Here is a 286253-nt window from a genome sequence, read left to right as displayed (position 1 = left end):
AATCCCAGCACTTTGGGAGGTTGAAGCGGGTGGATCACCTGAGGTCAGGAGCCCTGAGACCAGCCTGGCCAATATAATGAAATCATCGCTCTAAAAATTAGCCAGTTATGGTGTGTCTCCCTGTCCCATCTGCTTGGGAGGCTGGTACAGGCGCTGAGCCCTGGAGAAAGGAGAAAGGTTGCAGTGAGCCAAGATGGAGCCACTGCACTCCAGCCTGAGTGACACAGCACAGAACTCCATCTCAAAAGAAAAAGAAAAGAAAAGAAAAAAGAATAATAAAAACGATAAAATAAAAAGAATCAACTGGGCGTGGTGGCTCATGCCTGTAATCCCAGCACTTTGGGAGGCCAAGGTGGGACAATGGCTTGAGTCCAGGAGTTTGAGACCAGACTAGGCAACACAGCAACACTCCATCTCTACAAATAATCAAAAAATTAGCCAGGCAAAGTGGTGCACACCAGTAGTCTCAGGTACCCAGAAGGCTGAGGTGGGAGGATCACTTGAGCCCAGGAAGTTGAAGCTGCAGTGAGCTGTGATTGCGCCACTGCATTCCAGCCTGGATGACAATGCAAGATCCTGCTCAAAAAAAAAGGAAACAAAATAAATAAAAATATGAGTCATGGCCTGTAATCCCAGCGTCTTGGGAGGCTGAGGTGGGAGGATCCCTTGAACCCAGGTGTTTGAGGCTGCAGTGAGCTATGATCATACCACTACACTCCAGCCTGGGCAACACAGTGAGACTCTGCCTTTAAAAAAATGTGAATCAGATCATGCTACTCCTCTGCTTTAAAACTCTGCAAAGGCTCCCACCTCACTCAGAGGCGAGCCAAAGTTCTTCCTGTGGCCGAGAAGGTTCTACGTGACCATCCTGACTTCTTACTTCCCTACCTCACCTACTACTTTGCCCGTCGCTTAGTCTGCTCCAGCCACTGACTTCCTTGCTATTCTTTTAACACACCAGGCACATTCCACCCTAAGGCCTGAGCACTGGCTGTTGCCTCTACCATGAACACTATTCCTCTGTTGTCCATATAGCTAACTCTCCTACTTCCCTTAGGTGATTTGCTAAATGCTTCTTTCTCAATGAGGCCCATTCTGACCACCCAATTTAATACTCTAATCTACCCCTCTTCTCTAGTTCTATTTATTTTACGATGGCATATATTGTTTTCTTTTTTTTTAAATTTATTTTTATTTTTGGAAACAGGGTTTCTTCTGCCACCCTGGCTGGATTGCAGTGGCGTGCTCGTGGTTCACTGCAGCCTCGACCTCCCAGGCTCAAGTGATACTCGCTCATTAGCGAGTCCCATTGAGTAGCTGGGACTACAGGCATGCGCCACCATGCCTGGTTAATTTTGTTTTTTTAAAAAAATGTTGTATAGAGACAGAGTCTCCCCTATGTTGCCTAGGCTGGTCTGGAGCTCCTGGCCTCAAACGATCCACCTGCTTCAGCCTCCCAAAGTGCTGAGATTACAGGCATGAGCCACTCTACCTGGCCATGTATCACTTTGTAATGCAGCATTTAACTTATTTATCCTGTTGCCCCTGCTAGAAGGTGGGCTCTACCAGGTCAGGGACCTTTGTGTTGCTCACTGATCTGAGTAGGTGCTCAATAAAAATGCATTGACAATGAATATCTGTTACTATATCTGCTTTGCCCCACACCCAAGAGTAAGATCCAGTCAATGGCAGATCTTCAGTAAACATTTGTTGCATGACTCGTGACTCAGTGGGTAAGCGAGTGAATGAATGGATCAGTCAATGAATCAATCAAAGCCTGATTGCTGAAAATGCTAAGTATCTTCGTATATCCTTTAGGAGGAACATTTTCCTTTGTAAAGTTTTTTTTTTTGAGATGGAATCTCACTCTGTCACCCAGGCTGGAGTGCAGTGGCGCGATCTTGGCTCACTGCAACCTCCACCTCCTGAGTTCAAGCGATTCTCCTGCCTCAGCCTCCTGAGTAGCTGAGACTACATGCATGTGCCACCACACGCAGCTAATTTTTTATATTTTTAGTAGAGACGGGATTTCACTGTGTTAGCCAGGATGGTCTCCATCTCCTGACCTCGTGATCCACCCACCTTGGCCTCCCAAAGTGCTGGGATTACAGGCATGAGCCACCATGCCTGACCCTTTTTAAAGTTTAATTTGCCCTTTGGTTTGATGTCTTTTCAGCTTGCTCCTTCCTTCCTTCCTTCCTTCCTTCCTTCCTTCCTTCCTTCCTTCCTTCCTTCCTTCCTTCCTTCTCTCTCTCTTTCTCTCTTTCTTTCTTTCTTTCAGCAGAATCTTGCTATCACCCAGCCTGAAGTGCAATGACATGATCTCGGCTCACTGCAACCTCTGCCTCCTGGGTTTGTGATTTTCCAGCCTTAGCCTCCCAAGTAGCTGGGACTACAAGTGCCCACCACCATGCCTGGCTAATTTTTGTATTTTTAGTAGAGACGGGATTTCGCCATATTGGCCAGGCTGGTCTCAAACTCCTGATCTCTGGTGATCCGCCTGCCTTGGCCTCCCAAAGTGCTGGGATTACAGGAATGAACCATCGTGCCTGGCCCACATTCTTCTTTCTTAAAGGTCCCGACTTTCTCCCAGGAGGAGAGGCCAATGAGACTCATGGTAATAAGAGTGACTAACATTTGCTGAGCACTTGCTGCTGGATTGTACATTTTGGGTGTATTATTTCATGCAATCCTCACTCCTCCTGCAAGGAGGTGGGTTCTACTTCATTACTCCATTTTATGGATGAGCACAATGAGGTCCAAAAGAAGCCAAGAAATCCAACCAAAGCCACACCGATAGTAAGTGGGGAAGCTGGAATTTGAACTCTTGCGGCCTGACTCACAGGGACATCTACTGGATAGGTTTAGACCATGCAGATAAGGTTTTTGATTTTTCCCCAAAGAGTAGGAGGCAGCCATGAAGGGCAAAGGATGAACATGATCTTTCGTGTGTAAACGATGATGAATAATTCCTCCCTATGGGGATACTGTGGGGGAATAGCTTGGTTCATGGATGGAAAGCCCCTGGACAAGGGCCTGGAGGAAGAGACACACGCAAGTAAATTACCCTTTAAAGGAGGCTCAGGCTGGGCCAGAGATCTTACACATGGGCATCTACTGCCATCCTGGGGCCACTGTGCTGTATGACATGCTGTGGGTTCCCGTCTAGTTAAATTTGGGAGGGGCAGGGCTGGTCTCTGCAGTGAAAAATGGCTGCCTTTGGAACTGGGCTAGGAGCAAGGGAGGAGTTCTCAGGGAGCGGGTGGTGTCCTGGGGGCGAGGGCTGCAGAACCCAGGAGTGCTAGGTCTGGGGACATAAACCTGAATAAGACACAGTCCTTGCCCACAGACTGATTAATATTAGGTAGTGTTAGTGAGACCTTGTCTCAAAAAACAAAACAAAACAAAACACAACAAACCCGAGTCATAGTAGGAAGTTGAACTTTATGGGGCCCTTACTAGGTGTCAGGCTCTCTCTGGGCTGCCTGCTTCATGAGCACATCCCATTTAATCCTCACAGCAACCGAGGAGTCTTGTCAGTGTCTAGGAACGACAGGATTCCTGGGTCCAATCCCAGTCCTGCCACTTCCTGGGGACTTCCCTTTCCGGAGCATCAGTTTCCTTGGATGTGAAATGGAGACAGAATAGAAGCTGCCTCCCAGGATTGTGGAGACCAGAGGACATAGCACAGGGGGCTCTAAGGACCGTATGTGGTACATTGTCAACAGGCAGTCTGTGTCCAAGAGGTGGGCTGCCAGCTCTGAGCCGCAGAGATTAACGAAGCAGCCAAGTGCAATGAAAAAGACCTGGGTCCAGGTCAGTTGTTGTCAGTAAACTTGCTATGTGACCTTGGTAAGTCATTTTCCCTCTGTGAGCCTCTTTTGCCAGCCACACAATGTGGAGTTTGGACAAAATCACTCAGATTTTTGGCTATAGGGGCTACAGAAGAAGATCTAGAAGGTTTGCCACCATCCATCCCCGACCCTGAGCATCAGTAGAAGGAGATAGTAATTCAAGGCTCTGTTGAAATAATGAGGTGGAGACTGGTGTGATCCGTGAGTTGCAGAGGAGCCTCGCTCCTCAAAGTGTGGTCCTTACACCAGCCTCAGCATCATGTAGGAGCTTGTTAGAAATGTAGGCTCTCGGATTCCACCCTGGCCCCCTGGCTCAGAACCTACCATGTAACGCAATTGCCAGGATGCTCCTACACACAAGTAAGTGGGACACACACTGATCTGGGGCACTGATTCTCAACCTTGGCCACACAGTGGAATCACCAAGGAGTCTCCAAAGGTTGCGGCATCCAAGCTGCACCTCGGGGATCTCTGCAGTGGGACTCAGACACCAGGGGTTTTTAAGAGCTCCCCAAGTAATCCCAATGTGCAACCTCATCTAATGTTGAGAAGGAATATATGTTTTATCTTTTGTATCAACTGAAATCAATAGAAAATCTTCTAGATTGTTCACAGAGAAGATCTGATACCTGCCACAGAGGCCAGGTAGAAGTTTGACATAAAACCCAGGTCATGGCTGGGAGTGGTGGCTCACACCTATGTCGACCAAAAGAATCAAAACTCTGTAAAATACTTGAAGAGAAATATTAGCTAAATGTGAATGACCAATGGCCCGTGACACAGCCCTCAGGAGGTCCTGAGATTATGTGCCCAAAGTGGTTGGGGTACAGCCTTTTTTTTTTTTTTTTTTTTTTTTAAGACAGTCTTGCTCTGTTGCCCAGGCTGGAGCGCAGTGGCATGATCTCAGCTCACTGCAACCTCTGCCTCTTGGGTTCAAGTGATTCTCCTGCCTCAGCCTCCCAAGTAGCTGGGATTACAGGCGCACACTACCACGCCCGGGTAATGTTTTGTATTTTTAGTAGAGACGGGGTTTTGCCATGTTGCCCAGGCTGATCTTGAACTCCTGACCTCAGGCAGTCTGCCCGCCTCTGCCTCCCAAAGTGCTAGGATTACAGGCATGAGCCACCACACCTGGCTGGTTTTATACATTTTAGAGAGGCATGAGACATCAATCAAATACATTTAAGATGTACATTGGTTTGGTTTAGAAAAGTGGGACAGCTCGATGTGGGGGCTTCCAGGCTATAGGTAAACTTAAAAATGTTCTAGTTGACAATTGGTTGAGTTTGAGGAACTGAGATCGATAGAAAGGACATGTTTAGGGTAAAAGATTGGGGAGACCAAAGTTTTATTGTGCAGAGGAAGCTTATAGCCAGCAGGCTTCAGAGAGAATAGGTTATACAATGTTTTCCTATGGGACTTAAAAGGGTTCCTGAGTGTTGATTATCTCCTGGGTCTGGAAATAGAAAAGGAAGAGGATTCTCTACAGAATGTAGATTTTTCCCACAAGAGACAAACTTTGCAGGGCAATTTCGAGATATAACAAGGAAATATATTTGGGGTTAAACTATTTTGATTTCTTTCTTTCTTTGTTATGTGATATCATGCTGGAGAAGTATGATGAGTCATGTCTGACCCTTACTTCCCATCAAGGCTTAAACCAGTCTTTTGATCTTTCAGGTTACGTTAAGAGTGCCCTGGCTGAGAAGGAAGTCTATTCAGATGGTTGGGGGCCTTAGAATTTTATTTTTGGTTTACACCTATAATCCCAGCACTTTGGGAGGTGGAGATGGGAGGATCGCTTGAGGCCAAGAGTTTAAGACTAGCTGGGCAAAAAAGGAAGACCCCCATCTGTACCCAAAGCAATTAAAAAATAATAATTAGCTGGGCATAGTGGTGCCTGCCTGTAGTCTCAGATACTCAGGAGACTGAGGCAGGAGGATTGCTTGAGCTCAGGAGTTGGAGGCTGCAGTGAGTTTTGATTGCACCACTGCACTCTAGCCTAGGTGACAGAGCACGATTTTTTTTGTTTGTTTGTTTGTTTTTTGACAGTCTCACTCTCTCATCCAGGATGGAGCGCACTGACATAATCTCATCTTGGCTCACTGCAGCCTTCATCTCCCAGGCTCAAGCAATGCTTCAGCTTCAACCTCCAGAGTAGCTGGGACTATAGGGCAACACCATCACACTTGGCCATTTTAAAATTTTTTGTAGAGACGAGATCTCACTATATTGCCCAGGCTGGTGTCAAACGCCTAGGTTCAGGCCATCCTCCTGCCTTGGCCTCCCAAAGTGCTGGGATTACAGGCATGAGCTACCATACCCAGCTGACCTTGTCTTTAAAAAAAAAAAAAAAAAAAAAGCCCAGTCCATGATAAGAAGCCAGACTTTATGGAGCACTTACTGGGTGCCAGGTTCTGGGCTGCCTGCTTCATGAGTACATTCCATTTAACCCGCACACTAACCAAGGTGGTATTATTGTCCCCACTTTATAGATGTGAGGCAAAGAGGTTATGATCCCTGGTCACACAGGCTCACACTGGCAGTGACAGACTAATATTTGAACCCAGGTTATCTGAATGTTTCACAACTAGGCTGACCCCAGTGGTCTTCAAACTGGTTCCTTGGAGCTCTGGGTTCCTCAGAGGTGCCTGAGGAGCTTTTGTGGGGTCAGACCAAGCCTGGAAATCTCTCTCCTTTCCCTTCCCGGCTGGAAGTGACCCTGGTGGCCTCCTGACATCCCTTGTCCACACTGGGTTTGGCAGAGACTCCTTTTGGAGAGAGCGTTCCTTTCTTCACCAGCCTGGAGCACTCAGGTCACATGGTGTTACCCAGTGTTCCCTGACAGCTCTCCCCTGCTTCCCCGCTGCTCGGGGACCCCAGAAGCTAATCCCCATGGCAGCAGGCACTCTGGGGGATTAGCGCTGGGGAAATTAGGCGCCACATCTGCCGGCCCCTGGAGAGCTTGGTAAAGCCTGTGCCTCAGAGCTTGGGAAGCCATTCCTGTTCCCTGGAACACAGGGGACTCCCAGAGGCACTGGTTGGCCAAGCTGGGGTCTGAACTGCCCTGTTCTTGCTGGCACCTTCTGAAGAGGGTAAGTGGTGGCCAAGAGCCTGAGGGCCTAACCAGATTGTTCTGAGCAGGCTTAGGGGGGTGGCAGGCGGTGGGGGGAAGAGGAGCTGGAATTCAATGCAGGGGCACACAGGATGACCAACGGTCCCGTTTACCTGGGACTGAGGGGTTTCTGGGAATGCAGGACTTTCGGTGCTAAAATCAGGACAGTGCTGGACAAACCGGGATGCTGGGTCACCTGGCAGGGGTTTCTGAGCCTGGTCTCACCTGGGAGCGGGGACATGTGAAGGGGAGGGTTACTTTGGTCCCCTGCATCCTCGGCTACCCTCCTTGTTTTCTAGCTTTTCTCTGTTCCCCTTCTCTTTTTGCCAGCCCCTCAGGACCTCTTTTTGCCTTCACTCCTCTGACTCAGTTTCCTGCTTACAGGATCTCCTGTGGTGTAGACCTGAATCCTCAAAGAGCCAGAATCTTCCATGCCTTGGAGAGAATGAAGACCCAGGTGAGGCACAGCCCCAAGAAGCCGTCACCATGTGTCAGCTTCTCACACATGTCTGACCATGCCACCGTCCTGCTGGCTTCAAATATTGGGCTAAATCCCCCCCACATGACCTTCATCATCATCATCATCATTGTCATCATCATCATCTCTAGAGCTTGCACCTGCAGGCCAGGAACTGTTTCAAATGTTTTAGGAACAGTTTCAAATGTTTTACATAAACTCACTGAATTCTCAAAACAAACCAGAAACTAACTACTCTTCCTTTTTTACATCCCCAGAGGCCTCTGTCTGGAGTGACCCAAGCTCATTCCCAACTATCTGTTCAATGACTCTCTCCTCCTCCTCCCTCCCCCTAGGCTGAGCTCATCCGTATCTGTGAGCCCTGAAGCCCTTTATTACACCTCTAGCTACCAACTGGTGAACAGCTCTCTATGGGCTTTGCATGCACTATCTTACTTATTCTCAACGAAACCCTATAAGATGTAGGAAGAATTGTTATCTGCATTATGCAGATGAGAAAACTGAGACTCAGAAGGGTGAGGTCATTTGTCCAGAACGAGTGGTAGCGCCAGAGTCAAGTCCTGCTTCCCTGGCCCCAGGCCCTTGTGTCTGATTATGCCACCATCCTGCTGGCTCCGCGGGGGCAGATGTGGCCCAGCACACAGCAAGCCCTCAGGGATTGTTTTCTGAATGAATGACTGGACAAAGAGTAGTCCTCCCAGAGTGGGCTGTGAGCATGAGGAAGGAGGTGAGGGTGACTGGGGCACAGAACACCTGAGAAGGAGCAGGGGTTAGGGGGTGGCGGAGCCATGTTATAGATGGGGTTTGGGAGAGCCTGGTTCTTCCTGGGCCCTCCCCTGCTGCCAGCAATTTTCTAGCTGGGAAGGGAAAGGAGAGAGATTTCTAGTGGCTACTGCAAGTCAAACTGTGAGCAGCTGGCAAGCAGCTTAGAGATTAAATACTGACCCACCTTCGGGTCTGTTGGAATAAATCCTGAGATTGGAGACAGACTTGAGATGAGGCTGGGCCCCAGAGGAGGGCTGCAAATTGGGGATGAAGAGATCCCCGCTGCATTTTGAGGAGGAGCGGGTGGTGCATCTTACAGAGCTTGAATCTCAGCTCTGCCATTCACTGCCCGTGGACTCAGCAAGTCAATTAACGTCTCTGAATTTTATTCTTCACCTAAAAATAAGCTAAGGATCTGCTGGTCACACCTTAGGTGCCAGTTAGGGGATAGCAGGCTGCCTTCCCACCAAGGGGTCCTCACTGCCCCTGCAGCTCTGTGTTCATGCTAGGGGGAGTATCTTCCATGTGATCCTGCAGCAATATCTGAGAGCCTTCCATTCACTCCTTTGTATCTGGGGTTACTCCTCCAACAGGTGGAGAATCCCAGTGCTTTTGGGATCTTTAAAGGCTTTATTTTGTAAAAATTGAGGTATCATCTACATGAAATAAAATCTGTGCAGTTCTATGAGTTTTTTTTTTTTTTTTTTTTTTGAGACAGGGTCTTGCTCTGTTGCCCAGGCTGGAGGGCAGTGGCATCATCATAGCTCACTACGGCCTCTAAGTCTTGGGCTCAAGCAATCCTCACACCTCAGCCTTCCAAGTAGCCGGGACTACAGGTGCATGCCAGCACACCTGGCAATTTTTTTCTATTTTTTTTTTTTTACAGTCGGAGTCTTGCTATGTTGCCCAGTCTGGTCTTGAACTCCTGGCCTCGAGTGATCCTCCTGCCTCGGCCTCCCAGAGTTCTATAAGTTTCAGTAAATGTATACAATCCCATAACCACCACCACAATAAACATGTAGCACAGTTCCATGACCTCCCCAAAGTCCCTTCTGCTCTTTTGTAGTCTACCCCATCCCTACCCCCAGGCAACCACTGAGTTGTTTTCTGTTCCTATCATTTTGCCTTTTCCAGAATGTTCTATAAGTTGTATTCTATAGTCTGTAGCCATTTAGTCTGGCTTATTTCACTTAGCATCTTGCCTTTAAGGTTCATCCACATTATTGCATGTATCAGTAGCTCGTTCCTTTACATTGCTGAGTAGTATTCCCTTGTGTAGATGTCTATTTACTAGAGTTTGTCTGTTTACTCACCAATTGAGGAGAATTTGGGTTGTTTCCAGTCTTTGGATATTATGACCAAAGATGATTTCAGTGAGAACCCCAGATTCTACAGCTGAAAGACACTTTTGAAATCACACAAGATTTCCAGATATAAAAGTAAACTCTTTACAAGTAGCCCAACCCTCTTCAACACCTGGAGAAGTAGAGGCTCAGAGGGGAAGAGACTTGTTCAGAGTTACAACTGACTCATGAGGTGGAGCTAAGATTTGAACCCAAGTCTTTCAACTTGCAGGACCATGTAAAGTTCAAAAGAATTTCCTGAGAACCTGCTAGTGCCAGGTAGGGTACCAGGTGTCCAAGGCCTAAGAGCCAGGAGGGAATTCTCTGCTGGTGCTGCAAAGAATCCTTACCTCACAGGGAGCTAGACAAAGAAGCCAGTAGTAGCCAGTTACCATGAGTGGCTCTGCCTGGGGGAGAATGAGAAGGCTTCACAGATGCCTATGGGTGTTAAGGGAAGAACACAGTTTGTCTGATGGAAAAGGATAAAAGGAAACCACAGCCTCAGGGAATGGCAGGTGCAAAAGTACAGAGAGGGGCAATGATGCAGGAGGTAGGTGGGGGCATAAAGACACAGGGGCCAGGGGAGGGGCAGGGAATGGGCTGGTGGAGTTTGTCGGAGTCGGATCATAGAAAGTCTCTCTTGCCAGATTGTTTCCTGTAGAACAGAGCCTGGCACACTGTGCTCAACATGTGAGCGATCTTTGTTGTGGAAGAGAGTGCAGGGTTGGACAGGGAGGGATGGAACATAAACTCAGCGAGACTCTCCTGGAACAGAGCCCAGAAGGCAGATGTCTGTATGTACAGACTGTTGATATATTTCAGAGTTGGCATACGAGTCAGTGGGGGACAGGTTGGTGTATTTAATAAATAGTACCGGACTACTGATTATCCATATGGAAAAATAAAATTGGATCCCTACTTTATTCTATAACCAAAAATTCTTTTGTGTGTGACAGTACAAAAACCTCTATTTCTGACCTCCGTGAAAAGAAAGATTTCTTAAGCACACACATGCACTATACACACAATGCAAACCAAAAAGACAATACTGATAAATTTGGCAACAACCAAAACCAAAACCAAAAGCCCTCCTATTCAAAAATACTGTAATAGCTGGCCAGGCACAGTGATTCACGCCTGTAATCCCAGCACTTTGGGAAGTCAAGGTGGGAGGATCACTTGAGCCCAAGAGTCTGAGACCAGCCTGAGCAACATAGTGAGACCCTGTCTCTACAGAAAATGCAAAAACTGATCACATCACTGCACTCCAGCCTGGGTGACAGAGTGAGACTGTCTCAAAACAATCCCAAAATACTGTAATAGCTAATAGGGCTTACGATGTGTCAGAGAATGTTATTTTCATATATTAACTCATGTAATCCTTACAAATTTATGAGTTAGGCACTATTATCATCCCCATTTTACAGGTGAGGAAACAGAAGCACAGAGAAGTTAACTGATTTTCTTAAGGTCACACAGTGGTAAGTGACTGAGCTAAGATTGCAGATCAGGCAATCTGGCCATGGATTCACCACTACACTATTCTACCTCTCCACAAAAGTTATCAACACAGAGTGAAAATCAAGCCACAAACAAGAGTGTATGAAGAACTCTAATAAGTAAAGAAAAGAGAATAGAAAAAGACCAAGCAAAGGAGAATAGTCCAACTGAAGAAAATCAAATCCAAATACGTACAATAAACACATGAACAGGTATTCAATGTTATTAGCTGCCAAGAAGATGCAGATTAAAAATATTAATAGCAATGAGAATCAAAGGTGGGACGAGTAAAAATTGGAATGACAGCTTTAGAGAGGAACAGAACAGTATGTGGCTAAGTTGAAGATGGCTGTACCTTGCCACCCAGAAATTTCACTTTTAGCATAGGATTCCCAACTGGACTGTAAAATAGTCACGTTTTTAAGGTAGTCTGGCCTCAGGCTCTAACTGCTACACTACTCAGTATGTTTATACAACAGCACACTCTACAGAAGTCAAAATGAATAATCCAGAACTGTAGTTAGCTAATTGAATAAAAAGCAAGTTGCAGGAGGATTATACAGTATGAAATTATTTATATACGTTCAAAAATGTGCAAAACAATACTATATGCTATTTATGGAAACATAAACAAATAGTAAAAGAATAAACATGTGCATAATTATGATAAACACCAAGATCAGCATGGGTGTTACATTTGGGGAGAGTGGGAAGGGACTGAGATCCATGAAAGGTACACAGAGGGCTTCAACTCCATCTAGAATGTTTTATTTTCATCCAGTCATTCATTTAACAAATATTTATTAGGGTGAGCTATGTTCCAGGAACTGTTTTGGGTACTGGGAATACCTCAGTAAACAAAACAAACAACAATCCTTATGGATGGGGAAACTGAACAAAGTAAATAAGTAATTACATAGTATATTTGAAAAATGTAAATATATGAGAAAACTATGATAAAATGTTAAGATTCAACAAAGTTGAGTGTTAAGTGCCCAAGAATTCATTACAAGTCTCTCTCTCTCTCTATATATATATATGGCACCATTATATATATGTATACATGTGTGTATATATATGTGTGTGTATATATGTGTGTGTGTGTGTGTATGTATATATATATATGGAGAAAGAGAGAGAGAGAGACAGAGACAGAGACAGAGAGAGCAAGGAACAGGGTCTTGCTCTGTCGTCCAGGCTGGCATGTAGTGGTGCAATCATAGCTCACTGTAGCCTCGACCTCCCAGGCTCAAACAATCCTCCCACCTCAGACTCCAGGGTAGCTGGGACCATAGGCATGTATCACCACACCCAGCTAATTTTTATTTTTATATTTATTTATTTTGAGACAGGGTCTCGCTCTGTCACTAGGCTGGAGTGCAATGGTGTGATCTTGGCTCACAGTAACCTCCACTTCCCAGGTTCAAGTGATTCTCCCACCTCAGTCTCTTGAGTAGCTGGTATTACAGGCACACACCACTACGCCTGGCTAATTTTTCTATTTTTTGTAGAGGCAGGGTTTTGCCATGTTGCCCAGGCTGGTCTTGAACTCCTGAGCTCAAGTGATCCACCCGTCCTGGCCTCTCAAAGTGCTAGGAGTACAGGTGTGAGCCACTTCACCCAGCCAATGTTTAATTTTTCTGTAGAGAAAGGGTCTTACTATGTTGCCCAGGCTGGTCTCACACTCTTGGGCTCAAGTGATCCTCCCATCTTGCCCTCCAAAATTGCTAGGATAATAGGAGTGAGCCGCTGGGCCCAGTGTATATTTTTCAGTAACCTTGAAATATTTTCTAATTGTAATAGGCCAGGAGGGCTTGATGACTGACTGGAGGTAGGGATTGAAGGACATAGAGGGGCCCAGGCAGACCCTGAAGCACGATTAAGTGGAGGCAGGTGCCACGAACTGATGTTGAAAACACGAGAGAAGGAGGAGGGGGTGAAACAAGCGAGTTTTCTGCTCCGGATGTTGAGTTCCAGGTGCTTGAGGACTTCCAGGTGGAAATGCTCAGCAGGCAGTTGAAATGGGAGTCTGAAGTAGAGGGGAGAGAGCTGGGCAGGAGAGAATCGGAAACCATTAGCATGTGGCTGGTGTCCTTGTGCATGAGATCACCTGGGGATTGAGTCTTTCAGGGAATTTGTCCACATTTAAACTGTCAAATGGATTGGCATATAGTTGTTCATAATATTTCTCTGTAGGAGCTGTAGTGATGCCTCCTTTCATTTCTGATTTGGTAGTTCACCACCGAGGGATTGTGTGTGTACTGAGGATAGAAGAGGCAAGGGGGACAAATACCACGTTTGTAGGACAGAAGTGGAAGAGGTGCCTTTGAGAAAGGGAGGTAGGCAAGGAGGAGTTAATGAAATATTTGGTTAACACCCATCTCCTCCTAAAACTGTAAATCTCCAAAAGGCAGGGAAGAGTTCCTTTCTGTTCATCAGTATATCCTCAATATCTGGCTCAGTGCCTAGCACATAGGAGGCATTCAATAATAGCTAACACATATGTATTGTTACCATGTGCCAGCTACTCTTCTAATTTATTAACTCATTCAATCCTTGCAACTGAATACAAGTAGGTACTATTATTTTCAAGGAATTGTATTAAGATATAATTCATATGACATAAAATTCATCATTGTTAAGTGTACAATTCAGTGGTTATAGCATATTTACAAGATTGTGCCGTCAGCACCATAATCAATTTTAGAACATTTTCATCACCCCCCAAAAAACTAAAAGGCATTAGCAGTGACTCTTCATTCCTTGCTACCCCCCATCCCCTGGAACCAGTAATTACTTTCTGTCTCTATGGGTTGTCTATCTAGACATTTTATATAAGTAGAAGAATGAAATATGTGCCATACTTGTAAGTTTCCTGAGGCCTCCCTAGCCATGTTGAACTGTGAGTCAATTAAACCTCTTTCCTTTATAAATTACTCAGTCTTGGGTATGCCTTTATTAGCAGCCTGAGAACAGACTAACACAGGAGAGTTGAGGAAATCTTCCTGGAGGAGGTGGCATTTCAGCTGGTCTTACAACATTTCACTAAGTCCATAGAGGAAGGAGGTACAGCAAGCAGAGGGGTGGGTGCTTTTGCAGGGCAGAACTATTGAAAGAGTCACACTGGGAAGGGCATTGGTTTCACAACTGTGAAGTTTATCCAAAGTTGTGGGCTCTTGTGACATCTGGCTAAACTGAGGCCTAGGAGAGGCCAGGGTTAGGGTCCCTCTTTTCCCTCTGTCCCTCTGACCCCCAAGGGGACTGTACCCTATGTCCTTGCTCTCCCAGGTTGGCTGGCGGCCCGACTTACTGAAAGTGAAGAAGTGGCTCCTCCCGTCCATCTGTAGCTTCTTCTGCCTGCTCTCAGTGGTCATGACTGGCTGTTTCCTGTGGCAGTATCATCTCCCCAAGCTGAAGACCGGTGAGTGCAGAGACAGCCTAGAGTTCCTCCCCATAGCCCCTCTGGGTCCTCCTGGGCTTCGAGCTGCCACCATGATTCTAGGGTGTAGGTAAGGACCATAAGATTTAGACTCAGAAGCTCTGGCCTCCATTCTGAGTCCAGCTGTTACTAGCTGTGCATCTTTGGGACAGTCTTGTGGCCTCTCTGTGCCTTGATGCCCTCGTGTATAAAATGAAGATCCTGATGCCACTGGGGTTCTTCAAGACACCCAGTTTGGGGGTAAAATTCAAGGACACCAAAGAAACAGCAAATGGTGTTTCCCTTCCTCTGCCTTTGATCACCATGATGGAATCTCCAGGCTCTAGCCCCCTTTCAAGACTTTCCTGCAGCTGTGTGTAAGACCTCAATAGGAACAACTCACAGGTGTTCAGGGGCAGCAGCTGCCAAGCCTTGGAGCCTCTCCTTCCTGGGTGGGTCAAGGCTCAATAAAGGAGCCACCACTGCTAGTGATGCCTACCAGGCCCTCTGTTTTCCAATTAAAGTGGGAGGAGCACCACTGTCGACACCAGCCCCTACCTGGGTCCCAGGCTGAACAAAGCCTAGGCTGTAGCTGGGACCACCCTATTCTGTGAAACCCATGTCATGGGGTTGTTGAGAAATCCTCCCTAAGGTTTGTAATTTTCCTGTTTGGGACTGTGTCAGTTATCTATTGCTAAGTAACAAATCACCCCAAAGCCTACAGGCTTCAGACAAAGCAAGTGATTATTTCCCATAATTCTGTGGGCTGGCTGGTAGCTCTGCTGCTGGTCTAGCCTGGGCTCTTTCCGGTGCAGCGGGCAAGTCAGCTTAGGGGGCGGGGTGGTGGGTGGAGGAGGGACCGACCTCTCCCTCAGCGTGGACTCTCGCTCTCAAGGCCGCTATCCCAGATCCGTCCACAAGGTGGCAGTGTTCGCAGGGAGTAAGCCCCGTAAGGTCTAGCCTAGGCAGGTGGCAATTTGTTCCGCCTCATTCTTTTGGCCAGCCACAAAGCCAGCCAGCTTCGAAGGTGGAAGGAGCTGACAGAATTTATCGTCATATGGCTGAGCACTGCCTGTAATCTCAGCACTTTGAGAGGCGGAGGCGGGTGGATCATCTGAGGTCAGGAGTTCAAGACCAGCCTGACCAATATCGTGAAACCCTGGCTTTACTAAAAATACAAAAATGATCCGGGCGTGGTGGTGCACGCCTGTAGTCCCAGCTACTTGGGAGGCTGAGGCAGGAGAATCGCTTGAACCCGGGAGGCAAAAGTTGCAGTGAGCTGAGATTGCACCACTGCACTCCAGCATGGGCAACAGGGTGAGACTCTTGTCTCAAAAAAAAAAAAAAATAGAATTTATGGTCATATGAAACCTACCGCAGGGACCTTGTCTCAGTTTTGGGTGGAGTCTCAGGGTGCAGTGGAAGACAAGGAGGATGTATTAATAGTCCTGGAGGGTGCTCATCCTCCTTCACACCCCATCCAGACTTAGAGGAAAAGGCTTGGGTGCTGCTGTGATGATATCACAGCCTGAATCCTGCCCTGCCAGCACCTCACCTTCTCCCCTGAGGTGCCGAGGAAGTCATACACCCGGACAAAGGCAGAACTGACTCAGGACCCCAAAACCCCGATGCTTAGCTCTGGTGAGAGAATAAGTTGTCGCTGTGGTTTAGGCCTGGATCCTAAGCGGGCTCGAAGTCCATCCAAACACATAATCAGGATGAAGGCAAGTCAGACAGACAGACAGACATGGCTGAGCCTGCCCCACGCAGCCAGAATGGTCTAAGTCCACTGACCACAGGGAGATGGGAAATTTGTTAAGCAAGAGAGAGGGGAGTACAGTGACCACCAACCAGTAGTGGTTGTGGCCTGCAGGGCTGTGCCTCCTCCCCAAGGACACATGCTGCTCCATAGGCCCCTCAGGGGCTATGGCTGGTCTCTGCACCCTGATATCCCCTGGCTTGGCTTGGCTGGGGAGGGCTGTCCTCGAGGCACTGCTCTGGCCCTTGCTGCCACTTTCCCCCTAGATTCCTATCCTGATCTCTGTCCCCTCCTCACCATGTGATGTTCCCTCCAGGTTCCCTGGGACCAGTAGAGACCTCTGCCCCTGTGAGGATGTGCCCCCGGCACCCTGAGCCTGTGCCCCTGGCCCACCCACTCCCCGTGTTGAAGGAGGCCCTGGAAAAGGTCAGTGATGACCCAGGAGGGAACTGGGCATGTGGGCTGGGCCTGGGTGATGAAGGGGAGGGCAGTCCTTCTGAGCTGGCAGTGGCATTCATTCATTCATTCATTCATTCATCCATCCATCCATCCATCCATCCAACATGTATTTCTTGAGCATCTACTCTGTGCTAGGCACTATAGATATGGCAGGAAGAAGACACTGACCTGCTCTCAAGAAATTACTAATCTGGAAGTGAGAGAAACAGTGAAGCTACCAAACGTTTATAACCCTGGGGCAAGAATGAGGGTAAGAAAAGTTTAGAAGACTTTGGAGGCACAAAGGAACAGGTCTTAGAGTTAGGGAGGGCTTTTGGAGGAAGTGGTGTCTAGGCTGAGATGTGAACAAGTAGCAGATGCCCAGATGACATGTGCATGGTGAAGGAGCCTGGGGATGGAGAGGTGTGCTCCAGACAGATGGAACAGCACGTGCAAGGGCCTGGAGGCTGCAGAAAGTACATGACACATACAGAGAACTGAGAGGCCATAGGTGGGAGGTAGGGAAGCTGAGACGGGAGAGGATGACAGAGCCCGTATTGCAGAGGCCACCGTGATACTATTAAACACTCCATGCCCCCCTAGCACAACATTTACCATTGCAGGATGGCCAAACCCTAGAGGGAGGTGTCAGTCAGCTCTAGTCTGTGCCAGTCAGACCCCAGCCACTTGGGTCACCCACCTTGGGAGACATGGAGACAAGTGAAACATGATCAGAAGTATATGAGCCACAGCATGGTGGGGGAGACTCGAAACTGTCATCCGAGGAACAGTTAAAGGGAAAGGGCTGTTGAGTCCCGAGAAGAGAAAGCGTGGGCCAATGCAGAGACAAAATCACTGCTTGCCAATACCTGAAAGGTTTTTGTGAAGGAGAGAGAACAGAAGGGTGCTATGTGGCTTTCAGGAGTTGTAGCACATTTTCAAAAAAGCAACAATAATAACCATGCTGCCTTCTGTTGAGCACCTGGTATGTGTGATTGCCACGTAACCACTTATATGCATTCCTCATGAATCCCTATCTATAGAGGAGGAGACAGAGGCTCAGAAAGGCAAAGTTAGAGCCGGGCGCGGTGGCTCACACCTGTAACCCCAGCACTTTGGGAGGCCGAGATGGGTGGATCATGAGGTCGGGAGTTCAAGACCAGCCTGACCAACATGGTGAAAGCCTGTCTCTACTAAAAATATAAAAAAATCAGCTGGACATGGTGGTCCATGCCTGTAATCCCAGTTACTCAGGAGGCTGAGGCAGGAGAACTCTTGAACCCAGGAGGTGGAGGTTGCAGTGAGCTGAGATTGTGCCACTTTACTCCAGCCAGGGTGACAGAGGGAGACTCTGTCTCAAAACAAAAAACAAAAAACAAAACAAAACAAAACAAAACAAAACAAAACAAAAAAAAAAAGAAGGGCAAAGTTAGTGCAGGGATGGAAAGTGGAGGTGGACTGAGCTCAGCCAAGGATATGTAAAATCACTTGGCAAGGTGGTCTGGAGGTTAATTAAGACGTAGGGACCAGCTGCAGTGGCTCACGCCTGTAATCCCAGCACTTTGGGAGGCGTAGGTGGATGGATCACCTGAGTTTAGGAGTTCGAGACCAGCATGACCAACATGGTGAAATCCCCGTCTCCACTAAAAATACAAAAATTAGCCGCACGTGGTGGTGCATGCCTGTAATCCTAGCTACTCAGGAGGCTGAGGCAGGAGAATAGCTTGAACCTGGGAGGCAGAGGCTGCAGTGAGTGGAGATGATGCCACTGCCCTCCAGCCTGGGCAACGGAGTGAGACTCTGGTCTCAAAAAACAAAAAACAAAAAACCAAAACAACAAAAAAAGAAGTGGGGCTGGACTTAGCACAGGGTTCCAATCTTGATTCCATCAGCCAGTAGCCACTTGGGCAAATCACCTCCTAACTCACAGGCTCTCATTTCTCATCTGTAAAATGGGTAGAAATTAGCATTGACTAATGAGGATGAAAGGAGACAATGTATGAAAATCACTTTTGCCATGCCTGGCACATAATGTCCAATAAATGTCAGCTGTTATCATCATCATTGCACTTCAACATTGAAAGTTATGAGGTATTTTCAATCAATGTTCAGGCTAGGTGAGGCGGCTCACACCTGTAATCACAGCACATTGGGAAGCCGAGGTGGGAGGACTGCTTGAGGTCAGGAGTTGGAGACCAGCCTGGTCTACATAGTGAGATGCCATCTCTACAAAAGAATTAAAAAATGAACTGGGTGTGGTAGCATGTGCCTGTACTCCTAGCTACTCCACAGATTGAGGTGGGAGGATCACTTGAGCCTGGGAGGTCGAGGCTGCAGTGAGCTGTGCTTGAGCCATTGCACTCCAGCCTGGGTGACAGGGTGAGACTTCATCTAAAAATAAAATAAAATAAATAAATAAATAACCAAACAGATGTGCAAAGAGGGCCTAGGGGCCCTGTATTAATAGTGAATTCCCCAACACTAGGGGTTCAGGCTAGACCTACTGGAGGTTTTCTAGGGCATCAGATATGGGTTTGACTAAAGCAGTAGTTCTTTTTTTTTGAGACGGAGTTTCGCTCTTGTTGCCCAGGCTGGAGTGCAGTGGCGAGATCTTGGCTCACTGCAACCTCCGCCTCCTGGGTTCAAGTGATTCTCCTGCCTCAGACTCCCAAGTAGCTAGGATTACAGGTGCCTGCCACCATGCCCAGCTAATTTTTTGTATTTTTAGTAGAGACAGGGTTTCATCATGTTGGCCTGGCTAGTCTCGAACTCCTGACCTCAGGTGATCTGTGCGTCTTGGCTTCCCAAAGTGCTGGGATTACAGGCATGGGCCACCATGCCTGGCCTTAAAGCAGTCGTTTTAATCCCCTCTTCTTTTGAATTTTGCTAAGAAACTGTTTCTTTGAGAAAACATCTTATGAAGAAGCCCAACCGTGGGGACCCCAGCCCATGGGGCATGGTTTGGAGGCTCCCTGGGGTGCTGCATGCAGGGTGTGACTGTGGAAGAGGGTGGCTGTGCAGGATGATTACTGAGGGTGAGGGCAGGGGTCCTGTCACTGCACCCGTTCTTCTCCCTCAAGGTGGACCACATCCTGCGCCAGGCAATGTCTGCCCCAGGCGTGGCTGCCATGTCTGCAGTTGTCATCCACAATGATACTGTGCTCTGGACAGGGAACTTTGGGAAGAAGAATGGCTCAGACCCGGCTTCTGGGGCCCCCAATGAGTACACCATGTACAGGTCAGCTGGGCGATCTCTAGGGTCCTGTGGAGGGGTAAGGGATGGGAGGGCAAGGGGGACCTAGGAGATAAGGATACTGAAGAGAATCATGGCTGGGGTCTAATCTGCCAGGGCCTATTATGAAGTCTTGACAGTTTTATAGAAGAGGAGACTGAAGTCCAGAGAGGACCAGTGAGTGCCCAATGTTACATCACAGGGGTAAAAGGTCAGGAAGGAATCCCTTCTGGAAAGAACCTTAGCCCTAAACCTCCCAAATTAGAAAAGGCTACCTTGTGCCCAGCCCCCCAACCCTGACCATGTGCCACAAAGGAACCATAACCAGTTCCTGAGTCCTTGCCACAGGTCCCTTCAAGTGGCAGCAGTTGCCCAGACAGAAACAGCTGGAGACATTCAGTTGCATACATGGAGTCTCCCCTGCTGCGTGCTGCCTGCAGGATCCTCAAAGCTCACGATGCAGAGTGAACACATTTGTTCCTGGGGACACTGTGGGTTTTACAGGAGTCCAGAGGGAATTGCACTTAAACTGCACCTGCTCTGTGCCAGGCATGGAGCCAATAGCTCTATGTGCTATCATGTATTGAGCACTTACCACCTCCCAGGTATGTAGACAGGCACTTTGCACGCACAACCTCGTTCCATCCTTTTATTAATACAACCGGTGAAGCAGGCAATGAAACTGAATCGTAGATGGGTCTAGAAACTTGCCCAAGGCCACATGACCAGTGAGAGGCAGAGGCACCATCCAAACCCAGGTCTGTCCTTGAATGAGAAATGGCTGGAAAAGAGCCTGGCACAGGGTATCCATCCCACCTCAGCCCCTCGGCTTCTGGTTATGTTCTCAAGCATCCCAAAGGCAGCTCCACAGAGGCTGGTTAATTTCTGTTGGAAATGTTGACTTAAGCAGGGATGCAGTGCTTTTCTAGAATACTAAAAAGTTGCAGACTGGAGGCAGGAGGTGGGTTGTGGGACCAACAGGATGCCCTTTGACCCCTTGTGTTCCCCACATTATCTAGGATCTCCAGCATCTCCAAGATCTTTCCCGTTCTCATGCTGTACCGTCTGTGGGAGGAGGGCATTGTGGCCTCCCTAGATGACCCTCTGGAGCGGTACGCCAGCACCTTCACCATTAACAACCCGCTGGGCCTGGCATCAGCCCCCGAACAGCAGGGCCTGATGGACAGGCTGGAGCAGGTGGGCCCCGCTCCAAGGCCTTCGCCTGTCACCCTTCGAAGGATGGCCAGCCAGCTCTCAGGTGAGTCTCAGAGCTGACTCAGGCTAACCCAAACCATTTCAGGTGGGGAAGCTGAGGAGCAGGTTCTCATCCAGCCAGGCTGGGCTCACTCTTGGCTCTGCTTTCTGAACTGGCCCTACGTCCCACTCACGGGACGTGGGTGGTGGGCCAAGGAAAGAAACATCTCTAGAGGTAAAAACTGAACTGAAGCCTGGACATTTAGATCAAGTAGAAATATCAAGATGAGTTGGCAGGTCTTACCCATCAATGCAGGTCAAAATCAAGTTGAGAAGGCAAGAGCAAGTCAACGAGTCAATATGAGGACAGGCTCAGAGGCTCATGCCTGTCATCCCAGTGCTTTGGGAAGCCGAGGTGGGAGGAGCCTAGGAGTTCTAAACCAGTTTGGGCAACATAGTAAGACCATATCTCTAAAAATTTTAAAAAACAGCCCAGGCATGGTAGGTACACACCTGTAGTCTTAGCTATCTGGGAGGCTGAGGTGGGAGGATCACTTGAGCCCAGGAGTTGAAGGCTGCACTGAGCTATGACTGATGACATAGTAAGATCCGTTCTCTAAAAACAAAAGGCTATATTTGTAAACAATTCTACAAGGAAGACCTAATTTCCCTTAATACATAAAAGTCACCTACAAATTATTACAAAGACCGACAGCCCAACAGAAAAATGGGTAAAGGAGAGGAACAGAATTGACAGCTGACAGAAAATACTCTTAAGAATATTAAGGGCTAGGAGTAGGGGGAAGTGGGGAGGGATAGCATTAGGAGATATACCTAATGTAAATGACAAGTTAATGGGTGCAGCACACCAACATGGCACATGTATACATATGTAACAAACCTGCACGTTGTGCACATGTACCCTAGAACTTGAAGTATATAAAAAAAAAAAGAATATTAAGGGCTGGGCGTGGTGGCTCACACCTTTAATCCCAGCACTTTGGGAGGCCGAGGCAGGCGGACCACCTGAGCTCAGGAGTTTGAGACCAGCCTGGCCAACATGGTGAAACCCTGTTTCTACTAAAAATACAAAAAATTAGCTAGGCATGATGGCTTGCGCCTATAATCCCAGCTACTCTAGAGGCTGAGGCAGAAGAATCGCTTGAACCTGGAAGGTGGAGGTTGCAGTTAGCTGAGATGGCGCCATTGCACTCCAGCCTGGGTGACTAGAGAGAAACACTGTCTCAAAAAAAAAAAAAAAAAAAAAAGGAATATTAAGACATATTAAAAGATGCTCAACTTCATTCACAACAACATAAATTAAAACTATAATGAGATATGTTTTCCCTCATTAGATTGGCAAAGATGAACATGATGGACGCCCTGAGTTAGTGAGATCTTGGTAAAACAGGCCTTCTTACCCATCAATGCTGGGAATTTAAATTGGTGCAGCCGTATGGAGGGCAATTGGTAATATCACACTTTAAAACGTATGTCCCCCTTGACTCAGCAATTTCATTTCTAGGAAATTCTCTTATAGATGTACTCACCCATGTCTTGCATGGAGGATGTATAATACACAGTTGATCACTACAGCACTGTTTGTAATAGCAGAAGACTGAAACAACCTAAATGTCCATCAATATGGGAGTGGCTAAATGAACTATGACACAGCTGTACAATCAAACACTATATAGCCCTAAAAAAAGGATAATCATGTTCTGCGTGTACTGAGATGGAATAAGAGACAATACTAAGTAGGAAAAAAGCGTGTAATAGCATATTGTATATGCTACCATATAAATAATTAAAATAATATATACATATATAATGGATATGTGTATATGAATATACGTGTAATGTACATATTATATAACACACATATATGTATTAGCTTATATATAATATATATTATATATAATATTTAGTGTATATATTAGCTTATATATGCATCAAATATCTTTGGAAGGGAGCTAAAGAGATTGAAACATTAGGTTGCCTCCAGGGAGGGGAAATGGGTAGCTAGGGGGAAGGGTAAGAGGAAAATTTTTCATTGTATGCTCTTTGATTTCCTTTGAATCTTGAATCATGTAAATTAATTACTTATTAAAATAAATTATTTTATAATCATAAAGCTGTGATAACAAGTCAAGATGAAGTCAACAAGGTTGGGGGCGGGAGCAGGTTGGCACTGGAAGATGAAGCCAGGGCACAGGAATTGGGCAGGGCAGGATCAGGAACAAAGCAAGGTGGATGTGGAGGGATTGCTCTGAAAGCTTCTGAAGGACCCTCTGTTGGCCATTAGAGGGAGGGGTGCTGTGTTTCGCTGTGATTGACACAGCCGCGCAGGAGAAGGCAGGTACGGTCTGCCCTGCCCCAAATGCCTTTGATTGGTCATATCTGCAGTCATAAACCCATCAACCCGAAAAAGTAGGAATCCCTCAAGTGCCCACGGCGTCCTCTTTTTACAAAGTGTGTTCAGGCCTGAGTGTTAGTCAATGGATGTGGTAGGTGTCACTTCCACACTCAGAACTAGGGCTCCTTCCTCCTCCTCCTCTTTCTCCTTCTCCTTCTTCTTCTTTTGGCAGGGTCTCACTCTGTGTCCCATGCTGGAGTGCAGTGGCATGAATATGGCCCACTGCAACCTGGCCTCCTGGGCTCAAGCAGTCCTCCTGCCTCAGCCTCCCAAGAAGCTAGGACTATAGACACGTGCTACCAAGTCCAGCTAATTATTTACTTTTTGTAGAGATGGGGTCTTGCTATGGTGCCCAGGCTTGTCTCAATCTCCAGGCCTCAGGTGATCCTCCCGCCTCAGCCTCCGAAGTGTTGGGATTACGGGCGTGAGCCACCCCACCTGGACCAACTCTTTTTTTTGTTTGTTTTTTTGAGATGGAGTCTTGCTCTGTCGCCTAGGCTGGAGTGCATTGGCATGATCTTGGCTCACTGCAACCTCCACCTCCCTGGTTCAAGCAGTTCCCCTGCCTCAGCCTCCTGAGTAGCTGGGATTACAGGTGCCCGCCACCACATCCAGTTACTTTTTTTGTATTTTTAGTAGGGATGGTGTTTCACCATGTTGGCCAGACTGATCTGCAACTCCTGACCTCAGGCAATCTGCCTACCTTTGCCTCCCAAAGTGCTGGGATTGCAGATATGAGCCACTGCGCCCGGCCCCAAACTTTCTATAGTTGATGATAGCAATTATTTTTTGAGCAGTTAGTATGTGCCAGGCACCATATTAAACATTTTATCTAATCTAATCTAATCAGCCCTTGGATACAAGGATTATTTCCCTTATATTACAGATGAAGGACTGGGGCTCAGAGAGGCCCAGTGACCTGCCCAGTGACACACAGGCAGGAGGAGAAGGCAGGACTGGAGTCCACGCTAGGCTGATTTTCTTTTTCAAAAAGCCGATTTGTTGTTGTTATCTCTCAACTCACGGAAGGTGGGGAGGGAGTGCACCCAGGGGCCCACCATCCCACCCTCAGCCAGGCCCGGTAAGTCTGACCACTGCTCCTCCATAGGGCTGCCCAGAAGGCTGCGCTCCACTTCGCTGCTATGGAAGGGCAGCACCCAGGAGGCCCTGAACCTGCTCAAGGATGATGTGCTGGTGGTGGACCCGGGAACCAGGTAAGGAGGATAATTTGATGCCCAGCCTCACGTTAGGAGCCTCCTGGGGAGACACAGCTGCCTGAGAAAGAGCCCACATCACCTCATCCTAGGTGGTCAGAGCCAGGACAGACCTGCTTCCCAGCTGGAAAGGCCAAGGCCTAGAGAGGGGAGGCCAGCAAGGCAGGGGAGAGCTGGGCCCAGAATCCTGTTCTGTTCGAATGGAATGTTTTTTCCATTCACCTTATTGAGCACCTACTTTGCCCAGAAGGTGCTAAACACCCAGTTTGCTCCTCGTGGAGTTTGCACTCTTGTGAGGGAGACACTGAGCAAATAAGCAAGGTGAATACAGATTTTGCCAGGTTGGAAATAAATGGGTTACTGACCAGACAAGGAGTGGGTAGCTGGGTGGCCACTGAACAGAGAAGCCCCACTCTGGGAGCAGTGGGGCTGTGGGGCTGGAAAGAGGACAGCTGGCACTCCCCGGCTTCAGGGGCCCCCTTCTGAGCCTCCGGTCAGTGACCCTTTTCCAAATTTGTCCCTCTGCTTCTCCAAATGCTGAACCTCAGGACCCACTTCCCTTAAGGAAGAAATGATCCAGGTGATGCAGAGAGAGGAGATGCTTGGACATCTTCAGACTGGAGTCCTCCTCTCAGCTCTGCAAATAACTTACTGCAGTGTGACCTTGGGTGATGCACTTTATCTCTGTGAAACTCATCTAACTAATCTTCCTCATCTGCAAAAATAAGGAAGTTGGCCTAGAGTTCAGGAATGCCTCGTAGAATTTGTGAATTTTCACCCATCCTTGCACCTTTCTGAGGCACTATTTTAGAGATTCTGAAACTGTATTTGCTCTGGGAAAGAAAAGAGGCCTCTTGCTGGTTACTGGTGTCTGCCGCAGCCTGGAAGAAGGGAGGGGTGAGACCTTGCCTCATACATGGTCACTATCATTTTTGTTTCCCCAGAGCAGTGTAAGCCTTTAATTTTCCATTAGATAAGGTAAATCATACTAAAGTGTGAAGGACCAATAAGATTTGTGTGACAACTTTCCCAGGTGCACCGCTGAGCCCACCCCTCTTCCAACCTGCTGTATGACCCCGGGCAATTTCCTGCCCCTCTCTGGGCCTTGGTCTTCCCAGAGGTAGAAGAGAGAGTTAGAGTCAATGCTCCAAAGTCTCTTCCAGGTCTGACCACCTGGGATGTAGGGGAGCAGGTTCCTTCCCAGCCCCTACCCCAGTCCCATGAAACTGGTGGCATTTCAGACAGTGTGGGCAGGTGAGGAGGGGCCCCATCCCAGTTGACACTGCTTTCCTTCCAGGTGCCATTACAGCACGCTGGCCTTCTCGCTCCTGGCCCACGTCCTGGCAGCTCACACCACCCAGGGCGACTACCAGCGCTGGGTCTTGGAGAACGTGCTGGAGCCGCTGGGGATGGCAGACACGGGCTTCGACCTCACGCCCGCCGTGCGCGCGCGCCTAGCTGCGGGCTTCTACGGCAGCGGGCGGCCGGCTCCACTCTATGACCTGGGCTGGTACCGGCCGTCGGGCCAGATGTACTCCACCGCCGCCGACCTGGCCAAGCTGGCCGTGGCGCTCCTGGGCGGCGGGCCCCGGCGGCTCCTGCGGCCCGACGTGGCCAAGACGCTGCTGGCGCCGCTGCTGGCCTGCCCGGGCGCCTACTTCGCCAACGAGACGGGCACGCCGTGGGAGTTCCACGCGCAGCGGGGCTACCGTGTGGTGCGCAAGGACGGTGACCTGGACGGCTACGCCGCCACCTTCTCGCTGGTGCCGCCGCTGCGCCTGGGCCTGGTGCTGCTGCTGGCAGGGCCGCGGCCGCCCGGGCCCGACCTGGTGGCGCGGGCCTACGATGAGCTCCTGCCCGCCCTGGAGCGCGCCCTCCGGGAGGCCGAGCCCGGCCCGGCCCCGCCGCCCAGCGCGCACCCCTTCGCCGGCTACTTCACCTTCGCTAACCTGACCTTCTACGAGGTGCGCACCGGGCCGGCGGGCGAGCTGCGCCTGCGCCAGTTCGGGCCGCGCGTGGAGGCGCTGGTGCCCCCAGCGTTCCGCACCCTGGCGCTGCGCCACCTGCACGGCCGCGTCTTCCAGCTGCACGTGGCCCGCGAGTTCCCCTGCGCACTGCCACTCGGCGACGCATGGCTCTCGCTGGAGGCCCAGCACGGGCAGCTGGTCAACTTCTACCCCTTGGATCACCACGGGCTGTCACCCGGCTTCGACGTGCCCGGCCTCAACACGTACAGAGTGCTGCGGCTGCAGCGCAAGCCCGTGTTCAAGAACCAGTGACCCCGGGCTCGGCCTGGAACCCCCTACCCCTGGCCTCCCAGCTTTCTAGAGTGAGGTTTGGAAGGGGAGGCTGTGGGAATGCCTGTTGGAGAACCTGGGTAGTTGGCAAAGTGGAGTAGGGTGGTACTACTCAAAGTTTGGTCCGCGGACCACAGCCGGAAATTCAAATTTCTCCACATCTATGGGGGAGGAAGGATTAAGTACAGGCATTAAGAGTAAGCATTTAGAAACTTTAACAGGCAACCAAAAATTTAAGCATTGAAACAGTGCTTTTGTGCCTGTTGAATCTAAAACAAAATATGGGCTTGTATTTTGTCTTTTAAAAATCAATCTAAGCAACCGGAGGCGGTGGCTCACACCTGTAATCCCAGCACTTTGTGAGGCCTTGGCGGGCGGATCACTTGAGGTCAGGAGTTCGAGACCAGCCCGGCCAACATGGTGAAACTCCAACTCTACTAAAAATACAAAAATTAGCCGGGCATGGTGGAGGGCACCTGTAATCCCAGCTATGCGGGAGGCTGAGACAGGAGAAACGCTTGAACCCGGGAGATGGAGGTTGCAGTGAGCCGAGATTGTGCCATTGCACTCCAGCCTGGGCAACAGAGCAAGACTCCATTTCAAAAAAAAATCAACCTAAGCCCGAGCAACATGGTGAGACTCCATCTCTACAGAAATAAAATACAAATTAGCTGGGCATTGTGTCCTGTAGTCCCAGCTACTCAGGAGGCTCAGCCAGGAGGATCACTTGAGTATGGGATTTGGAAGCTGCAGTGACCCGTGTTCGTGCCACTGCACTCCAGCATCAGTGACAGAGCAATACCCTGTCAAACAAAAACAAAAACAAAACAAAACAAACAAACAAAAAAAACCTTATTGAATTATAACTTACATAAAATGAAATACACATGATTGGAATACAGTTGGGTGATTTTGACAAATATTTATACCCACCACCACAATCAATATATAGAAAATTTCATCACCTCCAAGTAGTTTTCCCCTTACTCCTTCGCAGTCAGTTCTCTCTTTCTCACCTAGCCGCAGGCAACTGCTGATCTGCTTCCTGTCACTGTAGATTAGCTTTGCCTGTTCTAGAATTTCATACAAATGGAACCATACGGTGGAGTCTTGCATCTGTCTTCTTTTGCTCAGCACGCTGGTTTTGAGGTTCATTCATGTTTCTGTGTGTATCAATAGTTCACTGATTTTTTGTGTTTTGTTTTTGTTTTTTTTGAGAGGGAGTCTCACTCTGTCGCCCAGGCTGGAGTGCAGTGGCTCGATCTCAGCTCATTGCAACCTCCGCCTCCCTGGTTCAAGCAATTCCCCTGCCTCAGCCTCCTGAGTAGCTGGGACTACAGGTGCGTGCCACCACGCCCAGCTAATTTTTGTATTTTTAGTAGAGATGAGGTTTCACCATGTTGGCCAGGCTGGTCTCGATCTTGACCTCGTGATCCACCTGCCTTGGCCTCTCACACTGCTGGGATTACAGGCGTGAGTCACTGCACCCAGCCAATTGTTTATTGTTTTTATTCTATTGCTCATATATGCCACAATTTGTTTATCTGTTTCTCTGTTGGTGGACATTTGGGTTGTCTCCAGATTAGGGCCATTATGAAAAAGCATTCCTATACAAGTCTGTGTGTCAATACATGCTTTCATTTCTCTTGGGTAGCTATCTAGGTGTGACTGCTATGCAGTTTTCCAAAATACATGTACCATATATATGATATGTGATATACATGATATATATGACATATATGATATACATGATATATATGACATATAACATATATACATGATATATGTGATATACATGATACACTATATATGACATAGTATATGATATATAATATGTGATATATGATATATATTATATGACATACGACATATATGATATATGATATATATGTTTTTTTTTTAGATGGAGTCTCATTCTGTTGCCCAGTCTGGAGTGCAGTGGTACGATCTTGGCTTACTGCAAACTCTGCCTCCTGGGTTCACACCATTCTCCTGCTTCAGCCTCCCAAGTAGCTAGGACTACAGGTGCCTGCCACCTTGCCTGGCTATTTTTTCTTTTTCTTTTTTTTTTTTTTTTGTATTTTTAAAAGTAGAGATGGAGTTTCACCATGTTAGCCAGAATGGTTTCGATCTCCTGACCTTGTGATCCTCCTGCCTCAGCCTCCCAAAGTGCTGGGATTACAGGCGTGAGCCACTGCACGCGGCCACCATTTTATATTCTTAACAGCCATATGTGACAGCTCGCTTGCCCTATGTTTTTGCTAACAGTATTGTCAGACTTTTGCATTTTAGCCATGTTCATGGTTGTAAAGTCATATCTCACTGTGGTTTTAATTGCATTTATTGAATTGTGAAAGCTATTTATATAGTATGGATACTAATCCTTTGTTAGATATATGCTTTGCAAGTGTTTTCCCCCAGTGTCTGGCTTGACTTTTCATTTTCTTAATGGTGTCTTTTGAAGAACAGAATTTTAAAGTTTTGATGAATTTCATGCCTGTTAAATCTAGTATAAAATTTGGGCATGCATTTTGTATATATTTTTAAACAATTAAACTTTTGATTTTGAAATAATTGTAAATTTGAGATAATTGTAGATTCACATGCAATTGTAAGAAATAATCAATGTATCCTTTACCTAGTTTCCTCCAGTGGAAACATCTTGCAAAACTCTAGTGCAATAGCACCAGCAAAATATTGATATTAATACAGTCCAGGCTGGGCATGGTGGCTCATGCCTGTGATCCCAGCACTTTGAGAGGCCAAGGCAGGTGGGCCATCTGAGCCCAGGAGTTCGAGTGCAGTGGTGCAATCACAGCTCACTGCAGCCTCAACCTCCAGAGTTCAAGCAATCTTCCCACCTCAGCCTCCCCAGTAGCTGGGATTATAGTCACACGCTACCAAACCTGGCTAATTTTTGTATTTTCTGTAGAGTGAGCCCTCATCTCTAATACATCTCTAATACAAAAATTAGCCAGGTTTGGTGGTGTGTGCCTATAATCCCAGCTACTGGGGAGGCTGAGGTGGGAGGATTGCTTGAACTCTGGAGGTTGAGGCTGCAGTGAGTTGTGATTGCACTCTACTCTGGATGGCAGAATGAGACCCTGTCTCAAAATAATAATAATAATAATAATGATAATAAAATGCAGCCAAGGTCCAGAACATTTTCACCAGCACAAGAATCCCTCGTTCCCCTTTCCTAACCAGACCCATTTGCTCCCCAACCATGCCCTCCCCTTAACCTCTGGCAACCACCAATCTGTTCTCCATTTCTGTAATTTTGTCATTTCAAGAACATTATGTAAATGGAGTCGTATAATATGTAAGCTTTAGGGATTCTTTTTACCACTTGGTGTAATTCTCTGTAGAGTCATCCAAGTTGTTACAAGTATCAATAGTTTGTTTCTTTTTGTTACAGAATCGTGGTTCCATGTATGGATATAGCACAATTTGTTTAACCATGCACTTGTTGAAGGACATCTGGGTTGTTTACAGTTTGGGGCTATTATGAATAAAGCTGCTATGAACATTTGTTTATAGGTGTTTGTATGAATGTAAGTTTTTATTTCTCTGGGATAAATGCCCAGAAGTGCAACTGATGGTTCGAATGGTAGTTGCATACTTAGTGTTTAAAGAAACTGCCAGAATGTTCCCCAGTAGCTATGCCCTTTTACAGTCTAGCCAGCAATGTATGCATGATCGAGTTACCCCGTATTTTCTGACTAGTATTTGGTATTGTCACTATTTTTTTCATTTTAGTAATTCTAATAGGTGGTACTGATGTATCGTTATGGTTTTAATTTGCACTTTCCTCATAGCTAATGATGTTGAACAATTTTATATGCTTTTTTGCCATCTGTATATCCTCTTCAGTAAAATATCTCTTTATGTCTTTTGCCCATTTTCTAATTGGATTTTTAAAAAAACCTGTTGAGGTTTGAGGGTTCCTTAGACATTCCAGAAACCAGTCCTTTGTCAGGTACGTAAGTTTGCAAATCTTTCGATTCTGTAGCTTGTCTTTTCATCCTCTTGGGTCTTCTGCAGAGCAAACATTTAAAATTTTGATCAAGTCCAATTGTGGTAGGCTGAATAGTGGTCCCTCAAAAGATGTATACATCCTAACTCCTGGAACATGTAAAGGTTACATTTTGTGGCAAAAAAACAAAAAAAGGAATTTTGCAGATGTGGTTGCAGGTGTGATTACGTTAAAGTTTTTTGTTTTTTCTTTTTTTGATAAGGTTTTACTCTGTCCCTCGGGCTGGAGTGCAGTGGTGCAGTTACAGCTCACTGCAGCCTCAACCTCAGGCTTATGTGTTCCTCTCACCCCAGCCTCCTAAGTAGTTGGGACTACAGGTGGGCACCGCTACGCCTGGCTAAAATTTTAAAAATTTTTTGTAGAAACTGGGTCTTGCTATGTTGCCCAGGCTGGTCTCAAACTCCTGGGCTCAAGTGATCCTCCTACCTCAGCCTCCCAAAGTACTGAGATTACAGGCATGAACCACCATGCCCAGCAGGTTAAAGATCTTGAAATGAGAAGGTTATCTTGGATTATTGGGATGGACCCTAAGGGCAATCACAAGTATCCTTATGAGAGAGAGGTAGAGGATGATTCAGTACCGATGGATGAGGAAAAGGCAATGTGACTGGAGGCAGAGATTGGAATGATATAACCACAGCTATGGAATTCTGGTAACCACCAGAAACTGGAAGAAGCAAGGAATGCATCCTTTCTTAATACCGACAAGGGTTGTATAGACCTACTGACATTTTGATTTGTACCCAGTAGTATTGATTTCAGACTTCTGGCTTGTGGAACTGTCAGAGAATAAATTTCTGTTGTTTTAAACTGCTAATTTTGTAGTAATTCTTATAGTTCCCACAGAAAATTAATATGCTACTTTATCAACTTTTTCTCTTATGGATCATGCTTTTGGTGTCAAGTCTGCAAACTCTTTGCCTAGCCCTAGATCCCAAAGATTTTCTCCTATAGTGTTTTTTTTTTTTTTTTTTTTTGAGACGGAGTCTCGCTCTGTAGCCCAGGCTGGAGTGCAGTGGCCGGATCTCAGCTCACTGCAAGCTCCGCCTCCCGGGTTCACGCCATTCTCCGGCCTCAGCCTCCCGAGTAGCTGGGACTACAGGCGCCCGCCACCTCGCCCGGCTATTTTTTGTATTTCTTAGTAGAGACGGGGTTTCACCGTGTTAGCCAGGATGGTCTCGATCTCCTGACCTCGTGATCCACCCATCTCGGCCTCCCAAAGCGCTGGGATTACAGGCTTGAGCCACCGCGCCCGGCCTCCTATAGTGTTTTTTAAAAGTCTATCATTATGTGTTTTATATTTAAGTTTGTGATCTATTTTGAATTAATTTTGTATAAGGTGTGAGGTTTAGGTTGGGGTTCATGTTTTTGCCCATGGGTGTCCTGTTATTCCAGCATCATTTATTGAAATGGCTATCTTTCCTCCTGTCTTAGTCAATTTGTGATGCTATAACAAAAATACTGGAGACTAGGTAATTTATAAAGAATGGAACTTTATTTCTCATAAACTAAATTTTGTTTAGTTCTGGAGGCTGAGAAGTCCAAGATCAAGGTGCCAGCAGGTTTGGTTGTCTGGTGATGGCTCCCCTCTGCTTCCAAGATGGTGCTGTATATTGTATCTTCCGGAGGGGAGGAACACTGTGTCCTCACGTAGTGGAAGGCAGAAGGGCAAGCAAGCTGAATGCTGTGTGAAGAGAAGGCTCTTTTATACAGGGCTTAATCCCATTCACCAGAGAAGCCCTCATGAACTAATTACCTCTTAAAGGCCCCACCTATTAATACAACCACTTTGGCCATAAAATGTTAATACCTGAATCTTGGAAGGAACACAGTCAAACCACAGCACTTCTGTTGAATTGCTTTTGCACCTTTGACAAAAATCAGTTGGGCCAGGCGTGGTGGCTCACGCCTGTAATCCCAGCACTTTGGGAGGTCAAGGCAAGCAGGTCTCTTGAGACCAGGAGTTCGAGACCAGCCTGAGCAACATGGCAAAACCCTGTCTCTACAAAAACAAAAACAAAAACAAAAAAACCATAAAAATTAGCTGGGTGCAGTGGCACGTGCCTGTAGTCCCAGTTACGTGGGAGACTGAGAGATGGGAGGAACACTTGAGCCCAGGAAGAGGAGGCTGCAGTGAGCCGTGATTACACCACTGCAACTCCAACTCCAGTCTGGGCAACAGAGCAAGACCCTGTCTCAAAAATAAAAAAGAAAATCAGTTGGGCATATTTGTGTGGGACAATTCCTGGGTTCTCTATCCTATTTCAGTGATCTATGCGTCTATCCCTCAACCAGGTGCTGTGGTTTGAATGCGTTCCTTCCAAGACAGCATAGTCTTGATCACTATAACTGTATATAAATCTTGAAGTTATCAACTGGGTAGACTGATTTCCCCCACTTTATTCTTCTTTTTCAAAACTGTTTTAGCTATTACAGGTCCTTTGATTTCCATACAAATGTTATAGCGATCTTGTTTACATCTACTACAAAATAGCATGCTGGGATTTTGATAGAAATTTTATTAAATCTGAATATCAATTTGAGAAGACTCGCATCTTTTGAGTCTTCTAATTCATGAACACAATATGTCACTCTTCTGACCTCTTCTTTGGTTTCTTTTAAAACTAGTTTATAATTTTCAGCACATTATTTCAGTATATGTTTTATTAGATTTAAACCTAAGCATTTCATTATTTTGGAGTGTTTATAAAAGGTCTTATATTTTTAATTTTACTGGTCACTTGTTTATTGCTAGTATACAGAAATATAATTTTTTTGGTATGTTAATCCTGTATTCTGTGAAATTACTGTACCCATTTATTCATTCTAGGAGTTTTTTGGTTTTGTTTTTGTTTTTGGTAGATTCCTTGGTATTTTCTACATAGACAATCATGTTATCTGTAAATATGAATAGTTTTATTTCTTCCTTGCTAGTCTGTATACTTTTTACTTAATTTTCTTGCTTTATTTCACTGGCTCGAATTCCCAATATTGTGTTGAATAAGAATGGTGAGAGTGGACATCTTTTTTTTTTTTTTGAGACGGAGTCTTGCTCTGTCGCCCAGGATGGAGTGCAGTGGCACAATCTCGGCTCATGGCAAGCACTGCCTCCTGGGTTCACGCCATTCTCCTGCCTCAGCCTCCCAAGTAGCTGGGACTATAGGCGCCCGTCACCACGCCCGGCTAATTTTTTGTATTTTTAGTAGAGACGGGGTTTCACCCTGTTAGCCAGGATGGTCTCGATCTCCTGACCTCATGATCCACCTGTTTCGGCCTCCCAGCATGCTGGGATTACAGGCGTGAGCCACCGCGCCCGGCCCTGAGAGTAGACATCTTTGCCTTGTTCCTGATGTTAGAGGAAAACATTCAATCTTTTTCCACTAAGTATAATGTTAGCTGTAGGTTTTTATTTTTTGTTTGTTTGTTTTTTGAGACAGAGTCTTGCTCTGTCACCTAGGCTGGTGTGCAGTGGCACAATCTTGGCTCACTGCAACCTCTGCCTCCTGGATTCGAGCAATTCTCCAGCTGCAGACTCCTGAGTAGCTGGGATTACAGGCACGCACCACCACGCCTGGCTAATTTTTGTATTTTTAGTAGAGACGGGGTTTCACCATGTTGGTCAGGCTGATCTTGAACTCCTGACCTCGTGATCTACCCTCCTCGGCCTCCCAAAGTGCTGGGAAGAAAGGCGTGAGCCACTGTGCCCAGCCTTTAGCTGTAGGTTTTTGGCAGGTTTTAAAAAATAAAATTGAGGAAATTATTCTCTTATTCCCAGTTTTCTGAGAGTATTTAAAAAAAATTAGTAACTGGATTTTGAATTTTGTAAATTTTTTTCTGTATAAATTGACGTGGTCATGTAATTTTTCTTCTTTAGCCTATTAATCTGGTAGATTACATTAGTTGATTTAAAAATATTGAACCAGCCTTGAATCCCTAGAAAAAAAAAACCCACTGGTCATGGCAGGGCAAGGGGCAAGACCTTTTCCCAGGTAAGAGTCGTCTCTTGGCAAACTTTAGAAAGCATCTCCTTGATGTCTTATGTATTCTTTCAGTCTTTCCAGAAAATTGGGGTCTCCAAGACAAATGCAGTTTCCAATTAACACCCAGAAGCTGCCATACTTCCTGGGTTATTTGGGCTATAAAAGTAGTTTCATAGCCTGGTGCAGTGGCTCACGCCTGTAATCCCAGCACTTTGGGAGGCTGAGGCGGGTGGATCATGAGGTCAGGAGTTCGAGACCAGCCTGGCCAACAGTGAAACCCCATCTCTACTAAAAATACAAAAATTTGCTGGGTGTGGTGTCACACACCTGTAGTCCCAGCTACTTGGGAGGCTGAGGTGGGAGAATGCTTGAACCCAGGAGGTGGAAGTTGCAGTGAGCTGAGACTGCGCCATTGCACTCCAGCCTGGGTGACAGAGTGAGACTCTATCTCAAAAAAACAAAACGAAACAAAACAAAAAGCTTCAGACTGGGAGTGGTGGCTCATGCCTGTAATCCCAGCACTTTGGGTGACCAAGGCGGGTGGATTGTTTGAACTCAGGAGTTTGAGGCCAGTCTGGGCAACATGGCAAGACCCTGTCTCTACAAAAAATACAAAAATTATCCAGGTGTGGTGGTGCATGACTGTAGTCCCAGTGACTAGGGAGGTTGAGGTGGAAGGGTCCTCTGAGCCGGGGAAGTTGAGGTTGTAGTGAGCTGTGCTTGCAGCACTGCACTGCAGCCTGAGTGACAGAGTGAAACCCTGCTTAAAAAAAAAAAAAAAGTAGCTTCATTGTCACTTTGGAGAGTTTGTGGGAATCCATATGGAGGAATTATTTCCTTCATTAGAGCCTTTACAACTTTGGCAGGTTTCTCAGTTCTAGTGAGGTAAGCCTCAACCCAGCCTGGCCCTCCTGACTCCTTGTTCCATGAAATTGCTTCCTTCAGTGAAGAATTCTTTGTTGGGTTCTGTTAATAGCAAATCTGTGAGGCCCAGTCTGCTGGAGTAAACTTGATCAATTATTTGAATGCAGTCATCAACAGGAGGCTGGAGGTTCCTTGGTAGCTGGGTGGCAGGATTCAGAGTAGAAACAACTTTAAGAGTTATATTTGGTTTATCTAGAAGCATGGCTTGGTGCTTTTCCAGCCCTGGCAGTCAACAATAGCCCCCTTCTGCTTGGGCACGGGAAACACATAATGCATAGTATGTACCTTCATGGGCTGCCCAAAGGTGAACATCTCAGCTTCCTGCAATATATCACAGGTGGCAGCCACTGCCCTTAGGCAGGTAGGCCAGCCCTTAGTTACCTTGTCAAGCTGTTTTGTAAAGAAGGCAAGGAGACATTTTAAGGTCCCAAGGTCTTGAGTTAATTCTCCAAGTCCAATTCCCTGTTTTTCTTGAACAAATAAATCAAAAGGTTGGTGTAGGTCAGGGAGACTCAGGGCAGGGGCTGTCATCAATTTCTGTTTAATGGTTAGAAAGGCGTTTTGGCATTCTCTACTCAAAGGAAGGGGTTCCCTTTCTTCTTCTTTTAAAGTCTCCTAGAGAGGTTTGGCTATTAACCTGAAGTTAGTGATCTAAATTTGACAAAATCCAGGCATCCCTAAGGGACCACGTAGTTGTTTAAGGATACCGGAGACTGCCACCTGATTTATTGCCTCTGTGGTCTGGGAGAAGATTGTGAGTCCCTTGAAGCTCAGGTACTGAATGGTGGGATGAGAGATCTATGCCTCTTTCTTAGAAACTTGGTACCCTTTATGTGCCAGAAACTTTAAGACTTTGATGGCATGAAGGATGGAGTTACCTTCCATTTCACTGGCTATCAAGATACCATCTGCATATTACAAAATAGTTCATATTAATTAACATGGAATTCTTAGGACTGTCGGATCTACATCTGTGTATTTCTTTTCTTTTCTTTCTTTCTTTTCTTTTCTTCTTTTTTCTTTTTCTTTTTCTTTTCTTTTTTTTTTTTTTGGTTGAGACAGGCTGGAGTGCAGTGGTGTGATCTTGGCTCACTGAAACCTCTGCCTTCTGGGTTCGAGAGATTCTCTTGCCACAGCCTCCTGAGTAGCTAGGACTACAGGCGTGCACAACCATGCCCAGCTAATTTTTTGTATTTTTAGTAGAGATGGGGTTTTACCATGCTGGCCAGGTTGGTCTCGAACTCCTGACCTCAAGCAATCCACCTGCCTTGGCCTCCCAAAGTGCTGGAATTACAGGTGTAAGCCACTGTGCCTGGCCTACATCTGTATATTTTTGATAAGCCTCCAAAATTCTTTCCAAAATGCTAATGGATTCTCATCCACTTCTTGTCTAATTTCCTGCACCTTGTTTAAACTTTTGGTTTGAAGCACTCCCTTCCTGAGCCCCACCAGAAAACAGTCCAGAACCCCGGTAGATCAGATTCCAGCTGGGGTCATGGAGGGACATTGCCAGACTGTTACCAGTCCTCACTCCATTATTAGGATCTTTTGTGTGTAACCGAACAACCTTCTCCTGAGCCTTTTCTAGCACTATATGACACTCTTCAGATGTCAGCAAGACTTTAAGGAGGCTCTGAACATCAGCCCATGCAGGGCAATGAGTCGTGAAAATAGACTCAAAGAGGTTAGTTATACTTTTCAGGTCATCAATATAAGCAGGTTTGGTCTGCTTACAGTTATATAAGTTCGCATCATTCCAGCAGGCTGTCCTTCTTCAGCTAAACTTCCAAACTTCCCTGTCTCAGAGGGAATTGCCCTGTAGGGAAGGGTAGCAGAGCCCAGCCAAATTGTGTCCCCTGATGGGTCCAAGAGGACGAGACCATTTCTCTGGAGTTCCCAGATGTCTCCTTGGTGAAAGGAGAGAGCAAAGGAAAATATGGGGGAAGACCTGGCAGAACTAGGGTACGGGTCCTGGGTCCATAAGTGAGAGGGCTAGCAGGAGTCGGGAAAGGGTTTTGCAGGGTTTGGAAGTCTCAGGGTTTGGAAGTCTTAGGAGTTGGAGCCATCGAAGAGGCTGAAGCTGGCCCCAAGGTAGCTGGTGGAGAGTGCTGAGATGGCTGGGCTGGGGTTATAGAAGTTGTAGTAGCCCAGACTTCCTCATCTAAGGAGGATTCTTCTCTGCTGGCGACATGGGGATCATAGGGCAAAGTACAGATTCACCACCCTTCTTAAAAGCTTCATCCATTGCATCTAAATTTTACATTTAACTTGATCAGGTTTGTTCTGATAAAGGAGCATAAAAGCTTAGACATTAGGAATTTCATCCTACTTTCCCATTTGATAGCAAAATGAATCTAGTTGTAAGATATAATTAATCAATTTTGAAGAGTTTACTCAAGCAGGCTGCATTCTGGGGTTGAATTTTGTTTTATTATTTATTTAATTTTTTTGGGGGGGGATCAAATTTTGATTTCCCATGACTATATCGACACACACACAAATACTTATCGAAATACAATCTAGGCCAGGTGTGGTGGCTCATGCCTGTAATCCCAGCACTTTGGGAGGCCAAGGCAGGTGGATCACTTGAGGTCAGGAGTTTGAGACCAGTCTGGCCAACATGGTGAAACCCTGTCTCTATTAAAAGTACAAAAATTAGTTGGTTATGGTGGTGCATGCCTGTGGTCCCAGCTACTTGAGAGGCTGAGGCAGGAGAATCACTTGATCCTAAGAGGTGGAGGTTGCAGTAAGCCAAGATCATGCCACTGCACTCCGGACTGGGTGACAGAGCAAAACTCAGTCTCAAAACAAAACAGAACAAAAATCAATCTAACTGCAGTAGTGATTAACAAGCCCCCAAAGTGTCCAAACTGAAATAGAGTGCTTTCCACTCTCACATTAGTAGGATGGGCTTGTTTGACCTGCAACAAATGGAAATTCCTTCAGAATCTCCCAGTTTGACAGGAGCAGCTCCTACTATCTGGTACCACACTTACCTGTCCAGATGCTGATGTCAAGTTCCAAAGAATATTCTTCCTAGGCAATCAGGACTGCAGTTGGGGCCAAAGAGAGAGAGAGACTGAAACCTCTGGCCAAATATGGCTGGACATCTGCTAGAAGGGTTTTCAAAACTCTCCCAGTCTGTGGCTGCCAAGTCACAAGCAATGCAATCCAAGTCAGGAACACCAGAATGTTGTCGCTGAATGCCAGGGGTTTGACCTAGGTCCGGTTACTCTCACTGCACAGAAAGCCAATCACTGAGACAACAAGTATTGCCGGGGAAGAAAGGCTTTACTGTGGGTAATGTCTGCCAGGAGATGACAGACAAGTCTCAAATCTCTCTCCCCAACCAACTAAAGTTAGGGGTTTATATAGGAGTTGGTCAACAGGCATCAGGTAGTCAGATAAGGGGTTTGGTGCCTCACTGTCCAGATGCGGTGATCTGGAAAGTTTCAGCTCCCTGATAGCCAATTTCCTGAGAAAGGAACTCAGATAAGAAAAATCTAAGTTTCTCAAGCTTCAAGACTGGAAGGGTCAATTTCTGTTTTATTAAAAACAGTTGTAAACATCAGTTCTAAGGGAAAATTGGGTCAGTTCAATGGTATATAATTCTTTTGATATGTTGCTGACTTCTATTTGCTAGTATTTTGTTAAGAACTTTTACATCTGTACTCATGAGGAATATTGGTCTGTAGTTTTCTTTCTTTTTTGTGTATTATCTTTGCTTGGTTTTGGTATCAGAATAATATTAGCTTCATAAAATGAATTGGGAAATGTTTCTGCCTCTTCTATTTTCTGGAAGAGATTGTGTAGATGGTATTAATTCTTCTCTAAACACTTGGTAGTATTCTCCAGTGAAACTACCTGGCTCTGGAGATTTTCTTTTTTGGCAATTAAAAAATTGCCAAAAATTCAATTCAATTCAGTTCAATTCAATTTCCTAAATGGTTATGGGGCTATTCAATATGAGCAAGTTGTGGTAGTTTTTACTTTTCCCAGAATTGGTCCATTTCATCAAAGTTGTTAAATTTGTGCCTGTAGAGTTATACCTAGTGTTCTCTTATTATCTTTTTGATATCTGCAGGGCCTAAAGTGACATCCCATTTCATTCCTCATATTGGTAGTTTATGTCTTCTCTGTTTTTTTCCTGTTAGTCTTTCTAGAAGTTTGTCAGTTTTGAAACAGTGAAGCAAACCAGTTTTTTGTTTCATTGGTTTTCTTTCTTGCTTTTCTGTTTTCAATGTTATGCTCTTATTTTATTGTTTCAATCCTCTGCTTGCTTTGGGTTTATTGTGCCCCTTTTTTCCTAGTTTTTTTTTTTTTCTGGATTCTTGACATGGAAACTTAGATTATTGATTTGAGACTCTTCCTCTTTTCTGATGTAAGCATTTATTACTATTAATTTCCCTCTCACATAGCTTTAGCTATGCCCTGCATGTGTTAATATGGAGTATTCTTATTCTCATTAAAGTAAATGTACTGTTAAATTTCTTTTGAGATCTATTATTTGACTGCATGAATTATTTAGAAGTGTGTAGCTCTGTTTCCAAGGGTTCAGAGTTTTTCATGTTATCTCTATGCTGTTGATTTCTAGTTTGATTCCACTGTGGTCAGAGAACACATTTTGTATGATTTCAATTGTTTTTTAATTTGTTGAGGTTTGTTTTGTGGTTCAGGGTGTGGTCTATCTTGATATATATTTCACTGGTGCTTGAAAACAATGTGTGTTCTGCTATTGTTGGGTGGATTGTTGGATGTCGATTAGATCCTATTGGTTGTAGGTATTGAACTCTTCTGTATCCTTCATGATTTTCCATCTGTTGTTGTATCAATTGTTAAGAGGGAAACTAAAGTTCTCTAATTATAATTGTAATTTTGTTTCTTTTCTCAGTTCTATCAGTTTTTGCTTCACGTACTTTGCAGCTCTCCCTATTAACATGAATGCTTGGTATAGATTTAGAACAGAGTTTTTATTTTATTTTATTTTTTAATTTTTGAGATAGGATCTTGCTCTGTTGCCCAGTCTGGAGTGCAGTGGTGAAATCATGGCTCACTGCAGCCTATGCCTCCTGGGCTCCCACCTCAGCCTCCCAGGTAGCTTGGATTACAGGCACGCACCACCATGCCTGGCTAATTTTTGCATTTTTTTGGTGGAGATGGGGTTTTGCCATGTTTCCCAGGCTGCTCTTGAACTCCTGGGATCAAGCAATCTGCCTGCCTTGGCCTCCCAAAGTGCAGAGATTACAGGTGTGAGTCACCATGCTTGACCTGACCTCTTTAATTATATGTTTTTAAATTGTATTTTATTAACCAAAAAATAGGTGTGAATAAAAGATGACCACAAGTGCCCTGCTGTTTCTTTTATTGAGAAGTGAGGGGCCGGGCATGGTGGCTCATGCCTGTGATCTCAGCACTTTGGGAGGCTGAGGTGGGTGGATCACTTCAAGTCAGGAGTTTGAGACTCAGCTAATTTTTTATTTTTGCAGAGATGCGGGGAGGTCTCACTTTGTTGTCCAGGCTGGTCTTGAGCTCCTGGCCTCAAGTGATCTTCCTACCTCAGCCTTTCAAAGTGCTGGGAGTACAGGAGTGGGCCACTGTGCCCATCCCTTAGCTGACTTTTAAAATAGGGAGATTATCCTGGATTATCTAGATGGGCTCAATGTAATCATAAAGGTCCTTAAAAGTGGAAGATGCAGGCAGAAGGAAATACAAGATGTAGAACAGTTAGAGAGAGATGCAACATTGCTGGTTTTGAAGATGGAAGAAGGGGCCATGAGCCAAGGAGTGCAGGAAGCCTCTAGATGCTGGAAAAGGCAAGGGAATAAATTCTCCCCTAGAGCCCCTAGAACCTCCAGCTCCGCTGACACCTCGAGGTTGGCCTGTTGGGTCTTGCATTGGACTTCTAACCCATAGAACTATAAGATAATATATTTGTGTAGTTTAAGCCTCTGTATTTGTGGTGATTTGTGTTAGCAGCAGTAGGGAACATACACCCATGTGTCAAGGGAGAGGAAACTGAGATCCAGGAAGGTTCACAATTTGTTTGATTTCTTACAGCTGGAAGCTCTTTGATTCTTCCAGAATCTACTGCTCAAGTAGCCATGGACAAGAGCTTCACCTGCCTTGCCCCATCCTTCCAAGAGCATCTGCAATATTCTCCCTCCCTCTCCTGTGACCTGACAGTCACTGTTTTATGAATGCAGAATTTTTTCATTTTCTTTTTCTTTTTTTGAGATGGCGTTTCCCTCTTGTTGCCCAGGCTGGAATGCAATAGCATGATCTCAGCTCACTGCAACCTCTGCCTCCTGGGTTCAAATTCAACCTCCTGCCTCAGCCTCTCGAGTAGGTGGGATTACAGGTGCATGCCACCATGCACAGCTAATTTTTTGCATTTTTAGGAGAGACAGGGTTTCATCATATTGGCGAGGCTGGTCTCAAACTCCTGACCTCAGGTGATCCACCTGCCTCGGCCTCCCAAAGTGCTGAGATTACAGGCATGAGCCACTGCTCCCAGCCTGAATGCAGAAATTCTAAGACTTAGAACTGGAAGGGCCCTTAGCAAACATCTCATCACTAGTGAAACAGATTCCAGTGGTTTTTGAATATTTTTTTCTTTTTCCTGCCAAGATATATATGTGGTAGGCTTTTGAATATTTTTAAGCTATGTAATTTTTGTTTCAAACAACATGTAAATCTGATTTTTTTTTCTGGTTTTTTTTTTTTGAAACAAGGACTTACTCTGTTGCTGAGGTTGGAGTGCACTGGTGTGATTACAGCTCACTGCAGCCTCATGACCTCCTTGGCTCAAGAAATCCTCTTGCCTCAGCCTCCTAAGTAGCTAGGACCGCAGACATGTGCCACCACACCCCGCCATTTTTTCTTTTTCCTTTCTTCTTCTTCTTCTTCTTTTTTTTTTTTTTTTGTAGAGACACTCTCACTATGCTGCCCAGCTGGTCTTGAACTCCTGAGCTCAAGTGATTCTCCCACTGGGCGTGGTGGCGCACGCCTGTAGTCCCAGCTACTCGAGAGGCTGAGGCAGGAGAATCGCTTGAACCTGGGAGATGGCAGTTGCAGTGAGGTAAGATTGCACCACTGCACTTCAACCTGGGCGACAGAGTGAGACTCTGTCTGAAAAAAAAAAAAAAAAAAAAGGGAAAGAAAAGGAAAGGAGCCCTTCAGAAAACCTGGGGGCACTGCAGGGGAAGAGGAAAAGCAAGGGCTTAGGATTCCTTTCCCCACCTGGGGAGATTAAAACTCCATAGAGGGAAGACCCAAGCCAAGGACTCTGGCTGGGGGCCTCCAGCTGGGAGGTTAGGCTTCAGTCCCTTCCCACCTGGAGGAGGAAGAGAGATAGTGAAGGGGAAGACCCCAGGGCCTCGGACAGGGAGGAAGCCCGGATCAACTCACTTCTGAGGGTGCGCAGGATTTATCAGCTATTTCTCCAGGAGTAGTAGGATTGAAAAAGAACAGTTGGAAGAAGGCAGTGCCTTCCCAGACATTGGGGATAAGTGAGGGGCCCCCTGGCATCCAGTGAATCACACCATTTAAGGACACTGGGGAAAGAAGGAAGGCAGCTGTTAGATAATTGTCATAGCAATCCCGAGGGTGGGGATTAGAAACCCCGTTTTGCTCAGAGAAGTGAGCCGACTTGCACAAGGTCACGAGTTTATCAGTGGGATCCCAACACAGCTCTCTAGGTCTCTATAACTCTCTGCACCAATCCTTGTTGGATTTAGAGTGTGAACTAAAGATGGGTTTATTGGGTCACCTGAGTGTGTGCTGGCTGGGCTGGACACCCCTCATTCTCCCTTGGGCCCAGGGGCTCCTTCATGGCCCCAGAGGCTCACTCCAGGCTCACTCCCTGGAAAGGTGTGAGGAAGGATTCAGCCTCAGGCTGCTTTTGCCAGAAATTTGGTTTCTAAGAGGCAGGAGGAGGAAGAATAAATTCTGTATGTCACACCGAAGAGCTCTAGGGATGCAGAGAAGATATGGGGAGAGAAGATGCTGGAATTTTCTGAGGGAGTTTGGAAATCTAGGAAACAGTTGAAAGAATTCAGAATAAGAGCAAAATATGCCTGGGTGTTGCCTCAGCCAGGCCACATTCAACTTGACCTTCAGCGCTTGAGATGCTTCATCTCTGTGAGCCTCAGTTTCCACCATTGTAAAATGGGAGAACGGCCCGGTGTTGCATGGGAGATAGTTCACACTGGATCTTGAGAGCCAACTGGTACATTTCCAGGAATTTTAGGAGTCAGTTGTTAATGCCATCATTAAAAATTAAATTCTAGGCCGGGCGCAGTGGCTTATGCCTGTAATCCCAGCACTTTGGGAGGCTGAGGCGGGTGGATCACGAGATCAGGAGTTCAAGACTAGCCTGGCCAACACGGTGAAACCTCGTCTCTACTAAAAATACAAAAATCAGCTGGGATGGTGGCACGTGCCTGTAATCCCAGCTACTTGGGAGGCTGAGGCAAGAGAATTGCTTGAACGGGGACCCTGGAGGCGGAGGTAGCAGTGAGCGAGATTGCACCACTGCACTCCAGCCTGGGCTACAGGTGAGACTCTGTCTCAAAATAAATAAATAAATAAATAAGTAATTACATAAAAAATTGAATTTTATAGTAGAAATCACTTATGTCACTGAGGAATGAATGAAGTTCCAACATAATCTTTATTGTTTCACTTTTTTTTTTTTTTGAGACAGGGTCTCACCCTGTCGCCCAGGCTGGAGTGCAGTGGTGCAATCATGGCTCCTTGCAGCCTCGACCTGGGCTCATGTGATCCTCCCACCTCAGTCTCCCAAGTAGCTGGGATTACAGGCACATGTAACCATGCCCAGTTAATTAAAAACAATTTTTTTTTTTTTTTGTAGAGATAGGGTCCCACTATGTTTCCCAGGCTAGTCTCAAACTCCTGGACTCAAGCTATCCTCCTGCTTTGGCCTCCTGAAATATTGGGACTACAGGCATGAGCCATTGCACCTGGCCTATTTCACTTTTATTTATTTATTTATTGAGACAGAGGCTCGCTCTGTTGCCAGGCTGGAGTGCAGTGACGTGATCTCGGCTCACCGCAACCTCCGCCTCCTGGGTTCAAGTGATTCTCCTGCCTCAGACTCTCAAGTAGCTGGGACTACAGGCACGTGCCACCATGCCTGGTAATTTTTGTATTTTTAATAGAGACAGGGTTTCACCACATTGGCCAGGATGGTCTCGATCTCTTGACCTCACAATCCACCTGTCTCAGCCTCCCAAAGTGCTGGGATTACAGGCGTGAGCCACCGCACCCAGCCTCACTTTTTATCTTACCTTCTTAACTTAAACAGAAATGTCAACCAGCATCCAGTAACTACAGTTGGAAGTTGGTTGTTAAACCTGAAAGAGTCCACCCTGGTAGTAACCATCTGGGTGGTCATAACATTCAGTGAGGAAAAGCATATGATGGAGGGGTCATGGTTGGTGGGGTCCATTGGCTCACCCTCCCCAGACTGCCTCCAATAAACTCGCCATCTGAAGACAAACAGCACCCTGGCTAGGTAACTCCAACTGCAAGACCAGCCTCCTAGTTCTTCACCCCAGCGACTGGCTGCTCCCGAGTTCTTTCTGTAGAGAAATTCTGAGGCTGATGGCTTGGAACTGACATACATTATTATTATTTCTCATTTTTTTTTTTTTTAGTTTTTGTAGAGACAGGGTTTTGCTATGTTGCCCAGGCAGGTCTTGAACTCCTGGCCTCAAGTGATGCTCCTGCCTTGGCCCCCCAAAGTGCTGGGATTAGAGGTGTAAGCCGCCAGGCCCAGCCAGTATTATTAATTAATAAGTCAGATGTGGGGCCTTTGAAAGGGGTACCCAGGGCAGCTGATAGGGGAATAATCTTTGATTCGACCTTCTCTGCTTCCTGCCCCATCACTTTATCTCTAGCTCCCCACACATTGGCCTGGTTCCCAGTCGGGGTAGGGAGCAGGGGGCAGGGAGTCAAATACCCAGCGCTCCCCACCTACCCCAGGATGTTATAATGCTTCTCTCTGGCACTCAGCTCTGGCCATTGCCCACCCCATCCCCCAGGGGGCAGAGTAGCTCCTTGGAAAAAAGGCCAACTCAGCCTCCATCCCTGCCCCGCCTCCCATCCCCCACTGGCAGTGCAGGGCTGCTTCTAGGGGGTCATAGGGAGTAGCGCTTACAGAGCCCTTACTATGGGCCAGGCTGTCTGCTGGGCACTGTGGCCCCCCATTAGCTCTATTTAGTCCTCCCTAGATAGGGTGGGCCTATTTAGCCCTCACGAAGGGCCTGCAAGGTGGAGGGTTAGCACTCCCAGCTTGACTCTCAGGCCATCAGGGAGACTTCCCACCCACCCCCTTCCCGCCTCCTCCTCCCACTTGAGCCTCCCAAGTAGCTGGGACTACAGGTGCATGCCTCCACACCTGGCTAATTTTTTGTCTTTTTTTTTTTGGTAGAGATGAGGTTTTGCCATGTTGCCCAGACTGGTCTTGAACTTCTGGGCTCAAGTGATCTGCCCACCTTAGTCTCCCAAAGTGCTGAGATTACAGGTGTGAGCCACCACGCCTGGCTGGGTCTGAATTCTTGGTGCTTTCAATAACCACCTGGGATGACGCTGCTGACACCCTGCCCTTGGGATCCTTGAGCTCCTCCCTTGCCATCTATCCTACCTCCTGTGTCCTATGGTCATTCCCTTGATTTAAAAACAGCAGCCTCTCAATCATCTTAATTTTAAGGACCCTGATTTCCAACTACTACCTCTCGTATTCCTAAGTCACTTCCTCCAGCATCCTCATTCCAAAAATCTCCCCCTGCCCCCCAATAACGAATGTATTGGTCCCACACCTTTGCCTTGTCTTCATCCGTCATGCTGCCCTGAGCTCTGTACCTAGCTTTGGTCCCAAGGTCCATTGCTATTGTCACTCTTTTTTTTTTTTTTTTTTGAGACAGAGTTTCATTCTGTCGCCCAGGCTGCAGTGCAGTGGCATGATCTTGGCTCACTGCAACCTCCGCCTCCCAGGTTCAAGTGATTCTCCTGCCTCAGCCACCCGAGTAGCTGGGTTTACAGGCGTGCACCACCATGCCTGGCTAATTTTTGTATTTTTAGTAGAGATGGGGTTTCGCCATGTTGGCCAGGCTGGTCTCGAACTCCTGACCTCAGGTGATCTGCCTGCCTTGGCCTCCTAAAATGCAGGGATTACAGGGTGAGCTACTGCACCAGGCCGCTATTGCCACTCTCACATTTACTCTTACCTCCTTGATTCCGCTTTGGCTTTGCCAGACTCATCTGGCTAAATCCCAGATTCCAGATTTACTCCTCTGCCTCCAGACTCATATATTTAATTGCCTGCTTGATGTTTAAGAGGCTCTCTAACTTATGTCCAAAATGGAATTATCCATCTTCCCTTAAACCGGCTCCTCCTGCAGTCTGCCTCATTTTAGTTAGTGGCAGCTCCATGTTTCCTGTTGCTCAGGTCAGACACTTTGGAGGCCTTTTTGGTCCCCAGTTTCTCTCACACCCACATCCAATCCATCAGCAAATCCTGCTGGCTTGACCTTCATACTGTGCCCAGAACCCAGTCGCTTTTCACCACTTCTTCTCCTGCCGCCCTGTTCCAAGCCACTCTCCTCTCCCTCTGGGGTTATTATCGTTATTTGCTAACTGTCTCCCTGCTTCTCTCCTGGTTCCCCGTGATGGTTGGTTTTCTGTGTCATCTTGGCTAAGCTGTAGAACCCAATAATTCAAACACTAATCCAGGTGTTGCTGTGAAGGTATCTGTATATGTGGCTCACATCTACAATCAGTGGACTTTAAGTAAAGATTATCTTCAGTAATCTGGATAGACCTCATCCAATCAGTGAAAGGCGCCTTAAGAGCAAAACTGAGGTTTCCCTAAGGAAGGAGAAATTCCGCCTCTGGACTGCAGCCTCAGCTCCTGCCTGAGAGATTCCAGCCTGCTGGCCCGCCCAACGGATTCTGGATATGCTAACTGATTTGGGTAAGTCAATTCCTTGAAATAAATCTTTTAATGTATATCGTACTGGTTTTGTTTCTCTGGAGAATCGTGACTGATACATCTCCCCATCATCGTTCTGCAGGGCAATCAGATCAATCCTTTTAAAAGTCAGATCACGGCACTGGTGCTCTCAGACACTCCACAAGCTTTCATCTCATGCAGAGAAAAGTGCAAGTTCCCCTCATGGTCCACAGAGGACCCCAGCTCTTCATACTCTCCCCCTTATTCTTTCCGCTCCAGGCATCCTGGCCTCCTTGCAGATCCTTGAGCAGGCATCCTCTGGCCTCAGGGCCTTTGCTCTTGCTGTCCCCTCTGTCTGGAAAGTACTTCCCCGGGGAGCCACTCGCTTGCTCCTCACCCCTTCAGTCGTTTCTTTTTCTTCCTTTCTCCTTCCTTTCTTCCTTCCTTCTTTTCTTCTTCTTCTTCCCCCCCCCCTCTCTCTCTCTCCTTTTCTTTTCTTTTCTTTTCAGAGTCTAGCTCTGTTGCCCAGGCTGGAGTGCAGTGGTGCAATCTCAGCTCACTGCAACCTCCGCCTCCTGGGTTCAAGTGATTCTCCTGCCTCAGTCTCCTGAGTAGCTGCGATCACAGGTGTGCCTACCACATCCAGCTAATTTTTCTACTTTTAATAGAGATGGGGTTTCACCAAGTTGGCCAACTTGAGGCTCGAACACTTGGCCTCAAGTGATGATCCACCCACCTTGACCTCCCAAAGTGTTAGGATTACAGGCGCAAGCTACCACGCCTGGCCCCCTTCAGCCATTTCTTTGTTCATATGTCATCTTCTCAATGATACCTTCCCTGGCCATGCTATTTTTGTAAACTGAGGGATAATGTACAAAAATGTGTCCGGTGCATTAATCTTTGTGCCGTTTTTTTTTTGTTTTTGTTTTTGTTTTCACATATCTGTGTGACCACCAACTAGATCAAGAAGTAGAACATTTCCAGCCCTCTGTAAGGTTCCCTTCCACACTTCCCAGAAGTAGCTACTCTTACGAATTCTATCACCATTGATGAACTCTTCTTGATCTTCATACAAATGGGATCTTAGAATATGTGCTCTTCTCTGTCCACTCCCTCTATTTTAAAATTGCAGCCCTGCTCAAGAACTCCCCAGAGCCTTTCCTGCTAATTTTTTCATGGCTTCCTCCCCACCTAATATATTGTGTTTGATTGTTTAAGTGCTTATCTGCCCCAAGTAGGACGTGAGCTCTGTGTGTGCAAGCGTTTTTGTCGTTTTGCTCACTGCTCTATTTCCAGTACCTGGTAAACCGACCATCGCTTGTGGGCAGCCAATAAATATTTGCTCAGAAAATAATGAATTAGGCCAGGTGTGGTGCCTCATGCTTGTAATCCCAGCACTTTTGGAGGCTGAGGTAGACAGATCACTTGAGGTCAGGAGTTCAAGACCAGCCTGGCCAACATGGTGAAACGCCATCTTTACTAAAAAACAAACAAACAAACAAACAAACAAACAAACAAAATTAGCCGGGTGTGGTGGTGAGTGCCTGTAATCCTAGCTACTTGGGAGGTTGAAGCATGAGAATCATTTGAACCTGGGAGGCAGAAGTTGCAGTGAGCTGAGATTGTACCACTGCACTCCAGCCTTGGCGACAGAGCAAGACTGTCTAAAACATAAAAAAAAAAAAAAGAATTCATCTCCATTTTCTAGATGATGACATTGAGGCTTAGAGAGGTGAAGTGACTTCACTGTGTCACACAGCATTAATGAGGGAGATAGGATTTGAACTGTCATATACCCAAACCCAAAGACTGCTCTTAACCTGCTGGTTTAGTCCCTCCATGAATGAGAGTCTGTGCACAGGTGTTCATGTGTCACTGTGGGTAGGAAGGTGAATGAGCACAAGGGTATTGATTTATTTGGAAGTATTTTCTAAGTGCCTACTGTGTGTCAGTCACTGTGCTGGCACTGGAGACCTTCTTGGTTAGCAAAACAGACACATCTGTTTACTTATGGCTGTATGTCTGTGTGTGTACATGTGTGTTTACTGCGGTGGATGGATACATGCTCGTATGTGTATGCTTGTGTTGGGAGTGCTTGCCCCTCTCTGTTTGCAGGCGTCTTCTGTTGTGTGTGTAAGTGGAACTCTGTGTCCAAGTGTGGAGGGACCTGAGATGGTGGAGTTTTAGAGCAGACCGCTGGGTTCAAATCCTGGCTCCTGCCCTTGCTAGCTGTGTAACTGTGGGCAGGTTTCTTCAAATTGCTGCGCCTCGGCTGGGCACAGTGGCTCACGCCTGTAATCCTAGCACTTTGGGAGGCCGAGGCAGGTGGATCACGAGGTCAGAAGTTCGAGACCATCCTGGCCAACATGGTGAAACCCCGTCTCTACTAAAATTACAAAAAATTAGCCGGGTGTGGTGGTGCGCGCCTGTAGTCCCAGCTACTCGGGAGGCTGAGGCAGGAGAATTGCTTGAATCTGGGAGGCGGAGGTTTTGGTGAGCCGAGATTGTGCCACTGGACTATAGCCTGGGCAACAGAGTGAGACTCCACCTCAAAAAACAAACAAACAAACACCCCAAAAGCAAAAACCAAAAAAAAAAAAGTTGCACCTCAGTTTTCCCTTCTGTGAGATGGAGATGATGACAGTTGTTTACTTTCTTGGGTGCTTTAGGGCAGTGCCACTTTGCCACTTAAAATATAGGCAGGAATGGTGCGTGTCCTAGAACTATTTGTTACCAGTGTATGACAAGATAGGTACAGACATTTTAGAACCTAGTGTGACAACCTGACATTTTCAGGGCATCCAAACATGTGACTGGTGGACTGGTCTTGTGGAACAACGTTTGGGTGTTGGACACGTTTGGGTGTTGATTTCATAGTCAGACCATCTGCTGGATCCTCAACAGGCTGGGGGAAAAAAAAAAGCTGGGCATGGTGGGGCACACCTGTAGTCCCAGCTCCTCGGGAGGCTCAGGTGGGGAGGATCACTTAAGCCTGGAGCTCAAGGCTGCAGTGAGCTATGATGACGCCACTGCACACCATCCTGGGCGATAGGGTGAGATGCCATCTCTAAAAATAATAAAAAATGTTAAATAAAAAAGGAAAAACAAATCTAGTCTTCCACCGCAGATAATTCGAAAAGCACAAGTTTAGAGGATTAAGCAGGATGATACAGGCAAAACACTCAGAACAGTGCCTGATGTGGAGTGATGTTGGAGAATATTCTCTATTGTAATGACAGAGGCTGAGTGCGGGTACATGTGACACGAGCAGAGTGCGGGCTGAGACTGAGCATGAGCCTGCATCTGTGTGCCTGTGTGTATGCATGGATGTGGGGAGGGATGTCACGGCTTTGTGTGTGAATGTGTGTCTGTGTGCAGTTGACAACATGACTGTGTGCACCATGGGAACTGCTTACAAATGTGTGTGTGTAAATGTGCGGTGCCTCTGGCTGAAAGGGGGTATTTATGGATGTGTGTGAGTGTGTAGGGCTGGGGAGCTGAGGGAAGGCGATGGGGTCAACTCCAGCACACGCTCTGCTGCCTGGGGACTCACCATCACCAGGGACTCTGCTGTAGCAATAGAGTCTTTTTTTTTTTTTTTTGAGATGGAGTGTCTCTCTGTTGCCCAGACTGGAGTTCTGTGGCACAATCTTGGCTCACTGCAACCTCTGCCTCCCGGGTTCAAGCGATTCTCCTGCCTCAGCCTCTCAAGTAGCTGGGATTACAGGCGCCCACCACCATGCCCGGCTACTTTTTGTATTTTTAGTAGAGACAGTGTTTTACCCTGTTGGCCAGGCTGGTTTCAAACTCCTGACCTCAAGTGATCCACCTGCCTCAGCCTCCCAAAGCGCTGGGATTAGAGGCGTGAGCCACCACACCCGGCTTGTAGCAATAGAGCCTTAGTTTTACCTTTGTGCCACCCAGGGGGGCAGCAAGGAAGGAGGTGCTCATAGCAGGTGTGATTGGTAGAGGGTAGGGGGTGCTGGTGGCTCCAGGGCCCCCTGCACTGTGTCATCAGGGTTTCTGGGGCAGGGCTTATCCAGGCAGACATTTTGGTCTGATGGGTTTGGTGGAGGAGAGGGAGGGCCAGGACCAGAGCATTTCTATAGTCCTATGGGGGTGGGGCTCCATAGCCATGACTCCAATCCCAGTGAGACACTATGGGAAACAGCCCCTCCCCTGTTTCTCTTTTTCTCCTTGATGACATCTCTTGTGGCAGCCACAGTGCTCCTGTGTCAAAGAAGTGACTGAGCTTGTGGGTGCCCATTTGGAGCCTGGAGGGGCAAAGATTGGTCTCAGCTGTCCCAGGGATGGGAGAGAAGAGTGAGAAGAAGGTTGAGAGAAACCAGTAAGGGTCTGATGAGAGACCTGGGAGCTGGGGACCTGGGTCAGAGTCCCTGAGCTGGCAGCAGTCCCCTGTGAGATTGTACTGGATCTCAGAATGGGAAGCAGAGTCTAAAGAAAGCCCAGTGTGGTCCGGGAACAGGGGCAGGTGGAACTAGAAAGGGGATCCAGGCTTCTCAGAGGAACCAGGCTGGGGGAACGAAGTCATCTTGGGTGATGGGTCACAGGTCCCAGGACACCTAAGGAAGGCCTGAAATTTGCAAGCTGAGCCACCCGTGCTGTGTGCCTGCGTGTGGTGCCTGAGCCAGCTGACCTCACCACGAGTTGCCACAGACTGTCCTCCTTAAGGGATCTGGTGGCCTTGCCAATCTGCTTTATGAACTGCCATAAGGGGTCATGTATTACATTTAATCTAGCAATCACTTCTGTGCCAGTGTTACTTACACAGTGTCTTAATCAGTTTCTGCTGCTATGACAAAATAGCCAAGACTGGGTAACTTGTAAACAGCGGAAATTGATTTCTCACAGTTCTGGAGGCTGGGAAGTCCAAGATCAAGGCACCAGCAGGTTCAGTGTCTGATGAGGGCCTGCTCCTTTTAGACGATGCCTTCTCTGTGTCTTCACTGGTGGACGGGATGGAAAGGCCAAAGGGGACAAACTCTGTGTCCTCATGTGGCAGAAAAGCAGAACAAGCAAGCTGACCACGGTGTGAAGCCTCTTTTCAGAGGGCCTCGATCCCCTTCACCAGGTCTCTGCCCTTGTGGTTCAATCACCTCCTAAAGGTCCCCACTAAATCCTGTTACATTTGTGACTACATCTCAACACAGGAACTTTTGCGGACATTCAGACCACAGCACATATAAATTCACAAAATACATTACGTCAGTGTTTGACTTCATACCTTTGCATCTGCCATTCCCTCGACCTGGAATACTCTTCTCCATCCTCCCTCAGCTTCTTGGAGAGCTCCCAGTCATGCTTTGGAACCCTGCTCAGCTCCCCAAGTGGTTCTCCTTCAGGGTTAGTTGCTCCCTTCCCGGAAGCTGTCGACACCTTGAATGCCGTGCACATCGCCTGAGTTGTAGTGACTCACATACCTGCTGGTCTCCTCTACTGACTGAGCACTTCCATGAGGGCAGGCATGGGTCTCATTCGCTGCAGCGCTCCCAGCACCAGCCTAGGGCTTGGCTCTCCATGGGTGCCTGATTCATGGGCAGTGAAGTAGCCCAAATGCCCTGATAAGCTCTTGGGAGCAGGAGTCATTTCTGTTTCCCCATGGCATCTAATGCAGTACTTTTGTGCAGTAGGAATTCATTAAGTACTTTTAAAATGAATGAATGAATGAATGAATGAATGAGTTACGATTCACTCATAGCTCACAGTTCTGCAAGGCTGTACAGGAAGCATGGTTCTGGCATCTGCTTGGCTCCTGGGAAGGCCTCAGGAAACTTACAATTATGGTGAATCAGAGGACAGCCTCCTGGTTCCCATCCTTCTCTGGGCTCCATGCCATAGTGTTTTACAGGCCCAACTTCAACCCCCAGCTCCAGATCTACCTCTAACTCCCAGAGCATTACCCAGGTGTGTTCCCAGGGACACTGGTCCCATGAGATGCTCTCCTAGAGGGAAAGCCTGCAAATGGTAACACCTTCTTAGAGATTCACATTGCGCTTTTACCATATTTAAGGCTCTGCAAAATCCTGGGACAAAGAAATCTGATTAACCTGCCTTACCCCAGAATTTGCCAAATGTATTTGACAATGGAACCCTCCCTGAATGTCTCTGATATCTACTTGACAAACATGTATTGAGTGTCTAGCATGGGGCAAGTGATATGGTTTGGATCTGTGTCCCCACCAAATCTCATGGCGAATTGTATACAATCCCTGTTGTTGGAGGCGGGGCCTGGTGGGAGGTGATTGCGTCATAGGGGCAGAGTTCTCATGAATGGGTTAGCACCATCTCCACAGTGCTGTTCTTGTGATAGTGAGTGAGTTATGGTGAGAGCTGGTTGTTTAAAAGAGTGTGGCACCTCCTCCCTCTCTCTCTTGCCCCTGCTTCCACCAGGTGATGTGTGTGCTACCCCTTTGCCTTCCATTATGATTTTAAGTTTCCTGAGGCCTTCCCAGGAGCCCAGCAGATGCCAGAATCATGCTTCCTGTACAGCCTTGCAGAACCATGAGCCAATTAAGCCTCTTTTCTTTATAAATTACCTAGTTTCAGGTATTTCTTTAGAGCAGTGTGAGAACGAACTAATTCAGCAGGCATCGTCTTGGTTGCAAAGAACACAGCAAGAATGTATGATAGACATTGGCCCTGCCATGGCGGGCCTCCTGCTCAGCACAATAATAATAGCTAATGTCTGTGAGTGCCAAGGCTTTCCATGCTCTATCTCATTGACTCCTCACCCACACTCTAGGAGTTAGAAACGATTGCCCGTGTTTTACAGACATGAAAATGAGGCTCAGCACAGTTATGTGACCTCTGCAAGGCAGCTAACAAATGGCAGAGTTGGGATATGAACCCTAGGACCCCTGACAGCAGAGCTGAAACTGTTAAAACACAATGGAGTGTTCTTAGAAAGCTTAAAAGTTGCTTTATGTCAACACTCTACCCTAACCCAGGCCAAATCCGCACTCCAACCCCAGCTCCAGGCCCAGCCTTAGCCTAGCTCCATCCTTAGCCCTGGAAAACTCCTAGTCATACTTCAGAACCCTGCTCAGGGCCTCTGGGAGCTCCTACTTGTTCTCTGGGGAACCTCAGAGGAAAAAGAACTACTGAGTCCAAGTGATAATTTTTACAATTCACATTTATTTTGGGAAAAAAAAAGGTTCTGCTAAAAATACTCCTACAAAGGCATTGGAGTAACAGGGTCAGGGTTGATCTTGGACACAGCTGGTGAGATTTCCTTGGTCACAGCAGTGGGGTCCAGAGGAGCCAGGTCTGACCCACAGCCGTCGGAACACCAGCTGTATCACTCCCTGACCTCCCAACGTTGTCAGGAAAACCCACGTTTATGACCACAGGAAACAGGGTTCTGGGAAACCCTGCCAGACAGCCCCATACCCCCGTTGAGAGCTCCGGCCTGCATAGCTCAGGCTGGGGCAGACACTTGCGGAGAAGGAGTGTGCACGCTCACTCCCACAGCCCGTGGCTCTGACAGCAGCTCCAGGGAGGCCACGCTCAAAGAGGGTGCCACAGTGTCCCCTGGGGATCTGGGATTTGACTGGCAAAGGATCTGACAGTGAAGAGGGGCTGAGTGTATACCACTGGTAGCAGCATAGCATAGTGATTAAGAAGGGGGTGCTGGGGTCAGAGGCCACTTACTGGCTGTGTGACCTGAGAGAGCCACCATGTCACATATCTGAGTTTCCTAGTCTGTGGAATGGGAGTAATAATTGTACCTGTTTCACAGAGGTGTGAGGATGAGGCAAGACACTGTGTATAAAAAGTTGGGCACGATGCCTGGCATATTGCTGACACTCAAGAAATAGCAGCTATAATTGTGATTTGGGGGCTGGGCATGACCAAGTGATAGTGACTCTTCTCTGGAGTCCAAGAAGGCTGGTTGTGAGTGAATGTCCCTGCCAGGTCTACGCTGGCTCAGCCTCAGAGGCTCAACTTGGTGCCCCCTGCCCATCAGAGTATCCACAGAGGGGACGGCGGCCAGGCTGATCACAGAGCCATGCACAGGCACCGCTGCCGAGTGGCCTCCCAGCTCTGGAAGGCAGTGGCTAAGATTAGAAAGGTCAAGGGGGGTCTTGGAAGGGGGCAAGGGCTGTGTGGCCATGGAAGCTATGCCCCAAATGTCAGAAGGAAGGCACCTGGCTCTGGAGTTGGCAGCAAGACCCTGTGGTTGTCCAGTGTTAAGACTCTGGCTCTGAACAGGAAGCGGTTCTGCTTGGGGACTATTCCTCAGTGGGGGTCTCCCAAGGTAAATCCCTGGCCCTGCAGCTTTCTCACTGCGGGGAGGGAAATTCCACCCCAGATAAGTCCCTCCCCAAACTGAGCCAGTGAGGCCCCTGCTTGGCTCCTAGGTCCACCAGCTAGTGGGCACTGTGGCCTGTGTGGGGCTTTACTCAGCTGTAGCCTGGAACAACCAGCCCCTTTTCCCCCCAGGAAGGCCTGAGGCATGCAATTCTGCCACTCTACCAGGGAAAGACGTTCTGTACCCCACTCAAAAGGAGGGTCTTTGACCCCTGCCAAGATGCATCTCTAACTCAGATCCAAAGGATGGAGCTGTTGTTAGTACGTTTTTAGCTGTCTCCCTCCCCATCTCTTTCTCTCTTTCTTGCTCTTTTTTTTTGTGTGTGCTTTTAAAAAATGCTAGGGCCCACAGGTTTGGGGACCAGCAATGAACGAGACTCGAAATTTCAAGAATTAGCAGCATAGAATCATAGTGTGATGGAATCTTAGAAACATGGAATCGTTCCATTGGAATCTTAGAATGGCGGGGCTTTGCAATCCTAGAATGTTGCAATCTTTCACCTGTGGAACCTTAGAATTCTTGACTCTTGCAGTCTCAGCAGGGCCCCCAAGAGTGTATGTGGTCCTGGCTGTGACCTCCTCCCTCCTCCCTCTCCTGCTCCCTCTCCTTCACCAGGGGCCATTAGGTCTTGGGTACAGACAGGGCCTTTGCTCTCTCTCTCCTCCGGAGAAAGCCGTGTCTTAGTCTGGGTGGCTGGGCTTGGTGGTGGTGGTGGGGGGCATCTGTAGCTCTAGGTCCAACTGGAAGCCCCACTCTGCCTGTGCCTGCCCCACCTGGCCAGGTGTTGAGTGAGCAGGCCTGGACCATAGCCTTGGGGTCTGTGGGGTCTTCCAGGGTGGCCCTGAGTGGGCTGCTGGGCCCCGTCCAAAGTATTAAATTGCTGCTCCTTCTTGTTATATCAGCTTTCTCAAGGCAGCCTCCATGCTGTGAAGCTAAACTCAGACAGACTCTGGGTCTGAGGGTCTTTCTAATTTTCCTGAAAGCTTAGCTCAGTCTGGGCACATTCCTGAGGGTCAGCTCTACCCCCTACTTCATGGGTCCTAATCTGTGTCTGGGTTTGGGCATCCTATCTGACAATGTCCTGCTTTTTCTTAATCCCTGTCTACAGCAGACCCTCTCTCTGCAGACATCAGGGCAGTTTGTTGTGGGGGAAGTCAAGTGAGGATTTCAGCGTCTGGAGGAATCTCCTGGAGGAGCTTGTCAAAAATGGAGACTCTTGGGCCCAACCGCAGGGATTCTGATTTAGGGGGTTGGGGTGGAGCCCAGGAGTCTGCAAGTTAAACAATAAATACCCTAGGAGATTCTGATACAGGTGGGCGATGGCAAACATTTTGAGAAATCCCAGGAGGTGGGAAGGAAGGACTGCAGACAGATGGCCTGTTTGGAATCTTCTGGGAATCAACTCTGGGAATCAGTTTCCTTATTTGTAAAGTGGAGAGGATAATGCTTTGGCACCTGGCATATGGTAAGTATTCAGCGATTATTGCAATCCCTGTGGCTCCAACCTCCTGAGATTAGCCTCCGAGGGGGTGTGCCCTGAGCCGACTCTCTTTCCTGTTATGTGACAAAGGCTAAGTCCTTTTCTGTAGCCAACACTCTGACCTTAGTTTCTCTGAAGGAAAAACGCGCGGCTGCAAAACCATTCTCCACCCTAAGTTTGATGGCAGAAATCATTTTGCAGAAGGCTGGGTCAAGGCCGCCTGATGGTGCATTCGCGCGTGTGTGTAGCATCGCACAGCACAGTGGGGGCTCCCTGAGCTTCCCTCTGGGTTTCCCCAGGAAACCATTGGAACCTGGGTTTCCCCAGGAAACATTATTGGAAAAGACAGGACCCCAGACCCATTCCAACACATCCGGGTGATCTCTCCAGGGCTAGGGTGACCAGGCAGGGATGGGTTTCCTGAGCAATTGCTCATGCCCACCCACACACCCGCCCCCGCCCCCACCAGGCTCAGCTCCCTCGGTGCCTGGCAGCTGTCTCCCCACCTCACCCCTGCCACCTCTAGAGAAGCCTGGAGGAAATGGGGTAGACATCAGCCGAATTAAGAATCAGGTAGCACAAGACCCAACCCTGCTGCTCCAAGCAGCTGAAGTGACTCTTTGGATTATCTGCGTCAGTGGGGATGGAAACTGAAGCAGCAGGGCCTGGCTTCTGAAATAAATGAGGGCCGCTCTGGGAGCTCTTCCTTCTCAGGGAGAGGAGTAGCTGGGAGGCATCCTGCCCCATCTGATGGATGAACTGGTGCTTCTTCCTAGAACCTGATGCTCACTATGCTACTCTCCTGCTCAAGAACCTGCTGTGGCTGGACTGTACATCATGCCGGAACTACCTCAACCTCCACTTATATCAATCCTCACTTCCCCCATTCCACTGGCCCATCCAGACACAACTCCTCACTATGTTGGATCATTCTGGCAGCTGCACCTTGGAGTAATCTTTCTTTTGACCTCTGTCATTTTCAAGACAGCCTCCTCCATGAAGCCCTCCCTGACAGCCCCAGCCCACGTGACCTTTCTCTTCTCCTACTGGCCAGCATTAGACACCAACTGTTTCTTGTCATCTAATTGAGCATGGTAGAGGAGGCATCGGAAACAGAAAAACCAAAGCTCATGGCCTTGCTCTGCTCATTCCTGGCTGTGTTATCCTAAGCAAAGTACTTCATCCCTCTGAGCCTGTTTCCCCCACAAATATGCAGGGGGAATACTCCTTCCTCATGGGACTAAAGTGTGTAAGTGTTTTGCACAGCCTGCCTCACGCAGTCCAATGCTCTCATTTTACAGATGGCTCAGTGAGGGGAACTGTCTCCCCAGATCCACATCCCTAGTGACAGGAGCAGGCTGCTACCCTGGGGTGGGGTTGCACTTTCCCTAGCATCATGTGGTACCCTGTCTTTTGAATGCATTTACGTTATCTTCCCCAGCAACAGTCTTCCAGCCTTCGGCACCATCTTCAAACAACAGGGGCCCTGGAGCGAGCCAGGTGTGGCCCAGGGCCCAGCCCTGGGGTGGGTGGTGGTCTGGGTCCTGGGTCCTTCCTGTGCCTCAGCCAGGCAGGAGGATTAACTGGGCAGGGTGGAAGCTCCCAGCCTTCTAGAGATGAGCCCCTGATGGGAGAGGAGTGTGAGGCTAGCGACTGCTCACAAGGTGGTGGCAGAGAAGCCCCTAGATGGTGGCAGGGTGGGGATCAACTAGAAATGCTGGGGGAAGTTCAGCTGGTGCCATCTGAGTAAGAGGTACTGCTGTTTAGTAAACAGCCACAGCCCTGAGTCCCTTAAGTGTCTCCCACTGCCCCGCCACCCGGGTCCCTGCTCTGAGGCCTCTGGTCCAGCACTCAGGCCATCATCCTTCTGATTGGTCTGCCTGAGTATTCCCAGTTAATACTGTGAAATCATCCCCCAGGGACCTCTCCCTGCTGAGCACCAACAATGACCCATTCTGGGGGCTTCGTAGCAGTAGGGGTGGGGGTGGGTAGCATGACTCTCTCCTACCCAGCCTGGCCCTGTACAGCTCTGCTAGCCGTACCCTCCCAGAGCAGCTGATCCCCATTTCCACGGTGCCCTGGCCTGTGTTTACAAGGCAGCTTTCTTTCCTGCAGTACCAACTGTGTGCAGAGCAGCCGGAAACTCCCCTAACACTGCTGGGCAGGCGGGGGCTGGCACTTGGGGAGGTTGAGCCAGGAAAGGATTAGTAACCAGGCAGCGGGTGGCTCAGAGCTGTGTGCCTGGGCGAGCGGGTGGTGTTAAGTGGAAGGCGCTTGGCAGCATGGCCTGCCACTCCCCACTGAGCAGCAAGCAAGAGGTTGGGGCGGGGCGACTGCCCCAGTAGCGGGTGGGGTGGGTGGGTGGGGGTGGAAGGATGTGAGCAGCGTCTGTACCCCTGGGACAGTCACAGTGACATCTGTTTGTTACCCTGAAGTGGAGACACAGAGGTCTGGTAGCACCTGTGCTCTGGGAAGCAGGCATGCAGGGGGCCATGGCCACTGAGGACCTCGGCCCTGGAGGGTGGAGGTGCAGACATGCTGGCTAGTGGTCACCAGCCCAGCGGCTTAGGACAGGAAGCCATCTGACGGGAAGCACCGACTGCCAGCCCCATGTGGGGCCCCAGAGCAGTTGGGGGGTGGGCTGGGGAGACAGAACTAATCTAAAGAGCATCAGGACAGCTCCCGCCAGAAGGTGACCTTGTGTGCCGAGACAGCTGCCACCCGCGCGGGGCACCTTTGGGGCACAAAGTGAAGGCCAGTGGGCCACTGCCGGCCAGTTTGTGGGAAACCTGCCAATGCTATCCCTGTGGCTCGCCCTGCTGTCCCCATGGGGGGCCCACTCGTCTCTCTAATCCCTTCCTTCCCTTTGCAGCTCAGGCTCCCGGAACAGGTGAGTGACAGACGACGGGCTGGATTGTGCTGGATGTTCACTCTGACCGTGGCGCTTCTAGCTGGCTGCCTGTGGCCCAAATCTTTCTCACTGGCCATCTCCTCGGATCTGGGAAAGGTCCTGAGAGGTAGTCTCCCTGGCTCCCCTTTCTCAGCCAGACCTGATATCCATGGCACCTCATCTCCCTGTCTCCTCCTGCCACGTGGAGAATTCTGATTTTAATGTGAGCAGGAGCTCATCTGCACAGAGAAAACCAGAGTTGGCCTGGATAAGGTGATCATACCCGTGGCTCTGCCTGGGGGTCCATGAGCACTCTAAGACCCTCACATTCGCACTGTCACAGTTCACCTGACACCCGGACCCTCTTCTAAGTGCACCCTCGTCAATTCTTTGCTCCTTATGTACCTGCAGGGGCTTACCCTGATACCCAGGGCAGCGAAGAGTTCTGAGCCACTTCCAACTCACTTCCTTTGTTGCCTGTGCTTTTGACGAGCCAGGGCCAGAGAGGCCACGTGGAGCTGTCGTTCTCCATATGTTTTCTCTGCCCTGGGCTTTCTGGAAGCCTGAGGGAGGAAGGGCTTAGAAGAGCAACCTGGGCCACACGTTTCCCAAGGGTGCCAGGGTCTCCCTCAGCACTTACAGAGAACAGGGGTCATGTTATAACTAAAGTGTTTATTTCCATTCAATGCACTAACTGATTGCTCTGCTCGGGTGTCTGCGTTGGCTCACAGGAGGGAGTCTGTGGCCAGATCCCTGGCTGAGGGCTTCCCCATGGCCAAGACCTTTAGGCCCAGCAAAGGTCTGGTGGGGGGAAGGAGGTGGGAGAGAAATCACACACTTTCTCTCCAGGGAAGGGAAGGAGCATGCTTGCCCGCGTCTCTGAGCGCACCCTCTGGAGGGCAGGGTATCACAGTGAATGATCCGGGTCCTGGCCTCCGATGCAGCCTGGTTTAGGCTCCCAGAGGCAAAACTGGGTTTTGGCCATCTGAGGGCACTCAGGAGCCTCAAAGGGGCCTGTTTGCCTGGGAAGTACTAGATCGATTGGGGCAGGAGAGTGGGAAGTGGGCAAGGACTTCCAGTCCTGCAGCCTCAGAGCCCACTTCCTCCTCAATCTGTCACTTCCGTCAACAGTCCTGGAGTGGAAGGCTCCTCCACCTTGGCGCCTCCCCCTCCACACCCAAATCTCACTCCAGTCTCTGAATGGCCCAGATGGCCCCGTGGCAGTTGGCTTTGGTGAGGCCTGGTGGCAGGTAGGAGGAGGGAAGAGTGTCAATGAAAACGGTATAAAAAATCCAGAAATGTGCATATAAAATCTTGCCCTTGGTGTATTGCCTAAGTCAGTAAGCAGAAAGCACCTTCTTCCTGGAGAAGGATCAAGTCCTCAAAAGGTAGGAAATGTCAAAGTGTCACTTCATTGTCATTAAAAAAAAACAAAAACAAAAAAAACAACCCAACAAACAAATCCCCTAAACCAAAACCACCCTGACCAAAATACCCCCGAGTCCACAAATTGCTGTAAACAAACCCAGATGCAGGATCAACCCTTCTCAGCGGCAGTTGGAGCTGACGGCAGTCACTGCAGTATCAGTCCTTGAGGCGGGGGCTGGCGGGAGCGGGCACCAGGCGGGTCGGGCCGCCGGGCTGTGCGCGTGATAGTACCTGGAGCTGCAGACCCGGGGGCGGCATCCTCAGGAAGGCTGACCTTTCTGGCATCCCCGTGTTCTCCCTGACCCAGAAGGACAAAAGCCCCTTTCAGCCCCATGAGCCGACAGGAGAAACGGTGTCTTTCATTGGAGTTTCTAAAATATTCGCCAAAGACAGAAAAATTCTTCTGTTTGCCCAGTGGTGGCGGGAATAGATTTTCCCAGAGGGGTTCCTGGGGTGGCTGCCTGTCCATCTGTCCTGTCCTCCAGGCACTTGGTTGTTGACTGAGGCCTAGAGGAGCATCAGGGACAGGAGCCAAGGGTGGCCCCTGTCTCTCCCCTTCACATTTGTTTTTCTGAAAGTGTTTCTTGGCTCTGGCCAGGTCACCTTCCCAGAGGGAGTTGGAGAGAAACTGCTTTTGGTGTCCGATTGGACACATCGCATGAATCTCCCAAGCCCTTTTTTATCCCCCCGCAAGAACAGTCATTGCTTTCCTTATGAGAATCCTCTTTAAAAAATATTCCTTGTATTTCCCGCCCCCTCCCAGGATCTGTTTTCTTTTTTCCCATTCCCTTTTTATTTCCATCGCTTGAGTTGCATGTTTTCATGGTGATGTCTCGTGGCTGGTGCCGCTTGGTTCTTCCCGTGGCCCGTGGCCTTCTGGCGAGTGGCTGGCCCTGCAGTGGATGAAGCACCAGGAGGGCCGGCGCACGTGGGGCAGAGGGGGCGGGGCTTGGAGGAAGAGGTGAGCCGAGGCAGGTGAATGTCAAACCTCCACAGACTGAATCTGGTTCATCTGCGCCCGCATCACCTGGATACTGTTCAGGATTTTTTTCTGGTGGCCAGCCAAAGTGACCCCAACCCGGAGAATGTCCCTTTGGGAGAGAAGCACGTGTGTTAGGGAAATGTGCAGGTGAAGGAGCCCTGTGCCTGGTAGAGAGCTGCCTGAGCTTCCCCGGGAGGAAGACGGCAAAGCAAGGAGTACTGGGGAGTGTGGAGTGCGGAGTGGGCAGGCAGCCACAGCTGGAGGGAGTGACTATGGTGTGAGGTGGAAGAGCACGTGAGTAGGACTCAGGGTCCCTAGGGGGCCTTCTCTCCCCTGCTTTGGGGAAGGGGAAGCCAGCTTACATTTTCTTTCGTTTTCTTTTTTGAGACAGAGTCTCGCTTTGTAGCCTAGGCTGCAGTGCAGTGGCATGATCTCAGCTCACTGCAACATCCACCTCCCCGGTTCAAGCAATTTCCCTGCTTCAGCCTCCTGAGTAGCTGGCATTACAGGCACATGCCACCACGCCCGGCTAATTTTTTGCATTTTAGTAGAGATGGGGTTTCACCATGTTGGTCAGGCTGGTCTTGAACTCCTGACCTTGTGATCTGCCCGTCTCGGACTCCCAAAGTGCTAGGATTACAGGTGTGAGCAACTGTGCCCGGCTGCCAGCTTGCATTTTATAAGCATCCACTTCCTTTATATCTCCCTCAACCTTCCTACCAACCCCCAGTTTGTAGGTGAGAAAACGGAGGCTAAGGGAGGTGCTATGATTTGACCAAAGTCACAGAGCTTGTAGGTGGTAGGTAGACCTGGGTATCAGTCCACAGGTGACTCCGAAGTTGGCCATCTTGCCCCTTGGTCCCTGCTTCCCTATTGGGACATGATCTATTCCTCACCCTCCAGATCACCCCACTTGGCTGGTGGGGCCGGTGGAGAGGGGGTGCTAAGGTGATGAGCAGAGGTGGCTGGGCACTTACTCCATCATCATCTGAGACACGACGTCAAAGGAGGTGAAGCCAGCATTGGCGAAGCTCTCCTTGTACTGCCCCATCTTGATGGCCTCCAGCCACTCGTCCACCGTGTTAAAGCTGGTGTAGTCGGGGATCGTGCGGTCCAGCAGCGGCAGGTTGATGCTGGGGTTGGGGGTGGGTGACAGAGATGGTCAGGGCACCTGTTTGCAGGGAGCGTGCAGGGACATGCCTGTAGGCTGCGTATGCATGAATGTGCACATGTGCATCCATTTACGTGAACGTGAACACAGGCGAAGGCATATGTACGTGAGTATTTCTGCATGAGTGCGGGCATGGGTTTGAACCTGTGGAAACATGCATGCATATATATGTGAGCATGTGAGAGCGAGTGTGTGTGCAGAACTCAAAGCTGGGGCCAACTGGGAAGTCTAGGGAAGGCACTGCAGGGATGGCCAAGAGGCTGGACCTTGGGAGTGAGGAGGGGAAGATGCAGCTCCATGCTTATTTTCAGGAGGAGGGATTTCAGCTAGACTAACTATGCTGGTTATTCAGTTTCCTCTCCCAGTGCCATTCTCCATCCTTCCCCACTCTGGTTTGTGCTATAGGAAGCTCACCTTCTGGACTGTCCAGAGACTGTATTTCCAAAGCCCAGCTAAGGCTGGTGGCGCTAATGGGAATGACTTCTTGGCTGGCAAGGAGTGAAATGGCTCTCATGAGGTTTAAAGCTCAGAGGGATTTGATCTGGAGAGTTAGGGGTGGCTGACATAGGGTCATGGTGAGGAGAGACAGGCAGAGGGAAGCACGATGGTCTCCCGCTCATAAGAACGTGCTCTCTGGCTACAGCCAGCCCTACATCCTAAGGATACCTGGCCAGACGCCCCTCTGAAACCCTGTGGGGTTGTGGGTCCTGAGGAGTAAGTGTGTGCAGGGGCAGCAGTGTGACCTGTGACAGCCACCCAAGGAAGGCAGAGGAGAGCTGCTGCCCCACAGAGCCTGCCCTGGGAGGCTTGAGCCTTGAGGAGAAGTGAGGTACCAGGTCCCTGGGCGAACACCCCTCAGGCTGAGCCTGTCTCTCAGGCATGGGGATGCTGACTCAGTGTACGGGCACAGATGGGTGTATGGTGAGTACAAACTTCTGAATGGGTGTGTGTGCAGGTGCCTATGGATGTGTGTAGGTGTGAGAGCCTGAGACTGTGTGTGAACAGTCATGAGTGTTTGTGCCTAATTGTGTGTTCATCTGCGCATGTAGGACTGGACCTGTGTGAGCATGTGTGTGATGAGGATATAAATGGAAGTTAGAGGGTCCAGGTTTGAGTATGAGGGTAGCTAGGAAGGAAACTTAGTGACAGGCATATCTATTCACCAACTAAGATTTTGGATCCTTTGGTAATTTTTTTTAATTTTTTTTTTAGATGGAGTTTCGCTCTTGCTGCTCAGGCTGGAGTGCAATGGCACGATCTCAGCTCACGGCAACCTCTGCCTCCTGGGTTCAAGTGATTCTCCTGCCTCAGCCTCCTGAGTAGCTGGGATTACAGATGCACGCCACTAGGGGCCGGCTAATTTTTTTTTGAGATGGAGTCTTGCTCTGTCACCCAGGTTGAAGTGCAGTGGTGCAATCTCGGCTCACTGCAAGCTTGGCCTCCTGGGTTCACGCCATTCTCCTGCCTCAGCCTCCCGAGTAGCCGGGACTACAGGTACGTGCCACCACGACTGGCTAATTTTTTGGTATTTTTAGTAGAGATGAGGTTTCACAGTGTTAGCCGGGATGGTCTCGATCTCCTGACCTCGTGATCCACCCGCCTCGGCCTCCCAAAGTGCTGGGATTACAGGCGTGAGCCATCGTGCCAGGCCAATTTTTGTATTTTTTAGTAGAGAAGGGGTTTCACCATGTTGGCCAGGCTGGTCTTGAACTTCTGTCCTCAGGTGATCCACCCACTTCAGCCTCCCAAAGTGCTGGGATTGCAGGCGTAAGCCACCTCACCCGGCCTTCCTTTGGTAATTTTTCTTCCTGGTCTCTCTGACCACACTTTAAAAGATGCCTCCTCTGCCACCCACAGGGTATGTGTCCTTTTCTTCCTCTGGGCAGTCTGTGTCCTCTGCTCTCCTGCACCCCTAAGGCAGGGCAGGTACCCAACAAACACTAGTCCTGTTCTTTCCCATCCCAAGCTGCAGTAAGGAAGAGCATCTGCCTGAAGCGGGGTGGGGGCCGAAGCGATGGGAGAGGGGAAGAAGGGCAGGGCCTGGCTGGGGCGGGGCCAGGGCAGGGTCTTACCCAGAGGAGAGGGGCGCCATGGCTTTGAGGCTGTTGGGATTGCGGATCATCTTGTCTAGCGTGTTGACAATTTGGCCGAATTTGGGCCGGTGGTTGCGGTCCTTCTGCCAACAGTCCAGCATGAGTTGGTGCAGGGCGCTTGGGCAGTCCATGGGCGGCGGCAGCCGATAGTCCTGCTCAATGGCATTGATTACCTGGGACAATGCAGGAGTGGAGAGGGGTTGGGTGGATGGGCTGAGGGCATCTACCCTCTGCCAGGCCCATCTTGCCCCCAGTACATTGCATGTCTGACCTACTCAGTTGCTGTGGCAACCAACCAGTTTCACCTCCTGGAGGCAGCCCCAGGGATGGGATGACCTGGGTTTCTACCATCTAGACCTTTAATCTGACATGGCAGCTGGGTTCTTGCCCCACCCTCTGCCAATCTTGGGAAATCCAGAGCCCCGAGATACCTTCTCCCCAGGGTCCACCAAGATGACCCTCCTGTGCCTGGTTCCACCAGCTCCTCCCTCTTTCCCGTCTGCGAGCCCCTCTTGGCTTGGATGGCCCCAAGCCCTCCCCTCTCTACCTCCTTGCTTGACCCCATGTGGCCACATGCTTGATTTTAGTGCCATTTACAGCTCTAGGTATGAGATACCTTCCCCTCATCAGGCCCACACCATGGCCTCAAGCCTGGCTGGGGCCCCCTCCCACCACCTCCACCTGCTTCTCTGTCAAGGAAATGCTCCCAAACACCCCTCTCAGCCTGTCCTGCCACCACAGCCAGATTCACCTTCCACAGCTTGACTGTGGGTCACCCTTCTCGTGTAAGAAGTTTCTTTGAGTCCTTCCTGTCTGCATTTTTGCTAATGGAAACCCTCTGGTTTGGGTTCAACCCCGCACTGGCCCACCTCAGCCTTTGCACATGCTGTTCTTTCCCACTGGAAGCTCTCAAGTCTCCACGTCCTGCGACTGTTCGAACCCCACTTATCCTGCGATCACCTCCTGTCTGATCTTGCCCATGCTGCCGGTGCCTCAGTGCCTCCAGGGCTACTCCGATTTAGCACCTGATCTTAAAAGCTCCTGATCACAACATCCGGTTCCCTGAATAATCGTCTTGTCCCCCAGTTAGGTGGTAAACACCTGAAGGGCAGATGTGGTCTCATTTGGGGCTGGCCACAGGTGCATGCGTCCTGAAGACGCACTGATGTGTGGATGAGTGGCCTTTCCTACTCCCTACCGCCTGGAGAGTCCAGGGTCCTGTGCGGACATTCGAATCAGCCACCATCGGGCTGGCAGCTACCCTGGGAGCCAGGCCCATGATCTCAGAAGCCTATGTCCCACACTCTGGGAGACTGGCACAAGGCCAGGAGCCCCGATCTTCCCTCTCCCATCTGGTGGGCCGGAGAGGTCTTGCCCATCCCCTTGGAGACTTACATCCTGGTTGGTCATGTCCCAGTAGGGCCGCTCCCCGTAGGACATCACCTCCCACATGACGATGCCATAGCTCCACACATCACTGGCCGAGGTGAACTTCCGGTACTGGATGGCTTCCGGGGCTGTCCAGCGAATGGGGATCTTTCCGCCCTGGGAGACAGAATGAGGAGGGTTCGTGGGTGGGAGGCTGGCCTGTCTGACCTCTTCTCTTAATCCTCCCACTCTGTGCCCTGTGATACCCCAATCTCATGAGGCACCTCATTGTGCCCCAAACTCACCATGCAGCTTCAGACCACTGGGCATTTGCACCAGCTGCACCCTCTGCATGAAGTGCCTTTTACCACTCTGCCATCTGGAAACCTCCTTCTCATCCTCAAGTCCCTCCAAAAGCTTTTCTGAGCTCCCAAAGAATTGTCAGCTGCCCTCAATCCCACAGCTGTGACTTACACCTCCCCATCAAGGAGGCACGTCTCACACAGCACAGTACTGAAGTGACTTGCCTACTTGCACCCGTCTCTGGGCTCTTTGTCCTTCCAGTTTAAAACCTTCAACAATCCCTGCTGCTTTCAGGAGAGAGGCCTGAACCTGGGCATTCCAGGAGCTCCAAGGTCCAGCGCTGCCTACCTCTCCAGCACTACTGCTCACTACCACTGCCCCTACAGCCTGTATTCCAGTCGCAGGACTTTGCCATGAGAACATGGCATTTGACAAACATTTCTGGGTCCTTCCGCTCTCAGCTCAGATATCAACCTCTCCAGCGAGCCTTCCTCTGCCTCCAAGGCTGCCTGTCCTGGCTTACAGCCCTGTCACTCCACATGGCTCTGCACATGTGTTCCCCATCAGTGTGGGAGTTGCAAGAGGGCAGGAGCTGTGGTTCCTGTCTCCCTGTCTCCAGGGCCCAGGACAGTGCTTGGCCCAGTTGGGCGTTAGTGAAATTGTCTTGCAGGGAGAGAGATGGCCACTCAGGCCTCTCTTCTCTGGCTCTGGGACTCCGGTGTTCCCTGCCTCCATCTTACCAGGGCGCTGGTGTAGGTGGGGTCTGAGGTATCGTCCTCTAGAAAGCGTGAGAGCCCAAAGTCCGACACCTTGCAGACCAGGTTGCTGTTGACGAGGATGTTGCGGGCAGCCAGGTCACGGTGCACATAGTTCATGTCTGCCAGGTACTTCATGCCGGCTGCGATGCCCCGAAGCATGCCCACCAGCTGGATGACTGTGAACTGCCCATCGTTTTGCTGTGGGAGAAGTGGAGAAAACACAGAGTGAACAGAACAGGCATCAGGGCTCTGCATCATCCTCACAATGGGAAACCAGAGCAGGGCCCTGCCAGCCTGGCTCTAGGTTCCTTGGGGAAGGACTCAGATGCTTCGGGACCCCGGAGAGGCCCATCAGAGGCCAACTTCCGGGTGGTGGTGAGAACACAGGCTTTGAAGCAGATACACTTGGTTTGACTCTGGCTTTGTTCCTTCTTGGCTGTGCGACCTTGGACATGTAACCTAACATCTCTGAGTCTCAGTTCCCTCTTCTGTGTGTTAAATGGGCCTAAATCACACCCATCTCCCAGGGCTATTCTGGCTTAAACAAGAAGGTACATGGAAGGTGCCTGGCACATGTTAGGTGCTTCACAAATATTTACTGAATAGCAGCTGATCCAATGGGCTGCTTCTGATGCCCAGTCTGGTGCTATGTCTGGTTGGTTGACTGTGGTCTCCTGGGAGACCTTGACATTTTCCTCTGTTGGCCTTGAACTCCTCCCACCAGCCTATAGAGCTTTGGAGAACTCCAAAATCTGGTGAAAACCCTGGATGAGAGGTCAAGACACTTGATTCCAGTCCAGGCCTCATCTTGACCCTCTGGGTGACTCTGGGCAAATCCAACCTCTCTTTGAGCCCGTTTTCTTTGGTGCACAATGAGAAGGCTGGCTAAGAGCAGGAATGGAAACAGATTTGAGATGTGTGCCAACTCTGATCAACTGATTGTGGCTTCCTGGGGAACCATACTGAGAAGAATTCTGGGACTGCTTCTGGGCTTAGTGGATGAGAGTGCTGGGATTGATTAGCAGTGCCTGCCACGGGTAAGGGAATGGAAAGTGACAGCCTACAAGCCATTCCTGACCTAGAGCTTTTCCAAGACCGCTTCAGGCTCTGAGAGTCTGAAGCTGTGTCCATCATTCCTTTCCTGCCCCATTCATGGGCCCCTGGCCCTCTTGGCTTCCCCTACCCGGAGAAAGGAATCCAGGGAGCCATTCTCCATGAACTCAGTGATGATCATCACAGGCGTGCTCTTGGTCACGACACCCTCCAGGTGGATGACGTTGGGATGGTCGAACTGGCCCATGATGGAGGCTTCACTCAGGAAGTCCCGGCGCTGTTTCTCCGTGTAGCCTGACTTGAGCGTCTTGATGGCCACAAAGATCTCTCTCTTGCCTGGCAGCTTCAGGTGGCCACTGCAGACCTCTCCAAACTCCCCTGAGACAGAAACACCAAGACAGGCAGGATGTCACTTGCCAGGTGGAAGGGCCACCTCCCTGTTCCCTGTCACATCCACTCACAGGGCCTGCATGTACATTTTCTTCTCAATGGCCCACTCATCCTTGCAGACACCAAACCCCTTCAAGAATGTCAGGGGTCTAGAAAAGTCCCAGCCACCTCCCAGCCCTGTGCCTCAGTTTCCTCTTTTGTCAGTGAGGTGATTTTACTGGATGACCTTTGAGAGCCCTTCTTTCATGGTCATTCTGAACCTTCAGGCCTTGAGGGGGGTCCTTTGAGGCACCTGTCTCACATCCTACCTTCTGCCCCAAGGGTACACATTGGGGTGGTCTCGCCACCCATGGCTAAGGCCATAGTACATGTGAAGGTACCAGCCACCTACCTGCTCCGATCACCTGCTCAATTTTGACACAGGAGATGTCAATTTCCTTGGCAAATTCCCGGACTGCCTCGTTGGGGTCCTCATAGGTGAAAGGGTCGATGTAGATCTTCATGCCTGGGGTCACTGGGGGACAAGACCAGGCTCTGTCATATGGACTGACTCAAGATGCACACAAAAGGAAAAGCGGGAGCCAGTCCCTCCGTGGAGGGAAATCCACTCCCATGTGGCCCCCATAAGAACTGGGCAACTCCCTGCAGGTCACTTGACCCCTCTGGGTCTTACTGAGCAGATGGGCGTGAACTGAGTAGGAGGTGAGGAGAACAGAGACCAGCAGGGGTGGCAGATAGGTCTTAGCTCTTGTTCCAACTCTCATTGATCAGCAGTGGTTTTCTGGAGCAGCTGAGGCTGGCAGAACTGATAAGCAATGTCTGTTACGGGCGTGGGCACAGAAGAATAAATGGAAAGATAGGTGATAGAGAATCAAGGGGTGCAAAGTAAAGGAAGAGGGGGGCAAAAAGGAAGGGAGCAAATTGGAACTAAAATACAGAAAGATCAGGCAATAGACCATGTTGTCCTTGGAGTTCTGCTATGGAGAGCTCCTCCTTGTCTCTCCAGGCCTAACTCCAGGCCTAATTCAAGCCTCCTCTTCCCCCAGGGTCCCTTTCTAGCTGCCCCAACTTCCCAAATGGGCCCCCAGAGCCTGGGGCTGCCCCACTCACCAGGGACTGAGTATCCACAGCTGCTGGGCCACCTCCCAGGTCCCCCACTAGCCAAGTCTTAACCCCTTCCGGATCCCTGATTTTCTGGTAATCAGCATGAGGCTAGACATCGGGCATTTGATTCCTGATCTGATGCATATTTTAATTTTATTATTATTGTTATTATTTGCTCTCCCTCTCTTCTGTCCCACACTTATTTTTTTATGCACTAAGAGAAGAAGGTAACCTGGATGTCAAAGACCCAATTCTGAACAGCCAGCACTGAGTCAGCAAAATGCTTGGAAAGAAGGGAAAGATGACCCATCCATCTTCCCCCTCCCAGACAGACAGCTGGTCTTCCAATACCCAGACCTCCCGGTCCAGAGCCCAGACTTTCCTCTGGCTTCTCCAGCATCCTGCTCACATTCTCCTGCCGCTCCAGGAGCTGCAACTTTGGAGGTAGGAGCTCTAGGAGTTGGGAGTTGAAATCCTTGGGTCACCATAAGGCTTGGCTGGTTGGTGCATGAGGCCATCAACCCTGCTCAGCTGTGTGACCTTGGACATATGAGTTGACACTCTCAGCCTCTATTTTAGGCATTCCAGAAATCTAGGCGTTAGAGTGTGTAACACAGGCGTTGGCGAATTGGCTTACAGCCTATTTTGTAAATAAAGTTTTATTGGAACACAATCATGCTCATTCCTTTGCCTATGGCTGTTATTAAGCTATGACAGCAGAGTTGGGTAGTTACAAGGGAGACCCATAAGGTCTAAAATATTTACTATCTGTCCCCTTACGAAAAATTTGCCAACTGCTGCTATAACACGTGAGCTTTATTTGGGATTATTTGTGTGGGTATTTGTTTAGCTCTTGAGGTCAGGGTTTCTTAATTTGGGTCTGTGAGCTACTTAGCAGTCCTAAGTATGGGCAGTAGGAGGTCTGATAACCTCCTGAGATGGGATTCATTTATTATGATTGTCCTTTTCTATTCAAAAAGTAATTCATGCTGCTTCGAAAGTCCAAAAGTTATAGAAATAAATATTGTCAAAAACAAAAGTTCTCAAAAAATCCATCCTTGAGTATAGACCTCTGAATTTTTTTTAATTAAAAAAAATTTTTTTTCTCTGTCACCCAGGCTGGAGTGCAGTGGTACGATCTCAGCTCACTGCAACCTCCGCCTCCCGAATTCAAGTGTTCCTCATCCTCCCACCTTAACCTCCCAAGTAGTTGGGATTACAGCCATGTGCCACAACACCCAGCTTATTTTTTGTATTTTTAATAGAGTTTTAATAGGTTTTGCCATGTTGGCCAGGCTGGTCTCCAACTCCTGACCTCAAGTGATCCACCAGCCTCGGCCTCCCAAAGTGCTGGGATTACAGGCATGAGCCACTGTGCCTGGCCTGACCTTTGGACTTTTAATAATTTTATACATGTATCTGTTTTTCTGGCCATAGGCTCCAAAACTTTCAGCAGAGTCTCCCAGGAGTCTGAGGCCTCCAAAGAGGTTAAGAACCACCATCCAAGACTGTTGAGTGCTTGGGAGGAGGAAATGGACACTTTTTTTTTTTCCTGATTTCTCCCTCCCCTGGCAAACTGCATAAAGCTCTGCACACAGCAGACACTCAGTGTCTGTAGGGCCGAGCAGAATCCAAATGACACAGATAGAATCATAATAGCAGCTGTCCCTTACTGAGCCCTTTGTGCTCAACACCATGCCAGGCTCTTTATATGCCTTATCTCCTCCACTCAAAAACTCTTAGAAGAAAGGACAATTATTCCCATTTCACACATAAGGAAACTGTGGCTCAGAGAGGCTAAGTCATCTGGCCAAGGCCACATAGCTAGCAAATGGCACAGCCAGGATTTGAACCCGGGTCTGTTAGACTTGAGCCTGGGGCCAGTACTCCTAATCACCATGTTCACTGCCTCCTGGATGACATACAACCAGAATCTGGTCCATGCCTCCTTCTGGAGTATTCCGCCATGACCACCTCCTTCCCCATCAGCCTTCTCAGAGCCAGGGCGTCGGCTCCCTGGGGATGCTCTCTTGCTTGCTCAGACTCAATGCATGCCCTGTGGTTCTTGACAACTGGTTTTCAGCCTCCCTCCCAATAGGACTGGGGGAGGCCCTTTCTGATGGGGATGGAGGACAGGAATGGGTTGACTCTGGGAGGTAAGGGGAAGCACAGCAGCTCAAACCCTCCTTGGTCGCCTCCACTGCCAAGCAACTGGATGCCATCGCCATGCTGTGGCCAGCAGCACTGGTCAGGAGGGCCTCTGCTGCTTGCAGGACAAAGGTGCATGCCCCTGCCTGGCATTCCCAGCTCTCCATGGATTGGCCTCACTTCCAGCTCCCTGCTCCCTAGATGCCAGCTCACAGGACTTACTGACCCAGGGGTTTCAGATTCACTTCACTATTTCCTGCCTCCATGCTTTTGTTCGTGGTGTGCTCTCTACCTGGAGTACCCTCTCCTCTTTCTTTTTGTGACCAGATCAAATGCCATCGCCTCTGTGAAGACCGCTTGGATTGCTCCAGGGGAGACCTGTACCCTCTCCTCAGGCTCCCACAGTCCTGAGTCCACACCCACTCTTATGACCTTGATGTCTGTTCTGGCTTTTTTACCTTGTACCAGGGTTCCCAGATACGCATGCCCACAGCCCCCTGCCACTCCTTTCTGGAATACTCTGCTGCCTGTAAGGGCTTAGTTTACCCTCTTCCCCAGGAAGACCGAGTCTGTGTCTGTCTTGTTCATGCTGAATCCCAGGGCCTGGCACACAGTGGGTGCCCAATAAGTGCTTACTGAACACATAATGGCATTACTACGTGTCTTGAATGTCTTTGAGAATTTGATGAAAATTATGAATCTGCTCCTTGGAAAAGTATCCCTGTGTGTGCACACTCCCATATTTCATGTATAATTCTGGCATATTCACAGGCCCTTGGAAGCTCTAGGGGTCTTTAGACCCCAAGCTACAAGCCCTTGCTTTAGAATGTTGCCTCCGGAGTACTTATGTGAAGGTGATATACAGTAGATGCTTAATAAACACTTATTGAATATACATTCGGTGTAGATTTACTGGGTGCCAGGCCTTGTTCTGGGCACTTTATAGTTTTTGATCCAATGAATCCTCCTAACAACCCTACCAGGTAAGTGCCATTATTAGGTTGATACCTTATGAAACTGTCAATATTTAACTGTTTCTGACCTACATAAATAGCAATTTCATTTGGTACAATCCCATACGATATCTGTTTGTCAGATGAGGAAACTGGCATAAAAAAGGTTAAATGAGTGGGACACAGTGGCTCAAGCTCATAATCCCAGTCCTTTGGGAGGCTGAGGCAGGAGGATTGCCTGAGCCCAGAAGTTTGAGACTGGCCTGGGTAACATGGCAGAAACCCATGTCTATGAAAAATAAATAAGTTAGCCAGGCATGGTGGTGTAGGCTTGTGATCCCAGCTACTCAGGAGGCTGAGGCATGAGGATTGATTGAGCCCAGGAGGTACAGCTGCAGTGAGCCGTGTTTGTGCCACTGCATTCCAGTCTGGGTGACAAAGCGAGACCCTGTTATACACACATACACACACACACACACACACACACGAGGTTAAATGACATCAACACAGCTAATAAATGGCAGAAGTGGGGTTTGAACCCGGGCCGGCTACAGAGTCTCCACTTGTAACCCTCAGGCTGCATTTCTTCCAGGTACTTCCCCAGTCTGCCTCTTGGAATAGAAGGTGAGTGAGTGTCTGGTGGCCAGAGCCTCCAACAAGCTTGACTCTCAGGAGGGGCACTTGCTGAACCGAGGTCGGGTGAGGACCTCTGTAGGCAAAGGCTACAGAAAATCCTGGGCTGTTGTTTGGATGATTTACGGCTGTCGGCCACTGCCTGTTGCCCTGCCCTCAAATGCGAAATTCACGATGAGGGAAGAGGAACCAGTGTGCCGAGTTCTGGGTCTGAATTCTGGCACTGCTGCTAATTCTGGTCACAAATGAGCTGCTTTGTGAGTCTGAAGCCAGGATCAACCACTGTGTTGATCCAGCTGTGTGTCCTTGAACAAGTTACTTAATCTCTGCGTCTTACTTTTTTCACCTACCCAATGGGTATAACAAACAATACCTACCTCCTAATGGGGTTGCAAGGATTAAACGAGAGCATCAAGGAAAGTGCTGAATAATTGTAAACTGTTGCAAAGAAGAGCTGGCTATTATTAAATATTACTCCAAAGCACTTTAACGTCCCTTAATTCATTGAATCCTCACAATTCCATGACAAAAGTATCCTTCTTGCTACTTCCCATATAAAGATGTCAAGGCTCAGAGAGGTTTGATGGCTTTCCCGAGGTCACCCAGCTGGCCAGTGGCAGAGCAGGGATGAGAAGCCAGATCAGTCCCTCCGGTTCCACATCCAGGCAACACAGACCTTGGTACTCACTCAGCACCTGCTGGATGATGGAAACTGTGTGGCCATGTGGGTGATTACAGGCCAGTCACATGGATCTCTGGGCCTCAGCTTCCTCCTCTGTCCTGACCACGCAGGGTGGCTGGATGTATATGGGATCACAGGGCTGGCAGTGCTTTGAACAGAACAAAGTTCTGCTCAGATCTAACGTTAGAGCTTAGGATGGAGGGAGGGGCATCTTAGGCCTTAAATGTGCTGATCTAGCAACAAACCCTGGGGTCTATTTTAAAAATAGACCTCACCTGTTTCCCTATTACTGACTCACACACCACATAGCAATGCTCCCCAGTGGCTCCAGGAGACAGAGCATGGGAGCCTATCCCATTCCAGCTCAGTAGAATGGAGCCAGCACAGGATGCCAGCTCTGCAGCCAGACAGCTGGAGTTCATACCCCTGCTCCTTCCCTGGCAGCTGTACAACCTCTGTGCCTCAGTTTCCCCATATTCAAAGTGAGACACTATAAGGATCAAATGAATAAGTACATGTAAAGCCTTGAAACAATTCTTGGCACACAGAATGCACGCAGTATGTCTAGCCACATCTATGATCATGGTTTCATTACTTGGGGCAATAAGAGGTGATGACATAATTTATAATCTTTTTCTTTTTTTTTTTTTTTTTTTGTTTGAGAAGGAGTCTTGCTCTGTTCCCCAGGCTCACTGCAATCTTCACCTCCCAGGTTCAAGTAATTGTCCTGCTTCAGCCTCCTGAGTAGCTGGGACTATAGGCACCCGCCACCATGCCCCACTAATTTTTGTATTTTTATTTTTTTTGAGACGGAGTATTGCTCTGTTGCCCAGGCTGGAGTGCAGTGGCTGGATCTCAGCTCACTGCAAGCTCCGCCTCCTGGGTTTACGCCATTCTCCTGCCTCAGCCTCCCGAGTAGCTGGGACTACAGGCGCCTGCTACCTCGCCTGGCTAGTTTTTTGTATTTTTTTAGTAGAGACGGGGTTTCACCAGGTTAGCCAGGATGGTCTCGATCTCCTGACCTCGTGATCCGCCCGTCTCGGCCTCCCAAAGTGCTGGGATTACAGGCTTGAGCCACTGCGCCCGGCCTAATTTTTGTATTTTTAATAGAGATGGGTTTCAGCATGTTGGCCAGGCTGGTCTTGAACTTTTGACTTCAGGTGATTCACCCAGCTTGGCCTCCCAAAGTGCTGGGATTACAGGCGTGAGCCACTGCACCCAGCCAAAGATACCTTAGAGTCCTAGCCCCGGTACCTCTGTGTAATCTTATTTGGAAATCGAATCTTTTTTTTTTTTTTTTAAACAGGGTCTTGTTCTGTCACCCAGGCTGGGGTGCAGTGGTGCGATCTCGGCTCACTGCAACCTCCGCCTCCTGGGTTTAAACGATTTTCCTGCCTCAGCCTCCTGAGTAGTTGGGATTATAGGTGTGCACCACCACACCCAGCTAATTTTTGTATTTTTAGTAGAGACGGGGTTTCACCATGTTGGCCAGGCTGGTCTTGAATTCCTGACCTCAGGTGATCCACCCGCCTTGGCCTCCCAAAGTGCTGGGATTATAGGTGTGAGCTACTGCACCCAGCCTTATTTTTCATTTTTAAATTTTTTCTTGAGACAGGGTCTCACTCTGTCACCCAGGCTGGAGTGCAGTGATAAGATCACGGTTCACTGCAGCCTTGACCTCCTTGTACAATCCTCTCACCTCAGCCTCCTGAGTAGCTTGGGACTACAAGCGTGAGCCACCATGCCTGGCCAGCCCCAAACTATTTTTAAGCCCAGGAACTTTTACTTCAAATTATGTCTTACCCAGAGGCTTTGTACCTGGAACTCCTAGACTCTGCTCATGCTTACATACCCACATCCAATCCTGCAGCAAATCTAGTGGCTCTGCTTTTGAAATATGTCGGAATCCAACCACTTCCCACTACCTTCTCCCTGCCACTTGGTCTGGCCACCATCATATCTTCCCTGGATTCTTCCAACAGCCACCACACTGGTCTCCCTGCATCAGCGCCTTTGGTCCATTCTCCAGAGAGCAGCCAGAGAAGTCCCACCAAGGCCGTAACTTGGAGAATGTCAGCCCTCTGCTCAGAACCTTCCAGCAGCTCCCCATTTCACTCAAGGAAAAGCCAAGGCTTTGCTGAGCCTGATGAGAATCTGCATGTTGGACTCCCTCAAAGCTTCCATTCCTCTCTTTGCTCTGCTCCAGTCACACCGGCCTCTGCTGTTTCTGAAACCTGCCAGGAAGCTCCAGCCTCAGGACCTTTGCATTGGCTGTTCTCTCTTCCTGGAATGCTTTTCCCTCAGATACCTCTGAGTAGCTCACTCCCCCAGCTCCTTTGTATCTTTGTGCAAATAAAATCCTGTCAGTGAAGCCAACCCAAGCTGTCCTATTTAAAAATGCCACCCTGATCCCCACAACTCTCGGTCCATTACCTGTTCCACTTTGTCTTTTTCCTATAGCACCTGCATCTTCAAATATACCATACGCTTTGCATTCATGACATGTATTTTTCTTTTCTGCTTTCTTTCTTTCTTTCTTTTTTTTTTTTTGAGACAGGGTCTTATTCTGTCACCCAGGCTGGACTGTAGTGGTCAGACCTCAGCTCACTGCAACCTCCGCCTCCTGGGCTTATGCTATTCTCCCACCTCAACCTCCCAAGTAGCTGGGACTACAGGCACACACAACCACACCCAGCTAATTTTTGTACATTTTTGGTAGAGACAGGCTTTCATCATGTTTCCCAGGCTGGTCTTGAACTCCCGTGTTCAAGCGATCCACCTGCCTTGGCATCCCAAAGTGGTGGGATTACAGGTGTGAGCCACTGTGCCTAGCCTTATAACATGTTTTTATTTATTTATTTATTTAGAGACAGAGTTTTGCTTTGTCACCCAGGCTGGAGTGCAGTGGCACAATTTCTGCTCACTGCAGTCTCTGCCTCCCGGGTTCAATCAATTTACCTGCCTCAGCCTCCTGAGTAGCTGGGATTACAGGCACACACCACCATGCCTGGCTAAATTTAGTATTTTTAGTAGAGACAGGGTTTCTCCATGTTGGCCAGGCTGGTCTCAAACTCCCGGCCTCAAGTCATCTGCCTGCCTCAGCCTCCCAAAGTGCTGGGATTACAGGAGTGAGCTACTGTGCCTGACCTTATGACATGTATTTTTTTATTCCCCATCCTTCCCACTAGAATATAAGTTTTTCAAAGGCCAGGATATTCGGTTTGGTTACTCGGGGATCCCCAGCACCTAGAACAGTGCCTGGCATAGGTAGTAGGCCCACGACAGATGTGTGACAAGGGCAGGGATATGATGATGGGCCTCTGTACCCAGAGGCAGCCACCTGAGGAACCCCAGGGCATCCCACTGAGTACAGTTTGAGAATGAATGTTGGACCCATTTAGAACTCCTTTTTGCTGAATGATCTGAAGTAAGGACTAAGCTTCTCACACCCCCCAACTCTCTGATAACTGGTTTTGCCCAGGTCAAGCGGAGAGAGGAATCTTTGATCTACTTTTCTCTCTGGCCCTTCAGGAGGGGACACCTGTGTGTGTGTGGCACATACATCCCCAGCCCTGGCCCAGTGGAGGATGGGATGGTGGGAGAAATGAGGGCACTGGGTAAGGGGAAGAGGCCACCGGAGGAGCCACTGGGGAAGAACAGGAGTCTAGAGCCACAGAGTGAGAGGAAGAGAAGAAGGAAGGGGCTCCTGCTGCTTTTCTCACCTCCTGGGTCAGAGCCCGGAGTCCTCATCAACTCATTCATTCAATTTGATTCATTTATTTATTCTGCAAATGTCTAGTGTCTACTATGTGCTGGGCACTGCACTGGTGCTGGGGAGACATGGTAAATGTCAGACACAATTCCAGGTCTCCAGCGGCCCCCACTATCATGGTCGTGAGATAAGAAACAGCCACCTCAATGCAGCCTGCAAGCACAGATGCGGCTCCTGAACCCAGGATGGAGTGGGGTCAGGGAAGGCTGCTCGGAGGAGTCTGTGTATGGTGAGGCCTGAGGGATGAGTAAGAGCTACATGGGTAAAGGGAGATGGGGAGAGCGCTTGAGGCAGAGGGAACAGCGTTTGAGGCAGAGGGAACCGCACTTGCAAAGGCCTAGAGGTGAGAGTGAGCTTAGTGCAACCAGGCAACCACTTGACACTGTCTGCCTGCAGCATGGCAGTAGGAGGTCCAAGATGGCTTAAGAGGTCACTGGGGAACCGACAGTAAAGGGCCCAAGGGTTCCAGCCTGCTGGGGTATGTACATACTGTGGCCACTGGTGTAGTGCTGCAGCTTGTCCGTGTACTCCGAGTCGGCACGCTCAAACCCCCGTCTTCTGGAACAAGAGCAAAGGGCTGGAGCCACCTGGAGGCGCCCAGGGAGCTGGGAGCCACAGTAGGTGATAGGGAGAGGGTGGGCAGACCCTAGAAGCCACACCCCTGCCAGAGGGCCCCCTGCCTGTCCCTTCTGGCCCCACTTGTCCCTTCCCACTCCTCCCACCTCAAGTCCAGGTTCACGTTTTCCCCAGTTCCCCCTCCAGCCAAGCCCCCTTCAGAAAGAAGTCATCTTCCAGCCACGGCATCTGGCCCCAGAAACCCCAGGGGCTTCTGTCCACCTGAACTTATGGTCCAGTCTATTCTAAAATGCGGAACTCTTTAAAGAGACTCTTTCTTTGCATTATACCCAGCAGAAGTCAAGGAACTGGCCCCACCCTCTTGCCTTTGCTTGTGCCGTCCTAGCCACTTGGGAGGTCCCTTCCCGCTCCTCCTCCTAAGTCCTCCCCATCTTTCCAGCACCTCAGCCAGAGGGCCTGAACTCATGCAGAAAGCAGGACAATCTGTACACCCCTTCCACCAACCACTAAACTCCTAGCAGCCTGCAGTCTTTCTTGCCCATTGCATTAGTGTCTCAATGTGCCACCCCCTTCAATAGTGGGCTTGTCGGGGACGATGCCTATCCCAAAGGGATGAATTGCACATGGTGGCCGCTTAGGTAGCAGGAGGCCACTTGAAGACTTCCACTTCCTACCCACGTCTCTCCCTGCAATTGTAAGAAGGCCTCCTCAGTTCACCAGCACTGTAGAGGAATGACTGAATAGAGGGAAAGAAGCCATCTGGGACAGCCAGGCCCAGCCAAGCCTGGAGACCCCACCCACCTGTTACACACGATGGCGATGACAACCACAGCGATGAGGAAGACCAGGCCAGCGGCTGAGGAGCCGATGATGAGTGGTAACTTCTCCTGGATGCTTGTCTGGTACTCGGCTGGGGAGAAAGCATGGTAGGGCATTCTCAGCCTGCCTGTGGGAGTCTTAATACCCCTGTCCCCTACCCCCTGCCATGCTGTTGGGTCTCCTGGGATCCCTAGGCTCTGTTCCTGCCCCTGACAGAGCACCTGTCACATGCCCATGCAGAAAAGGGGCTGTCACTGACTCACAGGTAACCCTGGACAAGTCCATGAACTGCTCCAGTCCTCAACTTCTCATCCATAAAATGGGCATGATTCCTACATCTCAATGTTGATGTGAAAATCAACAATAATAACAGCTGACACACACACACAGGCAGTTAAAAGCACAGACTCTGGAGCCAGACTCTCTGGGTTTGAATCCCAATGGTGCCACTTACTAACTATGTGATAGTAAGGCAAAGTGACTGTGTGATAAGGCAAAGTGACTATGTGATAAGGCAAAGTGACTTACCTCTTTGTGCCTCAGTTGCCTTATCTGTAAAATGGGGAGAATAATAGTTCCCATCTCAGGATTGTTGGGTAAAGCACTTAGAACAACACTTGGCACACAAGCAAGCATTCAATCAATATTAACTATTCTTATCCCTGAGTGTTTTATGTGTCACTCACTGTGCTAAGTATGTTACATATCTCGGAACAGTCTTATGATTACCCCATTTTACAGAGGAGGAAACTGGGCTTAGTGAGGTCATGATGTGCCTGAGGTCACAAAGAAAGTAGCACTCCGGCCAGGCATTTGAACCCAGGTCTGCTTGACCCAAGGGTGGGAGTTGAAATGGGAGAACGCAGAAGATACACTTGGCATTAGCCTGGCTCTTGGAAACCATTCAATGCCATTAACACTATCATTGATTTACATTTTATTATTTTTACTTCTCTCTTTTTTTTTTTGGAGTGTGAGTTTCACTCTTGTCACTAGGCTGGAGTGTAATGGCACGATCTCGGCTCACTGCAACCTCTGCTTCCCAGGTTCAAGCCATTCTCCTGTCTCAGTCTCTCGAGTAGCTGGGACTACAGGTGCCTGCCATCACGCCTGGCTGATTCTGTAGTTGTAGTAGAGATAACGTTTCACCATATTGGCCAGGCTGGTCTCGAACCTCCTGACCTCAGGTGATCCGCCTGCCTCAGCCTCCCATAATGCTGAGATTACAGATGTGAGCCATCACACCTAGCTATTTTTACTTCTCATCTGTCTCACTGACCAGAACAGGAACTTGTTGAGATCAGGGACACGCTCTGGGACCTTAGTGCCCACACTTGGCCTGGTAAGTGGCAGGGCCCCAGCCACATTTGTTGAATTAATAAAAGGATCTTGGGACAGTCTCTCAGTTCCCAGTCAGTGACACTCACCCAACATGGAAAAGGGCTTAAAGAGGTGAAAAAAGCTGCCACGAGGAACAGAAAGATTACACAGGAGGTGAGTGCTGGAAGAGATGGTAGAGCCATAGGGAGGATTTTTGTGATAAGGCAAGAATTTAAGAGTCCAGGAGCCTCTGAAATGTTCAACCAGGCAAAGGCCAAGGCACGCCTAGTGGTTAGAGCAGATACTAAGAAAGGATGGTGGAATCTGGTCAGATAGAGCCACCCTGGAGTTTAGCTGACTGGTGAAATGGATCCCAGACTCACAGCAATGACAAACTATGACTTACCTACCATCTGGTGAGTGATGATATGACTGGGACCTAGTGCCAATCCTGTGCTAGGTCTCTCATTCTTACACTAGTTTGATAATGATGGTGATAATGAGATCATTGTTATCACCCCCACTTATGAATGAGAAAGCTGAGGGTTGGAGAGGTAAGGTGACTTGTTTAGGCACATACAGTTAGGGCTAAATCAGAAATGGAATCCTCATTTCTTTGGTTTCAGAGCCGATAGTCTTTAAACTGTGTTGCTTCTAAAGATTATTAGAGCAGAAATGGTGCTTCGAAACCATGTAGTTCCAGAGTGGGAAACGTAGCACACAGGCTAGATCTCTCACTCCCTTGCCTGGGGCAGACAGTACTAATCTATCCCAGAACTTCTTCCTGCTGAACTCAGATGCAGCTTCAGAATCCTTCTCAGTCCAATTGCAAGTCACTGGAGTTGTGTATGGATAAAATATGCTTACTCTCTCAGACTGAATGTGATGCTTTCATTTTATAGATGAGAAAAAATTGGACCAAGGAATGCGTGACTTGCTCAGAGTGGCTCTGGAAGTTAGGGCTGAGCTCCTCAGAGTCCTGGGAAAGGAAGTGGCCTGGCTGACACAATGGGAACACAAACAGGGCTTTTATATATGGTTGTGCACAAAGGTTCGAAATTAGGAAGGAGGGAGGGCTGACATCTGGAAGGGAGTGCCTTTTCTAATTTGCACAAAGGTGCTTCATGGGAATGGTGACCCTTGAGTTTGTTCTGTTTGTGGAGTCTGTGCCCTCCTCTTGCCCACTGGACTCTGCTCACCTTCTGTCATGGTCTGGAAGTACATCTTGCCGCTGTAGCGCCCGTAGCCTGCCACGGTGCGTGCCCGCACCTGGAAGACATAGATGGCGCCGGCTTTGAGGCCCTGCACGGTGACCGTGTTGGTGGGGCTTTTTATGGCTGTGGCGTTGTACTCACTGAGCTCCTGCCGAGGAACAGAGAAGAAAATTAGTGAGGTTGTGGCTCACAGTGGGCCCAGAGCCCACTGCCTGCTCCTGCCATACTGGGGGCAGTTCTGGCCATTGGATAAACATCTATGGTTTCCAATTCTTCATCCCCTCCCTGTAATAGAATTATGCCTTTTGCCATGTTACTTTTCAACACTGCTCACAAAAGTAGGCAGAGTACATGTCTCTGTCTTATGGATGTTGAATTTGTCCACATGACTTGTGTTGGCCACTGGAACATTCCAGTGGACATGATACAAACAGAGGCTTTACAGATCCCTGCTGATTTGTCTTGGTCTCTTGTGCTTCTGCCATGAGAGGAGCTTGCACTGGGCAACCACTGGCTGCAGAATGAGAAACAGGAGGAGACCATGACCCAGCTCTTAGGATGAAACAGGGTCACCCCTATTGACCCACAGACATAAACCCATGGCCAAGAAAAATAGCCACTTGGTGTAAGGTGTTAGATTTTTGGGATTGTTTGTTTTGCAGTGTTATCTCAGGAAAAGCTGACTAATACACACGTATTGAGTGGTTCCTATGTGCAGACCCTGAGGACTATACTGTGAGTTATTGGAGATCGAAGGGAGAGGGCCCACCTCATTCACTTCTGCATCCCCTTCCCTGTCCTATGCCTTGATGAGTTAAGTGTAAGGGCCCTTGTTCAGCCTCAGCACACTTGGGTGAGTCAAGAACTAAGGTCTAGAAGGGAAAATGATGTTCAGGGTCACTATCAGTTCATAGTTGCTTTGAGATTCAAAACCAGGCTGGATCGGTGGCTCACACCTGTAATCCAGAACTCTGGGAGACCGTTGTGGGAGGATCACTTGAGCCCAGTGGTTTGAGACCAGTCTGGGCAATATACCAAGACCCTTTCTCTAAAAAAAAAAATTAGCTGGGCGTGGAGATACATGCTTGTGGACCCAGCTACTTGGGAGGCTGAGGTTAAAGGATCACTTGAGCTTGGGAGGTCAAGGCCACAGTGAGCCATGATTGTGCCACTGCACTCCAGCCTGGGCAACAGAGCAAAATCCTATCTAAAAAAAAAATACTACAACAACAACAACAACAACAACAACAACAAATGAAACCAGAGTCTTGCATGGAGCCACCTCTAATGTCCATGCCTTTGGATACCCCAAACCTAGTGTCTTCTCCTTTGAGAGATGAAAAACATCAATTCTGGCTTCCTGAGTGCTACCCAGTGTGATCCAAGGAGTCTAGCACAGGACAAAGATCCAGCTACTGCAGTGGGAGTGGAGATGTGGTTGGGTTGGATACAGATGATGCTCATTTAGGCATCTGCCAGCCACCTGGCAAAACTTCCCCAAATATCCTCTTTGCACTAGGCTGGTACTGGGTTTCTAAAGGGGGCTAAGGCACAGGTCCTGGCCTTGGAGAGCTCAGTCTGGAAAAGCGAGCAGTGTGAGAATCCCAACCCTTTGAAGATCATGAAGCTCTCTGAGAAATTTTTTTGTGATGAAAATCTGTGAACCCTTATCCAGAAGAAGGCACACCTAGTTGTACATGCCAGTCACATACACATCATGCAGTGCACGGAGCCCTTGAAAACCTTCCCAAAACAATGGAGATTCAGTGTGTGCAACGTTATTACAGGCTTTATAGCATGGAGGTTAAGATCACAAGCTGGAGCCAGACTTCTTGGGTTCAAATCCTGGCTCCACTCTATATTACCTCTGTGACCTTGGGCAAGTTCCTTAACTTCTCTGTATCTTCATCTGTAAAAGGGGGATAGTAACAGTAGCTACCTCAGAGTTTGTTCAGAGGACAAAATGAATCAATAGGCATAACAGGCTCACACTGATAGGGTAAGCACATGCTGTGGGGCATGTGACCTGGTCTAGGATGGGGGATGCGTTAGTCCCTTCTCATGCTGCTATAAGGACATACCCAAAACTAGGTAATTTATAAAGGAAAGAGGTTTAATTGACCCACAGTTCCTTATGTCTGGGGAGGCCTCAGGAAACTTACAACCATGGCAGAAGAAGAAGCAAACATGTACTTCTTCACATGGTGGCAGGAGAGAGGAGTGCCAAGCAAAGGGGGAAACGCCCCTTATAAAACCATCCAATTTTGTGAGAACTCACTATCATGAGAACAGCATGGGGGTAACTGCCCCCATGATTCAATTACCTCCTACCAGGTCCCTCCCACAACAGGTGGGGATTATGGGAACTACAATTCAAGATGAGATGTGGGTGGGGATACAGCCAAACCATATCAGGGGCTACCAGGTGAAGTCAGGAAAGCTCCTTCATGAGTGGGGGGCACTGGAATGGGATCTCAAAGAACAAACAGGAACCACCCAGGCAAAGATGTGCATGCCTGGCAGAAGGGGCAGCAGGTTCAGAGGAAAGGAGGTGAGAAAAAGCTTGGGATATAGGGGATATGAAGGGGGCGGACCTGAAGATGTGTCTCTACCACCCCGATAACACGGGATGGCAGGGATGGCTTGGTGGGGCAGAAGCAGAGAGGGTTTCTTTTGCTGAGCCAGATCATCTGCCTCCTCCTCCAGGAAGCCTCCTTGACGTCCCAGCCAGACGTACCTCTTCCTTCTCTGAGTCCCAGAGCACTTTCTGTGGGTGCCACAGGAGGGGGTTTCTGCTACGCCCCCTCAACTTTGGGCTGAGGCTCCTCTCGCCCCCTTGACTATGAGCCCACGAGGGAGGACTTGTTTTTGTTCCCCTGTACCAAGCCCAGGGTCCCTCACACAAAGTCCTTCTCCAGTGCCCACAGGGTGAAGGCTGACTCCTTAGCCTGGCATTCCAGACCCTTCATGACCCGCCATTTTCCAGTCTCTCCTGTGACATCCCTAATGTTTCCTAGGTTCCTGCTATCCCTAACTCTTTCCCCCTTCCTTGGTAGAGCTGCCAGATTTAGCAAACACAAATATAGGATGCTGCTCAGTCAAATTTAAATTTCAGATGAACAACAAATACGTTTTCGTGTAAGTATGCCCCATGCAATATTTGGGACACATTTGTACTAAAACATTTATTTTTAAAAAATTCAAATGTAATCATGTGTCTTGTATTTTATCTAGCAAGTCTATCTTCCACGGACACGCTGAGTTTTTGCAAGCACTGTTGCCCCTGTCTGAAATACCCTTTCCTCACTTGTCTTGCAGTGCCCTACTCATCGATCTAGACTCAACGCAAGTGCCACCTCTGCTGGGGAGACTTCCCAGATGTCCCAGCCAGGGGTTGCAGGTCTCAATTGCCTCCTCTCCCACCCATTGTCCTAATATACATCTCCATCTTCTTTAAGGATGTGGATTTCCTGAGGCCAGGGACCATGTCTTGCTCATCTCTGGACTCCCCAGGCTTGCCACACAGCAAGTGTTCACTAATTATTGACATAATGAATGAACATTAAATTGGTATTCAAAAATCTACAAAACCTGGGATGCAGTACCAGACATGAACACTAAGTGCCACTGGACGACATGGGCGTTGCTCAGACTTGAAAACGGGTTAGATTCTGTAAACTGGGTGGGTGCCCACTTAGAGACGCTGGAGGTTTTAAGTCCTGATTATGTGAGGGAGATGGGAGGTGGCTGTGGGTTCCATAGGTGCCTCAGGAGAGCGAGGAACCAACCTGAGCAGCTCCCTTCTTTAAAACTGGGCAAGGGATTAGAAGCTGCTCCTTTTTAAATTTCTCTCTCTCTCTCTCTCTCTCTATATATATATATATATTTTTTTTTGGGAACAGGGTGCTTGCTCACCAGCTGACTCAGGCTGGAGTGCAGTGGCCTTGGAGCCATGGCTCATTGCAGCCTGGACTTCCCATACACAAGCAATCCTCCCACCTCAGCCTCCCTAGTAGCTAGGACTACAGGCACACACCATCATAGCCGGCTAAGGTTTGTAATTTTGGTAGAGACAGGGTTTCATCATGTTACCCAGGCTGGTCTGGAGTTCCTGGACTCAAGTGACCCACCCGTCTCAGCCTCCCAAAGTGCTGGGATTACAGGCGTCAGTCACTGTACCCAGCTGGAAGCTGCTTCATATCCTTGTTTTTTCACTTAATTGCACCGTGACCTTAGGAAAGACACTTCCCTGAGTCCCTGTTTTCTATTCCAAATAAAAGGAACAATAAATGCCAACCTTTCAGGGCTGTTGTGAAGATAAAATTTGATCAGGTAGTGCCTGGCACATTGGAGATGCCCTAGAGATGCTAATTCCCTTCAGTCTCTCCTCTCCCTGGGGTACCTTTATCTGAACAGTGATTAAGCACCAAGGGGCGATGGGAAGAAATTCAGTATGAAATCCGCTACTCCTTAGTCTGAGCACTTACCTGGAAGCTTAGGGCCAGTGAGGCATTGAGTACATGTCTTAAGCCTTCCAGGCCTCGGTTTTCTAATTTCTAAAGTGGGTTAATGCCAGTAGTTACCACAAGAGGTGGTTGTGGAGATTTAAAAGGAAAATATAGGTAAAGCTTCTTAGCACAGTCTCTAGCACATAAAAAGACTTAATAAATGTTGGCTCCCATCATCACTGTTATCATCAAAACCATTATAGAGGCCGGGCGCAGTGGTTCACACCTGTAATCCCAGCACTTTGGGAGGCCGAGGAGGCTGGATCACCTGAGGTCAAGAGTTTGAGACCAGCCTGACCAACATGGTGAAACACCGTCTCTACTAAAAATACAAAAAATTAGCTGAGCGTGGTGACACATGCCTGTAACCCCAGCTACTTGGGAGACTGAGGCAGGAGTATCACTTGAACCCAGGAGGCGGAGGTTGCAGTGAGCTGAGATCGCGTCATGGCATTCCAGCCTGGGCAACAAGAACCAAACTCTGTTGTCTCAAAAAAACAAAAACAAACAAACAAGCAAAAAAAAAAAACCCAAAAAACAAGCAAACAAAAAAAACCATTAAAGAGTAAGCCCTTACCCATGTTTATTAAATGGATGGATGAAGGCAAAAGTGAATGAATGAGTGGACAAACCTCTCCAGGTAGATCCTACTCCAGGTACTGGGCAACAACCTGAATATGGCCTGAACTTTCATAGTTCGCCCCCCATCCTCCAACCTTTGCTCCTTCTGCCTGGAATGTCCTTCCTCTTCACTTTCTGTTAAATAAATCCTAAAATCGATGTGGGCTACAAGGTCCATCGACCACAGGTGGCCTCATGAACGGCTCTTCTCCTTGAGTTCTTGGGGGACTAGGGGGATCCTGAACCTGTGTGTTTTGGGGTAGCTGCCAAATGAGGCCACCTCCCCTGGGGCGCTGGAACTGATGGAAGCAGCCAGGCCTGGGTCTGCACAAGGCCACCGCCATTCATCAGTGGCCTCCACAAGCCATCTAGCAACGCAGTTGTCAGCTCTGGGCTCCAGGCAGGCTGGAAAATTCCAGTGGGGCTGGGGAAAGGCCAAATGGAGAATCCGCTGTAAGAGAGCCATTTCTGAAGAAGGAAAAGAGTGGGGAAGAGGTGGAGGTGGGGGCCGCACGGGCCTGCAGGGCTTAGTATCTGACTTCCCTTCCTAGGAAGATTGGAGTATTCAGGAAAGAATCTAACAGCAGACACAAGGAGGATTCCCGTGTTAGGTAAGCCGGCTGCGGACTTGCTGGAATAAATCTCACCACCTGCAGCCTAGCTGTCCCTCCCTGGTGGTGATGGCTGGCATATCACAGCCTTGTCTGAGAGGTCAGGGATAGATATGGCTCCTGGTTCTGCTCCTACCCCTCTGCCAGCACCTCCTCTAATATTTTCATCAACTCTGCTTTCTTCCCCTCCCTAAACCCTGGCATTCTCCCAGATCCTATCATCTGGTTCTTCCTCTGCACACTCTCCTGGCTGCTGTTCTCTACCCTCCCTAAACTCCAACCCCTTTGCCCCAGTAAGCACCACACCTACAAATCACAAACCCGCATCTGCCCCAGGAAAAGGCACCTCCATCTCTTAGGAGTCACCCTTCACATTTCCCAGGTCCTCCAGGCTTTAAAATACAGACTTTGCTGGTTGGGCGCAGTGGCTCACGCCTGTAATCCCAGCACTTTGGGTGGCCAAGGCGGGCGGATCACTTGAGGTTGGGAGTTTGAGACCAGCCTGACCAACATGGAGAAACCTCGTCTCTACTTAAAATACAAAATTAGCCGGGCATGGTGGCTTATGCCTATAATCGCAGCTACTTGGGAAGCTGAGGCAGGAGAATCGCTTGAACCTGGGAGGTGGAGGTTGTGGTGAGCTGAGATCGCACCATTGCACTCCAGCCTGGGTGACAAGTATGAAACTCCATCTCAAAAAAAAAATACATATATATATACATATGTGTGTGTGTGTGTGTGTGTGTGTGTATGTGTGTGTGTGTGTGTGTGTATATATATATATATATATATATATATATATATAGACTTTGCTGGCATTTGCCATCTCTGCTGCCAACTCCCCCAGCTACCTACCATCATTTCTCACTTGGCGTCCCCTGGGAGCCCTGTACAGGTGCTCCCTGGGTCTCTCTGTCTCCCTGGAATCCATTCTCTACACAGCAAGCTACAGGGATCGTTAAAGGAATCTGAGTCAGACTGCATCATTCCAGAGCCATCCCATCATACTTTAAATTGAATCCAGACTCCCAAGGCTGGAAGGCCCATGACATTTAGCATAGCCTCCCTCCCAACCTCCTCGCCTGATGCTCCCGCTTCTGCCACACTTGCCTTGTCTGTTTCCTGAACGCAGCCCACACATCCCTGCCCCAGGGCCTTTGCACTTGCGATTCCTGATGCCTAGAATGACTGTGTTCCCACCTGCAAGTTTGTCTGGTGAACTCCTAGCATCTTTCAAGACTCAGCCCAAGTGTCACTGAATGAAGGCTTTCCCTCACTCGTGCCAGGACTGTGGGCCCCTATTGGTGCCCCCCGGGACCTTTGCTGACCCTTCTGTGGTTAGTGTCACACCTTGTCTCATGGCTCTCAGTGTCTGACTCTTTTTCCCTGGACTGTGAAGTCCCTGAGGCCTCCGAGCCACCTGGTCACCCTCAGAATTCCTGGTACCCAGCTTAGTGCCTGACCCAAAACTGGTGAGACTGAAAGTTGAATGAACCAGCATCCATCTCCTCACTGGCAGATGCCAAGCTGTCCCTCTCTGTACCCCAGGCCCTGGGGGAGGGACTGAAAGAAGTAGGGCCACGTCTCATCACAGGTGTACTTCAGGCTGTTGCACCTTCAGCCTCTCACCGTTTGGCCCCCCTCACCATTTATGCCTAACAGTCTCCATGGCAGGGGCTGGTCCTGTCTACCTCTTAAAGGTCATCCCAGAAGCATCCCTGGGGAAAAAAATCTGGGAGGCAGGACAGCCAAGTAAAGAGTGAGACCATAGGTCAAAATGCTTGCTGGATCCTCTTGGGTAAGTTATGGAACTCCGTGCCTCAGTTTCCCCTTCCATCCAATGGGGTGAAGAGCCCTGTGGTGAGGATAAATGAGACGCTAGAGGTGACGCGCTTAGCACATAGCAAGTGCTCATGAAATGTGAGCAGGTGGTAACCTTGGCTGCTGCAGAGCCTGCAGGTCCTGCCACCCTCAGCAGGGACCTGGGGATGCTCGGGCAGCGGCAGAAAGTAGGGCAGAGCTGCCTCCCGGTTCACACCTCCAGCAGCCTCCCCAGGCCTGCCCGCTGTGGTAGGAAATGGGTCGTAGGCAGGACCCGCGCTGGGATTCCTCATTTCCGTTGCTGTCTTTGGGGACAAACACTTTCAGTTTCATTTAATCACAAAGCTTCTTAATTAGGTTTTTTTTTTTTTTTTTTGGCCTTTCTGGGTTCTGAGTTGCTAAGCTATTCCTGCTGCGGGGAGCAGAGACGCTGGCTCCTGCCTGGAGGCCCTCCAGGGCCCAGCGAGGGGTGGGGCTGCTTCCTCACACCACCCACAGCTCAGGCCCTCGTGTGGCCACTTCCTGAATCATCCAAAAAACAGCTCTTGAGTACCTACTGTGTGCCAGGCGCTGGGGACACAGCAGAGATCATGGCAACATCTCCACCCTCAAGGAACTTACTATCTAACTCAGTGTAGAAGTTGTAAATACCTAATTACTCAATAACACTTAAAAATGGTAATTGTGATAAACGCTATGCAGAAGGGCAAGGTACAAGGAGAAGATGAAATGGGGCATTAGATGGCATCTGGGCAGTGACGGAGGGCTTCTCTGTGGAGGTGATGTTAGGCTAAGATCTAGAAGGTTGAGTCAGAGCTGGCCAGGTGGAAAATGTAGGGATAGGAGCAGTTTAGACAGAAAGAATTCATCCATACATCTACTCATCCATATCCAGCCACCCACTGGGTCCCTCTTTTTTTTTTTTTTTTTTGAGACAGTATCTCACTGTGTCACCCAGGCTGGAGTGCAGTGGCATGATCTCAGCTCACTGCAACCTCCATCTCCTGGGTTCAAGTGATTCTCCTGCCTCCGCCTCCTGAGTAGCTGGGATTACAGGCATGCGCCACCATGTCCAGCTAATTTTTGTATTTTCAGTAGAGACGGGGTTTCACCATGTTGGTCAGGCTGGTCTCGAACTCCTGACCCCGTGATCCAGCCACCTCAGCCTCCCAAAGTGCTGGGATTACAGGCGTGCGACACCACGCCCAGCTAATTTTTGTATTTTTAGTAGAGATGGGCTTTTACTATGTTGGCCAGGCTGGTCTCGAACTCCTGACCTCAGGTGATCCGTCCGCCTCGGCCTCCCAAAGTGCTGGGATCACAGGCATGAGCCACGGTGCTCAGCCAGTTCCCTCTTTGATTCACAGGCTCCATCACTCACGTCTCTCATTCATTCACACGATTCATTCCTTCAGTGTCCACGGCCCCCTGCGGGAGACAGGAGCACCCTCCACCCACATGCGGTGCTGTAAGAGAGGGGCAGAGTCCATGTTCGCTTGTGGCAGAGGTGACATTTGGGAGGGACCCTGAAGATTCCAACAGGCAGAGATGAGGGGAGGATGAGGGAAAAGGGTGGGCAGCGAGGTAGGTGGGTGAGGGGATGGCAGGCATGAAGTCCCAGGAGGTGTTTGGGGGCCAGGGCACAAGGGAAGGGATTCATTCACTTGTTCATTCAACTGATATTGATCAAGTGTCTCCCTGGTGCCAGGCCTGGGGCCTGGGTGCCGGGGAGAAGGTGGTGAATGGAGATGTAACCCCTGACCTCTTGGAATGCACTGCCTAGGGGACAGGATGAACACGCGCTCAGGCAATGGTAAGGCGGCCGGTGAAGGCAGGGTAAGTGTTTGAAAGGCCCCGGAGACCACCCTGGTTAGCTGATCCAGCGGTTAAGACAGTGCAAAGGCCAGGCTGGGCCCTAGAAAGCCGGGCTCCAGCAGAACTGGCTGCAACTGTCTGTACTCTTCCTCTCAGCCTTTAGGGAGAGCCCTTCTATCCATTTGCAGTTACCCTTGGACTTGCTCTCAATGAGAGGCCTCCCTATCAGTCATTGATGTCTTAGTCTGAATGGAAGCCCTGCGATGCCTTTCCCAGGGGCCCTTGTAGCCTCTGTGGCTGTTGCCTCCTGGAGCAGGTAAGAGAAATCATTCATAGGAGAGGCTTCCGGGGGCCTCTGATATCCAGCCATGTGGGTGGGCAATCGTGCTGTGTACTTCCCGGCCCCCATACTGTGCAGGCCCCACATCCACCTGGCCTCCTATCCTGTCACCATCGTCCACTGTGCAGCAGGCAGGGCAGAGGAGGAAGGCCAGGGACATGCGTGGCCTGTGCTGAGGGCCAGGTACCATGCTGCCCTTTCTCCATAACCTGCATAGCTCCCCGCAAGGGGTCTCACCCACACTCGACACAGGTGGAAACTGAGGTTCAGAGGGAGAAAGACGCCTGCCCAAGGTCACACAGCTGGTGAAGGATGGAGCTGGGATTTGAACCTATGGCTTCTCACTCCTAGTCCAGTGCTCCTTCTACCATCCCAGGAGCTTCCACCTTGGGTCCCCGAAGGGAGTAATTAAGGTCTGATTGAAAAGCTCAAAGTGAAATCACCTCTCCCCATGCAAAGGGCATACAGGCGAGTGAAAGTGGGTGTTTTAGCAGGAATCAGAGCAGGGCGGGCCGAAGCTCCCTTGAGCAGTTTCAAATCTCTGTCGAAGAAGAGGTGAGTGACTAATTATCACTTCATAAGTGCAGCTTTTTGGAAACCCAGTTTTTCACAACATCAAGCCACTGAGGTCAAGATGAAAGGATCGTGGTGGGGAAAGGGATGTGACTGTTGCATTTTATTGAGATTGCTGGGCGGATCCTCCAGACTAGAAAAGTGAGATCCAGAGAGGTCAAGGCACCTGCCCGAGGTCTCAGCGGGGAGGAGTGGAGCCGGGTTGGGAGCCAGGCAGCCTGTCTCCAAGGCCAGTGCTCTTTCTCCTGCACCAACGCATCTCGTCTTGCAGAGGGGCAGAACCCCCAGGCCTCAGCCTGGGACAGGGGCCCTCAGGGAGGTGGGTGATGGGGAGAGCACCAAGCCCGCCCATAGCTACCTTCTCATAGTACTGCAGCTCATAGTCCAGAATCACACCATTGGGCTGGTCTGGCTGGGACCACGACAGGGTAATGCTGTCCACGGTGCGGCTCACCTGATGCATGATGGACACGGCCGACGGAGCTGGAAGAGAGGCCAGAGGTCAGGGGTCAAGGAGGCATGAGAAGGTGCAGCTTCTGGCCCACCCTCAGAGGTGCTCAGACATGGGGGGAACTGTGGGATCAGAGAGGGAAGGGCATCTGGCTGAGGCCACACAGCCAGTCTGGGGGAGCCGACAGGGTGCAGAGGGGCTCATGCAGGGCTATGGGTGCCGCTGCTGAGCTCTCATCGGGCACCTTCAGGTCATAGCACTGAAGACTTCACCAGCCCTGGGGAAGCTCAGGCCACATCAAGTCGAGAGACAGTAGAGATAGAAACAGTTAATTGTATGTCATGTGAATTTCATCTCAACAGATCAGTCACTTCCCCCTTCCATTCCTCCCATCAGTGCTGCGAGTGCACTCACAGAGGTGTTTAGATGAAGAGACAAGCAGTCAGGGAGGCTGTATGCAGTGCTAGAAGGATGCTTAGAAATACATGTACTTAGAAATGCTTAGTACAAGGCCAAGTGCAGTGGCTCACGCCTGTAATCCCAGCACTTTGGGAGGCCGAGGCAGGCAGATCACCTGAGGTCAGGAGTTCAAGACCAGCCTTGCCAACATGGTGAAACCCCATTTCTACTAAAAATACAAAATTAGGCAGGCATGGTGGTGCATGCTTGTAATCCCAGCTACTTCGGAGGCTGAGGCAGGAGAATCGCTTGAGCCTGGGAGGCAGAGGTTGCTGAGCTGAGATCGCGCCATTGCACTCCAGCCTGGGCGACAAGAGTGAAACTCTGTCTCAAAGAGTGGCAAGAAGAAATACCTTAGTACAATTCCCTCATTTGATTTTATGATTGTTATTTTTTGAGACTCTGTTACCCAGGCTGGAATGCAGTGGCATGAACACAGCTCATTGTAGCCTCAACTTCCTGGGCTCAAGTGATCCTCCTACCTCAGCTTCCCAGGTAGCTGGGACCACAGGTGTGCGCCACCATGCCTGGCTAATTTTTTTTTTTTTTTTTTTTTTTGAGATGGAGTCTTGCTCTGTCACCCTGGCTAGAGTGCAGTTTCGTGATCTTGGCTCACTGCAACCTCTGCCTCCCGGGTTCAAGCGATTCTCCTACCTCAGCCTCCTGAGTAGCTGGAATTACAGGTGTGCACCACCACACCTGGTTAATTTTTGTATTTTTATTAGAGACAGAGTTTCACCATGTTGGCCAGGCTGGTCTCAAACTCCTGACCTCAGGTGATCTGCCTGCCTTGGTCTCCCAGAGTGCTGGGGTTGCAGGCATGAGACACAGAGCCTGGCGTAATTTTTGTATTTTTTGTAGAGACGGGGTTTTGCCATGTTGCGCAGGTTGGTCTCAAACTCCTGGGCTCAAGTCATCCCCTCCTGCATCAGCCTCTCAAAGTGCTGGGATTATAGGCGTAAGCCACCATGCCTGGCCCAATTCCCTTATTTTGCAGTTGTGGAAACTGAGGTCAAGAGAGGAGGTGTGAGCTGCCGAGGTAGGTCTATGGCACACAGCCCATACTTGAGTCCTTATTTCATAATGCATCCGGCCTGCTGTCTTTTGCCTCCTTCTCACACGGAGCAAACCTCCAGGAAGCATCAACTCTGTGTAGACATGGCCCTGGGCCCTTTACACTCGCTTCCTGAGTTGATTGTTGATAAGAGAGTGTATCACCCCTGCTGACAGGTGAAGACATTGAAGTTCCGAGCTGCACGTGGCTTCCTGAGATCGCACAGTCAGTGGGGAAGCCGGGATTTGGACCCAGGTCTGCATCTTGCCAGAACAGTGTTTGTTCCAGAGTGGGACTGGCCAGAGAGGGACTCTCAATGTGGTCCCCACACCCGTGGTGTGACTCTGGCAAGCCTCCTTGCTTCTCTGGGCCCGAGATGTTTGTGGTCCCAGGAGGGGCTGAGGACTCACCAGGGTGAAGGGAGCACCTCCTGCATTCTTTCCTCGTTCCTGGGCGGGTCTGTCACGAGTAGATGTCCTGTCTCAGCTGATACAAGGATGCTGGAAAGTGGAGGCTGATGCTTCTCCCAGCCCCAAGTCCTGCTCTGTAGGGGCTCTGACCATATGGGATGTGAGTGTGGAGCAGGCCTGGTAGGAGCTCAGGGGGACCTGAACATCGGCTGTGGGGTTTGAAGGCTGGAGCTGATGCACCCATTTCCTGCTCTGTGTCTGCCCCTAGACTGCCTCTCTGCCTTGCTGCTAACTGGCTGTGTGACCTAGGCGAGCTGCCTCTCCTCTGGACCTGGCTTCCTCCTGGGCACCCTAGGCCAGGCTAGAAGATCTCTGAGGCCTTGAGGCTCCAATGTTCCCTGCCAGTCCTCTCCCTGCAACCCTTGATGCCAAGGATGAGCCTGGGGGCCAGCGTGGGTCTGGGCAGGTCCAGACTCCCCTCTGGCACCCCAAGGAGCCATGGAAAATTGTCCTGAGACACTCCAGATGAGGTGGCAGCACACGCACGAAGGACTTAGACCCTGGTCCACATGGCCCTGATGAGCCTCTGTTCGTTTTACACCCAGGGGAGGCTGCCTGACTCTCAGCTTGGCTCCTCGCCCTGCCAGGGGCATTGGCCTCTCCCAAGAGGGATCAGGGGTCTGGTTGTGCGCTCAGTGTAGTGCCTGGCATGTGGTCAGCGCCGTCGGTGTTTGCGGGTGTCACCTGTCACAGTGCACTGAGCATGGACCTGTGGTATCTCATTTAACCCCCTCAACAATCATGTAGGATGGGGGTCAATATCTGCACTTTGCAGAAGAGGTATCAGCGGCTCAGAGAGGCACAGTGACTTCCCCAAGATCACACAGCTGGCGAGGAGCTGAGGTGGGCTTGGAGCTGAGTCATCCTGCCCTAGCTATTACCCCCTCTGGGTCTCAAAGCAGTTCCTACTTCCCACTTGCCTCCAGCCCCAGTGCCACCCCTCCCCCGCGGAGCTGCCTTTGTGAGGAGTTGAGTGTTCTGCTGTCCGGAGTGCCGAGGGTCCAGCTTCTTTATGAAGTCCAGCTGTCTGACCCTGTCACGGGCTTGTCAGTGGTCGGTGTCCCAGTGAAACAACAAAATCAGGCCCTTCTGGAGTGTCACAGAGCAGGGCCAATCTGGGGGCTCATCCCCTGTGCTGGCCCGGGAAGCACCCCAATCCCCATGCTTCCCCCCAGCTTCTCAGCCCCTCTCATCCAACCCACAGGGGCTGACCACTGGGTCTGTGTGTGGTGGAGGTGGGGGTGTGACAGGGGGTGCTCTGAGAAGCTAAGGAGGATGCTTGAAACTCAGCTGCCAGAGATTCTGGGAGTGATGCCCCCACCCCTGCCTCCAGGGGCCTGAGGACAGTTCTGGGGTGAGGGGCTGGGTGAGGCAGCCTCCAGGGCTCCTTGAAATACTGGGTCTGTCTCCCAGAGGGCTGGCCAAGCAGGTGGGGAGGGATGTGTGAAGGGTGGAGTCGGAGGTGTGCTGCTGTCTCATAGCACATCGATGTGTGTTGCATCAACGGAGCATCAGACACAGAGCCGCAAGGGCAAGGACGGGTGAGGAGTACTTGGATTGCGCTGCTTCCAGGTGTGCTCACTCACCTACTGCTTCATGCCTAGACCCGCACAGTGCCCAGGTCAGGACGCTCCCATCCAGTCCCTGGCAAGGCCATCTAGCCTAGCGGTGGGGAGCCCTGAGGGTGGAGTCCGACAGACCTGTATGCAGCTCCCTGCTCCTCCACTCACTCACTTGTGGCCTTGAGCAGGTACTTTTAGCCTTCCTGAGCCTCAGTTTTCATACCTATCAAGCAGGAACCCTCACCTGGCCAGGACGCTGTGAGAAGGCAGTGGAAATGCATGTGAAGGTCTGAGTGGGGTGCTGGGCACCCCTCAGGAGGGAGATATTGTGAAGAATTTTTCAGTTCATGGAGTTGCTATGATGCTAACATGATGCTGGGTGCCGGGGCTCTGGAGAGGAACCTCACAGCATCCCAGCCTTCCAGGGACTCACGGCTTAATGGGAGGAAGCACACTGTGTTTCAACTAAATGAGTGCCTGTCCCAGGATGGGCACCATGCTAGGCACTGGGGAAGCTATAAGACTCAGAAGCGGCATGGAGCTGTGGGATCCAAGCTCCCATTTCAGGACTTGATCAAAGTGATTCAGCCTTGAACAAGAGCAGGGGCTGCTCCATTCACACTTCTCCTTGGGAGTTCAGCAGAGGCTGCTCCATTCACATCACCTTCAGGGATTTCAGCAGAGGCTGCTCCATTCACACCACCTTCAGGAATTTCAGCAGAGGCTGCTCCATTCACACCACCTTCGGGATTTCAGCAGGGGATGCTCTGTTCACACCACCTTCAGGGATTTCAGCAGGGGGTGCTCTGTTCACACCACCTTCAGGGATTTCAGCAGGAACTGCTCTGTTCACACCTGTCCCTGGGATTTCAGCAGAGGCTGCTCCATTCACACCTCTCCCTGGGATTTCAGCAGGAGCTGCTCTGTTCACACTTCTCCCTGGGATTTCAGCAGGAGCTGCTCTGTTCACACCTCTCCCTGGGAATTCAGCAGGGGCTGCTCTGTTCACACCACCTTCAGGAATTTCAGCAGAGGCTGCTCCATTCACACCACCTTCAGGGATTTCATCAGGGGCTGCTCCGTTCACACCACTGTGTGAGATTTCAGCAGAAGCTGCTCCATTCACACCTCTTCCTGGGAATTCATCAGGATCTGCTCCACTCACACCACCTTCAGGGAATTCAGCAGAGCTGCTCTGTTCACATCACCTTCTGGGATTTCAGCAGGGGCTGCTCTGTTCGCACTTCTCTCTGGAGTTTCGCCTCCCAACAAAGGACAATTGTAGAATGTATCCTAGATTACAGCACTTTTAAAACTTGAATGGGCATAATGATAACCAGGAGACTTTATTAAAATTCACACTGCTGGCCTCCCCACAACACCCCCCACCGAGATGCTACTTCAGCAGGTCTGGGGTGGGGCCTGATAATGTGCATTTCTAGCAAACTCCCAGGTGATGTTGATACTGCTGGTCTGTGGACCACACTTTGAGGACTAGTGGATTCAGGGCCAGAGAAAGAAAGTGACTTTTCCAAGGATACGCAGCTGGCAGTGGTAGACCTGGACTAGAGCCAGGAGCAGCTGAGTCCTGGTCTAGTATATGATCCACCTGCCACGCGGCTGCTTGTAGCTTGGCTTCTGCTGCGCGTGCCCCCCTCACCTGCCTGGGCTACACTCTTCATATAGGGCCCTGGAGCTCAGAGGGTCTTGGGGCAGCCAAACAAAGAGCTCCATGAGAGGGGAAGAGGCGAGGCTGCTGAGGAAAGTGTGGGTCAAACTTCCAGTCCTGAGGCACTGGGGAGCCACAGAAGGACTAGTAGGGGTGGTAACCTGCTCCTCAACTTAAAAAAGCTTGTCATTCAGCTTGCCATTCTGACAGCCCCTGTATGCCCCATGGTGCCCAGAAAAAGGGAAAGGCCGTGCAGCTAACAGCAAACCACATGGTTCACATCCGTTAACTTACTTCATGCTCCTGTCAACCCTACAAGGCTGGTATTACTGTTATACCCATTTTACAGATGAGGACATGGAGGCATGGAAGTGTGAAGTAACTTGCCCAAGGCCACACAGCAAGCAGTGGAGCTGGGATTTGAACCCAGGCTCACCCAGGTCCCACACATCCTTTCCCCTCCACTGGCTGTGGCTGATGCCGGCTGACCAGGGAGGTCTAGAAACCAGTGGACCTCCGAGGGCCCCTGAGGACACCCTGGTCCAGCTCCCTTCCGACTGCCGCAGAGCTAACCCTGCCTGCTTCCCGCTGACTCACCTACCACCCACCCAGCCCGCCCCAGCTCTGGGAGCTCAGCTGCTGGTTGAGGCCGGTCCCACGCGGCCTTGGGGGTCTGGGCCTGGCGGGCGTAGCTGGCAGGCTTGGGTTACAGGCAGCTCACCCGGGCTCTGATCCCATAAGCCTGTAACCCCGGGCGTGGCAAGGAGGCGGCATTTGCCGGGAAGATGATCAAGGCAGGCCATGGGGGCCAGCAGGGCTGGCCTTTCTCCTGGAATCCAGGGGGATTAACAGTGGAGAAAAGGGAACAGCTGGATGCTCTCCCACCCCTCCTGCTGCCCACCGCCCACCCTGGGGTGTCAGGTTTCCCTGTAAGTTGGTCATCAGGGAATTCTGGTATTTTCAATTACCAGCCGGGCACGCCGACAGGGGAATGGGGTCAGCGGTGCCCTGTGACCCCTGCAAGGAGATGGAGCCCCAGGGAGTAAGCACAAAAGAGGCTTGTGGCGGAGAGGGGCAGGGGGAGGCCAGCCAGGCGGGGCCTGCTTGTCTGGAGCAGGTGGTCAGGGGCCCTGTTGCCCTCAGCGAACCCCAGTGGAGAGTTTAGCCCCTTCCTTGGCTGAGACTTGGGGAAGGAGCCTTCCCTCTGTGTGCCTCCGTTTCCTTCTCAGGGCATGAAGGGGTTGTATGGGGTGGTCTCTCAGGGTCTTCTGGGACTAGGATCCCAGGACAGGACAGGAAGCCAGCAGCCTGTGCCCCTGGTTGCTGCAAGAGGTGGGGGGGCTTGGGGATTGGCTCAGCTTCCCCTCACAGCCCTGACCTACGACCCTTTCACTGGTCCGAAGATCCCTGAGCTCCAAGGGAGTGGGGGAGAGGTCGCTGGGCATAGGACAGTCAGAGACCCCATCCCAAGCCCCAGACTTGCAGATCCCAGTGTCTCCCTGATGTCTTCACTCCCCATTGACGACCCTTAGCGGCTTCCCACTGCACCCAGAATAAGACACAGATACACTATGGTGGCCCACAAGGCCCAGCTGCCTGGCATCTGTCACCTCCCTCTGCCTGCTCCCTCTCTCCCAAGCCGTCCACACTGGCTGCCTTTCTGTTCTGCCTCAGGGCCTTGGCCCCATGGTGTTTCTGCTTGGAAACCTCTTCCCCGATATCTTCCATGGCCAAATCCTCCACTTCACTGAAGTCTGAGCTCAAATGTCACTTCCTCCAAGATGCCCTCCTGGACTACCTCTCCCCTCCAGTAGCCTTCTCATACCCATTTTATTTTTGTCATAGCACCAACACTATCTGAGATAAGGGACTTTGTCTCTCATTCAATCCTTTATCCCCAGAGCCTGAAACAGTGTGTGGCTTAGAGTGGGTGCATGACCAATATTTACTGGAGAAAGAAAGGAAGACAGGAAGGAGGAAGGAAGGGAGAAGGTGAGGAAGGAAGGAGGAAGGAAGGGAGGGAGAAAGGGAAAAGCGAGGACTAGGCAGATTCTCCCCTTTTCTGGCCCCCTCAGGAACCTGAGTCTACCGACCTTGTGGGCTGGACACTAAAACAAAGGCCCCAGGCAATATTTCCCAAGCAGCCAGTGGAATATTTCCCCAGGCCCTGTGCCCACCCACAGTTGGGAACTGCTGCAGTGACGTGGGGCCTCTTGCCACCAGCCAGCCAACAGTTCCATGACAATTGCTTGTCACTGTGCTCGTCCTCTCCAGGGTCTGTAGCAGGGACAGTTTACTTGGGACAGGACTCTTAGAATTCCCAGCTAATCATGGGACAGCTGCTTTTCGAGTGTTTGTCCCTTAAACCCGTAGCAACGCAGTTAACCCCCGGTGATCTGTCTGCAATTCTGGATGACCTGACGATAATTCCCACAACCGAATTTCTGCGAATAAAACTTCCAGAAAGTGGGCCTCTGATTCTTTCCGATGGGCCTCTTAGAGAGTGGTATGGGACAGAAAAAAGGAGAGCTGACAGCTGGTACTAGGGTGGCATATTGGTTGGTGCTCTGCGTATTCTGTGGCTAAGGAAGTTTGAGGAACACAGAGTCGTAGCCCCTCTGCTTGTGGAGATTCACACTGCACATGTGTTTAATTCAAGGCTCTGAGAAGTCCCGCAGGGGAGAAACCCAGTTAACTCGGTTTAATCCTGTGGTCCCAGGTTCATTTGGCCTCAGAAACCTTTTCTCACATAATAGTTATTAATGTTCTTTGGAACTAGCAATCTGTGGAACACAGGAAAAAAATAAAACAAAAAACTGGGTCCAGAAGACATTATTAGTACTTTTTCCTTGAATTTGAGAAGAGCCCCTCTCTAGGGTGGCAGCTGGCTGTTCATGTACTCATTCGCTCTCCCCTGGATCTAGCATATATGCAGCAGAGCCTGCCCGGCGCCAGCCCCCTTCCTCACAATCAGATGGAGTAGGGGTTAATCCCTCCCTTTTCACCAATGAGGAAAGGAAGAGACCGACAGGATGGCCCCACACCCCAGGCAGCAGGGCTGGGATGGGGACCCAGGTCTGTCTGACTCTAAAGCCCAGGTTGGTTTCTTCTACTCATGGTTACCTGGCCCTGCCCATAAGTAGCCTATGAGTGGGCTGAGGCGAGGTCCTGGGCTTTGTGCTAGAGAAACATCAAATCACCCACCTCCTAGTGGGTTGTGGAATCGTCTTGACCTCACCTTTGGCCTCCTGGTGGGACAGTCCTACCCCAGCACCTGGACTAGCAAGATGCTAAGAGCCTGGGCCTCAAAGCAGGTGGTCTGGGCAGCCTACCTCCACCTCCTGTGCCTCAGTTTCTCCTCTGTAGAATGGGCAAGGAAGGTTAAATGAACACCTGTTTGCAAAGTGATTAGCACAGGACTTGGCCCAGATTATGGGGTCAGGGGATGATGTGAGCCACATGCAGCTGTCTGGGTTGCTCAGATTCTCAAGCAGCACCATAAGTAGCCGAGTGCTCTGGAATAGCGGTGGCGGTGAAGGTGAGAAAAGGTGGCGTTCAGGGTTCAGATGCCCGCTGTTCTACTCCTAGGCCAATGTGTGACCACAGGCAAGTTACCTCTCTCTGAACCTAGGTTCCTTACCTGTAAAATGGGATGTGGCAGACGCTACTCATTGCCTATCAACTATCCATTCTCTCTTTCTCAACTTAACAAAATTCTGGTTCTTAGCTAGGTACATTGTGCCCAAATAGAAGACAACATTTTCTGAACCTCTCTGGCAGCTAGAAGTGGCCATGAGATATGGCCATGAGATATAAACTGAAGCATGTATGGGACTTCCAGGAAGTTTCCTTAAAAGGGAGGGCCCTACCCTTCTCGCTCTCCTTCCACTGCAACCTGAGACATGGATGTGATAGCCAGAGATCTTGCAGCCATTTTGGTCCACGAGGACACGAAGCTGTGTGCTGAGGAGTGTGGATCTCTGATGGCTCCATGGAGATGCTGTTCTCCTATCTTCTAACATGCTTCACACATGAGAAAAAGAAACCTCCCTTTGGTCTAAGCCACTCTGTTAGACTGGCTGTATTAATCACCCCCCTGTATCTATGCCCTTTGCCCGGTAACTTATGTAGTCCTCTCTCTCTGACTCTCGCTTGGCCACATGACTTGTGGTGGCCAATGGGATATAAGCCAACACGATATAAGCAGAGGCTTGCAAAAGCCCTTGCAAGTGTCTGCCTGCTGCCTTGGTTCCCCGTGATTGCCATGAGAAAACACGCACAGGCGGACTTGCTGGAGGCTGAGACATGTCGGAGCAGAGTCGTTGCTCCAGTTGTCCCCTCCAGGGCCACTCCAGACCAGTGGACAGCAGTCAACCCCCAAACATGCAATAAAGCCATGACAAAACCCAAAGAGCTGCCGAGTGACCCAGAGCAGATGAACGACAAACCTAAGAATGCACCAAGCCAAGACCAGTGTCACTGTCCAGTCAGCCCCGAGACCCCTGAGCTAGCTAAGTGCTTCTTGTTCCATGCGGTCGGCTTTGTGGTTAATGGTTGATTGTTAACCAGCACTACTGTGGCAGTGGCTGTCTGTTATTTTTCTTCTTGGAATATGCAGCCAAAACCAATCTTAAACGATGCTCTAGGTCAGCAATGCCTTCCCTGCAGAATGCTTGGGAGGATCAAAGAGGGAGATGCGCGCAGAGGGCTCGGCCCAGGGAGGGAAGTGCCCTCTCCCTCCATCTCCCTCTCGAACCTCGTGGTCAGGCATGAGTACACAGGGGGCTCTCTTGGCCCATTTCTCTCTGATCCTCTTGGTCCCCCAGGGAGAGAAGTAGGTGAGTACATGTTCATGCCAGTTCTAGAGGCTGAGCCATTGTGTGCCCGCCCCACAGCAGGGCGGGAGGATCAGAGAACACAAGTGGCAGAAAAGGCTTTGGAGAGTTGAAAGTCTTTCCACAAGAAAGCCATGTGGAGTGATGTCACGGAGACCCGGTCAGGGTGTTGGGGACCTGCTGTGGGATCTTGGGTAGCCACTAAGGAACCTCTGTGGGCCTCAGTTTTCTTCTAAAAGGAGGTGTTTGCCCTAGGTGAACTCCAAGGCCTCTGCCAATGCTGCTGAGTTTTAATTTGATGTAGGTTTAACTTCTGTGATAGGCAGAATAATGACTCCCCAAAGATGTTCACGTCTTAATCCCCTGGATCGGTGAATATGTTACCTTACATGACAAAAGGGACTTCGCAGGTGTGATGAAGGTTATGACCCTGGAGATGGAGAGATTTTCCTAGATTATCCAGGTAGCTTGAACCGCATCTCTTGAGTGCTTACATGAAGAGAACCTTTCCCAGCAGAGAGTTAAAGAACGAATGAGTTGGAGAGTGAGAAGAGCTCAATGTCCTGCTGCTGCCTCTGAGATGTCAGGGTTCTGTGGAAGGACCCAAGAGAGAACTTGAGGAGCTCAGGCAGCCCCCAGCTGATGGTCAGCAAGGGGAGAGAGGCCTCACTCCTACAGCCACGTGGAACTGAATTCTGCTAACAACCCCTCTAAGTAAGAAAACACTGTCCCTTAGCACCATCAGAAAGGACACATCCCTGCCAACACTGCTTTTAGCCTGATGAGATCCATGCTAGAGCTAGACTTTTTTTTTTTCTTTCTTTCTTTTTTTTTTTTTTTTGAGATAGAGTCTTGCTCTGTCACCCAGGCTGGAGTGCAATGGCATGATCTCTGTTCACTGCAACCTCCGCCTCCTGGGTTCAAGCAACTCTCCTGCCTCAGCCTCCTGAGTAGCTGGGATTACAGGCATGCACCATCATGCCCGGCTAATTTTTGCAATTTTAGTAGAGACAGGTTTTCACCATGTTGGTCAGGCTGGTCTCAAACTCCTGACCTTGTGACCCACCCACCTTGGCCTCCCAAAGTGCTGGGATTACAGGCATGAGCCACTGCGCCCGGCCCACGCTAGGCTTCTGAATCTGCAGAACGATAAGATAATAAATGTGTGTTGTGTTAAGTTGCTTGGTTTGAGGCATTTTGTTCTGGCAGCAATAGAGAACTAAGCCAAGCTGCCATGTACTGTCCCTCTATGTGCCAGTCGCTGTCCACATTCTTGTTAATATCCACAACCATCTAGCAAAGCTGCAGTGATAGATAAATGACCATTTTGTAGGTGATGGAACTGAGGCTCAGAGAAATGAGGTCTTCTTACATCCTGGCTACACAGCTTGGAATGGGCCGTGTGGGATGGGGGCTGAGTTTGTCAGGCCCAGCTCTGATGTCCTTTCTCCAAAACGAGCTCTTAGGATATGCCGATGGCAGAGCTTCCTAAGTGGTTGACCGTGTTCATTACAGGGGGCCTCAAAGGCTGGGGATACCCAGCCAGGCTGTGGTATGGATGGGGCATACGGACTGCCTGCCCCATCTCTGTAGAAGGCATGGGTCTGCTCAACATTGGGCCCTGAGGATGCAGAGACACAATTATCCAGGCTCTGTTACTTCCTGGCCTGAGAGAGCGGAGTAAGTTACTTACCTCTCAATGCCTCGCTTTCCTTTCATCTACAAAACAGGATGACAACGGGACCTACCTCGTATCGTTGTGAGGATTCAGTGTGAAGGGCTTAGCACTGTGCCTGGCACACAGTTAGCACTTGACAAATGTGAGCCGTTTTGGGGATTAGAGTGAATAGAGAATGATCTCTGTGTTTTAGGTGCCTACCTGTGCCAGCAACCTGGGAGGCACCTTGCATAGCTTAGCTGAAATCCTCACAGCTAAATCCTCCTGTAAGGAGAGGGCGAAGGTGTCCATGAGGAAGATGCAATCAGACATAAGCTGAGTGACTTGTCCAAGGTTGCATGCTGGTGAGCAGCCAGGCTTGACTCAAAGCCAGGTTCGGCTGCCTGATTCCAAAGCACAGACCCTTCCCACTACCTCCGGAACCTGGCAGAGGTGAGGGTGTTCTGGGCTTGCTCAGGGTGAGATCCTTAAAGGGCGAAGGCTGTGTCCAGGGCAGCCCTGGAGAACGGCCAAGGGCACTGGATAGAAGCCCTGTATCAGTGAAATGCTACACCTCCCAGCTCCCAGGTCTGCAGGGGTGTCTGCTTGTCATTCGGACCTCAGCTTAAATGCCACCTCCTGAGAGAAGCTCTCCTCTGACTGCCCACTCTAAGGCTCAGCCTCTGTCCCTCCCTCCTGCCCCTCTCTGCCGTGGTCTTGTTTGTGGGTGTGGACAGGCAGGAGGGTAGCGTGGCTCACTCTGAATAGCTGGACTGACTCTTGGGTCTGCCACTGTCCAGCAGAGTGCACCTGGGTACACGGCATGACCTCTCCCAACCCCTGTTTCCTTACCCCTCAAGCCCAGCCCAGCCTCCTTCCTTGGGGGCCATGAGCACGACTCATGAATATGAGGCAGAAAGGTGTTCTGGAAAGGCAGAGCGTGGTTTGAAGGTGGCATGATGGCTATACGAAGTCAGAAGACAGTTCTGGCCCCGGTGAATGCCAAGGGATTGTGAGCAAGGCCCAGTCACCTGCCCAAAAGAAACACTTTTTTGGCCGGGCGTGGTGGCTCACGTCTGTAATCCCAGCACTTTGGGAGGCCAAGGCGGGCGGATCACAAGGTCAGGAGATGGAGACCATGGTGAAACCCTGTCTCTACTAAAAATGCAAAAAATTAGCCGGGCGTGGTGGCGGGTGCCTATAGTCCCAGCTACTCAGGAGGCTGAGGCAGGAGAATGGCTTGAACCCGGGAGGCGGAGCTTGCAGTGAGCCGAAATACCGCCCCTGCACTCCAGCCTGGGCGACAGAGCGAGACTCCATCACAAAAAAAAAAAAAAAAAAAAAAAAAAAAAAAGAAACACTTTTCCCTTTTAAGGCAATGAGCTAGATATTTATATATTGAATTTTAGGGTCTGTTTAAAACCAACCACTGAATGCATTTGTCTGGAAATCGAGTCCCCAGCCTCATTTCCCAGCCCGACTGCACTTCTCCACACCCCACCTCACCCCACGCTTCTGCGAACCCTTCTGAAAATGTTCGCTGAATGTTCACTGTGGTGCAGCCCCCTCTAGGTGCCGGCAAAACCATGGTGAGGAAAAGCAGATCCATCGTGTGCCCCGAGTGCTGATGATGGGGGAGACGAACAAGAACTCAATGATCAATGACACAAGGTAATATTTCAACCACGGGAACTAGAAGGCCCTGGTGCTGGGGCTGGGGAGGGAGGTGTCCCACCAAGACAGGAAGGTCAGCGAAATGAGCTGAGGCCTGAAGGAAGAATGGGATAAGAAAGCCTTTCCAGGCAGAAGGAACAGCATGTGCCAAGACTCTGTGTCAGGGAAACCTGATACTTAGGAGGAACAGAAAGAAGAATCCTCCCTCCAGTTGCCTCCTGCACTTCCCTCCCCCAGGCCATCTTCCTTCCTGTATGATTCCATCTCTGCTTGCTAGAAGCCTCTCCATTCTTCAAAGTCAAGTTCAAATGCCTCCTCTTCCAGGAAGCCTTCCAGGACATACCCTTTGCTCATTCCCTAGGAGGATGATTTCTCCTGCCTGTGATCTCCCTCATCTCCCCCAGCACCTCTTGGGCCCTCATCCATGCCATCTTGTATGTAGGCTCTGTGTCTGTGTCTTATTTTTCCAACTAGGACATACATCCTCAAGGGCAGATACTGTGTCTACACTACACTGGAGAACAGTGTAGACATGAAGTCACGTGGTCCTGGGTTTAAATATTAGTAGAGGTCACTTAAGTAGTAGGACCTTGCATAAATGACTCTATACCTCTTTGGACCTCAGTTTCCTCATCTGGCAAAGGGGGATAATGGAGTGGGGGTGTGGTGTGGTTATACAGCCCCCAGCTGGGCTCTGAGCAGCTGTAAGAGAAGGAGCTTGCCAAGGGGCTTGGAATAAAGAAGAGGGGGAAAGACTTGTTATAATTCCCAAAGCCTCAGGGCTTTGAGGGCTTCAAGGGGGTTAGACCCGAGTTTCCCAAATTTGTCCGATGGTAAGAAACACCTGAGTCACTTGTTAACAGTGTGTATTCCCAGGGTCTACGCCTGGGGTTCTGATTCAGCAGGACTGGGGTAACTGATATCTGTGTTCTGGAACTTGTGCTCACATATAGTTCTTATGTAAAATTTGGTGGGGAAACTGAGGCCTCAGAGGGAGTAAGTGATTTTCATGTGCATGGTAGATTAGATCAATGACCCCAGTTCTTCCTTTTCTGTGATAGGATTAGGTACCCACGTCCTTTGCCAAGTAACTCTGCAGGGCCCACTCACTGGGGGCAGAGTATACTTCCCCATCCCACTGATGCTGGGCTTGGCTGTGGGACTTGTTTCGGCCAATGAGGTATGGTTGGCTCCCTCCATGCTCCTACTCTTTACCTTGAGAGAAACAAGTCTGGGGTGGCTGCCAGTCCAAGGAGAATGAGGAGAAACATGAAACAGGCTGAACCCAACTCACATTCTGGAGTCCTGCCCAGCACAGAGGGCACGGCCAAGATTAGTCAAACCCCAGCTGACCCACACACTGGTGAGTGAGGAAATAAATGTTTATTGTTTAAACTACTGAGTTGTGGGGTGATTTTGTTATGCAGCATTATTGCAGGAGTAACTGACTCATACACTGACTAAATGAATGCTGTTCATTTGCTAATGTCATGCAGCAAATGAATGGCAAAGCCAAGCCTAGGTCTCTGCTCCTAATCCACTGCTTGTTTCTCATTGCTTCTCTGTCTTTAAATCCTGAGGGCTCTCCCTGTGTGTCTATTCCCTGGAAACCCCTCACTTCCATAGTCCGCCCCATCTCTACTCCTGGGTACATCCAGCTCCAGACAGCAGGGTCCATCCCAGCAGCCCAGAACCACTTCTAGCTAATAAGCTGAGGCGTCTTGAGTAGGCAGTTCCACCTGCAGAGCTCCCAAATGGATGTAGGAGAGTTCCCTGCAACCAGGGAAAGGGCTCCAGGAGCTTCCTTCTGGCTTCTACCAGTTGGAAAGAGTTCTCTCTCCATCACCCCCATTGGGGTCCTGGGTTTCTCCAGTTCAGAGCTTTGTCAAGCCAGAGAGATGCACAGCTGAGGCTTTCTAAACTGTTAGAGGTCTTTTCTATCACTTGCTGGCTTTTTTTCTTCTTTGAGATGGAATCTCGCTTTGTCACTCAGGCTGGAGTGCAGTAGCACAATCTTGGCTCATTGAAAGCCCTGCCTCCCGGGTTCAAGTGATTCTCTTGCCTTAGCCTCCCGAATAGCTGGGATTACAGGCACTCACCACCACGCCTGTCTAAATTTTGTATTTTTAGTAGAGACAGGATTTCACCATGTTGGCCAGACTGGTCTTGAACTCCTGACCTCATGTGATCCATCCACCTTGGCCTCCCAAAGTGCTGGGATTACAGGCATGAGCCACTATGCCCCGCTGGTTTTTGAGGGTTTTCTCAGATTGCCTCCTTTGAGTCAGCTCCCTCTGGACCCCAATCTGAGTGGTGCTTAAAGGCACCCAGGGCCTCAAAAGAACTACAGTTCAGTCAGTCACAAACATGCCCTCTCAGCCACAGCAACACCACCATTCCCAAACAAAACCACACTCCTCAGACCCAAACACACAGACAGGCAGAGCCACAGTTAGATGTACAAACTCATGCTCAGATACACAATACCCCCTACGCCTGTCCCCACAGGTTGACACATCCATGCTCACAAATGCATGTATACAGAACCCACATGGCCACAGTGATATGCACTGTAAACACATGGCCACCAAACACATATGACAGCACACTCACACATACACAGACTCAAATGCACAATCAGACCCACAAGCTCAAGGTGCCGTGGACACGTCAAGGACTTCGCCCAAGGACTGGAGTCTGTCAGAGCTAGTCAATTCTTGCCTCTCACTCTTCCTGGCTTTGCGACTCAACTTGTCTGAGCATCATCTGTGAAATGGGGACACGGATGCCTCCTTCTCAGAGAGGCCACAACGATGCAGTGAGGTCATGCACGGAAAACACCCCTCAACCAGGTGGAGTCAGTTGCCCTCTCTCTCTCTTTTTTTCTTAGAGTTTCGCTCTTGTCGCCCAGGCTGGAGTGCAATGGCGTGATCTCGGCCCACTGCAACCTTCGCCTCCTGGGTTCAAGTGATTCTCCTGCCTCAGCCTCCTGAGTAGCCAGCAAGTGATTCTCCTGCCTCAGCCTCCTGAGTAGCCGGGATTACAGGCATGTGCCACCATGCCTGGCTAATTTTTGTATTTTTAGTAGAGATGGGGCTTCACCATGTTGGCCAGGCTGGTCTCGAACTCCTGACCTCAGGTGATCCTCCCGCCTTGGCCTCCCAAAGTTCTGGGATTACAGACGTGAGCCACTGTGCCCAGCCAGCTGCCCTCTCTCTTTCTATGTCCTTGGCATGCCCTTCCTCCCTTCTGAATGCCATTTTTTTCTATTGTTCCTTTCAACATTCTACTGGCTGGGTGCAGTGGCTCTTGTTTGTAATCCCAGCACTTTGGGAGGCTAAGGCAAGAGGATCATTTGAGGCCAGGAGTTCAAGAGGAGCCTGGGCAACATATAAGACTCCATCTCTAAAAAAAAAATTTTTGACTGGTCCTTCAAACTGCAAGTCAAATTCCACCTCCTCCAGGAAGACTTCCTGGGTCTGGACTTCCACATCTGGATCCCTGCATGCTTACCGTGTGGGCCCTACCCTACATCAGAAAGATCAGCTTGGAGGCCCACTCGCTTTCCCTCCTGTGGCCTGGCCTCCCTCAGCTCTTCCATGGACACGGCCCTGACCATGCTCACTGTAGGGGTTTGGCAAAGGTTGCTGAGTGAATAACTGAGGGGCACGCTCACAGTGCCAACCGTGAGATCTTCTACCCACAGGTAGCATAATGTCCTCGATAATCACATGTGGCCCTCAGGTGGGGGATGAGGCTGGGAAGCATCTCTGGGACTCAGCCTCACGTGACACTGAGGACAGCGGTCCTGGTGGAGAGGGGAGGCTAGGAGTCCAAGTGAGTGGGGACTAGAGAGAGAACAGGGTGGAGGGGAGACTGCGGTGTTCAGCAACTTCCTTTTTCGCTGTGAGGGAAAGAAGGGTGGTGGGTGGAGGATGACGTGAGGCCACAGAAAGGGTTAGTAAAGGTGAGCTTCAGGAGAGTTTCACTGGAGTTAGACTGGAGTGGGCTGAGCTTCACAGAAAGCACTTGTGATCGAGGTTCAAGTTAGGCTGTAAGAGATGACACCTCCGGGCTCTCCTGGGTCTCAGTGAGGCCATGTGACTGAGGCCCTGCCCGTGGAATGCATGCAGAAGAGAAAGATGCTGCCTCTACCTACCTTGCTTCAAACATCATGCTGCCCTGTCTTCCCTCTCTTCCCACAGACATGCCTGAGACTCAGTTTGGATCATACAGATAAGGAGCAGGGGGCATGGGGAAATGACACGGAAATAACCTGGGTCCCTGAGTCTCTGAGTGGATCAGAGCCACCCCGCTAACGTGGACTGCTCACCTCTGGATTCTCCCATGAAATACGTCCACGTTCTTTAAGGTACCTAATGTTGGATCTTTTCGTTACAGCAGCTTAACTTTTACCTTCAATAATATGCACTCAACAAGTGGGAGCAATTATTACCAATACCACCACAATGAAGAGGTAGCACTTACTCTCCCAGGTGGACGGATCACATGAAAAACCTTTGAAAAGAAGATATCACTCCACAGATGTGAAGGAGTCTTTTGTGAGTCTTGCGTGTGCCCTCCCTGGCACAGCACGATGGGGCACTACCCTGGTCCACGTCGGAAGCGCTTACCTGCCTGGTTGGTGGTGATGTTCACAGAGGCGAACTGAGGCGAGAAGGGGCTCTGGTCAGTAACGCCATTCACGGCCTGGATCTCGAAGGTGTACTGGGTGTGGGCCAGCAGGTCACTGATGTAAATGCGTGGCTCGGTCAGGCCCAGCTGGCGCGGTGCGTACTGCACGTTGTCCCCGCAGCGGGTGCAGGCGCCCCGGCCCGAGCCACAGCTCTTGCAGATGATGTTGTAGACGAGGTCCTCTCGGCCTCCAGAGTCGCGGGGAGGGGTCCACTCCAGCATGAGGGAGGTCTCATTGACACTGGAAATCACAGCCTGGGGCGCAGAGGGGATGGCTGGGGCGGGGGAGAGGTGTTGGTCAGTGGGGGGCTCAGGGGGTACTATCCCCCACTGATCACTCTGTGCCCACTGCTCTGGCTCCAGCCCAGGCCTCCGAAAGGACCTCCTTAAATTCTTTCTCCTGTCTCCCCACCAGAGAGGTGTTTCTGGAGTATAACTTAGGCTGCCGTACATCTGCTCAAACCTTTCCCTCCAGGTTCCAACCTGCTCAGTGTTGGTTACTGAGGATAGTATTTTCGCATTTGGAATTATACCTGCCCAGTATGTATTTTCGCCTTCTTCCTTAGAACAGCTCAGCTTTATTCACGGTGGCAATATGTCCAGCCTCCTGTGTTTAAGTGCTTGCCACTGATATAGAGCAGAAGTTGTTGACTAGGACTGTTTCTTTAAAAAGAGACAGACAACTATGGCATGTCCCTTTGTCCTTCCCCCCTTCTGCTGCCTAAAATGTGTGTGATGGCTGGGACTTCAGCAGCTATGTTGGACTATGAAGTGACCTTAAGAACAGAAACAACAGTGGCTCACACCTGTAATCCCAGCACTTTGGGAGGCCGAGGCAGGCGGATCACCTGAGGTCAGGAGTTCAAGACCAGCCTGGCCAACACAGGAAACCCTGTCTCTACTAAAAGTACAAAAAATTAGCCGGGCATGATAGCGGGTGCCTGTAATCCCAGCTACTCTGGAGGCTGAGGTGGGAGAATTACTTGAACCCGGGAGGTGGAGGTTGTCATGAGCTGAGATCACGCCATTGCATTCTAGAGCCTGGGTGACAAAGCGAGACTCCATCTCAAAAAAAAAGAAAAAAAAAAAAGAACCAAAACTAGGTTGGGTGTGGTGGCTCATGCCTGTAATCCAGCACCAGCACTTTGGGAGGATGTGGGAAGATTCCTTGAGCCCAGGAGTTCAAATCTAGCCTTGGCTAGATAGAACATAGTAAGACCCTGTCTGTATGAAAAATTAGCTGGGTGTGGTGGTGCACGCCTGTAATCCCAGGTATTCAGGAGGCTGAGGGCAGAAGGCTGAGGGCACTTGAGCCCAGGAGGTTGAGGCTACAGTGAGCTAAGATTATGCCACTCTGAATGGCAGAAAGTCAGGCCCCAAAGGCCATCGTGGATTGACCATACTGTTCCAGGACTGTCTGCCTTGGGCTCCTTTTGGGTGAGAGAATAAATCTGTACAGTTTCAGCCACCAGGGTCAGCTCTGTTACTTACAGCTGAATGTCATCCCTGACAGATACAGGGGTTGTGATGCCGTGCTCTTAGTCAGCCCCTTCCTAGAGGACCTTGGGCTGTGATTCAGGCAGCCGCTGCCAGGTTAGAACACTGGGCAGCCTCTTCTGCCACAGACACTACCTGTGTTGCTTCATCTCCTGCCAAGCCTCCCTTCCCTTGTCCCTTTGTGAATCCAGACCTTGACTTGATCTTTCATGTGACTCAGCAGAAGGGGGTAAGGAGCCAGACGCCAGCACCATGGTGTCTGCATGGTGGGAGCACGGCCACCCCAGGATGCCCCTTTCTTGATGCCCCTTACTTTTCCATTTCTCTTCCCACCAGGGAAAGACTGGCTGTAACCGGATGGCACCCAGCCCTTGCTCTGAGCTTTTCTGCAGGTAGACCTGGGACTCGGTCAGGCATCGCCCTTGAGGGGCCCCGGGACTTACTTGTGCAGGGCATGTCCAGGGGATCCAGGTCTGCTCTGTAGTAGCCATTGCGGCAGACACAGTTGGTGGCCCCTTCAGAAGTGGTCCGGCTGTTGATGGGACAGTGGGTACAGGCCTTGTCTCCTTGGTTGGCCTTGAAAGTTCCAGATGGACAACCTGAGAGAGAAGACAAGGAGAGTCACCAGGAAACCAGATGAAGACTCAGGGAGGTCACGAGCCACGCAGCCTCACGCAGGGGTCACACAGCCTCGCAGAGGGGCCCTGCAGCACCATTGCTGGAAAATCTCATCTCTTGAAGCATTTGAAGTCTCCAGACCCCAACGTGGGAGTTCTTATTCTGCCAGGGCTCCCTAGTTTCTTGTCCCTGAGCTGTCTAGGGCTCCCAGCAATCTTCCCTCACCTATCCCAGCCTGGCTGTGTCACGGTCTCTAGAATCAATCCTGACCTAGTTACGAGGCACATCCGAAGACGTCTGGGGCAGTGTGCATGGGTTCCGGTCTTGCTTACTAATGTCTGGCGGGGCGCTGATTCTTAGAACTAGATTCCTGGGTTGCAGACAATTGAGATGACTACATGGCAGAAGAAAAGTCCTAGGGCAGCATAGAGAGGCGATGTGGCAGAACAGAAGAGAACACTACTTTTGGAATCAGACCGACCTGGCTTTGAGTACTGGCTAGGCCTTTTACTAGCTGTGCAGCCCCAGACAAGCTGCTTAACTACTCAGACTCAGTTTTCTTATTTGTAAAATTAGGATTCTAAGGCCCATCCCTGTAGGGTCATTGTGAGTATTCTGCTTAAGCGTAAGGCACATGGCACAAGGCCTTGCACAGTATAGGTGCCCAGTGAATAGTAGCTGTTATAGTTGGTATGTGATCAATTTATTAAAATATTAATAAAAGGGGCCTGCAGTACCAGGGCCAGCCTAAGGAGGGCACTGCTTGCACTCGGCCCACATTTGCACTCGGCCCGCATTTGGCTTCTCCCATGGGCTGTGGCCATCATCCCTGATACGGAGTCCACCTCCCATGCAGCTCTGAGTATGAGGTTAGGGTCTATAAGAGGCAGCCACCTTGTGTGCACACATATTCAGATCCACCTTCCTCTTCTTGCTGGCCCTGGGCTGAGAATTAGGAGGCTGAGGGTCTAGACCCTGCCCCTCTCCCAGCTTCATCAGCCTGCTGGGTTCATGAACCCAGCTCTGCTATCATACCTTGAAGGGATTGTGCAATGGGTAAGTGGGTGGACACGAAAGAGCTTTGCAACAAACATTTTGTCTCCTTGGGATGAAATGCAGCTAAACCATCCACAGGCCCCCAGGCCCTCACCGGGAGTACATTTCATGCCTGGGTGCTGTGGGTTCTTCAGCAAGTGACTCAGCCTCTCTGAACATTAGTTTCTGTGTATATAAACAATTAACATAAATTTCCCTAGTTCATTTTTTTCCACCTCTAGTCTTCAAGGCTTATCTTCCCAGTCCAAGTATTAGCAAACCACTCTCCCTCAACCCTCAACCAGCTCTGGCCTCAGAGACCTGCCTTTCTTGGTGCCCAGAACATTGCTTGGGTTCAGAGTGCTCTACTTACCCACCGCAATTATTTTTCTGGGGGTCTCCTGGCCGTGCTCTCAACTCCCCCAGGATCAGAGCCATGTCTGACTCACAGCTGCTTGTCCTGTGCCTAGCTTGGAATCTGCACTCAGCAAGTGCTCTATAAATACTTCTTTTGTTGTTGTTATTAAATTTTTTTGGTTTTGTTTTGTAGAGATGGGGGTGTCACTATGTTCCTCAGGTTAGTCTTGAACTCCTGGGCTCAAGCAGTCCTTCTGCCTCGGCCTCCCAGAGTGCTGGGATTACAAGCATAAGCCACCACACCTGGCCCATAAATACTTCTTGGAGTTGCCGGCTTAAGTGGAATGAGCATGGGCTTTGGAGGCCATGCAAGCAGGAGGGCAGTGAACATAGTGGTTAGTGTGCAGGCTGCTGGCAAACCCAGACCCCGCTGTGTGAGCAGTGTAGCCTCGGGGAAGTCACTTAAACTGTTTCCTTATCTGTAAAATGGGACAATGGTATCTATCTCCTAGGGTTGTTGTCAGTTTATATTGCTTAACTTATGTAAAAACACTTGTAACAATTCCTGGCAGTATTAAGCCATCTGGTTCAAAAGCAATTTGCTGAGTGACCTTTGACAAGCTGTTTGACCTCCCTGAGCTACGATATTCTCACTGGTAAGAGCGTCTACCACACAAAGTGGCCATGAGGTTTACTGCACTGGCTCTGGGTCCCCTGAGTCCTCCTGCCCTCCCTCTCGTCTTCCTCTTGGGCACCGACCTTTCCCTGATGGCTGGATGAAGGGGCAGTCTCACCATCTTGGCACTGCCCAGAGCTTCTGGGCAGTCAGGACACGCAGGCTGCAGCCCCAGCTCTGGTCAAGCAGTCGGCCTCTCTGAACGGGTTTCCTCCTCCACAGAATGGGGGCACAAGGTTCCCAGGAAGGTCTAGAACCATCCTTAGAGATGCCAAAGGGTTTTGGCCCCAAGATCAGGCTCCTCCTGCTCCCTCTCTGGAGACAGCCTACCCGATTCAGCATCCCTCGTCCATCTGTGGGGCATTCCCGGGGGGGCTGCCAGTGGGTAGCTGCTCTCTCTCCCCTCTGTGTGGTGCCAACCCTTCCATCTGGACTGCCTTCCTGGCTACCCTCTCCCCCTGGCAGTGTCCTGGCTCCCTCTCAGATTCCCAGACCACCCCTGCCCTAAGCTGCCCTTCATTTGCTGTGTTGCCTGGCCAGGTTCGACCCCCACCACCAGGCACTGTATCATTTCTGTACCTATGGCACTGTGCTTCATGAAACTCACTCTTCTCTGTCCTGGGAAGTGGCGTCACTCTCTACCCTGTCCCCCTGTAGCCAATCAATTACTAGGTCTTCCCTCCTCAGCAGTCTCTGGTCTTGTCTTGGCCGCTCCCCCCGCTGCCAGCATCTAGAAAGCTCTTTCCACCCATGCCTCAGCCTCTCATGCCATCTGGCCTCCTCCCGCCCACCCACTCTCCAAACTAGCTCTCTGGAGTGCAGACCTTTCCAAGTCACTTAAAAATCCACAAAGGCACATACACTGGAATACTATTCGGCCATAAAAAGGAACGAAGCATTGACACATGCTATGGCACAGGTGACCCCCGGACACATCGTGCTCAGTGAAAGAAGCCAGCCATGAAAGCAGGATTCCATTTATATGAAACAGGCCCAGCACAGGCACATCGAAAGAGACAGAAAGTCGATGCATGGCTGCCAACGGCTGGGCATAGAGGAGCAGGGGGAGGAGCTGCTAATGGGGAACAGGGCTTCTTTTTGGGGTGATGAATATGTTCTAAAATTGATGGTGGTGATGGTTGCACAATTCTTTGAATACACTAAAAACCATTGATTTGTACAATTTATTTTAGTGTTTTTGAGATGGAGTCTCACTCTGTCACCCAGGCTGGAGTGCAGTGGCGCAATCTTGGCTCACTGCAGCCTCTGCCTCCCGGGTTCAAGCGATTCTCCTGCCTCAGCTTCCCGAGTAGCTGGGACTATAGGCGCGTGCCACCACGCCTGGCTAGTTTTGTATTTTTAGTAGAGACAGGGCTTCAGCATGTTGGCCAGGCTGGTCACAAACTCCTGACCTCAAGTGATCCACCCACCTCGGCTCCCAAAGTGCTGGGATTACAGGCGTGAGCCACCACGCCTGGCCTGATTTGTACAATTTAAATAGGCAAATTGTATGGTATGTGAATTTTATTTCAATGAAGCCACTATTTTAAAATGTCCACACCAGCTCCCCAGCAGACATGGGAAGCCCAAACTCTGCAGGGCCCCTGGGCCCCAGGGGGCTGGTACTTGCCCACCACTCCTACCTCAGTGTCTGGTGCTCTCCCACACTCAACTAGGTACAATGTCCACCCCAGGCCCACCTCATGCCCCTGGCTTTTGTCCATCTGCTGTTGTTGCTTAGAATGCCTCCCCTTCGCCATCAGGCAAACTCCTAGACTCTTTTAAGACATCATTTCTTCTAGGAAGTCTTCTCTGAGCCCCCTGGCAGCATCTATTTTATTTATTTATTGAGATGGAGTCTCGCTCTGTCGACCAGGCTGGAGTGCAGTGGCATGATCTTGGCTCACTGCAACCTCTGCCTCCCGGGTTCAGGTGATTCTCCTGCCTCAACCTTCCAAGTAGCTGGGATTACAGGCATGCACTACCACGCCGGGCTAATTTTTTTGTATACGGTACCTATTTTAATTACTTATGAATGTGTCTACCTGGCTGGACTGTAAACTCCCAGGATAATGTTGGGTTCCTAGCGGGTGATGGGTGGATGAATGAGGAGCTGGAAGGCGATCGAGCCCTACCCCCTTAGTTGACATTTGAGAAAACTGAGGCCCAGAGAGGAACAGACAGGCATAGCTCTTCAGTAGCACAGGCCAATTCTGATCCCAAGTCTACTGTGTGACCGTGGGGTGCGCTGGGGCCTCAGCTCCCATCAGCTACCTCTGAGAGGTCTGGGTGGCCACTGTCCATAGCACCCAGGGGGCCACACTGCTCCCAACTTCTGGGTGGGAAGGGAACCTGTCCTGCTGGCATCTGCATGTCATGTGCAGTAGTGGAAAGAAGATAATGAGACAGGAAGGCAGTTGTACCTCTGACAGGTGTGTGGGCTTGGGAAGGCCTTCTCCCCTCTGAAACTCAGTCTCCTCATCTGGAAAGGGGGCTAATGATGCCTGCATGGGATAATGACAGAGACAGCCACTGAATGGGTCTCTGCTCCACTGTGGCCTCTCTGCCAATCCTCCACAGTCTCTGGAGTGATCTGTTTAAAATGAATCAGACCTGCGGCACCTGGTCTAAAAACTCCCTCATGTGCAATTTATCCCCACTGCACTCAGAATAGATCCACACGCCTAGCCTGGCTACAAGGCCCGTGACGTTGGTCCTGATGGTCTCCTAGCTGCTTCCCCCTCCTCCCCTCACTCACTGTGCTCCCGCCTGTGGTCATCAAACCCGTTCTCACCTCCAGGCCTTTGGCCAAGCTGTTCCCTCTGCCTGGAATGCTTTCCCTGCTCTTCCCATGGCTAGCTCTTTTTCTCCTTCAGGCCCCAGCTTAAATGTCACCTCCTCTGAGAGGCCCACCCTGACCACCCTGGCTAAAGCAACTGTCTCTTGCTGTGTTCCGTCTCAGTCTCAGTTTCCTTACTGACACTCATCACAATTCGTAATTATATTAGAAAACGGTTTGTCAACTTGTGTGTTGCCTTTTTCCCTGCACTGAAAGTACCTGGAGAAAGGGAGGAGGAGCCGGGGTTGTCTGGCTCTTGTGGTTTCCCCAGGCCCTAGCAGAGCAGCGGGCCCGTAGTAGGCACTTGATGTATACAGGTTGATGGACTCAATGTGCCTCTTACAGGGTGCCATCAGAATCAGAGGAGAAAGTGGGTGAGAAAATACTTAGCTGAGTCCGTGCCTGTCTGGGTACCACCAGAGTCATCTCGATCTTACCAGCCCATCATCAGGCTCACGGTCCTCTCTGCCTCCCATTTGTTCTCCCCATGGTCTTCCCAGGGACCTGTTGACCAGGGCGTTGACCAAAGCATCTCAGTTTTCAAACTGCAAGTCCTGTATCCCAGAATCTCCCTGGGATTGACCGGGAGGATTGACCATTTTACTGTAACCTCTCTGGCCCCATCTGTCACCTCTCTCATCTGCTTGCAGCTCCCTGGACGTCGGGCCACATATGCTGGTCCCTTTGCCTGAATGCCCTTCTCCCCCATCTCCCTGGCCCCTTGGATTGGTGAGTCTCACGTGTGTGCCCACTTCTAGGCGGCCTGCCTTCCATTTTCCTACAGTGCCAGCTCACACCTCCACTGTAGCACACAAGACATGCTCCGTGTGCAGTGGTGTGCTGTGAAACTGGCAGGGGAGGGGAAAAGAAGCCCTGATTGGTTGTGTTTGCCAATTTGTGTGGTATAAATACTCTCACCAGAGCAAATGCCGAGCTACCAACTTGAGATCACTGAACGCTGACTTGGGAAAACATGTGCACAGTCGGCTCTTTCAAGTCAAGCTCCAGACCACCACTGGACTTACATGGCACATGACTTTGTTCTGCCCACTGGTTGGTGAACCTTGGTTGGGGCAGGGGCTGGGTCTTTCACTTCTGCATCCCCAGTGCCTATCCCAGGATCTGGCACATGGTAGGTGTTCAGCCAATTTAGTTTTGCTGAATGAAGGCAGGTCTGTCTCCCTGGTTGGACAGTGAGGAGGAGGGGCTGTGGATTTGAATGGATTGATATACACAAGGCACTTAGAACACACAGTAAGTGCCATGTAAATGGCTATTATTACTCATCCAGCATGGAATGACAAAAATAATTCCCATTTATTATGTACTTTCCAGGTGGCAGGCCCAGTGCTGTGTCTTACATGGATTCTCTAACTTATTCCATAAACCGCCCACCCAACTAGGTACCATTATCATTCCCATTTTACAGATAAGGAAACTGAGGCTCAGGGAGAATGAAGTGACCGCCCTAAGGTCACATAACAAGTCAATGGCACAGCTGGGGTTGACCTTAGATCTTTGTGATCCAGAATAGCTTGTGTCTAAATGCTACTGGTCCCAGAAATTAGTGAGTGGTGAGTGTCACGGCTGGACACCATCTTGTCAGGCCTGCCGAGGGGACGGGATTTGCTGGAGCCTCTCAGAACGGCAGAAGTAGCACCTGGACCTCAAACCCAGGACTCAGGGCTCAAAGCAGCCAGCCAGCGCCAGCCTTCTGCAATCACCCAGAGCCCTTGGCCAGGCAACCCAGGGCAGGATGGCAGCGGGCCGGGGAAAGGAGGGAGGGTTACAGGGAAACAGATTTTCTCCCCGCCTGCCCCCTGGGCTCTGGGGATAGGTGATAATTGACCGAGTGAGCCCTGAGTCAGGCCGAGGCAGGACTCCATCTGGGCCTGGCACGGTGGGGCTGTTAATTGGCATCGGGTGATTCTCAAAGCCTCAATGGCTGGCCTGCTGCCTCTGCTACCCCCTCTCCTCCCAGGGACTCCGGCTTAATCCCAAAGACAACTGATGCCACCTCGGAGTCAATCGCTGGGTCAGGCCCAGTGTGTCAGGCTGCCAAGGCTTGGAAGGAGCATCTCTGTCTTCCTTGGGGTCCTGTAGACCAGAGGACGCTTCTGTGGTTCTGGGTAGAGGTGGCATCTGAAAAGGTCTGCACCCTGGGGTCAAGTTCCTATTCCCCAGACCTGAGCAGGAGGTCTGATGAAACTGAACCTGGGCATGGACTGTGGAGCTACGGCCAGGGCTTAATCCCAGTTCCACCTCTCATTAACTCTGTGACCACAAACAAGTTACCTAACCTCTCTGTGCCTAAGTTTCTTGTCTGTACAATGGGAATAATAATATTGATTATATTTGCTGGGCAGATTAAACAAGTTAATGAAAGTAAAGCACCCTAACAGTGTCTGCCTGGCTCATGTTAAGTGCTATGTAAGTGTTGGCTATTATTATATTCATTCATTCTTGGCCTCCATTTGCTATGTGCTAAGCACTGGAGATAATAGAGATAAAGAAGACATAGTCCCTGTCCTCAGAAGTTCAGGTCCAGTTGGGGAGATAGTGAGTTGTAAATTTATTCTACAGGCATTTACTGAGTCCCCTAGTAGGTGCCAGGTACTGGGACTTTGAGACAAAAGGCCTCGGCCCTGGAACATAAGAGACCATGACTAAGCAGGGGGCTGAGATGCCTTCCTTGAACCAGGCTTACCTGCTGGCTGCTGTGGGCAGAGGGGCCAGGGAGCGGGTTCTGGGGTCAGCGGTGGCAGGTTTGAAGTGCAGCCAGCTCGCTTTCCCACCTTGGAATCTCTAGGAAGTCAGTTCTGGGTTTCAGTTGGGGAGAGGAGTTTGACTGGATGGAGAAAAGAGTCTTGGCCCCAGGGTAGGGGGGCTGGCGGCCCCAGCAAACTGCCGTTTGCTCCGTGAGCCTAGGCGACTTCCTGCCCACTCTGGGCCTCAGCTCTACTAGATTTGAATGGATTGATATACACAATTCAATCTAATCATTCAATCCACAATCCAAGGGAGGTGCTGCCTGGCACCCCCTCCAGGGCTTCTTCCAGCTTGGGACTCCAGCTGTGGGTGGCTCAGACACCCAGTGCTGGGCCTTACATTCTCTTTGAACTGTGGAAAGACTGATTTGCATATTTTCAGGGGTTTGTGCTGTGTGTAGGGCAGGGCTGGGCTTGCTGGGTTGAGTGGGTGGGGTTTTGGGGTCTGCCTCATGCAAAGTGGCTTTTACATTTTGCATGCTTCCTGCTTTGGCTGCAAGGTTAAGCCAGCAGAGTCAGTCCCTCTGGGCTGGGCTGGGCTGGGCATGATGCCTGATCCTCCTCCGTACTGTGGGCAAAGCTGTGCTGAAAGCAGGCAGCTACCTCCTGAGATGGAGAGGAGGTGCTTCTAAGCACTGCGTGCCTAGGATGTGCCCAGTGCTGGGCCAGGAGCCTCCCTGGTCCATGCCCTCCTTGGACCACCCTGTGCAATGGGAGGTGTTATTCCCATTTTAGAGATGAGGAAACTGAGGCTAACAGAAAGGAAGCGCCCTGTCCAAATCACATAGAGACTTAGGCTCAGAGCATGTGCCTCCACAGTCCAGGTTCTTAATTTTTTTTCTTTATTTTGAGACAGGGTCTCACTCTATCACCCAGGCTGCAGTGTAGTGGCGCAATCACAGCTCACTGCAGCCTTGACTTCCTGGGCTCATGTGATCCTCTCACTTCAGCCTTCTGAGTAGCTGGAGCTACAGGTGCACACCACCATGCCTGGCTAATTTTTGTTATATTTTGTAGAGATGGGGTTTCATCATGTCATCCAGGCTGGTCTTGAACTCCTGGGCTCAAGTGATCCTCCTACCCTGACCTCCCTAAGTGCTGGGATTACAGGTGTGAGCCACTGTGCCCAGCTTTAGTCCATGTTCTTTCTAAAACCCCCGTCCTCAAGGTCCCTGGAGCTCCTTCCCACTTGATGAAGGGTTTCCCTTCTTGCCTGTTTACTCCTTCCTTTCCTCCCTCTTCCCCCTTCCTAGACAAGACAGCTTAAGTCCAGCGAGTGCCTCAGGGCCATGCTCTTGCTGGGGTGGTTCCCACGAGGACCACCCAGGGGCTGTCAGTCATCCTGCCCCAATGCCCAGGTTCCCCCTGTCTGCCCCTGCTGGGACCTGGCTTCGTGGAACCCAGCCAGCAGCTGACAGGACAAAGTTGAGGCAGGGAGCTGCACGAACACGCCTCCCCTTTGCCTGAGGGGGCACCCGGGCCTTGCCAGCCAGGCCGCCACCCCTGCCATCTGTCGAGTCACTCCTCTGCTCAAGACCCTTTGGAGGCTCCCACCTGCCCAGGGATAGTCCAGCCTGCTTTGGCCTCCCGTTCCACAGTCCACCTGGCCAGCTTCAGCTCCTTCATGCTCCCAATCACACCTTGGGCTCCAGCCACTGCAGGCACTGCCAGTTCCCAGAACAAGCTGTGCTTGGTCTCACCTCTGGGCCTTTGCTCAGGCAGCTCTCTCTGCCTCACATGCTATCCCAGCTCCCACCCAGCTCCTTCTTGTCCTTCTTCCAATCTCACTCCAGCCCGAATCAGCTGTTGGTCCTTTTCTAAGATGTCCCCTGCCAGGGCTGGGTCTGGGGGCACTCTCCTGTGCTCCAGGAGTGCCTGGCACTGCACCTCTGCCACTGCATGAGTATACAGGATGGTGACTGTCTACCTCTCCTACCAGTCTGTGAGCACAGTGATAGTGATGGTGGGTAACCCCAAGGTCTGGCACCAGCCCCAGTGTCTGCCTGAGAGGTGATCGATAAAGGCTTCAGGAATTGTTTGTCGCCCAGGCTGGAGTGCAGTGGCACGATCTTGGCTCACTGCAAGCTCCACCTCCCAAGTTCAGGCCATTCTCCTGGCTCAGCCTCCTAAATAGCTGGGACTACAGGCGCCCGCCACCATGCCTGGCTAATTTTTTTGTATTTTTAGTAGAGACGGGTTTTCACCATGTTAGCCAAGATGGTTTCAATCTCCTGACTTCATGATCCGCCTGCCTCGGCCTCCCAAAGTGCTGGGATAACATGCGTGAGCCACCAGGCCTGGTCAAAAGATGGAATCTTGTGCTTAAGCTCATTCAACTTCTGTGTGGACTGGAGATTTTGCTCGAGGCCTCTGGAGTCCTCTGAGCTCCTCTGGAGCCCCTGGTGACAGGCTCTCAAGGCCTCCTACCTTTGTCCTTGGCATTTGATTAACATCTGTCTCTCCACCTCCATCTCCCCTCCTCCCGCCAGCTGTGAGCTCCATGAGGGCAGCCACCGCACCTGCCCTGCTGACTGCCTGGCACAGAGCTGGCACAGAGCAGACGCTCCGTAACAGCTCTCTGAGTGACAGGCTGCAAGGCCTGTAGGTCCCCTGGCCCCAAGGCCGGAGCAACCAGGACTTTCATGACTGCTGTGTGTTCCCCAGTTGTAGGGGGAGCTCACAGTCTCCCAGGGGAGCCAGACACTGAACCCCACAGTCTGTAAAGGCTGGTGAGCCAGTGAGGGTGTTTCATGGCCTGGTCTTCCCAGCCTCTGGACCCCCGCGTTGCCCCCAGCCCCAGGTCTGGCCTGCCTCCCTTCGCGATATCCCAGCTCCCCCACAGTGGGGGCTGAGAGCTCCCGCCCTCCCAGCAGGCAGCCCCATTCCTCCAATTTCCTCCCAATTAATCAAGCTCTGAACTTTTTAATTATCTGCCTGCAGGGTGACTCCCCACTCTGGTGAAGCAATTAAGGAAGGACATTTCCAAGTGTTGTGTGGCTGCCAGCAGGCAGCGTTGACCAAGCCCTGATGGAGGAGCTGGTGACAGGAGGGGTGGGCAGGAACCCCCTCCCCAGAATGGGCTGCTTGGAGGTTGTCCTGGGGTCCGCGCTGGAACCCTTCTGGGAATCTGGGGCCACACTGTACAGGGTAACCCCCTCCCATTCATTCAATGGCTCTTTCTCTGCAGCTAGAATCTGACTTCAAAAATCCTAGCTACCACGTGCTAGGCACTGGGTAGGTGCTTAACAATGTTGCTGCATCTTCACCTTGACTCTGGGAGTAAGAATATGACGATCTCTGTTTTACAGATGAGGACACAGAGGCTCAAAAACATGAACGACTCCAGATATGTAGCTGGAATCTGAGGCCAGCTCTGACTCCACGGCTTCCTCATTCTATTGTCTTCTGAAAATCAGTGTGTGGTCTGTCAGAGTGCTCAGGGCACTGAGAAAGGGGAGTGGGTCAACTTCTGGAGGAGATGCCCCCAAGCTGGAGACCTGCTGAAGAACACAGGCCGTCTGTGTGCAGGGCTGCTGCTGGGAGAGGGTATTGCAGGGAGAGGGAGTGTGCAAAGGCACAGAGGCGTGAAACGGCGTGGTGTGTGTGCGGAGAGCTACAAATAGTTCAGGGTTGCTAGCACGTGAGGTTCAAGGCCAGGAGAGGAAGGAGACGAGGGTGGAGAGTAAGGCAGGGTCTCAGGCCTTGGAAGTCAGCAGAACCTTCATGATCTTCTGGGTTAAGCTCCTTATTTTATGACTACAAAATACATGACCCAGACAGGGACAGGGACAGGGACTTGCCTAGGGTCACACAGCAAGTGAGTGGCCGGCAGAGCTGGGGTTGCAGCCCAGCTGTGCTGATGCCCACATTGGAGGGAAGAGAGGAGGCAGTGGAGTGGAAGCATCATCACATCAGGCAGAAGCCTAACTGGCTGCCTGGCTTTCTCCCTTGTTCCCATGTCCTTGCTCTCCTCCAGCTGCATTCAGCCTTCCACAGCAGCCAGGATTCTGCAGAACAGCCATCAGCTCATGTTGCCCAAAGGCCTCCAACAGTTTCCCTCTCACTTGGAGTAAAGGCCAATAGCCTGGGTACGGTGGCTCACACCTGTAATCCTAGCCCTTTGAGAGGCCAAGGGGGAGGATTGCTTGAGCTGAGGAGTTTGAGACCAGTCTGAGCAACATAGTGAGACCATGACTCTACAAAAAAATTTTTAAAAATTTTTTGTAGACCCTGTGGTCCCAGGGCGTGGTGGCGCGACCCTGTGGTCCCAGTTACTTGGGAGGCTGAGGTGGGAGGATCTCTTGAGCCTGGGAGGTTGAGGTTGCAGTGAGCTGAGAGCCCACCACTGCACTCCAACCTGGGCAACAGAGCAAGACCCTGTATCTAAACAAAGCCGAATTTCCAAAAAGAAACAAAAACCCCCCAAACAAGAGCCTACAAAGCTTCCTTTTCCTCTCTGAACTCCCCTCCACCCGTCTGGCCTCTTGCCCACTCCACCTGAGCCACACTGACCTCCTGGCTGCCCGCAGAACACCAGGCTTCTGCTAGCCTCAGGGCCTGTGCTCCTGCCTGGTTCAAGTCCTGGTTCGGTCACTTCTTCCCTGAGCCCCTCTCTGGGCCTCACCTCCTCATCTATATTTGGGGTTCATGCCACATCCCTCCCCGTCCTGAGAAAATGGGGACCGATCGAGTATCCCCTTCCTCCCAGCTGCCACAGGGCTCATAAGGCTGCAGCCTCCCAGCCTGTAATCCCTGGGACTCACAGATGCAGGAATAGCAAGTGTTAAACAATAATCACGATGTGCCCGAGGGGAAGCCGGATGTGTTTGCAAAGCTTGACACATCTGGCAGGGCCAGGCCCAGGCCCCTCCCGCACATCTGGCTGCTGTATTGACAGGTGGTGTAGTGGGCCACTGAGGTAAGGCTTGGTAGGCCCAGTTCTGGTACCGTGAGGGTGAGATGGACCTGGCGAAGCTGGGGAGCATCTCCCAAGCCGCCCTACATGCGGGGCTCCTGTTCAGGCCATCCACTGTACCTTGCTGGCTGTGTTCTGAGAGAAGAAATTAGGACCCAGAACCCTGCCCTCAGATTCCTAAATCCCTGCATCATTCTGTCGGTGTCTGGTACTGGCCACCCCTGCTGGGATTTGGGGAGCCGGGAAAGCCCCCTCCCCCTCCAGAAGAGGGGGGCGCTTTTTCAGGGTCACCTCATGTAGCACTTCCCCTTCTGTGGGATCCAGAAATGTGGTCATCAGCTGCACCTGGGGGAGCCGCTCCGGGCTGAGACTGGCCTCCTCCCTCCTCCCACCTGCCCCAAGAAAGCCATGGTCATTAATAAAGGACACAATTAGCTGTCAGCAGAGAACATGTCTGGAATTTTTTACCTGCTTGGTGAGCCCGGTTGAGGCAACAAACCCCCGGAGCCCCCAGGGACACAGCTGCCACACACCTTTCAGGGCCCCTTTACCCGGACCCAGGGCAGCAGGGCACCTGTGAGCTTTTTCAGTGTGGGTTCTGCAGGCCTGGGCCTGCGCAGGGCAGTTTTTTTCCAGGCCAGTGGAGAAAGTGACAGAGCAAGAGAGATTCCTAGCAGAAGTTGTTTTTTTTTTCAATCTAGGAGGCGATACCATTCAATACAATTCTCTCCCACTTCCTGGGCCGACTTAGAGTCTTTTAGGGCTCAAAGGACTTTAGAGAAAAAGTTAGTCTCTTTATCATTTCATTTTACAGCTAAGGAAACTGAGGCCTTGCTCAGGGCAGAGAGGACTAAGCATGCTTCTGTCTTTGGTTCTATAGATCCCCTGGTCCCCTGGATCCCGCAGTTAGAATTTGTTGCCAAAGTCCGAGAGAACATTCTGAAATCTGCAATGGTTGTTCCACATACGATGCTGGGTTCTGGTTATGTGCTGGGGCTGGGGAACAGCGGGGACTGAGGAGACACAGTTCCTGACCTCATGGAGCTGACGGTCTAGTGGGTGAGAGAAGGAGGGAAAGAAGCAATAGACAGACGGAAATGACGTGCACACCTCGTGATGGGCCAGGAAGGAGACAGACAAGAGCTGAGATCAGACCTCAGAGGGATCACTTCAAGGACCGTGGGCAGAAAAGGCCTTTCTGCAAAGGTGACCTGGAAGAGGCGACACCTGAGGAGAAGAGCATTCAGCTCAGCAGGAGTGATATTTACAAAGATGGGAAAATCTCAGCGCCGCAGATCCTCATCAGTGCAGCAGCAACGGGAGCGGGGTATTCACAGAGACTTAATACCCATTTGCTCTTAGCCCCAGCTGCCCATGATCCCAGACAGAAAGAGGTACCAAGCCCTGGGAGGGACTTCCTGCCTGGGTAGCTTTGTCCTAACAGTGCCATGATGTTGGAGACTTGTCACCCCCATTGTACAGATGAGAAACGGAGGCTCCAAGCAATGAAGTACCATCCCCAGCGCACATGGACATCAAGCTCAGAAGACTGGGCCTCCACCACCTGCGTCTCTCTCTCCCTGCCTCGTCTAGGTGCCTTCCAGGATCACTGCATGCCCCGGAAACCCGGAAGGTTGGTCTGCTTGAGTCCCGCTGGCCTGTGACTTGAATGCTAATGAAAATCCCACTCAAGAGGTCTCAGCGTTTGGCACCTCTGGGAGAAGGGATTAGGAAATACAAACAACAAGGATCTTGATTGGGAGGCCTGGAATCGCTCTCCCTCCTAGGGGTACAGAACCCATCGCCTTCCTCCTGTTGGCTTCTGGGGAGCAGGAGAAGGCCTCAGCTAACCCAAGTCATAAATCAAATGCACAAGATGTGGCTTGGCAGCCATCCCAGTGAAAAAGATCTGGGGGTTTGAGTTGACCACAAGCCAAAAGCTGCTGAAAAAGCCAATGTGATTGTAGACTGTAAGAGTAGAAGCAGAGTGACAGCCAGCATCCTCCTGGTAGCTCAGGCAGGGCTAGTTTTGGGCTCCACATTTTAAGGAGTTCCACTGAGTGATAGTGGACAGGCTATCTCAGGCCTCTAGCTCATTTTCCGCTATCTCTGAGTGGTGCTGGAGTGGATCGGGGTTGAGGCCCCAGGTATGAATTCTCTCCACAGCAGTCGTGGGCACACACAGCAGAGTTCTGGAGCCCTACTTGTGCGGGAACGTTCCCTAGTCTGGATCCCTGAGAAGTATGAGTTCTCTTCTTAATCTCACTTGGTTCCTACCTCCAAATCTAAGCCCTCCTGGACACTGGGGATTTGAGATCGTGTGTGTGGTTCCATGAGGGCCTGCCCTTGATTTGAGGATAGATTTACTCCATAAAAAACTCAACAAGCTGTTTCTCAATGATCACTTTGTGCCCAGCTCTGTGTCAGACACTGGGCACAGAGTTGAGTAAGACACAGTCCCTGGCCTTGAGACTCACTGTCTAGCAGGGGAGAGAGAGTATGATTAGCTAGGGGTACCAAGGAAGGCTCTCTAGAGGAGAAGACATTTGAATAGGGTATTAAAGGATGAGTAGGAGTCTGTCAGGGTCAGAAGAGATCAAGGACATTTCAGACAGGCAGAACAGCGTGTGCTGGAGGCATGGAGGGACGAAGCACAGGGTGTATGGGGGCAGGGTTCAGACACGAGGTGAGACAGTTGATCTGGGATTATGTCACAAAGGGTTTTGTGTGCTTGGCGATGGAGTTTGGAGTTTTATTTCCCAAGAGCAGGGAAGCCAGGGGTGATCCTATTCCAGTGCCCAAATGGCCACATAGCCCTGGTGCCCTCAGCCCTTTCCTCCAGTAGCCTGCCTGGGCCCCGGCCCCCTCACACTCTAGCCCACCTGCTCTGGCCCTGGATGGCCCTCTCCCCAGTTTCAAAGCTTTCCTGTTTCCTTTTTGTTTCCTCCAGTTCTCTCCCTCCCATAGGTCTTGAGCCTTCCTCCCCTGTTGTGCCCAGTCCCACCTCTTTATCATTAAAAATGAACCGAGCACCTATTAACAGCAGCAGCCACCATTTATTTAGCACTTGCTCTGTTCCAGGCTTTATATAAGTTATCAGGGGGCTGTGCTTCCCAGTGGTTAGGGGCACAGGCTCTGCAGCAGGGTCCTTCTGGCCTTGAACTCTGACTCTGCCACTGACTTTGGGCGAGCTCCTCAAACTCTCTTTGCATCTCAGTTTCCTCATCTGGAAAATCGATTCATGCATAGGACTTACTCCGCAGTGAAGACCTGGAGTTAATAAGCATAGAGTGTGTGCTTGCATCATCAATTCCTACAGCAACCCCATGAGTACTATTGATATTCCCACATCTAGAGGAGGTGATGGAGGTTCTGTGGGGCTGAGGAACCCACCCCCAGCTAGTGTTGGAACTGGGAGGGGAGTGTGGGAGCATTACCTCTGAGGCCAAAAGCAGGGTCTTAACTACTGTATCACATGGCCTCACCTCCTCAAGGCTGGGGCCTGGGCTAGGCTTAGGGATCCACAGCTCAAGGGGCTCCCAGCCTGGTGGGGAAGATGCCCAGGTCAGTAAGCAATTTCCAAACAATGTCTGCGGAAGCGGGTGGGGAGGAGGCACTGGGCCTGGGAGCCCAGAGGAGGGGTCTTTACCACTGTGGCTCCCTGGAGGTGCAAACACTTGAGCTGTGTTGAAAGACTATGAATGACAAGACAGAAGCAAAAACGGAGAAGCATGCGAGGCCGAGGGAGCAGCCTGGGCGGAGGGGTGGAGATGGGAAACTGCATGGCAAGGCTGAGGACTTGCTGCTTGTTTGTGGCAGTTGGAACCCAGGGTCTGTGAGTGCAGGGATGCAGGACAGGAGGCTGGGCAGGCCTACCCAGCAACAGGTGTGTGCCGACCCGTCTGTGCCCCGTGCCTGCAGATCGGGCAGTTCTGTCTTTGGCAGGGCGGTCTGTGAGCCTCTGGAGAAATCAGGAGGAAGTCTGCCCAGTCCCTGACCTGGGACATTCTTTTTTTTTTTGTTTTGAGACAGAGAAGTTGCCCAGGCTGGAGTGCAGTGGCATGATCTTGGCTCACTGCAACCTCTGCCTCCTGGGTTCAAGTGATTCTCCTGCCTCACTCTCCTGAGTAGCTGGGATTACAGGCACGTGTCACCACACCCGGCTATTTTGTATTTTTAGTTGAGATGGGGTTTCACCATGTTGGCCAGGCTGGTCTTGAACTCCTGACCCAAGAGATCTGCCTGCCTCAGCCTCCCAAAGTGTTAGGATTACAGGCGTGAGCCACCGCACCTGGCCACGCCCTGGGACATTCTTGAATCATTAAGTACTTTGCAGCAGAGCAGGTACCAGGGCAATCTAGGCTCCTCTGCAGGGATCCTTAGGGTCTAACTGATCCCAAACGTTCCCAGGGCCAAATGGCTTCTTAACAAGTTACTTTAAAATACTCCCATCCCCAAAACTTACCAAGATCCCACAGCTTCTCAGTTTTAAAGGGTCAAAAGTTGAAAATTATAAGCCAACAGCAAGATTTGCAGCACAAGTGATCTCTGGCCAACAGCCGGGAGACTTCATGACAAATTGCCTAGACATGGCCATTTAGAGCAATCACCTTTAAATGGTGCTTCAGACTTCCCCTAAATGTCTCCTTTATTTGAACAATGTGTTTACAGGGCCTGGGGCTGCCGTGCTGTCTGTGTACGTGTGTGTGTGGGTGTGTGTGTGTGTAAAGAGAGAGAGAATCAAAGCAGAGGAAAATGACAAACCTGGAATGGTACAGACCATTCTCATCTCAGCCCTTATAGAAATGAGGAGGCCTGGCTGTTTCTAAAAATGGCTCTGAAAGTTCATAAACTTGACAAGCACTTAGCTCTAGCACCCACAGAGAAGGACTAATCCTTGAGAAAACTGGAGATGAGGAGTCGGGAGGCAACTTGCGGTGAAGGGCAGCCTGCAAAGATAGCCCACCCTGTCACCAAGTGAGGGCTTGAGACCACAATTTCCTAGCTTATTTTCTCTGACCTCATGGCAACCCGACTTAGAAGGGTCTCTTCAGTCACAAAAGAGGCCAGAACTAATGTTTTAACATTTATCTTCTATTAAATGACGGTTCACACTTAGTGCTTACTGTGGAGCAGAAGCTGTTTTAAGTGCGTTATATGGATTAATCATGTAATCTCAAATTATACTATAATTATCCCCACTTACAAGGGATACAGGCAGAAAGAGGTAAGTCGCTTGTCCAATGTCACTGATGCAGTGAGTGGTAGAGGAGGGATTTAAATTGAGCTGGACACCACGTGCTTTCAGCCCCTGCTCGCTCACCCCTCAGGGAGTGGGACTCCACGCGGGATGGAGCCTAACTCAGCATCGTCACCTCCCCTGCTCTCATCACAACATCCTGATGAACTCCTGGTCCTGTTTTATGGCCGACGAAACTGAGGCTCTGAGTATTCAAGCAGCCTGGCCAGGAACACACAAATCTGGGTGTGGGCTGGGCCAGGGTCTACCCCTGCTGCCTGGTTCCAGGGCCCAAGTACCTTGCAGGGTATTGAGCTGCCAAAGGCCTTTAGCTGCAGGCAGGACCTAGTGCCCTCTTGATGACCAAGGAACCCAAAGGACTGGCTGGGATCAGTGAAGGTCCCAAGGATGCTGGCCCTGGGCTATAGGCTTCCTTCTTGGGGGCTTCCTGGAGGCTTGGTGCCTGGCCCAGCTTTGTCTCCTCAGAGAAACAGTGCTGTGCTGCGGTTAGCAGTGTGTGCTCTGGAGCCAGCATCACCACTTCCCAGCTGAGTGACCTTGGGTAAATCATATAACTTTTCTGTGCCTCAGTTTTTCCACCTGCAAAATGGAGATAATAACACTCTCCCTCCTAAGGTTGTCGAGAAGATGGCTAATCCTCATGAAGCGCTTAGACCCTGCTGTCAAACTGGACAGCCTCCTGCCTAACCCTAAGGCCCCTCTCGCTATAGACAGTTGCCTGGCCGGGCCAGCCTCTCAGCTGCCTGGGTCTCCTGCCAGCCCCTGCCTCTGCAGAGACAGCAGCACTCTGGGTTCCAATCCCAGCCCTGCTCCTCCTGGCTGAGGCTTTGGGCACATAAGCATACACCTCTCTGAGTCTCTGTCCTCTTACGTGTTAAACAAGGGCAATAAGCCTGTTTTAATAACAGTGTGGCAATGTACGTTAGCCCAGTCATTGTGGAAAGCAGTGTGACGATTTCTCAAAGAGCTTAACACAGAAGTACCATTTGACCCAACAATCCAACAATCCCAATATTAGGTAGATGCTCAAAGGAATAGAAATTGTTCTACCATAAAGATACATGCACATGTATGTTCACTGCAGCACTAGTCACAATAGCAAAGCCAAGGGATCAACCTAAATGCCCATGAACAGTAGAATGAATAAAGAAAAGGTGGTACATATACACCATGGAATACGACACAGCCATCACAAAGCCTTTGCAGCAGCATGGATGGAGCTGGAGGCCATTATCCTAAGTGAACTAAGGTAGGAACACAAAACCAAATACCACGTGTTCTCACTTATAAGTGGAAGCTAAACACCGAACACACATGGACACAAAGAAGAGAACAAGAGGCCGAGTACGGTGACTCACGCCTGTAATCTCAGCACTTTGGGAAGCTGAGGCGGGCAGATCACTTGAGGTCAGGAGTTCGAGACCAGCCTGGCCAACATGGCAAAACCCTGTCTCTACTAAAAATACAAAAATTAGCCAGGCATAGTGGCAGGTGCCTGTAATCCCAGCTACTCGGGAGGCTGAGGCAGGACAGTCACTTGAATCTGCGAGGCAGAGATTACAGTGAGCTGAGACTGCACCACTGCACTCCAGCCTGGGCAACTGAGCGAGACTAAAAAGAAAAAAAAAAAAAAAAAAGAAGAAGAAGGGAACAAGAGACACTGGGGCCTACTTGAGGGTGGAGGATGGGAGGAAGGAGAGGATCAAAAAACTACCTATTGGGTACTACGCTTATCACTGGGGTGACAAAATAATCTGTACATCAAATCCCCATGCCATGCAATTTATCTATATAACAAACCTTCATGTTACCTAAAATAAAAGTTAGGAAAATAAACCCCCCCCCAAAAAAACCAAAAAAACACAGTGGCAAGAGCAAGGACTCAGAATTAGACAGACCTGGGTCTCTGCTTCTTGCTCTCTGCATGGTCTTGGGAAAGTTGCTGGAACCCCCAGAGCCTCAGTTTCCTCAGGTGTAAAATGAGGACACTCCTTGGCAGGGCTTTATACTGTGAGGACAAAATAAGGTTACAGATGGACGGTGCCATGTACTCGCAGGGGCTCGGTAAGTGGCCACTAGTATTACCTATTTCTCCTTGTAGGGATCCTTCATTCAACAGATACGATGCCCAACCATGTGTTCTAATTGCTCAGATACAGCCACAAGCAAAAGAGCTAGGTTCCTACTTGAGAGTTTATAATCAAATGGGGAAGACGACAAATAAACAGGTATTAGATAAACACAGGGTGATGTGCTAGAGAGTGCTGGGGGGCTGTTTGGCTCGTGGTCAGAGGCGGTTTCTCTGAGGATGTGGCATCTGAGCTGAGACCTGAAGGACAAGAAGGTGCCAGTTAGGAGGAGTTAGGGCGGAGAGCGCAGGGAAGGGTATTCCAGACAAAGGGAACAGAATGTGCAAAGCCTCTTCCCCAGAGGGAATAAATAAGCCTGGGGCTCAGTTTCAGGCTGTACAGAGGTCTGGCTGCTGAAGCAGGTGAATAAGGGGGAACTCAGCGGGAGACGGGGCAGAGCAGGAGGAGGAGCCAAAACCGTGGGCCCCATGGCCACAGAAAGGAGGCTGAGGGTGGCTCCAGGTGTGATGGCAAACCATGGGAGGGTTTTGGAGGGGCTGGGAAGTGGCTTGTGATGTGAACAGTTTCCTCTGTCTGCTGAGCGAGGAATGGGCTACGGGGGCACACGGAGGCCAGGGAGGAGGCTGCACCGAGGTCCAGGCACGGATGACTATGGATGGACAGGGTGGTGACAGCGAGGGTGGAGGGGCGGTCAGATCTACCAAGGACCCGTGACCAAGTTCTCCAGTCTTCGAGAACACCCCACGCGAATGCGAGGTAGTGACGAGTGAGATGCTGTGTTATCCTTCTGCGAAGGAATAAACGTATTTCCTTTGGAATATTTCACAATTTCAGCACTGCCTCTCCCCAAGGACTTGCAATCAGTAAGCTGGCTGCCCATCGAGAGCCAGTAATTAGGCTTCTGGGACAGGTGCCCGGGGGGCTGGCAGAGCCTCCTCTCTGGGCTATGCAGAGCCTGTAGCCACGCTGCTCCTTGGCAAAAAGTTGAAAGAGAAGAGAGTTACTCCTGGCAGCTCCTTGCTCCATTTTTAGGGTTCTCCTGTTGCCCCTCACCCAACCCCAGGCATGTGGCTCCTCCAGCTGTCCCGAGGCCCCATGGGACCCCTGCTGGAAGTCTCAGATCTTGCCCAGCTCCTGGCATCGGCCCTCTGTCTCCAGCCCTGCCTCATTCTCTCTGATGTCAGCTCATGCTGAGAGGGGCCAGGGATGTGTCTTTGCCAGGGAATCAAAATGTTACACTGTCTGTACCCTGCATGCACGAAAACAGGATCCCTCCTGGAAACACCAGGCCTTCATCCCAGATGTTCATCAAATGATGGACACTTCCGGCATTGTGACACATAGAGCAGGAGTGACCGTGGGGCCGACAGGGCATGGGGCTGCCATTCACATCTCACCATGGCCTCCCCCTACTCCCACCTTCAAGACTGAGTCACCCCTGAAGCCAGCCTGCCAATCACCTCTTTCTAGAACAACCCTACCTTCTACCTCTGTGTTTCCTAAATGTGGCCACGTGTGTGCCTTCCACCCCCACAGCCTTGAGGGGGATGCCATCTCTATTTCCCTGTCCTGATGAGGAGAGTGAGGCTCAGAGAGGGAAGTCGCTGTCCAGGGATATACGGGGTGTTGGTGGCAGAAGTGGGCCAAGGTCCCCACTGGCTTGGAGTTGAGCATGGCCTCCTTTGCACCAAGCCCTCCCTGCAGTCCAGACTCCCTCCTGCTCTACAAGGACTTAAATGACAGCAAGACGCTCTGGTTAAGATCAAAGGAAAAACAAGAGGCCATTCATGGGTAGTGACAGCAGGAATGGACAGCAAAGCTTGTGTCCTCCACAAGCTTTATAACTGACCATGACAACTACTTAGATAAGACAGTCATCTTGGATCATTCAGGCACTAACCCACTGCCCTTTGTCTACTAATACCATGATTAGAGCCCGTCATACTGCTTTAGGGTTGGTGGTACGCAGATTCATTTGTTTATTCATCCATTCATTCCACAGACACTGATTGAGAACCTGTTACGTGGTGGGCACCTTGCCGGGGTCAGAGATGCAATCTCTGCTCCTAGTAATTGCTACTTAGTGTCCTCCGTCAGAGAGTGAGCTCCTCAGGAGGCTAAAAGAGTGGCCTTGGGAGTCAGACCACTTCCTGGCTGTGTGACTTTGGGTATCTTTCTGTGCCTCAGTTTCCCTATATGATAAATGAGGGTAATAACAGTACTTAACACAGGGGGGTGTTGTGGGGATTAAATAAATTAACATGTGTAAAGTGCTAGGATAATGTGTCTGCACAGAATAGGTGGTTAGCTCCATTCTTTCATGTTCTAAAATGACTTGGGGGGTCGGGCATGGTGGCTCATGTGTGTAATCCCAGCACTTTGGGAGGCGAAGGTGGGTGGACTGCTTGAGGCCAGGAGTTCCAGACCAGCCTGGGCAACATGGCAAGACCCCATCTCTGCTAAAAATACAAAAATTAGCCGAGTGTGGTGGTGTGTGCCTGTAATCACAGCTACTTGGGAGGCTGAGGCACAAGAATTGCTTGAGCCCAGGAAGCGGAGGTTGCAGTGAGCCAAGGTCGTGTCATTGTACTCTAGCCTGGGCGACAGAGCAGACTCTGTCAAATAAATAAATAAATAAAATAAAATAAAATAAAATAAAATAAAATGACTTGGGGCATTTTCCATCCAAGGTTTTACCACCCTGATGGTCACCACTAGGCTTGATTTCTAACAATCGTGTCCCAGGCTTCCTCCTCTTTTAATCATCCTGTTAGAATATATGCAAAATTTATTCATCAGGAGTTTATCTATCAAGAGTATCTTTACACTTGCACTCAAGTAGCCATCATTATTCCTTCAATAAATATTCTTTTTTGAATGCCATACAGCATGCTAGAGGCTTTAGTGACATCATCTCCTTTAATCCTTATAACATCCCTATGAGTTTGGCACTATTTCTCCCATTTTGCAAAGGAGAAAACAGGCTCAGAGAGAGGCTGCATGACATCTATCTGTCCATCCACCCATCCATCCATCCATCCATCCATCCATCCATCCATCCATCCATCCACCCACCCATCCATCCAAGATTTACTGAGTACTTATGATGAAGCAGCCAGGCACTGTGCCATGGCTACGTTCAAGTCCCAGCTAGTAACAAATGCGATTAAGTCCCTGCCCCTTCGGGGCTCCCAGCCTAGATCTATGTTAAATAATTAGCAGTATGATGAGGGCTACAAGTGAAGGAGTGTAGGGTACGATAGGTGAGTTCAGTAGGGGCTTGATGGTATAGTTCACTGGGCTTCAGCTCAAAACAACCTAGAAACTTCCCTTCCTACCTCCTGAGTTGCTCCTCCCAAGTCCCGACTTTGCCCATTCACCAGGGTTGGTGGCCCTGCTATGATGCCTTCTAATGTCAGTTCGTAGATGTCCTTCATCCTCAGAGACACCTGAGGCATCTGGACCCTATCCAGGATCCCAAGTTTGCCATATATTTGCTGGCTGAGTGCTGATTTCAATGTCCTTTCCTTTGGGAAGCCTTCCTTAACCACCACTCTGCTCCCTAACCCTGTCCTTGAATATACAGGTTGTTCTCTTCTCCAAATTCCCACAGGGATTTGTGTATATCCCCGACTTCCTCCCCATATCACAATTACTTCCTCTTTGACTTTCTTCTCCCCCAGATTTTGAGCCTCTTGCTGATGGTCACCAGGCTTTATTCATCTTTGGTGGATACTCCATGAGAATTGGTTTCAGGAATAAATGGAGATGCAGAGTGGGTGAAAGACCCTAGGTCTGAGTGTCAGAACAGATCGTTCTGGCCAAATGGCCTTGGGCAAGTCCAGGGTTAGGATTTAGGGTTGGTATGCATAGTTCCATCTTGCCCTCCAGCTCTGACCAATTGACGGGTGGATGCCCAGAGTGTGGTGTTGAGAAGATCCTGAAGCAGCATGTGGGTTGGCAGGAAGAGCATCGTGATTGATTGGCACTGTCTGCCTTGGATTCAGCAGAGAAGTGGCAACAGGTATTCCTCATTTCTGATCTCCTGGGAAAGCTGTTTTGCTTTTTTGGGCTTTGTTTTCCCCATCTGCAAAATAAGCAGACTGGACTCAACTATATCTGACCCTCTAGGATTCTGAACCCCACACTCTTCTCTAGTATGATTTTTCTTTTTTTTTGTTTTGTTTTGTTTTGTTTTTTGAGACAGTCTCACTCTGTTGCCCAGGCTGGAGAGCAGTGGCATGATCTCGGCTCACTGCAAGCTCTGCCTCCCGGGTTCACGCCGTTCTCCTGCCTCAGCCTCCCAGGTAGCTGGGACTACAGTCGTCCGCCACCAAGCCCGGCTAATTTTTTTGTATTTTTTCTAGTAGAGATGGGGTTTCACCGTGTTAGCCAGGATGGTCTCGATCTCCTGACCTCGTGATCTTCCTGCCTCGGCCTCCCAAAGTGCTGGGATCACAGGTGTGAGCCACCACGCCCGTCCTCTAGTATGATTTTTCTACTAGAAAATCATACTAGATTTTCGGGGACAGGAGCTACATGCTAGCCTATCCCAGGGCCTGGTGCATGGAAGGTCCTGGGTAAATGCTGGTTGGATGAATAATCTTACTTGGTCACCATAAGACCCTGTAGAGAGAAGAGGGCTTACGATTCCATTTTAAGGTAAGCGGAGCTAAAAGGGATAATGAAGCAAAAGCGCATGCCCAGAGCCACACGGTAACGCCTATACTATTCCCTGGGTCTTCTGACTCCTGGCCTATGCCCCTTGTCCTGATTAGTTTAATGTGCCTTTCTGAACAGATATGTTCCCTTATGTCAATCTAATAATGACTGTAATCACCAACCATATTGCATTTTGAATCTACAAAGCATTTTTACATTGGTTATTGCACTTGAGCTTCACTGGGATGGGGGTGACCATTGCCCTGAGATGGCAGAGTGGAACATGATGTCCAGAGAGAGCATGGGATCTGCGAGGGTCACACAGATCTGGGACTCAAACCCAGGTGTTCCAGCCAAACCCCGGGCTCTGTTTATCTGCCCCTTACTAACCAGCACTTATGTTTGACTCCACTTCTTTCCTCGTGGCCACCTCTGCTTTTTCAGGAAAGATGAAAGAACAGAGACATAAAGGGATGAAACAGGAGCCAAGCTCCCCTCTTCCTTGAGGCCAAGCCCCACCTTGGGTCACCTCTTTGGGGGAGGCCTAGAAAGGGAGAGAAGGGGTCATTAGACCCAAGCAGTGGGGCACCAGCTGGACGACAGGCCTCCTCAGTCTTCCTGGCGACCCCAGTCTGGGTTCACACCAGCTGGGTAAACAAGAGCCAGTCCTTCCAAGGGCTGGGGGTGGGCTGGGGGATTCCAGCCCCTCTCAGGCTGTCAGTCTGTTGCTAAGGATTCTGGGAAGGAGTAGGGGAAGGCCAAGGTGAGAAGCTGAACAGGAAGGATGGGTCTGGGACTGTCCTCAGGAAGACAGGGATGATCTGGAAACAGATGGGAAAATGGTTGAAACTTGGTGTTCACCTTCTCCCTCTCCTTGCTCCATACACACCTAGTTTAACCTGCTAAACAATGTGCAACTCTGGGTATGTGACTTGGTCTCCTGTGACTCAACTTTCTCATCTGTAAAATGGGCCCAAATTCTTCGTGACTTGAGAAACTCTTATTTCTCCCCCCTTCTCTCATGTTAGAGAACCACCATTCCTCTCATCAACTTGTGACTCTGTGAACATCACATCCTCCCCACCCCACACAGCAGCTGGCCAGAATAAGGAAAGCAGGCATCTATGTGTGTGCAGGGAGTCATACTAGTAAGTCTCTCTCCTCGACTGTGGAAATGGCCCTAGAAAGGGGACTGGGGGTCCCAGGGGCCCTCGTGACAGTGGGAGAATGGCTTCCCCTCTTCAGGCCTGGGCTGCTTTCTTTATAACACTGAGAGCTGAAATAATTAGGACCCTCTGGTTGGGACATCTTTTGAAAGACTGACGGCTCTCCCATCCCTGACTTTGCTGATCCAGTGCCTACGGCCGTCTACAGACTTCTCCATCTCTGCACACTCAAATCCAGTTCAAGTCCCCCTCACCCGCCGTGTAAGGCCTCTCCTGATCTTGCTCCAGCCACTTGGAACCACAAGGGCCCTCTTCCCACCTCTTGTACCTCACAGGACTTTGTCTGCATCTTTGAGGAAACAAAAAGCTTTCTACCAGGGCCCTGGGCCGTTTACCTCCTGGGCCTGTGGGCTCTTAAAAGAAGGCTCTGTCTTCTCCTCAGTTTCCCCAGTGCCCAGCACAGGGCCCAGAGCACAGCAAGTGCCCACCACAGCTTTGTCCATTGGACAGAAGAAATGAACAAGAGGGCTGGCCTCATTTCTGCCCCTTCCTGGCCCTGGCGCATGCTACAAAAGGCCAGGGGTCACCGCGGCTCTGAAATCTACTCCTTTTCTTGAAACACACAGAAAAGGTGAGACAAATGGTGGGAGAGGGCTGAGGTTTTCAGCCATCTGGCGGGATCTGAAGCTGCAGGTCACGCACAGGTCCCCGGAAGGTCAAGTTCAATTACCGGCTGGCTGTAAGGGCTTACCTGATCGATCCCTGGCCTAGCAGCAGCCATTATGCACTCCCTCCCGCATGCAGGATAAAAATGTCCAACGTACGACAACATTCTACGGATTCTACGGATCAATGTACCAAAGTACATGCCCATTGAAGCAACTGCTCACAAAACCACAATAGCTGTCTTCCTCCAGTGTTTTCAAACAATGGGAAAATGGGGACAAGCGAAGGGGCCTCGCCGCACTCCTTGTCTGGTTCATCTTTGTACCTCCGAGAGCCTGCTGTAGAGGTGGACTCGGCAGAGTCTGAGGAATGAGTGGCTTTCCCCCACACCCTGGTGCAAGCCGAGCTCTCTCTTGGACACACACACTCCGTGGAGTGGAGACAATCAGAAGGCTTCGGGGAAATCAAAAGCGGCTACGCTGGAAAGGCCGGGGCCCTGCTGGAGAGGCTGCTCTGTGGGGCCACTGGGCCCCCGGGCTGGTGATTCATGTCTCGCTTGCTCGGGGTGGGAGCACAGGCCGAGTACGAGCTGAATTCATAAGACCTTCTCTGTTTCATCTCACAGATGTTTCTGGGATGGATGTGTCAAGGAAAAAAAAAAAAAAGGCTGAAGTTGAAAATTCCAACCCAGCACATGTCCTCCAGCCCTCAGAGACGTGACGAGGGATTAAAACGCCTTTTCTCCTCATTTGCCCAACATCTCAGGAGAAAGCCAAGTGGCGTCCCCGTCAGGGCTGTCCTGGGCACCCGCTGGCTACGAAGACAACCTCCTCATTAGCCTGGCTTTCCTCTGAAAATGAGCTCACACAGACTGCATTGTGGGTGCCTGTGTGAACGTGTGGGGTATCAGGTACCCCTTACCATGCTCCAGACCCATTTCCATATGGAATAAAGTCGACTTCTGAGTACTTACAATGTGCTAGGCATCGCACGGATCACCATGGACTCGTTTGCTCACAACCCCATGAGGTCCATGTTCTTATCCCACTTCCTAGACGATTTGCCTACATGTATGAAAGCATGCCCACATGCGTGCATATCTACTCATGTGCACAAAATGTGCTTACGTGTGCAACCCAGTCTTTACATATCCACATGCAAACATATGTACATATTCTGTGTGTCTCTGTACACATATGTGTGTATGTGTGTACACATTTTCCTGTTATGTCCTCTTTCAAAATGGGTACCCTCCTTTTTTTGTGAGATGGGGTCTCGCTTTATCACCCAGGCTGGAGTGTAGTGGCGTGATCATGGCTCACTGCAGCACTGATCTCCCAGGATCAAACAATCCTCTGGCCTAAGCCTCCTGAGTAGCTGGCACTACAGGCACATGCCAACATGCCCAGCTAATTTTTGTATGTTTTGTAGAGATGAGGTTTCACCATGTCACCCAGGCTGGTCTCAGACTCCCGGACTCAAGCGATCTGCCCGCCTTGTCCTCCCAAAGTGCTGGGACTACAGGTGTGAGCCACTGTGCCTGGCCCATAGATACCCTTTATTGAACTCCTGTGCCGCATACAATGTTTTACTTTACTTACCATTCTTTATGTCATCATCAATCTGGGCAAGGCAAATAGTATTATCTACATCACAGGTTGGCAAACTATGCCCCCACAGGCCAAATCGGGCTTGCCTTCTTTTTTTTTTTTTTAGTCAGAGTCTCTGTCGTCCAGGCTGGAGCGCAGTGGTGTGATCGCAGCTCACTGCAACCTCCGCCTCCCAGGTTCAAACGATTCTCCCACCTCAGCCTCCCAAGTAGCTAGATTACAGGTGCGTGCCACTACACCCAGCCACTTTTTATATTTTTTGGTAGAGACAGGCTTTCACCATGTTGGCCAGGCTGGTCTCAAACTCTTGACCTCAAGTAATCCGCCCGCCTCAGCCTTCCAAAGTGCTGGGATTACAGGCATGAGCCACCGTGCCTGGCCTTGCCATCTGTTTTTGAAAATAAAGTTTTATTGGCACACAGCCAGGCTCATTTGTTTATGTGTTGTCTGTGGCCGATTTCAGGTCACAATGGCAGAGTTGAGTGGTTGCGACAGAGACTGTAAAACCCACAAAGGCTAAAATATAAACTTTCTGACCCTTTATAATTTGCTGTCCCCAAATTGACATGTTTTACATAAGGAAACTAAGATTCAGACAAGGTATTTCAATCGCCCAAGGTCATGGAATTGTTTAGTTAGCCAAACACCTTGGCCACCATGCAAGACCCCCTCTCACATCTGGATGTCTTTGGGAGAGTTAACTGTTCCTACACTCTTGTCTCTCTGTCCCCATGTACTTACACACCTGGGGAAGGTTTGTGGGCCTATATGTGTGGTAAATCTGGGGGGAAAAAAAGTGTAATTTTTCTTTGTTGGGAGCAGGGCTCTTATTAGTCAGCTCATTTGAGTCTAATAGTTTGTGTCTGCTTACTCCCTTGATTTTTGAGAAAGCTATGCTAAAATATCCCACCAAGTGGATCTGATTTGACACTTTCTTCTTGCACGTGTATCTGCTTTTTTTTTTTTTTTTTTTTTTTAAGTGTTTTGAGACTAAGTTCAGGATTATTATATCTTGTCATTACAAGATAAAATGACCTTCTTTGTCCCTAATAATGTTGTTTTGTCTTAAAGTCTGTTTATCCTCTCAAATGTATCTTGCTACCTGTTTTATTCTAGAGAACATTTGCTGATACATAATTTTCTCTTCTTTTACTTTTACCCTTTGTGCCTCACTATCTCTTAGGCCTGTCTGCAGTAAACAGATAGAGCTGTACTGTTTTTCCTCCTCCAAACTATGAATTTCTGTTTTTTAACAGTTTTGAACCCATTTTCATTTATTGTGAACACTAACATGTATTTGACTTTATACTCTTATGCTGTATGTTTTATTTGTAATCCATTTAAAACTTTTTTCTCCTTTCTTAATTCTGTGGAATTGATTGTATTTGCTGTATGCCTTTTTATTCCCTCTGCTGGTTCAGAAGTTATACACTCCGTCTTTCATGCGTGCCCTGACATTTTTAACACTCACATTGGCCTCAACCAAGCCAAAAGTTAATTGCTGTCCCTATCTACTTCCCGAACAATTTTAGTATGTTGTAATTCCAATCCTATTCCTCCCAGCTTCTATTTTATGGCTGTATTTTTTTTGTTCCACCTACTATTTTAAAAATCCCTTAAATGAGGCTGGGCGTGGTGGCTCACGCCTGTAATCCCAGCACTTTGGGAGGCCGAGGAGGGTAGATCATGAGGTCAGGAGTTTGAGCCGAGCCTGGCCAATATGGTGAAACTCCGTCTCTACTAAAAAATACAAAAATTAGGCAGGCATGGTGGCATGCACCTGTAGTCCTAGTTACTCAGGAGGCTGAAGGCAGGAGAATTGCTGGAACCCGAGAGGCAGCGGTTGCAGCGAGCTGAGATTGTGCCACTGAACTCCAGCCTGCACGAGAGAGCAAACCTCTGTCTCAAAAAAAGAAAAAGAAAAAAAAATCCCTTAAATGAAAAAACCAAGTCACCCAAGGATTTTCCTTTTTTTCTTACAAGGTTGTATCAATATCATCTCTAGTATTTGTATGTGTTTATATGGGGGTGGGGGGATGGGGCATCCACATCAGCACAATTCATGCTCCAGAAAATTCTCCCTGTCTGTAAACATGTGTACTCACTAAGCCACATGTGCATGGCTGTGCATGCATGACTCTGTTACTTATACATGTGAGTCCGTGGACACCTATCTGTCCTTTTGTGCAGGTACTATAGTCATTAACAAAATATTTATTGTGCTCCCTCTTCTTCTATTATACAGAAAGTATTGGCTGAACCCTCAGAGTCTTAGGTGGGAGCACCTAACAGTTGTGACGACTGCTGATAAATGCTCTGATAAATGTCTCAAAGGCTGTGGGAGAGCAGAAGAGTTGTACTAACAAGGCTCTTGTGTGGTCAGGGAGGGCTTCCTGGAGGAAGAGGCATCTGACCTGAATCATGGCAGAGGAATAGCAACCACCCAGACTGAAGAAGAGTGGTGTAGCCTGGCTGGGGTGGCCCACTCCATGACAATCACTAGGGGTGCATCCCAGCCCAAGGGTTAGAAGCTGTGTGATTCTGAACAAGTCCCTTAACCTCTCTGGTAAGAATCCTGGACACCTTGCAGAAGTGTTGTGAGGCTCCAAGGAGAAAAAGGACAAATGTGGCTGGCAAGCTGAGAAGGGATACATGGGGTCAAGACTGTAAAATTATAGCACTGGCAACAGCCACCATTTCTTGAGGCCCAGTATTGCGAATCTGCCCAGCAACACTGAGAGGTGGCATTGCTTTGCCCTTACTATTGAGAAAGAACCCACAGCTCAGAGAGGTGACACGACTCACCCAAGGCCATGCAGGGCTGGGCAGGCGCAGGGGGCCCCAGGGCCCATTGTTCTGATGACGTGCACCCTGTTCCTGCTATTCCTGCTGCTGCACCCCAGCCTGGAGTCTCTTGTCTCTACTTTCTGGCTCTCCATCGCTCTCCCTATTCCCTATTCAAAGAGCCAGGGGCCTCGAAGGTCCTCCTGGACTGCAAGAGAGGAAACTAGTACCACTGGCTGCTCCATTTGGTGCCTGGGGAAGCCCAATTCTTCCCCTCCCCAGTATCCCTCCCTCCAGGGGCTCCCTTTGCAGGTTTATGTGGGGCAGAGAATCAGGTTAATGGAATCCTGGCTGCCTCTGGCTAGGTAGGGGGGTGGATAGCCCCCTCTGGAACCCACACAAGGGTCAACCCTCTGTTTCCAGCCCAGCCTAACACAGCCCCTCTTGAGCCCTTGAAGAGCCTGAGGGGAGGGTGTCAACATTTCACACCTTTCTGAGGAAGCCCATGTCAGCATCTCCCACCTACTGCCATGGGGACTGGATTCCCACGATCATTTTGGCCCTCCCCTTATAATCATCTCCAACAACTCTTGCTATCTCTGCCAGCACAGTGTGGCATGGTATTAAGGCTCTGAATTTGGAAAGCCCTGGATTCTTGCCCTGCTCTGCCTGACCTCAGGCAAACCACTCAGGCTCCTTGAGCCTCAGTTTCTTCATCCATAAAATGGTAATACTAGTAGACTCACTTGGTAAGGGTTGCTGAGTTGAAATGAGAGGATTCACGCAAAAGGTTTCACAGGCTGCCTGGCACACAGTAGGCACTCAGTATTTTTGGATAGATGAACGCTATTACACAATGCCTACAGCTGAGTTTTTGTGCAAAATGCTTTCACTTTTTACTAAGCAGGGAGGTAGCAAGGGGCAGCCACTCGCCATCCCAGTTCTGGGTTTGTATCTGATGCTCACTTACCTCCCAGGACCTGAACACCTTCTATGTGCAAGACACTCTGTAAGTTGTTCTATATAAATTGCCTCACGCAATGCCCATCACCACCCCTGCAGCCGCCCTTCATCCCCAGTGGACCTGCTGTTCTTCAAAGTGCACAGGCTGCCAGCGTGGACCTGCAAAGATGCAGTTAGCACTGCTGGGTTGATCTGGGGAGCCCCTGGGTTTACTGCCTGCCTGGCATCCCAGGTTCAGACTTTCAGACTCTGGTAGTCAACACAGAGCATTATCCCTCTTCCTTCATCTAGCTTCCTCTTCCTGACACCCACACATTTGGCCATTCTACCTTTGAAATGTCTGCTGTCGTTCTTGGAGCCTCTGTTTTCCTACCTGTAAAATGGGGTGATTGGACTAAATGCTTCTTGTTGATCTAAGACTGCTGGCATAAAGAAATGAATATGAGGCCGGGCGTGGTGGCTCATGCCTGTAATTCCAGCACTTTGGGAGGCCAAGGCGGGTGGATCACGACATCAGGAGTTCAAGACCGGCCTGGCCAAGAAGGCGAAACCCCATCTCTACTAAAAATACAAAATAAGCCAGGCGTGGTGGTGGGCACCTGTAATCCCAGCTACTCGAGAGGCTGAGGCAAGAGAATCACTTGCACCTGGGAAGTGGAGGTTGCAGTGAGCTGAGACTGCACCACTGCAATCTAGTCTGGGCAAGACTCCATCTCAGAAAAAACAAACATAACACCAAAACAAACAAACAAACAAAAAATAAATGAATATGAATTTTGAACATATTAAGGGCCAGGTATCCCTTGCCTCCTGGTGGCCCTGTGAGGGAGGTTCTGCTGTTAGTTCTCACATTACAGATGGAGAAACCAAGGCCTGGGGAGGTAACGTCACTTGGCCAGTGAACTCAGCAATATGAGGACAGTCAGGGATTCAAGCACAGGCCTGTCTGGCTCTTTCCCTGGTGTGCATGGCCTCCTCCTCTGAGCAGGCTTCTATAGAGGCTGCAAAGAACCTGAAGGAATCACACGGGTCCCCTTCAGTGTCTGCGAACCGCCCCTCCCCTCAGAGCATGGCGCCTCATGCCAGCCTCCGGGGACAAAGGCTAGGCAGCCAGCACCCCTCAGTGCAGCCCTGGAATTCCCGCCGAAGCCCTTTCTCTGTATTTTTGGAGCCCAGCCCAGGGTTGGCCCACCAGTCCTGGGAAGGAATTTGCAGTTTCTTGTTTCTAAAGGAAGGAAAAGCAAATTGTCAGCCCTAGTCCCCCCTCCCCACCAGTCAAACTTGAGCATGATCATGAACTTGCACAGCCATTTATTGTTTACAAATCCCGACCTCCTTAGCCTGGCACTCAAAAGCCTCTACTTGGTGCCTCGACTTACCTCTCCTGCCCCATCGCCATCACTCGGAGCCTTCATTGCTGCCCAAACAGAAGTTCCTAATGATTCCTCAACACATCACACGCGGCTGTCTCCTGGGCCTTTCCTCCTGTCACTGCCTCTGCCTGGAATGCCCCTGCCATCCGTCATCCCTATGGAGCCAAATTCTGCCTAGTCTGAGACCCAGCCTCACCTCCAGGAAGCCCTCCGTGATGCCCTGGCCATCCCCACCAACCCCAACCCTCACAGCACTTCCTCTGTGTCCCCAAATGGCCCTATCATTCTATTCTTTAGAGCAGGGGGCTGTCTTGATTCACATCCACCTCCCCAGTGACCTCAGAAGGTGATCTGAAAATGACAACTGACAGAATGGATGAATGATGGATGGGGGAAGGGTGTTTGATGAAAATCAGTGTGGTTATTTGCGCACTAGACAGGCAGGTGAGGGTCAAGGCCAGTTGTGGGGAGGCCTCTGGGGACCACGCGCCCATGGTCTCACACCCTGGCTTGGAATCTGGGTGGGGCCTGTAGAGCCCAGCCCATCAGGCTGCAGCGTCCTGCCCATACGCTGGAAGCTGATCTGGTGGGCCCCTAAGAAACACATTAACAAAGGGAGAGCCGCTGACCTGAGCCTCCCCGCTGGGTGTGTGCTGGGGGTGGGGAGGGGCTGACTGCAGGCCCAGGCAACTGCTCCCACCTTCCCTGCCAAGGCTCCAGGGCCTGGGGGCTGCATGTGGCTCCCGCCTCCCAGCCCCGTAGTGGATCCGCCCACTTTACCAGCGCTCTGAGGAGTAATGAGTCAGTCAGTGTCACGTGCTTTGCACAGGATCTGGCACAAGACACGTAAAATGTTCTTGCAGCAGTCACAATCTCTAATTCTTGATGTGACACTACGGCACCTGAATATTGACTATTCTACAGTTCTTGACTATGACATTCTATGACTGTAGCATTCTGTAATTCCTGCCTGTAAGTCTACAAGTGAATATTCTACGTGTGTGTGTTTACTGTAACAGTCTACAGTTCTGTGACTGCACCCTTCTAAAATTCCTGCTTGTAAGCCTACAATTTTAATATTCTATGGTGGTACAATTCTATAATTCTACAATTCTGACCCTTTTATGCCTACAACATTCTAAAGCTCCTGCCTCCGTGCCTCGTCATCTTAGTGCTTCAATGATTAAATGATTGTAACATTCTATAATTCCATGATTACAACCTTTCTAGGCCTGTAACATTCTAAAATTCTTGCTTGACTGTGATTTTAACACTGTGCAATTCTGTGGCCGTTAACAGGTGGTGACTGTGATGTCACGTGAGCCTGTGACCTTGGGTTGCCTGACCTCGTCACCTTCCCCTACTGCTAGCCCCTGGCTGCTTGGCGGTTCTATCAGTGTTCACAGTTCTCTCCGAAAGGTCTCCAGCTTTCTTCTACAGTCTGGACCCTCTGGCCTCTTCCCGCCAGAACAAGGATTGGGTCAACTCAATGTTCATCCATGCAGATGTTTACAAGAGGCTCCAGGAGCTGCTAGGTGGGGTGGGCAGGGCTGGGCTGGGGACCTGGAGGGGCCCAGATGCCTCAACTGCATCCTGAGCCACAGTGTTGGGTGAGTCGTGGAGCAGTGTAGGCCCTGCTGCTGACACTTCTGCCAGGGTCCCTGGAGAGGCATAAGCACCCACTCATGAACCCCACACTGCAGTCCCTGAGGAGCTCAGCCCCTGGTGGTGTCCCTGCTCTGGTCACTGACACAAGATCTAAAACAGCCATCAGCCCGGGCAGCTGGCTCAACCCAGAGAGAACTCAGTGGGGATGGCTATAGCCCATCAGTGGCCCAGGGCTGGGAAGGCAGAACAGAGATCCCCCCTGGCCACCTCTGCTTTGAAATGTTTGTCTTTGCCTGGGCATCAAAAGTGGTCTCTTTCTCCTTATTCTGAGCGTGCGGCTGTGTGGACACACACATGACTGTGAGTGCTCATGTTTACAGCCCTGGCTGTGTCTCTGTGAGTATCACTGTGCATGTCCCCCGCGTGTAGGTATCTAAATGCATGTGGATGGTAAAGCCCCCTGGAGCAAGGCCAAGGGTCTGTCACCTTTTGGCTTGTTATCTCTGCAGTCACCTGAGCCCTGGCGGAGCCATTTCCAGGCGTGAGTGAGACAGGGAACAGGAGGGTTAGCAGGTCTCACTCAGAATTAGGCTTCTTTTAACTCTGCTGGCTCTGTGGAAAGCACTCTGCCCCCAGGGCTGTGGCTTGGGGGCTCTAGCGCTTCATCACCATCATCACTGGCATGGTTTTATTGAGGACTTACTATGTCCCAGGCGCTTTACATGAGTCCCCTAAATTAAGTCTTCACAGTGACCTCACGAGGTAAGTGCCATCATTACCCATTTTCTAGATGAGAAAATTGAGATTTCAAGAGATGCAGCCCAAAATCACCAGCTGGTTAGCGGTCAGGCTGCATCCAGGCTTGATGGACAGCAAAGCCACTACTATGTATAACACCACCATGCTAAAGGCCAGGCTGGCGGCCACTGGACCCTTGTGGAGAATACCCTGGGGACGAGGGGTACCTCTCTTCCACCTGTTCCTGCGGGCCTCTGCTGTGAGCCAGGTTGGGAGCAGAGGACACAGAGATGGGAGCAATCCAGTTCCTGCCATGAATATGGTCAACGCAAGGCAAGAGAGGACCTGGGCCTGGGGGTGGCACACGTTCCAGGGGCTTCAAGGACGGACTGACACATTCATCTGGGGAAGCCAGGGAGGGCTCTTGGCAGGTGGCCTGGTCTGAGCTGGATCTGAAGAAATGTGTGGAGCTTCCATGAGCAAGGGAGGGGAATCAAGAAAGGTGAGGGTTTCTTCTCCTTTCATAGAAATCTTGTGCTCTGGTGGGGAGGAAGCGGGGCAGGAGCTCTGGATTCCATACTCATGTACTAAGAATTTCAGGAAAAACTGGTTTGGCTCAGACTGGACTGAAAGCAAAGATCAACTGGAGGTCAAAGGCAGGGGGAGGGGGCTGTGGGACATCCAGAAAGAACCTGGCTCAATTCATAAACCCTCTCTAGGTTCGGACCTCTGTCAGGCCATGGGGACACAGTGAGCCAGACTGGCTCCAGCATTGCTGAAAGAGCTTGCCGTCCTCGAGGAGGCAGGCGTGACAGCATTTCTCAGGGCCAGACAAGGAGAGGGCTGTGGGACATCCAGAAAGAACCTGCCTCAATTCATAAACCCTCCCTGGGTTCGGACCTGTGTCAGGCCGCGGAGACACAGTGAACCAGACCGGCTCCAGCATGGCTGGAAGAGCTCACCGTCCTGGGGGAGGCAGGCATGACAGCATTTCTCAGGGCTGGACAAGAACAGGCTCTTTAGAAATGGAAATGGTCTTTTGTGGCCCTTGGAGACTACCTCTCCAGTCCTCCGATGCCAGGAGCAAGGACGTCTTCCCCCTTGAGAGATCACTGGGAGAGAAGTGTTGCTTTAGAACTGGTCAAACCCAAATTGTCTGTTTGAATCAGCATCCAAATCTAAACGTCAAAAGTTTAAATTCTCCTAGAATTCCTGGGCCCCTGAGAATATATTTGGGACCCTCTCCCCATTCTGGGGTTTGCAGACCCCAGTTGCAGAAAGTGTGAGCTATATTCTGGGAGCTGGTACCATAAGGAAACTCCAAACATACGCCGTCAGCCCAAGGCTGTGGGGAGAGAGGCAGGTGCGCTCACCTTTTCCTCAAGAGTGCACTATCTATACTTCTGGAAGTCACGCTGAACGCGCTTAACAGACTCACTGCCTGCAGCAAGGCACCCTTCCTGCCTCCTGCTTCCTCACTCCAGTTCACTCCCCTGCTCCTCTCCTGCTCAAAATCTGGCCATGGCTCCTCAGTGCCCTCAGGGTTACAGCTGAAATCCCTGAGCTGGCATCCAGGCCTCAGCAGGGGCCTCCTCACTCCTCGGGCCTCAGCCTTCAACCCACCCTGCAGTCTTAGCTCCCAGCCACTCTTGGGACAAGAGTCTGACTCAGATCCTGGACTCTCCCCTCCCCACCTCAGACAGCAGCCAGCATTCCCCTAGACGATCCTCATTTGTCTAACTCTCTTGGCAGATGCTTCTCTGGCTCCTGCCAGGGGCAGACACGTTGATTTGGTTTCCCACCTGCAGCAGGGTCCTGGTAACCAGGGCGGCCACTGCCTCCTCGGCTAGTTCCTGCTTTGCCTTGCAAAAGGCAGAGGCCGCACCTGGCCCCCAGGGGGCCCCTAGCCCCCGGCTCCCACTTGGTCCTCCTGCTCCAGATGTCAGGTTTTCTGAGCCAGTTGTACATCTATTCTCTAACCCTGGCCAATGCATGAGAGGGTTCAGAGAGCATCTTGTTCTCCCTCTTCCTGCCCCTTCCAACTTATGGGTGGGAGTGAGGTGTAAGTAAGCCCAGAGAGGGCAAGAGACTTGAAGGTAGCAACAAAGCTAGGCCTGAGACCTGAGTATCCTGAGTCCTGGACCAGTGCTCTGCTCGCCCCTGATCTAGGCTCCTTCCCAGCCCTCTCCACTCTTGACCCAAGGGTGGCTGTCATAGTGTGTGTTCTGCCTGGATCATCCAAGGAGTTAGGTGTGCATGCAAATCACCCCTGAAAAACTGCATCTTTGGTGAAAGCGGGATGCCAGCATCCAGGTTACCAGCCCCACCTCATTGGCCCCATCCATTGATTAGATCTTCTTTCCTTTGGACCATATATCCAACTGTGTAACTAACGAATGGGGCTGATAACCTAGAACGGCTCAAAGAGGTCAAGTGCTTTTCCTAACCTAAGGTCGCACAGAAATCCAGGTTTACCTGAATTAGAGCTTGTGTCCAGAAAGCGTGGTCAGTTTATGGGGTCTGCTTGAGATCAGGGTGCAGTCACAGACTATGCTCCTGACCTACGAATGTTCTAGGAGCTCCTGGTGACCTGAGAACACTTCCTTGAGAAGAGAGGAAAGTGTCCCATTCCCAAGTTCCCTTCCCCCAAAGGCTGCAGAGGAGCCAGGCTCTGTTACCAGCTCTGCCCATCTCTGGGCTGTCTGGCAATGCCCCTGGGAACCTGGCACTGGACAACCCACCCTGCCCTGGCCACAGGTGCCCTGGGACAGAATGCTCACGGGGCTGCCATCCCAGGCTGGAGCTGAAAATTAAATTAAAACCACGACAGGGACAGTTAATTAAAGCAGATTAGCGCGAGACTAATTAGGGACACTGACACTGGAACCATCGCACTCTAAGATGTTAATTAGCTGTTCATTAATGTCAGCTCCCTGTTCAAGGGAGAAATATGAACAGCCCTTCTCCGGGGCTTCATTCCGGAGCTGAGTAAACAGGGGCGGCTGCCCAATGGCAGACCCAGCCTCCACTTGTCTTCCCTCCCTCCTTCTGGCCCTGGTATCTGCCTACTCCCTTTGTCTCCCTCCTACACCAGTTTCTGAATATTGGCACCGCCAGAGAGACCTTGGACCCATGGAAAGGAAGAGCTCAGCTGGGGCCCAACACACAGCAGCTCTGGAAGGTGGCGTACCTGCTCTGTAAGCCAGCCTTGTACCCAGGAAACCCTCTGTCTCTGCCTTCCTACTCATGGCCTGAGTCGGATGGAGGCCTTTCTTCTTCTTTTCTTCTTTCTTTCCTTCTTTCTTTCTTTCCTTCCTTCCTTCTTCCCTCCCTCCCTCTCTCCCTTCCCCCATCCATCGATTAGACCAACCTTCCTTCTTTCCTTCCATCCATCCATCCAATCATGTATCTATACATCCATTCACAAATCCATCTATGATCCATGTATTCATCATTTTCTCCCATCCACTGACGATTTTATAAAAAATCTACCTACCTATCAAGCCCCTCCCAAATATTGAAGTTTCCCTTTGCTGAGCCATTCATATAGCCATTCATTTAGCATGAATATGTCCACTCACTCTCTCCACCCATCCATCAACCTATCTTCCTAGGCACTGTTTTACCTGTCCAGCCAGTGAACCTACCAATACATCTGCTGGGTCTTCTACCCACATACAGCAGCCACTCACTTGCTCACTGTCATTCATTCGTCTAAACACTGATTCTTCCACCTGCCTACCAATCGCTCATCTTTCCATTCCTCTCATACACATCTATGAACACCTACTACGTGCCAGGCACTATGCTAGGTGCTGGGGTAGAGGAGGAAAACAGAGATGAGGAAAAGCTTAGACAGTGGAATCCTCACTTTTGTTCCTATTTTGTAGATGAGAAAATCAAGATTGAAAGAGGTGAAGTTACTTGCCTAAGGTCACCGAGCAAATTGACGAATATTCATCCAATGTTCACTTAATTAATATTTATTATATCACCTACTTGTATTATTATATATCACTTGAGGATACAGTGACAGACACAGTTCCTAACTGTATGAGCATCACAGTCTAGAGTGGTAATTCTCAAGACACTCTGATGAAAGTTATTACTGCTGCCCACTCAAATGCACATATATCCACACAGGAAGCATTTTGTGAACAATTTCAGTAAGTTCACAAACCTCCTTAAAGGCCATCCACACAGGTTAGGTCAAGACCCATGGGGCTAGCTGGAGAGACATACAAGTAAAGAGAAAGCCAAACCCAGTGTTCTATACATTATAATACAGACATGAAGAGGAGTCAGTGAAGGCTTCCTGGAGGAGGTGATACCCCAGTTGAGTTATGAAGGATGGGCAAGGTTAGCTAAATAGGCTAGCTAACCACCATTTGCACATTGTGTTTTGTGTGTAAAACTTAGAGGAGCGAGGCATTCGAGGGTGCTTTCTGGGAGCCCTGGTAGGCCCACCTGGGATGACTGGAGCCTGATGTGTACAGGTGATGTGGCAGAGCTAACCTGGACCCAGGTCTCCTGTCTGGCTCTTCCTAAGAAACAATAAGGACCTGCCGATGGCCCCACTGTTGCCCTCACTCTGGGAATGGATAGGGTCTATGTAGGTCTCAGTGGCTCCTAGCTTAGGGCTCGGCTGAACCATGGCCAGACTGTCTCCTGGAGGCCTCAGGCCTGCTGTTCTCTGCCAGGCAGAGGGAACTACATTCCAGGCATGAACCTTAGCCATGTGGCTCTGTGGGACGGGTCCTCTATCATCCCAGCCTCTGCCTGAGACTAGGGATTGGAAGGTGGGGAGTGGAGACCCCTGTGGGCACTGGGCCTGAAGCTGGACGGCAGGCCACAGTAGCACATGGCTGGCTCTCTGGGAGTCGGTCCAGGCTCTGGTCCAGATGCCAGTGCATGCCCTGACCCAGGACTGGTCCCTTTGGCCAACAGGGACTTCCTTTCACTTTTGCCTGCTCCAGTCTGGTCTGTGATGGTGGGCACCTGGATCCAGATCAGTATCCCATCAGGGCAAGGTGACAATGCTGGCCGATTTCATTGGAGGCAACCAGACGTTCCCAAGGAAGCAGGAATTTAAGAGACAGAAAGACCTGGCTTCAAATCACACCTCTGCCAGTGAGGGGCTAGATGACCTCAGGGGAATTACTTTATCATTCTGAGCCTCAACTGTGAAATAGGCATGATATTAACATTGCTGCTCTTGCTTTCTTTTCTCATCTTCATTTTAAATTTAATTTTAGCATTGTTTGGTAGGTCTTTTCCATCATTTTCTTTTTCTTTTTTTTTTTTTTTAAATTAAAAAATAGAGATGAGGTTTCACCATGTTGCCCAGGCTGGTCTCAAACTCCTGGCCTCAAGTGATCCTCCTGCCTTGGCCTCCCAAAGTGTTGGGATTACAGATATAAGCCACTGAGCCCAGCTCATCCCTTTACCTTTGATCCTTCTCCATTTTGCTTTAGATGCATCCTTTCAAAAGATCATGTAGCTGGACTTATTCTATTTTTTAACCCTATCTAAGAGTCACTGTCTAGCAATAAGGAGATACTTACTTACATTTATTGTAGCACTGTAATTAGTACACAGGAGATGTCTAACAAAGATCATTCTTTCCTCCTGGCATCATCCAAGGACCTTAGTTTTTTTTCTCCCTTATCCATTGCTCCTTCCACAAGTACCACCTCTGAAGCCTGATATGCTGAGGAATATATGGATCTACTGGTACCAGTAACCACATTCACTAAGCAAAAGCCACCCCTAGCTTCAGAGTATGTCGTAAACTGACTGTCAGAGCAGGAAAGATTTTTAAGATCCTCAGACCAGAATGCTAAAGGCCAAGGTCAGACATCTTTTGTGTCCATGTTGGGAACAGAATCAGATGCTCTGTTACTCAATCCAAAGGTTAGTAGAAGCCCCAAAGGGCAAATACCCTAAGGCCCAGGCAAGGGAGAGAGGAAAATGGGAAAGTGAGAGAAACAATCCAAGAACCAGAAGAAATGTCCCAGCATATAGGAGGGACAAAGGGTATTTCTTGTGCCAATAATTCAGGTTTTGTGATTACTAAGACAGGCTTCTGAACATGATTCTGCTCCCATTTTTTGTTCAATCCTGGGTGAGTGCCTTCCCCTCTCTGGGCTTCAGGTTCCTTTTCTGGGATACCAGAAAGCTGGATTTGATGACTTATCAGACTGCACTGTAAATTTCCATCTAAGCATCAGCATTAGAATAATGCTGATGGAAGTCACTGATGATTGTCCCAGTATCTGACCTCTCCTTATTCCTTAACAATAGGCTCTACTTTTTAGCTGGGTACATGGCATTCCAGAATCAAGCGTATGCTTCCCATCTGTCTTGCATCTGGGTAGCATAGTGATGTGATTTGGTTCTGGCTGATAAGGTGTTAGCAGAAATGGTAGCTGCAATTTCTAGGAAGTGTCCTCAAAAGAAGCATGTGTGTCTATCTTTACCGCTTCCTCTTTCCTCCTGGCTGGAATGTGGATGTGATGGTTGGAGGGTTGGCAGCCAGCTTAGATCTTGGGACCAAGACAGGAACCTGAGTCCTTCACGATTATGGAGCCGTACCAGCTGCCTACTTCTGGATTTCATTTACTTGAGGGAAGAATAAACTCCAATCTTGTTTAAGCCACGGTTATTTTTATTTTCCGTTACTCACAATCCAAACTGATGCAAATGGTTAAAAGTGCGTGCCGTGGATTCAAACATAAAGTCCTAGTTCTACTAGCACCAATAATCTGAGCAATCTTATGCAAGTCACTTAACCTCTAAGTCTTGGTTTCTCTATCTGTGAAATGGTTATAATAACAAATACTTCTTGGTGTAGTTCCAAGGAGAAAATAAAATACGCATGTAAACCCATTGGCATAGTCTGTGTTTCAAAATTAAGGGCTCAGTAAATAATAGTTGCTTTTTTTTTTTTTTTTTGAGACAAGCTCTCACTCTGTCACCCAGGCTGGAGTGCATGGAGTGCAGTGGTGCAATCATGACTCACTGCAGCCTCAACTTCCTGGGCTCAAGTGATCTTCCCACCTCAGCCTCCTGAGTAGTTGGAACCATAGGCACACACCACCTCACCCAGCTAATTTTTTTTGTATTTTATGTAGAGATGGGGTCTCACTAGGTTGCCCAGGCTGGTCTCAAACTCCTGGGCTCAAGTAATCCTGCTGCCTCAGCCTCCCAAAGTACTGGGATTACAGGCGTGAGCCACCGCGCTCAGCAATAGCTGCTATCGTTGTAGCTATCATGATTATTCTCATCAGCTAAACTCTGCCCTAGGAGCTCCATGAAAGCGGTAACTCCTGTCACTCTCTGGCTTTCAGGGGAACCATCTTCACTCTGTGTTATACTTGGGATGACACATATTAGAATGGGAACACCGAGGCTTAATGCCAGAAAGACCTGGGTTCAAATCTCAACTTCACCATTTATTAACTGTGTGATCTTAGCTAGGTCTCACCGCCTTTCTGAGCCTGCCTCCCCTTTTCCTGGGGATGGTGAGATATATCTCAACAGGGTTGTTTTGCAGTTTCAACCTGATAGCCTTGGGAGGGCCTGGGGCGGGGTTACTGCTGGAGAAATGGGAGCTGTGGCTATGGCTTCAGGAAGTGCCTGTCTTCAGCATGGAGGATACATGAGTGGTGTGGGTATGACCAGGCTGGTCTCGGCTCTTCCAGAGAAGAAAGTCACGCCATCACTCATCTTTTGGTCTAACTGGCCCTGAGGGGGTGGTTAAGACACGGGGAGGAAAACCAAAGCTCCATTAAAAAAAAAAAAAAAAAAAACCAATCAATTTGTAGCAATCCAAATAAAAGCCATTAGATGTGGCTTCCTCACTGGAGGTACCCAGGGGCCTCTTCCTCACCAGGCTCCCAGGAAATTGATTGGCAATTACTGACACTAATGGGAGCTGGGGAGGCCTGGTGATTTCCCCATCACTCTCCGGGGACAGTGATGACATGTCAAGATCTGTCAGGCTGGGTCTGTCCCGGGGTGGTCGGGACCCCAGATCTGGGCAGAGATGGGGCAGCCAGCTGGGGTTGAGTCCCCTTGGGGACCCTCACCCCTTTACTTATTTATAAGTTGGTTTGACTCATGGTGACTTAATGGCCCTACTGGGGCTATGCAGATGGCAGGTCCCAAGACAGGAGGATGGGTGGGGGTACCAAGAGGCTTCCAGGCCTGCCCTTCGACCTGGATCTGGAACTCCATAAAGAAAGCCTCAGGCTTCATGAGAAGTCTTGGGGCAGAAAGGGAAAGGAGGGGCTGCCAGAGAGGCTGGAACAGAGGTTGTGAGAGGCGGTGGCCGGAAACAGAGTTTTGAGGCAGAATGAAAAGGCACAAAGACCAGCAGAGAGAGAGAGAGAGATACAGACATCTGCTGGGCGACCAGGCTGTGGAACTGCAGAGCTGGCAAGGCCCCGAGAAGTCATCTAATTCAGGCTTGTCTTTTTATAGCTCCTCGGCAGTGAAGGCACAGAGAGGGGAAGACACTATCCTGAAGTTTCACAGCATGACTCCAGGGGAGCTGGGACCAGAACTTCATTAGCTGCCCCCAGTGAGCCAGGAAGTAAGAATTCCCCTGGGATAGGGGAGCCTAGGTTGGGGGTGGGGGGCATTCACTCTAACCTATGGGGGCCATCTTTGAGCCTGGGGGTGGGGACTCTGTGTAGTGGAGAGAAAGACACATAAACAGATGGTGACAACTCAGAGTGACAGGGGAGGCATGAAGCGTGGGAGCTCAGGGGATGGCCAACTACCCCAGTCTTGGGGGAGGGAGTGGTTAAGGGAGGATTCTTGGAGGTGACGTCACAACTGAGACCTGACGGTGCTAAGATGAATGGTGCAGAGGAGGGAAGAGAAATAAGGGAATTCTATGCCTAGAGCACAGCACGTGCCAAGGCTCAGAGGTAGGACTCAGCACATCCCAGCTGCACAGCATGGCTGAAGGCAGAGTGGCAGTGCCCAGGGCAGGGGTGAGTGGGAAGACTGGGCCGGAGGGTGTCAGGTTTTCCTTGTGGGAAGGGAAGGAGTTTGATCTTTATACTGTGTGTAATCAGGACATGTTTTAGGTAGATACACACCATGACCAGATTTCCATTTTAGAAAGATGATTCTGGAGCTGCCAGAGGGAAATGGCTGGATGGGGAAGAGGGCAGGCAGGGGCCGCAGGGAGACCGCTGCCCAAATCCAGAATTACGACAAGGTCTGCTGAGCCAGGGCAGGGGTTCATGGGGCCTAGAGGGAAGGTGACTACTCAGGGATATTCAGGAGAGAAAATGGGCAGGACTTGGTGTCTGTCCCCATAGCCAGCCTGAGGTGAGGGAGGGCTGGAGGATGACTCCGGGTGGGACTGGAGGAAGAGGTCGTGGGGGGCTGGCCAGGTACACTGAGCTTGAGACAGATGGATCAAGCACAAGGACCTGAAGGCAGGTGGACCACGTGGTCTGACGGAGGGCGAAAGGGCCAGCTGTAGTAAGGGAGGTGACAGACTAAGGATCAGAGAGGTTAAGTGTCTAAGCCCAGATGACACAGAAGGCAGGGGCTTCGCTGGCTTGAATCCCAAAGCCCAGACATTTCCTATCACTCGGGCTGCCCTTCAGGGAAAAGACAAATGGGCTGGGCCCTTCTCATTCAGCAGTTCCACAGCTTATGCGCTGACCTCTGTCTCACCTCCCAGTCTAACCCCAGGAAGCTCGGGGATGGAGTCCTCTTCCCGTCCTGCCCGTCAGGTAGGCCCATCCTTGGCTGTGGCTATGCAGGCCCCTAGCTGATGGGCAGTGGGGCTGAGACCACTGCAGTCCAAGGGCTCAGATCCCTGAGAGTTCATGCCAGGCAGGGGGTCACTCATGCCCACAGTGTCTACGGGGGCCAGGCTCGCCTTAACCTGCCTGCTCTGAGCTCTGGAAGAATGAGGTTGAGCATGGGCATCTGCTAGGTAGGTGTCTGTACCTGTCAAGGAGCTCTTGGCTAAAGCAGAGTCCAAGCTCTGAAAACTCCAAGAAGCTCAGGCACGGAAGACCCCTGTGCCCAAAGCACACCGGGGGCTGGAGACAAGGCCCCTGACTTGCCATTTCTGAACAGGAAGGAGCCTGTGGGCAGGTGTGGCCACAGGATGGTCCAGATGACTAAAAAGGCAGCAGACTATCCCAGCAGCAAGCATGGGCTTTGAGCCAGGCAACTGCGGGTTCTAATCTAACTGTGCGACCTTCGGTGAGTCATAAGCCTCTCTGTGCCACATTTCATCTGTAAAATGGGAATAATGTCAGGACCTGCTTCAGAGCGTGGTTATGAGGATTCGGTGAGTTAACACGTTAGGAACAAACAAGTTGACGAGAGTTTATGTCTAATCAGGCTGCTCGGGATGATGATGGGATAATGCCACAGGTGGTCCCATCAAAGCTGCAGCATTCTCGTCTGGCCTGCTCTGACCCTGTGGAGGGAGCAGGCCTGGTTATATTTATTCTTGGCCCGTTCTCACCCTTGGGGGCTGGCTGTGGCATCGAGCGAGGCTGCCCATCCACCTTGGTATTGATCTTCCTGTCTACCGGAAGGCACGATGCATTTCACACATCAGCCAGCGGCCAGTGATTACCCAGCTGGGAGCCAGCCTGCCTGCTTGCGGCTCTGCAAGTGGGTCAGGGAGTTGGAGAAAAGTAAAACTTCTCAGAGGGGCACCCATGATGGTCTGGGGCTCTAGTGGTCAACGTCCTGGCCAGCAGACCTGGACTGAGGTCCTGGCTTGGCCCCCATCCCCCCCAGGGTGACCTTAGGCAAATCACTCAGCCATCATTAGCCTCATCACTTCAGACTTCATACATCTCCTGCCTATCCATCATCTCATCTGACCTTCATGACCACTTCGGGAGTTGGCAGAGCTTGAGTTACCATTCCCACTGTACAGAGGAGGAAACTGAGGTTCAGGAGGACCCAGCCACCAGCCTGCCTGAGGTCACACTACAGGTAACAGGCCTAGCCAGTCTAACTCCACACCCCAGGCCTACAACCTACAGTTGCTATGAGGGGCTACCTGGTGGCAAGGAGGCAACGCAGACCTGGAGGGTAGACTGTGCCACTCTAATCAGCAACGTGAGACAGGCTGGAGGTTGGAGGAGAGGGAACCGCAGGGGTCCAGGTGGGAGGGTTGCAGGGGGAACGGCAGAGATGGGACAGGCATTCCAGGCAGAGGGAACAGTGTGAGCCAAGGCCCAGAGGACAAGGGCAAGTTTGAGACTTAAGGTACTGGTGGGTGGGGATGGGGGAGTTGGGTCAACGGGCTTGGAGGGAAGAGTGCTGGAGAAGGCAATGGGGTATGAAGAAGCCAGGAGGCAGGACTGGGATTGTGACCAGCCAGAAACTTCCATGGGGCATGGATAGGAATGGACATCCTGGTCAACCAGGGCCTTTGGCACAGTGCATGGCTCCTCCCCAGTGACAGACACAACAAGGCTGGGGCTCAGAGAGGTCTGGTTTTAGGAGGGCCAGCAGGGCTATGATAGAAGGCCAGGCTTCCACCCTGGATAGAGACCCCAAGTCCACACCCAGGAACAGTGTTAACTAGTTCTGGATGGGGGTGTTCTCTGACTAATCCCACAGATGCCTGAGATGAGATGGGTGGTGGACAGTCAGGCCTGCAGCACAGGTGGACTAAGTCCCACTGTATAGATGGGGGAAAAGAAGGCCCAGAGAGGTTAAGTAATTGGCCCCAGGTGACACAGCATGTGAATGGTAAAGTTGGATTTTAAATCCTGTCCTGCTGCTGCCAACACCCACACACCTTCTGCCTCTCAGAAGAGCAGATGCCCGATGGACATGGCAGCTTCACAGACTGAGCCCTTGGAGAGAAAACTGGGAGCTTAGACAGCCATCAGTTCCACTTCCAGCACTGCCCCGGGCTCCCAGCCATGCTTCCAGCCCCAGACCCCCACACTGCCTCCGGACCTTCACCCAGGGCCTGCAAACCACTCTGGAAACTATGAACAACAGCCCTTACAAATATAACAGATTCTGGAATCTTGAAACAGTCTTTGGAGCCTCCAAGCAGCTTCCAGGACTGACAAATTGCTTCCAAAATGTTCACATGCCTTCGGAATCTTTGAACAGCCCCTGAGACTTGGACCAAAATTGAGAGCCAAGAAGGGCCTGGGGCCAATGCGGGGCTCAGGCCAGCCTCCAGCGGGGGCTGGCTGCACCCGTCACGGCCAGATCCTGGGCCCAGCCCCACCTCAGGTTTCACTGAGAAGCTTCATGGTGGCCTGGAAGGAGCACTGAACTCAGAGTCAGGGTCCAGCCAGGCTTCCTCTGGCCTCTACCTTGATGGGTGGCCTTGGGCAACTCATTTCTTTTCTATGGGCCTTGGTTTCCCTATTTGGAAAATGGAATTTCGGTGTGAGGGTGTTAGGCTTTGTGGGGCTGCACTTTGGGACTCAAACCCAGTCCCCTGTACCCACCCCAACAACCACCCCCTACCTTCCATCTCTAGCCTGTCCTGATTCCAAGGGTGGCGGACTAAGGGAAAGCCCAGCTTTACCCAGGAAGAGCGGGCACGTGGTGGGACAGAGAGGTGGCCCTGGCCCACACGGCTCTGCTGTCAATGAAGCAGACTTGACCTTTTCACTTTTCATGCGAACTGGATTTAAACCCTCACCCCTTGGCATCCACAAGCACCTCTCAGGAAAGGCCTCTATGGGTGCCCTACCCAGCATGGTGACAGCCCCAGCACCTGGCAGCCTTCACGCGTGGCCATAGAGGGCGACTGGTTCCAGCCACCCAGAGCTGTCTCCATGGTTACAGGCACAGAGCCGAGCTGGGCTTTTGAAGAACACTCATAAAGGCGCAAATGTACCCCAGATGAGCTGGCGTGCATTTGTGAAGCAAAGCAGTCGGGCCAGCCCCGTGCCTTGTAAACCACACTGCCAGTGGCCTCGGCTGGCCTGGTGAGAACATAGCTCCTGGGCCGCTGGGCTTGGAGCCCCTGCTTCTTCCCAGCCTCCCTGGGCCCTACCTCAGGCCCACTCACCCAACCTCGGTGGCTTTGAGGGTAGATACACCTCAGCTGTGGTTGGCTTCTTGGCTGTGTGACCTTAAGCAAGTGCATTCAGTTTTCTGAGCCTCAGTGGCCTCATCTGTAAAGTGCACACAAGGAGGCTACCATGATGCAGTGCAAGAAGGCTTGACAGGGAAATGGATGGAAAAGGCAGAGCATGGTACAGAGCAGGTGCTTAGTGGTGTCTGTTTCCTTCCATTTGTGACCCCCGCTCCTTTCCAGCATCACCCTGCATAGGTACATAAGCCCACCTCCTCCAGGCAGTGTAGGGGATGCTGCCTCCTGCTCCCGCTGCACCTTGAATGTCGACTTGCATTAGGGCAGTCATCACCCTGAGCTGCAATGGCCTCTCTGTTGTTTCTCAGATAAGCTTGAGCACCTGGCCCCAGTGCCCTACTAGCCTCACTGAGCAATGTTCACGTTCAGCACTCAGTGGGTCCTCGGTAAATACATAAAGATGAGCCAACAAATCCATGTGGTGAGTATCATTTCTTTCTCCTTTATTTTTTTTTGAGATGGAGTTTCACTTTTGTTGACCAGACTGGAGTGCAATGGCGCAATCTTGGCTCACTGCAACCTCTGCCTCCCAGGTTCAAGTGATTCTCCCACCTCAGCCTCCTGAGTAGCTGGGATTACAGGTGCCTGCCACCATGCCCTACTAATTTTTGTGTTTTCAGTAGAGAGGGTTTCACCATGTTGGCCAGGCTGGTCTTGAACTCCTGACCTCAAGTGATCTGCTCACCTCAGCCTCCCAAAGCGCTGGGATTACAGGCATGAGTCACCATGCCCAGCCACGTGACTATCATTGCTGAGCCTCAGATACAGGGGTGTGGTCTTTGGAGGGCCAAAGGGCATATTTCAGGGGGGATGAAATAGAATACTGGGAACTGAGAGGAAGGCCAGCCGGGGTGCCCAGTGCTCTGGGCAAAGGACTGTGAAGTCTCCCTCACTTCTCTCATTGTAACCCCCATTTTGCAGAGGAAGAAACCAGGGTTCAGAGAGTGAAGTCACTTGCTGTGGTCATACAGCTGGTGGACAGTGATGCTTCATTCGGGACACTTCATTCAGGAAAATCTGGGCATGCCCACCCATCTTCCAATGCCTCGTGGTGCCTACTGCTGACCCTACCTCCCAGATGGCCCCTCCACAGCCTCTGCCAGCACCCACCTCAGCTGCCCATCTCGAGGTCAACCTCCTGTGGCACAGGCCCTTTGTGCTCCCACAAGGAGCTGGACTGTACCCCAGATAAGGCCTTGAGCTTTCCCTACCCTCAGCCTCTGATCTCAGATGCCCAACTTCACCCCATTCTTCTTGATCCCACCCCTAGTGGCCCCCTCACCCTACTCTACACTTTCAAGTCAGGCTCCAGACCACCAGAAATGCCCCAGCCCTGCTGGCAGTGCCCCAGGAAGACAAAACACCCAGGGTGTGAATTCTGGTCCTGCCACTCAGGAGCTGTGTGATCTGTAACAAGTTACTGAACCTCTCTGAGCTTGGGTTTCCTCACCTGAAAACAAGAGAACCTGCCAGACTGGCAAGTTGAAGCGTCTAGATATGCGTTGTAAACAGAAAAGTACTAGGTAGGTGCTAGACTTTACAGAATGATAACAGAGTACGATATTGAAGTATAACGCAAGTATATAATATGCCAAATTATAATAAATTACGGATCATCAATTAAAAGGGTACTAGATGTCAGCAGCCAGCTGGGGGCTTGTGGGTGAGAGAAGAAAAATACATGACACAGATTTAGGCTCCTGTGGCCAGTGAGGGTGGTTTCTAGTCATTCACTTGTCCCTTTACCTGTCCGTCAGTCCATCCACCAAGCTGTCAATCTGGCTGTTCTACTAACACTCATCAAACTCCTGCCAGGTACCAGGTGCTTGCACAGCCTCAGATGGTTTGAAGATGGCAATGCTCAACTCCCACCCACGATGAAGAGCGATGCCAGCTGCTGTTTATGGAGGCCCGTCTAACCAGGCTTGCTCCAACTTCTTCCATCCCCATAGCTGTTACTACGCCCATTTTACAGATGAGGATGCTGAGGCTCAGACAGGCTGAGGCCAGGACCCAGTTCAACACGAATGGCCCTTCTGGCTGTGGGGCCATGTTCCTCTCCCTCTGGTTGCCCTGAAGTCCCCTCCCTCCTGCCTTCACAGGCAATGAACATCTCACTCTCCACAGCCCCCGCCCTCAATTTCCTTCATTCTGAGGGTCCCCCCAACTCAACCGGGTGGTTCTGGCACCTCCGAGTACCACACCCCTCCTGCTGTGGCTTGCAAGGGCTCATAATTTCCATCTTCATCCGTTCCTTATTAATTTTCTTACAAAATGTGTTCCATGATTTCACTGACATCATTGCTGTCCACTCGGAGTGGAAGCCTTGTGGAAAGTCCCCAGGTGGGCCCAAGGTGTGCCAGCCTCCAGCAGTTCAGGCCCTGTGGGCAGGGCCGCAGCTTCACTGCCCTCCTTGACGCTCCCCTTCCCTCCCTGATCAGGCAGGAGAAGTAGGGTATGACTGGTGGTACCTAAATTCACTACAGTTTCATCCTCCTAGCATCTGGAGAGAGAGGTGTGGCGCCTTCATTTCACAACAAATGTCTGGGGGCTCAGAGAAGTGAACTGACTTGCCCCGGGCCACACAGCTAAGCAGGGTTGTGGCTGGGGTTTTTATTTCATTTTTTTGAGACAAGGTCTTGCTCTGTTGCCTAGGGTGGAGTTTTGCAGTGTGATCATAGCTTACTGCAGCCTCGACCTCCTAGGCTCAAGTGATCCTCCTACCTCAGCCTCCTGAGTAGGTGGGATTATAGATGCATGCCATCACGCCTGCCTAGTTTTTAAATTTTGTGTAGAGATGGGGTCTCACTATGTTGCCCAGGCTGGTCTGGAACTCTGGGATTCATGAAATCCTCCTGCCTTGGCCTCCCAAAGATTTAGGATTACAGGTGTGAGCCACTGTGCCCGGCCAAGGGGCTGGGATTTTAAGCCCAGGCCTGACTCTGCAGGCTCCCTCCCCTCTGCCTCCTGTACATGGTCCTTGTCCTCCATCCCCAGTGCCCAGGCAGTTATCTTTAGCCCTTTATCTCACCACCCACAAGGACAGACAAGCTTGGGGACAGCCATCCTGAGAGTGAAAGAGAAGGGAAAAGATGGCTTTCTGCCTAAACCTGGCCTGGACATCCTAAGTATGGTGGGGACTGATGGAATGGATGCTGTCTTGCTCTGAGGTCCTGGTCATTAGGGTCCGAGGGGTTAAATGGAGAAGCACAGAGAATCTGAATCTAATGCAGAGTTCACAAATGTTGGACCTGAACTTGGCCCTCAGAGATCTCCTACACCAGTGGTACCCAAAGCACTGGATGGCTGGTCCCATTCTCAGACGAACAGCATCAGACATGGGATTGGGGGCCCCGGAGATTCTCATACACACATGGGCTATGAATCATTCATCTTTCCAACCCATATCTCATTTAACAGATGAAGAAAAAGAGGCTCAGAGAGGGCAAGGGACTTACCCAGGTAACACAGCACATAGGTTGTCAAGCTGAGCCAGGACCCTTCCTTCTGACTCCCTAGTTTAGGTCCTTGATACCTCACTCCAAGGGGCAGGGAACAGGGTGTTTTAATAAGAGCCTGTTTGGGAGCTGCCAGTGGGCTGGGTGACATTGAGGAGGGGGACTTGGGGCTGCCAGGGCCTCTTGGGTGTGTTAGGGTGCCTGAAAGTCCCTCATTCGAACTGTATTTCTTTCCTGGCCTTGGGGTGGGATGACAGGGACCGGGTGACATTTCAGGGGAAATTAAGTGACAAGGAATCAGATGGGGCCTGGATGGGAGTGGGATGGGAAAGCAGAGAGACTGAAAGATAAACTTCCTGCCCTGGCAGCTCTGCTGGGGTCGGTTGTGTCCCTGAATGTGCCCCTTGTCATGGGAAGTCCCTGCACCCCTGCCCTGATCCCCACCCACTGGGAAACTCCCAAGAGGTGGAGATTTACCACTCATTCTCTCAGGGAACTCTAGGACGCAGAGGTATAAGGACGACCACTAGTTTAGAGCCTTCTTTGACTTTTGGGGAACCCAGGCCCAGAGAGAGGTGACTTGCCTCGGGTCACAGAGTGAGTCAGTAATGGCCCAGTGTGGGGTGGTGCTGGACAGGTGGATGTGAAGTTCCTGGAGGGCAGCACGAAGAGGAGGCGCAATGGCCAAGCAATCCACCAGCTCCCTCCACCCCACCACCGTGGGGCACAGGAAACAGGAGAACAGTAGAGGGCTGGGGGATACCCGGCCAGGCCCAGGGCCCCGGCTGTGTGGTGTTGAGCAGGCCCTTCCTGCTGTAGGATCATGTTGGCAGTGGCAAGGTCCCGCTCCCATCTCCTGTGTCTCTTCTTGGCTGGTACCCGGGTCTCCCGCACAAGAGCTGCCTAGTCCAACCCTCTAAGCCCCACAACCCCAACGATCTTATCAAACATCCCATCAGACTGAACTCCGGTCACTTCCCTAGCACGCAAAGCACTGTAATGTCCATGCCGAATTCTCCATCTGGAATGCCCTTTGACTCATCTCCACCAGGCAGACTCCTATTCAACCTTCAAAACCCAGCACAAAGTTTGTTTCCTAAGTGAAGCCCTACCCTACCTTCAGAACCAATCAAGCTGGCCAGACCTTGGGCTCACATATTGGGCAGCATATGTCTTTAAAATGATACTTCTCAGAGCAGGGAAGGGGTCTCGTGCTCTTACTCTTCTCTGTGCCTGCTGTGGAGCACCACATAGGTCCACAGCACACACTGGGTCTTCTCTTGCCCCTGGCTCAGTCTTGGTGCCTCATACAGTACTACATACAATCAATCAGAGACCAAGAAGGAGGTCTGATCTGTGCAAAAAGCAAAAGCTTAGAGTTAGACAGTCCTGGGTTCAAATCCTGACTCCTGTGTGACTTGGCAGATGTCTCCTAACCTTGCTGGGAGTCAGTTTCCTCATCTGTAAAATGGGGATAATTGTGTCTACCTTGCAGAGAGATGGTGAGGATTCAACAAGGATCCTGGCACACAGTGAGTGCTAAATAATTAAATGAGTATGTATATAACATATATGTTATGTATATTAATATATCAGATACTAATAAGGATGAATAAAGACTATAGTTCCCTGGAAACTTGTTCGTAGGCACTGATCCCTTGGAAAAACATCTTAGGGAGGTTTCTGTCTGATCTGTGGACATCTCTGCACCCCAACCTAAGCTCCACTTAATTGTCTTGCTCTGAGGGTGCCGAGTAAATACTCCAGGCCAGCTGGTGCCTGGAAACTGCCAATTGCTGGGGAGCAGCTCGTTAATTTTCCCTTCTCTGCACAGACCCTGCAGCTTCTGCAACTCATCTTGGGAAATTGAGTGGAGTGGGTCAGGTCAGGGCCAGGGGTCACAGGAAGTGGGACTGAGGGTGCCAGGGGACTTAAAAGGGCCTGCAGAGGCACCGCCGGGAAACTGTCTGGGCCGGAGGAAATGGGCCCAGAGGCTGCTGAAAGGCAGATGGATCCCAGGCCTGGCCCGGCCCTGCCAGCTCTGACTCAGCTGTCTGTTCTCCACCAGAGTGGGAGAAGCCAAGGCGTTAGAGCAAGGCAGGACGCCCAGCAGCTCATAGGGGAGCCAGCTCTGGGGGCCAGGAGGTCCCACGTCGATGGAGGACAGGCCATATGGCCTAGTGGTTGACAGCATGACTCCGGAGTGAGGTTCCCTGGGTTTGAATCCTGGCCCTGCAATGTACTGATGTGTGGTGTTGGGTAAGTTACTTAACTGCTTTGTGCCTCAGCTTTTCTCATTGTAAAATGAGAAGATGAAGATTAATACCCGTGTCATAAGGGTGTTACGGGAATTAAATATACATTAAGAGCTTAGAACTGTGCCTGGTATATAAATATCATTCAGTAAATGTTAAGCTATTAATCTTATTATCTCTTCCTCCCCATTCGGAAGCATACTATTTGGATGTTCTCATCTGCAAAATGTGAGCATTGGACTTGACTCTGCGGTGACACGTCAGTTTCACCACACTCACCAGCTCCCAGGAGTTGGCCTCGGGCCCCTTCTGGACTGGGTGGAAGAGGGCCATGGTTAATCTGGGATGTCTGCAGTGTGCCCAGGAAGGGAGACAGGTAGCCTGTGGGCCTCTCACTTGCCATCATTGGAACATTTTACTTACTCAGCAGATATATCCCCAGCCCTTGCTCTGTGCCAGGCACTGGCTGAGGTCCTGGATTCAAAGGTTAGCGAGCACAGTCATGGTTTCCCACAGGAGCTGAGAAATGGGGTGGGTGCAGCACTGCATTCAGGTTTGGGGAACCTCAGTCCCCTCATCCACAATGGGCCCAGTGACATCCTTCCTGCCTGAACTGCTCACCTTTCCTGGAATTTGCTTTTCTTTTTCTTTTTTTTTTTTGAGACAGAGTCTCGCTCTGCCGGCCAGGCTGGAGTACAGTGGCACCATCTTGGCTCACTGTAACCTCCGTCTCCTGGGCTCAAGCAATTCTCCTGCCTCAGCCTCCCAAGTGCCTGGGACTACAGGCACGCACCACCATGCCCGGTTAATTTTTGTATTTTTAGTAGAGATGGAGTTTCACCATGTTGGCCAGGCTGGTCTCAAACTCCTGACCTCAGCTAATCTGCCTGCCTCGGCCTCCCAAAGTGCTGGGATTACAGGAGTAAGCCACTGCGCCTGGCCGGAATTTGCTTTTCTTTTATGCCCCTGGCCTTTGGCTAGAATACTTTTGCCCCACTGTCCTCTTTGAGAACCAACTCAAATGTTCCACCACTCCCTGCGAAGTCACTCCCTCCTCTGTGCTACCCGGGAATTCTGTAGAACCCTCCACCATTGCAGAGCACTGCCACTGTGTAAAGGTCTGTTGGTGGCATCTTCCCTTTACTGACTGGGACCAACTGGAGGGCATGGTTGTGGCTGTCACTTCCCCAGTACCCACTACCTGGCACATGGAACAGGCTCAGACCATGGGGGTAGAGGCTGGCAGGGAACTAGACCAGCTGACCTTTTGACTTCTAGGAGGCTGGGCTCCTCATATGCGTAGATCCAACCAGTATGCTCAGGTCAGAAGGCTTGACCTTAAATGCTGGTTCTGCTATGTCCTTGTCATGCCTGGCCAAGTCACCAAGCCATTCTGAGCGCCTTGGCAGCTCCATCTATAAAATGGGGATATTTCAGAATGATGTTGTGCAGAGCCAGAGTCTAGCAAGGGCCCTAACATAGAGCAGGTGTTCAATAAAAGCCATTCCTCCCTTTTCCTTCTTTCCTAAGGTAGTACTTAGGGCCAGCATCTACACCCCACAGTGCCCAGGTCAGAGACAAGATTCTGGGAGAAAACATGTGGACAGCCTAAATTCCAGGAAGCAGGCCCAGAGGAGCAGAGGAGACAGAAGGGGAGAAGGGGAGATGGCAGGTCCCTCAGAGGTGCCCCAGGTGGCTGTTCCTTGAAGCGTGGGACCCATGGCCCACATGTGCCAGGCCACCCCAGGGTCCTCAGCTCTTCCTGCTCTCCCGCCTAGCTGGGAAGCGTTCCCATCCTTCCTTTAAGCAGAGGCGCTTGCCTCTTGGTGCTGCAGCCGGAGCGCTGATAATAAAGGCACCTCTGTGTGTCTCTGGGGAAGTAGGGCTGGGGGGTGGTGACGAGGGGGGGCCCACAAAGCTCCCGCAGCTGTGTGTTTGCAAACAGGGGAGCTGAGCTGTGCAGAGGGGCTGAAAGCACTAATTGTCTTTAATTAAAGGAGGTTGGAGGCAGTGCAGGCTTTGACAAAAGAGATTTCCAGCCCGTTAGCAGCTTCAGCCTGTGCAGGGGCTGGGCCGCCCAGGCGCGCCCTCGGCTTTGTCCCTGTGGGGCCTGGCCCTGTGGAGGGCACAGCTAACACCTGCCTGGTGGGGGTGGGAATGGGGGCGGCAGGAGCCAAGCACACGCAGTAGGACCTTACTGTGCTGCGAAGCTGGGCTCCTGGGGCCTGGGAAGCCATCCTCATGGTGAACTCCTTTCTCATCCATCCATCCATCCATCCATCCATCCATCCATCCATCCATCCATCCATCCACTCATTGACTCAGCAAGCACTGTTAGGCATTTGCTATGTGCCTAGACAGTGCTCAGAGCTGGGGGCACAGAAATGTGACGATCCCTGCAGTTCAAGGACTTGCCATTCTAAGAGGTACACCAAGCACAGACTCTGGAACCTGCTGGCTTGAATCCCGACTCTGCCACTTATTAGCTGTATAACTGTGGGCAAGTTACATGACTTCTGTGCACCTCAGTTTTTTCCACCTGTAAAAGGGGGATGATTACTGAGTTATAAAGCATTTGCACTGTGCACTTTACAAACATCAAGGGCCATTATTCATTATTTCATTTATCTAACTTCATACCTGGCTGGAGTCTCTAGCACTCCATTGATGGGAAGAACCCTGGTCTAGGAGGCTGGCTGGGTTCCAGTCCCAGCTCTGCCAGTCACTTGCTATGTGGCTTCCCAGCCTCAGTTTCCCCACCTGTACAGTTAGGGCTGGACAGGATGGAGTGTGAGGGAGGGCTCTGCGGGCGTGGATGGTCTCAGCTCCCTCCAGAGTCCTGGGAATGGAGGCTCCCAGGAAGAGCCAGCCTTGCTGGGCTCCTGCCCCCTGCTGCATACAAATGGACTCGGTCTCCCACCCCAGGCGGCTGCTTTAGCTCATTCTATTCTTTTGTCTTCTCTTTCACCAGGCTCCCCCTCAGACACATCTGCAGCCCCCAGCAGGCACATATGCGCTAGTGAGCTCCCTCTCCCTCTCTCTCTCTCTTACACACACACACACACGCACACACGCACACGCACCTGCCTGATTCTCACCCTCACCCCCATTCCCACCCAAAAGAATCACAGCCTTTGCATCCCCACCCCCTCCTTGCTGACCCTGGGTCCAGGGTGGGTGGGAGGAGGCTGCTCACAGTCTCTGATCCCCTCCAGCCCAGCTGTCTGGACTGGGTGGTCGCAGAGAGGTGGAGAGAGGGGCAGAGGGTGAGAGCATCCTGGGCCAGAGTCCTCAGGCAGTGGGAGGGAGGTCAGCTCCTGAAAGGGAGGGCCCGAGTCAGGCCACAGGGGAGGGGCAGGTCTGGAATGTTCACCTTGGGGAGCATCACGGGAGGTCAGGAGACATTTATCCCAGCCTACTCTGGGCCAGCAGCCCCTCGTTTAATTTATTCAAGGACCTGGTGGGGAAACTGAGGCTCAGAGAGACTGAGTATGACTCAGAGACACACAAATGGGGTCACACCAAACCAGGACACACTTCTATCCCTTTAGAACACATTTTCTGAAGTCCTTCAGAATCAACAGGCCAGGCCCCCTGCGGGGGCATGGATTTGACAGGTGTCTGGTGTGGACTCCAGGTGCATGGCTCATGCCATACCTGCAGGATGCCAGCCCTGGGAGGTGGTGGGGGCAAGGAGAGGGGGCAAGGTATGGCCCTGGTGTGTAGGTACCTGTGCCCCTTGCTAGGGGGGAAAGTTGGGGGGCGTGTTCTGACCCCATTGTGTCTGGGTTGAGGAGGGAGGCTTCTCTCTCTATCCCACAATTTGCCCAGGGTCCCTGGCATGTCCAGGCACAGGCAAGTGGCCTCTTAGAGAAGGAGATGGGGAGGCAGCTAGAGAGATGGGGAGAGAGAGAAGTGGGGAGGCAGGGGAGGGAGAGAGAGAAACAGAGAGCGGGGGAGATGGAGAGACTAAGACAAGGAGAAGGAAGACAAGAGGACGCTGAAGGAGGAGGGGATGGACGAGGGGGCAAGAGACAAGAGGAGGAAGGAGAGAAGAGGCAGGTGTGAGGGAGGAGTCAAGTACAGAGAGCTGAGAGGGGCAGGAAGGGTGTGGGATGGGAAAGAGCAGGGCCAGTGGTGGCCCAGAGAAGCCTGACCTGGAAGGGGCCCAACTGAGCAGGGCAGGGTGTGGTGGGGAGGTTCCTAGAAGGGCTAGGGAGGGTGGCTGAGGACTGTGAGTGGGTCTGTGTGACTGTGAGAATACACTTCCAAGTGTGAGTGGGTGTGAGCGTGTACTTTCAGGCCCAGGCAGACTGGGGTGTTTTGTCTTGATCTCTTGGCTTCACACACCCTCTGCATTTTGTATTCATGAGAACTGAGCTGAAAGATTAATTCATATTTAATACAGCCTTCGCTGGCAGGATGGGGAGTGGTGCAAATTTTTTTAAAGGTACTAGGTAAGGAAGAATTGATTGATTGGTTGATTGATTGATTTTCTCCATCCATCCATCCATCCATCCATCCATCCATCCATCCATCCATCCCCCACCCACTAAGTACCTCCTATGTGACAGGCACGGTGCTGGGGCAGGAGGACCAAACCAACCAACTCAATAAGCTCATTCCCACACTGGCCGCAGCAGCCTAGGACGGTGGGAAAGGTCTAATGCGGTCCTGAGTGTAAAGGACAGTTCCATTAATGTGCTCTGTGAGGCTGCACAAGCCCTTCTGCTTCTTAGAACCTGTTTTCTCACTTGTAAGACAGGGTGGGCAACTCCTGCTCCCGGGGATTGAAGATGTGTATAGAAGGTGCCTAGCACCACCACAGAAATTCCAGACCTCTAAGCCTGGCTTGTGGTACTGTAGCCTCCTAACCACTATCTCTAAATACTATTTTTTTCTCTCTTGAGACACGGTCTCACTCTGTTGCCCAGGCTGGAGTGCGCTGGTGCAATCACAGCTCACTGCAGCCTAGAAACTCCAGGCTCAAGCGATCCTCCCACCTCAGCCTCCCTAGTAGCTGGAACTACAAGCAAGCATCACCACACCCAGCTAATTTTTAATTTTCATATATGTGTACACACACACACACACACACATACACATATATATTATTATTTTTTTTTTTTGAGACAGGGTCTCACTCTGTTGCCCAGGCTGGAGTGTAGTGGTGAGATCACGGCTCATTGTAGCCTGAACTTCCTGGCCCAAGTGATCCTCCCACCTCAGCCTCCCTAGTAGCAGGGACTACAAGTGCATACCCCTACACCTGGCTAGTTTTTAATTTCTTTGTAAAGATGGGGTTTTACCATGTTGCCCAGGCTGGTATTGAACCCCTGGGCTCGAGTGATCCTCCAGCTTCAGCCTCCCAAAATGCTGAGATTACAGGTGTGAGCCACTGTGCCCGGCCTAACCATGATTCTTACAGAAGATCCTGAGCATCTGGTGGCTGCCAACTCCACAGCAGCTGCAGCTGTGCAGCCTCACTAGGGTACCAGGTGGGAGGTGGGTCAGCCCTGCCCGGCCCAGGCAGCTGTGGAATGAGTACAAAGATTTGAGGGACAGGAGATGCCCTCCCCTTAGAAGCCCCACAACTACGCTGCCTCTCAGGCCTAGAATAGCCAGAGTCTCTTCAGGCTATTTCTTGTTTGTCCTCTAGATCTCTGTTCTGATGGCCCTTCCTCTAGAAAGGCCTCTGGGCCTCCCAGGTTCAGGGTGGACCCATCCCCATATCCTAGTCCAAGTCTCCCCAGTGGGTCCCCATAGTCCTTACTGCTCCATGCACACACTCCATCCTCTCTGTGCACCAGGGGCTCCTTGTCTCTCTCCACTGTGGGCTCCCGGGGGCAGAGGCCATGGCAGATCCCACTGTGTTCTGGCCCAGCACAATGCCTGGCACATTTCTAGAGGGGCGGGGGCATTTGCTGGTCCACGGGCTGAGAGTCAGACCATATTCTACCTGGTGTTGCTTCCCCTGAGGGCCTGAAATCTACTTCCTTAGATGCCACATCCCTTTGTGGGGAAGGGCATCAGGGACTCTCCCTACTCAGGAGGTCCAGGGAATTGGGGGTGGGGCCTGGGTGATGAGGGTGGACAGGGGGATGAGACATCTCTGCTATGGACTACCTTTGTGTCCTTGAGCCAGACCTTTTTCCTCTCGGAGCCTCAGTTTCCGCAGCTGTAAACCAGGAGGGTAACTTTCATGGTGCTGGGTGGGGACGGGCATAGTCTTCGGCCTTAGACTGGTGGCCCTGCCAAGGGGTGGCTGGTGGTGGGAGATTCTCTAGACACATCTCTCAAAGGCTGCCACTTCCCCATTCCTAGGGTCCCCACCTCCATCATATATAAAGTGTTTTGCAAATGAAACTTCAATACCCACTCCTGCAATCCAATCAATCAATCCCCCAAAGCCCCTCCCAGGTGGAAATCCTTCTGGTGCCCACTCCACAGTAGACACAGCTGAGCTTGGCTGCCAGCTCTATCCTCCAAGCCTCAAATGGGGAACCAAATGACCCAAGTGGCCCATCATTTCCCCCATGCACCTCCTATAGGCCAGGGTAGTCTGCCCCCCCGCCCCTTCTCTTCTCTTCCCCAAGCTGGATTCAACATTGGGCAGGCCCCCTCCTCCACTCTCTGCCTGGACGTGACATTCACCAGCATCACTTCTGGTCCCATCTGCGAGCACCCCACCCCCCAGCAGCTAATCCCCACAAAGCCCTGCGCAGGGCCCAGCATGACAAGCAGGCCCTGCGCCGCTTGCAGCTTGGCTGAGCGTGCTCGGAGGGGCTGAGGCGGGATTCGGCGCGGCTGTCACTCTCCCCGTCCGCTCCTCTAATTGGATTCCCAACACGCAGAGGTCAGCAGAAACGCTGGGGAGAGGAGAATCAAAGGGAAGGGGCGTCTGGGAGATAAAGAGAGGCATTCTTCCTGGGCCACAAAGACCGCAGCACGAGGGGGTGGGAGGGGACCCCACGAGGGGCTGCCCATCTGGAGGGGGAAGGGGATGGGATGGGAGAGCCCAAGGCAGGCGACAGAGGCTGAGGGCCTATTTCCTCTAGGCCAGTATTTCCCTACGCTGCACCTCTGCCCACATGGTGCCTCGGGCCTGTAGGCCATCCCCTCGTGTGGGGTCTAGGCATCCTCCAAGGCCTGGCCTCTCACTCCTGCCTGCTGGAGGAAGCTTTCTTGGAATGCGGTGGGAAGGTTCCGGAATCCACTGGACCTGGGTCCCAATCCTGGCTTGCCACCTGCGTTCAGTGAAGTTTGGCAAAGCCCTTGCAGTTCTCTGGGGCTCAGTTCCTCTTCTGTGGAAGGTGGATAACACCAGCTGCCACCCAGGGCGGTGGCTGGAATAAAATGAAGGGATGTGAGCAAAATGTTTGGAGCAGAGGGCCCACAGTAAGAGGGGCATTCGTGGGTGTCCCTTCCCAAAGCTCCTCTGCTGGCCTGGCGAGGACAGACACAAGCCTCTCTCCTAGGCGAAAGTGATTCATAAACATAACAGCCAGGACAGACGAGAGGGGAATGGTGACCCCCAGCCTGGGCAGGGGCTTCACCACTCACATCTTCACCATCACCCTGTGCCTATCAGGCAGAGGAGGAACCCAAGGCTCAGGAAATGACGGGAAATGGCCAAGGCCATACAGCTAGAAAGCAGCAGAGTCTGGCCAGGGAGCCTGGCCCCTGTACCCCTGCAGGGCTGCTGTGCCCACCTGAGCACAACAAGCAGGTCCTGTGGGTACATGTGTGTGTGCAGGCACAACCAGTGGAGGAGGCAGGCAGGCCAGGGATGGAGCCTTGCTGCAGAACAGGCCCGTTTGCTTTAAGAACATTGGAACCACTGATTTTGCTTCATGAAAGAGGCATGAATAGGACCTCAAAGGGAATTTCTAAGAGACAGAAAATCAATGGCCCTGACATCTTGGCCCCCAGAAAGAGAGAGAGAGAGAGAGAGAGAGAGAGAGTGTGTGTGTCACACACACACGCACACACTCCACAAATTGATCCAGTCATGTGCGTGCGCGCGCGCACACACACACACACACACATATACACACACAGATAGGGCTCACATATGCTGACAAGTACCCATTTTCATGTACATCTGGCTTGATAAAATATACAGATGTACACATGAATCTGAATACTCTGGCTGATTTCCCTGCGGGTGGGTGGGCACCCATGCAAACACATACCTGCATGACCTAGTGAGCATACTCAACAGCAGTGGCGTGTACAGACGGGGACCTCCCTCCACGGCTGCACCCACACATTCTTAGGTGTGCACTTTGATCCAGCACACTCATGAGTGTGCTCCTCCCTGCACACATATGCTGGGGCAGGTCAGGCAGACACAGGAACCCACCGATACAGGGAGAGGAATGGCTCCCAGCAGGCTCCAGCGTCACCTGCACAGGCAAGCGCTGCGCGTGGCCCGCCCATGAAATGTACGTACATGCCCATAGCTCCAGAGACGTCCCAACTGCACGGGCAGAGGCTGGCTCAGTGGGTACACTAGTGCACATATGGGCACACAAACGACTCCCAGCAGGCCCAGCACACACGCATGCGTACCAGGGACGCTCTGTGCTGACCCAGCACGTGCATGCACATCCCTCCCGGGTCTCCAGGGAGCTCCCACAGACAAGACAGCTCTGACAGCAGGGTGTGGGGGAGGGCAGCTCAGGACCAGGGTTGCCAGGGATACGGATGTGGGGCTCTCAAAGCTGCATGGCCTGCCCAGGCAGCACAGACAGGCCAGTGACCACTCTTAGGTCTTCAAATGTTGCTAATCAGATGGCAATGCCTTTAAGGGAGGGAACCGGGAACTTGAGGGTGGTTTCCTAGAACGAGCCAGTATAACCCTGACAGGTCCCAGGTCAAGCCTGCAAAGCCCCCAGGGCAGAATCTTTTCTCTCTAAGGCTGACATGAGGCTCTGGGCCCAGAATTTGCTGGGGACACAGCAACAGACAGCTCTGCATGGCCCCTAAGCCTCACCCAGGCCATATCTCCTGCTCCACCAAACGACCTGTGTTCAGTGACAACCATTTTCTTGCTGTGTGGCCTGGAGCAAGTCACTTGGCTTCTCTGAACCCCAGTTCCCTCGTCTACAAAAGGGGATGGTCGCGACTTCGAGCATTTAGATCGCAGGGCCAGGCTGTGACAAACAGAGCTAACATTTTCTGACCATGTGCCTCATGCCAGGTGCTGTGCAGACATTTTCTTTTCATTATCTCCTTGAGTCTTCACAACTTGCCCTGTAATATTCCATTTATTATTGAACCCATTTTAGAGATGAGGCAATCAAGGCTCGGGTAGGTGAGTCACCTGTCCAGGGCCACACAGGTAGCAGATGTCAGAGCCAGTATTTGAACCCAGGTGGCTGGCTCCCACCTACTTTGCTAAACCTTCCTGCTTGTGGGTGTCTGGAGTGGTGGGAGGCAACACAGGTCCTTATCCTCATGCCGCGGAAGGTCACGGCTGTCCTGATGGCTTCTCGAGGAGTGCCACAAGGACCAGGTAGAACAGAATCACGGACTGTTAGGTACATTCTACAGACGGTAACACTGAGCTCCAGGGTGGGAGGAGCAGGGGGAAGTGCTCTGCCAGGGTCTCAGAACCCACATTTGTACCCAGGGACCCTGACTTTGTGAGCTGCTCCTGCACTATGCAATTCACACACCCTGGCTGGTTAAAACAGTGCCGTGACACACGCACATATTAGGTACCTGCTGTGTACTCGGACCTGCTTAAAACTGAGGGCTCGTCCATTACCATGCCCCCCCGACTTTAGACATGTAGGCACTGCCTTGCTTTCTAGAAACTCTGCCAGCACTGGGCTGGTGCCCAGCCTGAAAAACCATCCTTCCTGCGGCCGGACAATGCCTCCCTTCTCATCCTGCTCCTGTCTCCTGAGCTCCTTTGACTCCTCGGAGCCTCCGTCAAACCCTGGGTGACTGGGACTACTGCTCTCATTTAACAACAGGGAAACTGAGGCTCAGGAAAAGGATGTAACCAAGTCAGTCAGTCTCATGGGTGGCTAGTGGCAGAGCAGGGAGCTCTCTCTGTGCAGGGCTCCCCCGGCAACTTCCAATTCCGGGTCTGCACAGACCCAGACACACGGTGGGCTCTCACCAGCTCCTTATGAGAGAATTGGGTCCCACAGCAGCTTCTGGTCTAGGACCACACTGCAGAAATTCAGAACATGGTCAGGCCAGGGCAGGGAAGGGAAGGGAGCAGGAGCTGAAACTACAATGGTTTATGTTAAAAAAAAAAAAAAGAAAAGAAAAAAAAAGGGTAAGACTGAAAAATGCTCTAATTCCAAGACGGAGTTGAGATCTGAGGGAAATCTCAGCATCAAGAATAAGGAGTCTCCATTCATGCTTAGAAACATCTGTTCCAACCACAGACAGACCTGTGGGGCGCCGTGGCCATGTCAGTCCCTCAGGAGCCCTCCAGAGGCGGCAGGAAGAACCCCATTCTCTCCATGGGCCTTGGTTAGTAGCGTCACTCCCAGCAGGGTTGAAAGGGTCCATGTCTGAGACTGGGGTGGCTGAGACTCTGCAACAAGTATTTATTGAGCACCTTCTGCGAGCTCAGCACCATCCTAGAACCTGGAAATACAGCGGTGAACAAAACAGACGAAATGGCTGCTCTCGTGGAGCCCACACTCCACCCGGGAAAGACTGGCAGCTGGGGAACACAGTGGGGAATACGTGGTATGTCAGCTGGCGATTAGGACGACAGGGAGAACACAGTGGGGAAATACGTGGTGTGTCAGCTGCCGATTAGGACGACAGGGAGAAATCAATCACGGAAGGGGACAGGCTGCGTGCCTGTATACAAATTGGGTGACGGGAGACCTCAGTGAGGTGACATTTGGGCAGAAACCTGAAGAAGATGATGGAGCAACCACTGTGGGTATCTGGGGAAAGAACATGCCTGGCAGAAGGAGGTCAGAGTGCCTGGAGAGCGGGAGGGAAGGAGGAAATGGGAGGAGACCGGTCAGAGAGGTGAGAGGAGGGAAAGATGATGGAGGGCCTTGTGAGCCATTTCTAGGAGCTTGGCTTTTGCACTGTGCAAGATCGGGAGTCTTAAAGATTCTGGCTAGACCAAGCATCCTAGGGACCCCAGACTGGAAGAGGCAGGGTGGGAGCAGGGTAGAGGCGGTCAGGAGGCAGTGGAGTGAGTCTGGACTTCAGAATAGAGGTCTCGGCTGGAGTCAGCCCAGAGAAGGCATTTGAAGCTGTGGGACTGGGTGGAGTCACCCAGGGAGAGAGAATAGGAGGCCAAGGACACAGCACTGGGGCCTTCCAAGGTGGAGAGGTCGGGAGAACAGGAACTGGCCACAAAGTGCTCAGAGCGAGAGGTGGAGGCGGGTGGCACCCCGGGAGCCAGTGCGTTCCCAGAAGAGAGAGCAGTCACTTTGTCAGATGCTGCTGGCAGGTCGAAGAAGACCAGGTCTGGGACATTGTGTCCATGTCTCCCACGGGCCTGGCGACATGGACATCACTGGAGGCCTCGATGATGAGCTGTTTTAGTGGAATGAAGGGGACGAATGTCTGATATGAATGTGTTCATGAGCCCTAGGAACGGGAGTCAGCAGCAAGGGGGGCTTCAGAATCAAACCAACCCAGTGACCCCGTTCCAGTCCCAGCTCTGACCCTTTCTAGCAGTGAGCCTTGGGCAGGTCACTTCACCGTGCTAAGATTTCCTCATCTGAAGAATGGGGACAATAGCCCTTTTACTTCCTAGAGTCCTTGAGAATCCAATGAGGTAACAGTCATGGAGAAAATTTACTAATGATGAAACACTGCAAATATTCCAGCAGGACAAGTACAGGCTTTGGATTTCACTTCTGGCTCCTCTGTCCATTAGCTGTGTGACCTTGGCTTGGTTATTTAACCTCTCTGAGCTTCTGCTTCCTTTTCTCTAAAAGTTGTACCCAGCTTCTGGGGATTGTAAGGATTCAGCAGAGTGTTCACCAAGCCCAAGCTAGCAGCCTGGCACAGAGTGAGCATCCAATTGATAGTGCCTGTGCCTGCCTCCTCTGGGGATTCTTATTTTTGTTACTTACAAGAAGGTTCCAGCAAGAGGTACAGAGTCAGGAGTCGGACCCTGAGTTTGAGTGCCGGTCCCCAGACAAGTCATTTCATCTAACTTCTTGGGCCTCAGTTTTTACAGCTGTGAAGTTGGCAAGCTGTGGCCTTGGCCCCCTTTGTTTGGGGGATGGGGGGACAGAGAGGACAGGTGACAAAGCTCACAGGTTGCAAGTGAAATGGAAATGGCTGTGCACGCATGGCCCTCTCCTTGCTCTGTCGTCTCATTGGGCAGGCAGGTTACTGTGACCAGAAAACACACTCCGGTTATGAAAACAGCAACTTAAACCAGCCTCCACCAGGTCCCACGGGAAGAGACTGGGAAGGCCGGAGGAAGGAGCAGAAAGCCCAGCATACCAGCAAGAGCAGGAGTCCCAGGCCAGCCCACCCCACAGGGTGACCCCTGGCCCCCCAGCCATGGGGGCTACGCAGCCCATCCTCTTCCCCGATTTCTTTCTCCCTGTCGTCCTAATCGCTGTCTGACATACTGTGCATTTCCCACTGTGTTCTCCAGCAGCCTGTCTTTCCCAGGTGGAGGGTGGACTCCACAAGAGCAGCTATTTCGTCTGTTTTGTTTGCCGCTGTATTTCCAGGTTCTAGGATGGTGCTGAGCTCACAGAAGGTGCTCAATAAATACCTGTTGCACCCACTTCCACCTCAGCATTGGTGAGACCCCCGGGCTCCCGTGAAACTCCAGAGAGGACCTTGGTCTCTGCCCTGGGTGGGAAGAGGCAGGCCAGCCTCACTGGGAGCTCCTCACGGACCTGAGAACACACAGCTCCTATGAAGAGGAGCGTGGGGTGGGGCGGTTTGGCGGGATGGTAACAGGTCCTGGAAAACCTCCCCTGGTCGCGGGAGCTGTGTGATTGGACATCTTAGAGATGACAAGGGGCTCCAGAAAGAGCCAGGCCTAGGAGCCTGCCGCGCTGGGTTCTAGTCCCGGCTTCTGCCTGAAAAAGTATCTGGGACCCTGAGAAAATCATGCCTCCTTGGGGCCTCAGTTTTCCTTGTCTCTAAAACGGTGCTAACAACCTTTGCCGTGCTTCTCGCATGTGGGTATCATTTAGATCAAAATATCTCATGGAGTGAGTCCGAATGTTACACAAAAGCAGCCTCCAATCTTTTCTGGAACAAAGCAGGGTGTAAGTAAATAAATACTGTACATATGTAAGACATTATCATTACAAATGGCATTTTTCCCACCAAGCTATGGGGGAAAAAAAGGAAAACAAAACAGAAACCAGTTCAGTATGGCGCGAAGGATTCTCATTAGGATTTCAGGAGGCCTGAGTTCTGATTCCAGCTCCGTAGGCACCTGATAAGGTGAGTGAGCCTGAGCGAGCCACCTCCAACTCCCTGCCTTGCAGCCCTGGTAGGGAATCAAACAGATGCTGGTTTTAGAGAGGCTTTGCAAGTTCTGCCAATGAAGAATTAACAATAGAATGTTCCCTCCTCTCGAAGGCAGGGGGTCTGGGATGGGAGAAGGGACTCAGGCAGGTCTTGGTTTAAGAGTCTCACCTGCCATGCAGCCTTGGGTAACTCTCTTCCCCTCTCTGGGCCTCAGTTCCTCTTGTGAGGTGTGAGGTGTAGAGGCTTACGGTGGGGGGAGTGAGGATAATGGGCCCCAGGGAGGGGGGTGCCCAAACAGGGTGGGTGAGGCCAGAGCAGACCAGTGGGGCCTGAGCCAGCTGCCGCAGAGCAATGAAAAGCTCTTAACCACACAGAATTGTTAACAGCTCCCAAATCCTGTTGTACCACAGGCTTAGAAAGGCTTAAACTGTTAAATGCATAAACTTCCTCAATAAACGGGCCTCTCTTGCCAGATTCTGAAGCCCAGCCAGATGAAAAGGCAGTGGCCGGAGGGCGGGGAACTTCCCCAGCTGTTTATGGTCCTGCTGGAGTGATCTGGAGGCAGCCCGTGTGCTTTCAGGGTCCAGATGAGCCAGTCTGGGGCCAAGAGCAGACAGTGCAGGGCTCTGGGGTCAGATGGCCTGGGTTCTAACCCTACTTCTTCCTAGCTGGGTCATCTGGGACTTTTCCCCTCAATTTCCTCTTCTGTGAAATAGGGATGACCTTACCTAACCCTGTAGGGTGACCAAGGGCCAGTGGATACTGCTTGTATCAGAAGAAATCAGGAGTGGAAGGCACAAAAGCATAGACCTGTCTCTGCCACCTAAGAGGGGTGTGATATTGACCAAGTCTCAGTTTCCTAGTCTGATGAGAGGACACAAGGAGGTGACTGGGCAGGAGCGGCCCACCCAAGGTGAGCATTTGGTATGTGCGGTGTGGGACAGACTGGGGGCTCTTCTCTCTGGCCAGAGGTTAGCCAGGGTTGGGGAGCCTCCTTCCCTGAGGCTTCCTTACTCCCGAGCCTTCGTCCTGGGACGGTGTTCCATCCTGCCTCGTATCTCTTGATAGGAAAGCACCTCGTCATTCAAGGCCCAGCCCCGGGTCTCCTCCTCTCCCGAGAAGCCCTCCTCGTTGCCCCAGTAGGGTCAGCCCCCTCCTTCCTTTGAGGTCCCACAGTCCTAACCATGAGCCCCTTAGCCGGTTATCTGCCAAGCTCTTCACTTCCACCATCTTGGGGGGTCCTCCGTCATCTGGAGGTAGGCAGGCCGGGGCGTAGTGTTTCTATTTCCCAGGTAAGCAAACTGAGGTTCTTTCTATCACACCCTGCTGGCCGCTCTGCATAGGGTCTACAGAATCGGGACTCAATGACCAGGTGGACAAGACATGGGCCTCAGGTATAAAAGGTGAGTACATTCTGGCATCCGTCCTCTTCAGGTTAATAAGTTGTCCCAGCAAGCTACAGAAAGCCAGGTGCAAATTCTAGCTTGGCTACTTAGTGGCTGTGTGGCCTTGGGCAGCTTGATGACCCTCTCTGGGCCTCAGTCTCATCATTGGTAAAATAGAGCTAATAATACCAACAGAAGTTTCAATAAGATAATGGAAGCATAGCATATACCACAGTGCGGGACACACAGGTGGCACCTTTTACCTCCCTGTCTCGGGCCTCCTCCAGGCCTCTTAGGACTCCCCTCAGTCTCTGAGGGCAGTAGAACTGAAACCCTGGCAGCCCTTCCACCATCCTCCCTTGGCCAAGAACACCTTTCTTCTGCTCTTCCCTGGATGGCTGAACCTTGTCTGGGGATAAGCAAGAGGCCAGGGTTTAAAAAGAAAAAAATCACCATCATTTCCAATCATTTTTTTTCCTGGACTAATTGCCCTTTTAACCCTTGGTTCTTCTCATCCTCCCAAGCCCTGGGAAAATGGCTCCTCCTCCAGGAAACCTTATTGGCTCTCTCCCCATTCCCTCCGAAGCACCCCGAGTCTGTAGTCATGGATGGAGCTCTCTCCTGCGCCCTAGACTGGCAGCCCCAGGGAGGGTACGGAGGGCCTTCAGCATCTGGGCAGCTCCCACACCTGGCCTAGGAACTGGTACACAGCAGGTGTCCTGGAAGTGGTATTTGAGTGAAAAATGAATGAGCTGTTCTGAAGCCCAAATTGTCCCATACTTCCTACCCAGACCACTGGGAACTTGAAGACCAGAGAGAAAGAATCATCTCATGTCCTGAGATCCAGAACCTTCCATTTAGCTGAATCAGAGAGGAGAGAGGATTGAGGTGACTGACCCCCGCCCTTCCCAGAAGCACGTACTCTGGCTGCCTCCGGGCCTTTTCCACGTCCTCCTCACCTGCCTAACTCTTGCTCCTCACTCAGCTTCCACCGGAGTGGCCCATCTTCCTGGAGGCCGTCCTCTGATCGCCTGTTCCTGGCTAACATTCCCCTGGATGGGCTGGGTGCCTCCGTCTGCTTCCACAGACCCTCCCCGCCTGCTCTGCTTTCTTCAGCATGACCCCAGTCCGCCTGCACCTTCTCTGTCTGTAGAGGTATCTGTCACCATCTCTAGGCTGGGTGGGCCTTGGGGACAGGGGTCATCATGGCCATTTCCAAGGCCCCCTAATGCCTGGCACATGACACTCAACAAGTGTTAGCTTCCTCGTCCTCTATGAAGACATCATTGAGCCCTCCAAGAAGCAGAAAAATCAAGAGCTGAATGATTTCAGTGGATGTCTGATGGATGGATGTATCATAGACAGACGGATGGATGGATGGATGGATGGATGGATGGATGGATGGATGGACCAATGGATGGATAGGAAAGGGGAAGCTGGGGAGGGTGTAGAATTTTTCCCATTTTTAAGAGCAAAGGCTTGAATTGCTTGAGTACACTGGCCATGGTCCCTATCCAATTCCCTTCACAAAAGGCTGGCCTGTGTGGTCTCAGCCCTGGCCTGAGCCTGGGGGTCTGCCCGAGTTTTCTGTACCCCCTCCTTTTCCCTCAACTGGGTGTCTCCACCCTGTCCTTGAAGAGAAGCAGCAGAATTTTCTGTGTGGGGGTCTACGCCTCCCCTCCCACCCAGCACTCCAACCCTCACACCCTTCCCCAGTCAGCATAGCACAGGCTGCCAGCTGGCGGCCTCCCTCCCGGAGCCCACCCCATTGACCGCACCCCACCCCCGCAGACTCCCCCAAACACATCTGAGCCACTGGTCCAGCCTCTGTAAGAAGGGCTCAAGCTGAAAGCAGGGTGGGAAGGAGGATCCAACTCTGAAGGCCCTGAAAGGACCCCTGGCCCCTCCCTCCCTTGGCTGGGAAGCACAAGATTCTGGAGTAAAAGAGAAAATAAAGCCACAGGCATAACATCTCATGCTGGAGAGCATGCCAGCAAACAGGCACTCTCAAAGGCAGCTGCTAGGAGGGTAACTTGGTCCAGCCTTTCTGGAGGGTAATTTGGCAATGTTAGTCAAAAGCTGTAAAAAAAAAGTGCATGCCCTTTGACCCTACAATTCCACGCCTAGAAATGTATCCTACGCAAATAGCAGCAGCCATGAAAAAAGACAGAGAAACAATGAGGCTCACCCCAGCATTTGTTTAAGATAGTGAAATACTGCAAGCAATCTATCTGTCAATCAACAGAGCAGTAGTAAATGAGTTACGGTACATTTATTCTATGGGATCCCAAGAGCTTCCCCACAATGATGTTATAGCTCTAACATGATATGCAAAGATGTCCACAAAATATTATTGTCAAAAATTCTCCTCCTGGGCATGGTGGTTCATGCCTGTAATTCCAACACTTTGAGAGGCTGAGGTGGGAGGATCATTTGTGGCCAGGAGTTCAAGACCAGCCTGGACAACATAGTGAGATACTGTCTCTCTGAAAGAAAAAAGAAAAAAAAGAAAAAAGAAAAAAAACTCATGTAGTTTAAGCAGGAGTCCATTTTTTCTTAAAACAAAAAATCAATATGTGTAAATACACATAAATCCACCTGGAAGAACCTATACCAGTTGGTTTCACGGTGCTTATTTCTAGATGATAGGATTACAGGTGATTTTAGTTTCTTCCTTTTTGCTTATCAGTAATTTCTAAAGATTCTACAAATAACCTGCATTGCTTTTGTGATAAAGAAAAGTTATTTTTTCCTCAAAATAAAAGGCTAACCAGGAAAAAAAAAAAAGTTCACAGGCAAAGACAGTGTTCATACAAGTCCTTAATCTTATTTTTATAACACTCTTCTGGGTATTTTCTCATTTACTCTGTATAACAGGCCTCTGTTTATTCTGTTTTGCAGATGAGAAAACAAAGGTTGGGAGAGGGTCAGCTGCTCACCCAAGGTCACACAGCTAGCAAGAGGCAGGGCTGGGGTTTGAAAGCGGGTCCCTGAGGCCAAGGTCAAGGAGAGGCCATGAGCTGGGGAGAGAGCAGGAGCTGCACAGCAGGGCAGGGCAGACAAGAGGGAGAGGCTGGGAGGAGAAACCCAGCAGCTGGGAACTGGGGAGTCTGAGCTGGAGCCAGCGAATCAACATGTGCGTGCAACCACCCTGGCTAGCAGCCCCTCTCCCCATCCAAGCTAAATATTAAAAATCCCATGACGCCTGATAGCATCGCAGCAATCATGCTCACTGCAGAACTGCCTCCAGATCCCTCACAGATGCGGGTTGGCCACTGCGAGAGAACACAGCAAGGTCCCCAAAGAAGGCTAGGTTGGGGGCTCCTGCTGGGCTAGCGGAAGTCGGGACTGAGGTGGGTAAGGAGAACCAAGGAGAACAGGGATCTGGAGACAGGCAGACTTGGAGAAACTGAGGCAGGGGCACATTCACAGTCACACCTATCATACTCTGGAAAGAGTCAGAGAAACAGACTTGGGTGCAGGCGGCTGCTGCAAAGAAGGCATTCCAGGGACACCTTCTGCCACTCCCAGCAGACCTGCTGGCGGGAAGCCCCAGTGGGGACTGGGGTTGGGGAGGGAACATGGCTCTTCTAAAGCCTTCCAAGATGCCCAGTCATACAAGATGCCTTCTTCTTCGTGTCCTCAAAGCACTTTGCCTGCATGGACCTCATTTGTGGCAGGACCATACTCTGCCTCGTTCCCTGGGTGTCTGAGTCCCCTGCTCACCCAGGAGCCACTTCAGACCAAACCCTGAGTGTCAGGGTTTCTCAGGGACCCTCTGCCTGGAATGCTTTCCCCCAAGCCTTCTCAGGCCCATCAGTTCAATGATGTCTCTTCCGGGAAGCCCTTCCTGAAGCACGGCCACTTTCTCATCTCTATTGTTGCACAGTTCTTACCCCCTTCACTCATCACAGTCTGCAACTAGTTTATTGATTTGCTCATTGACTTTTTCTTCTGTCTTCTCCTATCCACCCACTCAGACTAAAAACTCTGGGAGGGCACTGAATGTGCCTGTCTTGTTCATTTCCGTATCCAACTGCACCTGGAACGTGTCTGGCTCATAGTGGGTACGCAATACATATTTGTTACAGGGCTAAATGGCCCACAGAGGTTACTCAAAACATGTGTGTTGAATGGTTGGCTTCCCCAGGCCCCTCCCCTCTCCCACTGTGCCCTGTACACAGTAGGCACCAGAGGAAGTTGGTGAGATTGAATCAGTTTAGCCCCCATCACTGTACTGGGAACTAGTAAGGCTTTGAACGCCATCACCGCCCACACCAGGGATGGTGGCCACTCCCTATGAAGACTCCCCCACTCTCCATCTGCCAAGAAGACTTAATCCAGCCTCATTTTCTCTCATTTATATTAACAAAGCAATGGATGTTTTCCTATTAAATTATATCTCAATAATAAACGCATCTTTTCAAACCACATCCTCTTAGAGATTCTGCTAATGTTCCACTGCCCCAGCGGGGACGATCCCTGAGGTGGTGTTGGGGCTGGGCTTGTGTCCTCTCTTTGGCCTTAGGTCCCAGCTTGGTCCAAACATGTGTTATCACATCGTGTGTCTGAGCTCATGGTCCTGGTACCGAATCATCAGGCAGGGCTGCTTGTTTAAAAATGCTGATTCCAGCTGGGCATGGTGGCTCATGCCTGTAATTCTAGCTTTTGGGAGGCTATGGCAGGTGGATCACTTGAGGCCAGGATTTTGAGACCAGCCTGGTCAACATGGTGAAACCCCATCTCTACTAAAAATACAAAAATTAGCTGGGCATGGTGGTACACGCCTGTAATCCCAGCTACTCAGGAGGCCGAGGCAGAAGAATTGCTTGAACCCAGGAGGCGGAGCTTGCAGTGAGTTGAGACTGCGCCACTGCACTCCAGCCTGGGTGATAAAGCGAGACCCTGTCTCAAAACAAAAAACAAAAAATAAACCCTGCTGATTCTTGGCCCCCCATCTCAGAGCCACATTCCCAGACCTGGGGGAGAGGTTTGAGTCAGACCCAGAAACCTACACTTTAACCAACTAACCAGGTGACTGATCCACAATAAAGATTGAGAAGCCCTAAGCTAGAGGACGAGAAAGCACTTGACCAATGTTACTTGAATGTGAGCTGGAATCACCATTCCTACACGTCCTGCTCCAGTGGGGCCAGTGCCTATGGGGCTTGGCCTGCAGCAACCTCACATCTGGGTGACAGCAGCACAGGCCACAGCAACAGCTGGTGTCCTTCTGGGTTCCCTGAGCTCATTAATCACACCCTGACTGGCCCCCACTCACACTCAGTGGATGGCTGAGCTGGGCTGGGGCCTTGGGGAGGCTGTCAGGTACAGGGGAAGATGGGTGTGGAAGGGAACCTGGAAGGGAGCCAGGGCTGGGCACACCTTACCCCTGCCCCACCTTGCACCCTCACCATCTGCAAGGAGCATCTCTGACTCTGAGTTGGGTGACTTGCTTTTAATGCAGAGAATATGGCAGAAGTGGTGAGATGTCACTTCTGGATTAGGTTATAAAAGATTGTGGCTTCTGTCTTGGGTGTTTGCTGGTATTCTCTCTTGGCTTTCTCACTCTGGGCAATGTCACTGCACATGCAAGAGGCCCATGTGGTGAGGGACAGAGTCCTGCCAAGAACCCCGTGAGTGACCTTAGAAGCAGACTCCTCCCTGGTCGGGCCTTCAGATGAAACCGCAGCCCCAGGCCACACCTTGAGTGCAACCTCACGGGAAAATCTGAGCCAGAAGTACCCAGCTAAGCCACACCTGGATTCCTGACCCTCAGAAACTATGAGATAATGAACGTTTGTTGTTGTTTAGAGACAAGGTCTTGCTCTGTCACCCAAGCTAGAGTACAGTGGCATGATCATAGCTCACTATAGCCTTAAGCGATCCTCCCACCTCAGCCTCCTGAGTAGCTGGAACTACAGATGCACACCACTACATCTGGCTAAATTTTTTCTTATTCTTTCTTTGTAGAGACAGGGTCTCACTATGTTGCTCAGGCTGGTCTCAAACTCTTGGGCTCAAGCAATCTTCCTGCCTCAGCTTCCCAAAATGCTAGGATTACAGGCATGAACCACCACACCTAACCTGTTGGTTGTTCTAAACTGCTAAGTCTTGGAATAATTTTTATGCAGCAACAGGTAACGAACATACCTTCTCATCTGAACACCCTGCCTGTTGCAGTTCTTCCTACACCCTCCTCCAGCCCTTAGCTATGGCCATACCAACCTGCCTCCCTAATGGGCCAAGTTGATTCACGTTCCCAGGCCTTTATTCATGCAGCTCCATCCTCCAGCATTCCTGGGTCACCCACCCAAGACTCAGCTCCAATGTCACCTCCTCTGTGAAGCCTTCTGTCATTTTCTGTGCCCACTGTAGCCTGAGCAGTTCCTATTAAAAAAGTCTAACACATCACACCTTTGTACATTTATATGTCTGTCTCCCCTGCTAGACTCTGAGCTCCAGAAGGCAGAGCCACAGTCTGATTCTTCTCTGTACTGCCTGATGCTCAGCATAAGGTCTGACAGAGCAGGCTCAGTAAAAGTTTGATGAATGAACGGACCATCAAAAATGAGTGGCTGGTTTCCCATTCACTTGTTCTGCCACCCACACCCTGTCTCACCACTGCCGTCCCCCAAGGTTGTGCACTTTTACACCCAAGGACGTAAAACCAAATTTGTTATCTTCCCCAAGAAACCAGCCCTTTCTCCTAACTTGCCCATTTCTTTCCTAGAACCATCACCTTCCTGCAAGCTGGAATGCCCTTTCTCTGTGATTCTTCCCTCTCCTCCCTTTCCATCCTGTCTTCCCATCCCATCCCTTTCATTGGCAAAACATCCTTTGATCTTACCTCTCCTCTTCCCCAGCACTGGTGCACGCCCCACTCCAGGATGCCACTGTCTCTTGAGATGACAACAATGGTTCCCCTATAGGCCCCCTCCTCCTGTCTCTGGCACCCCCATCTGTCCTTCTAGGTATCTTGAAAAGCTGCCTTGCTTATCTCAGAGGGCTAGAGGGAGGAACCACAGAGCTGGTAGATTTAACAAGCATTTTATCAGATTGAGGATCACTGCAACCACCCCCCGGCTAAACTTTCCCTGGCTCTCCAAGGACACTGGATTAGGGTCCAAACCTTTAGCCTGGCATCTGAGGCACCCCAGGATCTGGCCCCAACCTCTGAATCCAATGGGGAATGCAAGAGGACATGACACAGGCAGCTTCAAGTCCCCTACACCCCCAGCACCACCACTGCAGTTCACAGGCTGAGCACCTGGGCTTTGTACACATCCTGTCATTTAGTTAACATCTATTAAGCACTTCCTGTGTACTGGAAACCATCGCAAGTACTTTGCATGCATCAAGTACCTGACTCCTCACACCAACCTAGGAAGGAGGGTTTTACACTTGGCCAAGGTGATACTGCTAGTGACTGGCAGGGGTGATTTAACCCAGGTCCTTCAACCTTCACAGCCTTCTTAGCACCAGGCTGTACCTCTCACAAACTTCTCGTGTTTGCAGACCACCTTCACGGTTCTCTGCCATACTCAAACATCACTTATACTTACTTAATAGTTCTCCTTAAGCTAACTGTGTGGCATGGTGGTTAAGAGGGTGGATTTTGGAATCCCAGATCCTCTACTTAGTCTCTGCTTCAGCTCTCTGAACCTCAGTTTCTTCATATACAACAGTACTCTCTGTCACAGGGTCCTTGTGAGGATTAAACGAATTAAGTCACAGAAGTGCTCAGCAAATAGTACAAGGGGGAGTCGTGGGCCTGGCTCATGGTAAAATCGCACTTCTCCATCTCTTTGAATAGGAAGTAACCTTGTGACTTGCTTTGGCCAGTGAAATGCACACAGAGGTTACGGCGGGGGTGCATCCCAGGTGGAAGCTTTAAAGCCAGTAATCCATCTGCCACACTCCTTCCACCGTCTGCCCTGTGGATGGCAACATCCCGAATGGTGGCGCTCCATCCGTTTGACTCTCAGAGGGAGAAGTCCCAAGCTGATCCACAATGGATATGGAGCATTAAGGGGAGAAATAAACTTTTATTGTTTTGTCACTTCAGCATTGTCCGGTCTATACTGACAGAGTAAAAGCTCAAAAAATGTTACCTTATTAATACATAAATGTTACTTATTATAACATACGTTTTCTTAAAAGGGGAACCATATCACCTTTGTAAATGAAGAAAAAGACACCACTTGACATACTCGTATGATGACGTAAACAAAAAACCTTTATCCTACGCCAACCCAGATCATCTGGAATACCACCTGCAGGATGTGCACAGATCGTTTTCAGGAAGTGCGATATTCAAGTGCCTCCCTCTAAGAAGCTGAGCGATGGTTGCCAGTTTGGAAAGCCTGGCCCTAGAGTGCCTCATGGTCAGCTCTGAGCTTTAGAGGCCAGGCCTAAGTCTGCAGCCCAAGTCTGCAGCCAAGACCAGTTCTATGCATTTGCAGGGGCACGTGCCCCGCCCTGGCCCTTACCTCGGCAGACGGTGCCATTCTCAACGGCCTCGAAGCCTGCTTTGCACATGCAGCGCCCGATGGGCACCAGCCACTCGCCATCTCCGTTACAGTAGAGCTTGATGGGCACATCCACCTCTTCCGCATTGGCGATGCAGCTGCCCCGGGCAGCCACCAGCGATGTGCTCTCAGCACCCGACAGGGTTTCCTGGAAGATGGCGCCATTCTGGATGATGCGGGGGCACTTGCGGTAGAAGACACGCACGGCGATGAGGGACATGCAGCCGCCGTAGTCCTGGAAGGCCAGGTAGAAGCCGCTGCGGGACACAGGTCCAAAACTCCGCACCTCGGTGTTGATTTTCATGACGCGGCCACCCAGGTCCACCTGGGAGAAGCTCTCGTCCGCTGCAATGGTATCCACCTTCACCCATGGGTTCTCCATCCAGTTGGGGAAGGTCTTGGTGGCCGAGTCAAAGTCAGCCTCATAGTAATAGAGGTTGAAGGTCTCCTTGCAGGAGCCAGGCACGCTGGGGATGCTGCTGCAGTCACGCACCGAAAACTTCATCTCCACATGGATGCGGTGGGCGCCACGGCGCCGGATAAACTTGGTCCGTAGCCAGTTGTTCTGGCTTGACTCAAACACGTTGCACACCTGGTACGTGCGGATCGTGTTCATGTTCTCATCGTAGCCACTCACCTCTTCCCACTGTGGGTAAAATGCTCGTCAGGTGGGGAGGTAAGGGCTCAGCCCCAGCACACACTCAGTCTAAGGTGGAAGACACAGACTCTGCCTTAGGGAATCCTCCAGTCTAATGGTGAAGACATCAGAGAATTCCCAATCTGATGGGGGAGACATGCCAATCAGGTGGGAAAGGCACACATCCTTCTCTTGGTATTCTGCTAGCTGACAGGGCAGACGTGGCCCTTATTGTCAGCGGCACACTAATCTGATAAAGGAGACAGGGACTCTGGCCAGGAAGTTCCCACCTGGAAGGGGAAAATAGGGAGAACCCTTCCCCGCTTACGGAATTCTTTCTGATGAAAGTAGACACAGCTTTGTGGTTGGGGGGGCTACCAGTCTGATGGAGGAGACAGAACCTCTGCCCTCGGAGAGCCCCCTGTCTGATCAGGGAGAGAGAGCCCTTGCTCTTGGGAACTCTCAGTCCGATGGAGGAAGACAGTCCTCATCCTCAGTGAACGCCTAGGATGATGGGGAAGACAGGGTCCTTCCCCATGAGAACAGCTCTGCTCTGGGGCTTTCGGCTGCTAGAATTTGCTCTCGGGTACCTGGAGGGAGGCTGCCCACCCTCCCTGCCTGGGGAAGGTACTCCCGTACCCTCTCTGGGGCAGCCTGGGATCTCACAAACCCAGCAGAGAGGTGCCAAGCCTCACCGCTGCAGGGGCTGGGCCCAGTGGTGGAAAGTTCGGGCGGGAAGGGCCTAGGGCGGACCCGGGTTATCTCCTCACACTCATGGACCAGGCTCGTTCCCACTGCTGAGCCTTTTGCACACTTCTGTGCCCTCCTGGAGCACCATCTCTGGTCTCCTCTGCACCAGGCTCTCTGGCTGCTGCTGTTTGCATTCACCAACTTTCCCAAGGGCCTTCGGGAATAGTCTCCCTGCGTGAGGGCCCAGTACACTCAGCCCTCTTGGGCCAGTGTCAGTGGGACTGAGAGCTTGCTGAGGGCAGCCACCCCTCCTGTCCTTCTCCTGTGTCCCCCTTGGTGTTGGCTGGCTTCACCTGGGGTAGACCCAAAGGAGCCCCAACAGCAGAGTCCCCTCTCCCATCCACGTCCGGGGCTGGGCACCCTAACAGAATCTCATTTCTTTGGTGTGATTATCACACATGGTCTATACGGTTAGACCGCTTTTACAGAGGGCGAGGGAGTAGAGACCAGAAGTGAGGTCACTTAACCCAGGCCACACAGACCCAGAGCTGTTCGTGTGCTTGCCCGTGCTGCCTGGAACCACAAGGACCCCAAGTGTGCCCCAGGAGTCCCGGGTTCTAGTCCCAGCTCTACTAACTTGATGAGTGGCCTTGGGCAAGCCATTTCTCCCTCCTGGGCCTCCAATTGCCAAATGTGCCTGTGGGAGTGGCAGCTGATGGAAGAGGTGTCCCCCTCAAGTGGGTGTCCTTTATCCTGTGCCACTCAGATTCCCTGGGCCAAGTCTGTGCTTGTGGAGCAGGGGCTGGCAGCCTGGGGAGGGTCAGGTGCGATGAAGGGTGAGTGCACACAGGGAGGGCAGGTCTGGAGCTGACTGGCTCAGCCTCTTCTTCAACGGCGACTCTGAAGCTCCCTACATTGCATTAATTTTTTTTTTTTTTTTGGTGGCACCATGTGACAAAGTCAGCCCCTTGTTACAACCGCTGCTCTTCTTCAGAACTTAATTAGAACACTTAATTAGAGCACTCTGCCTTTCTCCCCTCTCTCTAATTAACATGCGGAGGCCCTGCAGCCTAAACACCCCAAATAATTGCGTCCGGGGGCCCTGCAGCCCAGCCTGGCCTCATTACTGGCAGGGTGGGGCTGTGGGCCCGGCCGCCTTCGCAGATGGAAAATTGGTGACAAGAAAGAGCCACAGAAAGCGGCCTGACCCTGGGGCCCTGCCTATTGAGAACACAGGCCTGGGGGGTGGGAGGAACGCAGTTCCCTGGGGCAGCAGCTGAGTCCCAGCGGAGCAACCGGGGTGGGGGGAAGGGAAGGGCTGGGTTGTAGAGTCCAGAGCCCTCCCCAGAGACCACGGGGATGAGGGATGAATATTCAACTTCATGACAATGACAATGTTGACGATGATTATAGCTCTCTTGACTGGGAGCCCAATCTATGCCAGGCATTGTGTTAGACACTTTGCAGGAAAACCTCACAACAGTCTTGTGAGGTCTAAGACATCATCACCATTTTATAGAGGAAGAAACTAAAGCTCAGAGAGATTAAGGAACTGGCCCCAAATCACACAGCTGGTGAGTGGCAGAGCTAAGACAGATTTTCAGGACTATCTGACCCCACAGCCTGTAACTTATGCCAGATTTTGCTCTTGGAGAGCTCACAACATAGACCCCAGGATGATAAGAGCCAAAGGATGGGGAGCTTTGTGTTATGGGGACCCAGAAAGCGGGCAGAGAGGGCTCAGTCATAGTCCTGAATACAAACCTTAGCCCCTCACTTATTATCTATAGGGCCCTGGGCAGGTGGCTACACCCTGTTGAGCCTCAGTTTTCTCATCTGTAAAATGGAGATAATTCCTCTCTATGGGATTAGAGATGATATGTATAAAGGTGCTTAATACAGTATCTGACATAGAGTGGGTACTCAGGAAATGACAGTTCACTTTCTTCATCTGTAAAACGGGGGTAGTGCGAGCACCTACTTCTCAGCCTCGCCCTAAGGATTCCACGGGATAAAGGCTGAAAGCATCCAGCCTGTTGTCATGGTAACTGGCTCCATCAATGGTAGGGGATCATGACTCCATCAATGGTAGGAGATTGGGAGGGTGGGGCTGAGAGAGGCCTGGCTCTGGGCCCTGAAGAGGGAGAAAGGGGTTAGAATATGAGGGGGCATTCGGGCCCTGCAGCAGGGTTTGAGGGATCCTGGGGACCAATGCAAGGTTTGGGGACCACTGACTCACCCCTGATGGAGGATGCACCATCCAGCCCAGCTCAGCCGTCGCTGTAGTGGAGTCCATTAGCGTTTCTGTGGGGGAGAGCAAAGAGTCACCGCTCCGCCCCACCTACCAGGTGCTGTCAATCTCTCTGTTGGGCCCTCATCCTTCTTTACAGAGAGCCCCGCCTACTTCCACTGCCCCAGTCATCTGGCTCTAATTCTCCAGACTGCTCTTGGTTTAGACTCCGCCTCTCTACTCCATTATCCCGCCTACCCCCACAGCCTAGCCAATCATCTAATGCCACTCCTCTAGGCCCCACCCCTCCAGGCCAAGTCCACCCTTACATCGTGGTCAGGCTCTACCTCTCAGCCAGTCTAATCCCACTAACCTAGGTACTGTCCTTCCCTTCCTTTTCTGGACAGGGAGGGTCTTACATCCACTAAACCTGGGGTCTACTGGATGGGTTTCAGAGGGTCTGCCACTAAACTCTTGGGTCTTGCCACTCAACATCAAACTCTGGGGATCTGTTTGCTTTTCAGCATGCATGAAACTCTCAAAAACTGGAACTTGGGCCTTAGACGGGCTGTTCTTGTGTCCCAGCTGAGACCCCCAGTTTCCCCTCCTTGCCCCTCTGGCGCACACATCTTGTCAAGACACTCTCCCTTTCTCTAGAAACCTGGAGTCTTCCATCATGTTCCTGTGGCTGAGGTCCCTCCCCCAGGGCTCAGGTAACTCTGCCCCCAGGACAGGGTCCCGGGAGTGGAGAAGTGTTGAGAGCAAGCACTGCACCCAGTAGGGGCCAACTGTCACATGGCCTGTGGGGGTTCAGGAGACACATCAGCGTCTGGGACCATCCTGAGCCCCACTTGCCTCCCCCAATTCCAGCAGCTGCAGGGAGCCACATGGCCTAGGGGGAAGAAGAGCCACATGGCCCTGGAGACCCCCATTCTCCCCAGGTCAGGTTCAGGACCCTTCTCTTCTACCCCTTCCTGGCCTCTTTGGCTTCCAAACACTTTCTGAATGGAATTGCAATACAACGAATGAATTTAAATGAACCCCTTTCAAGCATTCATTCGACAGAATATCCTGATGCCCATTATGTACCAGGCACTGCACTGGGCACCCTGAGAGAGAGAACTGTGGCTAGCAAGACCCTACCACGGAGCAGTTCCTGGTCTGGCAATGGAGATGAGGTATGAATATAAATAGCTATGAGACAGTAGGGGGAGAGACCTAGAAGGTCACAGTGACACCACCTCGCTCGGTGAGAGTGGGTAAGAGGTATGCTTGCTGCCATGCTCCAATTCTGTGCCCAGGGCAGGCATCACTCATCAATTCCTATACTATGGCCACATGATACTTCTTGCCACAGTATTCCAGGAAACAAATATAAACCAGAGATGCTGTCCCTGGCCCAGCCCAACTGCCTCCTTTCGGAGACAGGGCAACTGAAGCACAGGGGTGAGAAGGGGCTTCCAAAGATTGCACAGGAGTTGGCGGCACAGTGGGAAGTGCAGGTGTCTTGCCTCCTAGCCTATAAACCTTTAGGCACTTCAAACAATTAGTTTAATGGTCTGGGCTAAATGACAAGGACCAGGAGATTGGGGCTGTGTGCCCAGTGTCCAGGCAGCTCAGAAGTTCCAAATGGCAGATAATTAGGGCTTGAACTATGGCAGGGGTGGAGGGGATAAAGGGTGGGGACAGGAGGAAGCATTTGGCCAGAGGTGACCCCAGTCAGACCCATGAGCTGACAAGAGAGGATGCAGAAGTGTCCCCACGACCGCCTGTGGCTTGTGTCCCTGTGCACTGGCATCCCCGTGACCGCCTGTGGTCACTGTGTCCCTTTCCACTGGGGGCTGGCACAGGGAGGGGGTGTGGGGTAAGGGTGCCAGGGACGGTGGAGCCAGTGCCAAGGGCATCTTTTTGATGGCAAATTGGAGGGAAGTTCTATTATGCAGCTTTGGAGCTGAAAAAAGGGTTCCTTTTCACACTCCGAATGCTACAGATTTTTCTTCCTGGAGAGAACAAGGGCTGAACTTTTAACCTGTTTTCTCTCATCGGCCTCAGCCAGAGACACGCCAAGCCGGGCTCTCTGCCTGGGCCCAGGGAACAGCTGCTGGGAGCTGTGTCGAACAAGGCAGAGGAGAGACTCTGCTTGGGACAAGAAGAGGGTCGGGCGGGGGAGGCAAGCCCACCAAGCAGGTGGCCCCATCCCTTGGCTAGATTCCTGGGCTGACCCAGAGGCCAAACACTAGAGGATTCCATGGCTCAGAGAAGGAGGGGCTGGGAACTGACATCTTCATCGTATGGGTGGAAACTTGGGCTCAAGGAGGGCAAATGGCTTGCCAAAGTCACACACTAAAAGTTGGTGCTCAAACTCTGGGCTCCCAAGAAGCTTAGCGTGGGGGGCCCCACAGTCCGCCTGTGCCTTCTACCTCTCCTGGCCCAAAGCAGTGGCTCAAAGCATTGGGAGGATCTAAGAAGGACTGGAAGTAAATGGACTGGCTGGTTTGCAGACAAAAAGGAAACACGAAGGAACATGAAGTTTGCAGATCCCCTTGGGAGGAGGTAGAGGGCCGGCATCTCCTCTGCTCCCTTCTCCAGTGCCACTCCTGGCTTTGCCTGGAAGCCTGGCTCTGGGAAATCTGTCACCCCTCTGGGTTGTGGCAGGAGGCAGCACAAGCATGCTCTCTCCCCAACCTGGTCTTTTGCTTTTCAATTTTAACACCTCCCTCTACCTCTGCACAAAAGGCAAATGAGCAGAGCACACAGACCTGGGCTCTGGAGGTCACAGAGATCTGGATTCTAACAGCAGTTCTGTCCCTTCCTTGCTTGGTAACCAATATCACTTGCCATAAAAGGAAGGAAAATAAACACAGACTATTACAAATGAACCTTTTGAGGCGGGCAGATCACTTGAGGTCAGGAGTTTGAGACCAGCCCGGCCAACTTGGTCAAACCCTGTCTCTACTAAAAATGCAAAAATTAGGCATGGTGACGCATGCCTGTAATCCCAGCTACCTGGGAGGCTAAAGCACGAAAATTGCTTGAACCTGGGAGGCAGAGGTTGCAGTGAACTGAGACTGCATCATTGCACGCCAGCCTGGGTGACAGAGCAAGACTCTGTCTCAAAAAACAAAACAAAACAAACAAACAAACAAACAAAAAACAAATGGACCTTTATTTGTTCTATCTCTTGTTAAGTCTCAGTTTCCTCACCTGGAAAATGGCCAAAATACCTTCCGAGTCTGGAAGTATAGCAGCTTGGATCCCAGCACAAAGTAGATCCTCACTTAGTAACAGCTGCTGTCTTTAGATGGTGTGCAATGCTTTTTGGCACACCCAGTGCCTGCACACACTGCTTCCTCCTTTGGGCTTATTAGGTGGCCCCTGAAAGTGAAGGCAGTCCCAAGAGGCTCCAGCTTAGTCTGCCTGCCTTCCCCCACCTCCCAGATACGCCTGCCAACATCTGACAAGCATCAGTCTCTTGCTCCACGGCCAAAGCCCATCCCAGTCCATCTGATGCTGCTTTCCCTGGGGTGCCCTGAGTTTTCTCTTTGTTCCTCTCAAACCAAGCACAAAAGTCAAACTCTGTTCTCTGGGGAATCTGGAGTTAATAGTTATTGCCTCAAGAACTTAGTGGGTTCAGGAAACCAAGCTCTGTTTCCACCACCATCATGTCCTTTTTCCACCCTGTAACACACCAGACGCCTCCCCTCCAATCCCAAAAACCTACAGAGGGAGAGAACTCATGTCTGCTGAGATCCTATTAGGAGCCAGAATCTCTCACCAACATTCTCACAATAATGCCAAGAGGTACTTGATACTGTCCCATTTCACAGATGACCCATTTCACAGATGAGAAAGCTGAGGCTTCCAAAGCCTCGGGAACTTGCCCAAGATCACACATCTATTCCACCCACAAGCTGCCTTCCAGTCAGCTATGAGTAGGTGAAGAGACTGGCCGTCTCACTCTGCACAGACAATGTGGTCTTTTCTCACCCTTGGACCTCACACATACTGTTCCTTCTGACCTTCTCACCTCTACATCTTCTCTGCCTGCCCTACTGTTCGTCTGTGAAGTCTCAACTCAGGTCACCTCCTCTAGCAAGTTCTCTTAAATCCATTCTGCCCCAATGCTCTGCAGCCAAGGGTGTTTCAAGGTATCCCAGCACTTGAAGATATTCTGGGTGGTAACTACCCCTATTTGCTATCTTCTCCCAAAGCTCTGTGGTCCCCTGAGAGGTGGGTGCTGGGTCCTGGTCCTGGGATCCCTAAGACTTAGCACAGGGCTTGGCACACAGGCCTCCTCTCCCCATCTGCAAGGGCTTGAGCATATGCCAGTGTTCTGCTCCACTACGGTTGCCCAGGCTTGAGCCTTTCACATAGACAACGTTAATGACTTTAGCCACTTCCACCTACAACCTGTACAATTATTTAGTTACTACTTTTTCTTCCACTTGACTCCTTTTCTTTCTTAAATGCATCTTAAAGAGGAAAAAAACGTAATCATGATTATAAATGGAAAACCAATATCTCTTGCCATAACAGGAAGGAAAATAAACACAGACTACTACAATTAAAAATGTTTGTCTGCAAAGTACCGAACATCATTTCACTTCCCCTACTTTGGGAGCTGCTGGGCTCCCTTGAGCTGCCTCTGAAGCTCTGGAAATGTTTCTATCTCTATCCCCACTGTGACGGTGACAATCTCTCATGCAGGGGAAGCTGTTGTCACTGTACACAGATAATTAATCACCACACTATGTGGCTGAGACCACAATGAGGACGTGCGTGGTGTATTGTAGGTTATAGGAAATGAATATGGAAGGAGGGGAAGAAAATGCCAAATTTAGGGATGGCTTCCAGGAGAATGTGATGCCTGCATGGAGGCTTAAAGACTGGGTGAGTGGGGAGTGACTGATGTGGAGTGGGAAGGGCACGCTAGGCAGAGGGGAAGCAGAGGCAAAGGCCAGGAGGTGAGCTGGGCCACAGCGGGGTTTGTGGGAATCAAGCGCTGGCTGAAGGATGGGGCTGGAAGTGGTGGGAGCTGACAGCTGAGCCTGGAGAGGTTAAGCAGGGGCTGCCCAGGTAGCACAGGACAGGGCCATGAAGGGTCAGCAGCTCTCCGAGGCCCCTCTGCTGGATCATCCCTGTCTCTCCACATCCTTGCCAGCCTTGCTGTTATTACCTGCTTCCCACTCTGCCCACTGTGCTGTTTCACCTGCTCTTAGGCCCTCCCACCCTATTGAAATGTCTGGTTCCCAGACCTGGGCTGCTCTTAATGCCCATTTAAAAAAATCCCAATGGATAGATGAAGAAAGAGACTCACAGATTCTTAGCATCCAGGCAAAAGCTGGACCTGGGGCCACCAGCCCAGAGCGTCTTCCTCAGTGTGAAAACAGGGGCCCGGCCATGGGAGTGACTTTGGCGCTACCCCTACTGTCCCCACACCCCCTCTCCTTCCTGGAGGCTGCACAGAAGAAAGCAATCAGGAGGCCCTGACTGCCGGGCTGGGGAGGCCCGATGGCCCCTCTGGCTATGTGTGAACGAGCAGTGTACATTTCAGAAATATTTGAACTTAAAGGGGAGACACACTGAAGTCGTTAGCGTTGGGCTGAAAGGAGGTGGCTGCAGGGGGGCCCCTTGCTCTCAGGCTGGAGCGGGTGGTTGCCCCCTAGTCTCCAATCCACTCCTAGTCAGCTCTGTCTGATCCCCTCGTGGGCTATAATTCTCTAGGACCACAGATGCCGCTTGTCTGCACTAATGACAGTATGTGAGTGTTCCAAAGTCATGAAGAAAGAACTTTCATTAAGCACCTATTGCATGCCAAGCACTGTCCAGGGCCCTCTAAATGCCATTGCAGGCTCAACCTCCAGAAGTATATACTAGTATTAACCCCATTTCACAGATGAGGAAACTGAGGTCAGAGAGGAGAAGCAACCTGCACAAGTGCACACAGGCAGGGCTAGGACTGGAACCCACATCCATCTATTTTCACAACTGTGTTATTTTTAAGATGCCATGGCCATAGCCTTAAAAGACAGACAACACAAAGCAACAAAGTCTTCAGGGCTTGTGTGTGTTTATCTTCTCTCTCTGCATGGGCCTGTGTGAGAATAGCAGGGGGCGGGAGAAGGGCAGCAGGGGAGTGGGGCATAGACTGCCCAGGCCAGAATCTTGGCTGTGGCATTCTCCAGTGTGTGATTGCAAGCACGCCAGTTCTTCTCTCTGGGCCTCAGTTTCCACATCTGAAAAATGGGTCATGGTGAGAATTAAATGACACCATGTAGGTGAGTCCTGTTCATCTGATGTCTCCCAGGGCCCACATATAGGGGAGGTCTGCATCCACCTTGTTCACCACTGTACCCTCAACACTAAGAACGAGGCCTGGCACTAGCACACGCATCCATCCTCCACACGGCAGCTGGGTGATGTTCCTAAAGTCCACGTGTGATCGCCCTTCAGAGCTCCTGCTGCCTGAAAGATCAAGTCCTAGCTCTCAACAAGCTACTCGAGGCCCCTGCCAAGCAGGCCAGCTAATTTCCTTCCAGCCAGTCTTCCGCATCTCTCATATCCAGCCATCCAAAATTTCCTCCTGCTTGCAGAAAGCACTTTACCTCCCCGAACACTGGTGACTTGACCCTTCTAGATTTTTCTGCCTGGAACGCCTGGCCCTTCTTGCTTTGTTGGCCTGGCTAACTTCTCTTCCAAAACTGAGCTCAAAGCCTCCTTCTTCCTTCTTCCTGGCAGCTGTCCTGACTCCTCCTGCTCTGGCTGGGTTAAGTAACAAAGTCATGGTCATTCAATGAACATCTCCTCCACCCGATGTGTGCCAGGCCCTGAGCCAGGCACTGGAGACACAGAGGCAGATCAGCAGGCCCTTCCCTCAAAAAGCTCCCAGACTAGTGCCCGACGTGTGAACTTACTGCAGGGAGAGGCGGAGTGAGACGGCTGGTCCCGGCCAGGAGCCAGGAAACCCAGAGGAAGAAGGGAGTAGCTTTGAGCAGGAAATTTGGAAAGGCATCTCAGAGGAGGTGGCGTGTGAGCTGGGAGGAGAGGGAAGGGCACACCACATACAGGGCCCAGCAGAATCAAAGGCACAGAAGTGTAAGACATCGGGGAAGGCTGGGCAATCATAAAACTGATGACTGGCTCTCAGTGGTGGGCTCCAGGCCAAGCGCTTAGCACTCATTATCCCATTTCATCGTTAACTATTTGTGAAGTAAGTACTTTAGGATCTCCCTTTACAGTTGGAGAAATCAAAGTTTGGAGAGGTTGTTCAAGGTTTCCATGGCCAGGAAGCAGTGGAACTGGGTCTGCCTCGCACCAAAGCCCATGTCCTTAGCCACTGCGCCACGCTGGAGTATCCGTCCCATGTAGTGGGAGCAAAATGCTTCATGGAAGGAGATGGTAGCACAGGACAGGGCATCAGAATGTGGAGGGCCTCTCAAACGTGGGGCTGAGGAAGTTGGGTCTTATCCCACAAGCAGCGGGGAGCTATGGAAGATTCTTGAAGAGGGTAGTGATGTGATCTGCCCTGAGAACCGCTGAATTACAGAGTGGCCTTGGCAGAGGAAATTAGGCTAGATTTGGGGGACAGCTGGGGGAAGGGTTGAAGCTGAAGATGAACAGACACCTGGTAACCGCACCCACGGGTCTTCACCTACAAATTGACTAGCAGCCTGCAGCCCAGGCAGCAAACCAGCCTGGCGTGAGACCCATGCAGCAGTTGCAAGCCCGGGCTCTTCCCAGCGGCTCCTGCTGCACCCTGTCTGGGGCTGGCGGGGCTGAAGTGGCCTGAAGCTAGGCCTGGCTGGGATCTCATGGCCTGGTAAGGCCAGCCTGGAGGCCTGACCCAGACTGTCCATGGTCACAGCACTCTTTCCATGGTCCAAGTTAGAAATTCCAGGAGGAGGCAAGGACACTGACAAGCTTGGAAGAGTCACTTCATCTCTCCGAGCCTTAGTTTCCTCATCTGTAAAATGGCGATGACAAAATCCTTGCTCTGTATACTTCACTGCATTGTTCTAAAGATCAAAGGAGGCATTGGCAGCCAAAGGTTTTTACAGCATGCGAAGGCTGGACCATACAGAGCCATAGGGAAAGTCACTGACATTGATGGCGGCCTCCTAGGGGCAGGCACTTCATTGATATTGTCTCCTTTACATCCCAGAGCAAACTTAGGGGGAAACCAAGGCTCAGAGGGATCAAGGACTTCCAAAAGGCCACATGGCCAGTAAGGGGCACTGTAAAATTTGATCGCTTTGGTCCGATCCCAGAAGCCACTAGATCATGCTGCCTCAGGAAACGGAAGGAAGAATCACTGCTTTCATCTCCCTGTGCCCTCGTTGCCAGGCCCTGAGCTAAACCCTCTGCATGCCCTGTAAGGCCAATACCTTTATCCCATTGTACAGATGAGGAAACTGAGCCTGCAGAGGCTCAGAGATCTGCCCCAAGTCCTACAGCCAGAAAGAAGCAAAGCTGAGATTTGAACCCAGGCCAGCCTGACTGAGTTTCCTGAGCCCTCTCCTCTATAAACATCATGAGAATGGGAGCCCAAGATGGCCTTGGGTTCCCTGGCCCAAAGCAAGGCAAGAGGTGGAGACGCCAGAGAAGCCCCCGACTAGCTCCTAGAAGAAAGCAGATTTTCTAAAGTGAAATCTACCAACAAGCAGCACGTTGTTTTTCTACCTCGGCCCCCTGCTCAGCCCTCAGTCTCAAGGAAAGAGAACCTGGCTAATGTAAAATCCTTCTGCCCGAGGACTCTCGTAGCACACACCCCTTCTTGTCCTCCCACCGCTCAGAGGCCCTTCTCTGCCTCGGTTGCCTGCTTGGAGCCTGCTCTTGTTTTCTCAGGCCCAGGCGGAGGAATCCCTGTGACGCCAGCTCCTCCGCTCTGTCCCCTGCCTGCCTGCCGCTGGCCTGGGCATCCGCCAGCGCCGGCCGCCCCGGCTGAAACCCAATCCTCTGGGCCAGCCCGGCTGCTCACTAACAGCGGGCCACATTGTGCAGCCGTGGCTTCGGGAGAGTTTGGATTCGCTGCTTGGGGACCCACTTAACCTCGGCAAAGGACAGGATGATGGATGGGGGTCTGGGACGGGGTTGCTGGGGGTGGGGTGGGTGGTAAATGAACACCAGGGCTTGCTGGGGAAGGGAAAGAAGGGAGGCAGGGACGGGAACAGCCCTGGACACATTAAGCGCTCCTTTAGTTCCCACAACAACCCTGAGGGATGCCTGCGACTGGTCCCATTTTAGGTGACTTGACCAAGGCCACATAGTGAATCAGAAACTGAACCCACGCCAATTGCCCTCAAGCCTTCCCGATACACCAGGCTGCATCTCACAGCCAGCATTTGCCGAGTGATTTTTTAATTTTTAAAGCCTTTTACTTAAATGAACCCACACAGTTTTCACATCTATTCAGTAGGTAAAGAAGTATCATCATGGCAGCTGGCATTACTGGGCAGCTACCGTGTGCACGGAACAATGCCTACCACATTAATACTCATCTCCTGAGATCCTAACGGGACATATTGAGGGAGGACCAATCGTCAGGGCCATTTTACAGAAGAGGGGAGGAAAGCTCAGAGAGGCAGTCACTTGCAAGACACGGCAGAGCTGAGATACGCTCAGGCTAGCTAATGAAGGCAGGGGGCCTGGGCACCCCAGTTGCTTATAGCTGCATCCCTTCTGAGTGGTTCTAAATTGTGTGCATCTCCCCTCTGCCCACTGGACACAGCCTCACTCCACTGTTGGCACTCGAGGTGCTGTTCCTTCTCCCTGCCATGTCCCTCGCCCTCCTGGCCTGCCTAGGACACTCAGACATGTTCATTAAGACCCATCTCAAACGTCTTCTCTGAGAAGCCTTCCCTGATGACCCTGGCGCTGGGGCTCCCGGAGTCCTATATGTGTCTCCCATCATTGTACTTGTCACCTTGTCCTGCAACTTTCTTTTACTCATCTGCCCCTCAACTGGACTGTAAGTGCCTTGTAGGCAAGACCAAGTCTGGTTCACTGTGGTAGCCACCAGCCTCTAAAACCACCTTACTCCTGATCACCCAGGCCCACCCAGACCTTAAATGCTCTTTCTTGCCGACATCATCAGTCTGGGTGTCTGAGTTTTTCCTCCAGGAAACACGGTCACTGGTATCAAGATGACTCCATATAGTAGATAATCCAAAGTACTTACGGTGCTGAGCTGTCACACATATCATCTGTTTTGATGCTCACAATGCCCCACGTGATAATGATTATTGTCCCCATTTACCCACCCACCCATCTATTCATCCACCCACCCACCCTGTCACTCCATCTGTCCCACTCCACTCACCTAGTATTCTACCACCTGTTCATCCACTAGCACCTCGCATATGTATCCATTCATCTTCCTACTGAACCAACCTCCCTTCATCCCTTCCTTCCTGCAGATGGAGGAAAATAACCTTCAGAGAGGTTAAGTAATCTGCCCAACATCACACAGCGAGTACATGACAGATCCAGGAGCAGAACCAGGTACTCTTTTAATCACTCTGCTATGTGATCTCTTAGCTGTCTCACCTTATTTCTAACTGTCCTGTTGCATGCAGGTTTAATCTTACAAGTCACCTCAAATCCTTCTGCATGTGAATGGAGTGTAAATTACAAATCAATAAGACACAGGCCACTCTCTAAGTCCAAGATGGGGTCTGTCGGGTTGGAGTCAATTAGCAAGCCTGCTGCAGGACCTGCTGGGACTTGATGGATTTGCCTAATTGGCACTGGTTCCCCCAGTGAAGGACAATTAACTCAAATCCCAGAACCCAGACCACCCCTCTGCTTCTGGGCAGGGTGTCAGGCATTGAGCTACATGAAATTTACTGTTTATTCATTCACCCATTGACCCATACGCCCACTCATCCATCTATCTTTCCAACCATCCAATCCTTGCAATCATCCATAAACCATCTTGACATCTGCTCACTCACCCACCTACCTATTTACCCACCCGCACACATCTATACGCTGATCCATCTGCCTGCCCATGTAGCCACCCATTCACTGATCCAGCAGTCCACCCACCCACACGCTCATCTATCCATCCATCCATCTAATCACCCAATCCAAGCAGCTATTTAGGAAGTCATTCTGCCATCTTGTCTTCCACTCATCCATCTATTTATTCATCTACTCATTCTCTCATTTACCGCATTCATCTGTCTATCCTTACACCACCAATTCATCTACTCACCCCTATGCCCAGCATCCCACTTAGGTTTTCTCCCTTCCTCTGAAGCAATCTCCCTCCCTACCTCTCCTCCTTCCATTCATCTATCCACTCGACCATTCATTTACCTGTCCATCCATTCACATCATTTATTTATACATCTATACATCTGCTACCCACTCCTCCCATCCTGCCAGCCTGCATTTGTTGAACAGCTACTATGTGCCAAGCCCATGCTGAGTACTAGAGAATCAGGCTGTATGTGGTGGCTCACGCCTGTAATCCCAGCACTTTGGGAGGCCGAGGCGGGTGAATCACTGTAGCTCAGGAGTTCCATACTACCCTGGGTAACATGGCAAAACCCTGTCTCTACTAAAAATACAAAAATTAGCTGGGTGTGGTGGTGCATGCCTGTAATCCCAGCTACTTGGGAGACTGAGGCACGAGAATCAACTTGAACCCAGGAGGCAGAGGTTGCAGTGAGCTGAGATCTCACCACTGCACTCCAACCTGGGTGACAGAGTGAGTGAGACTCTTGTCTCAAAAAAGAAAAAGTAGTAGTATTGGAGAATCAAAAATAGATACTATCACTGACTTAGAGAAATTTACTGATTTGAAGCAAACCCTGTATGGCGCCTGCCACTAGTTCCCAAGTACTTTCCAAGCTCCACATTCTACCTGCGGATTGGGCCCTTGCTGATTCTGGCATCCTGGGCTCTGTTCTGTGGCCTTGGAACTTGGCTTCCCTTTGCCTTCAGATAGCCTGCTTCACCAGGGCCCCATGTGGCCTGAGAATCTGTTGTCCACATCACATTATGGACATGCACATGGCTGGGGCCCATCCCACCCCAAGAGGGGCCAGTGAATGGTAACTTAAACCAGGTTCAGCCCTACCCCTGCCACAGTCTCCTGTCCTATAGTCTGTAAGGGAGATCCCAGACATAAGGGGTCCCAGTCTATAAGGGGGATCCCACAGCAAAGGAAGAATCCTAACCCTGCCTGGAGGTTAAAGGAGACTTCCCAAGTGAGTGGCAACTGGCTTGAACCCCAAACTGAGTAGAAGACAGCAAGGCAAAAGGAAGAAGCCAAGAGAAGGGGAAAGGGTGTCTTGGGCAGAGAGAACAGCTTGTACAAAAGCCAGGAGGAGAGAATGATCAGGGCCCCTTCAAGAACCTGCAGGAGGGAGAAGGAAGGCCTAGGAGAAAGAGAACTCCAGACACCACAGTCTTTTTTTTTTTTTTAAATGGAGACAGGGTCTCTCTCTGTCACCCAGGCCAGAGTACAGTAGCAGCATGACTCACTGCAGCCTCAACTTCCAGGGCTCAAGTGATCCTCCCACCTCGGCCTCCTGAGTAGCTGGGACTACATGCGCGATCACCACACCCTGCTGGCTTGTTTGCTTGCTTGCTTATTTATTTATTTATTTATTTATTTATTTATTTATTTATTTATCTATTTAGTAGAGACTGGGGTCTAGCTATGTTGCCCGTGCTGGTCTTGAACTCTTGGTCTCATGTGATCCTCCCACCTCGGCCTCCCAAAGTGCTGGGATTACAGGTGTGAGTCACTGTACCTGGCCTCACAAAAGTCTTGAATGCCAGGTTGAAGGACTAAGACTTCATCCCTAAGATAGCAGGGGACCATAGAAGAAGTGGCCTGACAGCTCTTGCTGTGTTCTCTTGTGTAATGGATCCATGTTATAGATGAGGACATTGTAGGATCAGAGAGGTACGGAGGGCTTCTCCAGGCCACACAGCTGGTCAGGAGCAGAGAAGAGATTCCACTTGAGGTCTGGTGGCTCCAAAGCCCTCGCTCTTTCTGAGAGAGGCTGCTGCCTCGGAGGAGACGTTTCCAGAACGCCTGCATCCCTCCCACATCAACGCTTGGCTCCAGGACCACCTCCGCAGCCCTCGGGAGTGTGGGTGCAGTGACAGAACACCCCAGGGTGCCATCTCTGCTCAGCATGACTCCCTGGGCTCTCTTGCCAACCGCACCTGGCATCTCAGGCAGTTAAGCAGTCACGGCTCTACTGGGGCATTTTCTCGCATGTCGATGTTTCTCAGGGGAGCTGCTCAGCAATTTCCCATCACCATCTTCACCAGAGCCTCCGTGTCTGCAGCATTAGTGACCATTTCTTTCCCACCATTTCCCACTGACACCCTGAGAGGCAATGCCAGCCAAAGAGCCAGCTTCTGGCAGGGGCTGGTGGGGCCCTTGACGTGGAGCAGGGCTCGAAATTAAGAGAGCTTTTGGGGTGCAGAAGACACAGGGGGATGAGGGGCACCCTGAGCCAGTGGTGGGAAGGAGGACATGGGCCAGGAGGTGAAGGAATACTGCTTCTACCACTAGGATCTCTATCATCATAGCTACTGTTTACTGAGCACCTACTACCTGCCAGGCACTATCCCATGCAATGGACATCCAGCACAGCACCTGAGCTCCTCTAAGCTTTCCAAAACCCTTCAAGGGATGGGTCATTGCCCCCATTTTGCAGATAAGTAAACCAAGGGGCAGGGGGAACAAGTAAGCCGGCAAGATCCCTGTAAATTGGCTGCCAGTTGGTGAGGGAGGCAGGCTTTGATTTCTGGGCTGTGTGACCCAAACTCCTTTCCTGATCCCAAGGAGCCTTTTGGGAGTTGAAAATCTCCGGTGAGAGCTGATGCAGGCAGTGGCGTCGCGAAGGGTGGGCTTCCGGGCCTCAGGTGGCAGCATGGGATCAGACCACCTCCACTTCCCCAGCTTGAGCTAGACGCCCCTTCTCTGAGCTCCAATTCGCCCTCCAGAGTGTGTCTGAGGCCCTTTCCTAGTCTGGTTTTGGACTGGGCCCGGGGCCCTGCAAGCTGGGCTGCTAAGTGGAGGATGAAGGCCATTGGTGCCCAGCGTGACCTGGAGACAGCTTCCCCTGAGCCACAAGGAGAGGCTACGTCAGATGGCCTTGTGCTAAGCCCACAAACGTGGCAGACCCGGCCTTGTCTCTGAGCCAAACAGAAGCCTCCCAAGCTGCTGGCTGTGCCACTCCGCTGGTCCACATGAGAGCCGGAGGCCACAGGACCACGGACCACAGCTGGGCCCAGTGCCCTGCCCGGTCAGCCCATCAGCAACCCAGCCCCACACTGGGGTTCCTTCTCACTAGGAATTCTGTATTGGTGGTGGTGGCGGCAGCCTGGGGCAGCCCAGTCAGACCTACTGATGCTGGGAGCAGGCTCAGAAATGTTTTCCTATAAAGGGCAAATTGGACCCGGAACCTCAAGCATCTCACCACGCTGGCTCGCATCCCACTGGGACAGGATACTTCTCTGATGGGCTGGGTGATGGGTGGTCCCCTCAGGCTGATGGGCTTCCAACCCCTTCCCTGCTAGCCCTCTCCTTCCCCCACCCACCACAGGATGCGGCCTCAGTGACCTCATCTGGGAAATGGGAATAGTAAACAGCACCCACTCATAGGTATGGACACAACACCCTTTGCACAAGGCCTAGCACAGTCAGCCTAGCTCAGAGGAGGCTAGTACCACAATCATCGTCGCCCCTCCTTCACCTAGAGGCTGACATGGCTGAGAACAGCTCCCAAAGAAACCTCTGGGGTGGGGTGGGATGAGTGGGACAGCTGAATCTGAACAGGGATAATAATCATAACCCTTATTTCCAGCTATTGAGTACCTACTAGGTGCTCAATGTACCAGGCACTGTGCTAGCGACTTCCCATAGATGATGCCATGTGGTCCCCATTTCAAAGATGAGGAAACTGAGGCTCAGAGAGGGGGCTGTGACTTGCCTGGGGTCACCAGGGAGGCAGTGGTAGTGCTGGGACTCTGAGTGCCATTTGAGGCTTCCTCCCGGCTGCCTCCCTTCAAAGCTCAGAGTCCCCTGTGCTGGGCCTGGGAGGGAGCGTTCACTTGGCCTTATTTAAAGTTGCAATTATCTGTCCCATTTCCCACTGGCTACAGCTGAGCTCTCCAGGGAGGCGGAAAGACCCTGATGGAGGAGGATGCTGCGAACAGGGAATGTCTAAGGAATCTTCCCTGAGCCTCCAACTGAAGGAGCAGGGAAGACATGTACTCCTGCGGGAGGCCCTCTTCCTGTACCTGGCCTCTGTCCCCTCTGCCCCTGCCCCAGGGAGCAGACCAGGCCAGCAGTGGGTTCCCAGGGTGGGGAGGTTCCTTGTCAGTCCCGCAAAGGTTGTGAAGGGGTCACATCATGAGCTGAGGCCTTAGGGATTGCTGGCATGCAGCATGAAGGCAGCACCCAATGCAGACACGGAAAGACTGAAGCAGCCTGGGGGTTGGTCCAAGATCCCATGGTGAGGTAGCAATGTGTGGGGCCTAAGACGCAGAGTGACAGAAAGCCCGTGGAGAGGTGGAAAGACAGAACTGGGGAAGGGCCCCAGGGCTCCAGCAAAGGAGAATGCTGGTGCTCAAGGGATGGACTCAGGGTTTCCTTTTTTTTTTTTTTTTTTTTGAGACAGGGTCTCTCTCTGTCACCCAGGCTGGAGTGCAGTGGCGCCATCTCGGCTCCCTGCAACCTCCGCCTCCAGGGTTCAAGCGATTCCCTGCCTCAGCCTCCCGAGTAGCTGGGATTACAGGTGCCCGCCACCACGCCTGGCTAATTTTTGTATTTTTAGTACAGATGGGGTTTTGCCATGTTGGCCAGGCTGGTCTCGAACTCCTGACCTCAAGTGATCCTTTCGTCTTGGTCCCCTAAAGTGTTGGGATTACAGGCGTCAACCACTGCACCCGGCTAGACTCAGGGTTTTCAACACACTGGTGCTTCCTAAAGGCTTTGCAAGGAGCAGAGTGCAGTGGGGATCCTATGCTACAGACAGCCTCAGAGGTTCTGGGCCAAGGCTCCCTATGAAACACTCAGTGGTGTGGCCAGAATTGGTTCCAAGAATGTCCGGTTCCTCACCCTCACCCAGATACAGAATTAGACTCAGACAGACACCCACTCCGCTCTCCCACAAGCAGCCCTCAGCACCCCTGCCTATCCTCCCAGGCTCCGCCCTCCTCCTGTTTTAACATCCCCTCTGAGCGCCTCCTGTGCATCTACCCCAACCACAGCCCCTGCTTGGAGGAACCCAAACTGGCAAGGGTGACACCCCATCAAGCAGTTCTTGTATCTGCCACTGGAGCGAGGGGCAGGGGAGCGGGAACCTGGCAGTGGAACCCAGGTGTTAGGTCCAAACAGCAGGGAAATGGCCTATCCAGCAGCACATCCCAGGGTCTGAGGCAGTGGCCTCAGCAGTCATTTAGACATTTTTTTTTTTTTTTTTTTTTTTTGAGAGTCGCTCAGGCTGGAGTGCCGTGGCACAATCTTGGCTTACTGCAACCTCCGCCTCCCTCCCTGGTTCAAGAGATTCTCCTGCCTCAGCCTCCCGAACAGCTGGGATTACAGGTGTGCGCCACCACACCCGTGTAATTTTTGTATTTTTAGTAGAGATGGGGTTTCACCATGTTGGCCAGGCTGGTTTCAAGCTCCTGGCCTCAAATGATCCACCCGGCTCGGCCTCCCAAAGTGCTGGGATTACAGGAGTAAGCCACTAAGCCCAGCAGAGTCATTTACATTTGAACCCCACTTTCTAACCCACTACCCCAGGGTAAGTCTCGAGCTTCTCTTTCTGAGCTGTGGGATAGGAACAAGATTGGTACCCGCCTCGCAGGTGGCTGTGATAAGATCATGCATGTTAAGTTCTTAGCCCAGAACCTGGCTATAGTAAGTGCTCAGTAAAATGTTGACTGTGGTCATTATCACTCAAATTATAACACAAAGCAATCACTCAATAAGCGGATGTTATGATATTGTTATTATCAACATCAGCCAGCACCCTCTGGGCAAGGCTGAGCAGACTTGCTTTCTCTTTTATGGGAGACAGAATAATATCCCTGAGGAGATGCCCATGTTCCTAATCCCCAGAATCTGGGAATGTTGCCTTATGTAGCAACAAGGACTTTGCAAATGAGATGAGATTAGGAATCATGAGATGGGGGGATTATCCTGGATTAGCCAAGTTGGTCTAATATAATTATAAGTGTCCTTGTAAGAGGGGGTGGGAGGGTTGGCATTAGAGAGGAGATGTGATGTCAGAAGCCAGGTGGGAGTGACACACTTTGGGGATGAAGGAGCCACAAGCTCTGGGATGCAGGCAGCCTCTAGAACGCTCTAGAAAGGGCAAGGATCCTCCTCCTGAGCTTCTGGAGGTAGTGTGCCCTCCACCGCCCCCGGCCATTTCAGCCCAGTGAAACTCTTTTCAGACATCTAATCTCCAGGGCTGTAAAACAATAAATGCATCTTGTTTTAAACCATGAAGACTTTGGTAATTTGTCATAGCAGCAACAAGAAACTAACAGACCATCCTCAGCCAAGAAAGTGGTCATCTCTCATACCCCGTGATGGCGGGATCCGTGAACCCCACACACTCACTCCTTGCCGTTGAGAAACCACCCAGACCCTCTGCTGAAGGGCATTTGAAGTGGTCGGGGGAGCGGTCTGGCCACTTTAGTTGACATCTATGGTTGAGGGGAGCCACCCCACCTCCACTGTGTGCCCGTCCAGGAGAGGCTTGGAGCTGAGGCGGGGCAGGTGCTGGTCCTGTGTGATTGGTCCCTGGTGGGCCCAGCAACAGTTTCCGTCCTGGAGGGATGGGATTGCAGGTGGGGGTGTGCTGGTGCTCTCAGGGGTGCCATGGATGTAGTGTTTTCCACCTGCCAAACCCTGCCCAGGACTCGTCTTCCCAAAGCCCTATGAGGCAGGAACTATTATCAACCCCATTTTAGAGATGAAGAAATTGAGGCCCAGAGAAGTGAAGCAACCTGCCCAAGGCCATCCTGCAGGATGTAGCCCAGGTTCTGCTTGCACAGGCCCAGACTCAGGCAGCTCAGGTCCTCCATGGATGCCCTGTCCACTCCCAGATCACTCAGATCCTGGCAGGTAACCCCTGCGTGGGCCTAGCTATGTGGGTCCAGGGCTGCTCTCTGCCCAGCACTCTCTAGGCCTCGAGGTAGGAATCGTGCCCCCTTGTCTGCCTCACTGAGGGTCCGCACAGTGGCTGGCCATAGGCACCGGATGCTGCTGCAGAGAGCAGGACCCACGGGGGAGGAAGAGATGCTGGGAATCACTGGGCACCAGCACTCCTGGGTGAATGCCAGCCTTCCTCGTGATGAGCCACTGCAGCCAGCGCAGAGCTCACCCAGGCTTTCTATGGTGTGGGGCCACCACGCTCCCATTTCACAGAAAATCAAGATAATGAGAAGGATTACAATAGTGGCCATTGGTCAAGTCCCTGTCCATGCCAGGCACCAAGCTAAGTGCTTACTGATGTCTCCTTTTGTCCTCTGACACATCCCCTACAGGAAACTCCTAAATCATCCTCATTTCCAACTAGGTCACTGGGATTCAGTGAGGGGAAGGGGCTTCCCCAGGTCATGAAGCCAGGAAGGAGCCTTGCTGGAGACAGGAGCCTCAGAAGCCCACTCACACACCACCCCTTGGCCCCTACCAAGACCCTCACTGGACAGAGGAGGAAGTAGGCCCCCAGGGGTTCCTGGCTTGCTCAAAGCACAGGGGTTCAGTGAAAAGGTGGCCTGGGAACCTGGTTTCCAGGCCCCCAGAAGAGGCTGCCTTCCTTTCTGCCACAGGGTGTCCCTGAGCCACTCTTGGGGGGTAGAGGTTCCAGCTGAGGGTCCTGCAGCCCTGGGAGGAGTGGAGGGTGTCTGAAGTCTGCCCAGCATATGGCCCCGATTCCATTTTCTCCTGTCTCTGGTGGGACACCAGCTGCTGGGAGCTGGGAAACTGGAATCAGGGGTCCCCTGGTGCCATCAGGGCCACTGCTTGCACCCTGGTCCCTTCCCATACGCCACCAGGAGACGTTCGCCTCAGATGACTCTGGGTGATGTCGGTGCCAGGCTGGGAGGAGGGGGAGGCAGGCTGGGCGTCTGCCACAGCAGGCCTCAGAGCCCCGCTCGGAATCCCAATTGAGCTATTTTTAATGTGCTTCAATTTTCATTTTCTTTTATTGGAAAACACAGATGGTGACTTGCTGCCCCCTCACACACACTGAGCAAGGCAACGACAGGCAGAGATGCGCAGCAGACACGTGTACGCCCCCCTCCCTCTGCTGGGGAGCCAGAGCTGGCAACCAAGTCCCTCGGCTGCCCGGGGCCTTGGTTTCCCCATCTGCAAAATGGGCTTTGCTGAGGCAGCCCTGAAAGCCCCTGGCAGACTGCACACTCCATGAGGGTCTGGGTGAGCTGGGGAGGAGGCTTCAACTGCTTCAACTGGGCATTGGCAGGGAAGGGCGTCCAGGGAAGGGTTGCCAGGGAGAGAGAGGTCCAGGAGAGGGAAGAAAGAAGGAGAATTGTTAGCTCTAGGGAATTATCTCCTAGCTGTACTTTGAGACTTTCCATCCCCATTTTACAGAGGAGGGAATGGAGGCTCAGTGCTCAGTGTCAAGTGCCCTGCCCAAGAGCGGGTGGCTGACCTGGGTCTGTGTGGACATGGCTCCAATGCTCATTCTCACCCCTCTCCAAATGGTTCCCAGCCAGATGCTCTGTTACTTATTTTTTCATTATAAAAGCAATACATGCTCATTACAGACAATTTGGAAAACACAGAAAAGTCAGATGGAAGTATAAAGTACAAAATAATAATTATCTCCCCCCACTATCCCTCCCCATCTCCACGACCACTGCCAACATTTTGGTGTGTTCGTGCTACTCTTTGTTTTTTTGCTTCTCATAATCTGTCACACTTTGAACATCATTTGGTGGTGGCACAGGGTAGTGGCTGGCTGTGCATCACAACGGACTTGGGCAAGTTTTAAAAACATCAGTCCTGGCATTCCCTGATGCCCATGAGACCAGAAGAGAATCATGGGGGCAGGCTCGTAATTGGTAGCTGGGAATCTGTATTTTCCACAAGCCTCCCAGGTGATGCTGATGCTGCTAGCCTAGGAAGCCTACAGACGTGCACTTGGCAAGACCACTGGCTCTGGAGACAGCTGGCATCACCTGGGTCAACCTGGGGCTGGGCTGTGTGGCCTTGGTTGCATGCATTCACCTCTCTGAGCTACAGTTTCCTTATCTGGACTCATGGGACCTTCCTTTGCAGGCTTGTGGGGAGGATGAGAGAAAAAGGCCAAACAGGATCTTATACCCACCCGAGACTCTGAGGGGCTCAGCTTTGGGAAGGCTGGAGAGCTGCTCCTTGAGGACAGAAGCAACAACACCTGAAGCTGGGGAAGAGGGCACAGGTGGGGCAGGAGGTGCTTTTAGAAGCAAAACCAAAATGGATGTCATCAAGACTGCCTCTGCAGACAGGGGACAGAATTGTCCCTGTCTTAAAAAACCCAGGCCCCCACTATCAAGCGTGGAATTGACCTGAGCCCACAGTCTTCCCCAGCCCACCCTGTTTGCCAAAATTCTGCTCAGCTTTCAGGACCTGGCTACAAGGTCATTTTTGGGTTCCCTCGGCCCCACTTTCTGTGAGCCTCCACCCCGTCCTCCACGCTGGGAGATCATTATTTCTGAGTGCTCCACCTCCACCCAACTGTGGGGTCTTGGAGGGCAAGACTGAGTCAGGTTATGCTCTGTCTGAATAAGTCAAGCATGAACTTCTTTAAGTCTAAGTTTTCTCAGCTGTAAAATGGGTGACTTGTGTTATCCATCTGCCATGCCTCAGAGGTTTGGCATCCATAGCAAATTAGAGGATGCAGGTGCCTCTTAAACCCATAGCGTGCACAAACCTCAGGTTGATAGGCAGTGAGAATGTTGCATTGGTGGGATCTGGGGCAGGTTCTTGAGCCTCTCCACCCCTCCCCTGACACACATGCAGGCCTGCTGTTAGTCAGGCCCAAAATTTGGCTTTGAAGCAGTGGGTGTGGCTGTGTTGAGAGAATCTCTCCAGAGGGTGCTACAGTCATCAAGGAAGGTGAGCTGCTAATTGTCCCCCTTGTGAGGATGACACCTCCTCTAAAGTGTGTCACAGAACTCAAGGGGATGGGGGTGGGGTGGTAGAAAGGGCTTTGAATTCTCTGCCCAAAGGCTCGGAGCCACCTGGTGAGGGAGGTGACTGGGCAGAGGTGTTGGTATAGACCGAGGCACAGCTGAGCTTCCTGAAAGGCAACAGCACAGTGCTAAACAGTTTGCAAGGCGCCTTCCCATCACTGTCAGGGATACTCAGACACTCAGACACTCATCAGAGCCTCCCTGAGGGCATACTGCAGGGTTGTGCTGAGCTCAACTGACTGCAAGAGGAATGAGATCCCACCATCCCTCGGGGCAAGGCAGATAATGGGGGCCGGGTGGCAGGAATGGCCTGGGACAAATGGACCACCATTAAGTGCAATAAAGGGTAACAGGTACTGCAATTGAGAAGTACACAGGGAGCACCCGAGCAGTATAAAGGAAACAGGTAAGCCTCCGTGTCCCCATTTTACAGATTAACTAGGGTTCAGTGAGGCCAAGGGTTTTGCTCAAAGCCCATGGTGATTAAGTTTTCTCTCAGGATGCTTCATGGCAGGTGAGGAAGCTAGCCAGGAAAATAGCTCGGTATAATGTTCCGAGAGGAAGGACCAAGTGCAAAGGCCTGAGGAGGGAGCATTCATTATCTGATTCTGTCATTTTCTGGTGTGTTCATGAGTTAACTAGATAACCATCCATCCATCCACCCACCCATCACCCATCATCCATCCATCCATCATTCATCTACCCACCCACCCATCCATCATCCATCCATCCATCCATCCATCCACCACCCATCCATCATTCATCTACCCATCCATCCATCCATCCATCCATTCATCCATCATCCATCCATCCATTCATCCACCCACCCACCTATCACCCATCATCCATCCACACATCTATCCATTCATCCGTCCACGCTCCATGCTCCATCCATCCATCCATCCATCCATCCATTGTCCATCCACCAGGACCTGGCTGGGCCCCCAATAGGTACCAGGCTCTGTGCTGGGAGATGAGGATATGAACTGGTTCTGACAACTAGCTGCAACCTCACAGACTATAAAATCTTGAGTGGCCCTCAGACAGAGGTCCAGCTTGCCCCCTTATACCACTATCTCGCAGAGAGGGAAACTGAGGCTTAGAAAGGTGACCTGATCATGCAGGGAAAGACCATGAGTGAGAGGTGGCACTCAGTCTCTGGAGGGCAGCCAGAATCCTGCCCTGGCTTTGGATCACAGCTCAGGTGTGGCACAAGGACAGCATGGTGTTCTGCTTTGAGGCTGTCCTGGGAGCCCCAGGGAGGCAGTGCTCATGCAAATGAATGCCAGCTGCCACTGGATACCCGGACCAGGATGGACCTTGACCTAAGCACTGCCTGGTGCCCTTATGATGTGCTGCTAGTATCATCCAACTGCCTAGGAAGCCCTCTCCTAGGAGAAGCTGTTCTCTCCTAGGAGGGACCCTCTCCCTCTACATGACCCTTCCTGACCCTATGCCTTTTCAGGCTGGGGTCCTGGACATCTGGTAGGGTACCTTCAAATTATCAGGGGCTATCCCCCAGCTTTTGGGATCCCTACACCTAAAAACATAGCTTACACATAGTGAGCATGGTGTGGTTTTTTTTGGGGGGGAAAGGGTCTCACCGTGTCACCCAGGCTGGAGTGCAGTGGCACAATCATGGTTTGCTGCAGCGTCAACCCCCCAGGCATAAGTGATCCTCCCACTTCAGCTCCCAAGTAGCTGGGACTACAGGTGTGCACCAACATGCCTGGCTAATTTATTTTTATTTTTTGTAGAGACAGGGTCTTGCCATGTTGCCCAGGCTGGTCTTAAACTCCCGGCTTCCAGAATTGACAAATGGGATCTAATTAAACTAAAGAGCTTCTGCACAGCAAAAGAAACTACCATCAGAGTGAACAGGCAACCTACAGAATGGGAGACAAATTTTGCAATCTACTCATCTGACAAAGGGCTAATATCCAGAATCTACAAAGAACTACAAAGAACTCAAACAAATTTACAAGAAAAAAACAAACAACCCCATCAAAAAGTGGGTGAAGGATATGAACAGACACTTCTCAAAAGAAGACATTCATGCAGCCAACAGACACATGAAAAAATGCTCAGCATCACTGGCCATCAGAGAAATGCAAATCAAAACCACAATGAGATACCATCTCACACCAGTTAGAATGGCGATCATTAAAAAGTCAGGAAACGACAGGTGCCGGAGAGGATGTGAAGAAATAGGAACACTTTTACACTGTTGGTGGGACTGTAAACTAGTTCAACCATTGTGGAAGACAGTGTGGCAATTCCTCAAGGATCTAGAACTAGAAATACCATTTGACCCAGCCATCCCATTACTGGGGATATACCCAAAGGATTATAAATCATGCTGCTATAAAGACACATGCACACGTATGTTTATTGCGGCACTATTCACAATAGCAAAGACTTGGAACCAACTCAAATGTCCATCAATGATAGACTGGATTAAGAAAATGTGGCACATATATACCATGGAATACTATGCAGCCATAAAAAAGGATGAGTTCATGTCCTTTGTAGGGACATGGATGAAGCTGGAAACCATCATTCTCAGCAAACTATTGCAAGGATAAAAAACCAAACACCGCATGTTCTCACTCATAGGTGGGAATTGAACAATGAGAACACTTGGACACGGGAAGGGGAACATCACACACCGGGGCTTGTCATAGAGTGGTGGGAGGGGGGAGGGATAGCATTAGGAGATATACCTAATGTAAATGACGAGTTAATGGGTGCAGCAAAGCAACATGGCACATGTATACATATGTAACAAACCTGCACGTTGTGCACATGTACCCTAGAACATAAAGTATAATGATAAAATAAAACAAACTCCCGGCTTCAAGCAAACCATCTGTCTCAGCCTCCCAAAGTGTTGGGATTACAGGCATGAGGCACCACGCCTGGTCAATTTTTAACATCATTAGGGTAAACGTTACACAGATGAGAAAACTGAGGTTCAGGGATGACAAAATTTGCTCAGAGTCCCATGACTGGTAAGGAAAAGAGCAAGGACATGGATTCACACCTCTCTGACTCCAGAGTCTGCTCTTAGCTTCCCTTCCAGAATGCCCGAGGCTGTCCTTCCCATCTAATCTAATTGTCTTACCTTTCAATGGCCACCACCTTTGGGAAACCTCCCTGACTGTCTCTAGCCCCCTCCCTGGAACCGGTCTGTGCCTGCCTTATCCTGGGAGCTCATCCATGTGGGGTCTACCCAGTGAGGCTGGGGTCTCTCAGAGGGTGGGACTCTCAGCAGAGAATGACCCAAGTATTCCAGAACCACCCAACCCTGAGCACCCTCAGGCCCCCACGACAGCAACCCCCTATTACTCATAAACACAAAGGCCCTCCACCACCCAACATCACCTCCTACCATTACTCTGTTTTTAAAAAAGTTTGTAAGTGAAAAAAGTATATGCTTACAAGATATTGAAACAATATAGATGGGTATAAACTGAAAGTCGAAGCTCTTTCCCTAGAAGAAGTCACAATTAAACACCATTTAGGCATTTTACTGCACATAAAATGTATTTATAGAGGCACAGATGCATATTTATTCCTTTCAAAGTTGCAAATGGAATTGTACCCAGCATACTGTTAGTAACCTGCTTCGTATCATAGACATCTTCCGACCCGGGTACAGAAGCTTCTAGCACGTTCTGTCTACAGCCCCCTCATGTCTAAGGTTCTTGCATGTAGCCTCTCTCTACTCACCCCTCGAGGTGTCTGTGAGGAGAAACTGAGGCAGCAGGTGCCGCCTTGTTCTGGGGCTGGCCCAGTGAGATGGGGTGGGGTTAGTTCGGGGTGGAAGTGGGGTCAGCACAGGTCCGTGGGCTGGAGAGCGTCCTCCAGCTCTCCCCTCTCCCACCAGGGCTGCCTCACACGCCCGCTGCCCCCGCCACTTCCCCTACACCTCATAAATCTGCAGGCGGCCAGGCCGGCTCAACCCAGACGGGACGCCCTCCGGAGACTCCCAGATAAAGCCGCCCACGGGTGAAGGGAAGGACTGGGGCCCAGTCCACACCTCAGGCGGGACTCAGGGTCAGGGCCGGGTCAGGGCCCAGGACCATGAGGTCCTGGCGGTCAGTCTGATTGAAGGCTCCCTGTGCCTCTCCCAGGGGACTGTCCCAGGCCAGCTGCCCAGCGGAGCTTCCTGCCTCCCCTCCGGACCCTTCCGCCACCCCCATCCATCCTGAAACCACAGCCACACAGACCTTTCCCGAACACCCCCTTTATCATGTCACTCCCTACTCGTGGCCTGCCCGTGGCTCCCCAGGGCCTGTGGGAGAAAGTGCAAGCTTCTTCCCACGGAATTCCTGAGCTAGCCCCAGCCATCCCTTCCAGCCTGATGGACCCCCAGCCCACCCCCACCTCAGAAGCCCTCAGCTCAGCTGTCGGCCCCTCTCCCTTCGTTTCCACCTCCCCACTTGTCCTGAGTCCATGTAGTGAACATCTGTGTGCCCAGGGTCAGAATGTGGCTGCATCCCCACAATGACGGGACCCTGGGTTCGTCAATGACGGTCTCAGACAAAGAACTACCTTTCTAGAGTTGTGAAATTATATAAGATGAGCTGCTTAAATTGCAGGCACAGTGCTCGGCCATTCATAAAGATTAATACAGGTTAGTTTCCTTCCTTTCTTCCCTGTGCCTAATAATAATAATAATAGTATGACTGGCAAACACAGTGTTTACGCCAGGCACACTTGGAAGCATTTACATGTAGTAATTTATGAATATTTAATATCCTAAATGTTCCTTTGACATAGGTACTGTATTATTCCCATTTTACAGATGAGGAAACCGAGGCACTTTGCAGTGAAGTAATTGCCCAAGATCACGTGGCCATTTTAGGGCAAAGCAAAGATTCAAACCCAGTGCATCTAGCTCCCCCAGAAGCCCCTCCTAGTGAGATGGCTCCCCTCTCTGTCCTTACCATTCGTCTACTATCAAGAGTTCTGAGCTCACCCTGGGCGCATGGGCCAGAAGGGCAGGGAGGAGGTGGGTAGGCCAGTGGGATGGATGGGCCTCTCTGAGGCTTCTTTCTCTAGACCTTAGCGTGGCTGAAGTTGGCCTCCTGCCCATTTGATTTGGGGCATCCCCTCCCCTGCATCCATCTAAAAATGTTTTTTGTTTTTGTTTTTGGTCTTTGTTTTTAAAAATAGTAACAGTGAGCATAAACAGATTCAGGGACAGCAAGTCGGTGCACTGACAGGAGAGGCCATCTTTCTGGCGTGTCCATGCCCTGGCCAAGTCCCTTCCTGGCTCTGGACCTCCGTTTTCCCACCTGGGCCATCTGCAAGAGGATTTAGTGGCACCTGACATTGCATTCTAGGATGCCATAAACTGGGAACATTTTCCCTTTTTCAATTCTCTTCAATCCTGATCCACTCAACCTCCGTTTCTTCCCATTTCAGGGCTCCAGGCTCAAGTCTCCGTCCTTCCTCATTCCACCCCTCCACCCCTCCCCCCCTCCACCCCCCCTGTTCCTCCCTCCACCTCCCTCTTGTCCACCTCCTCCACCACCCTTCTTTCCTCACCTCCCCCTGCCCCCTCACTATCTTGCTCAGCCATATCATTTCCTCCGCATCATTATTTTATCCATTTCCATGCTATCGATCTTTATCATGGCCACATCATCTGGTCATCATCACATCATGGCATCATGCATGTTTGCATCGTCTTTATCATATGGCATCTTATCGCACATCATATTTTGCATCATCGACATGATAAATCATCATCATGTTTTATCGATCATCGCATCATCATCATCATGGCCATCATGCCATCGCATCCTGGTTTCATCGGTCATCGGACCGTCCATGCATCATCATGGCCCATCATCGCGTCACGCCAGCCATCGTCCTTTCGTCATGTTGCATCTTTATCATCATGAAATCATCATCATCATATTTGCCATCCATGACATCATCATATTTGCCACCTCCACCCCATTCCACCCCTCCACCCACCCCCCCCCCATTCCCTCCTCCTCTCACCTCCCTCCCTTGCCCCCTCCCTCCCTCCCACTGCCCTCCTCCCTCCCTGCCCCTCCACCTCCCTGCCCTCCTGCCCCTCCTCGTTATCTGGATACAAAGATGCATTCAAGAATATCTGCCCCTGCTGACACATAGAGACATGGGGAGCCAGCTCAGACAGCCTTGACAGGGGGCCGGTGACGGGTTCTGGTCATGCTCCGGCCTCGTTAGCCAGACCTGGGATCGATTCAGCTGCCAGGGTGGTCAGCTCCACTGCACACCTTGAGCCACCTTTGCCTGCCTCCCTGGGTCCCTCTCTGGCCCCCTGAGCCCTGGTCTCAGGCGCCCTCCCTTCTGCAGAAGCCTAGCCAAGGAGTGAGCACAGGGCTGGAGCCGGACATGGTCACCCTGTCCTGCCTCTGTTGTATTTATGGTTACAGTTAACTTCTGTGTGTGTCAAGAGATGCTGGTGTTTTATTTATGGCAGGATATGGACTTTCCATCTTCATACATTAAATAGAAAAGTGAGTCATTTGTAGAACAACAGTGAGAACATGGCTTGAGATGGTAGAAGTTGAGACTGACAGCTGGGAGCCACAGGACGGGAGGTTTCTGAGCACCTTCCAGCCACCATTTTGGTTTGCTCTGGGGACATTTCTGCTATCTCCATGGGTTGAAAGCTTACTGGCTGCCTGTCTCACTCCTGGGGTGGCCACAGGGGGTCCAACATCTCTGGGGTGCCCCTTAAGGAGCCCACAGAGCACTCGCCCAGGATTTGGGGTCCCTACAGCGGCCTGGAACCCCAGGGGATCACGAATCGGAGTGTCTTGGGCCCATGTAAGGGTGAAGCCAAGGCTGAGTTGCAGGCTCTAAGGCCTTCCTATCTCTTGGTGAACGAGGACTCATCCCCGCAATCCCAGCACCCTCCCAGCTTGAGGTAGAGATCTGGGGAAGGCCCCTTCACCACATCTGGAGCTCATTATGCCGAGAAGCTGGAGAGGCGGAGGATATAAATGGGTCCAGCAAGGGTTTAGATAAATACTGGGATGATAGATCCGCACCAGGTTATTGAGGGAAAGTGAAAGGATGTCCAAGGAAGATCCTTAACCTTGTCAAGCTCCCCGACAAACTGTCCCCAGGGGGCCCGTCCACTCAGCATCCTCATCTCCTGCCTCTCCCCCACACGAAGCCTGGGCGCAACCAAAGGAGAGGGCCCCTCCACCTCCGGCCTCCACGCTCGGGCCTGTGCTGGTCTCTGTACCTAGCCAGCCCTTGTCTTCCCCTCCGACTTGGCTCACGGGAGCCTTCCCTGACCACTCAGACTGGGCTTGGTGCCTGCATTTCCTCCGTCAGGGCAGGGGACTGACTTACTTTGGATGTCCACCAAAGCCACCTGACTGGACCATGACAGCCCAGTGCAGGACCCAGTGCCTCGTGATCATGTGACAACAAGAGGAGCCATCATTTAAGTGTCCACCACAAGCCAGGATGTGTGCCGAGTATTTTATGTGCAGTGACTCATTTAATCCACACGACAATCTGGCGAGGGACCCCCATTTTACAGATGAAGAACCTGAAGGTCAGAGAGTTAAAGCAACTTGCCCAGGGTCACACAGCCAGGATTTGGGAGACTGGGCTATAGATCTAGGGTTGCCCAACTCGAGGGCTCACACTCTTTCTTCCATACCACGATGTCTAACCCGGCAGTGGGTGAAAAAGACTGTTGACTGGAAGAACAGATGGGAAACAAAATATCAGCCTGGGGCCAGGTGTAGTGGCTCATGCCTGTAGTCCCAGCACTTTGGGAGGCCAAGACAGGAGGATCACTTGAGCCCAGAAGTTCAAGAGCAGCCTGGGCAACATAGTGAGATCCTGTCTCAAAAAAAAAAAAAAATTATATATATATATATATAGCCCAGCATGATGGCATGCACCTGTAGTCCTAGCTAATCAGGAGGCTGAGGCAGGAGGATTGCTTGGGCCCAGTAATCTGATGCAGAAGTGAGTCATGACTACAATGACTACACCACTGCACTCCAGCCTGGGCGACAGAGCAAGACCCCAACTCAAAATACATGTGTGTGTGTGTGTGTGTGTGTGTGTGTGTACATGTGTGTAAGTATACATATATATTTACTTTATAAATATTAAGCTACATGAAAATATTAAAATATTAAAAATGTATTTATGTGCATATAAATATATTTTTATATGCAAATATATAGATCAGCCTGGATCCAATTCTGCTCAGGCCTTCTTCAGAGGCTCTTACTAAAAAGTGGGTTTTAATTCCCTTGTATGTCCTGACTACATGGTAATTTTATTATTATTCTTTCTTTGAGACAGGGTCTCACTCTGTAACCCAGGCTGGAGTGTAGTGGTGCAATCAGGGTTCACTGCAACCTCGACCTCCTGGGCTTAAGCCATCCTCCCACCTCAGCCTCCCAAGTAACTGGGATAACGGGTGCACACCACTGCGCCCAGCTAATTTTTGTGTCTTTGCAGAGACAGGTTTTCGCGGTGTTTCCCAGATTGGTCTTGAACTCCTGGGCTCAAGAGATCTGCTTGCCTTGGCCCCCAAAGTGCTGGGATTAGGGGTGTGAGCTACCACACCCCACCTAGTAATTTTAGAGTGTTGCACACTTATTCTTCTGCCTGTACAAAGAATAAAAACCATCAAAAATAACACCTGTGAAGTACATCAGACATTTCCAAGAACATTCATCATGTTTAAGTTTCACAATAACCCTGCATGGTTTCACTGGACAGATGAAGAAACTGAGGCTGGGAGTGGAGAAATGACCCACCCAAGGCCACACGGAACTAGTGAACGCCCAAATCCAAAGCCTGTGACTGGTGTCACTGTGCGCAGGGTGGAACTCCAGACCAAAACTCGATTTTTAAAGAAGCCAGACCCCAACTTGGGGTATTCTCATCTCTATCACGGGGACAATGGCCCTAATTCATTCTCCACTTCCCAGGACCCTCATGGAGAAAGCCGGTGGCCTTCATGACAAAGGAGGTGGCCCTGCAGCAAGGTGACTCCAGAAGGAGCTGACATCATTGCTGCCTTTCTGTGTGGCGGTGATCCTCTCGGCCCACTGTCTTTGATCTCGTACATCCCCACTTCCTACATGAGGACGCCACAGCTTACAGGGGCTAAGCATCTGAAAGAAAGCCACATGGTGGGTATGTGGCAGAACCAGGATTTGAATCCAGGGTCAGCTCACATCTCCCAAGGCAGAGGCTGTGGAAGCTTCTGGAAAGGCGTAAAGGTAGAGAAAGTGAGCCCTGACCAGCAGGCTGAGGACAGAGCTCCCCACTCAGGTTCTGTTGAGACTTGGAAGACAAGGTAAAGACATACAACAAAAGTCAGCTCAGCAGTGGCCAAAATGCTGACTTGGGCTTGGGCCTCGAGGCTCAGATCTGCCTGTTCCCGGAACAGCAGAGATAACAGGGATCCTGTTACAGCACCGGGACACTTCTGGGCAGGTGAGCACACCTCTGCGCTCCTGCCACCTGGCGCCCCATCAGTCCTGTGTGCAGGAAGCAGACGGGTGTGGGTGGCAGGTGAGAGCTCCCATCTGTCCTGGCAGCCTCCAGGCTCACTCACCGTGTGACCTCTGTTAGGTCCCATACCCTCTCTGTTCTTCGGAGCATTCCCCCCAGCAAATGAAGGGCTTGGACTGATGAGTGTTCTTCAAACTTCAGTAGCCCTTCAACTACTGTTAGGACTTTGGCTATTTCCACACAACCACTTGAACTCCACTTTACTTTTAATATTTTCACGGAAATGAATTCATCAGTAAAGGAAAAATCAGGCTACTGCTGGAACTAGAAGAAAGGCAGCACCAATTCTGAGAATCAGAGGCAGTTTGGGGAGATGCTTAAGAGCATGGGTTCCGGGGCCCGCTGCCTGGATTCCTAGTCCTTACTCTGACATTCTGGAGGTGTACCTGGGCAGGTTACTCAATCTCTCTGTGTATCAGCTTACTCATCTGGAAGGTGGATAATAGCACCTATCTCATAAAGTCATAATGGAATGAAATATTTGTAATATGTGCAAAGCACTTAGAAAGTGCCATGTATGTATAAGTTAAACTATTCACGATGAAAACAAGATGATGTCCTGGCGTTCCGGCTCCCCAGCAGGGTCTGAGCTTGAAGTCTGCTTTTCCCAATTGAAAAGGGAGATTAGGGGCTGTCAGAGAGGTGTTAGAGACGTGCTGGCAGGAAACAGAGACTTTCTCCGTGAGTAATCAGCAGGCACAGAGGAGAAGGGAAGGGGAACTTTCTTACCGTGTGATTCAGCGTTATTTAATGCCATTTCCGTGTTCCCCTGGAGCCTGCTCCGTCTGACTGTCATGTAAACACAGGACTAAAGCACATCAGAAGTCTGGCTCTGGTGACCCACAACTCCAGAAAGAGAAGAGAGCAAAGCTCTGATGCCACAGAAAGGTCCGGGCCTCAGCACCCAGCCCAGCCCATCTCCCCTGCTTCCCTGCCCCTTGCCTGCTGAAAATCCTTCTACTGCCCCGGCTACTACCTTCCCTGGATTCTCGGGTTGCCCCAATGTAAACTACCCCACTGCCTTTCTTTTCCTGGAGAGGTGGGACATGGGAGAAGTTGAGATAAGGATTCTGAACTTTAAATTCCACATCTGACACTTGCTTGCCGTGTGACCTTGGGCAAGTCACATCCCTGCTCTGGTGTGTTTCCTCATCTGCCAAATAAGAATATAACAGCCTTCTTCAGGGGGCCTTGGGGGCTTATTAATAAGATAATGCAGGTTAAGGTCTTTGCACAGCTCTGAGTGCACAGCTGGCACTCAATGAATGTCAGTTGTTGTTATAAATAAATTCAAAATTTGAGAAGAAAGTCCTTTGTCAAACCACGTGTCTTGATTGGGGTAACTTCATGCATCCCTTCCTCATCTCCATCCTTTTGTCCGTATGTCTTTCTAGGTGTTCCATGAGGGCAGGGGCCAGCTGACTCATCTCAGTATCCTCAGCCCCCAGTATAGGGTCTGGTACCCAATAGAAGTCCAGCTGAGTAAATGAATGAACAAATGAACGAATGAATGAATGAATGAATGAGTAGCTCCGGTAGACCTAAGCCACCCTGTGGACGGGGAGGAGATAGCATCCTTCCCCTCTCCATCCTGGGCCCGATACCTTCACCTTCCTTTCCCCTGCCCTCAAAGAGGAGCCAGGAGGGACAGTTCCCTTGGCAATGGCAGCTGATGTCACATAGGATCTGTGACACAAGACAACCAAGAAACACCTGTTGTCACCCACAGAACCAAACACCTTAGTCTGAATCCTTCAATTCACCTCCAGGTTTCTGTTTGATCTTTATCATGTGCCCAGACCTGGGCCAGCCAGTGTAGGGGGTAGAGAGTTCTAGAAGAAATGTACATCCCAGTCCCTGCCCTGCATTCCTCTTTTTTCCAGGGCACCAACATGCTGGCAACAAGCAAAGCCACAAAGTAAAAATGAGGCTGGGCGTGGTGGCTCACACCCTAATCCCAGTACTTCAGGAGGCCAAGGTGGGCAGATCGCTCGAGGTCAGGAGTTCGAGACCAGCCTGGCCAACATGGCGAAACCCTGCCTCTACTAAAAATATAAAAATTAGTGGGGCGTGGTGGCACCTGCCTGTAGTCCCAGCTACTAGGGAGGGTGAGGCATGAGAATCACTCGAACCCAGGAGGCGGAGGTTGCAGTGACGCGAGATCCCACCACTGCACTCCAGCCTGGGCAACAGAGTGAAACTCCATCTCAAAAGGAAAAAAAAAAAAAAAGCCACAAAGTAAAAAGGAAAGAATGGGACAGGCCCTGATGACCAGCAGCTCACAGACAAGAGGCCCCATGACATGTGTCGCCTACCTTGTTGGTTTTCATAAAACGCGATACATTCTACTAGATTGGTGCAAAAGTAATTCTGGTTTTTGCCATTACTTTCAAAGGCAAAAACCGCAATTACTTTTGCACCAACCTAATACTATTTCTAGAAAGAACTGGAGGAAAACTTTATAATTAAAATAAATTATATAATTTATTTTACTTTAATACTATATATATATGTGTGTGTGTGTTTATGTATGTATATGTATCTCAGGACATTAGAATCAAATTTATGTAAAAAGAGGACCCAGAGCCGGGCGCAGTGGCTCACGCCTGTAATCTCAGCACTTTGGGAGGCCGAGGTGGGCAGATCACAAGGTCAGGAGTTTGAGACCAGCCTGACCAACATGGTGAAACCCTGTCTCTACTAAAAATAAAAAAATTTGCTGGGCATGGTGGTGCGCACCTGTAATCCCAGCTACTCAGGAGGCTGAGGCAGGAAAATGGCGTGAACCCGGGAGGCGGAGCTTGCAGTGAGCTGAGATCACGCCACTGCACTTCAGCCTGGGTGACAGAGCAAGACTCCATCTCAAAAACAAAACAAAACAAACCAAACAAAAAAGAGGACCCAGAAAGCCCCTTGAGGTAAGGGAAAGATAATTCTTCCATGAACCTAATTAGGAAACAATGTTTGCTCTGAGCTTCCCAGCAGCCAAAGTGAGAAAGGAAGCAAGTTGGGAGGGTACAATGAAGGAATATTAAGAACAACAGCCAAACTTACTGAGTGCTTACTCTGTGCCAGGCATTAAGAGCTTCACTTGTGGAAACACATTGAATGTTCACAGTAACCCAGTAAAATCAGGAAGATTACTTGCTCCATTTTACAGATGGGGAAACTAAGGCCAGAGAGGATTAAATAACTTGCACAAGTGGCTAGCAAGTAGTTGAGCCAGGAAGTGAACTAGGAAATTCGGTTCTAGAGTCATACTCGTTCTCAGCTACCATGCTATTCTGCCAGGCCCTTACATGCGGTTTTTTACTGGCTTCATACAGCTCTACCAGGTGGGTGTTATTATCTTCCGGTGCTGAATGAAGTTACTGAGGCACAGAGAGGTGAAGTAACTTGCCCAAAGTCACACAGCTCATCAGTGCTGAGTGGGGCCGCCCAACTTCCTTGTCCTTTTCCCCAAGCAGACCGGCTCCACTCCACAGCACAATAGGTTCTAGAGTTCAAGCCACCAACCAAAGGAAGCAAATAGGTTCATTCCAGGTGAAGAGACAGGTCACACCTGAGTCCCCGAACGGCAGAGGAATCCCGACGGCTCGCTTGCCTGCTCTCCTGCAGGCCGCCCCTGCTGGCAGAGGTCCCTGATGACTGGGGGTCTGGCAATGCCAGCTCACAGACCACATGCCACCCCAAGGTGTTTGCTTTGCTCAGCTGGGTGGGTGAGTCATCTCAGAGCCCCCCTTCCTTGCCTGTGACTGTGCAAGGGCTTTGGCAGCTGGGATTTGAAGAATCTCAAGCCCCTCTCGATTTGCTCTACTAGGATGACAAAGAATCTCTGAAACAGCCTGGTCGGTCTGGCATCCACAGACCTTGATTTTGAGTCGGACCTTGGGCAAGCTACTTCACCACCTGGGGGCAATGTCAAGGATTAAGTAATATAATTAGAAAAATATAATTCAGTAAAAGTGCTTATCAGTGCTTTGGCACAGAGAAAGTGCTTAATAAATTTCAGCCATTATTAATACAAGTAACCTTGCCTGGGCTATCTGTGGCCCACAGCGGCTCTGACCAGTGAACAGAGGACATAAGTCTGCCTCGCTCAGGCCCTCAGCCCGGTGACTGAAGCCTGAGCAGAAGGCAGTTCTCCCTGTTTGCCTGGGTTTCTGGTAAGCAGCAGCTGATGCAGAACCCGAGTTTGGCTGTGTGATCTGGGGCCAGCCAATCTCCCTCTCTGGGCCTCAGTTTCTCCCTCTATAAAAGAAAAGGCTTGGACTGAGGGACTCTCCTGCTCTGACCACCTGTCACTTCTTCCTTTATTTCATCTGACTTTAAAACGCTCCCTAGGAGGGAGGCAGGGCTGGTCCTAACCCCCTTCCAGGAATGAGGAAAGCAAGGTTAACCTAAGAGATTTGCACCCCGAGGGGGTCACAGGTCAGGAGGGTGCAGAGGGAAGTGTGTGGACGTGGCTTCAGACAGAGCAGGGTCTGAATCCCAGCTCTCCCACACCCTCGTGGGAAGGTCATGAAGAAAACACACTTCATACCCTCGTGACCTGACTTCTGCACCCTGAAAGGTGGGGGTGAGGCCTCCCATGCAGGAGGAGGTCAGTATTTAGAGGTGTGTACTGGAGGACCTAACACGGTCCATGGTCCACGGTCCACAGTAGGTGGTCGATCATGGAAGTTTTGTTATTCTTTGTAAAAGGCTAATTTCACCATCTCCTCTCCCCCGTGCAGAAAACACTGCAATGACTTCCTGTTGCTCCAAGTGTGAAGACACACAGGGTGTGGCTCGAGGAGCCCAGAGGCCTCCCTGGCCTCACCCTGCCCCTCTCCCCATCGAGCTCTCAGTTCCAGCCACTCTGGATCCTTCTGGCCACCAATAACTCACACTCCTGCTGGGCCTTTGCCCAAGATGTTTCCCCGGCTTGGTGCACCCTCCCTTCCCTTTTAGCCAGGTCAACTCCCGCTCATCTTTCAGGCCATACTTGTGTGTCACTTCCTCCAGGAAGCCTTCCCTGGCCTCCCTACCAGACCCAATCATTACAGCCTTTTTTGGCAGTTGTGAAAGATGCAGTTGCCCCATGTCTGTGGGCTCATTCTTTGAAAACTGTCTGATCTGTTGCCAGAGGTTGTAAGGTCCACAGGGCAGGTGTCTGGTGCGATCTTTCCACGGCTGCACTCACCTCCTTGCCTGGCAAAATGCCTGGCCCAGGGCATGGACTCAGTCATTACTGGATTTCGATCAGAGCAGAGTTGATCACTATGTGTTTGGACGTCTTTCTCACCAAACCTTGCTGGCATATAGAGAAGCTAAACATCCTGATCCTGCTGCATCCCCACTGTGCAGGCTGACTGCTGAGGTATGGAAACGGGTGGGGAGATAGGCTTTGGAAGATAAGCTGCAGATTGTCACAGAATCCAGAGCAGCGTCAGCTAGACACACCAGCCACATCTGTGGGCAGACGTCAGGCACCCCCTGCACTCACAGCTGCCAATCATCTGAGGCCCAGCCTGAGCCTTGCTGAATGACATCAACAAAGCCCCCCATTGCCAAGCACCCACCGTGAGCTAGGCTGCTGCATGGATTATAATTATCTCAGTATGTCCTCTCAACCCCTGTGACCACCCCCTTTCAGAGATAAAGGAAACTGAGGCTCAGACAGGTCACTTGCCCAAAGCCAAGCCATTAGAAAGTGGAGAGGGATGTCTGCAGTTTTTTTTAGTCGAGGTATAGCTCATATACAGTAAAGCACGCAGATCTTAAGTGTACAGCTTGATGAATGTCTCAAATGCATATACCCGTGTAACTACCACTCAAAAAGTTCCTCGTGTCCCTTCCTCATCAATATCCTTCCCTCACCGTAGGCAATTGCGATCCTGATTTAATTGCCATTGATTCATTTTGCCGGTTTTGAAGTTCCTATGAGTGAAACCAGTCGGGTATGTATTGTTTGGTGTCTGGCTTCTTTTGTGAAGTGTAATGATCTTGAGATTTATCCATGATGCTGCGTGTTATCGGCAGTTTGTTGTTCTTTTTTATTCCTGCGTCATATTCCATCGTGTGAATGAATACCCCACAATGTATTTGCCCGTTCTTTGTTGATGGATATTTGGGTTGTTTCCAGTCTGGAACTGTGACAGGCAAAGCTGCTATGAACACTGTGCTCTAGTCCCTGTCTTTCAGTGAACATGTGCATTCATCTCATTTAGGTATATACAGCTGACCCTTGGGGAACACCAGTTTGAACGGAGCAGGTCCACTTATGCTTGGACTTTCTTCTGCCTCTGCCACCCTCGAGACAGCAAGACCAACCCCTCCTCCTCAGCCTGCTCAACACGAAGACGATGAGGATGACCTTTATGACAATCTACTTCCACTGAATGAACAGTGAATATATTTTCTCTTCCTTGTGATTTTCCTTTTTTTTTTTTTTTGAGACATGGTCTCACTCTGTCACCCAGTCTGGAGGGCTGTGGCATGATCATAGCTCACTGCAGCCTTGAACTGGCCTCAAGCGATCCTCCTGTCTCTGCCTCCCAAATAGCTGAGACTATAGGTGTATGCCACCATGCCTGGCCTATGATTTTCTTTTTCTTTTTCTTTTTTTTTTGAGACAAAGTCTCACTCTGTCGCCCAGGCTCACTGGGCGATCATAACTCACTGTAGCCTCAAACTCCTGGGCTCAAGTGATCCTCCTGCCTGAGCCTCTCAAGTATTTGGAGTATAGGCACACACCACCATGCCCAGCTTATAATTTTCTTAATATTTTTTCTCTAGTTTACTTTATTGTAAGAATACAGTATATTATATGTATTATATTATATATTATATATAACATACAAAATATGTGTTAGTTGACTGTTATCAATAAGGCTACTGGTCAACAGTAGGCTATTAGTAGTTAAGTTTTTGGGAAGTCAAATGTTATATGTGGATTTTCAACAGTGTGGGGGGTTAGCACCCTACCCCACATTGTTCAAGGATCAAATGTACTAAATAAGGAGGGGAATTACCGGGCTATGAGGTGGGCGTGTGCTCAATTTTATTAGAAACAGCTCAACTGTTTTCCAAGGGGGTTATGTGCCTGATTTTATTCATATCCTTGCCCCAGTCTGTTTCTTAGAGAAATCATGATTTGGGGTGATTTTGTTATTTTGAGTAAGGTGATTCATTGTGTTAACAATGAAATGTGATCTGATTCTTTTTAGTGCTACTGAGTGAGTTCCATTAGAAACAAATCGGCACATCAATTATAAACTCTTTGTCAGAATTCCTATGTTGTAATTTGGGGTTTCAGATAAGAACAGCTTCATTACCTGCTGCCCTGGATGCCATGTCAAGCTTCCTGATGCAGAGCTTGGGGGCCCAGTCTAGAAGCAGATGACATTACCATTTGTAGAGGTGGCTGAGGAGGCCGAGGAGGTGTACCAGGCACCGTACTCAGAGCTTTGGGGCTATGATCTACTTTAATCCTCCCGGGCCGGGCACAGTGGTTCACGCCTATAATCCCAGCACTTAGGGAGGCCAAGGTGAGCAAATCACTTGAGGCCAGGAGTTTGAGACCAGCCTGGCCAACATGGCGAAACCCCATCTCTACAAAAGAATACAAAAATTAGCTGGGTGTGGTGGTGTGTGTCTATAATCCCAGCTACTTGGGGAGGCTGAGGCACGAGAATCACTTGAACCCGGGAGGTGGAGGTTGCAGTGAGCCAAGATCACCCCATTGCACTCCAGCCTAGGCAAGAGAGTGAGACCCTGTCTCAAAAAAAAATACTAAAAAATAAAATTAAATTTACAGAAATCCTCCCAAATGTATTATGAAGCAGTGATGACCATCCCATTTTACAGAGGAGGAAACTGAAGCTGAGAGAGGTGAAGTGCCTCAGCCTGAGTCTCAAAGAAGTAAGCTGATCCTGGTAAGCTGGCGCTGGAGGTCAGCAGCCCTTCAGGTGTAGGGGTGGCATCACCAAGCCCTGGGTTGCTGTGACCATTAATAGCCAATACATTCCAGAGAGCATGATGCCTAGTACAGAGTTGGCGCTCAAAAAGGCTTGTTTAGGCCAGGTGTAGGAGCTTATGCTTGTAATTCCAGAAATTCAGGAGGCTGAGGTGGAAGGATTGTTTGAGCCCAGGAGTTCAAGACCAGCCTGGGCAACATAGTGAGACTCCATCTCTACTAAAAATTTAAAAATTAGCTGGGCGTGGTGGTGCAAGCCTGTAGTCCCAGGTACTCAGGATGCTGAGGTGGGAGGATCGCTTGAGCCAAGGAAGTTGAGGCTGCAGTGAGCCATGATAGGACCACTGCACTCCAGCCTGAGTGACAGAGTGTGAGACTCTGTCTCAAAAAAAAAAAAAAAAAAGTTCATAATAAATGAACCTCAAAGTAGAAACAGAATAAGCACCCTGAGTAAACCTGGGGGTTAAACTTCTCTGCTCAGAAAGACATCAAAGCACTTAGAAAAGAAAGTCAGCCAGGTGTCTGACTTTCCTTGGGAGGCTGAGGTGGGAGGATCACTTTAGGTCAGGAGTTTGAGACCAGCCTGGGCAACTTAGTGAGTCCTCTCCACAAAAAATAATAAATTACCTGGGCGTAGTGGTGTATACCTTTAGTCCCAGCTACTCAGGAGGCTGAGGTGGGAGGATCGCTTGAGCCCAGAGGTCAAGGCTACAGCAGTGAACTATGATTGCTTCTCTACTCCAGCCTAAGCAGCACAGTGAGACCCTCTCTCAGAAGAAAGAGAGAAAGGAAAAGGAAGGAAGGAAGGGAGGGAGGAAGGAAGGAAGGGAGGGAGGGAGGGAGGCAGGCAGGCAGGCAGGCAGGCTGGAAAGTCAGTTAGTCTATTCACCCCATTTTCCTTTTGATCTGAGTGAGGTCCAGCAGCTGAGAACCTGGACAGAGCTCCGGCTCTCAGCTTTGCCCCTGTCCCCACCCTTTCTACCAACATTGCTCCATCATGCCTGACTGTTCCCAGGCCCACCCTGAATGCAGAAGAGAGGGTTCTCTATCTCAAACCTGTCTCATTCTGGGCATCCTTCTACATTAGCCGGGGCGGGGCGGTCCTCATGTCAATAACCCTATGGCTTGTCCATACCATGAGCCCGGAGCTTTGCACAGCAACACAGCCTCTGGGCTCATATGGGCCAGGACGGTGATGTGGATGGACCCTAAGAGCAGGGGCCTGGGTCGGACGCCTGCTTGGACCCTGCCCACCCACCCACCCACTCACCCAGGGGACCTCGGGCAAGCTGTCCTCTCTGAGCCTCAGATTTCCCATCTGTAGCAGGATGAGTTTGTGAGTAAAATAAAACAGTGCAGAGGAGGTGTGGGGTACCAATGAAGTACACAGGCATTGGAGACACAGAACTAGTTCAAGTCCCGACTCTACCACTTCCCCACTGGGGGCAGGTGCCTTAACTACACTGAACCCCAGCCTTCTCATCTCTGAAACAGCGAGGAAAATAAAGCCCATCCCTGAGACAGGCATGTAAGACAACAAGCCCAGTGTGTGGAGATTTGGGGCTTCCACGCAGGTGAACTATTATTGCCCTTGTTTTTGTTATTGCACAGAGCCAGAGCCAACATGAGAAACTGAGTTTTTTTTTTTTTTTTTTTTTTTTGCTGGGAAGAAAACCAGGCTGTCAAAGCAAATATATCCTGCCTTCCCTGAGCTTTTAGACCTCATTCCAAACCTCCAAACAGGAAGAACAGATGGGCTACAAGGTCCTTTCACTCATTCAACAGATATTTAAATGCCTACTATGCGCCAGGAGTGATTCTATGCATCAGGCAGTGAGCACCTAGGATGTAAGTACAGTAATCTGCAGGGAACCCCTTATCTCCCAAAGAGAGACAGAAGGGCTTGGGATTTAGATAAGAGGGAGACTAGGGGGCGCAGGCTGGAGGGAGGCAGCCAGGTGTCGTCAGGGGAGGGAAAACAGACGGCTCCAGGAACGCGGTTTGAAGGAGTTTTACCTAGGGGGAGGATAAAGTAGGGGGGACAGACTTGTGAAGTGTCGGGTTGGGAAGACAGGTCCCAGTGGCCCCACAGCGAGACAGGAGATGTCTCCTAGGGCTGCTGCTGGGAGCGATTAGGCACTTAGATAGAATCAGAGGATGAGGTCGGAGGGGTGGTCTCCAAAGCCAGTGCCCCATAGGAAAATGGGACCTGCATCCCCCACCACAGGGGAGACCTGGGGACAGGGAGAAGGGGAGGCAGAGGGGAGCAGGGCACATGAGCTGGGGTGCCAATCCCTGCCGTCAGCAAGGAAAGGCTTGGCCTTGCAGGGACGGCTCACGCTCACCACTGGACACCAAGTTAAGAACTTTACACGGACCACCCCCCAGCCAGGGGAGGAAGGTTCTATTCTGCTCCCTATTTTACCGGTAAGGAAAATGACACTCCGAAAACTGAAGAAATGAGTACAAGGCCACCCACATCAGGAAGCAGGGAGGGGCCGGTATGATGGTGAGGGGTCTGGGGCCGAAGGAGGGTGGGGCTCTGGGAGAGATGAGAGGGGCGGGGCAGGGCCTGCCAGGCAGAGGGAACAGTGGGAGTAAAGGCAGCGAGGTTTGAAAGGGTCAGGTGAGTTCCAGGCATGGCAAGACACTCAGGGTGGTGGGACACGAGGCTCTGGTGAGACCACTGGGTCTTGCTACGCATGGTGTCCCCCAGGTGGCACTCAGAAATGCAGCTGTGGTTGTTGTAGTGACGAGTGAGGCTTGAGGGCACGCTTGCTCAACGCTGATGCCACAGAGGTACCATCCCAAGCCCACCAGACCGCAGGACCTCAGGGCCACGAGTCCCACCTTTTAAGGATTGTGAGGGCACAATGACCATACTGGGTACCACTGGCATTTCAGAGGCTGGAGCCAGGGGTGGAAAACACCTTGACTGGGTAGGACAGTCCCACAAAAGGAAGAACTGTCCTACCCAAAATGTGAATAGTAACCTTGTTTAGAAAAAAATAGTAGATTAGACTGATCATGACACACTTCCCAAAAGAACAATCTATCCCAGCGACCGCAGTTGAAGAGCGTTTCAGTGATGCCACGTGATGGGGACATCACCCAGGTAGAGAGGGCCTGGCTGCGTTGGTACCACTGAAAAAGGTCTCAGGGTCACTGGGGACCTCGGGTTGAGTACAAGGAAGCAACAAAGGGCTCAGGGAAATCGTTTGGACCCGAAGCTTCAAAACCGGTTTATTTGGATAATCCCTCACCAGGCCTCCCTGCCTCAGCGCCTGGTTTCTCTAAGGATTTATTTTGTGAAAATGTCTCTCTCAACAAGTAAGTTATCCTAGTCTGAGCCGACGAGGGAATTCTTCTCTGTGTTCAAAACCACAAACCCCGGGCAGCCCTTCTACGTCCCGGCACAACTTTCTGCAGCGTCAGGTTATGAATCACTCATCAAATCTGAGAACGATTCCAGGCCAGGCCGGGCACGTGGGGGAGGGCAGCTTCCTTCTACTCCCAGCTTCTGGGCTGCTGCGCAGGCTCGGACCAGCTTCTCCTGACCCTGACTCCCCAAGGGGCACCTGCCTGGGACCCCAGAAATGCCCAGACTGGGTTGGGTCTGATCATCCGTGCCAGATCCTTTACACAGATGAATTCCTTGAGGCTGTGGATTGCCCAGGTGAGCTAAGGTCTGGGTAGCTCACTTCAGAAATGTGCTCTGAGATGGGGTGATGTGGTGAAATGGAAAAGGCGGCAGAGCTAAGTCTAGAAGCCAAAACCCTAAACAGGCTGAGCACAATGGCTCATGCCTATAATCCCAACACTTTGGGAGGCCAAGGCGGGTGGATCACTTGAGGTCAGGAATTTGAGACAAGCCTGGCCCCATCTCTACTTTAGCCAGGCGTGCTAGCGTGCGCCTGCAGTCCCTATTACTTGGGAGGCTGAGGCACGAGAATCGCTTGAACCTGGGAGGTGGGGGTCGCAGTGAGCTGAGATCATGCCACTGCACTCCAGCCTAGGTGACAGAGTGAGACTTCGTCTCAAAAAAAAAAAAAAAAAAAAAAAAATTAGCTGGACATGGTGGCACATGCCTGTAATCCCATCTACTCGGGGAGGCCAAGGTAGGAGGATTGCTTGAGCCCAGGAGTTTGAGGCTGTAGTGAGCTATGATTGTGCCACTGTATTCCAGTCTGGGTGACAAAGCAAAACCCTGTAGCTAAAAAAAGTACACAATACAATTTTTTAAAATAAATAAAATAAAAAATAGATTTAAAAAAGCAACCCTGAGCATGCTTTACCGTGCCAGGTGAGACTTGGGAGTGAGAACAGTTACTCACTACTGGTGTCCTCCCCAGCCTGCTACTCTACAGGACCCAGGGCCGCAGGTCCAAACCGTTCAAGCACTGTGGGGGCACCTTGGTCTAGAGGTTCCTGCATCATAGCTTGAGAATACCTCTCTTCCTTCTCTCTGCCAATGCCAACCTCAAGGTCTCACCTCCCCTAGCAGTTTCTGCAGCAGAGTCCTGGCACATAGTTGGTCCTCAGTAAACAACTGCTGAATGCAAGGGAGGAGTAAATGGCTACAATGACTAATAACAGCACGTGGGCTCCGTGAGTGGCTACTGAATGAATGGCTCGATAATGAATGATTGAATTGCAGTATGGCCCTAGAACAGGAAAGCACACGGAACTCCTGTGTAGATGTGAATCCTGGCTCTGCCATTTACTACCTGGATGACTTCTGGGAAATTACTTTGCTTCTGTGAGCCTTGGTTTTCTCATCTGCAACGTGGGGGTTTAATGGTAGTACCTACCACGGGGGTCGTTAGGAAGCTCCTATGGTTACGGTACCAGCAGAGCTCGGCATAGGACCTGACACGCAGGCGTGCTCAGAGATAGCAACTGTTATTCTCATGACCATCATCACTACATGCTTAAGGGTTTGGGGAGCTAGAACATTTGGGCACTCCTGGTTTTGGAAAGATCATCAACACAGATAAGCACAGAGCCAGGAATACTAAGGAACAAGAAAATGCCAAAGGAAAAAGAGGAAGAGAAACTAAGACGAGGATCCCAAGCGAACAAAGGCATCTGTGCTTCTGTATAAATCATCCCCAAAGAGGGGGTTGGGACAGGTAGCCCCTAAGAATCCATCCAGCCCCTAAGTAGAGAATTCTCAACTCTGCGATGAGTTAGTATTTTTTTTTTTTTTTTTTTTATCTTTAAACGGTTTGACCAGGTCTTGCCTCGAGGTAGAGCACGAACTCCAAGACCTCTGCGAGGCTAGGTTGATATAAGAGCTACCTTGTTCTGGCCTGAGACCCAGATCCAGTCTCATTCCAGGTTCTACTAGTTTCAGAGGCATCTGAACAGCCTGTGCATCATGATTATTTCCTCCTACTTCCAAGGCCTTGTGGGAGTGGCATGCTGAGTTGTAAAAGCCTGTAGGATAGAGGAGGAAGTTATTTTCATGGGCAGACAATGTATTCATTCATTCCCTCATTCATAAAACATCAACCCAAGAGCCTGTTGGTAACAGACTCTGTGCTAGGCACTGGAGGCCCACCGATGAATAAGACAAGAAAGTCTCTACACTCGTTTAATGGGGGAGGGTGATGTAGACAAAATTAGCCATACCTTGGTGTTATAAGAATTGCTAATCAAGGGCTGAGGGTAAGTACAAAGAAGGATATACCAAGGAGGGGACATTTGAGTTGGGCCTTGAAGGATGAGTAGGAGTTCACTAGACAGAAGTGAGAAGGGCATTCCTTCTAGGCAGCAGCTGGGGCCTGAACAAAGATCTGGGGGCACGGGAGTTTATAACATGTATGTATGAAACCTACAGTTTGTGGATGAGAATGACATCCACCTAGAGTTTGTGGGATGATAAGGACAGGCAGAGAAGGCCTCAGGGACCAGGTCAATGAGCAGCTGTTTGACCTTGATTTTTTAAGATAAGGAGCCCAAGGTCAGAGCAGGAGGGTAATGTGGTCTCAATTGCAGTTTCGAAGACTCAGTGGTGATGCTTTGGGGTTCAGACGTCAGATGGTCCAGGTGGGGCAGGGGGAAGACTTGAGGTCAGGTGGTAGCTGTAGGAACAGAGAGGCAGGCAGTAGCTGAAGGGCCAGGGTGAGAGCGAGGCACAGCTGAAAAGGGTCGTGCTAGCTCTGGCCCTGGTGGTCTCTCCTGGGAACCACAAGGCAGCCAGATTAGGAAACGGAAGCAGTGGACGACTGGCCCTTCAAGATTCCTCGTCAGGCTGATGGCTGGATTCGCAGACACCTGGAGGCCTGGGGGAGTCCCAGGTTCTCCGCTGTGTCTTCCCTTCTGAATCCACCCAGAGTGCCATGGCCAAGGTAGCGGCTGATCCAAGCCAATCAGTCTCCCCGTCTCCCCTCCTCCCCAGCTCCGACAGGGAGGGGGCCAGCTGAGTCCTGCGTCTCCATTGGCCCAAAGCTCCATTATCCTCCTAGGCAGGGTGACCCCCTGCCGCCGCCCCACAGTGCGCTGGGAAGAAAGGCTCCTCTCTGACAAGAAAGCCCCATTGCAGGCTGTGCCCGGGGTCTGGGCAGTGCCTTTATCCACAGTGACCCTGCCAGAGTGTCAGCGGCGCAAACATGCCGCGCCGCGGAGACTGCCCCCACCCCCAAAGGGCCTCGTGCTGAAGCTGTGAAGGGGCCCCCTCCAGGGCCTCTGGGAACCAGACCGCGGCCTGCAGGCCCCACCGAGGCTCCCAGGCTCCTTCCCACCCCCCAGGGAACCACGCTTTGGCCAACACAGTGACTGAGGCAGGTCTGTGGGGTGGGGGCTGCTAAACAAGAGCCTCGGCTCATGCATTGGGAAGGGGGGCCCCATGGAACTCTTTGTCCAGCCTCCAGAATTATTTGGGAGGAAAGTTGAAGGGGAGAGGCTTTTGTGCCTCTGGGCCCAGCACCAGGCCTCATTCCCTACACCAACCAGGCAAGAGGGGCCTCCTTGTCCCCCAACGTTCCCCCATGCCAGCCTGATGACTCCTCGCCCAATCCTCTTCCAGGTACAGTCTTGCCAAAGAGGAAAGGGAGGTCTCCTCCTGAGCATCCTCCTGGAGACCCCCGTGTGTGCGATGTGCTCTCTTCCACAGCCCCCCAACTCTGCTTACGACAGCAACAATGGTGACCACTATGATTATCTTTACCGAGCACTTCGTTTGGGCCAGGGTCAGGGCCAGGGCCAGGTCTCTTAGTGCTGTTTATCATCCTCATTTTACTAATGAGGAACTGAGGCTCAGAGAGGGAAAGCAGCCTATTGAAAGCCACAGAGTGTGTAGGTGTAAGCCAGGATTTGAACCCAGGTCCCTCAGAGCCCACACTCTTATCCACCGTACAAGATACCTGAGGCTGCTCCAGTCCTGAGGGGTACACAGGCAGGGGCTCTGCCCTAAGTCTAGTGACCTCCCAGCCCTACCGACCTCCCAGCCCTCTCCCTCAGTCCTGCTCTCGGGCAGACTCATTGCCAAGGGAGTCCCGAGTGCCCTACAGGAATCGTTAGGCTGTCCTGTGGTGGGAAGAGGATTTCAAGGAAGGCAAATTCCCATGAGTTAAGCCAAATGAGTCCAGCTTGAATTGCAGACTTTCCCATCATATAGAGCTGAGAGACAGGCTCTACCCAGGGCCGTCAAATCAGACCCCTGGGAAGTGGGAGAAGGAGGCTCCCTGCTGGGAGTTCAGAGGTTGCTGGAAACCCTGTCCTCAGTAGCTCTTCCTGCTCTCAGGGCTGGGGTAAGCCAGCAGTCTTTTCCAAAGGCAGAAAATATGGACTCTAAACTTCCTTAAGAGGCCCTGGTCCTTTTTCTCCTTCTTCTTCTTCTTTTTCTTTTGATACAGGGTTTCACTCTGTTGCTTAGGCTGGAGTGCAGTGGCATGACCATGACTCACTATAGCCTTGACCTCCTGGGCTCAAGCGATCGTCACACCTCAGCCTCCCAAGTAGCTGGGACTATAGGCACACGCCACCATGGCTGGCTAATTTAAAACAACAACAACAACAACAACAAAACACATTAGTAGAGATGGATTCTTCTGTGTTGCCCAAGCTGGTCTCGAACTCCTGGCCTCAAGCAATCCTCCTGCCTCACCCTCCCAAAGTGTGCTGGGATTATAGGCGTGAGCCACCGTACTCAGCAAAGCTCCTGGTTCTTAACACAGCCTCAGGGAGATGCTCCCACACCATGCCCCGCAGGCCACAAGAGTTGGTAGAGCAGGTTCATATCCCTGCTGTGCAGCCTTAGTGTCACCCTCTCTTGAGCCTCAGTTTCCCTACCCTGCAGGGGTATTCTGAGATAATGTATGTAAAGCATCAAATACCCTGCCCAGCAGAAAGCAGAGGCTCAATAAAACAAAGTTGTATTCATTATCATCAGCAGCAGCACCGCAGAACAACAAAACAGAGGCTTATAATCTGTAAGTCCCCTGAATTTGTGCATAAAAGTATCTGTGTGTCTCCAACTTTCTAGGAGTGGGGCAGTTCATAGCCTGTGGCAGCTTCTCAAGGCTCTTCATGACCCCAAAGAAGTTAAGAATCACAGCAAAATAATATTGACGTTCAGGCCGGGAGCAGTAGCTCATGCCTGTGAATCCCAGCACTTTGGGAGGCCGAGGCAGGCAGATCCCCTGAGATCAGGAGTTAGAGACCAGTCAGCCTGGCCAATATGGTGAAACCCCATCTCTAATAAAAATACAAAAATTAGTCAGGCGTGGTGGTGCACACCTGTAATCCCAGCTATTCAGTAGGCTGAGGCACAAGAATCGCTTGAACCCAGGAAGCAGAGGTTGCAGTGAGCAGAGATTGCGCCACTGCACTTCAGCTTGGGCAATAGAGCAAAACTCAGTCTCAAAAAAAAAAAAAAAAAAAAAAAGAATATTGAAGTTCTGGTGGTACTTTATTGAGTGTATATACCTCTGGGCTTCGGTTTCTCCACTTGAAGACTGGGGAGCCCTACCCTAACTGTCTCACAAGGATGTTGCGAGGCTCAGGTGAGACTGTGGAGGGGAAAGGATGCTGTGAACTACAGTGGGCTATCCAGGGGGGCGGCAGATTTATCCTGCTCCTGCTAAAGAGGCAGCCAGGGCCAGCTGTCTGCAGGCTGGGCCACAGAGGCAGCTGCTCCAAAGCCCCCTCACAGAGAGGCCTGATAGAGACACAAGCCCCCTGCCCCAGCCCAGGCTGGCCCTGGGTGGGAGGCCCAGGGCAGAGCTCTGTCTTTCTTGACTGAGAAGCTCCTGACAGGGCCACCCCTGTGGCCTCTGGGCTGGGGTTTTGTTTTTGGGGATCAAGAGGCCAAGAATCCAGTCCCAGGTTCAACTTCTAGCTCTGTCCCCACCAAATCATACCAGCCTGATGTAGTAGCGTGTCATGAGCATGGGCTTTGGACTTAGAGAACTGTGGGTTCAAATCCCAGTTACACCACTTACGGGCTGTGTGGCCTTGGGCAATTTACTGAACCTCTCACAGATTCAGTTTTCTTCTCTCTAAAACAAAAATAATAATAGTCCTGCCTCACAGTGGTGGATTCAGCATGGCAACATGGCACATAATAAGGCCATGATATATGCTGATTTCCACCGTGCAAAACTGCTCTGTAAAACCAATCCTTTCAAATGACTGTTATCATGAATGTTAAAATTGTATGACGCTAATATTTTCATCATTCATATCATCACTCATCACTGTGTGACTTTGCACAGGTCCTTATCCTCTTTCGGTCTTGGTTTCCCCATCTGAAAATAAAGAGGCTGGTTAGAAAGGCAGCCTGGGCCAGGGGTGGTGGTTCACACCTACAATCCCAGCACTTTGGGAGGCTGAGGTGGGTGAATCACCTGAGGTCAGGAGTTTGAGACCAGCCTGGCCAACAGGATGAAACTCTGTCTCTACTAAAAATTCAAAAATCAGCCAAGCATGGTGGCTAGGCACCTGTAATCCCAGCTACTCGGGAGGCTGAGGCAGGAGAATCGCTTGAACCTGGGAGGCAAAGGTTGTAGTGAGCCAAGATTACACCATTGCACTCCAGTCTGGGTGACAAGAGTAAAACTCAAAAAAAAAAAAAGGGCAGCCTAGGAGGGGGAACATAACATACAGAGAGCCTGGACAGTCCTGGATTAAAACTCAGGAAAAATCCACTTGGGCAAATCCTTTAATCTCTTTGAGCCTCAGTTACTTCATCTGTGTTATGCGTCTCATTCTTCATCTGTATTCAAGACAATAGCTGATTTTTTGTGTGTGATGGGCCATATCTGGACTAGATGCTGCTGGTAAAAATGATGGTCCTACCTCTAAGTGATGGGTCATGGGGACAGCCCCTCCCAGGAGCAATGGAGATAGCAATGTGAATGCGCCTTGTAAGTTGCAGAGCCGCACAGTGTCACCTGCTGTTAATGGACCCTACAGGGCCTCCAATTGCAAATCAGAAAATAAAGCGGGGTAGGGGTGGTCCCTAAATATTTACCTGCTAGGCAAAAATAAGAACCCCTTCAGCAGAGGCACAAAAGGCAGCTTTAAAAATCTAGACATTTGTGTGCGTGTGTGTATCTGTGTGCACACGCGCACTGAGGGTGTGGAATGAAATGAGGTCATATGGAAATGGACTATTTTTATTTCAACAAGGCATTTTAAAAATACTCTTAATTATATGAAGATGGGGAAAAGATTTTCTCAAAAATTAGAGAGAAGAGTTAGAGCCGCCCTCCGGCCCCCCACGCACTTCCCCAAACCCTGCTGCCTCCGCCTCCAGGCTTCCACCCCCGTCTTCTCTAGCCCCCTCACCTTTCCCAGGCCCCTGCAGCTCTTGGCTCCCACTCCTGGGAGCCAGTTGGCCCACACATCTGGGCAGAAGGGAGCCAGAATTCACAGAGCCCCACCCTCTAAGCCCTTTCCAAGTGGGTTCGTATGTCATCCTCACTCTGGGAGGCAGGCCCTCTACTTCCCATTGCACAGATAAGGGGAGCTCATCACCTCTGGAGCTCAGGAAGGTTGTGCTCCCAGGCTGAGGTCACACAGCCTGTAAATGGTCTGTACAGCCTGGAGCCGAATCTCCTCCGCTAGAGGGGGCCGCCTTCCAGGGCAGCTGCTGCTGAAGTTCTGCAAGTCCTGAGACCCAAGAGATCCTTAGGACTGCTCAAACCAAGGACCAAGCAAATTCCTCTCGGGTGGGACAAAGACTGGGGCACAGGCCGGACAAAAGCATTCCGGCCCTGGCTTTTCTGCTCTGGCTTCTACACAGTGATTTTTTTTGTTGTTTTGTTTTGTTTTTGTTTTTGAGATGGAATCTTGCTCTGTTGCCCAGACTGGGGTGCAGTGGCGTGATCTTGGCTCACTGCAACCTCCACCTCCCGGGTTCAAGCGATTCTCCTGCCTCAGCCTCCAGAGTAGCTGGGATTACAGACGCATGCCACCACGCCTGGCTAATTTTTATATTTTTAGTAGAGATGGGGTTTGACCAAGTTGGCCAGGCTGGTCTTGAACTCCTGACCTCGTGATCTGCCCTCCTCGGCCTCCCAAAGTGCTGGGATTACAGGCATGAGCCACTGCACCTAGCCAACGATGGTTATTTATTGAGCACTTACTATGTCTCAGCCACCTACTAAGGTAAGGACTATTACCATCTCCATTTGACAGATAAGGAAACTGAGGTTCCAAGAAGTAAGGCAACTTGTCCATAGTCACACCTAATAAGAGCTGGCACCAGGACATGAACCCAGCTGGTGTGACTGCAGAGCCCCTTGGTGGTCCGCTAATCCCCCAGTGCAGCCCCCAGCTCAAAAGAGGGAAAGGGCCTTGTGCACAGTCGCTCAGCAAGTCCTGACAGGGGTGGATATGGGCCCAGACCAGGCTCCTGTCTGCCCCTCTGCCCTCCATTCCCCCCAGAATGATCTAGCACATGCCAGAGTCACCAACCTGGCTGCCAGGAGATCACATTGTCAATACATTATCAATTTACATTAGAAAGAAAGTGACATATGCTTCCACGCCAAAAATGCCAACAGAGCCTCCTGGGGTGAGTGGGGGCAGGCCAGAGGGAGAAGACATTTAAGGTCCATTTTCTCTCTGCCCCCTGTGGATCCCCCAAACCATGTGAGGCAGCCTGGGGAGCAAAACAAGGGCCACTTACTGACAACTCCCCACCACTGCCCCCTTGGTCCAGCCACCACCGTCTCTCGCCTGGACTCTGTGATGGTTCTTCCTGTCCCCTGCTTTGTCCCCCACTCTCTGACCTCTTATGACAGTCAGAGTGGTGCTTTCTGAACCCAGGTTAGATCCTGTCTCCTCCTCAAAACCCTGCACCGCTCCCATCTCACTCCAGGTAGAAGCCAAAGTCCTGCCATGGCCGGTCCCTCTGTGTCACCCACTCCAATTCTCCCCTGGCCCTCCCGCTGCAGCCACACTGGCTGCCTTGCACATCCTTGTCACAGGGTCTTTGCCCAGCTCTCCCCACTGCCTGAAACACCCTCCTCCAGGTATCCCCGAGCCCCCTCTCTTGCTTCCGTCTGGCCTTTGCTCAAACATCACCTCCTCAGAAAGGCCTTCCTGATCCCTCCTCCTGCTGGCCCTCCCATCTCTGCTGCAGTTTTCTTCTTAGCACCATCCCTACTTAAGCTACTCACTAGACATCTGGCATCAGTCCTGTCCATTAGAATAAAACCTCCATAGGGCAGGACAATCCATGCTGCCCCCTGTAAATTGTCCACAGCCACATGGCTGGCAAGAGTTTGGGATGTCAAGACCCCCAAAGGCCAGGGAGCTCTGACACCTCCCACCCAAGTGCCCGCAAGAAGTGGGGGAAGGGCCACCTGGCTTGATATCCGTCGGATCTGAGTGCATGTCTGTCCCGCTGACTAGCTGTGTGGCCTCATCAAGCCACCCCCGCCTCCGTCCCTGGCTCTGAGTATTAGGAGCCTCATCTGTCCACACAGGAGAACAATACCAGTGGGACCTTCCTCCCACGGGGCTCTGCACAGCCAGCGTGTGAGCTCCCCAAGGCCAGGCCCACGATGCCTAATTCACCTCGGATCCCACACCCCCACCCTGGGGCCTGGCCCTGTGCCAAGCCCCTGCAGACTTCAATCCCACTCCGTTCAATTAAAGGGAGATGACGGATGTCACAGCACTCTGCCAACTGTCACCCAAAAGAACAAACAGAAGCATATCCTCCTTTCACTCATCTGAGGGCCGTGCATTCATTCATTCATTCTCCCCATCAATATATATATCAGTTGAGCACTTACTAGGGGCCAGGCACTATGCTAGGCCCAGGGAATCTAAGTGATGAAGCTATTGGATCATGGTCCCTGCCCTTGTAAAGTTGGCGGTCTGCTAGGAGAGGTAGAGATGTTCAAAGAAACACACTAATTATTTTAAAACTATGATGTTGACAAATGCCGCAAAAGATTGGCCCATGGAGCTATGCAGGGCTCTGGGAAGACTTCCTTGAAAACGTGGAGGATGGGTGAGAGTTATCCGGGTGATAAGGGAACAGCATTCCAGCTAGAGGGACCAAGCAGTGCAAAGGCCCTGTGGTGGGAAGTCTAGGAGTTGCAAGGAACTGAAAGGCCAGAGTGGGTAGAACCCCTAGACCGAGGTGGGTGATGGAAATTAGGCAGAGTGGGCAGGAAGCAGACTGCACAGGGCCTATGGGCCAAGGAAGAGTGACCCAGAAGCAACAGGGAGTCGTGGAAATGCTCTAGAGCAACAACATGACTGGATTCACGATCCAATCCTGGGTCACGTTCTCCTAATATAGGTCTGTGGGTTTCTGTCTCCCAGTGTGGCTATGGGCCAGGGTGTCAGGCCTGAAATCCTAATCTGGAGATTTCAAGACAAAAGGTCATCTCCTTGCAGCATCTCATGCCCAGGTGAGAATGTCCACCCCCCTCAGGACGGGGCATTCCAAAACTGTCTCGGTGCCCGCTGGCCGAGGTCTACTTGCTGCCCAAGGTCTGCCCAACAGCACAGATGTCGCAGAGAATTAAAACCCACCCAGAAGTTCAGGAACCTTGGTGCAGCTCCCCCTGTGATCCTAACTGGGAGGCATTACCCCGAGTGAGCAGATTATCAGGATGTGTAATTTCTGGAATAAACACAGCTGTGTTTGTTTCTCCACGCAGCGCTCCAGACAGAACGGCAGCCTGGCCCGCCGCGTGCAGCTGGAGCCTCGCACCTTGGGACGGATGCCGTCAGGGAGCCGAGACAACACTCCTCCCGCAGGCCACTGGGAGCTGTCATGCAGGCGGATCTGCATGGAGGCCAATTCAAGGCCCCTAAGGAAGCAAGTGACGAGACCACGGAGGTGCTGGGGTCCCAGAGGGGAAGTGAGCATTGGGACACCTCCAGAGGCCTTTTCCCTTCGGGATTGGGGCTCATCATCAGGCAGGACAACTGGCCTTAGAGTTGTCAGGCGTGGGAAGATCATCCCTAGTGTGATCAGTCCATGTGGGAGGATGGTGAAAAGGTCAGAGTCCAGCCCTGGAGCTTTCCAGGGGGGGAAGCTGAAGTCCAGAAAAGGGGAATGCGGGGATTAGGACAAGAGACAGGGTCTATCCAGCACCTACTTTGTGCCAGGCCCCACAATTGTTCCCAGAAGCACTCGCCCGGCTCTGCGCCAGCCGTGCAGCCCTGCAGCCTGTGAGGCCCCACAGAACAGGGCTTCTATCCCAGTTCCATCACCCAGGAACGGTATGAGCACGAGTAAGTCACGTGTAATCTCTCTGAGGCTCAGTTTCCTCCTCTGCAAAGTGGAGATAATCAAACCAATTCCACACCTCAGGATTGTTTTGAGGATTAAACAGGATTCCACATGGAAAGCATTTCCTGCAGCACCAGGCACACTGTGAGGAACCCATAAATCGTATGGATTCCTTATTCATTCATTCATTCAGTAATTTTTTACCGAGCATCTGCTAAGTCCTAGGTGCCATGCTGAGCATTTGTAAACAAAAGAGATAAAAAAAAAATCCCTACCTTTGTGAAGTTCGCATTCTTACAGGGAGGTGATAGGAAAAATGATGACTAAATAATGTTTTATTATTATTATCCCCATTTTACAGCAGGGTAAACTGAAGTTCAGAGTGATTAAGACTTTTTTAAAAGGCTCACTATTTATTTTTATTCCACCTTACTCTCAAGAGGGCTAGAGGCAGATGTTAAATAATATGTCTGAGTCTCAGCCAGGCGCAGTGGCTCATACCTGTAATCCCAGCATTTTGGGAGGCTGGGGCAGGAGAATTGCTTGAGCCCAGGAGTTCGAGACCAGCCTGGGCAATATAGAGCAGACCTCATCTCTGTTTAAAAAAAAAAAAAAAAAAAAGTTTTTTAAAAAAAGAAAAGAAAAAGTAGGCAAAGACAGGAGAGGAAAAAAGAAAAGAAAAGTATGTCCAAGCCTCCACAGCTAGAAAAGGGAGCCACCAACTTATCTCCCTTGGAAGAAGTTTTAGGCTATAGATCTAGCCCCAAGTTCCAGCCCTGCCACTGTCTCTGTGTGTCCTCAGGCAACTAGCTGTCCCTTTCTGGGCCTCAGCTTCCCCATATGTCCAGCTCTGACATTCTGCATTCTGGGATGGTTCTCAGGGTGCTGCTTGGATTGTCCAGGCTCGATGGAAGAGCTGAGGCCCAGCAAGGTGCTGGTAACCCTTCCCTGGCTCAAGGAGTGAAGTGGGCAGGGTGGGACAGGATGTAGAGGAGCTCCCTGGGAGCTGTGGGGCTTCAGTGAGGGGAGAAGGCAGGCAGGCAGCTGCTCTGCCCTAACTCGTTCACTCTGCCCTCTTCCCTGCCATTGTGGCCCATCCCCCAAGGATGTGGGCTACATCCTGGCCTCTCCCACTGCTGGAGTAGCTGGCTGGGCAGCAGTAGCCACATCCGGGGTCTGGCTTAATGGAGTCTAGGCCCCTATAGCCCCTCCTGGCCTCCAGCTTGCCTCTCCCTGCTCTGGATCCTCCTCCCATGCCAGGCTTCCTGACCATCTTCCTGAACCTTTCCCTCCTTTTGATTTCTTTCAGTGGCTCCCTACTGCTTCCAGTGTCAGTCATAGCTCATCACTCAAGGCTTCTCTTAACAGACTCAAACCTCTCCTGCCATTTCTTTCTCACACTTTGCTTCACCATGGCTCCTACAAACCTGCCCCTTTCCAGCCTCTAGGCCTTTGCCTAGGCTGTTCCCCCTGCTAAGAATGCCCTTCTTTCCATCCACTATGTATCAAAATCCTACCTATCAAATAATGCCATCCTGACAGCAAAGGTTGAAGGACTTTCTCCTCTGCACTCAACATATTCCATCTCATACACAAGTATGTACTAAAAGTGTGACCTTGGGTATATCACTGAACATCTCAGAGCCTGCTTTTTCACCTGCAAAATGAGTGTTATTAACTATTATGGGCCAGGTGCGGTGGCTCACGCCTATAATCCCAGCACTTTGGGAGGCCGAGGCGGGCAGATCACTTGAGATCAGGAGTTCGAGACCAGCCTGCCCAACATGGTGAAACCCCGTCTCTACTAAAAATACAAAAAATTAGCTGGGTGTGGTGGTGCGTGCCTATAATCCCAGCTATTCGGGAGGCTGAGGCAGGAGAATCGCTTGAACCTGGGAGGCAGAGGTTGCAGTGAGCCAAGATCATGCCACTGCACTCCAGCTTGGGCAACAGAGTAAGACTCCATTTCAAAAAAAAGGAAAAAAAAAAAACTATTACGCAGGATTGTTGGGGGAATACATTAGAGCATGTCAGAACCTCACCTATGATGGTGCCTGGCACTTCGTGGGGACTCAACGGTAGAGGCTGCTGTGATCATCGACGAGGGAAAAAGAAAAGAAGAAGAAAGAGAAAGAGCAGAAAAGAAAGAAGAGGTAGAGGAAGAGGAAGAGGAAAAAGCGATGGAGTAGGAGAAGGAGAAAGAGGAGGAAGGAGGCCTTGCCTATCACCTCTACTGGGATATAATTCTTTGCCATCGGAACATCGATTCTCTTTAATTTCCCTCTATGTCCCCTAGCATCCTAGAGTCTTTCAAAAATGATTGTTGAATGGATGGACAGATGGATGGATGAAGGAGGGAGGGTGGGATTGTAAGAAGGAAGGATGTACGGACAGATGAGCAGAAACAGATCAGTCTGGAGGAGACGGAGTGTGCTATCCCAGAAGCCTAGCAGCAGAGCATCCCACTGGCAGCAGAGGCTTCTGGGACCAGATGCCAAATCTGCTCCCCTGCTGTTGCATCTCCTCCTGGCTCTAAGCTCCTGTGCTCCTGGCCAGCATCGGTCTGCTCTCAAGGTGGAGTGAGTAGAAGCTCAGGGCAGCTGACACCCAGGGGAGTTCCAGCTCTTCCCCCACCTGTCACCAGCCTCTGACAGCAGGAACATATCTCCAAAAGTGTGGGCCAAGTCAATGGGAAAATAGGATTTACTTTACAGAAATTCACTTTGGGGGCCAACTTCTCCAGAACTCTGCAGTGCAAAAACCTTGGCAAATCCATAGTCAATGGCTCAGAAGGTTTCTCCAAACCCGGGGAGTGTGCTGTTTGCTAGCTCTTTCCAGGGCCAGAAACTGGAAAATGAGGAAATGTCACAGTCCAGATACAAAAGGGAGTCTCGGGGGAGAAATGCACTCTGGTTTTTGGTGTTTGTTTATTTATCCATCAATTTCATTGATTTATCCATCCGACTATCCAAAACAGGCAACCTTATCCTGCCATTGTCCCTTCACTCATGAAACCATCCTGTTATCTATCTACCTCTCCATCTATCCAGCCAACTAGCCAACCATCAACAACCCAACAATCTACCTCACCATCAACCCAACCATCCAATCCATGCACTTATCTTCTATCTATCCAGCCACTTATCCATCTAACCATCAATCACTCATCTACTCATCCAACTGCTGAGCTGCTTACCCAACTAACTGTACACTACCCAACCAGCATGGATGAGAATCTCCCAGTACGATTGGGGAGAAACCTATATACATGGTATGGCATAACCTAGGCAATATAAAAGGGGTGCATATAAGGTGCCACCAAGGACACAGAGGCCACAAAGAGCAGAAGGGGGAGGGGCCAATGAGAGAGATCAGAGCAGGCTTCACACAGGAAGAGATGCTCAAGCTTCATCTTAACAGACAGCAAGAATTGACCAGGGAGAGAGGGTGAAAAGGGTACCCAGGTGAGGAAGAGAGGGAAGAGCAACATAAAACAGCATGGTGGATTCTAGGAGCCCAAAGCCTTGAGTCCTCAAAACTACTTGGTTAGTTGTGGGCCCTGGGCCGGTCCCCAGTTTTTCCAAGTCCACCAGACTCTATAATTCCCTCTTGATTCCTAGAGAGAAAGGGCCACGTCCTGTGGCAGCTGGGTGGGAAGCTGCCATCTGCTGCCCTGGGCTGTGCTCTGATGGCTACAACAGGGTTAAACCCAGGAGGGAGGGAAAAGTGGGTGCCCTAAGATTTTGTGAAACAGGCTTTGCTACCAAGCGAACCCAGGTATAAATCCCAACTTCTTATTTTGCGACAAGTTATTTAACTTCTGAGTCTTTCTTCGCCCTCTTCTGAAAATGAAGAAAACACCAAGAGCTCTATGCTAGGCCATTGTGAGGACGGAACCAGCTAATACAGAGGGAGTACCTGGTAAGCTGTGGGAAATACTAGTTACTTTTCCTGGTTGCTGCCAATACTCAAGTCCTACTGTGTGCCAGGCAAAGTGATCTAAAACAGGGGTTAGACAGCCGGCCTTAGACAACAGGAGTCAATTCTCAGTAAATATTAGTTCTCTGTCCATGTATGCAAATTATGTACAAATGGTTCAGAAAAAAATACATCTACATTATACACACACACCCACACACATGTGCAAGGGGGAAAGGTGGCCAGAGAGAGTGAGAACATACAGGAGAGCAAATGTGGCAAACATGTTGATAATTGTCGAATCTAGGTGAAGGCTAGACAGGTGTTTTACTCTGCTTTCAACCTCTATGTTTGAAATGTGAAAAAGATAAGAAATCAGCTCTTTCTCCATCTACCTTGGAGCAAGACTGCCTAAGCTTGGATCCTAGCTCCACCATTACTGGCCGAATGGCCATGGGTACATGAATGCCTTCTCTAAGCCTTAATTTTTTCATCTGTAGGATTCAGCTAACAATAATACCTAAGCCCAGTGCCTGGTCCTTAGCAAGTCCTTAATACATGCTAGTTGCTGTTGTTATTATTACTACTATTATTATTGTCTTTGAGTGGCTGAGACACTGAGGATGAGAGAGGCTTGGTAAAACACCAGTTTTTTTTTTTTTTTTTTTTTTTTTAAATACATGAGCTCTTTTAATTCCTCAAACAACACCATGGGGTAGGTGACAGTATCCTCACTTTACAGATGAGAAACTAAGACCGCCGGTGAGTGGAAAGACTAGGATTTGAACACAGCTCTGTCTGTCTCCAAAGTTCAGGGTCTTTCCCCCAATATGTCCTCCCTCTCCTGGACTCAGGCCAAGAGGCCCAGCCTCATCACCCTTTCAACTCCAAAAGGGGCTGGTCAGAGGGAGTCTTGAGCATTGCTGGCATGGCTGTGCTTCCGGGCCAGCCAGGGGCACCCAGTGTCAGGGGCTCCTTGGCAGCTCAGGAGCCCTTTTCCACTGTTCTCCCGAGAGCTGCGGGAGCTGCCATCTAAGGCCGTGGGGAGTGACAGCTGACGCTGATGGAGACAGGCAAGAGGATGTACCGGCCAGGGCCCTGACTCGAACAGACTCCCTGGGCCATGGCCTTTCGTGGGTTCCAAAAAGGCCCTGCGGGCTCTGGATGAGGCTGTTCCCAGGCTCTGCCTCCCCGTGAGAGGCGGAGAAGCCCCATTCAGGCGGGACGCATCCCACTGTGCGCTAAGCCGCTTTCTCCCCACTTACACGTTTCAGATGCTTTTTGTCCTTCCGGCTTCCCATGGACTCAGGCCAAGTGACAAGTTGGTGCCGTGGACATATGTCGTCGCCATAATGGGAATGTTGACCCCACGCTCTCTCCCTGCTGGGGCCAGGCAGCTTGCACCCCGCCCCAGTGCTTGGCATGCCCTGTTCTCAGTCATACAGGACTCCTTCCAGCTCCCCAAATACATCACACACTCACGGGCCTCCTATCCGGATCTTTGCAGATGCTGTTCCTGTTGCCTGGAATGGCTGCCTCGCTGCTTCTTCACCTGGCTCTTCCTTAAGAATCATCTTAGAAGTCGCCTCTTCTAGGACGCCTTGTCTAACCTCATTGTATAGTTCAAGAAGCTGAGGCTCAAAGAGCGAAGAGGGCCAAGGTCACACTGTTAACTGTCAGAGCCAGAGGTCCAATCTAGCATGGTTCTATTCTAAGACCAGCTGCTTTTCATTCATTCTGCCAACTCTACCTCCCTCAAGAAGAAACCTAGGGAAGACATGCTTTCTGCCTTCGAACACAGCAGATGCCTGCAAGATGGATCTTATGTTCCCGGATTGTTCTGGAGGGTGGAAAACAGGGACCATGCAGGGAAGTTACAGGGAAAGAGACTCCCCATTTCAAGGTGAGGAGGCATGTTTGAACACCTCCCAGTGCCTACCAGCTATGTGACCTTGAGTAAGTCATTGAACCTCAACTTCCCCATTTGTACAATGGTGCTAACAATACCCTTGCTATTTCTTTACCCCAAATACCTAAACCAGAGGTTGTAAACTGCCAGACAGGGAGCCAAATCCAGCCAGCAAACATGGCTTGGTTTGGCCAGAACTGTATTTTAGAATAAAATGAGTAAACATTCAAAAACCAGTTTTCAGACCAGGCATGGTGGCTCATGTCTGTAATCCCAACAATTTGGGAGGCTGAGGCGGGTGGATCACTTGAGGCCAGGAGTTTGAGACCAGCCTGGCCAACATGGCAAGACTCCGTCTCTACCAAAAAGGAAAAAAAAAAATGCTGGGAATGGTGGCAGGTGCCTGTCTTTACTAAAAATACAAAAATTAGTCAGGCATGGTGGCACTGTAGTCCTAGATACTCAGGAGGCGGAGGCCCAAGAATTGCTTGAACCTGGGAGGCAGAGGTTGCAGTAAGCCAAGATAGCGTCACTGCACTCCAGCTTAGGCAACAGAGCGAGACTCAAAACAAAACAAAACAAAAACCAGTTTTCCCATAAGCATCAGAACTTTGCAAATCAGGCTGGGTGCAATGGCTCATGTCTGTAATCCCAGCACCTTGTGAGGCTGAAGAAGGAGAATCGCTTGAGTTCATAAGCTCGAGACCAGCCTGGGCAACATGGTGAAATACTCTGTCTCTACCAAAAAAAATAATAATAATAATAGTAATGCTGGATGCAGTGGCAGGTGCCTATGGATCCAACTACTTGGGAGGCTGAGGTGGGAGAACTGCTTGAGCCTGGGAGGTCAAGGCTGCAAGTGAGCTGCGATTGCATCATTGCACTCCAGCCTATGAGACAGAGTGAGACCCTGTCTAAGAAAAAAGAGAGAGGAAAAAAAAGAACTTTGCAAATCGGAAGATCTGGCAAAACCGAACACAGATTCCTGTGTGACAACATCGTCAGGAGTGGGTAGCACCTGCCTCCTTTAGACTGGATGTGTGCTCTTCCTGGGGGCACTATTATACTTTCAACAGTCAAGTCACCTCACTCATTCACAACGCGGGCCAGCTCACAAGTCTGGGGTCTCTGAGCAAGACTCTTGTGATTTATTCCCTGTATTATGTTAGGCCAGATTTCCTGGTCAGTCAGCAAACAGAAGCCCAATTTCTTGCTCCATGGTTTAATGCATCAACTTTGACTACGTGTTGCCCAGGTCCCCCTCAACTGTCTTTGGAAGTGACCCTCAGAGCTCAGTGATCTGACTCACTCACTTCACTGTCTGTCCACATTTCCATGTGCTCTGGGCCAACCTGTGGTCCAAACTTAATTTGACAACAACTGGCCCATGCCTTTAGAAATTTTTCTTTTCCTCTAATGCTTCCCCACTCCTGCGATGACCTCTGGCCAAGGTGGGAGTGACAACCACAGTCACCCCTTTACCGGGTCTTTCATAGTAGAATGAAGAACACAGTTGCTCCTCGGCACAGCCTACTGTGGTGCCTGAAATTACGATGCCCCTTTCACTGATAAGGAAAATGAGGCCTAGAGGGGTGAAGTGACTTGCCCCAGGCCACAGGAGCACCTGGGACCCATCCTTTCAGTTAAATCCCACCAGCCCAAGGCCCCTTTCTCTGGCCTCACACCTCACACTAGGTCTTGAATATCTACAACTCCAGGCTGCCATTTTTCATGAATTTTAGGTTCGTTTATTGTGTAAACATCTATCTAATATCTGTCAGGAGCCAAGCTTTGTGCTGTACATGGTGAAGTGGAAAGTCCCTGCCTTCTCAGAAGAGGCAGATAACACTGAAGACAATTCAGGGGGTAAGTGCTGGGGGTGGGGTGGGAGGGAATGAGGTTTCTGGCTTCCTGTTACCTCCCCACCCCCATCCCTGGACTGGACAATAAACTACCTGTGAGAGGCTGTCTACAAATATGGCTGCCAAAAATTCCTCCCACTCCTAAACATGAAGCCACTCCTCCCAGTAAGGGGGGTCTAGATTCAAGTTTGGACCACAGGTTGGCTCAAGAAACATGGAAAAGAACAGGGTGCAGGGGCAGGCACTGAACTCTGAGTGTCACCTGATTGAGTGGATCAGGACATATTGAGTGGGATGCTGGACAACAACCCACCATTAAATTTTCTGTGCTAAACAGTTGAGCGAGAAATGGGACTTCTCTTCAAGGATAAACCAATAAATCAAGCCCAGTATAATTTCCTTTTCCTTGAACCTGATGAGGAAGCCTAGGATGAATCTGAGCTGGTGCTGTGATTGGCTTTGACCAACAGAAAGCTGCAGGGGGGGACACTTTGTGACATTAGAGCCCAGTCCTTAAGAAGTCTTGCAGTTTCCATTTCACCATCTTGCGAGCTACTTAGCATGGATAGAGGCGCAGTCTAGACTAGCAAAGGATGGGAGATAGCAAGGAGCATGAGGGGCCCAGTCTTCCAGCCTTCTCTATGAGGGCCTCAAAGATGTATGTGAAGCCATGATGGAACTTCCAGCCCAACCTAGCTGAGTGCAGCCTCCTGAGTGATCCCGGCTGACAACCTGGGGAACAGAATAAGCGCCCAGCTGAGCCCAGCCAATCCACTGAATCAGGACAACTAAGAAATCATTATTGTTTTAAGCCAGTAGGTTTTGTGGTGGCTTGCTAAAGATTAGTGATATGCTTTTCAGGAGTGGAGTCTTGTACTTTTTGTAGCTCTCCCTTCTCTTGCCTGAACCCTGGCACTGGACACTGAATCCCGGAGCTGGAAAAGGCCTCCAAAACCACTGAGTCTCACCCCTGTCATTTTATAGAAGAGAGAGCTGAGGCTCAGGAGGCCACACAATTAACTCCAGGTCACACAGGGTAACAGAGGCAGATCCAGGAGGCAAATTCAAGCCTTACAGGGCTGAACACCAAGGGTACCTCTCCACCGACTTGCAACACACCAATACAAATGTATGTTGCAAGTCAGTAGAGAGGTACCCCTGGTGCTCATACATTCTGTCTTAAGAGGCAGTCACTATTCAGCTCCAGCCAACTGTGGCCATGTGGGAATGTGGGCCCAGCGAAACCACATTGTCTGACTTTTCAGAGATGCCAGAAACAGGACTTTTCTGTAAAATCTCTTGATTTTCAAACGTTGGCTAAGAATTTGAACTGGATGGATGAGCTATTAAGATTGGCCCTGGGCTTCAAGCTTGGTCCAGCTGCTGGCTTTGGGCAAGTCACATTGTCTCCCAGACCTCAGTTTTCTCATCTCTAAAGTGGGCCCCGTGGCTCCTGCCCCTTTCGGGATGGCTGTGAAGTCCCAATGAGCTATTGTATTTGGAAGTACAAGCTGCAAATGGCCCTGTGACGGTTCCATAGTCTCCGTTCTCTGTGGAGGCGCCCCTTACAACATAATGAGTTAACACCCAATTTGTCTAAGTTAGAACAACATTATTCTGACCATTATGACAGAGATTGCATTTTTATGGCAGGTTTGTGAGTTCCAGGACCCTCCCACTTGCATTATCTCAGGATGTTGATGGAGTTGGAGGCTGGACAGCTGCCTTAGAGACCCTCATCAGAGCCAAGCCTTTCCTCTGAGCAGGGAGGCACATTCCAGAAGTGGAAAAGAGCATGAGCTCTGGAGTCACCAGACTTGGGTTTGAATCCCTGCCTCACCACTCCCTAGGTATCCTTGGGCCAGTCACTCCTCTCAGAGCTTTGGTTTTTTCATCCGTAAAATGAGCATAATAATACAATGACCTGTGGGGCTCTTGGGGCAATTGCACAAGGCAACACACATAATGCTGTTAGTACAATGACTGACACAAGAATTGACAGCTGCTGGACGTGGTGGCTCACACCTGTAATTCCAGCACTTTGGGAGGCCAAGGCAGGTGGATCGCCTGAGGTCAGAGTTCAAGACCAGCCTGGCCAACATAGTGAAACCCCATCTGTACTAAAATATACAAAAAATTAGCTGGGCGTGGTGGTAGGCACCTGTAACCCCAGCTACTCAGGGAGACTGAGGCAGAAGAATCTCTTGAACATGGGAGGCGGAGGTTGCAGTGAGCCAAGATTGCGCTATTGCACTCCAGCCTGGGCAACAAGAGCGAAACTCTGTCTCAAAAAAAAAAAAAAAAGAATTGACAGCCATTCCCATGATCATGGCAGGGAAGGTGGTGCCTGGCAGGCACTGAGCCAAGAAGGAGGGCACGGCCATGAAGGAGTCTATGCCTTTCCCAGATTAGGGAGGCTGTACTGGAGTGAGGAGGGGGCCTTTGAGAAAACCTAGATGGAACCCTGAGTGGGCAGGCTGGAGGGGCCTCTCAGCCACTTAGCAAGCCAGTCAGACCCTTGCCCTCTAAGGCTCAGAACAGAGTGGGTGGGGGAGAGCTGGAGATGGAAAACCTGGTACACTGGCCCCTTATTCCCCTAATGTGAATTGAGCTTCCCATTGGTAGAAAGCAAGGATGGCAACCATTAACATTTATTGCAAGCTTAGCACATCTGAGGCACACACTCAGCTTAGTCTTCCTCAGATTAACACATCCATCGCTCACAACCATCTCAAGAGCTAGGAACAATGATTACCCCCATTTTAAAGATGAGGAAACCAAGGCTCAGAGATGTGAAGACACAAGCCAGAGGACACACAGTACGGAGCAGTCTGACTCCACACACTCTTCCTGTAACCCCCCAGGCTCTGCTGTTTATAAAACAAGAGAGAAAGTGATCACGGCTAAGCAAAGGCTCTGTGGGACTTCAGAGAAAGGGGCAAGTCATTCTGGCCGGGGGCACGAGGGTGCTGCTGACATTTAATGGTTATGGAAACTAATAAAGAATGGGCACAGCTGAGTGCCAGGCGGTTCTGCCAGTCACAGTACACAGCATCTCATTTAATCCTTGCCATGAGCCTCTGACACATGCGTGGTACCTCCAGTTTCCAGATGAGGAAGCTGAGGCTCAGAGAGTGGATCACTTGGTCAAGGCCACACAGCAGGCAAGGTCCCCTCTTCTGAGGACACTCCCCCCCACCGCGGGGGCTGCAGCAGGGCAGCAGATGGCTCCAGGAAGCTCACCTAGTGAGGGTGTCCTAGGAAAGCCCCCAGATGACACGGGGGTACTGGGGAAACAGGTGTCCCCCTCCTGCACCCGCCGGAAGGCAGCTGCTTTAAAAGGCCCTAAAATGCTTTCAAGGCAGCCTTATCAGAGGGCCTGAGCTGATCCCAATCAGGGAGCCTCCAGGTGCTGCCACAATCAACAACTGCCTGCCCGCTGCCCCACCCCTGGGAGCTGTGCAAACATTCTTTCCTTCCCTGCCTTCCCCCAGCTAACCCTCTTTTTATGCACGAGCCAGTGGCAGCTAGGGCTGGTGGGTGCTAACTCTGATTGATTTCACTTCATTTCAGTCTTTTCCAGTTTCCTGCTGAGGTTTCTCTTCCTCTTTCCCAGGAGTCCTGTGCTTTATCATAGGCCGCTGGGGGGCAAATTTGCCTGCCTAATGGAAAGACCTGGAGAGTGTGTTAAAAATACAGACTCCCCAACCTTGTTCCCCATCTCCCAAATCTCCAGCTAAGTGAGGCATGCAGGTGCCAGGTCAGGAGACGGGTCCTTGTCAGAGGTGTGGCAGATCCTCCTCTGCCAGGAGGCCCACCCTGCTCTGCATCTCCTCCACCCTCAGTAGGAGCATGGGTCCCCTGCCTTGCCCAGCCCAGGCATCCTGTCACCCAGCGGGCTCCATCTGCCCCTTCCTGTTAGGGGCCTTTCTGTGTGCAGAGATCCAGTCTCCAGTCTAAACTCACAGGTGAGCTCTGGGCAGGCAGAGTTGACCAGAGGCTACCACAGGCTGAATGCCCAGCAAACTGGCCCATAGAATCTGTCCCAGGCAGGGTGCAGTGGCTCATGCCTGTAATCCCAGCACTTTGGGAGGTCGAGGTGGGTGGGTCACTTGAGGTCAGAAGTTTGAGACCAGCCTGGCCAACATGGTGAATTCCCGTCTCTACTAAAAATGTAAAAAAATTAGCCGGGTGTAGTGGCACATGCCTGTAGTACCAGCTACTTGGGAGGCTGAGGTGGGAAGATGACTTGAACCCGGGAGGCGGAGGTTGCAGTGAACTGAGATCGCACCACCGCACTCCAGCCTGGGTGACAAAGTGAGACTATCTAAAAAAAAAAACCAAAAAAAACAAAAAACCTGTCTCCACTTTGGCACTGATGCAGAACCTTGAGGAAGTAGGGCCAAGGGTGCCTAGGACAATCCCACAGGAGGGAGGGGGCCCATCCAATGTTCTATGACAATTTCAGGGTGATTACAGATCCCCAGGACTTAGGAGGCTTAGGGACCCCAGACGAGAGCCCCCCTGGACTAGGAATATGAGTATTTTCCCCTGACGGGGCTCTGGAGAAAGAGGCAGGGATGGAGTCTGAGTCTGTCCACACTTGGGGCGTTGCCATCCCAAGTCTGGGGGAAGTTGGGAGCTTGTGGGGTGGGTTAGGGGGAGACACTGAAGGTTGATCTGGTGCCTGGACAAACTAAGTGCCAAAAAGGGGGCCACATCGCCATCACTGAGGGAAGAACTTCAGAGGGGTTGAGACCAGCATTTAATGTCCACAGCACTCAATGAGTGTCTGACACAGGAACCCAGGAGGCAACTGAAGTGCAGGGAGTCTGCGCTCCTCGCCCCAGAGCACACAGCTGGGATTTGAACTCACGTCGGTTTGCCCCTGAAGGCTATGCCTTTTCTCTACCACACACTGCCTGTGAAGTCAGCTGGCCCTGTTCCCCACCGCAGGCAGAATCCCTTCTCCCGACCAGCCCCTGACATGAACTAGGTGCCTGGTGACTCTTTAAAAATATATGGATGGATGGAGAAATGAATGAGTGAATAAGTTAACTGGCTTTCAAATTCTACAACATTTAGGTTTTAAATCTAAGCCCTGATTTCCTGGCTAAGACAAATACATGAAAGCAGCCTCCTTTAAAAATGAGAAGCAAAAGAAACAGACGTAAAAGGAAAACCAATTCCAAATTAATCCCATGGAAGGTCGCTGGGTCTTAGACAGGTAATGCCCCAGAGGTGGGCCCAGTAGGGTGGAGGTGGGGGTGGGGGTGGGAGAGTCGAGTTAGGGGAGGGAGGGAGGCACGTTTCCCCCACCCCCCATCAGAAGTAGTCTTGTCTACCTAGCACACAGTGGCTGCTGGCCCATCTGAATGCTCTGCTCCGGCTGAACTGGTCTATTCATTATACCCAAGCCCCTTCTTGCATCTCTACTCAAGCCATTCCCTTGGTATCTCCCTCCAGGAAGACCTCCTTGATTTCCTCTGCCAGATGGACCTTACTCCATCTCCACATCATTCTCCCAATACTTATCACATAACACAGTATCATATATTCATCTGTCTGTTCACTCAACATTCAATTCATTCCACGTTCCTCAGCTGACAATGTCATTCCATTACTGAGCACCTGCATGGCTGGGCACAGTTCTAGGCACCGGAGATGTCATAGCCAACATGGCACATGAAGTCCTGGAGTTTATAGTGCAGTGGGCAAGGCAGATGCCAAACAAGTCTTTGATGCTTCTTCAGGTGGCGATGGGTTTTATGGAGCAAAACCAAGCGGGTGGGATGGAAAGCAGCAGAACTGGGTCTGTTTTAGAAGAGAGAATCAGGGAAGGCCTCTGGGGAGGTGGAATTTGAACATAGCTCTTCAGACCAGAACTGTGGACACAAAAATGAGGCAGATGGGTCTCTGCCTTCAGGGAGCTCACAGTCTAGCGGGGAATCGACAAGCTGGCTTTACTGGGACTGTCCAGGACCAGATCTGGCTCATCTGAACGTCATCACACATTGCAAGTCAGTGATCTTTCCAAGCATGAATCTGGCCAGGTCCCTTGATAGCTCAAGAACCTTCAAGGACTCCTTGCTGCCCTCAGCATCTGATCCAGACTCCCCAGCCTTCCATTCTAGCCCTTCAGGACCTGACCGCCCCACTCCCATTCTCAGTCTCAACCCGCACTGCTGCCCTCAACACCCCACCCTCTTCAGACACATCAAAGCAAGCACCTGATCATCCTGCCTCCATGTCTTTCTATGGACATAGAGACATGCTATTTCCTTTTTTAGGTAAAATTCTCCACATCCTCTAAGTTCCAAAGTCAACCTCTTTAACTCTTGAGAACACAGTTCGTTAGCATGACAGGTGGCTAAGAAAGTTTCATAGCAGGGAAAACGGGTGGTGAGAAAATGAGGCAAAGCATAACGGCATAAAAGATGAAATAACCCTGTTCTGTCCTCAACCGCCCCTGCCGCCCCGGGGAGTTCACAGCCTCCTCTGGGAAGCACGTTGGACCCCATATCACACTCTGTCTCGCCCACTCTTTTCCCTGTCAGCTTGTCCTATCTCCTTGCCTGTCCTGGAGTCCACCACCCTGCCAGCCAGAGAAGAAAGTCCATCGATATTTGGAGAGCAAATGAGCAGATGTAAGGAGGCTGATTTTCTCGAGACCTCGACCTTTGGATTCCATCTAGTGGCGGGTCTGCCACTGGCCTCCTGTCCTGTTGGATGTTTCCCCAGTGCTCTTCCATCCTGCTCTAAGCCCCCACTTCACATGCTCCATGCTTTCTTTCCCTTGGTGGCAGGGGCGGTCTCACGGTTTAGGGGAGATGCTAAGCTTACCATCCTAACCTAGAAGCCCCCCGTATACACACACACTCTCTCCTCTCTCCCATTCCGAAGGTTGGAGATGGGGATTTCCTGGGGCCTTAACCGGCAGGACAGCCCTTTACGGGCTGAGGAGACAAGGAAGGAGGAAGGGAAGGAAGTGGTGACCATGTGGCTCTGGGTTCTGGGAGCCAGAGGGGCCCCCCTCCTACTGCTCCATGGCCCAGTCCTGTCTCTACAGACTGTGTTACTCTCAGGAGGACCCTGGTGTCTCCCAAATGTGCACAGGCAGCACCGTCCATCCCTGGCTTCGAAGGGGGGACTTCTCCCATCCGTCATCTGGTCTGATTCTCACAAACACCCCAGGAGACAGGCAGGACAGGTGCTGTCATCACCCTCATTGGACAGAGGAGGAAAATGAGGCTCAAAGAGCGGAAGTAGGGTGTAGACGATGGACTCTACAAGAGATTTAGCCAGGCCATTTTACACCCAAAGAAACTGAGGCCCCTATAGGGAAAGGACCTGGTCCAGGGTCCCATAGTAAATGAGAAGCAGGCCCTCTGACCTCCACCTCGCACCATCTCCCCATCCATTCGGCCAGCTCCTTATTAACCGCTGATGGACTAACTTCCTAGCGTCCAGGGGGCAAAGGGAAGAAGAGCCTGACGCAAGCATTGGGGTGCCTGCTGCAGCCCTCCTCCCACCCTGCTGTGGCTTCCCTTCCCCACCCTGCCCCCAAGTGGCAGTCCAAGTAGCCATACCCTTCTGTGACATCAGCGCCCACCAGCCCTGTGTCCAGGGCCAGGGTCCAGACTGGCCACAGCTCACCAGATTCCAACCAGTCCCTGCCAGGGCAATGGCTGGACAGACGTGGCCCTTCCATCTACCCCGGAGTAATTAAAAACACACCCAGGCCTCTTCCAACGAGAGAGGGGCCAATTTTCTTCCCCTCCAGCACTGCTGACTGCAACCTAAATAGCAATATTTATGCCAAGCTCCCCATAATACTGTAAACATCCCAATGTATAGCGGGCCAACACATGAGTCATTTCCCCAAAGCCAGAGTTAATAAGTGGTACCTCAGTCATATTCCACAGAGCTCCCGCCAGCAGCCGGGCCCCAGGGCTGCCCTCCACACCCAGGGCCCGTGGCACCCTCGGTGCCCCAGTGGCCCCACTCCGGGAAACCGCAGGCAGCCGCCAAATCCCCCAGGAGCCGGAGGACAGCTGCCTCAGTGCCAGAAACTGTGGCTGCCATCCAGGGACACCACCCCCCCAACTCCCTGACTGCGGTCACTAAAGTGCTCATTACCGAAAGAGAAACTGAAGTTGTAGCACAGGGTCCCCCACAACGCCTTTCCCAGAGGCTGCAGCCCCCACGCCTGGTCTGATATGTTTCCTTAGGCTGCAAGAAGGGAAGGGGCTTCCCACAACCCCAAAGTGGCCTGAGAAGTGCACACAGACATCATCCCTCAGCCCACGGGAGCAGAACCCTGGAAGGGCTCAGGCAGTTTAGGGGCAACAAAACTCAGCTAAGTGAGTGCTGGTTTCAAAGAAAGACCACAGACCTGGGTTCTATTTTTGTCACCCAACGGCCCTGGGTGAGACATTGGACTTTCCAGGGCCTCAGTTTCCGTATCTGTTAAAGAGAAGTAGGAATCATACCTACCTGGCTTCCCTAGAAGGTGTATTTTGAGGTATCCAACACAATTGTGGGCGGGAAAGCACTTCGTAAAGCTTAAAGTACCTTGTCAACTGTGCAGCACGTTGTAAACCACAGAGAGCTGCGTATAGTGCGAAGTACTTCATAAACTGTAAAGTGGTTTGAAAACTGTAAAGTGCAGTACACGTGAGAACCATTATTCATGTTCGCTTCTTACCCTGCAAGCTCGGCCATTCCTGGTGGACACACCCAGACCGCACTAACTTTCCCTCCAGAGCAAGCTGGCTCGGGAGACCTAGCAGCTACCCCTGCCCCCCTGGGGGTCGGGTGGTACCAATACACGAAGCCACGGGGAGAGGGCCCGGCGACCCTGGCCAAGGCCAACACATGGCAAGAGCATCTGGTCCGGCCCTGGCGGCAGCTGGAGAGTTCCCGGGGCTCCAGCCGCCACGCTGAGCGCTGCGGCCGCGGGGCGGTGGCCGGCGGGGGTGCCCGGAGACCCCGCGCGGCGGAGAGATGCCCACAGACCCATCCCCCGCCAGTCCTCTTGGGGAGGGGACCCCATTGTACGCCGCGGGCGATGGGCAGGCACCGACGCGGGGGCTGGCGCGCTCCCTTCCACTCTGCCAGTCCCCGCTCTCCGGGGCGCCGGGCCCCATCTCGGGGGCGCGGGCCGGGAGCCCCCCACCCCGGCCAACCGCGGTGCCTCCCACCCTCTGCTCCCTGCCAAACTTTCCAGCCCCGACCGCGCGCCGGCCTCCCCCACCGCCCCCGCCACCCTAAGGCCGGACTCGCGCCCCTCCACCCCGTGCCGAGCAAGACCAGGCCGGCGCGAGGCGGCTGCCGGGGCCGGGGGCGGCGAGCGCGCGTGGGCAGCCCCCAGCCCTGGGCGGCGCTCGCCGGGCTGGCTACAAAGCCTCGGCAAGATGGTCCCTTCGCCTCCTCCTGGCACAGTCAATCAGCACCGGCCGCTCCCCGGGCGCCCGCGGGGCCCGCTCCTCCCGGCGCGGCCGGACACACCTCCCCGCGGCCACCTGCGCCCGGCGCCGGCCCCCGGGCAAACTTTGCGGGCCGCGGAGCGGAGGTGGGCGCCGGCGGCCGCCCGTGCCCGGCCGCTCCCCGCCCCCATCGCCCGCCCGCCCGCTCACCTTCCACGGCGGCGAGCAGCGGCAGCAGCAGCAGCGCGGCCCCCAGCCTCCGCAGGGCCATGGCTGCGCTTCCCGGGGCCTCGGGCCGCGGCGCCGCGGGGCCCGTACGGCCCGGGCGGGAGCGCGCGCCCCAGGCTCGGGGGGCCGGGGGGGGCGGCAAGGCGCGGCGCACACACAACCGCCGCCACCGCGCAGCCAGCAGAATGAGCCATCCAGCCCGGGCAGAACGGGGACCCGGGCTCCGCCAGCGCTGGGCACGGCCCACCTGAGCCGCTGGTGCGGGGGGAGCCTGGCCGGGCCGCCGTCCCCCGCGCGCGCCCCAGCCCCCGGCGGCCGCGCGCCGCCGCGAGCCCCGGTCCCCACACCACGATCTCAGGGTCACCCGGGGGCAGCGCGGGCGCTGGAGCGCGGCGACCCCTCTCGCCCGAGCCACTGAGACCCCGGGCTCCCCCCGCGCAGCAGTGGTCTCTTCCGGCGCTGTGGCTCCTCCAGATAAAGCAGCGATTTCAGCCCAAATGTTTCTCAATTTTTATTGAATGCTGCAAAGCCGGAGAGCGTCTGGCGCGGCTGACAGGGGCAGGGAGAGCGGACGGGGGGGCAGGGGAGGGCGGGGGAAGGGGCTTCCCAAAGCGGGGCCGGCACTACCTGTCAGGGCAGGGAGTCCCACCCCCTCGCCTCAGCCCTGCCACCCGGGTCCCTGCGGCTTCGAAAGGGACCGAACTGCTATGAATGGAAAAAAAAAGGGGGGGGGGGGGGGGGGGGGGGGGGCATCTGGGAACAAAACAGGCGGCTTTCCCAGGCACGGGGGCTGGGCTGGGGCCTCCGAGTGGGAGATTGGGCCTTGGTGCTACCCGAGGGCCTGGGGTAGGGTTGCGCGGGGGGACGGGGGGTCACTCGGCACTGGTGGGCTGGGTCCTGGCAGGCAGACCCCAGGCCACCCCTCCCTGCCCCGTTGTTCTGAGCGGGCCCGCGAGCCCCTCCCTGCATACTCGTCTATACATTAGATTTCTCCTTCTCTGTTGATCTTGCTTCCAATGCAGTTTGGGGATGGGGAGAAGGAAGTCCATGAGTGAAGCTGGGGAAAGCCCCAGCCACCCCCACGCTGTGGAATGGACCTGTCTGTGCAGCCGTGGTTTTGTGCATGGCCGTCCCTTCAAGGAGAACACAACCCGAGTCCCAACCCTGTGGGCCCTGCCCTGCTCTGACAGCCTTCATCACCATCATCATTAACAGACTTTACTGAGGTCTGGATGGTGGGCGGCTGCAGGGGGCCTGCGGCAATCACCCAGGCTGAACCCCTGGCGGTTGGGAGCCCACTCCTGACTAAGGAGACTTCATCAGGAGCTTGGAACTCTGTGGAGTGAGTGGAGGAGCAGGTGGTTTAAGTCGAAGGCAGTTTAAGTCTATGCTACCCACATCTCCTGTGTCTCTTTGTCCCACATACTATCAAAATGTCCCAGCAATCCCTTTCCTTCAGTCCATACCAAGAAAATGAGGTATCACAGGCTTTGGGAATCCATCTAAGGTTTGGAAAATTGGGTCGTCTCTTGAAGCTCCAAGAGTTCGGTTGAAATGGGTCTCATCCTGGAAGGCCACCAGGAGGAGGCAGCCTGGGAGGGAGACAGAATAGGAGTGAGCAGGGAGAGAGGAGAAACAGATTTCCCCCTATTAATCCTACAGACCCCTCACCAGGGTCAAGAGCCAGTGGGATGGGGCTGGCAGAGCCACTACTGTTCCTATTTGAGTGAGCAGGGGGAGAGGAGAAACAAAAGATTTCCCCTTTTAAGCCTACAGACCACTCACCAGGGTCAAGATTCACTGGCGTGGGGCAGGCCTTTATTTTCAGTTCCTGCCTGTCAGACCTTCCAGGAGACCCAGGGTTTGAGGGACCCCAAGCTTGGCCCATCTTGAGGCAATCCTCCCTCTTCTGGACAGAGCAGCTTTAAGCTCTGCCCCCCTCCAGTGCATCCAGGTGCTAGACACTTCCAAATTCAAGAAGTCATTATTGAGCACCTATTATGTACTGCACAGGTTCAGATTTTTTGCTGTTTCTATTTCCTGGGACCCTTGACTCCACCTACCCACGGCCAGTGGTTACTTCCCTTTTTGCTTCAAAATAGGAAAACCAGTGACTCTGCTTTATTGAGGACCTGGTACCAGGCGCTAGGCTGAGCTTAATTTCTTGTCCCCCTTAATCTTTCCTACTCTGTGCAGCAGGTGCTGATCTTTTCATATGATGAAACTGAGGACCAGATAAGTAATTCATTCAAAGTTACACGGCAAATCAGAGCTAGGATTCAACCCCAGGTCTGTCCAACCCCAGTGCTGATCTCCTTGTACCTTTCACAGAAGCACAGAGCTCAGGGCTCTTCCCACAACCTATTTCACAGATAAGGAAACTGAGGCCTAAAGAGGAAAGTGACTCACCCAATGTTATCTGATGAAATAGACATCTATCCAGGACCTTTACCTGGCAAAAATAGAAAATTAGTGATCATAATTAAGTTCCCCTTCTCTCCCATCCTTTTCTCTCTAAACAGTATTTTATTCCCCATTTGGGATCCTATGGGGTGGCTGGGTTCTGCAGTCCGGCCAGGCTCTTCCTCCCTGATTTCTTGGCAACCGCCTTTAGCTGTGCTTTTGTCCTAGCTGTGCACTCCACCTGGTTGCCTTCTTGGCTTTAAAGACTTGGATTTAGCCTCACCCCGGCCACCATCAAGAGCTTAACGGACATTGCCTCGCCCCTCTCTGACCAACCTATTTGCCTATTATCTGTTCCCTGAAAGATAATCAGCTCCACATGGTCCATTGCTGGTTTCTCTGATGGATTGTTTCTGATTTGCATGTTATCTCTACAACTCCAGCCGACTGTGAGCTCCATGAGGGCAGTGCCTGGATGCAAAACTATACTGTACACTGCCAGGGCAGGAGGCCCCCAGGGAGCATCTGACCCAATCCCCTCCTCAGCAGAGGAGGAGGCGGTTTAAGCTTCATTTGTCTAATGACAACAGCTACTCGAATTTGCAATCACGCTTTAACAGTTTACAAAGCAGCGTTCACACCCATCAACTCGACTCATGCTAATTCAACCAGCCTATCCTGCGAGCCAGCCTGGCAGCCAGGGAACGCCATTTTTCAGAAGGGGAAATTGGGACCCAAAGAGGGGCCACTTGCCCAAAGACACGTGGAAGGTTTGGGGTTTTTTGTTTGTTTGTTTTTGCTGCAGCTGGAGTGAGGCTTCAGTGACCCATCTTGTCTATGTCTCTTTCCATCAGAGTTGATTGACAAACATTAGTTGGGCACCTCCTGAATACCAGGCACTGGGGAGGCAGGGATGCAGCTGTGGATCTGCCAGACAAGGCCCTGCTCTCTGGGAGCCTCCATTCTGCTGCAGAGAGACCCATATATGGACAAGCTCATAACGATAATGGTAAGTGCAAGAAAGATAATGATCAGGGTAATGGGGCAGCATTGACGGAGCGCAGGGGAATCAGGGAAGGCCTCTTAGGCAACATGACAGCTGAAAGCTGGACAGCGAGGAGTCCACCATGCCAACATGTGGGAAGAGAGCTCCAGGTGGAAGAAACTGCGGAGGCAAAGGCCCTGAGGTGGGAACACACTGGGTACCCTCTGGGAATAGGAGCTGAAGTACGGCAATCAACTGGGGCGTGGAGGAGGTTATGTCAGGAAGGGAAAATATGGATTGTAGTTTAAGTGCAATGGGGGGTCATGGAGGATTGTAAGTTGAGACTGGATAGACTGGAGGTGGAGGAAATATCATGAACTCGGCCGAGCAGGGCCTAGGGGACCCCATGTGTTAACCCATGCCACCATCCTCCTGGTCTGTGGGGCTGGGCTGGCCTCTAAAGCTCCTAGATGGAGACACCAGGGGTTCTCTTAACTTGCTTCCCTTAAGTTGACTCCCTTAACTCCACTCCCCAGCCCTCCCTTCACTTACTGTGTGACCTTGGGCAGGGCACTCACCGTCTCTGGGCCCCACTTGCCACAAATGCCAAATGAGGGCATTGGCCAAGGTGGTTTCTCTGAGGCCACTTTCAGCCCTCTCATTGTGGATTCAGTGGGGGCAACAGGACCTTGGTGAGGATCTCAGCCATACCAGAGGATGCCAACGAGCTCTATAGGCTCCCTTTGCTTTCCCTGAGACTCCTTCTTCCTGAAGGGAAAGGTAGTGGGGCTCCTGAAGGGGGGCAACGTGTTACACTGAGTGGCAGAGCCCAGAGAAAACATAGAATAGACATCCCCCCTCGGTGTACCCAAGTCTCTGACTCCCATCCCAGTGGCTTTGCTGACTGATGCAGGATTGATGGGGTCACATGGCCATTTGTGGGTCAAACTATCCCTACAGCCAGTGCCAGGCCACGGGAAATTTCTTTTAAAAAAAAAAATATATATATATATATAACTATACTTTAAGTTCTAGGGTACATGTGCACAACGTGCAGGTTTGTTACATATGTATACATGTGCCATGCTGGTGTGCTGCACCTATTAACTCGTCATTTACGTTAGATATATCTCCTAATGCTATCCCTCCCCCTTCCCCCCCCCCCCGCCCCACAACAGTCCCCGGTGTGGAATGTTCCCCACCCTGTGTCCAAGTGTTCTCATTGTTCAATTCCCACCTGTGAGTGAGAACATGCGGTGTTTGGTTTTCTGTCCTTGCAATAGTTTGCTCAGAATGATGGTTTCCAGCTGCATCCATGTCCCTACAAAGGACATGAACTCATCCTTTTTTTTTTTTTTTTTTTGAGACGGGGTCTCGCTCTGTCCCCCAGGCTGGAGTGCAGTGGCCGGATCTCAGCTCACTGCAAGCTCCGCCTCCCGGGTTCACGCCATTCTCCTGCCTCAGCCTCCTGAGTAGCTGGGACTACAGGCGTCCGCCACCTCGCCCGGCTAGTTTTTTGCATTTTTTAGGAGAGACGGGGTTTCACTAGCCAGGATGGTCTCGATCTCCTGACCTCGTAATCCGCCTGTCTCGGCCTCCCAAAGTGCTGGGATTACAGGCTTGAGCCACTGCACCCGGCCGAACTCATCCTTTTTTAAGGCTGCATAGTATTCCATGGTGTTTATGTGCCACATTTTCTTAATCCACTCTATCATTGATGGATATTTGGGTTGGTTCCAAGTCTTTGCTATTGTGAATAGTGCTTCAATAAACATACGTATGCATGTGTCTTTATAGCAGCATGATTTATAATCCTTTGGGTATATACCTAGTAATGGGATTGCTGGGTCAAATGGTATTTCTAGTTCTAGATCCTTGAGGAATCGTCACACTGTCTTCCACAATGGTTGAAGTAGTTTACAGTCCCACCAACAGTGTAAAAGTGTTCCTATTTCTCCACATCCTCTCCAGCACCTGTTGTTTCCTGACTTTTTAATGATCACCATTCTAACTGGTGTGAGATGGTATCTCACTGTAGTTTTGATTTGCATTTCTCTGATGGCCAGTGATGAAGAGCATTCTTTCATGTGTCCGTTGGCTGCATAAATGTATAGAGACATGGCTCAAGTTCTAGTTCTGCCACCAGTTGGCTGTGTGACCTCAGACAGGGCTCTTCCCCTTTCTGGGCCTGAGCTGAGAGCCCCAGATCTACCCTCATGAAGCTCATGAACCAGTACTGTCCAATAAATTTATGATTTAAGCCCCATATATAATTAAAACATTTCTAGTAGCCATATTAAAAAAAAAGAAATAGGTGGAGTTAATTTTAATATATTTATTAACCCAATATATCCAAAATATTATCATTTCAGCATGTAATGAATAAACCATTTTACATGCTTTTTTCATATGAAGCCTTTACCATGTAGCATGCATTTTGTATTTCAGTATAGCTCAATTTGCACTAGCCACATTTCAAGTATTCAATAGACACGTGTGGCTGGTGGCTAGTGGCTACCGTATTTGATAGCATAGATACAGACACTGACAGCAATAGTTATCCTAAGGAACTCAAAGTGCTCTTTAATAGAGGTTGTCCAAGCCTTCTGCGAGCACAGAGGAGGGAGTCACCACTTCTGCTTAGAGAAGGGGAGAAGGCTTCCTGGAGGAGGTTACATTTAAAAGATAAAAAATTACCTTGATAGCTAATCCTCTTCCCACTTTCAAGAAAACTTTTCTTTCTACCTTATGATAAAAGAAATACACACTTAGTGTTAAAAATGAAGAAGATATAGAAGAGATAAGAAAGAGAACAAAAACCACCTCTAATCTCCCCAGCCTGAGAGCCACTACTACTATTTTGATCTGTTTCCATCCAGGTATTTTTTTTTTAAGGCACAAGTATTTTGCATGTAACTATAATCTTGCTCTTTGTACAGTGCTGTGTCCTGTTTTTTCCCACCTAGCACTGTGGAGTGAGCATTCCCTTGGGTTGTTAAAAAAAACCCTCTGGAAACGTCATTGCTAACCACTGCGTGCTATTCCAGGGAGGTGATGGGCCATGAAGCCAGAAACTCTCCTGCTTTCCCACTTCTCCTGGAGGTACCTGAGAACCTAGCTCCACTTTGGACGCCCCTCTGAGGCTGCAGGGAGAGTGGAGAGAAGCAACCAGGAGCGGAGAGTTCCCTGAAAGCCACGCTTTGCCTGACTCCTCACTGTCAGTCCTGAGTCTTTGTGACTTAGGGCTGGAGGAGGCTGGGCTGGGCTGCAGCGCCAATTAGCCAGTCTCTTGACTGCCACCTGGTGGCCCTGGAAGTGAATGCATCCTCTAGGAGAACCATCAGGGAGGTGGCCAGAGGCAGAAGGTGCTGGGGTCCTGGGTTTCCACTTTTGACCCCTGGCCCCGCACCCCACTTCATGACCAGCCTTCTGTGGAAGGGGTCATCTGAGTTTTCATTCTGGAGAAGGGGTTCCCTCCTGTTGTCATTTTAAAGGGTCATAGCCTGGGGAGAGGACTGCCTGGGTGCAAATCCAGCACCACCTCTTACGAGCGTGGTGTCCTCAGGCCAGTCTACGTTTCTGTCTCAGTCTCCTGATCTGTAACATGGACTAATAATAGTGCCTATCCCCTAGAGCTGTGAGGCTGAAGTGAGATAATCCATGTGGACAAGCACGGGGCCTTGTCCACAGTACATGTTCAGTGTTTTAAATTATTTAATGTCAGAGGGAAATTAAATGCAAAGTACAAGGATGAATCTTATTAAATCTCATCCTCTTTCTCTGGTTCTCTGCTCTTAACCCTTAAACCCCTTTGATGGAGCCACTTTCCTGCTCACAAGTCTTGAATGCCCCTTATTCCCCCCTGCAATAAATATAAACTCCCTAGCCTGGCATTCAAGGACCCTCAAGGACGGGACCCAGCCCACCTTCCCAGTCTTGTCTCACTGTTCACCTCCAGGTACCCTCTGCCCCAGCCAAACTGTTGTCCTCCGCTCTCCAGGAACTCCTCCACTTTCTCACCTCCACGCTCTCCTCATGCTCAGCTTCACGCTAGACCATATTTCTCCCCATCCTGTCTTCCAGAATTCTGCTTATCCTCCAAAGACCGCATCACAGACCAGCTCCTCAGGAATCCTTCCACAGACCCACACCTCTTCTGGAAACTTCCCCAGCCTGCTGATGACACACACCTCAATTTCCTTCATCCTATATTCTTGCAAAGTAGCCTTGTGGAGCAGAAAGAGTGTGGCCTTTGGAGTTAGGGGAGGGAATGTGTTGGAATCATGTGTGATCTTGAGCAGGAAGAATACTCAACCTCGTCTAAGCCTCAGTATTTTTCTTTCTTTTTTTATTTTAGAGATAGGTCTCACTCTGTTGCACAGGCTGGAGTACAGAGGTGTGACCATATAGCTCACTGCAGCCTCAAACTTCAGGGCTCAAACGATCCTCCCACCTCAGCCTTCCAAAATGCTGGAATTACAGGCATGAGCCACTGCACCCAGCCCTTAGATTTCTTTATTTGTCAAATGGACCAGATCCTTATAGGTTCATGATAAGCGTAGCATGGGACGACACACAGAAAACACCTGGCATTAGAGAATACCTGTGAAATGTCAGTTTCCTTTCCCTGCGAGTTCATGCCTCATCCATACAGGAAGCTGCCCTGGGGAAGTCTACATTCTGTTCACCCCTGAATCCAAGTCCAACGAAGGGCCTGACACATGCGCACTGACTCATTGCTTGAGAGAGTGAATGGAAACTTCTCTCCCACCAGTAGAAAGAACTGTGTTGGTGTAGGAAACAAGTGGTAAAATGCTACCCAGTAGCTATGAGCCATGTAGCTCCCAGTCGCTCCATTACCATGTGGAGCCAAAGACTCACTTCCTCCTGGGAGCTGGGAGGGCCTGGCTTGTCCAGCTTGTAGGTGAGGCTCCTGGTGGGTGGGTGGGTGTCTAGCCTGTAGTGGGTAGCCTGTCTCCACAGTCTGTTCCCACCCATCGTCTGCTTTGATCCTTGCAACCACCTTGTGAGCCTGACAGCCCTGTCACCTTACAGTGGAGGAAACTGCAGTCAGGAGAGGAAGTGACTTAGCCAAGGTTGCCCAAGAGACTCCTGAATGCTGGGCTGGGAGCCAGGTCTCCCGATTCCCCAGATTAAGGCCCTTTCGAAGTTTGTGGCTGTGATGTGGTTGCAAAGGCACTGGATTTAATGTCAGGAGAAACGAGTTGCAATCCCAACTCAGCCCTTTAGTTTCTGCGTGGCTTTGGGTGGTTGTGTAACTTCTTGAACCTCGGTTTCCTTGTAGCCAGGGGCCCTGTTGGAAGCTGAAAGAAGACAGGAGATGGGGAACACCTCTGTCAACTGTGGAGTGCCGTATCCAGGTTAAAGGTTGTTACAGTTATATACTGAGCCTGATATGGGATACTTTGATCTTTGCGCCCCACAGGAGTACACAGAATTTTATGGCTACTGCCCTGGCCGACCGTTTCCCAATCTGCCTCTCTCCCGGAGTTTGATAATGCTGTTTTGATGGGTTCCTGGTAACAGAGGTGCAGCAGGGTGGGGGAGTGAGCTGGGTGTGGAGGCTCTGAAGGCCAGGACAGCTGTCCCCTATCCAGGTATAATCACAGAAAAGATTCAGACTAGGCTGGGCATTGGGGTTGGGGACACATACAGAAGGGTAAGGCACAGGTCCCATTTTTTAAGGACCCTGGACGTGAAAAGGAAAAGTCATAGAACTGGGTATGGGTGTAGCTAAGCTCTCCGGGAAAGTTTTAGCTGATTCACATTTCAACAGGACCAGGCAAAGAAGACGTTCTGGAAGTGTTTGCCAAATGGACTAGTGGATGGTTGGATGGATGGTTGGTTGGCTGAATGGATGGAGAGCAGAGGACATGATGATAAGCAGGCAGGCTTCTAGGAGGTAGTGACATGTGAGCCATGATGATTCTCTGGATTGCAAGAAATTGACTAAGGAGTTTTTGGAAGGACACATATGGCAATCAAAAACCAGGAATGTCTACTTTGTGATCAGGACTTATTGGAACCCAGCAAAAGCCTTAGGGGGCCTGAACAGGACTTGTAGTTATTGAGAACCAAAGGCATCTGTAACCACTGAGATAATGATAATAACAATGACTGGCTGGGTGTGGTAGCTCACACCTGTAATCCCAGCACTTTGGGAGGCCAAGGTGGGAGGATCACTTGAGCTCAGGAGTTCAAAACGAGTCTGGGCAACATAGCAAGGTCCTGTCTCTACAAAAATAAAAATAAAAAAATTAGTGGGGCGGCCGGGCGCGGTGGCTCAAGCCTGTAATCCCAGCACTTTGGGAGGCCGAGACAGGTGGATCACAAGGTCAGGAGATCGAGACCATCCTGGTTAACACGGTGAAACCCCGTCTCTACTAAAAAATACAAAAAACTAGCCGGGCGAGGTGGCAGGCGCCTGTAGTCCCAGCTACTCGGGAGGCTGAGCCAGGAGAATGGTGTAAACCCGGGAGGCGGAGCTTGCAGTGAGCTGAGATCTGGCCACTGCACTCCAGCCTGGGCGACAGAGCTAGACTCCGTCTCAAAAAAAAAAAAAAAAAAAAAAATTAGTGGGGCATGGTGGTGCACACCTGTAGTTCTAGCTACTTGGGAGGCTGAGGTGAGAGAATCCCTTGAGCCCAGGAGGTTGAGGCTGCAGTGAGTTATGTTTGCACCACTACACTCCAGCCTGGGCAACAGAGCAAGACCCTGTCTTGAAACAAAAACAAAAAACAAAACAAAACAAACAAACAAACAAAAAGTTGGTGCCAGGGGCAGTGCTGAGCATTTTACAAACATCATCTTATTCACTGTCCCAAATTCTCTTAGGATGCTTGACAAAGACTCTGTACCTTCCTTCTCTTGGCAGGTTGCTCCCTCTTAGTACCCACCTTGTCTGCCTGACTCTTTCTGTACCATTCAGGAGAGACTGGGATCGGCCCAGTCAGCACGTCAGCCCAGTGTGGGTGGAGTACCACCTGGGCCCCTGGCCAGTCCAAAGCCCTATTGACTTTCGGTCTCCTAAGAGAGAGAACAGTCCTGCCCAGGGTCTCATGGTGGGTTGGAGCAGTGTCAGGAGTAGAACTCAATGTCCCAGTGCTTTTATATCTCTGCATTCAGATGGGAACAGGCATTTGGGCTCCAGGAGAGGAGCTGAGATAAAGGAAGGAGAAGGAGCTTTGAGGGTAGTGAGCCTAAACTTCTCAGCCTTCACAGGTGTTCCTTGGATAGACTCTGTTCCCAGGAAATAGGCCTCAAGATGTTGAGGTGAACTGTGCCTATAGCCAGTTTTCAACCCATGTCCTTGATATTGATGATGACAGAATGCTATCATCTATTTTTTTTTTTAAAGGAGTTTTAGTCTTGTCATCCAGGCTGTAGTGCAGTGGCACGGTCTTGGCTCACTGCGACCTCTGCCTCCCGGGTTCAAGCAATTCTCCTGCCTCAGCCTCCCAAGTAGCTGAGATTACAGGTGCCTGCCACCATGCCCAGCTAACTTTGGTATTTTTAGTAGAGACAGGGTTTGACCATGTTGGCCAGGCTGGTCTTGAACTCCTGACCCCAGATGATCCACCCACCTCGTCCTCCCAAAGTGCTGGGATTACAGGCATGAGCCACTGTGCATGGCCAGAACCCTAGAATCTTTCGATTTGGAAGAGCCAATCTGGAATCAGCTTCTCCATCCCTCTCATTTTATGAATGAAGAAACTGGTTCTCATAGAAGGAAAGTAACTAACTCAAGGTCACACAGCAAGTTAGTAGGCAACGGTGGTGAGATGTTCTCCAGCTCATGGAGTGGAATTGGCAGTTGGCTTAAGATTTCCAACTGGAAGTCTGGGACAAGGAGCCCAAGCAGAGTCCAAGGAGATAAGGTGGGTGGTTTCCGTTTTTCTAGGACCATCTCAACGGCTGGGGCCAAGCTCAGCACTGCAACTGTCTGAGATGGAATTGGAATGCAGCCAGCTTGTCAATTCCATCTATTAACTAATAGTCTATTATTTTCCTCTAGGATTAATATTTAAATGCAAATGGCCTGTTTTATCACACATTTGAGCATTCAGCACCCATCGGTCCACGGCCTCTGAGCAGGGGCAGGCCTTCTTCCATTGGCTTCAGGGGCCCAGGCAGCCCCTGGGGAACACAGGAACGGGGGGGGGGCACATGGGTAGAGGGTCAAACCTTTTGTTCCTGAATTCCGATTCTGCGCCATGCCCATGACACATTTGGGAGGGATGAAGCAGTGGGGGGTGGCATGAAGGGACAATGGTTGAAAAACGGGAGCCAGTTCTTGTCCAGGACATTTTCCTCCACTTAATTAATATCACAAAGGGAAGCTGGGTCTGCATTGGATTGTGGGGATTATGCAAATGAGGCTGTGGACGGTGGCGGGGGTGGCGGGGGGAGGGAGGCGGAGGGGAGCGGGAAGATTTCTGAGCTCCTGGCTGTTCTCGTCGTTTTAAAGACCTGTCCATTTCCAGAAAACCTCCACCAAGGCCGCAGCTGGGACTGTGTCCTTTCTTGAGTCTAGGGCCAGGGTGTGGCAGTTGGAAGAATCCTGACTTAACAGGGTGCAGCCTGGGACTAGAACTTCTTATTTATTAATTTATTATTTTATTTTAAGGTCTGGGATACATGTGCTGAACGTGCAGGTTTGCTACATAGGTATACATGGGCTGTGGTGGTTTCCTGCACCTATCAAAACGTCATCTAGGTTTTAAGCTCCTCATGCATTAGGTATTTGTCCTAATGCTCTCCCTCCCCTTTCCTCGCACCCCCGACAGGCCCTGGTATGTGATGTTCCCCTCCCTGTGTCCATGTGTTCTCATTGTTCAGCTCCCATTTATGAGCGAGAAGATATGGTGTTTGGTTTTCTCTTCCTATGTTAGTTTGCTGAGAATGATGGTTTCCAGCTTCATCCACATCCCTGCAAGGGACATGAACTCATTCTTTTTTATGGCTGCATAGTATTCCATGGTGTATATGTGCCACATTTTCTTTATCCAGTCTATCATTGATGGGCATTTGGGCTGGTTCCAAGTCTTTGCTATTGTAAATAGTGCTGCAGTAAACATACATGTGCATGTGTCCTTATAGTAGAATGATTTATAATCCTTTGGGTATATACCCAGTAATGGGATTGCTAGGTCAAATGATATTTCTGGTTTTATGTCCTTGAGGAATTGCCACACTGTCTTCCACAATGGTTGAACTAATTTACACTCCCACCAACAGTATAAAAGCATTCCTATTTCTCCACATCCTCCCCAGCATCTGTTATGTGCCTGGGACTAGAACTTCTAGAGGGAGTCTAGGGGTAGGTTTTACCAACAGAGGGGAGATTAGACTGGTCACCCTGAAGGGAATCCAGCATGGGATGCAGAGCTTAATTCTTCTCCAAGAAGACAGTGAGGCATAGGAGAAGGGGCGAGGGTTTTGGAGTCAGAACTGGGTTCAAATCCCTGCTCTACCACTTGGTGGCTGTGTGACCTTGGGTGAGTCATTTTACCCCTCTAAGCCTCAATCTCCTCATCTGTGACATGGGGGACAATGATTGTACCCTCATAGTGTTGATGAGAGGATTGAATGATGTAAAGTCTGTTAAAGGCCTGGGACTCAGCTCAGTCATACCAATGCTTGCCTCTTCATCCACTTGCTCCATATGGAATAAATACAACAATAATTCATGTAATGTAATAATATTTTTTGTATGCACAATATAGCAGCAAATTATATATATACACACACGATAACAGCAAAAAGTAATATGACAGCGAATTCCTGGAGAGGACCTACAGCAGCAGCTGGGAACTGTTCCGAGCCTTTTATTAGCTCACTGAGGGCTTACAACAACCCCACGATAGAGGCAAATACGAATGCACCCATTTCATGCCTGAGGGTGTGTGTACTGGAGGGGTGTGTCTGTTGTCCTCCCACCTCTGAGCAGATCCTGGCTGGTCAGGGGCCCTCATCTCCCCAGCGGTATAGACACTATAGAAGGGCCCTGATGTTTATCAGGTTTGACCTGCCTATTTTACAGTTGGGATACTGAGGCCTAGAGAGGGAAAGTAACCCAGTCACCATAGCAGATGGAGTTACCAGCAGGTCTCCTGTCTCCCAGCCCAGAACTTGGTTCTCTTCCCACTCCCACCCACCCTGGGGCGATTGATTGCTGAACCACCAACTGCCTCATGGGCTGAAAATGTTTGCTAAGCCTGAGTTGGCCTAGCCTGAGCTAGGCCCTGGGGGTGGGCGGCACCAAAGCTGAACAACTTTGTACCCGTCTGACCTCAGACGGAAGCCAGACAAAGAGGGGAGCTCTTGATGAGGTGCTGCAGAAGGGGAGTGGGGAACGGGTATGGACAAGAAGGCACAGAGATGATGAAGAGACCCTGGTCCCTGCCCTTTGAGAACTCACAGTCTGGTGGGTAGTCAGACCTCTAATTGGTAGCATAAGTAGACCACCACAAGTAGCATTTATCAAGAGTGGTCTTGTGGCCGGGCACGGTGGTTCACGCCTGAAATCCCAACACTTTGGGAGGCTGAGGCAGATGGATCACTTGAACCCAGGAGTTTGAGACCAGCCTGGGCAACACAGTGGGACCCCGTCTCTTAAAAAAAAAAAGAGAGAGAGAGAGAGAGAGAGAAAGAAACAAGAATTAGGCTAGGTGCAGTGATTCACGCCTATAATCCCAGCACTTTGGGAGGCTGAGGTGGGCGGATCACTTGAGGTCAGGAGTTCAAGGCCAGCCTGGTCAACGTGGTGAAACCCTGTCTCTACTAAAAATACAAAAATTAGCTTGGAGTGGTGGTGCATGCCTGTAATTCCAGCTACCCAGGAGGCGGAGGCAGGAGAATCACTTGAGCCCGGGAGGCGAGGTTGCAGTGAGCCGAGATCATACCACTGCACTCCAGCCTGGGCGACAGAATGAGACTCCGTCTCAAAAGTAAAAAAATAGGCCAGGCGCGGTGACGGAGGCCAAGGCGGGTGGGTCACCTGAGGTCAGGAGTTTGAGACCAGACTGACCAACATGGTGAAATTCTGTCTCTACTAAATACAACATTAGCCGGGCGTGGTGGCACATGCTTGTAATTCCAGCTACTCGGGAGGATGAGGCAGGAAAATCACTTGAACCCAGGAGGCGGAGGTTGCAGTGATCCGAGATCGTGCCATTGTACTCCAGCCTGGGCAACAAAAGCAAAATTCCGTCTCAAAAAAATAGATAAATAAAGACTAAACTAAACTAAAATAAAACACAAAAAGTAGCCAGGAGTGGTGGTGTACCTCTGTACTCCCAGCTACTCAGGAGGCTGAAGTAGGAGGATCACTTGAGCCCAGGAAGCTGAGGCTGCAGTGAGCTATGATGGAGGCACTGCACAACAGCCTGGACAACAGAGCAAGATCCTGTCTCAAAAGAAGGGTGACCTTGTAGCATACATTGTGCAACAGGCTTTATACTCATACTCTTCATTGATCTTCATAATAATCACTGGCTGGTGATATTATAATAATGTATCAGTTAGTGATATAATAAATAATAATATAATATCACATATAGAATTTAACAGTATCACATATATAATAATGTCACATGTAGAATATCACTGCCCTTTTACAGATAAGGACATTGAGACTGAGAGAGACTAAATAACTTGTCCAGGATCACACAGCACTGCAGCACATGAGGGAGGCAGAATTCACACCCAGTTCTGCAGGTACCTACCTGGGCCTGTGCTCAGGGACCTGAGCACTCCTCTGTCTAACAGAGTGGCCACTGGCCACATGTGGCTATCAAGCACCTGAAATGTGGCTAGTCTAAATTGAGATATGCAGTAAATGTAAAATATACATGGGATTTCAAAGGCTAAGGAAAAAAAAAGAATGTAAAATATCTCATTAAGAGAGTTTTGTTTTTGTTTTTGTTTTCAGAAACTAGAGATGGGAATCTTGTAGGTTGCCCAGGCTGGTCTCAGATTCCTGGCCTCAAACAGTCCTCCTGCCTCAGCCTCCCAAAGTGCTGGGATTACAAGCATGAGCCACTATGCCTGGCTGAAGTGTTTTTTTTCTTAATATTGGTGAAATGTTGAAATAATATTTGGAAGATACTGGATTACATAAAATGTATTAAAATTAATTTCACCTGTTTCGTTTTACTTTTTTTTTTTTTGAGACAGAGACTTGCTCTGTTACCCAGGCTGGAATGCAGTGGCACCATCTCGGCTCAATAAAACCTCCGCCTCCCAGGTCCAAGTGACTCTTCTGCCTCAGCCTCCCGAGTAGCTGGTACTACAGGCGCCCGCCACCACACCCGGCTAATTTTTGTATTTTTCGTAGAGACGGGGTTTCATCATGTTGGCCAGGCTGGTCTTGAAATCCTGACCTCAGTCAATCCACCCGCCTTGGCCTCCCAAAGTGCTGGGATTACAGGTGTGAGCCACCGCGCCTGGCCTCGTTTTACCTTTATTAACATCGCTAAATTTCCTAATTCGAAATTCCACATGCGGCTGCCTTATATTTTGGTTGCACAGTGTGGCTCTGGACCAGCGCTGTCTGAGAACTTTCTGCGATGATGAAACTGTTCCATTCTGCAGGGTCCAGCAGGGTAGTCAGTGAGTCACATGTGGCTATTGAGAACTTGAAATAGGACTAGGGCGACTGAGCAAGTGCAGTTTTAATTCTAATTCACCGTAATTAATTTAAATTGGAGTTGAAGAGACCAAACATGCCTCGTGGCTACTGTATCATACAGCACAGCTCCAGAGGGGCGGGCTTTTCTGCCTTGTGAAGACAAACAAGTGCCACAGTGTGTTCTGGGTGTCCCAATAGATGTGTTTGTACAGGGTGTGGGGGACACAAAGAGGAGGTCAGTGAATAGGACTCAGAGAGGTTAAGGATTACTCAAGGGCACACAGCTGGGAGGTGGCAGAGTCAGGGGTTGGCCCCAGGTGAGCCTCCCTCCAAGCCCTGGGCTTGTTCTCAAGGTTTGCTGCCTCCTCTGTGGGGTGGGAGGGCGTCTCCAAAGAACCCCTCCAAGTCTACCACTGGCCTGTACCACCCCACCCCAGAGCACCCCGCCTCCTGGGCACCCTGCTGGAACCCCCTTCCAGGCTGAGGTGACCTGCCGACTTGCCTCAGTCTGTGCTCAGATACTGCCACCCTCCCCGCCCTCATCCCTCAGCACTTCATGCCTGAACGGGCCTCTCTGCACTGGCTACACCCTGTCTCAACCCACCCCTCCTACGTGCTCTCCAGGCCCCTCGCATCCTGTCCCATCCTCTGCTCTGGGAAGAGTGACGGCTCCTGCCTGTGGTCTGCTACTTTTCCATGGCTTCCGGGCTTCCCAGGTACTTTATTATTAATAATATTTTTATTTTTCTGAGATGAAGTCTTACTCTGTTGCCCAGGCTGGAGTGTGGTGGCACGATCTCGGCTCACTGCAACCTCTACCTCCCAGGTTCAAGAATTCTCCTGCCTCAGCCTCCCAAGTAGCTGGGATTACAGGAATGCACTACCATGCTTGGCTAAATTTTGTATTTTTAGGAGAGACAGGGTTTCGTCATGTTGGTTAGGCTGGTCTCGAACTTCTGACCTCGTGATCCACCCACCTCAGCCTCCCAGTATACTAGGATTACAGGCGTGAGCCACCGCGCCTGGCCCCAGGTACTTTAAAATGCAGAACTTGAACTCCCATCTCGTGTGGAAGCAATACCAGGAGCAGCCTGGCTCACTGCTCCCCTACCAGGCTGAGGATGGGCAGGGCTCCAACCCCAGAGCTGCCAACAACTGTTTGTGTGACTATGGGCAAGTCACTTCTCTCCAACTCTCAGTTTCCTCATCTGTAAAATGGACATAATGATAGCGTAGGGCTCTGATGAACATTAAATGCAGCTAAGGATGCAAAGTACCCTGTTAACTGTCAAATGAAATGCAAGCATGGGAAATCATTATGATCCTTACTGTGGGCCGGACACCCTCCTAGGTGTTACCCTCATGCTAACCTCATACTGTAGTGACTTTGAATTGTGTCCCCAAATTCTTAAATCTTTTTCCTTTCAGAAGGTGGAGTCTAATTCCCTCCCCTTGAGGGTGGCCTGGACTTCATGGCTTGCTTGTAACTAATGAAACAAAGTAGAAGGGATGATGACGTGTGACTTTGGAGACTAAGTCATAAAAAGGCACCGTGGCTTGCTCCTCTTGCTGTCTCGTGTTGGGGGATGTTAGCTGCCACATCTTGTGGACCCTTGGACACATATTGGGAGGCCCAGGTGGTGAGAAACAAGGCCTCCTGCAAGTGTCTAGCAAGAAACTGAGGCCTCTTGCCAAGAGCCCTGGGAGTGAGCCACCGGCTACGCGGGCCCTTCAGCCTCAGGCAGAACTTCAGATGACCACAGGCCCTGCTGACATTCTGACTGTAACCTCATGAAAGACCTTCACCCAAAGCCAAAGCCACTCCTGAATTCCTGACCCACAGAAACTGTGGTTTAATAAATGTTGTTTTTAAACCACTACATTTTGGGGATAATTTGTTATACAGTAATAGTAAAAACACATGCATGATCTCATTGAATCCTCATAATCTGATGTAGATACTGTTGTTACCCCCATTTTACAGAGGAAAAAACCAAGGCTCAAAGAGAAGACACTTGCCTAAGTCCACTCAGTAAAGATGTGATGGACTCAAGACCTCAGTCCAGGCCCGTCTGAATGAAAACCTGATGATATGTATGTAAGTGCTCTGACATACCACCTCCTAGAGGGATTCTTTTTTTTTTTTCTGTTTTGTTTTGGTTTTGAGACAGAGTCTCTCTCTGTCACCCAGGACCCAGGTTGGAGGGCAGTGCCATGATTTTGGCTCACTGCAACCTCTGCGTCCCAAGTTCATGTGATTCTCATGCCTCAGCCTCCTGAGTAGCTGGGACTACAGGTGTGCACCACCATGCCCGGCTAATTTTTTTGTATTTTTAGTAGAGACAGGATTTGGTCATGTTGGCCAGACTCAGCCCATCAACAGATACTGTTGAAATAATATATGGAAGATACTGGATTAAGTAAAATATGTTATTAAAATTAATTCCACCTGTTTCGTTTTACTTTTATGAACATCGCTAAATTTTCTAATTTAAAATTCCACATGTGGCTGCCTTCTATTTTGGTTGCACAGTGCGGCTCTGGACCAGCAATGTCTGATAGAACTTTCCACAATGATGAAACTGTTCCATTCTGCATAGTCCAGTAGGATAGCCACTAAGTCACATGTCTTGAACTCCTGGCCTCAACTGATCCGCTCGCTTTTGCCTCCCAAAGTGCTAGGATTATAGGCATGAGCCTCCTAGAGGGGTCCTGATGGCTGAATCTAGATTTGTCTGGGCTCCACTATGAGCTGGTGCCCTCCCAAGAACAGGGGCTGTAAACCACACATCTTGACCCAATTCCCAATGCCTAGCAACTAGTAGGGGCTCATTAAATGCAGGTTTGAATGAGAGATGTTTGAATCCTGTGTGGTCCTGGGCTGGTTCCTGGGCCAAGTCCATCCAAACATTTGTGGGGTTTAGGACAAGATACAAATGGAGTTTGTATCTAATATTTAAAAGTTATAAATCAGGCTGGGTGCAGTGGCTCATGCCTGTAATCTCATCACTTTGGGAAGCTGAGGCAGGTAGATCACTTGAGGCCAGGAGTTAAACATATGTAACTTATATGTGTGTGTATGTACATATATATGTGTGTATGTGTGTGTATATATACACATATATATACATATATATACACACACACACACATATACATATAGCTGGGCATGGTGGCACATACCCGTAGTCCCAGCAATTTGGGAGGCTGAAGTGGGAGGATCACCTGAGCTCAGGAGGTCAAGGCTGCAGTGAGCCCTGATCATGTCACTGTATTCCAGCCTGGGTGAAGAGAGTAAGACCCTGTCTCAAAAAATGAAATAAAATAAAAGTTATAAGTCAAACCTAATAAACAGTTAAATAAAATATGGCAACTATACCTTTATTATAACAAAATAGAAAATATGCGTAAAGCTGCAGTTTTTATATGGCTAAAAGTCAGCAAGGTATCAAAGGTGACTGAATATAATATTGCATATATCTGGGTAGTCTCTTGATAGGCTGATCATATTTGAATAAGCAATAAAACAAAAACCTACATGATTCATAAATTATTATTTGTTCCATCAATTTTGTCTTTCTTGCCTTTCTTTCAACAAAATAGTAATTGTGTGGTCATAATCAAGATTCTCACGTAATTTCTGTTCTGTTGATGGCAATGTGAAATTAGACAACCTTTCGCAAGTCATTGTATTTCTTAGCTAGTTTTTAATTAATTTCAAGTTGGAAACACTTGCTCTGTTGAGGATGTAGCAACAAATTGTCAATAAAATTCTTAAAGCAATATTTAGATTAGGAAATGAGCCATGAATTTTATGTAGCAAGCTCAAACATTA

At 50.8% G+C, this 286253-nt stretch overlaps 2 protein-coding genes and 1 long non-coding RNA gene across 9 annotated transcripts; 2 read left to right on the top strand and 1 right to left on the bottom strand.

The window, feature by feature from the left end:
• Positions 1–12691: 12691 nt before the first annotated feature.
• LACTBL1 (lactamase beta like 1) lies at positions 12692–27353 on the top strand. The gene is made up of 6 exons (XM_009201465.3): positions 12692–14476; positions 16549–16658; positions 19751–19908; positions 20922–21160; positions 24621–24726; positions 26024–27353. Exons 1-6 carry the CDS (start codon positions 14326–14328, stop codon positions 27003–27005), a joined length of 1746 nt encoding a protein of 581 aa, XP_009199729.3. The 5' UTR covers positions 12692–14325; the 3' UTR covers positions 27006–27353.
• Positions 27354–61291: 33938 nt separating this feature from the next.
• Positions 61292–266634, bottom strand: EPHB2 (EPH receptor B2). 4 transcript variants are annotated; one of them, XM_021937153.2, is made up of 17 exons: positions 266361–266634; positions 195620–195684; positions 192015–192699; positions 114162–114317; positions 112161–112496; positions 94054–94178; positions 83392–83554; positions 81401–81424; positions 80855–80963; positions 79968–80035; positions 70577–70699; positions 69926–70173; positions 68725–68940; positions 67709–67858; positions 66293–66486; positions 64027–64182; positions 61292–63158 (listed from the first exon to the last, which is right to left on the bottom strand). In XM_021937153.2, the coding sequence occupies exons 1-17, from the start codon at positions 266419–266421 to the stop codon at positions 63050–63052; spliced, it is 2988 nt and encodes a 995-aa protein (XP_021792845.1). In that variant the 5' UTR covers positions 266422–266634; the 3' UTR covers positions 61292–63049. The 4 variants fall into 4 exon arrangements, with proteins under 4 accessions (XP_021792845.1, XP_021792851.1, XP_021792853.1 ...); XM_021937159.2 differs by having other exon boundaries at positions 79968–80032; XM_021937161.2 differs by lacking the exon at positions 81401–81424.
• LOC108585504 lies at positions 231488–250813 on the top strand. Of its 4 annotated transcripts, XR_002521529.2 has the most exons (7): positions 231488–231725; positions 232231–232305; positions 232576–232753; positions 234165–234282; positions 235994–236171; positions 248456–248659; positions 250343–250813. It is a non-coding gene; the product is annotated as an uncharacterized LOC108585504 (long non-coding RNA). The 4 variants fall into 4 exon arrangements; XR_002521526.2 differs by lacking the exon at positions 250343–250813 and having other exon boundaries at positions 248456–249611; XR_002521528.2 differs by lacking the exons at positions 235994–236171; positions 250343–250813 and having other exon boundaries at positions 234165–234268; positions 248456–249611.
• Positions 266635–286253: the final 19619 nt, after the last annotated feature.

The sequence above is a fragment of the Papio anubis genome, chromosome 1 (assembly GCF_008728515.1).
Source record: "Papio anubis isolate 15944 chromosome 1, Panubis1.0, whole genome shotgun sequence".
NCBI classification, from domain to species: Eukaryota; Metazoa; Chordata; class Mammalia; order Primates; family Cercopithecidae; genus Papio; species Papio anubis.
This window is presented reverse-complemented; position numbering and strand designations above follow the sequence as displayed.

Coding starts and splice junctions, on each gene's coding strand:
- LACTBL1 (XM_009201465.3), top strand. CDS start 14,326: ATGTCCTTGCTCTCCCAGGTTGGCTGGCGGCCCGACTTACTGAAAGTG. Junction 14,477..16,548: donor TCTCCCCAAGCTGAAGACCG/GTGAGTGCAGAG, acceptor TGTTCCCTCCAG/GTTCCCTGGGACCAGTAGAG. Junction 21,161..24,620: donor GATGGCCAGCCAGCTCTCAG/GTGAGTCTCAGA, acceptor GCTCCTCCATAG/GGCTGCCCAGAAGGCTGCGC.
- EPHB2 (XM_021937153.2), bottom strand. CDS start 266,421: ATGGCCCTGCGGAGGCTGGGGGCCGCGCTGCTGCTGCTGCCGCTGCTC. Junction 70,700..79,967: donor GCACTACACCAGTGGCCACA/GTATGTACATAC, acceptor CTTGTCCCCCAG/TGACCCCAGGCATGAAGATC. Junction 68,941..69,925: donor CCCTGGATTCCTTTCTCCGG/GTAGGGGAAGCC, acceptor CTTCTCCCACAG/CAAAACGATGGGCAGTTCAC.